This window comes from Aquarana catesbeiana, linkage group LG02, assembly GCF_042186555.1.
Source record: "Aquarana catesbeiana isolate 2022-GZ linkage group LG02, ASM4218655v1, whole genome shotgun sequence".
NCBI classification, from domain to species: Eukaryota; Metazoa; Chordata; class Amphibia; order Anura; family Ranidae; genus Aquarana; species Aquarana catesbeiana.
In genome coordinates, this window is record NC_133325.1 from 381,628,513 (window position 1) to 381,901,976 (window position 273,464).

At 42.7% G+C, this 273,464-nt stretch overlaps 1 protein-coding gene across 1 annotated transcript; it reads left to right on the plus strand.

Annotated features, from left to right (window-relative positions):
- Window positions 1–12,341: 12,341 nt before the first annotated feature.
- On the plus strand, window positions 12,342–226,700 carry LOC141128078 (multidrug and toxin extrusion protein 2-like). The gene is made up of 17 exons (XM_073615143.1): window positions 12,342–12,482; window positions 59,580–59,681; window positions 60,255–60,323; window positions 102,443–102,591; window positions 105,528–105,570; window positions 150,076–150,120; window positions 152,032–152,129; window positions 153,397–153,494; window positions 158,788–158,901; window positions 166,290–166,357; window positions 188,254–188,362; window positions 194,637–194,712; window positions 195,767–195,836; window positions 200,344–200,476; window positions 220,949–221,043; window positions 222,152–222,233; window positions 224,953–226,700. Exons 1-17 carry the CDS (start codon window positions 12,342–12,344, stop codon window positions 225,216–225,218), a joined length of 1,758 nt encoding a protein of 585 aa, XP_073471244.1. The 3' UTR covers window positions 225,219–226,700.
- Window positions 226,701–273,464: the final 46,764 nt, after the last annotated feature.

Sequence of the window (273,464 nt, forward strand, 5' to 3'; positions counted from 1 at the left end):
AATGCTTATTTTGACACCGTTTAATTACTGTGTCACAGGACTGAAGGTGAGCGCAAGCACATGTGGGGTGTCACGGGAGAGCACAGTTTTCACGTGTTGTGATTTATACACCCATCAGAAGAAGCATGATGTTTATTCATTTTATGGACACTATTTATTCACGTTTTTTGTGATTTGTATTTATTAATTGGGATATACACTCATTTGTCACTGGAAAGTGTTTTGATATTTATATTTTATCACGTTGCACTTTTATTAGTTACTACCACGATTGCACCTTTATATGCACTTGGTGGTTTATCATTTATAGTTATTTGCATTATATTTTACCTGTATGGTTTTATTTATCACATTACATGTGTTTTATATGTGAAAATATTTTTTATATATTTTATATGTGACACTATACTAGCGCGGGCACATTTATTATATATTTTTTATCTATCTACACGCAATGAAACGTGGTTTAGTGCTTGCAGCTTAAATAGTTTACTCCTTAGAGGCATTAGTCCATCTGTGGCTCACAAGACACCTATATTTTGTTTATAGTCTTTTTATGGTTTTCTGAATTTAAACTATGGTTAGCCTCCTCAAGCCATTTCTTTGCCTGGGGAAGGCCTAATTTCTTCTGTTTTCTTATTTTCATGCCGGCATCATTTTTAAGCTTTCTACACAGTATTACACAATAATCCTTATTTAAAAACGCATCAAAATCATACTTTGTTTTCCACATTTTAAGAAGTGTCACATTCTCTTTGTCTAGACTACACATATACTTAACATCTTCATTCATACTAACAGATTTTCCATGGATCATACCTACTTTGTTTATCGTGCACACGGAGCTCTTTTTTTGTTAATGTCTTCTCACAATGACACAACACACGCACACAGTATCTTATCACTTGCAATCACTCACAGACTTTCTAGTCGTGATATATCACTTCTAGATTACTGATCTTGTGTATTGCTAAAACACTGGTGTCTTGGAGAATTACAGAATTACGAGGAGACTGAGTTCTCCTGACTGTTCTTTCATCGTTACTTCATTAACTTGTAGAGAGCATTTACAGAATTACAAGGAGACTTAATTCTCCCGACTGTTCTTTCATTGTTACTTAAAACTTCACTAATTTGTAGAGAGCATTTACAGAATTACAAGGAGACTAAATTCTCCCGACTGTTCTTTCATCCTATCAAAACATTTAATATTTTAGTCCTTGATCCAAGGGTATTTATGTGCCTGCTCAGGATTAATACAACATATGATGCTGGCATGAACACTGCGGTCCACCAAATGTCCTCTGTTTGTTACCTGGAAATCTATCAGGCCACACCCTTGTATCAGGGGAGGGTTCTTTATCTGGAAGTATTTTTGATCCAAGGGTATTTATATGCCTGGAAAGCTATCAGGCCACACCTTTGTATCAACGGGGGGTTCTTTATCTGGAAGTATTTTTCATCCAAGGGTATTTATATGCCTAGAAATCTATCAGGCCACACCCTTGTATCAACAGGGGGTTCTTTAGGTTTTGATCTAGGAGTATTTATGTGTCCCCAAGGGATTTTCTGCAGTTTACAAGGCTGTCTGGATCTAAGATCCAATCGACAAATTTCCTTTATCTGCACCCGGATATTAGTATGGGACCATACCCCTATATCAAATGACAATTAACCAGAAGAAACAAACAAGAACACACGAGAGAACACCCGCAGTGCTCGACTGCCGCCAGGTTGCCCTGAGCGCGTCTTCCCAAAACGTGGGCTAGTCACTAGGTCTGCCCATCCAGGATGGCCACAGACGGATCTATACGGGGAATACGTGACCACTTATTTCCCCTCAACAAGAGTAAAGCAGAAAGGACAGAAACAGATAAACATTCCATCAATCTCTATATTGTATGTATATATTCAAATCCCTTATTCATCAAATTCCTAATCAAGTCTAACACAAAAGGTTAATAATAAAATAAAAATAAAAATCTTACCTTGTCCCGATAGCGGTCTCTTGTGCTGATCCGGTAAGTCGCTGCCCGGGAGGCACTAGTTCAGCGGACCGGCCTCTTTTTAACGTCTAATTTAAGACGGAGGACTTACAGTTTTGCCGTACGGTCATCGGTCACTGAGTTGGCCAGTGCGTCTCGGGGGAAATCGGACTCCCGGCTCTTCGAAGGACCAAATTGTTAGGGAAATAATTCACCGTCTCAGACCGTCCTCGGGCATCAAGGTAATATTTATTGCATATGCAAGAGAAATGAATTGCATTACATGTTCATGCTGTCATCGTCATTTCTGAAGAGAATACAGTGGTACATGTCTTTTTTATAAGCCCTGGACACCCCCCTTTCCTGTCTTAAAACATGCCCAATCTCATGTATTTTCAACTTTATTCTGGACACAACAGGAAAGGTGGAAGTGTCTGTTACAGACTTTATCTTCATCTAACAATGGTTACAGGATACTGACTTGAAAACTCCCCAAGTCAACACAAAAATACAGGATATATGCAAAACTGCAGATCTAAGCATTTTATATTACTGAGTCTATATATTGCTGACTCCATATTATCTATAGTTTATTTCTAGGCCATGATAAACAAAATGGCGTCTTTCATAACTGACATTTAAAGTATAATTTCTCTAACATGTACACAATTCCGATGCACAAAATTCCACGCATGCTCTGAATCAAGTATGAGACGAAAGCACTCAGTCTGGTAAAACTAGCATTCATAATGGAGATAGCACATTCGTCACGCTGCAAATTTTAAAAACTTTCAATGCAGCACATTCTCTTCTTCTTTATAATGCTTGAATTATGAAGTTGTTTTGCAGCTGATATTCACACAGAGTTCTGACAAATTGACTTCTTTATTATTTCTTGTGATCTCATGAATAACATTTTTTTTTTCGCCAGATATCGAGAATAATGTTTTAAATTTTTTTTATAGTAGTCTCCTTTTAAAAAAAAAATCAAGATCTCCTGTTTTTTATTTTTTTCTAGTGATCTCCATAATATTTTTTTTCGTTTTGTGTGTCAAGTTACCACAACACCATTATCTTGCATTTTTTAACCTCAAGGAGGTTTTTTTGGCTTTATAAATGCAATTATTGCTGCAGCAGCTTCTATACACAGTACAGATGTGCCACTTTACAGGTAGACTAATGCCGCGTACACACGATCAGATATTCTGACAACAAATGTTCGATGGGAGGTTGTTGTCGGAAATTCCTACTGTGTGTAGGCTCCATAGGACATTTTTTGCTGGAATTGCTGACAACAAAAATTTGAGAGCTGGATCTCAAATTTTCCGACAACAAAATCCGTTGCCGGAAATTCCGAGCATGTGTGCACAATTCCGATGCACAAAATTCCACGCATGCTCTGAATCAAGTATGAGACGAAAGCACTCAGTCTGGTAAAACTAGCATTCGTAATGGAGATAGCACATTCGTCACGCTGCAAATTTTAAAAACTTTCAATGCAGCACATTCTCTTCTTCTTTATAATGCTTGAATTATGAAGTTGTTTTACAGCTGATATTCACACAGAGTTCTGACAAACTGACATCTTTATTATTTCTTGTGATCTCATGAATACCATTTTTTTTTTCGCCAGATCTCGAGAATAATGTTTTTAATTTTTTTTTAAAGTAATCTCCTTTTTTTAAAAAAAATCAAGATCTCCTGTTTTTTATTTTTTTCTAGTTATCTCCATAATATTTTTTTTCGTTTTGTGTGTCAAGTTACCACAACACCATTATTATCTTGCAATTTTTAACCTCTAGGAGATTGGTTGGTGTTGGTGTCCCTTGTTAATTTGACATTGTCTTTTTGAAATGTACCTGCCTACTCACAAACTGTCCTTTTTTAATTTTAACACATAGCCAATGATTTTAGACAAAAAATAGACATTTATAAGGAGTCATAATGTACCTGCATACTCACAAACAAACTGTCCTTTTTGAAGTAAAACACATAGGCAAGTATTTGTGAAAAATAAATAGCCATTTATTCTGGGTCATAACAAAATAAAGAGGAAGGCAATGCTGGATAAACTGGGGAAATTGGCAAAGCCTTTGTACCCCAGGGCACACATCAACTATTTGACAGGCAAAATTGGGAGCCTGAGGAGTCCATTTAATAGGGAGCACAATCCGGTCCAGGACTCCGAGAGATCAGGAAAAGCAGCAGGTGACATATATGTCCCCAGGCTGTGGGCTTACAATAGGGATGGGCGAACGGTTCCGCCTGAGCATAAGTTTGGGTCGAACTTTGGTTGTTCGGGTGTTCTGCGGAACACCGAACAATATGTGGTGTTCGGGGCAAATTCAAAAGCCACCGGAACACCGTTAAAGTCTATGGGACATTAACATAAAAAAATCAAAAGTGTTCATTTTAAAGGCTTATATGCAAGTTATTGTCCTAAAAAGTGTTTGGGGACCTGGGTCCTGCCCCAGGAGACATGTATCAATGCAAAAAAAAGTTTTAAAAAACGCCGTTTTTTTGGGAGTAGTGATTTTAATAATGCTTAAAGTGAAACAATAAAAGTATTCCTTTTAAATTTCATACCTGGGGGTGTCTATAGTATGCCTGCAAAGTGGCACATTTTTACCGTGTTTAGAACAGTCCCTGCACAAAATGACATTTCTAAAGAGAAAAAAAGTCATTTAAAAGTACTCACGGCTATAATGAATTGTCGGTCCCGGCAATACAGAAAAAAGTCATTGAAAAAAAAAAAACGGCATGGGATTCCCCTCCTGGCTGCCACTTACCCCCGCCACCTCCTGGCTGCCACTTTCCCCTGCCACCTCCTGGCTGCCACTTTCTACAGCCTCCTCCTGGCTGAGGATTTCATGTGTATGAAAAAGGGACATAGTTTTAGTTTATTGTTCATCAATCACACACAATTTTGATAAATACGTTGAAAAATGCTATACCTGACTCAAGCTGGGCTCCTCCACATCTTCTTCCTGGATGGAAGGCTCAGCTTGTAAGTCGGAAGCCTCAGCTGGGGTGGAAGGAAGAGTGAAAGGAAGGGTTGAGAGTGATGGCCTGATTTCAGTCTGGTCTGACAGAAATTGCAGTCTGTCGTAGTACCAGAGCCTGGGGACATAAATGTCATCTGCTGCTGCTCCTGATCTCTGGGAATCCTGGACCTTCTTGCGCTCCCTATTATTTGTGCTCCTCAGGCCACCAATTTTGCACTTCAAATAGCTGATGTCTGCCGTGGGGATCTGCGGCTTCACAAATTCCAGCAATTTATCCAGTGCTGCCTTCCTCTTTAGTCGATTTGTATAAAAGGGGTGTTTTGTCTGCCACAGACAGGGCAGCTCTCTGTACAAATCAATGAATTGGGGGAGGAAATCATGATCGTTGAATCGATCCATTTTATCTGCAAGACACAACACAAGACAAACCCTAATGTCAGGCTAAACTCGCATAATCTTGTCCCAATATAGGCCTCAATCTCTAAGCAGTATAGGCCACTGATGTCCCAAGTTCAAATTATACTTTCGTTAGAACGATCGGCTCTTCTGCTACTCCGTCCTCCACTCACAGATCGTACGTACGACGCACGCGTGTTACGCTTTAAATACACTGCACATGCGTGAAACTCCGCCCGCCCTTTGAACTTCTTTATAGTATATTCCCCACCCCTTTTATTTCCGCGCAGTGGAAGAGCACATGGTGGAGAAAGAACAAGTGCATGAAGACAGCAGCAACAAAGAAAGCCCGGAGCCACGAATGTCCCGATCCCAGAGGAGATTTAAGGCCTCTTATATGTCCTTTGTAGAGATGGTGGAGATGGTGGACATCTTGAAGAGGGCCGACTATGACGGGAAGCATGGACCTTACCCAAACCCAAATGTCAGAAAGGCCAAGATCATGACTAAAGTTGCGAAAAGTCTGCAGAAGAATTTTGGGGTACGGCGATCCAAGGATCAACTGAGGAAACGATGGTCAGACCTCAAATTGAGGGAGCAGGATCAGTACAGAAGAATCAAAAGAGTGCTGCAAAAAAGTAAGTATTTTGTCGTGTGTTCCTATTCTTCTTATTACGTTTGTGCTGTTCCACGTGCTTTTCTTTACTGTTGTACAGTTTAAAATGGCAAGTTTCAGGTTCGTGGGCACAGTAATCATTCATAGTAAACATCGTTCATTCGCCCACTAATACGATGTCTTTGGCAGATGCAGGTCAACTACATTTGTTCATGCCTATTTGGATTAAATTTACTTTCTACTAGGTGAGGTTAGGCGGATTCCTAGGTATGATATGGTGGAGTCATGGGACCATGAGAATGGAGAGTGCTGCGTAATGTATTGTACAGTGTGCTTATCCAAGCCGAGTACTAGCATAAATGATTTACTATGATTTATTTTGTATAAAGATATGGCACTGAATTGGTCGAGAATATGTTGTATTTCAAGGAGAGAGCGTTTTGGGTTTGTAAGGGCAATTATGACATCATCCGCATATAGACCGATTTTATGTTCTGTGGTGCCTATATTTATGCCAGTGACCATGGGCGTGGAGCGGATCTTTTGAGCCAGGGGTTCCATAATCATGGCAAAGATTAATGGGGATAGGGATTAGGGTCATTGTCTTGTTGGAAGGTAAACCTTCAGCCCAGTCTGCGGTCCTGAGCACTCTGGAGAAGGTTTTCGTCCAGGATATCCCTGTACTTGGCCGCATTCATCTTTCCCTCGATTGCAACCAGTCGTCCTGTCCCTGCAGCTGAAAAACACCCCCACAGCATGATGCTGCCACCACCATGCTTCACTGTTGGGATTGTATTGGACAGGTGATGAGCAGTGCCTGTTTTTTTCCACACATACCACACATATAATTAAGGCCAAAAAGTTCTATCTTGGTCTCATCAGACCAAAGAATCTTATTTCTCACCATCTTAGAGTCCTTCAGGTGTTTTTTAGCAAATTCCATGCGGGCTTTCATGTTGCTTGCACTGAGGAGAGGCTTCCATCGGGCCACTCTGCTATAAAGCCCTGACTGGTGGAGAGCTGCAGTCATGGTTGACTTTCTACAACTTTCTCCCATCTCCCAACTGCATCTCTGGAGCTCAGCCACGGTGATCTTTGGGTTCTTCTTTACCTCTCACACCAAGGCTCTTCTCCCCCGATAGCTCAGTTTGGCTGAACGGCCAGCTCTAGGAAGGGTTCTGGTCGTCCCAAATGTCTTCCATTTAAGGATTATGGAGGCCACTGTGCTCTTAGGAACCTTAAGTGCAGCAGAAATTTTTTTGTAACCTTGGCCAGATCTGTGCCTTGCCACAATTCTGTCTCTGAGCTCTTCAGGCAGTTCCTTTGACCTCATAATTCTCATTTGCTCTGACATGCACTGTGAGCTGTAAGGTCTTATATAGACAGGTGTGTGGCTTTCCTAATCAAGTCCAATCAGTATAATCAAACACAGCTGGACTCAAATGAAGGTGTAGAACCATCTCAAGGATGATCAGAAGAAATGGACAGCACCTGTGTTAAATATATGAGTGTCACAGCAAAGGGTCTGAATACTTAGGACCATGTGATATTTCAGTTTTTCTTTTTTAATAAATCTGCAAATATGTCAACAATTCTGTGTTTTTCTGTCAATATGGGGTGCTGTGTGTACATTAATGAGGAAAAAAAATGAACTTAAATGATTTTAGCAAATGGCTGCAATATAACAAAGAATTAAAAATTTAAGGGGGTCTGAATACTTTCTGTCCCCGCTGTATCTCATTTGATTGTTGTTTGCGTTCTTGAGCTCCAAACTTGATAAGAATACCTCGTAGAAAAGCTTTGTGGGCCAACCATACCATGGATTGGTCCTCAACAGATTCACAATTAATTTTGAAGAAGTTCCCAAGCTCGGATTTGATTTGGTGCTCATAACGTTGGTTAGTTAGGAGAGATGGATTCAACCTCCAAAGGGTGTGGTTTGTCGGTCGAGAGTGTGGGAACAATTTAATAGAAATGGGGGCATGGTCTGACCAAGTAATGATACCTATGCAAGATTCTGAGGTAGCCAATAAGATCTTTTTGTTTGTGAGAAACAGCTCAATCCGAGAGTAGGAACCACTAGTAGGAGAATAAAAGGTATAATCGCGCTCAACGTCATGCATGCATCTCCAAGGATCGTATAGGTCCTCAGTGTTTATAAAGGATGTAAGGGCTGATGGTTGGCGTCTGTCAGGGTTTGTAGAGTCCAGTGAGGGGTCGACGATAATATTAAAGTCACCACAAAGTACCAATGGAGTGTTTTTGTATGGCTGAAGTCTATCCCTTAGTTTTTTGTAAAATTTTCATTGGGAGATATTGGGTGCATAGATGTTCAGTAAAGTCAGTTGGTGATTATTGAAATTGGCTGAGAGAATATAGAATCTGCCTTCATCATCTGTTTCTACATTGTTTAGTGTAAAGGACATTTTGGTGCTGATAGCTAACATCACTCCACTTTTTTTTTTCTCAGCGTTTGCAAAGAAATATTGGGAATATTTTTTGTGTGTACAAGAGGGGGGTTTGGCCTTAGAGAAATTAGTCTCTTGGACACATAATATATCTGTGTTTTGGGAAGACGCTTCCTTCCAGAGGAGGTTTCTCTTAAATGGTGAATTAAGCCCTTTGGCATTAATGGATGTAATATTGATGGACATGTTAATAGGTTTTGGAGATCGGACTGCAGTACTTGAGCGAGATTATAGCACCTTATACGCTGTATTGGTAAGAAAGCCTTTTAGGATATCGCAAGCTAAAAAATTAAGTCACAGATATATGCAAATGTCAAGAGCACCACAATTGTAATTCACAACTTATGTTATGCAAATATGCAACAGAGAACACATGCAACAAGGAAATAAAATAAAATATGTCAGAGGATAAATTGAATGAGGAAATGTTAATGTTAATGTTCACCTGAGTGTGCTTTGCACACTATTCAGTTGGGGGTATGGTGGGAAACGTACAGATCACTCAGGCAGGGTATTTCCATGCTTGGGACAAGTACCTCTGGGATGATGATTATCCTATGTCCACTTGGTTTGGTTTAGGTTGCGGAGGAGATGAGGAAATGGCGTGGTTGCTTGAGGCTGGAGATGAGGCAGAGATGGGTAGAAGGCCCAAGTTAGTTAGCTTTTTGTAACCATCTTTAGGTGACAGGATTGGGATGATTTTTTGTTTGTATGTGACCAGTAGTTTGGTGGGGTAACCCCAGCGGTAGATTATTTTCCGTTCTTGGAGAATTGATGTGACTGGGGCGTATGATCTGCGTAGCGCCATTGTGGCGGCAGAGAGATGCATGAAGAGATATAATTTCGAATAGGGTGCAGGCAGAGATTTAGTGGCTCTAGTTGTATAAAGAATTTGCTCTTTTATATGAAAGAAATGTATTCTGGCCAGGACGTCTCTGGGCGTTTCTGCAGGAAGGTGTTCGGGTTTTGCAATTCTAGGTGTACGATCGATGAGCATGTCGCGAGGAGGAATATTCGGAAGTAGGGTGAAGAAGAGCTGTTGTAGGTATTTTTTAAGCTCATTGGGGGTACTGTCTCCGGGATGCCTCTGAATTTTATGTTGTTGTGTCTCGACCTGTCTTCGAGGTCGGTGAGTTTCAGGTTAATTTTTTGGATCTCATCGGAGTGGTGGTCATGTGCGTCAAGGAGCTCATTGTGCGCTTTGCTCATTTCAGACATGTGTGACTTTACCGTGTAGTTTCTCTTCTCTAAGCAATCAATCCTCTCATGCACTTGGGATAGAGACAACTGCAGCCCTCTGTGTAGATCTTGTTGTAATGTGAGCAGCATGGATTTTAACATGCTTTCAGATACTGGTTTGTCAGTGACTGGCATGGCAGCTAATGTGGATACATGAGATGGTTCCTGAGTCGTGTGCTCTGAGGCATTCCAGTGAAGTCTTTTGGTCAGAGGTGTTTTATTGGGAGAAATGGCTGGAGAGGTGGCAGTCCTCTTACTTCTATCCGTTGGGACATCTGCAGGGTTTGTGGGTGCAGTAGGGAAACTGTCCATCTCTTCTTGTTCATTCAGGCCTGTGGGCTCTGATCACCACTGTGTCTGCGCACCACCACTGAGAGCCCGTGTGCAGTGGCTGAGGGAGACATGCGGCCGGCGCCATTTTGGCTAGATCACGGCTCCATGAGGGGGAAGTATTGAGTGAGGAGGCGCGGTGGAGGTGGCTGGTTTCTCCTTAGAGACATTCCCGACAGTGTCCCACTGTCTTCCCCTCACAGAACGAGGGAGAGGGGAAGAGCTAGTAGCGCTGAGTTGCCTTATACCACTGCCGTGAGGTGGAGCTCTTGTCTCAGGCAGCCATCCTGATCCGCGGCAGTAATCAATGCATTTTTAATCGCACTGATAGCTGTATTAATGCCAATGGTTCCAAAAATGTGTCAAAATTGTCCGATGTGTCCGCCATAATGTTGCAGTCACGATAAAAATCACAGATTGCCGCCATTACTAGTAAAAAAAACTATTTTTTTTAATTACTTGTTAAACAAATAATAATACAAATGCTACAAACCTATTTTGTAGATGCTATAACTTTTGCGCAAACCAATCAATATACGCTTATTGCGATTTTGTTTTACCAAACATATGTAGAAGAATACATATCGGCCTAAACTGAGGAAAAAAATATTTTTTTTTATATATATTTTGGGGGGATATTTATTAGAGCAAAAAGTAAAAAAATAATGCGTTTTTTTCAAAATTGTCGCTCTTTTTTTGTTTATAGCGCAAAAAAGAAAAACCGCAGAGGCGATCAAATACCACCAAAAGAAAGCTCTATTTGTGGGAAAAAAAAGGACGTCAATTTTGTTTGGGTACAACATCGCACGACCTCGCAATTGTCAGTTACAGCGACGCAGTGCCGAATCGCAAAAAGTGCTCTGGTCAGGAAGGGGGTAAAATTTTCCGGGGCTGAAGTGTTTAAAGAGCACAGGCTTTCAGTTTTGGTAGGTAGGCAAGACCCACTTATGCCTTCTGAACCTTTGCTGGAGGCTATTTGTAAGGAAACTTGCTGTGAGCCAACAGTTGAGCTTAAAGGTTTTTTTTTCTGCTTTTTCTGGAAGATATTTCTATCTGTATAGATACAGAGTGATTCATTGCCAGCGTCTTCTGATGCTCTGATGTTCTGAAGCTTGTTCACACCAGGTGCGGTGAGGGAGCATGTGCAATATCACATTTTCCCACTCCATACAAAAACATGCTGCCTTTTGCAGACGCGCACAGATGCCAATAGTGCTTCATGGTATCCCACACACATCTAGCAAAAGCATGTGCTTTCACGCTTGGCTAAACACATGGTACTATGGGTTTGCTGTGGCGTAATCTTCAAAATCATGATTGCACTATTTTTACGCATTACACGATCATTGGTTGTTAAAATGATTGGGTTGCCTGAAAAGTGATACATGGGAACATGCAGAAAAAATGCGCAATTGGACGCACCTACTGGTGTAATTGAGCCATGAGAGCACATTAACTGTGATTACTTCCAGTGTTGCATACTGTATATCTGACATTGTTTACCTTTTAAAGATGTAGCTGAACTTGGAGGAATAATAGGGAATTTCAGGTGAATTTCCAATGTGGCCAGTGGACTGTATTGGTGGTGCTGCCTAGGGTTATCTATTGTGCGTGTTGATACACGGCTTGCCTAAAAATGTTTGTGTCAGAAGTTAAAAATTTGATGTATGTAAGAAAGATCCATACAGCTATGGCATGAATTGGAATTCCAGCCTGCTTAAAGTGACACTCTGGTTTAAAGAAAAAATTCTATTCTAGTATGTATTCATAATGCGAAATGTACCATTTACTCACCTTACTCTTGGGTCAAGTCCATCCTGCTGCTGCACCTCTCAGCAGCGGTTGAGGTCCAATTCTGTGTGAAGTAACACTGACTAATTACTCAGAGCTTTGGCTGGAGATCCAGCTTGCTACATGCAGCCATTAAATGCAGTGTTTGATTAAAAAAGTATTACTTCCTTGCCATATGAATGTTTTTTAGGCACAATGGAAGTACCATTTACTACATAACATTAAGTATTTTTCAACAATAAAGACATGCCTAGATGAGAAAGGTAGTTTCCCACCAATTTTCTCTTTCTTTCCAGAGAGATTACTGATCTGCATAGCTTGATAATCAGGTTACAGTATGTTCTCCTCCTATTGAGTGTAGTCTGTGAAATATGCAGTGATGAATTCTTTTACACTTCACCTCTCCAGGCTAAGCCTTATCAAACATTCAGTGCGTCAGTGCACTATGGACCTCTCACTGCATTCTCTGGTGAAGGAGTTCTATTAAATTTTACATTTATCAGGGAGAGCAATGACAATACACAAGGAAGAAGCCAAGGAGACCTCTCCTCTATCAGACAAACCTCATGGAATTAAGAGATTGTTCCATCAACTGGTACCTTATGGATTTTGTAATGAAGCAAAGAAGCAGTTCGGGTTGGCCATCCCTGTGGTAAGACATGACTTATTGATGTATTTTCATTAATTGTGTACGCAGGTTTTCAAGAGTGTTATCTTCTGACTATGACCATTAAATATAAGTTTAATCTGCTTATATGTAGCCTTCCCTTGCTCCGCTGTCCCACCTCATTAACATGCAAATTATGTTATTAAATAAAACTCTCTAATTTTCGTTAAGATGTTATTTTAGACCCCGTGATGATGACACCACTAGATCTCTGTGCTTTTCTATGCAATGCAGTCAGATTATGGTTGGTGGGTGGAACTGGCAGGTTGCTTTTTGTAAACATCACAGCACCCTGCCACAGCACTACATTCAAGAGCCCACAACCTTGATGCAATCGGTTGGCTGGCTCCTGGGACATGTTATGTCTTCATGGGTGGATGCCAGTCTGTAAGAGTGGGTATTGTGAGGCAGGCTGTATTTGCCTAAGTAATGCCCATATATGACACTGAGCTTCCATTATTCAAAGAGTTTAAATAAAATGAATGAAGGGGTTGGGCCAGAGTCAATAAGGTTTCTCTAGAAAAAGGCTAGATTAGCCCTTCTGAACCTTTTTACCCCAGAGGAACACTTGAAATAATTCTCAAGGAACCCCTTCCAAAAAAATGTCCCTAATACCCTAACTTCTACTTTTGTAATGAATATATATCTATATATATATATATATATATATATATATATATATATATATATATATATAATAGATAGATAGATAGATAGATAGATAGATAGATAGATAGATAGATAGATAGATAGATAGATAGATAGATAGATAGATAGATAGAGATATATATTTGCACATGACATTTGGGAGGTGTTTTTTAGTACTATTTTTATGATTTGATATACTATGTATATTCTTAATTTGTAGTTCCACAGAGGTAGAAGCTAGGGTATTAGGGACATTTATGGGGGAGATGTATTGCAGTACACATTCAATAATTCACTTTTTCTCACATTGTTTTGGAAAAAATGACTATATCTACAGGTCATTGTACATTAACATGCTCAGTAAGTCATAGAACATTTTTTTTTTAACAGAAAATGGTTTATTGAATTGTTCAGCAGATAAAGGTACAGCTCACATCAGCATAAGTAAAATTTAAGTGGTACAGAGAATATCAAAGTACAAATCAATGTCTAGTGTTGCATACAATAGAAAGCTGTAAAATCCTGGATTAAATATCAGATTGTTAATTCTAGAGCTACAGGTATTTCCACTTGAAAATTGCTTAACAATTACGGCATACAATACTTTCTATGTTTAACCTTTTTCCTTTCTTATCTTTTTCTCTCTTTTCTTTCCTTTTTATGGTCATTATTTTGAGTACCTATGGTCTCTGTTGTAATATTCACCTACAATAATAATAGGATGAATAATTCATCCTCCTTTGTTTACAAAATATACATTATTATTAGATTCCATCTACATTTAAATGTACTTTTCTTTAATATATTTTGAACAGACCTGTCAGAGCTCTGTTTTTCTCTATGGGAAGATCGGATAAAATGGACAGCATGTCTGTTTTCATCCGATCCCATCCGATCGGCTGGACGGATGTCGAATGTCGAATGTATCGCCATCCGTCTGTTTTCAGCGGATCTTGTCGGATCGGATGGCAGGTGGGTGTCAGCAGACACATCTCCGTTGACATCTGCCCATACAAGTAAAAGGGTGGCCCACTCAGATCCACTTGAAAAATCTTTGCGGGCCAATCATGTGAAAAGGGCCTTAGATTCACATATTGCTGTTTGTCCTTTTATATGTAAATGTTGATCTTATGTGGATCTGACCACAATTATTCTTTTTCTGTATTTACAATATATTTGTAAAAGCTATCGGGTATTATGCAGGGGTGGACTGACCATTGGGCCACTCGGGCACTGCCCGAGGGCCCCGGGCCACTAGGGGGCCCCATCAGGGTTGCCAGCCTTAGTAAAACCAGGGACAGTATGTAAAAATCTGTGGTTTTTTTTACAACTGTCTCTGAAATGTCCCTTACCGACATCTTTTTGGTCTAAAAATCCAGAGATTATAGCTGCCCCACCTCTCCAGTACCTTCTCAGCCAATAGAAGCATGTCTGTGTATACTGTGTGTACATGTATGTGTATACTTTGTGATTGTATACTGTGTGTGTGTGTGTGTACACTGTGTGGCCCCATAATCTCTGATTGCCTGGGGGGCCCCATAATCTCCTATTGGCCTGGGGCCCCATGAGTTGTCAGTCTGCCCCTGGTATTATGTTCTAACTGTATTATTTAATGTACTTAATTACCTGTACATTCTTTCTTTGAAAAACTTGGAATAAAATCATTGAAAAAGAAAGCTGTAAACATGCTCTACTACACACAGAGACACGCAGACATGGTCAAAAACAGAACAAAATTTGTTTTGGGAGATGTTCGTGAAATCCTCCAAGGATTCCACAAACATTGAATGCAGGTGAGGAAGGAATTCCTGGGAGTTCATCAGGGCAAGGGGTCTTCCCAGAATGAAAAGTGCCCAGAGCCTTTTGTAGAAGACAAGAATTTTCAAGAGTTATAGCGGAGTCCAGCTTATCTCGATATGAGGAGATTAATACCAGAAAATCTACCTCAGGCTTGGTTCACACCTAAACCGGCCACGGATCGCACACCAACGCTGTTCGTCCCAGTTCTCTGTTTTTGGGACAAATCAGGCCAAAATTATTGCCTGAATTCGGCCCTGAAATGGAGGCAAAGACGCACAGTGCAGTATGCTCCGCAGCCTCCCCGGAGACATGGGAACTGGCTCCACAGAGAGCCGGTCATTTTCTCCTGCTATGCGACCTGGATGCGGGGAAACCCGCATTGAATTTGCATAGGTGTGAACCCAGCCTCAGACAGATACAGTTGCAAGTGTAAGACACCCTGGAACTATACAAAAGTTGGTAGTATAAAAAAAGCAGTCATTAATCGCCGCAGGGTCACTAAGCCAGGTCCCCGTTGGGTCAAGGATCTGTGGTATACTCGCAGACATTGAGTGTTCCCTAGCAAACCAAGCTAACGGTCTCCCATTTCATTCCTCTTGTTTCAAACTTATTTGAGATCGATGCAAAAGACATTTTTTAAATAAGAAAAGCTGGCAAATACATGACCATATCCAAATGAAAACATTTATTGGTACATGTAAAAAGATACAAGGGCTGACGCGTTTCAGCACAAAAGACTTTTTTTAGTCAAGACTTACGAAGGAGTAAAACATCTCTGGTGAGAGTCTGCTGTCCTTGGCAGCACTGCAGGTCTTTAGTATGAATGTATTGTAATGTCCCTGACCCTGGGCAGGACGGAACCCCCCCCTACGAAGGGCACGTCAATACGAGAGAACATTTTCCATGAGGCCAAATGACACGTACAGGCACGAGTGTCTGGGTGCTTCCACCTCCAAACATCTATTAAGCCATAAGTCTCAGCCCACATGGAGAGGTCAGTAATAGAGGAGCCATCTGGTGAGAGCCTGTCTAAGCTCAGGTCTGAAACCATATTAAAATGACCCAGTATAACAATATTGTCAGTGGCATAAGCAGCCACCAGAGCAGTCACCTTATGCAGCAATCTAATGGAGGCAGACTGGCAGGGAATAGGCCGTGGAAGTACTGGTAATCTTGCCAGTAGAATAAATGGGCACCATAGGCGCATCATGTGACAGATGGTTCCTCCTGCTGGCCTATATAAGGCTGCCTCTGTCTGACCCAAGTTGCTGGATTGTCTTCAGCTCTCCCTGAGTTCCTGAACCTGCTCCTTTTTCCTGTTGTCTCGCTGTGACCCGTATTGTTCCTTGGCTTACCCTGATCTTCTCCTGGCTCTGACCCGGCTTACCCTAAGGACTTCTTCTGCCTAACCAGTCTGCTTGCCTGTGTATGACCCTGGCTTATCCTAAGGACTACTCTTCTGCCTAACCTGTCTGCTTGCTATTTTCTACACCAGTCTACCTACCTGTGTATGATCACCGGTGTTGGATCCTCGACCAGGCCTTTGCTGACTTCCCTGGATACCCTTCGCCCTGTAACCTGTCCACACTCCTTAAGGACTGCTCCCAGCACCACCTTAAGTTGCCTGCAAGTGATCATCTGCTCAAGTCCTGCACATCCTGCTGGCAACTCATGCTTCTTTGAGCATTATAACCTCTGTGCCAACTTTAGGGTATACTGCACTCAGCCGCAAGAGGAGCCGCTCCCAGCATCTCAGTCTCGGAAAGGTAATCTGACACAGGCGGAGACAAGTAGACTTACAAGAACTGTCTCCAATATGGAATGTATGCATGTATAATGACATAACCTACATCCGGGTCCAGCACCAGATCCAGCAGTTTAAAAGGCAAGGTTTTACGCACCAGTACACTTACACCTCTGGCAAATTTAGAATGGGTGGAATGGTAATGGTGTCCAACCCATGGTTTTTTAAACTCAGTGTCTTACTACCAAGAAGTTGCATCTCTTGAAAGACACACACAGGTATGTGTGGATTTTAGGTTTCCAGAAATCGAAACACTAAGGAGCGCTTAATCAGGGAGTTTAGAACCCTCATATTCCACGAGACTAAGCTATAAGGAGAAATGCTGGCCATTGGGGGGGGGGGGGCAAGTATGGGATAACACCATCCACCAGTAGAAAGCTGGACCCGCAGAGAATAACACAGGACACAGCAGAGAACATGCAATAGCAGGCATACTGTATCAAAAAGACATGAGCATATGCAATAAAATCATGAAAAGAAAAACAAGAAACCAAACTAAAAGTAAACTGTCCCACTGTAAACCAAATCACTCCACCCACCCCCTTAGAACTGAGGGAGGCGTCCATCCCCAACCCAAAGAGGCTCTATGCCACTCATAGAGGGCACAATACACAAGACATACAGGTCTATAAAAAGTGGAAGGGGTCTCAGTAGGCATAGTCCCTGTGGTAAAGAAGTATGATGCAGGTCAGCCCATAGGTACACTACTTAAACAGGTGTATTTAAACATTAATCAGAAAGATAACCTAATAAACTTACAACTTTGGTGAAAGGGAGTTCCAAAGGGTTCAATATAGGCACTTCCAGAATGATGGGCAAAGAAAGAGGAGTATATATCCACAAGGCCCAAATTGCAATATATAGATGCCCAGGAGATGACTACAGCACAGCAGGTAGAGTGGGCACCAATATTTAACAGAATAGGTGTTCAGCCCTCACAGCAGAAAACATGCAAACATAGCAAAGATAAATATAAAGGATAGTTGGGAAAAATTGGCGCTGCCCTACTAGCAGTAATAAATTATGGGTATAAAATCCTTTGTGAAACAAGTATTAACAAAAAATATGCTAACTCCTACAGCCTTTATGTGAAAATGACCTATAGTCTATGCTAGAGCTGCCATATGCATGGGGAGATAAACGATTTCACTAGTGATAAAAAATAATTAAATTAAAAACATCAGACATAAGCTTTGTTTCCAATCTTTAAATGTTAAATGTGAATGGGTGCCGTTTATAAGTAAGATCATATAATTATATATGAAAGAATTAAAAGTGAATGTGTAAAAGTGTGTGTGGGCTTTAATAACCCCAAGAATCAAAAGTTTTGTGACAGTGTGGCACCCCCTAAGGGCTAACGCTAGTACTGAGAAAATCTAATTTATAGTGATATAAGGTACCACTACCAACATATGTAAGATGTTTGATCCCAAAGGATAAGTGAAATTCCTTAACGGTAAACAGTCTTAGTGTATTAAACCAGTGGAATAAAGTGCCTCGTGTGTTCACAATTATATAAATACATGTGTAGAAGTTGAGAGTAACTTTGTAAAAATATATAAAAGATATTAACCCCAGAGTTCTAAAGTTTTGTGACAGTATGTCGCCCCCTAAGGGACCATTGTCATTTTAAGTGAAACAAATATATTAATTATTAAGTGTCAATACCAGAGCAAGTATATGGCTCCCAGAGATATTAATTAATATGTCAGTATTTTGACCCCTGTGCTATTGTATAGTGAAGTTGCAGTAAATGGCAAATACCATATTATCAGACATAAAATTTTCCAGCCTTGTATATGTATCAGCAGATATTAGTAAGGCTCTTAAAACATAATGATCTAAATAAAGAGTTTCTCTGGCCAGATAGTATGATGAGCAAAGTTCAATGAATGTGCAGTTCTTCAGACTCAGGAACATTAAGCAGTGACTTCTGTGTTCATTTCAAATGGTGACTTGAAGTGCTCGCCCCCTTGCTGCCCCACTCACCAAAGAAAATCACCCCCACAGGGGTACCGAGCGACAGAGTGGTTGGCTTGGGGTGGTTAATTTCAATCAGGTCCTGCTGTCATTCCTCTGTGCGATCCCTCCAATGGTTTCGAATTTCAGCTGTGCGTTCCCAAGAAACCAGGCTCCTCCACTACTTCCCACCGTTTGTCTGTTTAACTCTCCATTGTATCCAAAAGAAAGAAAACAGGGGGCTTCCGTCGTGAAGTATGTCCAGTTTATTAGTACACAAATATAAGAATCCGCAAGTATAAAACAATAGGTTGAATGCAGGCACCGCTGTAAGCAAGGATGGGACCAGGAACGAGATACGAGCGTGCGTCCCACCTTGCGTTCCAGCCTACGCTTCCGGGTATGACGTGTGAGCGTGACTCCGCCTTACGCGTTTCGTCATAGGACGTTCTCAAAGACGGTGTCGACGCTGCACGCTTCACACTGTAATATAGTCCTTCGGTCTTCACATGCCCTCCCCTAATTATGGTAATATCGCTCGGGGGGTGTGGGCGTGAAGAACCGCCAGGCTATACATAACCTTATCAGTATGTGATTAACTCATCTCATATAAACAATAAAAACAATATACATTTAACTTCTTTAGTGATCCTTAACAGGACTTTTAGGCCATGTTGATCGGTGTATTTGATCCACTTAGTCAACATGTGTTTGACTTATTGTGCAAAAAGAAATTCCTAGGACAACTTTATATTAGATGATTAAAATTTATACTAATTAAAAATGAAAAAAAAAAATTTTTAATAGAAAAAAGTAAATGCTACATGGATATGGGTAAAAAAAGGAGAAGGAGGATAATAATGTATTAAGAAAAAAATTTTTTCTAAAAAGTTAAAACTAAATTAGGACAGAAGTCCAGATAGAAAATATGAAAAATATAAAAATATATATAAAAAAAAAATTTTTTTTTTTTATATAAAAATAAAAATAAAAAAGAATAAAAATCAATATGGGGGTATGTTCATATATCAAAACAGGCGGTGGACTTGAAGTATTTTATACATGCATATACAAGTGTAGCGCTATAGGTTAAAAAGCTTGTAAAATAATAAAAAGGAAAAAACGTCTGTGTCAAACAACCATAGTTGCAAATTATGTTAACTTCACAAATAAACAGAATAAAGTCTCTGATGTTTCTTCAGATGTTTTTAAAGGTTTGAAGAGGACTGATGTTAGTCCAAAGGTATGTATGGTTCCTTATTCACCGCGTGGATAATACATGCAAAAGAGTGATGGACCCTCCACATAAGGAAAAAATGAAGGCTTACCAAAAGGATTGAACTCATAAGAACATACGTTCAATGAGTCAATCAAGCTTATAACCCCAACGGGTAATCAAAGAGAAGAACCTTGCGACTGGATGGTGGTAAAGCTTCAGTATATGTCCACACTTCTGACGGAACTCAAGGTAAATGGCAAACCTTCCCACGGGTCATCTCAGATGGATAATCCATATAAGAATAAAGAAGGGGAGCCACATAGCATAATACCGTTTGGGAAAACAGATTTATTAAAATAAGTAAACAACTTACATTTCAGTAGTAAGAAAAGCACTTCAAATTAAAATTATGGCAGGCAGTGGAGTCTCCCGACGCGTTTCGTCTTAAAAGACTTCTTCTGGGGTGCTCACTCACTGCTGCCATACCCCTTAATATAGATATCTAAGCCCCCTTAATGAGGATATAGCTTGTGTCTAAATTACAAAGGTACTTCCGGGTTTGGCCAAAATGGCGGACCCGCGTGCGTTCCACGCCTCAATTGGGTGTATGTATATGCGTTCCAGCATTGTGCTAAGAAGTTGCTATAAGATGTAATCAAAATATGAGTGTAGGGACAAAGTAGGAATGTAACTGAAAATAGGAAACACTACCTAGTGAGGATGTTTACAATATGAAGCTGTTATTACCATTCTTCCTTATCGTAGTGGAGAAAAAGAACGAGATACCGGACCTGCGTCACCCGTTCAGACGGGATGAACACGCGTCACTTCCCCTCGCATGGACCGCTATGGATGAACAGCGGTTCAAGCCTCGTTTTGATGCCTATCAGTGGGGATAGGGAGACCGAGATGTCGGATGTGCGTCACCCGTTCGGGAGGGACGCACACACGTCACTTCCCTTCGCATGGACCGCTATAGATCAACGGCGGCTCAAGCCTCGTTCTGATGTCTAAGTGGGGCGTGCATCTATATTCAAAAAGACACGTATAAAAAGCTTACAGGGAACCCTAAAAGGAAATTCGAAAAGAAGCTAATAACCTATGTAGAAAAAGGGAAAACCAAAGGCATTCTAAATTCCAAGAGGCAGAATACATGATATCAAACTCAACAAAGACACCGGTGATATACTATACTATCAAAATCCACAAGAGGCTGGAAAAGCCACCAGTGAGGCCTATTGTCAGTGGAATTAATTCCATCTTTTCCAGACTTGGAGAGTACCTGGACAAGTTCTTAAAGCCCCTGGTCAAGGAGGGGAGATCACATCTACGAGACAGTATGCAACTGATACAAGAACTGCAAGAGATAAAGGGAGCAGAACAATGGCTGCTGGTGGCAGTAGATGTTAATTCCCTGTACACCAGTATCGAACAGAAGGATGGACTACGAGGGGTGAAAAGAGCCATGCACACAAATACAAGTATGAAGCAGGAACAGATTGGTTACATTCTAGAGGGTTTAAAGTTGGCCATGGAATGTAACTATTTCTGGCATGATAGGAAATACTATGTACAAACTAAGGGTGTCGCAATGGGAGCACGCTATGCTCCCAGCGTAGCTAATTTATTCATGGATATGTGGGAAGAGAAGTACATCTATAGTAAGAACATACCCCAGATTAGGATGTACAAAAGGTATATAGATGACCTGTTCATCCTATGGGATGGAACACCGGAGAGTCTTACAAAATTCCTTGAGAATTTAAACATCAACAAATATGGTATCACGTTTATGGGGAAGTAGAGTAGCGAGAAGATTGACTATCTGGATCTAGTGAGAGATGCGCTACATACCCGCACTTTCTTTAAACCGACGGATCGCAACGGGTACATCCCCACCTCCAGTTGCCATCACCCACGATGGAAATCTAATGTTCCCAAAGGACAACTACTACGCATACTCCGCAATTGTGATACGGTTGAGGATTTTAGTAACCAGGCCGACATCCTTATTAAAAGATTCCAGGAAAAAGGATATGATATGGATGGTCTCTCAAAACTCAAAACAAATATCATGAATATGGATAGAACTTCCCTCCTCCAGAATAAGAACAGAAAGAGCAACAAGGAAGCTGACATAACATTCATCACCGGGTTTAACAGCCAATACAGAGATTTTGAAAAAATAATAAGAAAATATTGGCCAATCCTCAAGGAAGATCTTATGTTATCTAAAATTCTACCCGGGAGACCTAAGTTTGTATATAGGAAGGCACCTAATCTAAGAAATCACTTAGTGAAAAATGTCATAGATCCCCCGCAACCTATCAAAATCTGTCCAGAACTGAAAGGATTTTTTAGATGCCAGAGGTGTCTACCATGCAAAGTTGCCAAGCGGCAACCAAGGAAGAAGATTACATTTAAATCGTGTACTGATCACAAAGACTATCGTATTAATCAACTAATCACCTGCCGAAGTACACATGTCACGTACATCATCGAATGCCCCTGCCACCTACAATATGTGGGTAGAACCACTCGCCCCCTCTTTGTCCGGATTAGGGAACATATCAAAAATATCAGAAAAGGGTTTCCCAACCATAGCTTGTCCCGGCACTTTGATGAGGTCCATCATAGGGATCCCAGCGGACTTATCTTCTACGGCATCGATTCAGTACAAGAACATTGGCGTGGAGGAAATAGAGAAACTTTGATTTCTAGAAATGAAACCAGTTGGATATATCGACTAGGATCTCTTGGCCCTAAAGGATTAAATCTGGACATAGACTTGAACTGTTTTATAGCCAACCCTTAAATAGCTGGAATATGGACATATAGAAATTATCTAAATTCAAAAACATTTTATACAACCAATTCCCAAATAGGTATAAACATCCGAATGTAGGGACAGATAAAGATTAGTTAGGCAACATACCTAGATCTTATGGAGGTTGAACTAAACTCCGTAATTCTGTCTCTAGCCTCTGTTTCTGTGTCAAGTCTCCTCCTCCCTCACCCACTCCCTGATGTACATATGTGAAGGCACTACACAGATGGTACATAAATAGCATAATGCGAGAACAAATCTACCAGTGGTCCCCCACTAATTGTTATATTTAGTTATAATACCACTGTAATGATATAGGTCCACCTGAGGTAGATAACATCAACCATGTACTTATATAACCACCCAAATTGTCTATAAAGGTGTAGGACCATACATATACACACTATTAGAATTACTTAGCATTACTAGTATTTTCACCTTTTTATTATTATTAATTTCACCTTGGTATGAGTGGTATAAAATACTTCAAGTCCATCGCCTGTTTTGATATATGAACATACCCCCATATTGATTTTTATTCTTTTTTATTTTTATTTTTATATTAAAAAAAAAAATTTTTTTTTTTTTATATATTTTTATATTTTTCATATTTTCTATCTGGACTTCTGTCCTAATTTAGTTTTAACTTTTTAGAAAAAATGTTTTTCTTAATACATTATTATCCTCCTTCTCCTTTTTTTACCCATATCCATGTAGCATTTACTTTTTTCTATTAAAATTTTTTTTTTTTTCATTTTTAATTAGTATAAATTTTAATCATCTAATATAAAGTTGTCCTAGGAATTTCTTTTTGCACAATAAGTTGAACACATATTGATTAAGTGGATCAAATACACCGATCAACATGGCCTAAAAGTCCTGTTAAGGATCACTAAAGAAGTTAAATGTATATTGTTTTTATTGTTTATATGAGATGAGTTAATCACATACTGATAAGGTTATGTATAGCCCGGCGGTTCTTCACGCCCACACCCCCGTGCGATATTACCATAATTAGGGGAGGGCATGTGAAGACCGAAGGACTATATTACAGTGTGAAGCGTGCAGTGTCGACACCGTCTTTGAGAACGTCCTATGACGAAACGCGTAAGGCGGAGTCACGCTCACACGTCATACCCGGAAGCGTAGGCTGGAACGCAAGGTGGGACGCACGCTCGTATCTCGTTCCTGGTCCCATCCTTGCTTACAGCGGTGCCTGCATTTAACCTACTATTGTTTTATACTTGCGGATTCTTATATTTGTGTATTAATAAACTGGACATACTTCACGACGGAAGCCCCCTGTTTTCTTTCTTTTGGATACAATGGAGAGTTAAACAGACAAACGGTGGGAAGTAGTGGAGGAGCCCGGTTTCTTGGGAACGCACAGCTGAAATTCGAAACCATTGGAGGGATCGCACAGAGGAATGACAGCAGGACCTGATTGAAATTAACCACCCCAAGCCAACCACTCTGTCGCTCGGTACCCCTGTGGGGGTGATTGTCTTTGGTGAGTGGGGCAGTAAGGGGGGCGAGCACTTCAAGTCACCATTTGAAATGAACACAGAAGTCACTGCTTAATGTTCCTGAGTCTGAAGAACTGCACATTCATTGAACTTTGCTCATCATACTATCTGGCCAGAGAAACTCTTTATTTAGATCATTATATTTTAAGAGCCTTACTAATATCTGCTGATACATATACAAGGCTGGAAAATTTTATGTCTGATAATATGGTATTTGCCATTTACTGCAACTTCACTATACAATAGCACAGGGGTCAAAATACTGACATATTAATTAATATCTCTGGGAGCCATATACTTGCTCTGGTATTGACACTTAATAATTAATATATTTGTTTCACTTAAAATGACAATGGTCCCTTAGGGGGCGCCATACTGTCACAAAACTTTAGAACTCTGGGGTTAATATCTTTTATATATTTTTACAAAGTTACTCTCAACTTCTACACATGTATTTATATAATTGTGAACACACGAGGCACTTTATTCCACTGGTTTAATACACTAAGACTGTTTAACGTTAAGGAGTTTCACTTATCCTTTGGGATCAAACATCTTACATATGTTGGTAGTGGTACCTTATATCACTATAAATTAGATTTTCTCAGTACTAGCGTTAGCCCTTAGGGGGTGCCACACTGTCACAAAACTTTTGATTCTTGGGGTTATTAAAGCCCACACACACTTTTACACATTCACTTTTAATTCTTTCATATATAATTATATGATCTTACTTATAAACGGCACCCATTCACATTTAACATTTAAGGATTGAACACAAAGCTTATGTCTGATGTTTTTAATTTAATTATTTTTTATCACTAGTGAAATCGTTTCTCTCCCCATGCATATGGCAGCTCTAGCATAGACTATAAGTCATTTTCACATAAAGGCTGTAGGAGTTAGCATATTTTTTGTTAATACTTGTTTCACAAAGGATTTTATACCCATAATTTATTACTGCTAGTAGGGCAGCGCCAATTTTTCCCAACTATCCTTTATATTTACCAATTAGCCCCTTTTCAGGGAACTAATCAGGGAAAGGCAGCAGCCCTATCAGTGTCCTAAGCGCGGATTCCTTTATCTATTTCTAAACATAGCAAAGAGTCCCATGGAGCTCCCACGGCAAATAACTAGAGGACCCAAAAAGAAAAGAAAAACAGACTAATTGTGGAGAGTTTTTAACTAGGAAGCGGCATCCTCGCGAGAAGTGAAGCAGTGCACCTGGTCGCCATCTCACACACGCTGTTTTGCAGAAAATAACAAACTGTATTTCAAGCCTTTGGGGCAAAGTTTAGCCTTTGCATTTTCGTAGAGCAAGTTTCCTTGATTGCGAGCTTCGCGAACCATAAAATCTTGGTCTCTAAAATTCAGTAGCTTAAAAATAAAGGTGCACGGTGGAGCCGTGGGCATGCAATGGGCCCGTTCAACCTTAAAATAAGGTGCGAAATTTAGCCCGAGGTAGGAGCGATTGTAGCAGATTTTTGGTGAAGGTAGTATGGTCCGAGCCCTCTGCACCTTCAGGTTGTTCCTGCGGTTGTAGTTTTTGGCATCCTCAGCCCTTGCTTCCAGGTACCTAACCTTAACCTTGAGAGTATGGAGGTCTGCCCTGTGATCCCTCTGGATGTCTTCCACCAAAGACACTCACTGCTTGACCTTGGTAATCCACTCTTGGAACCTATCCAGGTCCCTGCGTGTAAGTCCTAGTTCAGTATGCACATGGTCAGTCTTTGTAGTAAGAGCAGATTGACAGCTGTTGATAGCCTGCATTAGGTAGTCAAAGCTCTTAGAGGCCAATGCTGTAGGCTGCGGGTCAGTGGTCTAAATGCTGCAGGCAGGAGTTCCTGCCAAGGGCTTGACACCCTCTGGAAAGGCTGTATGGCATGTCGAGCTGGCACTTCTGCCGCTGGTCATATCGATTGGGATTGCAGGAGGTGGAGGAGTCAGTCCCAGGAGGAAAGAACTCACCCTGCACCGATAAATGGGAGGATAAGAGTGCCGTAGTTGGGAGCCTCGTGACTACACGTCCACTCTCAGTGCCGTCTTGGACTCGCCCCCAAGTCATAGAACATTTTAAATACAAGAATAAAGAAAATTGTCAGAAAATGACTAGAATATTTGACACCAAGAGGACATTTTTTTAAAGTGGTTGTTAAGGCAGAAGGTTTTTATCTTAATGCACTCTATGCATTAAGATAAAAAAAAACCTTCAGTGTATAGCAGCCCCCCAAGCCCCCCAATACTTACCTGAGCCCCATCTCGATACAGCCATGTTGCACTAGAGACTGGGCTGTTTGGGACTCCCCTCCTCATTGGCTGAGACAGCAGCATGGTGCCATTGGCTCCCTCTGCTGTCAATCAAAGTCAGTGAACCAATAAGGAGAGAAAGGGGGTAGGACCGGGCCGCAACTTCGTGTCTGAATGGACACAGGGTTCTGTAGCTGTGACTTAGCTCGGGTGCCCCCATAGCAAGCTGCTTGCTGTGGGGACACTCAACTGGAGGGAGGGGCCAGGAGCACCGAAGAGGGACCCGAGAAGAGGAGGATCTGGGCTGCTCTGTGCAAAACCACTGCACAGAGCAGGTAATTATAGCATGTTTGTTATTTTTAATGAAAAAAAAAGAGACTTTAGTATTACTTTAAAACAATCCCTTGCTCAGCATGGCAATAGTAATCAAATAAAACATAATGGCATAAAACAAATAAAACAATAATGGCTCAAAAAGAAACAAAAACTGTTAAAAAATATGTAAACATTTTATATTCCTGATATGTGCCTGCTGTACCATGTACTTGTATGAAAAAGTCCCCTGTTCTCTTTGTATTGCTTCTTTTGTGTGAAATCCCTGGTGGTCCTCCTTTTCTCTGCTTTCCTATTAAAAGCTGACCACACTAAGCAGGAGAACACACCGATGTCAGTTTTCTAGCTATGCTGGGAACTCAGCCTGCTCTACTCCAATGATCAGACTTGCCCACCCCTGCACAGCCATTCACTGGAAAGCTCAGTGTGATGCTGTTTTCCCTCCCCCAGCTCCTATGTAGCAGAGAACAAAGGAAATGTGATCACTTATAAAAAAGGGAAAAATTATGTATACTGTAGCATTAAAGCAGAGTTCCACCCATAAATGGAACTTTCCTCCTCCCCTCCAGTGTCATATTTGACACCTTGCAGGGGGGAGGGGGGAGCAAATACCTGTCAAACCCAGGTATTTTCTCCCACTTCCGGGCATAGATCGCCAAACTTTCTGCGGTGAACTACGCCATGTCCAGCCCTTCCTCCTCCCTCCCCTCTGTCTTCTGGGAGACACACAGGTCCCAGAAGACAGCAGGGACCATTCAGAACGTGCAGCTCGACTCACACATGCGCTGTAGGAAACCAGGAGTGAAGTAGAAAGTCTTCACTTCCTGGTTCCCTTACCAGGAATGGCGGCGGCAGCACCCGTGAGTCGATCCGAAAATCGGCTTCAGGTGCCGACATTGTGGGCTCCCTGGACAAGTAAGTGTCCTTATATTAAAAGTCAGCAGCTACAGTATTTGTAGTTGCTGATTTTTAATTTTTTTTTCCAGGCAGAACTCTGCTTTGAATACTTGCCCATGTGTCACAAAGTTTTTTGCATACTTTATATACACTGGGGACAGAAAGTATTCAGACCCCCTTACATTTTTCACTCTTTGTTATATTGCAGCCATTTGATAAAATCATTTAAGTTCATTTTTTTCCTCATTAATGTACACACAGCACCCCATATTGACAGAAAAACACAGAATTGTTGACATTTTTGCAGATTTATTAAAAAAGAAAAACTGAAATATCACATGGTCCTAAGTATTCAGACCCTTTGCTGTGACACTCATATATTTAACTCAGGTGCTGTCCATTTCTTCTGATCATTCTTGAGATGGTTCTACACATTCATTTGAGTCCAGCTGTGTTTGATTATACTAATTGGACTTGATTAGGAAACACACACACCTGTCTATATAAGACCTTACAGCTCACAGTGCATGTCAGAGCACATGAGAATAATGAGGTCAAAGGAACTGCCTGAAGAACTCAGAGACAGAATTGTGGCAAGGCACAGATCTGGCCATTGCTACAAAAAAATTCTGCTGCACTTAAGGTTCCTAAGAGCACAGTGGCCTCCATAATCCTTAAATGGAAGACGTTTGGGATGACCAGAACCCTTCCTAGAGCTGGCCGTCCGGCCAAACTGAGCTATCGGGGGAGAAGAGCCTTGGTGAGAGAGGTAAAGAAGAACCCAAAGATCACTGTGGCTGAGCTTCAGAGATGCAGTCAGAAGATGAGAGAAAGTTGTAGAAAGTCAACCATCACTGCAGCCCTCCACTATTCGGGGCTTTATGGCAGAGTGGCCCGATGGAAGCCTCTCCTCAGTGCAAGACACATGAAAGCCCGCATGGAGCTTGCTAAAAAAACACCTGAAGGACTCCAAGATGGTGAGAAATAAGATTCTTTGGTCTGATGAGACCAAGATAGAACTTTTTGGCCTTAATTCTAAGCAGTATGTGTGGAGAAAACCAGGCACTGCTCATCACCTGTCCAATACAGTGTCAACAGTGAAGCATGGTGGTGGCAGCATCATGCTGTGGGGGTGTTTTTCAGCTGCAGGGATAGGACGACTGGTTGGAATCGAGGGAAAGATGAATGAGGCCAAGTACAGGGATATCCTGGACGAAAACCTTCTCCAGAGTGCTCAGGACCTCAGACTGGGCCTAAGGTTTACCTTCCAACAAGGCAATGACCCTAAGCACACAGCTAAAATAACGAAGGAGTGGCTTCACAACAACTCCGTGACTATTCTTGAATGGCCCAGCCAGAGCCCTGACTTAAACCCAATTGAGCATCTCTGGAGAGACCTAAAAATGGCTGTCCACCAACGTTTACCATCCAACCTGACAGAACTGGAGAGGATCTGCAAGGAGGAATGGCAGAGGATCCCCAAATCCAGGTGTGAAAAACTTGTTGCATCTTTCCCCAAAAGACTCATGGCTGTATTAGATCAAAGGGTGCTTCTACTAAATACCGAGCAAAGGGTCTGAATACTTAGGACCATGTGATATTTCAGTTTTTCTTTTTTAATAAATCTGCAAAAATGTCAACAATTTTGTGTTTTTCTGTCAATATGGGGTGCTGTGTGTACATTAATGAGGGAAAAAAATGAACTTAAATGATTTTAGCAAATGGCTGCAATATAAGAAAGAGTGAAAAATTGAAGGTGGTCTGAATACTTTCCATCCCCACTGCATCTGCCTGCACATTCAGTATGTTAAATGGGGATTAACATAGCACTTGTCACTTTATTGGAACATTAATTTCAGATGTATTTAGAGGTGCACACATAAGTAAATAATTGTGCTCACATTTAACAAGCAACCCCCATTTAACCCTGACTCTACCAGGGAAGTAATTTCAGTGGAAGCAATAGCTTTTGCCTAGGTTCACATAGATGCGATTTGGCATGCGATTTGACAATGTCAAATCGCATGCCAGAACGGTGGCTATTGCCGACATTGGCACCATCTGCACCGATTCACAAAAGTAGTTTCTGTACTACTTTTGGTGAGTTCCAGGTGCGATTTGTATAGACATCTGTGCATGAACTCGCACAGATATCTCTGAAATCGCTCCCAAAGTCGAACTGACATGGGGGTATGAAATCGTGCGAGCTCAGCTGAACTCACACAATTTCAATCCCGCTGTCAGTGTGAACCTAGACAGAAGGACACATTTTTTATTTCCATGATTTGTCCGTAGCGTGGAACCTCTTTTCTTTTATCTTGAAAGACAAATTATACCCCAGGTGGGAAGCAAGGTGTGGCCAAGTGCTTAACCTCCTGCATCATGCTCCACATTTCTCACTGACACCCATTTACCTTATGAACCGCAAAATTCTATGTGACAGAAACACTCCATCCACATAGCTCCCAACTTTCCCTGATTTCGAGGGACTGTCCCTGATTTGGAACAATGTCCCTCTGTCCCTCTTTCCTCCTCATTTGTCCCTTATTTTGGTCTGATCTATATAGTTGTATATAAAACGCTCTTTCTGTCTTTCAAAAAGTGTTTCCCAGTGCTAAACCTTTCATCCAATTTCTAAATTGCTGCATTTGTAAATTTCAAAAGCCAATATAAAGGAATAGAAGAGGTAAAAAAAATAATATAATTCTCCTTTAAGAGGGTGTGGCAGGGGGAGTATCCTATGCCTACATACTTTTGCTAATAGATGTCCCTCATTCCCATCTCAAAAATTTTGGAGGTATGCATCCACAACTGACAGGGGCTGTTTGTCACAATACATTAAATGTCGTAGGGGCCACTCTTATCAAGTTACTGATTCACTCACCACTAACACTCTTAAAGGCTACATTCACCTTTTGAAAAAAATAAAAAATAAATGCACTTATTTTGCAGGTAAAATAAAATGTGCATTTTTTAATTTTTTTTTTTACTAAGGAGCCTGCAGAGCATTGCACCTGTGATCAGCTAATAGGACAGCAGCTCACCCATGGATGGTCATAGCACTTACTGTACAACACATTTCTCTTCTTGAATGTGTTCAATGACTGAACATCTTTTCTGCTAAGACCTGAGGGATTATTCTTCTTTACAGGTAACACATATGCAATACTGCACAAATTAAAGCCCCACAGGGCACCACATTTTCCATTGTTTAACGGTGCTTAGTTTCAAATTACCTTATCATTGTAATTTATTAGCTTAAAAACATCCTTTCCAGTTTTACCAGATAGTACAACTTCTGCTCTACATTCTGTGCCCCTCTACCCCAGCTGAAATCAGCACTGGTGTGATGTCTCCTCCGCTGTCTCCATTTAGTCATTCACAAAAGCAACCTGAGGCTGTAGGCTGTACACTAAACAAGTGTAAACAGGGCCTTATGCATGGTACACGCTATGACGTTTTTTTGTTCAGCTCAGCTAGTTGAACAAAAAAAAAAAACAGAGGAGCCTGTGAGTAGGTCTCTGTACTAACTATGCTAGTACAGCAATCTCTCCACAAAGCTACTGTGCTTATACAGGGGAAAAAATCAGGACATATCCATTACCAATCACCACCAAATGAAATCCCAATTTGTCCTGAAAAAAAAGCAGTATAATTCACCTGGATGTACAAAGTAGTTGTGATGATATGTACTAACACATATAAAAGTTGCAAAATTGTGCTTAGGCATTAAGACTTGTTTTACCCTTAGGCGTGAAGGGGTTACGTATAGTTGGTAAGGCTGGAAAAAGATACAAGTCCATCAAGTCCAACCTGTGTGTGCTTATATGTTAATATTACAATGTATATTCCTGTATTATAAAAAGAAGCAAACCGCGCTAAGCCTAAAAACCAAGTTAAGAAAAATAGCAGCAGCTAGACTGTAATGCCCCGTACATACGGTCGGATTTTCCGATGGAAAATGTGTGATAGGACCTTGTTGTCGGAAATTCCGACCGTGTGTAGGCTCCATCACACATTTTCCATCGGATTTTCCGACGCGCAAAGTTTGAGAGCAGGCTATAAAATTTTCTGACAACAAAATCCGTTGTCGGAAATTCCGATCGTTGTATACACAAATCCGACGCACAAAGTGCCACGCATGCTCAGAATAAATTAAGAGACAAAAGCAATTGGCTACTGCCCCGTTTATTGTCCCGACGTACGTGTTTTACGTCACGGCGTTCAGAACGATCGGATTTTCTGACAACTTTGTGTGACCGTGTGTATGCAAGACAAGTTTGAGCCAACATCCGTCAGAACAAATCCATGGATTTTGTTGTCGGAATGTCCGATCAATGTCCGACCGCGTGTACGGGGCATTAGACCCCATACACACTATTAGATTTTCTGCAGATTTTTGTCTTCAGATTTACCAAAACCATATAATATGAGGTCAAACCTTAAGAGTTTCAATTTGTATGCAATCAGGCAGGCCCTTGCACTACATGGTTTTGGTAAATCTGAGGACAAAAATCTGCAGAAGATCTAATAGTGTGTATGGGGCCTTAGATACATACATAAGTCTAGCTTCTGCTATTTTTCTTAACTTGTTTTTTAGGCTTAGCCCGGTTTTCTCCTTTTTATAATGCTTGTTTGATACCCACCTACTGCAGCTGATTTAGTGTCACCTTACATCCCCGTGCTTGCACCATTCCCCTATTGAGTATGGATATTTTTGACTATAGGGCCACTAGAGTGGTGAATACTGAGGGTGTTTTTGAAACATGTAAGGACGATGAGGGTGATCTGGGTGGCATGTTCACCAGACTTAAGAACCTCACTGTTTCTGAGACCCATACTCAGTGGGATATTGCCTATTTAGAAACCTATATCAAGGCTAACATGGTCCTTCGTAGTTTGAGGTGTCCCCCCAAAGGGGTGAAGTAGATCTAGATGAATGGTTGAGTATTTCAATGATGCAGAGGTAGCAATGAATATGGGGAAAGATCCTCCAATCTCCTTAAAGTGTTGGAGAAAGAGCAGAAAGAACAGAAAGTAAAGAAAAAGAAAAAATACAATAGAGACCTGGCTGATTACCAGGAGGGGTTGTATTTCAATGGCAAAAGAAACTGTTGGCTGAACAGACCAACGATCCTGGCTCTCAGATGAAGGTAACCACCCTGGGTGTGAACCAGAGGGTGGGTGCTCCATCTGGTGCCGGTTTGCCACAAAATGGTGCACCCAGATTCCCGTTTAGGGGCTCTCAACAGTTCATTGAAATGGAAAAAATCTCAACAGTTCAAACCCCAAAAGAGGCAGGCGGGGGTCCTATCACCTTATAGGTCACAAGGTTGGGCAATTAAAGTACCACAACCTAATTTCAGACAGGCCCCTCCCCAACCCCGGGCATACAATCAGTATCAACATCAGGGTCAAAGACCACCTCCAGTCCATCATGGGGGACTGGCCCTTCGTGACCAAAGTTAAAATTTTCACCCTAATGGTCAAGGTCAGGGTCCACCGATCCCACGTGATTCAGGAAAATTCAACAATTGGGGTCATGGGCCTAACATTCCATTTGGTCAAACCTACAATTATTACGATCCACCCCACCAACTTGGAGGGGATTATGAGTGTGAATATAACGTTGATACACGCAATAGCTTTTGTCCTTCGCGGGACAGGGAAGGCCCTGGACCTAACTATGCGGGGGGGGCATCGATCACCAGCTTTTGAGGGGGACAGAGGCCACCCTAATAGTTTTCATAAGTCCGGTTATGGGAACACTCAGCATCATAATCATGGGTCCCAAAATTGGGGTTTTCCCAGACCCAACCAGGGCATCACAAGATCTGTGGAACAAAAGGGGAGGCGGGTCTAGAGGTGGGAGGCGTGTCCAATCAAAAAAGAAAAAGGACATAATAGGCACAGGCATTTTTAATTTGAGTCGTACTGTGAACTGACTGAGAAATTGGTGCTGGATAAGGGGCTTCAATTTGCACCGCCGAGAAGGCTTAACAAATTACTTTCATGGAAGTTCATAAATTTGTACGAAAATTGAACATTAAACACTATTTGGTCGCTAATCCGATTAAAGAAAACAGATTGGCTTCTATGAAGTATCAGTACTCAGGCCTATCTAATGCCTCACTATTTAATCCCCCTGGGGCTTTGGCCCCATCCCTCAAAGTGTTTTGAGATGTAGTCCTGAGGGACTTAGACCAAATAAAAATTAGGAATGTGAGAAATGGCAAAGACATGGAAGCAGGTATCGATTCCTTGTGTAACAACAAGAGTTTGGTAATACTTCCTACCGATAAAGGGGGAGACATTGTGGTATTGGACAAAGAGGACTACATGTGTGAGATGTATAGAATTGTGGGTGATCGCGATACCTATACCCCTCTAGCTTCTGACCATTTGGCTAAATATAAGAAGGATTTGGAAAAGATTATAGGTGGTGGGTTAAGAAGGGGTATCCTAAATAAAAGAGTCTTTTTTTGGTTCCTGAGGCACCACGCACCCCCATCATCTATTACTTACCTAAGTTGCATAAAAGTCTTGCCTGCCCCCCCGAGTCGCCCTATAGTCAGTGACATTGAATTGATTCTGTCAAGTCGCGGGTGGGCAGGTATATTGATTTTTTTTCTGCAGCCTTTAGTGCAGAAAAAATGCCTTCCTATCTTAAAGATTCTCGTCACCTTATCAATCTATTGTCGGAATATACACCAAAGGAAGGGATGTGGTTTTGACAGCAGACATTTCTTCATTATACACGATTATTCCACATAGATCATGATTCCGATTTGCTGATTGATCAGATCTCTTTTATTATGGAATTACTTGAGTTTGCCGCTTCCCATAACTATTTTTGGTTCAATGATAAGTTCTTTTGCCAAGATAGAGGGGTGGCAATGGGGGCTAAATATGTCCTTAGTCTTGCTAACCTCTTTATGACCCAATGGGAGGAGGATGTCATCTATGCCCAACAGAGACCTCAGGCGGTTCTTTGGGCAAGATATATGGATGACATCATTCTCCTGTGGGATGGCAGTGGCTCTGATTTGGCTCTATTTGTTAACTCCTTGAATGCTAACATGAGAGGGATACACTTGAGTCACCAAGCTAGTCTTACAGAGATCAATTTTTTAGACCTTAAAATTGCTGTTAGAGGTGACAGATTTATCACTTCTACTTACTGTAAGGCCACTGACAGGAATTCTCATATTCCAGTTGATAGCTACCATCACAGCTCCTGGCTAAGCTCTATCGCTAAGAGCCAGTATATGTGACTTAAACATAATTGTACAGAAGCTTTGGATTTCCCGACTCAAGCTGACACCCTTACAAATAGGTTCCTTGAAAAGGGGTATTCTAATGAGTCTTTGCAGACTACTTTAAATCAGGTTAGCCTTATGAAAAGAGAGGATCTACTTAAAGAGAAATCTGTGGCAGAAAGAATTAATCTGGCCCCTGTAGTTCCGTTCATTACCACTTTTTTTGTTCAGCATCAAACCATTAAACATCTGGACAATGATATGATACTCAATACTGTTTTACCCACTAGGCCCCAGGTGGTTTATAAGGGAGCTCCTTCACTTAGGAATAGATTGGCCCCTAATACTTTTGACCCTCTGGTTAAAAAGACTTGATTCTTTCAAAACCTCACAAGCTTTTATCAGTGTAGGAAATGTCGGTTGTGTTCCTTTAGTGGGTGTACATCCAGAAGTACCAAACTTGTCTCCACCAGTACATCAGTGCAGTTTGAAATCAAACCCTTTATCCCGTGTAACACCTTGGGGTTGTTTATCTCATACAATGCCCTTGCAGGTTACAGTAGGTGGGCCGGACTAAATGCCCACTCCAAGTTCGACTCAACGAGCATATAACCAATATCCTAAAAGGTTTCAAGAACCATTCAGTATCCAAGCATTTCCTTTTGGTACATAATAAGAACCCTGCCAAAACTATTTTTATGGGGATAGATAAATATAGCCTTCATTGAAGGAGTAGTTTGTTGGTAAGAGAAATCTCTAAGTTGGAAATATCTTGGATCTACAGAGCCAAAACTTATGTGCCTTATTGCTTGAACGTACATGTAGATGTTAATGCCTTTATTGACAATTCGTAATTAAGATTTATTACATTTATCTACGCACTGGATATGTGAACTTGGTGTGAACATTGGGTGGTAGTCCAGGTGTTCTATTCCCACTGTACAAACCTTGTGTATTTATTTACCCACTTTTGGGTGTGGAGTTATCGAATTATTATCAAATCGTATTTGAATTAACCACTGGTGGCAGTAGTGACACATTGATTATGTTTGTCTCTAGAGATTTGATCTCCCAGACGAGCTATTTTCTATTATAATTTTAATTTTTAACCAATTCACCCGTTCTCTCAATTTAAATTTGGGTACTTTAAAAAAAATGTTGGCCTTATTAGGTCTTCCATTCTCCAAAATGGAGGATTATTTTTTTTCCATTCTCCAAACTGGAGGATCATGGTTTGTCCACCTGAAGTTTAAACCAAGGCGTGGTTCCAATTGTTTGTTATATTTAAGCGGTGATTCAGCACACCACCCGTGCCCCAGGACGATGTCATATTGTGACTAAACGCATCGAGGGAGGGACGTGCTGACGTCACTGCGTTGCCGCAGGAACAGGCGTTTGTGCTTAGCCAGCCGGCTCTATATCTTATGCTGTTTTTAAAGATTCTTGAGTAAGTGTACTACATTCTTTTACAATAAATATAGTCCATTGGTTTTACACTATGGGGAATCTGCTTCTCTCCTTGGGTCTCCTTGGGTCATTCTGATCATCATCTGGGACTGGGATTGCTTTTCCCCAGGATCCGCCTTCAAGCTCAATATCATCTGCCCAACTCCATTGAGACCCCTGAATGAGAGTTGCTGCTTTGACCCATCTGGAAGTTAAAAGGCCCAGGCTTGGTTTAATAGCCACAAGCAATAACAAGCTTGCTATCTGGTAAGCTTAAAATTTAAGTGGTGGAGGGATTGTCGTGTCTGTGAATAACTGTCACATTGAGAAGATTTGAAGAGAGATTTATACAGTCCACCTTGCCACCTTTATTGTGTTGACTTTAATGAGTTATTCACACAGTCTATGTTTGCACCTTTATTGTGTTGATTTTTGCAAAGACTTTCTGTTATTGACTCTTAAACCCACGTGAATAACATATTTTATATTTCTTATATTTTTTTATTTTGTTTTTTTAATTTATCACATTTGCTTCCTAATTTGTATAATTAGTTTGGTTGACTGTTTGTGGTCATGTTTAGTCTTTTTTATCACTTAGTTTATTAGCATCCCGAAAAGCAATTCACACACTTTGAAGAGTGATCCACATGCAAATACATTTTTTGGTGTTTCACGTTCATTAGAACTCCCTATATTCCTGTATGTTGTGGTCGTTTAGGTGCCTGTCTAAGGCTGGGTTCACAATAGAGATCCCAATGGCTCACAGCAGGAGTCCGGTGCATCTCCATTCACTGTTTCAGGTCTGATTTCAGCAGGAAATTTGGCTGAATTCGCACCTGAAATGGAGCAAAAGACGCACAGGGTCGTTTGCGATCGGAGCTGCTGTGGAGATGTATGAACCGGCACCACGGAGAGCTGGTCACAATCTCCCGCTATGCGAATTGGATGCGGAGAAACCTGCATCCAATTCGAAATAGTGTGAACCCAGCCTAATAGTTATTTTAAATTACCGATGCTTTCTGCCGAAACCACTGCTTGTGGAAGAGAATTCCACATTCCTATCACTCTCACAGTAAAGAATCCCCTACGCAGTTAAGGTTAAACCGCTTCTCTTCTAATTTTAGTGAATGGCCGAGTGTCTTTTTAAAGTCCCCTGCACAGAAAAGTTTTATCCCTATTGCAGGGTCACCAGCAGTACGGTATTTATATATTGAAATCATATCACCTCTCAAGCGTCTCTTCTCTTGAGAGAATAAGTTCAATGCTTACAGTCTTTCCTCATAACTGAGATCCTCCAGTCCCTTTATTAGCTTTGTTGCCCTTCTCTGGACCCTCTCCAGTTCCAGGACATCCCTCCTGAGGACTGGTGCCCAGAACTGGACGGCATACTCCAGGTGCGGCCGGACCAGAGTCTTGTATAGTGGGAGAATTAAGATTTTATCTCTGGAATGAATCCCCTTTTTAATGCATGCCAATATTCTGTTGGCTTTGCTTGCAGCAGCTTGGCACTGCATGCCATTGCTGAGCCTGTCATCTATTAGGACCCCCAGGTACTTTTCCATCCTAAATTCCCCCAGAGGTTCTCCCCCTAGCGAGTAGATTGCATTCGTATTATTGGCACCAAAATGCATTATTTTACACTTTTCGACATTCATTTACCATGCAATTGCCCACCCCATTAATTTGTTTAGATCTTCTTGCAAGGTTTCCATCTATATGCATAGAAGTTATTGCCCTGCCTAGCTTAGTATGGTCTGCAAACACTGAGATTGAGTTGTTTATCCCATCCTCCAGATTGTTTATGAATAAATTAAATAGGATTGGTCCGAGGACAGAACCCTGGGGGACCCCGCTTACCACACCAGACCATACCAAGTACTTCCCATTTTTCAACACCCTCTGGACTCGCCCCCGTAGCCAGTTTTCAATCCATGTACTCACCCTAGGGTCCATGCTGACAGACCTTAGTTTGCACAGTAAATGTTTATGGGTAACTGTATCGAATGCCTTTGCAAAATCCAGATACACTACGTCTACTGTCCTTCCTTTATCTAGATGGCAGCTCACCTCCTCATAGAAGGTTAATAGATTGGTTTGGCAAGAACAATTCCTCATGAATCCATGCTGATTACTGCTAATAATACCGTTTTTATTACTAAAATCTTGTATATAGTCCTTTATCATCCCCTGCAAGAGCTTGCAAACTATTGATGTTAGGCTAACTGGTATGTAGTTCCCCGGGATAAATATTGGCCCTTTTTTTAATATTGGTGCTACATTAGCTTTTCTCCAATCAGCTGGTACCATTCCCATCAGTGGACTGCTCCTAAAAATTAGGAACAATGGTCTGGCAATCACTTGACCGAGTTCTTAAAGGACCCTCGGATGCAAGCCATCTGGTCCCAGTGACTTATTTGCATCAGGTTTTTCAAGTCTATTTCTAATTTTATCCTCTGTTAGCCAAGAGGGTGCTTCTGTGGTGTGTCATGAGGATAAACCATGCAGTCTTGGTTACTAAAACCCCCCGTTTCCCTTGTGAAGATTGAGGGGAAGAATAAATACAAAACCTTTGCCATCTCTCCATCTTTTGTAACCATATTCCCTTCATCATTTTTTATGGGGCTAATATGTTCTGACCTCCCTCTCTTACTATTTAAATACGTAAAGAATTTTTATTTTTTTTACTCTCCTCCGCTATGTGCCTTTCGTGTTCTATCTTAGCCACCCTGATTGCACCCTTACATTTCTTATTGCATTCTTTGTAAAGTTGGAATACTGATGAAGACCCCTCAGCCTTTTTTTTTTTGAAGGCCTTCTCCTTTTCCTTTATATGCATTTTTATATTGGAGTTAAGCCACCAAGGACTTTTGTTAGCTCTTTTAAATTTATTTCCCATTGGGATGCACTGGCCAATACCTTTATTTAATATGTTCTTAAAACACACCCATTTTTCCTCCATGTTCAGTGTTCCCAGGATTTTATCCCATTTAACATCTTCTAACAAGGAGCGTAGTTTAGGGAAGTTGGCTCTTTTGAAATTCAGTGTCTTTGTATTACCCTTGTGTTTCCTATGTGTGTGATTTATGCTGAAACCTGTGGTCGCTGTTTCCTAAATTGCCCTGTATTTCTACATAAATTGTTAGCAATCAGTAGGTCTAGTAACGCATTGTTTCTTGTTGTTGTATTTACCATCTGACCCCTTGAAATTGTCCTGCAAGACATTTAGGAAATGGCGAGCCTTAGACGAGGGCACGGTTCCTTCCACCCAGTCTATGCCTGGATAATTAAAATCCCCAAATTATAATGACACTATCCATCCTTCTCATCCTTGCCACCATTCTAAACTGTGATAGGAGGTCTGGCTCCCCCTCCACCCTCTGGTGAGGGGGCCTATAGCATACTCCCAGTATTACTTTCCCCTTGGAAATATCACATTTTTCCCATGCTCATTCTCTTTGCTTTATAGTTTTCCTTACTCCTTTTTTTGGCATTGCTCCTCTCTTTTTCTTAACTTCCTTTAGAACCATCTACAAGCATTTGATAAATGTTGTAGTGCATTTGAGTTTTGTACCCTATGCTACTATTGCAAGCATGTCCACTCCACACATCTGCATAGGAGTGCCATAGAAATCAATTCCTGGCAACACCCAGCTTCCCAGTAGGCATCTAGCACAGTGGTTCTCAACCAACAAGTCACAACCTCCCTCCAAATAGCCATGCATGTGCATATTTTTTTGGGTATTTGGAGCACATGGGATGGTGAATAGGCTTTTTAGAGCATGCTCATCCTACAACATGCATGACTTACAATGATAATGCTAAAGTAACATAGGGTTCATGCATGCAGGTAAGTCAGTACTGATTTGGGTGGAGAATCTAGTTAGTAGTGCAACTGTGGGCTGAACCCCAATTTTGCATGTGATTGGCTAGCGTTGCTTATGCTGGCTGCTAATTTCATAGCTAGACTGGGGTCGTTACCATGGACAGAAGCAGTGAGTGAATGAAGTGTAGAGCATAATTGTGTAGCGCAGGAGGTGGCAGTACTGTACCTGTGCTGCAGGTACAGTAAAATATGTTATCTGCAACACACACAGGATCAATCCGTATATTACCATCATAAATCATCTCTAGGTCAGCAGTCATAAAAATATCTGTGAGGTTGGCTGAGGACAGTGAACATGCCTTAATTTTATCCAAAAGGGGGGTAACTATGCCACTAACACCAATGATTTGGGGGCTACTCTTCCACTGGGTGCAACCATCTCACTGACACCAATGATTTGAGTGTTATTCTCCCACTGGGGGCCACTATCCCACTTTATCATTGTGTCTATTTATTTTACAGTATGTAGGTGGCGCCCATATGGGGAGGAGTGTAGTGATAATGCCTATATATATATATATATATATATATATATATATATATATAAAATATGGTTTTCATACATGGTTTATGAATAATATGCTGTCATAACAACCACTGACAGTTATGCAACGTGTAGGTCAAATATGGTCTATAAATGTACAAAGGGTAATTTTCTCCATGGACATTCTAATGGGACTCTAAGTTGAATGTATAAAGGGTTAACAATAATGTTGAGAACCCAAAAGAGTTACCACTAAGGTACTAGAAGAGGAGTTTAATGATGGAGAGTGGTACTTCTCTGAAATGCGATAATTGACAACCCCGGGTCTTCTTGTACAAAATGTATGCATAGGTCTGTCTTTCGGCTACAAGTATATGGGTGTTCTGGTACCACACAATATCTGAGGTTGGCCATGTTCAGTCAGTCGGCCCCCACCTGGATTTGCTAATAAGGGGCAATCTAAACATTGGTGTTTCGTTGTTTTTTCACTAATGATGCACTCACAGTGTTTTACCTTCTCCTGGACATTGTTTATTCTCTTTTGGATTCAGTTGTTTATTCCTTTTATTTTTTTCTGCATCAAAAACGCATGGAAAGTAGGGTATATGGTTTCTAATGGCATAGTTTGTACCAGTGAAGTCAGTTCCAGGGCTTTCCAGGTCCAGAAAAAAAAGTAGAACATGCTGCATTTTTCCTGCACTGGACTGTACTGGAACGCATCAAAAACGGTGCAGTAAAAAAAAAAAACTGAAAAAAAAGAAGGAAAAAAGGCATCTGGAATGCATCTGGAAACACATCAAAAATGCAACAGAAAACCGGCAAAAATGCGTTAAAAGTGCGCATGCAAAAACGGAACGGATCTGTAGTGCATTTTTGTGGCTTGAACCAGCCCTAAATGAAACCTTTTTTCTGCATATGAAGTTGAACACATTAACCCTTTTGTTTCCAGAGCTGTCTTTACACGCATGTTAAAAATCATTGTAGGCTTGAAGATCAGTTGAAACCCGCTAAACCTCACATTTTTTTATAAAGCAATGCCCTGGAGAATAAAATGAGGGTAGTTCCAAATTTTGATGTGGTGGTATTTGATCACCGCTGCGGTTTTTATTTTTTACGCTATAACCTAAAATAATGTAACAATTTTGAAAAAAAAAAAGTTTTCTTTTTTTTACTTTATGCTATAATATGGAATTTGGATGTAAGAGAATGAGTTTGGAGTTGTTGGCAAAACAGATAACTGAACTGATTTGTGCAAATCTAAAAATGGCCAAACCACGCACAAAAGTTTTGCAAGAGCACTGAAACTGGACATTCCTTTGAATGCTGCTTAGAACTTTACAAGCACAAGTATTGGGGGGGGGGGGTCATTACTATGAGTAATAATTAGCATTACATCAGTCATAGAGAATTTGCTAAATTGTTAGGCTTGCACGAACAGCTTGTCACCAATTGTTGACAATTCTTCCTAATTGCCATAAATAGTCATATTGAATTTGCAAGTTTTCATGAGATTTTCTTGCATCTGCTCAATGGCTCTTGGTTGGTGGCATAACTGCACAGGCTAGCAGACATTAGGCAGAACCAGTTTAAGGGTCTGTGCATAACCAAGATTCATACCACAGTGACAAAAATAATAACTTTGCAATGATGATTGAAGTAATTTGATTAAAAAGGTAGAGAAGGTCTCTTTTTCAAAGCATTTAGTTTGTAATTGTATAGTCTCCATACATTTAGTAAATCAATCCCAATGTCTCAGTCAATCACCCTTGCAGACTTTGTCAAATAAAGTAAAGTTAAAGAGATTTTATTTTTTGGACATTTAAAGCTTATATGCCATGCAAGCTGCATATAGTAAATTTAAATATAATTTGTTTATACTACTAGTCCCATCCATTTAATGTTGTTGTTAACTGAGAAATGGCCACTGTGTTATCAATTCTGATGTTCAAACTGAGGTTTAGGCCCCTTTCATATGGGGCAGACTCGGCCAGGAGTTCACCTGCTCAGCGAGGAATCTTTTCTCTGATCCCCGCTGAGCAGGCAGATGGCTTGTCTGTGTCCACTCGGCTTATGTAGAGCGGACACAGACACAGTCCACTGTCCTCTATGGGCGGTTGGATGTAAACGAACCGCTTGTCCGTTTACACCCGATGGCCATCCAATCCAATCCATTAGATGGATGGGGAATGAATCCCCACCCATCTGTTTTTAGCGGAAAGAATCGGAAGTCGCATGTCCGTTGACACCCGCCGCTCCATAGAGGGCCAAGGCTGGCCAATCAGGTCCGCCTAAAAAACTGACAGGTTCACCCATGTGAAAGGGGCCTTACTTATACTTCATGCAACAGTAATGCCCTGTACACAAGGTCAGATTTTCTTATGGAAAATGTTCGATGGGAGCTTGTTGTCGGAAATTCCGACCGTGTGTAGGCTCCATCTGACATTTTGCCATCGGAATTTCCGTCACACAAAATTTGAGATCTGGATCTCAAATTTTACGACAACAAAATCCGTTGTCGTAAATTTCAATCGTGTGTACACAATTCCAAAGCACAAAGTTCCACGCATGCTCGGAATCAAGCAGAAGAGCTACACTGGCTATTGAACTTCCTTTTTCTCGGCTTGTCGTACGTATTGTACGTCACTGCGTTCTTGAGGTTCGGAATTTCCGGCAAGATTTGTGTGACTGTGTGTGGAAGAACAAGTTTGAACCAACATCCGTCAGAAATAAATCTATGGATTTTGTTGTCGGAATGTCCAATCATGTGTACGGGGCATAAGCGTCAGTCTAGGCTCAAAATGTCAGGCAAGTCATTCAGAAGTTAAAGTGGTAGTAAACTCTCCCTGCACATTTTTTCCAATTTAAACATTTACAACATACTCTACTAATTGCTGTCTCTAGATGTCTTCTAACCTGCATAGTTTTTCTACAATCCATCTCTGTTCACTGCTCTGACATCACCAGCACATGCGGAAACTGTCTCCTGTTCACGGCACACTCATTGTGCCATTAGGCCCGATTCACACCTATACATTTTTTGCGTTTTTTGCATTTTGCAGATTTGCACTACAGAACATGTTCCATAGGAAACCATGTTTAATGGACTATAGTGCAAACCTGCAAAATGCAAAAAGCACTAAAAATTCAAAGGTGAATCAGGCCTTAGTCTGTTCAGTTAATATGCCGTATCCTCTCTGCGGCATTGCAATGAAACACCGTGAGATTACAGTCTATTTGGCACACAGAGCGAGGCATCGATAAGCAGGAACATAAACAAGGTTTGGATAAGGCATTACTACGCATGTGCAAGATTACAGCAGTGAATAACAGAAAGGGTGGAAGTAAACTGCACAGCAGACTAGGAACACAGTAGGTAACAAAGCGCCAGCTGCTGCAGGGAAGCAAGAATTTACACAAACTTTGAAAACAAGTATGAAATAAAAAATAAAGAATCTTATGTAAAGCTTTATGATAATGGTTTTATAAAGAAAGAGCATAGAGTGCCAGAGTTTACTACTACTTTGAAAAACTATTCCTAAATGTAAGACTCCTTAAAACTTCTGATAAATGTTGTTGTTTTTTAAGTCATTTTTTTTTTTACTTGGGCAGGTAATTACTTCCTATTCACAAGTAAATAAATAATTTACAATACAAGTCATAAATTTGAATAACCAAAATCTTTTTACGTACAATGTCATTCAATGTGTGGCAAAGAAAAGGGGAAACAGGCTCAAATATCTTTTTTTAACCACTTACGCCCCGGACCACTTTGCTGGCCAAAGACCAGAGCACTTTTTGCAATTCGGCACTGCGTCGCTTTAACTGACAATTGCGTGGTCATGCGACGTGGCTCCCAAACAAAATTGATGTCCTTTTTTTCCCACAAATAGAGCTTTCTTTTGGTGGTATTTGATCACCTTTGCGGTTGTTATTTTTTGCGCTATAAACAAAATAGGGACAATTTTGAAAAAAACGCATTATTTTTTACTTTTTGCTATAATAAATATCCCCAAAAAATATATAAAAAAAACATTTTTTTTCCTCAGTTTAGGCCAATACATATTCTTCTACATATTTTTGGTAAAAAAAAAAATCGCAATAAGCGTTTATTGAATGGTTTGTGCAAAAGTTATAGCATCTACAAAATAGGGGATAGTTTTTTGGCATTTTTATTAATAATTTTTTTTTTACTAGTAATGGCGGCGATCAGCGATTCTTATTGAGACTGCTACATTATGGCGGACACATCGGACAATTTTGACACATTTTTGGGACTATTGACATTAATACAGCAATCGATGCTAAAAAATTGCATTGATTACTGTAAAAATGTCACTGGCAGTGAAGGGGTTAACCACTAGGTGGCGCTGTAGGGGTTAAGTGTGTCCTAGGGAGTGATTCTAACTGTGGGGGGGCTGTGTGTGACACATCCATACTTACCAACTGTCCTGAATTTCCCAGAACATTCCCGGGATTTAGCCATTCTCGGGAAATGTCCCGGGAAATCCTTATTTTACTGATTTTATTTTTTTTTCCGCCACCGCTTGTTTACATTAGCATCTCCCCGTTCTTCCTCACCATGAGACAATCATGGGTATCACGCGATCAAGGTCACGGAGCTCACGGCGGGCGCACCCGCAAGCCGCCTCTTACACGGCAACGTACAGGTATGTTAATCTACCTGTACGTGCCCTTCTGCCGCAGTATATCTGCGTGAGGCGGTCGGGAAGCAGTTAAAGCATTGGTTAAACATAGGTTAGAAAAAATACAATATACTTACACCCCTTAGTGTTTCCAGCACTAGGAATTAAACGCTTGTTTAAGAGCTCTGCACTGCTTCCTGAACATATGTGTGCAAACTCAGCTGAGCAAAAATATTGCCCAGTCTATCTGAAAATAAAAAAAACAGCTTTCCTGATGCCTTCATGGCAGCACACACTTGGTTGTGACTCTGCCCCCACAACCTGACAGGACTGGTTAACTATAAATTTGAAGGAGAGACACCCCGCTGCATTCTCTTTTTTATCCTCACCTGACAGATTGGATGGACAAGCTTCTCCTATTTGGAAGTCCTAAAGGAAAGGGCCTCTTACCGCACTCGCCCCAGCAGGTTCAAGCTTCTCCTGTTTGGAAGTCCCTCCTGTACAGTCTCTAAAGGAGCTTCTATGGAGGGAACCCCCATTCTGGTGGTCTCAGGGGGGGGTCTGGATATGCTGGCACAGTAAGCTTTAAAGAAGCTTCATAATTTTGCAGTGGTCTCCACCCTTTACTTTGCCTGTTCTTTCACTATTGTGCTAATCTTGTTTATCTTGTTTCGTTTGTTGTTTCCCCCTGCTCGGGGGACTGCTGGTCCTTGCTGTCCGCCGACCTGTGGAGCCGTCATGGCCGCCACAAGTTTGGTGATCAGTTTCCACATCTCCTCAGCAGAGGTTCCTGTATCTCCAAGTTCCAGCCTCCTGCCTGCAGGCACCTGCACCCTTTCATTGCCCTCGCACTCCCTGTACCCACCACTAGGGGTGCTTGAACCGGAAACGTGCAAGAGGCCACCCTCATCATTTCGGGATCCGCTGTAAGGTACGTGACAGTACAATCCAGCCACATGGAGCCCAAAAGGGGGGCCTCACCCATGGAAGCACTGTGCCATCAGATCGCAGCCCTTACCCAGGCAGTCCAGGGCCTACAATATGGCTATCGTCAACTTGAACAAAGAGTAGAGTCGCTATCTCCAGGCACCTCAGCACATCTGACAGCCACTGCACCTCCACCCTCTGTTCCTGCAACATCAGCATCGGTCCCCACAGTAGTGGTGCCACCTCCAGAACCTCGGGTCCCTACTCCTGGGAGATTCTTGGGAGATCTCAGCAAGTTCCGTGCCTTCAAGAATGCGTGCCAGTTATACTTCCTGCTACAACCACGCACCTTCTGTTTGGAAAGCACTAAAGTGGGATTCATCGTCTCACTACTCCAGGGTGATCCCCAAACATGGGTTCACCGCTTGATGGAACAAGCCAGCCCTCTTTTGAATTCCATGGACTCTTTCCTGGATGAAATGGCTAAGTTTGATGACCCCCAGCGTACCACAACGGCGGAAGCCAACCTTCATGCCCTCCAGCAGGGTCGCAGGCCGGTAGAGGACTATGTAACTGACTTTAAACGGTGGAGTTCTGATACACAATGGAATGATCTGAATACCAAATTGAACAGGGTACAACTCCCTTAAGAGAAAGTAATACAGAAGATGCGGAAATTACTGTCAGCAAGACATCTACCAGCCAGAGCCTGTTTGAGTGTGCTAGGGTCCATGTCTGCGACTCTACCCATGGTGCAGTGGTCACAATGGCACATGAGAGTTCTTCAAAACTCCTTTCTAAAGCAGTGGGATGGAGTATCGATGCATCAGACCATTCCCATTTCCAGATTGGTGAAGCAATCGCTATGGTGGTGGACACACTCGATCAACCTCAGAAGATACAGACCGATAGTTCCACCAGGCCCGGTAGTAGTCACTTCGGATGCCTGCCAGAGCAGTTGGGGAGCCCAGTATCAAGATCAAGCAGCTCAGGGCCAATGGCAGTTCCAGGCCCGGGGTGTAGTATCAAATATACTAGTGCTCAGGGCAGCCTTCCAGGCTCTCATGGCATTTGCACCAGTCCTGAGAGGGTAGAATGTGCTTATCCAGATGGACAACAGAGTGGCAGTGTCCTATATCCAGAAGCAGGGAGGTACCAAGAGTCACACGCTGATGGAGGAAGTCTGTCGCATCTTGGAATGGGCACAAGCATATCTGACAGACTTAAGAGCAGTATATGTCCCAGCGGCACAGAACATGTTAGCCGACTATCTGAGTCGAGAGACACTCTTGAACAACGAATGGTCCTTGAGCCTCCAGGCCTTTTCCCTTTTTACGAAGACTTGGGAAATGCCAGAAGTCGACCTAGCAGCCACACCTGCGAATGCCAAGTGTCGGAGGTTCCTGTCAAGAGCGTCGTTCCCATCAGCTGAGGGAATAGATTGTCTAATTCACCCATGGAACTTCAAGTTGGGGTACATATTCCCTCCAACCCTGCTAATTGCGAGCTTCCTGTCCAGGCTCCAGAGATCTTCAGCTACAGTAATTGCTGTAATCCCACTTTGGCCGAGAAGACCATGGTTCACAACCCTATTGCAACTCAGCTTTCAGCCTCCAATTCTTCTTCTGATAACCCCGGATCTCCTATCCCAAGGCCAATTCTTACACCCATCTCTGGAGAAGTTGCATCTGATGGCCTCGAAGTTGAAAGGGCTAGGTTGAGGGAACAAGGCTGTTCTCAGGAAGTAATATCAACCCTGGTGCAAGCCAAGAAAACTAACACCACCTACACAAGAATCTGGAGAAAGTTCTTTTCAATGGCACAGCAGAAGGGATGGAATCCCGTTTCCCCAGAGCCTCCTCAAATTTTAGAGTTCCTCCAGTCAGGAGTTGACAAGGGCTTAAGCTCAAGTACCCTAAAGGTTCAAGTATCCGCTTTGTCTGCCAAAACAGGCACCAGATGGGCATTACACCCTCTGGTAATCCAATTCCTGAAAGCCTGTCTGAAGATCAGACCTCCCAAGAAACCAGTTTTCCCATCATGGGACCTCTCAGTAGTCCTCGATGCCTTCTCCAATCCTCCTTTTACTCCATCTGAATCAAACTCACTGTGGGATTTAACTCTGAAACTGTCTTTTCTCATCGCAATTACATCATCAAAGAGAGTATCTGAGATCCAAGCCCTGATGGCATCAGAACCTTACTTAGTGTTTTTTCCTGATAAAGTGGTACTGAGACCTTTAGACCACTTCATTCCGAAGGTAGCAACTTCCTTCCATTATAACCAAGACATCGTCCTCCCATCCTTCACTAATGATCAAGGCAAACCTCATCCGCTGGATGTTAAAACAACCATCATTAGTTGTGAAAAAATAAAATAAAACTGCTGCGCCAACTCCAAAAGAATTCAAGCCGCCAGCACTACCAATTAGACTAATTGTATGTGGAAATCAAGAGTGAAAAAGTGCAGCGCTATATTTCAATTGAAAGTGCTTATATATATATATAAATATGACATACAAATATCTCTATGTGGGAGTATGTACGTGTAAGTGACAACTCTTAACAAAAAAAAATAAATAAATAAACAAAATAAACTCAATATAAATGTGCTATCGTGAACTGATGTGCCAATCTCAAAGAATTTTATATCCTCAAAAATTATCTTAATACAAAAGTGACCAATAAACGTGGATGAGATCCAACTATCTTCATATAGGGATAGGAAACAAAACAAGTCTTAAATCAGTCTCTCAGGTTATAACCATTCAATGATATGTGAAGGCGATCTCAAACAGGTGTGTGTAGATCTCATCTTGTTAAATACTTATTCAAAAATCATGGAGATTCCTCTTGCATTCAAATTTGCGAGATGTAGATAAATTGCCCTTACCAGAACTGGTGGACTCACAGGCCTTTGGCGGTGAGTCATGCAGGCTTTTACCGTATACACGGTATAGAGATGTCTCCTGTCCTGGGGATGGCTGAGATGTATCACACCACTCTGAATTCTCCTGGATGGGGCCTCGTCCTTCCGGCAAGAATCCCGTAGTCCCCTAGAGTCCTCCACCGGATATCGCTCACTTGGTAGTCCCCATATATAGTGACAAAAGGACAAAAAGCTTCCACATAGTGTAAAATCCCGGATAACAGGAAATTTTATTTTAAAAATTTTCCAAATAACAAACAAGTTAAAAAGTTTTTTTTTTTTTTAATTTTTTCTCAAATGGATAAAAAATCTGGCGCAGTAAATATGATGGCTGTGGTAGAGTCACACACCCAACGCGTTTCGTCTGCTTTGTTGAAGTCTAAGCAGACAAAACGCGTCGGGTGTGTGACGCTACCACAGCCATCATATTTACTGCGCCAGATTTTTTATCCATTTGAGAAAAAAAATTTTTTTTTTTTAATTTTTTTTAACTTGTTTGTTATTTGGAAAAAAATTTTAAATAAAATTTCCTGTTACCCAGGATTTTACACTATGTGGAAGCTTTTTGTCCTTTTGTCACTATATATGGGGACTACCAAGTGAGCGATATCCGGTGGAGGACTCTAGGGGACTACGGGATTCCTGCCGGAAGGACGAGGCCCCATCCAGGAGAATTCAGAGTGGTGTGATACATCTCAGCCATCCCCAGGAAAGGAGACATCTCTATACCGTGTATACGGTAAAAGCCTGCATGACTCACCGCCAAAGGCCTGTGAGTCCACCAGTTCTGGTAAGGGCAATTTATCTACATCTCGCAAATTTGAATGCAAGAGGAACCTCCATGATTTTTGAATAAGTATTTAACAAGATGAGATCTACACACACCTGTTTGAGATCGCCTTCACATATCATTGAATGGTTATAACCTGAGAGACTGATTTAAGACTTGTTTTGTTTCCTATCCCTATATGAAGATAGTTGGATCCCATCCAAGTTTATTGGTCACTTTTGTATTAAGATAATTTTTGAGGATATAAAAACCATCATTAGTTACCTTGCGGCTACAACTCCTTTCAGGAAGACGGATTCCCTCATGGTCATTCCACATGGAAATAGACGAGGTCAAGTGGTTACTTCACATACTATCACCTCCTGGTTAGTCAAATCCATCAAGAAGGCATACACCATTCGCCATTTTGCAATTCCTGAAGACATCAGGGCTTACTCGACCAGGGCAGTGGCTACCTCCAGGGCAGCATATTGCAGGGTCTCACCGGAGACGATTTGCAGGGCAGCAACTTGGTCCTCCAGACACACTTTCATTTCTCACTATAGAGTGGACTCTGCTCACTTAGCTATGGCAGACTTCGGTAGATCCGTTGTTAGAGCCAATTCTTCCACATTATAAGGAATGAATATTATTTTCTTGCACCCACCCGACTGGCGAGTTATTTGCCAGTGTGTGCTGCCATGAAGGCATCAGGAAAAACGAAAATTGTATACTCACCTTTCCGTAATTTTCCTTTCCTGACGCATCTTCATGGCAGCACACAAATTCCCACCCTGTTTTATGGTGATATATACAGAGAATGCAGCAAGGTGTCTCCCCTTCAAAGTTATAGTTGACCAATCCTGTCAGGTTGTGGGGGCGGAGTCACAACAGAGTGTGTGCTGCCATGAAGATGCGTCAGGAAAGGAAAATTACAGAAAGGTGAGTATACAATTTTCCGTTTTTTTTCTGCAATATTCCCCCCCTTTCTGTTGCTGTCTCTCATAGGCTCTCCACTCCATCCTCTTCTTTCTTCTTCTAAGAAGCTGCTCAGACACGAAACGCATTAGCGCCTTGAGGCGATTCAGTTCGCATTTGCAGCGCTTTACAAATCATTCATTCATTCATTCACTGCTCTTATGGGTTGAATGGTACTTGGCATCATTCAACTATCTTTTTGTGGGCCCAGGTGTGCATCATCAAACTGGCCTGGGCTCACAGTAGTGCTGCACGGAATGGTGCTGAAACTTCACCTGATGTGTCATTCTGTGCAACAATAAGGACCGCCAGAGGAAGGAATAAGAGGAGGAAGAGGACTAGGTTTGTCACATGACTGTGAAAAATGTAATGCAAGGGTTGTTTCACACAGGATCTTCATTTAAGTCTAAAGGCAGGCAGATGTAAACAGATGTGTGTCTGTTTACATCCGTTTACCTCCCAGTCTGTCCAGGTCTGGAAAAAAAATGGAAAAGGACTGTGTCTTTTTTCATTTTTCCAGACAGAAACATGACTGATGTACACAGACACAAGACTGTTTTCATATGACTGCCCATATATTGCACATGGGTCTGGAAAGGTCCGCTGTCTGAATGCAGAAAAAACTGAACAGGCACAGGTGTTATAAAAGTAACATCTGGTCTGTTCTGCTCTAATTCAGCCTTGAATCTGTTTATGGATCCCCTGCTGAATGGATTGGGCATTGCCCATCTGAAAGAACATTAAAAACATATTTAAAAAAATCATGGAGGGGACTGGAGTTGAACCTTAATCATTAACTACCTAGCAAAAACAATTTGATATTATGTACTATGGGGTTTATTTAATAAAACTGGGGTGCAGAATCTGGTGCAGCTCTGCATAGAATCTAGTCAGCTTCCAGGTTTTATTGCCATAGCTTAATTGAACAAGTTGAAGTTAGGAACTGATTGGCTATCATGTACAGCCACACCAGATTCTAAGCACACCAATTTTAGTAAAGCTACCCCTATGTTTGTTCAAATTTAACACTTCTTTATACAATAATTGAAAAAGCTGTCATACCTAGTAAGCCTCACTAATAAACCTTCATTGGGGGCTGAGATTAAAGTTGGGCATACATGGGTCCGTTTCTTAATGGATTCCCCTATACATTCACGTGAGATAGATGGAGGAATCCTTCCTGCTGTGCTATTGTATTCTGACTGAAGACAATAGCACCTCTGTCAAATTACACTGATCAGAGCTGCAACTGATTGAACCAAAAATTTCCAACAAGCCCGTTCGTTAGAAGTCAGTCATTAGATTGACTTCTAACAAATGGAAATGGACATAGATGGATCGAAATTCGGCTGGTCCCTGCTGCACTGGCTGAATTTCAATCCATCTTTGGCCAAAGGTTCATTTAAAGTGATTGTAAACCCTCACAAATACCCAGTGAAGTGACTAGCCTCAGATGATACACAAAGATGAAACAAATCTTCCTACATTGGTTGTACCTGGTTATCTGAAGTCTTCTCTACATCAGTTTAAAGTCCAGACATTACACAGGAACAGAAATGAGGCTGTCAATCACAGGTTGTGTGTTGGAGCTCCCTCCCCTGTCACCTTTTTATCTCTTGGTGTCAGGAAAACCTGCTAGAAGCGACTCCTGCAGATACCAGGAAAGGCAGGAGACAGAAGTGACACTAAGTGCTCTGAAATTAAGACAAGTACATGCTATAGAGGCATATGCATTGTTCATATTCAGGCATGTACTGGCCATTGGGACTACAGGGAGTTTCCCGGTGGGCCGATGGCTCAGTGGGCCGATTTCAGTGACAGTGGACCGCTGCCTCCCTCCGGTCCTCTGTCCCCCCCCCCCACAGTGCTCACCTCCTCTCCCTGGCTAGTTATGCAGCGCGCCTGAATACAGACATGATGCTCAGGAGTCAACACTGAGAAGCTCATCATACGATCTGGAAGGAGGGCGGCCTCACTTTCCTGCCTAATCTTGTCCCATTGGGGGGGAGGGCGCCAAACTGATTCTTTGCCCCAGGTGAAATAATGTCTAGCTTCCCCACTGGTACTGCCTATAAGAGAAATAATGTAGAACGGCTAATGGCTAGTGGGCGGGGGGGGGGCTTGGGTGGCAAGCCGGAATGGGAGAGACCTGTCAAAGTGGGCCAGTCTGGATGAAGTCCAGGGCCAAATTTTGGTCCCAGTCCAGCTCTGTTCATATTTCATGTGAGTAGTTTACTGCCACTTTAATACAAAGGACTATGGGCTCAATTCACCCTGAAATGTCAAGATAGCACAACCCCCCCCCCCTCCCCAAATGACCCCATTTTGGAAAGTAGACACACCAAGGTATTTGCTAAGAGGCATGGTGAGTATTTTTCAGCTATCATTTGTTTTGGAAATTGAAGAAAGAAAAGGAAAGGCGGTGGTTTGTTTCGGGGGTCCTGTACGCGTCTAGACTGCCAAAAAGTCCCACACTTGTATCCCCATACTCAGGAGAAGTAGCATAATGTATTTTGGGGTGTAATTTCATAGAGAAACATATCATTTAGTTACAACTTTGTGAAGAAAAAAAATGTATTGTCATTTTCCCAAAACTTGTAGCAAAATATAAAATATTCCATGGACTCAACATGCCTCTCAGAAAATAGCTTGGAGTGTCCACTTTCCAAAATGGGGTCATTTGGGGTGGGGGTTGTGCTATCTGGGCATTTCATGGCCTTCGAAACTGTGATAGGTAGTGAGGAGTAAGATCAAAAATTTACACCCTTGGAAATCCTGAAGGCAGTGATTGGTTTTCGGGGTCCTGTACACGGCTAGGCTCCCAAAAAGTCTCACACATGTGGTATCCCTGTACTCAGGAGAAGCAGCAGAATGTACTTTGGGATGTAATTTCACATATAACCATGCCATGTTTGAGCAATATATCATGTTAGTGACAACTTTATGTTGTCTTTTCAATTGTTTTTCATTTTTCAATCACTTGTGACAAAAAAATAAAATATTCAATGTGCTCAACATCAGCTATTTCCTTGGGGTGTCTACTTTCCAAAATGTTGTCATTTGGAGGGATTTTGTACTGCCCTGCCATTTTAACACCTCAAGAATTGAGATAGGCAATCATAAACTAAAAGCTGCGTAGATTACAGAAAATGGACATTACTTTGTAAACGCTATAGCTTTTGTGCAAACCACTAAATATATGCTTATTGAATTTTTTTTTTACCCGAGACATGTGGCTGAATGCTTTTTGGCCTAAATGTATGACTAAAATTGAATTGTATTTTTATATAGCAAAAAGTAGAAAATATCATTTTTTTTTTTTAATTTTCGGTGTTTTATCATTTATATTGCAAAAATTAAAAACCACAGAGGTGATCAAATACCACCAAAAGAAAGCTCTATTTGTGAGAAGAAAAAGGGCGCAAATTTCGTTTGGGTACAGCATTGCATGACTGCGCAATTACCAGGTAAAGCAGTGCAGTGCCAAATTGTAAAAAGTGCTCTGGTCAGGAAGGGGGTAAAACCTTCCAGGGCTGAAGTGGTGAATAGGAAACCAATTCAATCTTAGACATGGTTGCACTGCAAGGAAAATTACAAATGTGGGGCTGTTGAATGTCCCTGCTGTAGGTATATTTGGGGAGGCAATAAGTTTATCTCTAAGTCCAATAAGAGAGAATTTATTATTGACTCCTTTTATAATTATAATACCAGCTTTGTGATCTACCTAATTTTTTTGTGTCCAATATGTGGGGAGGACAACTAGATGTCTATGCGACAGGTTCTATGAACATGTCTATAGCACTGACACAAATAAATCTACAAATATAGCTAAACATTTTAGTTAACGTCATGGAGGTAATAAATCCACCATGAAGGTTCAAATCATAGACAAGATTAGCGTCCCAAAGAGAAGTGGAGATGCCTTTTGCCTGCTGTGCTGCAGAGAGGTATTCTGGATATTCCATCTTCAGACACGCATTCCCTTGGGTTTGAACTTTAAATGGGATGCGAGTCATTTTTATGAATAAGTCCAGGTGCCTCCCTGCGGCCCAGCAGCATACACCTGTTATGCAGGTTATGCAGGTAGTTTATAATACACTCTATTTTACGTCATGTTTGCCTTTTGCTCCATGTTTGTTTATCACTTCATTCTTCCATCCCTTCTAGTATCTGTGTTTGTACTTTGTTTGATGGAGATCATTTATATATCCATATACCATTTTGGTATAATGATCTGGAGGGTGGGAGTTCATATGTATGGTACACACAATCCCATACATGGCATGGCTTTGCCGCCATGTCTGGGTCAGTGTGAGATAGTCCTATTTACAATTTGTTATTTACAAATTAGTCCTTCTATTGGTTATTGTATAACCTTAAGACATATGCATTAACATTTTTTAAGGTTCATTTAGTATATGATGCTGAATGTGTGCACTTATGATTTTTCTCTATATACAGAGGATTATTCGTGATTTTATATGCAGTTTTTGGTCTTAATTTCATTTGCTTTTTGTGTGTCATTTGAAGTTTGTCCTCTTATTATATATACATATATAATCATTTTTCTTTTTTCTTCAAAATGTTTTTGTTTAAATTTTTTTATATGGTTATATTTACATATGTTTGATGGTTTTACATGTACTGTCCTGGTCAATTGTCTGTTGGTATTTATTTGCATATGGGCGTTTTCAGATTGGCAGGGGGCGATCAGCTTTTATTGATGTGCATTTGATACAAATTAAATCTTTGTCTTTTTCCTATTGTTAAACAAAATGAGATAATGTGTGTCATTTTCCTTCCCCACATCTGTTTCTGAATATGCAGCTCTATATGTAATTGGGACAGGTGGTGTGTCTATTGATACCCACCCACACCTTGAACACGAGTGTGGGGGTGGGCCTATTTAAGGAATGCCAGTAGCACACCCCAAGGTGATGAGTAAGCACAGTTTCACAGCTGCAAGAGTCTGGTATTACCTACCAAGAAAAAAATTCCAAACTAGAAAGTGTGGTGAAAAGGCAACGGGAGGAAAGCCATGCTCTGCAGAGACAATTGTTGAACTTACATTACCGAGATGATGCTAACACACATGCCCCTACCACTCAAATTCAATGGAGACCACTGCCATTACAGGGGTTTTCTTAACAATGTTGCATATGTTTTTAAATGCAACCCGCTGCAATTACTTCAGGAGAAAAGAAGATATTGTTTGTTATCAACCTCCTGACTGAAGGAGCCCTAGTTTGGGCCTCATCATATGTAGAACAAGACAGTCTAAATACCTTTGAGACTTTTGTGACCGCAGTGAATAGTTGCATAGTTTTTAGCAGCTATATTCCAACATTGGATCACAGATACCACTTGGAACCGAGCAGCGCAATTATGTATCTGAATTTATCAGAGACTTACAGAAAGGAGAGACTGAGAGTGTTTGGAAGTACTGATGGCATACATTTCTCTGCTAGTCAGTTCATTCAGAAGTTTCTCCAGATTCTAAGTTCCCTTTCACACGGACGTGTCCGTGTACGGGCTCCGCTTTGCTCAGCAGGGGATCGCTCCGTCGATCCCCGCTGAGCAGGCAGATGACAGGTCCATCTCTGCACACTGTGCAGGGACGGACCTGTCAGAGCACCACTCTCCTCTATGGGGGATCGGATGAAGACGGACCGTAGAATCCATTTTCATCCGATCTGCCAGACGGATGGAAAAGTAGGGTTTCCATCCGTCACACTTTAGCGGGTCGGATGTCAGCGGACATGTCACCGCTGACATCTGTCACTCCATAGACCTGTATGGAGCGTCCGTTCAGGTCCGCCTAAAAAACTGACAGGTGGACCTGAACGGTCTGCCCATGTGAAAGGGGCATAACCTAAGCAGTATGATGCTATTAAGGGATCCATTTCTACTCAAGAGAAAGAGAGATGTTTGGGGAACTCATGTCTAAATTGTGGGGACTCTGGGCATTTCGCAGTTAATCCCAACAAAATTAAAAGAACAGTTGCTGTGACCAATGTTATAGTGTCTATCTCCACACATTCATGAACAAAATAAAAATAATTCTCGACTATCTCACTTTTTCATCCCTATCAAACTTATTACAGAGGATGTGAATTCCATGCTCTGCTATGCTGGGCCCTGGGGCTGGAGGGCACTTTATGGACATAGAATTCGCCCACAGCAACAATATTCAAACAAGAAATAAATCTGCTCATAATGATATGGAGAAGGTTGATTGTTCATCTTTATTGTCAGGACCTGTTACTAATGAAACGGTTCCTCTGCTAGTCCAATTTGAGGCTGACCATCATGAGACAATCAAATTTCCTGTCATCCTGGGCATTCCTTGGTTTTCTACCCATAATCCTTCCATTAACTGGGAAGCACATATTATAAATTTTAGGTCCCCCCATTACAAGGAACATTGTAGAGAACCTTGTTGAACAAGTTCTCCACTGATCAAGGAAACACAAGTCGATGTGGTATCTACCCAGTCAAATGACAACCTGCTTCCTCAATACCAAAAGTTCTGGGATGTCTGAGGTAAAAAGAATGCCGATCTATGCCGATATATATATATATATATATATAGTGTAAAATATTAAAAAGTAAAACATGTATTAACAATAGTCCCAATAATTCTGTTCACAAGCTGGTTGTTTGAATCCCATGAGCACAAATTCACATCCGTGATTAGGAAACTTTTCACCAGTTCGTGAAACACCACCACCTTCTGAAATGGACACTCACCAGAAACCGAAAAAATTTTTGCAATTGGTTTATGCTGGGTTAACCACTCCATTCTTACAGATATATCTGGTGTTTTCCCAAATTGGTTGCCAATAGTTACTCCTTATACCTCCTCATTGGTCTTGGTAACTCATAAAAAGACAGACATCCGTCATTGCGCAACATGTTTAAAATGTATTAAATCAAGAATGTAAATATATAAAATGTGCACTCACAAATCCAGTGCCTTTAGACCGGCACTAAGTCTTTCCAGCAGTGTATTTTTGGGGCTAACTACCGCCATTCCGTTTCCCAGGATCGGTGTGCGGTCCAAGCCCTGGTCTGGTGCGGGTAGGTCAGGAAGTGATGTCGAAGTGACGTCTGCGTTTACCCAGAAGCCTCATATGCGTTTTGCATACAATCATGCGTCATCAGGACCTGCTTGTATACCTATCCTGCTGGTCAGCGTGAGCCTCTCTACTCCTCTCAACTGGTCTTCAAGCCTGACCCCTGAATTCAACTTCCTTGAATTCACCCTGTGAATAGGCACTGCTGTGTCACACGTTTCACTGATCCTGCCTTCTGAACTACAGAGTCGATAAAAGCTGGAGTTTCAGGAAGCGATGTTAGTACTGGAATCACAGCTTGCAGACAGCAAGGTACTAGTATTGGATATAAATGCCTTAAAAGTTCAAATTAAGCAGCAGAGGAGAAGTTGTAAAACATAGAGGCAATCCAGGAAGTTGTGAAAACAGATAGCCAGCAGACAGGCAGAACTCACAACATGAAAGGTGATTTTCTAAATAAAGCTTATATTGGATTGTCGAAATGACTATTGTTTACATCACTAATACACCACTGAGATACAAATGAAAGTGTATGCTGTGACTATAGATCTCCTTTAATTACTGCTGCTTTGGCAAAAGTGGGTTCAGTGAGACTTATTACATTTCCACTTTTGGTTTTCCTCTCAATGTGATGCAGTTGTGTCCAAATTACATGTCCTTGCTTTTTGATGTATCCCATTGTATATATTATTGGGGTTTGATTTGTATTTTTGTATATATTTTTTGTTGTATTTTTGAATTTTGTAATAAAATTATATATTTTTTACTTACATTGCATCATTGATGGTAGTGCCTCAAAAGTCCCGCTCTAGGGGAATGTTTGGGTCTTTTTGGCAAAAGCGGGCATGGTAAATTGTGCTAAATAGTGGGCATGGTTTAATCGAGTCTAATTAGAAACAAAAAATATACACCACCTGGGAATGTAGCTAAATTAAATTGACCAATTGTGCACGCAACTCCCCTGTTTCTGTACGCAATGTCTCTCCTAACTGTACCCACTATCCCCCTGTACACACTGTATCCTGTACACACTGCCTGCCCTTCCCTGTACACATTATACCCCTCTTACCTAATAGCCAGACCTTGTATGTCTTAGCTGTCCACGGGGCTGTTCCAGGGTATTCCTGTCCAATGCATAGTTTGCATTTGCCATTACCAGTTGTGCCTGTTGAATCTGAAATTATTATTTCAGATACAACATTATAAACTTCAAACAATGACTGATTTAGGCACACATTTCATACAAAGCCAACATACAGGAACACAGATGGCCACTCTTCTGAAGATTTTGCCACCATCTCCCACATTTTTCATTAGCAAAATTTTAATTCATTAGAACTTGTACAGTATTCATATGATAAAGCAAAATTATAAAAATGTTAGGTAGTAAAATTTTAACACAAGGTAATGTAATTATATTTTCTTTCAGTTCTTATCTCGAATCACAGTGCTGCTTATAATAATTGTGAGTTCCATGTTCTCTGGCCATTTAGGAAAAATTGAACTGGATTCTGTTACGCTTGCTTCATCTGTAAGTATTCATGTTTTTTACAATTTATCTTTTTTTCTGCTAAAGAAGGTCTTCATTTTAATTAGGTAATATGATGACAAGCAATGTAATTATTTTATGCAAATCTCATTATCTATATATAATATTACTAATATATCAGTAAATACTCTAGTTTTTCCACCTTCGGTATCGTGGCAGCATATTTGCCTGTACCTGTCCTCTAATAATTAGTACCGTAAGTAGTTTTTGTTTTTTAGAAACTGATTTTTTTTAACAAAATCTCAAATTTTCTACATACACTTTTTGTGGAGCATTTGTAGTGTTTATAAGGGTACCCTGAAATGTGTACTCTGCGGGTTTTGAATAAATAAATGGAGAGCAGGGGGTTACATTGGTTACTCAGACCCTGATACAAAGATCATGACCACACATATTTGAAAAGGAGGAAAAAATGCACTGTATTATTATGCAATATTATTACAACATTGCATTGTGTTTTATTGTAAAGTCCCCAATTGTGTCTAATCACATTTACAGCTCCTCTACGTTGTATAGTATAAGTCTATATGGTTCACCAATCTCTTTTACTTACAGGTTATAAATATAATTGGTGTATCAATTGGTTCTGGAATGAGTTCTGGGTGTGATACCCTGATGTCCCAGGTATTTTTTTGTTTTTTTACATGTTTTTTACCAATATATTCTATGACTCTTTAGCCAAATATGTATATTGGAAAACCAAGATTACCTGTCTGATCATTTGTTCTGGTTTTCTCTAAATTAAGGCTGTAGTTAGGCACTATGTTGTGCTAGGCACATCTAAATGAGGAGGCTTTTGTGTACAAATAAATGTTTTATGGTTATTTTGGTAAAAATGACTGTTAGAATGCAAAGAATGATCTGCTTTTCATTCAAAATCCATTATCAGCTTTTCACACCACCAAGGAATGGTGATGGTTTAGGGTGCATTTACAGCTGCCAGTGCACCCTGCTGGCGATTACATGTAACAACTCTAGTGGGGGTACCTGCGATTAATTGCAAGTAGATTGCCCCACTGAAAACAATGGGAGGCTGCTGGCTCTCGCAGCTAATTATGCTCACTCATATGTAATCTCTCATGATGCAATCACATGGGAGTGATTGGCCCTGGGCGCAGGCAGTCTGCGTCCAGGGCCGATCACTCACATGTGATCACAGCATGAGAGATTACATGCGAGTTGATGCGATTAGGTGCAAGAGCGAACAGCCTCCCATGGCATTCAATGGGTCAGGCTATTTGCAGCTAATAGCAGGAACCCCGACTGGGGTTCTCGCATGTAATCGCTGGCAGGGTGCATTTGCGATTGTAAATGCAACCTTATCGCTTGCTGAAATATAAAAAGCCTTAGAAATCCACTCAACACCTTGACTAGTCTTATTCTTTATTTTTTCATACTGCGATCTGCAATTGGTCAAAGGTGTGAATGGTGCGAATGGCATGAATGGTATGAATGGTGATGGATTGTATGCGTTTTATGAGATATTTGGTAATTTGGTTGTAATTTGGCTGTTTAATAGGGATGAGTCCGATGTTCGAGTCGAGCGTAAGTTCAACTCGAACATCGGGTGTTTGCCTGTTCGCTGAACAGCGAACACCATTAAAGTCTATGGGACACTAACATTAAAAATTAAAAGTGCTCATTTTAAAGGCTTATATGCAAGTTATTGTCATAAAAAGTGTTTGGAGACCTGGGTCCTGCCCCAGGGGACATGTATCAATGCAAAAAAATGTTTAAAAAACGTCAGTTTTTTTCAGGAGCAGTGATTTTTTTAATGCTTAAAGTGAAACAATAAAAATGAAATATTTCTTTAAATATCGTGCCTGGGGGGTGTCTATAGTATTACTGTAAAGTGGTGCATTTTTCCCGTGTTTAGAACAGTACCACAGCACACAAATGACATTCTAAAGGAAAAATTGTCATTTAAAACTGATCGCGGCTGTAATGAATTGTCGGGTCTCGGCAATATAGATAAAACTCATTGAAAAAAAGAGCATGGGCTTCCCCCCCTCCCCAGTCCATTACCAGGCCCTTTTGGTCTGGTATTAATATTAAGGGGAACCCCGAACCAAAATTTAAAAAAAAATTGCATGGGGGTCCCCCTAAAATTCATACCAGGCCCTTCAGGTCTGATATGGAAATTAAGGAGAACCCTGCGCCAAATTTTAAATAAATGGCGTAGGGATCCCCCCAAAATCTATACTATACTTGTGGTATGGGTTTTAAGCGGAACCCTGCGCCAAAATGTAAAAAAAATGGCGTAGTGGTCCCCCGAAATACATACCAGACCCTTATCCGAGTACGCAACCCGGCAGGCCGTAGGAAAAGAGCAAGAGCGCCCCCCTCCTGAACTGTATCAGGCCACATGCCCTCAACATGGGGAGGGTGCTTTGGGATCTGAAAAGCCGCAACTGTTTCGCCTCCATGGGAGGCTCCCACCGACTGACGCTTCTTCTCTGTGACAGTTCTTTTATAGCTGAGAGCGGGGCCACCCGGTGACGTAAACAGGTGACCCCGCCCCCTCTGACGTCACAGGGGCTTCCCCGTTGCTTCCCCGTGGCATCAGAGGGGGGCGGGGTGACCCATTTACGGCCCCGCCCTCAGCTATGTAAGAACTGTCACAGAGAAGAAGCGTCAGTCAGCGGGAGCCTCCCATGAAGGCGGAACGGTTGCGGCTTTTTCTTTTTCGGTCCGTCGGGCGTCGTGAATTTACATCGCGGGACATTTTTATTTTTTTATATTTTAATAAAGGACTTGTCCCAAGATGTCTCTTGTCTTTACCATTTTTGACACTTTTTTGTGAAATGGTAGAGGTAAAATGTGACCCCATTACCAATTCACGTAGGGGGGGATGCTGGTGGTCCCCTTGTTAAGGGGGGCTTCCAGATTACGATAAGCCCCCCATCCGCATATCTCCACAACCACCAGGCAAGGGTTGTGGGGATGAGGCCCTGGTCAGACCCCAAAGCACCCTCCCCATGTTGAGGACATGTAGCCTTATACGGTTCAGGAGGAGGGGGGCGCTCTCTCTCATCCCCCCTCTTTTCCTGCGGCCTACCAGGTTGCATGCTCAGATAAGGGTCTGGTATGGATTTTGGGTGGGGACTCCTACGCCATTTTTTTTTAAATTTTGGACCTGGGTTCCCCTTAAAATCCATACCAAACCTGAAGGGTCTGGTATGGATTTTGTGGGGGACCCCTACGCCATTTTTTTAAATTTGGCGCAGGGTTCCTCTTAATTTACATATCAGACCTGAAGGGCCTGGTATGAATTTTAGGGGGACCCCCACGCAATTTTCTTTAAAATTTTCTTTTGGGGTTCCCCTTAATATTAATACCAGGCCCAAAGGGCCTGGTAATGGACTGGGGGGGAACCCATGCTCTTTTTTCAATGAGTTTTATCCATATTGCCGAGACCTGACAATTCATTACAGCCGCGATTTAAGCATTAAAAAAATCACTGCTCCCGAAAAAACGTCCGTTTTAAAAAAAAAATATTTGCATTGATACAGTTAGTCGATAGTTGTATTTGACACAAAAGATAAAGGCCTAAATTTAGATATTTAGATTACTCAAATTATCCAACAGTTTTACAACCCCCTCTGTAACTGTCATCCCCCCAGTCTATAGCTCTCCCTCTGTCTTATCCCACTAACTATTCTAGTTTTATCACCATTGTCATGCACATGCATTCCTTATTCCTCAGAGATTGTCCTTTTGCTAAATCCTTTTGAATTAGTACTGCTCAGACCATGAACAAGGTGAGAAATCTATATTAGTACAAATAAATAAAGTATCATGGACATCCTGTCAGGACTCAATTAGCTGTTTACAGCTCTGCAAAGGCCTGTGTGCTGTCCTTAAGTTGAGATAACAGGCTCTTTTGAAGTGTGTAGAAAGTTAAAGTGTTACTAAATCCAGGACTCTGCATTCACTATATCTGGTCTTCTACAGTACACAGAACATGAAAATGAAAATATTTTAGTAAATATAAACTGCTAAATACCTTTTCTCATCAGCAGTATATAGCAGTCTTGTGACTTCTATCAGTGCTTGGATAAAGTTTGTAGGAGGAGTTTTTATACTGCACTGGCTGACTTATCAGGATGCAGGACCCCTGACCCCCTGTCTGGACTGTGTTGATTGGCCCTGTGCTGATCACCTGCACTCTCTCAAGAAAAAAAGACTCTAGTAATGCTGTACACACTAAACTAAGCATGTGTAGCCTGACTCCAGTAACTCTGTCTTATCTGGACATGTTTTGGAGACAGTGCAAGAAGGGGAGGATCTGTGCATACAGGATCAAACAGCTTTTTTACACAATGCAGAGAATTAACCCCTTAGGTTCCACAGTGAGTATAACAAGCATGCTTTACTGCATATATAGACTGATTTTCCTGTTGTGAGTTTAGTGACACTTTAAGGCTATGAATTCCATGAATTGAAGGAAGAGGGAGGGGATAAGATCTCTGGGCTATTCTCATGACAAACATGGCTGAGACCTGAATAAAATGGATGTGGCCTACAGCTTTTCATGGGCTCAATGCGCACAACCATTACAGTGCTCTTCTCTTAGTTTGCTTCTGCTTTTCTTACTGTTCTATTGCAATCCTGGAAGAATGGTGTGCATTGAATTCCTGTGCCTGTCCACCTGAAACAAAGCGTGCAAGTTGGGCTGCTGGTCAGGAGTCACAGATGAGGCTTGCTTTGATACTTTGGACTCCAGCAGCAGCTTCTTCCCTGATTTAGTTTTAGAGCTTACTGTAATGGATGGGCCTTCAGTTTGCTGAGGCCCTTTAAAGTTTCCCTCCAGCTTCCCTGGCAACAGTTTTTGTAATGCTTTTAGGACTTCAGCTGTTAGGTCGGATGCAGTCTCTCTGTTAGGGCATTGTGCCCTGAAATGTTCAGCTTTCCCACAACGATAACATCCTCCTGGGGGTGATAACATGTCCTCTTGTTTGGTTCCTTTCTCTGAAGTTAGAATGGACACAATCTGCTTAAAATCTGTCAGTGATTTTTGCATGCTTGCATGGGCCTCCATTACCTGCATCATGGTTTGTTGCATTTTCAACTGTGCCTGTGCCACCTGGGTCGACAAATTGGGTGGTGCTGATTTCATTGAAGCTCTGGAGTTAGATGTGGTCGGCTGTTCAGCTTCTAACTCCATCGTTGACTTGTTATCATCATTTGATAAACATCCACCTCTTTGAGCCAATCATGCAGAGACTTCCTCTTTCTTATAGCGTTAGTAAACCGTGCCAAGTATAAAAAAAAATCCCCTGATAGGCAATGGCATAATGTGCTAGTATGCATCGCATACTAGCACATTATAAAATATCTTGGAATGAAGCCCTCCAGCGACGCGCTGTCACCACTGACAAGGCTTCCATGTTCCCCCGATCTTCCTTCCGGGTTCTCGAGCTCCGGCTGTGTGAGTGGCCGAGACGGTAATGACATCACTCTCGTGCATGTGTACAGGAGCCCTTGGCTCCGGCACGAAGCTCTAAAGTTCCGGCACAGTATGCCGAACCTTCAGAGTGCATGCGCTCGTAACGTCACTGGCTGCATCCAGTGTAAATATCTCCTAAATACCACAAGTTTAGGAGTTATTCACTGTACCTACAGGTAAGCCCTATTATAGGCTTACCTGTGGGTACAATGTAGAAAAAAGAATTTACTACCGCTTACTTGCTTGGAGTATCTTATTCCTATTTCTTCTTGTCTAACAAAGCCTCCTCCTCTCTAATTTCCTTCCCTAGTTTCATATAGGTGGGAGAAGATCTAAATGTATGTCCCAATGGTGTAGAGAGTAGATAAAAAAAGCATTCCAAGATCACAGGAACGCTAGTAAAATCTTACTACTCCCACTCGTGAATCTTCAGATAATAGAATGTGACTGTTATCCACCATCAGCCAGCATGCATGCTCCTTATATACAGACCCATAATAATTCTTATAGCACTTTATAAATTAGGTTTCAATGGTAGTCTATCCAATTGCCCCAGGTGTAGATGGATCCAAGTTGTGCTACAATTCCAGCAGATGTAAGGGATCAGAAAGACAAAACAAGGGCTTCCATAGTGCAGTAATTTATGAAATTTTCATAAAAACATAATAAAAACGACTTACAGTGTATATGAAAGTTAGAGACTCAATCAAGCATCAAAGGTGTACCAAGATGGCCGACTTCCGGTTTGGACAGAGCATGATGTTTGTGGGCTTTCTTAGCTTTAGCTCTTCTCCTGCTGGCCAAAAGAGACTGGTGCAGCATAGCATCAGTATCTCAGTTGAAGGAGAGAAGAATAAAAGGTGCCGCCAGTTTACACAGAGCAGGGATCTCCATCTCCCGCTTACCCGACATGGCCGAGTGACATACGAAGTCCTGCCTCCTGTAATAAGGAAGGTGGAATGGAGCGCTGGCAGGAGCGACTGGTGAAATAAATAATTAAGTGGTAGTAATAGATAAAACAAGCGTGGTGGAAGTCCAGTTTTGATTTGAAGGAAGTTAGTCCATTTTCCTTTCTGGAATCAGACCTATGTTAAAGGTTCTGGTTGAAGTTTATGTGACCATAAACTGTTTTAAGGCTATATATCTATATATCCATATAATTTTAGATATTCACTAATTCAGTGGGTATACTTACAAATATACGTTATGACAATCTAGCTGGCCACAAAAGTCAATTATACTTTATGACAATCTAATTGGTCACAGAAAAAAATCCTATTAAGGAATTATATTTGAAAAAATTATATTTGAGAAAATTATATAGAAAAAATATATAAGAAAAATTAATATCATTATTGTATATAATTACGAATTTTAATCAATATATAAGTGTTGTTGTTAATTTGTTATTCTACGGGCAGCTTTATTGTAAATATTTTCGGGTAAGGACAAAAACACTGATTTTGAGGTGTTTAAAAAGCACATCCGCATCCGTGCATAGAGAGAACCTCCGCATGCGCACACAAGTACCTACAGGAGAGAGGGATGGTTGCAGGGCAGGCATGTACTAAAAGCACATGTATGTACATGGGGGTAATGGGGATAAAGTTATGGGGGAGGTGAGGGGTGAGGTGGAGGGACAGGGGAGGGGTTGGGGGGGTTGAAAGGAGTGGATTTGGAAAGGAAGGGGTGTGGAGTTTAGCTGGCAAATTAGGTGAGCATTGATGTCAAGTTGTAGAGAGTAGTTTAAATTACAATGAAAATGTCTTTTTGTGCCATTATATATTAATAGATTGAATGAATTTCGTTTCCCTCATTTAGGCCCCCAGGTTCTAAAACTATCTAATGTGTAGATCCAGAAAGTTTCCCTTTCACACAAACACTTGATGCGTTCAGCTGGAGGGAAACTACCCAGAATGGTCTCTATGGCCCAGACCTGTAGGCCATTAGTGGAGCCCTTATGGAATTCAGTAAAATGTCTAGGGATGGTGAGGTCACTATTGCCTTCCATCGAACATCTGCGTTCCCCAAACATTTTTCGTAGGGTTCTGGTAGTGCAGCCTACATAAAGCAGGCCGCATGGGCAGGAGAGACAATATATAACAAATTCTGTTGAGCGGTTAAAAAATTTGCCAAGGGGGTATGTTTTGCCTTTGGTGGTAAAATGTTTCTGTCTGTGTTGGACAAATTTACAGGTCAAACAATTAAACTTACGGCATTGGTATATCCCCTTTATGTCTAATGCCCCGTACACACGGTTGGACATTGATCCGACATTCCGACAACAAAATCCTAGGATTTTTTCCAACGGATGTTGGCTCAAACTTGTCTTGCATACACACGGTCACACAAAGTTGTCGGAAAATCCGATCATTCTGAACGCGGTGACGTAAAACACCTACGTCGGGACTATAAACGGGGCAGTAGCCAATAGCTTTCATCTCTTTATTTATTCTGAGCATGCGTGGCACTTTGTGTGTCGGATTTGTGTACACACGATCGGAATTTCCGACAACGGATTTTGTTGACGGAAAATTTTATAGCCTGCTCTCAAACTTTGTGTGTCGGAAAATCCGATGGAAAATGTGTGATGGAGCCCACACACGGTCAGAATTTCCGACAACAAGGTCCTATCACACATTTTCCGTCGGAAAATCCAGCCGTGTGTACAGGGCATAAGAAAGTGGGGGTAGATTTGTTTAGTTAATTTGGGTTTACAAGGTTTCAATTTGCTGGGTGCTATTTTACTTTTTCTGTATTGGGCCTTTCTGTATGTGATTTTTGGTAAATTTTAGAGGTGGGGATCCTCATGTTTGTGAAAGACGTGTTCCATCTTTTTATGCTGTGTGTGGAACTGGGTGATGAATCTGGGTGTCTGGGAAGATGTAGTGGGTTGGTGGTGATTGGGACTGGGTGCTTCGCTCAGAAAATTGTTATAGGCACCCTCAATTAGAGGGGCAGGGTAGCCCTTATCGAGAAACTTCTTCTTGAAGAGATCACTTTGTTCATTATAGTCCTCTGTGCGGGTGCAGTTGTATTTTAACCGACAAAATTGACCTTTGGGTATATTAGAAATCCATCGGTTTCGTGTAGTTCTTAGCATGGATAATGTTGTCAGTATGGCTGAGTTCTAAATCTAAAAAGGCTAAAGTGTCAGGATCGCAGACTGAGGTAAAGGATAGGCCTAGATTGTTGGTATTACAGTACACACAAATATTGTATTGCTTCTAGTCCATTATCATGGGGAATGGATGTATATAAAGAGCAAATGTCGAGGGATAGCCACAGATAGGTGGATTCCCAATGGTAATTTTGCAGGGTGTTTAGTAAGTGGGTACCATCACGGATATATGCTGGTAAATTTTGAGCTAATGGTTGCAGAAAGTGGTCGATATACATAGAGAAGGGGTTGGTGGCACTGTCCATGGCTGCCACAATGGGGCGTCCAGGGGGATCGGTCAGACTTTTATGAATTTTAGGGAGGTGGTAAAAATATGGTGTGTTGTAATTTTCACCTTTGAGAAAAGTGGCTTCAGGTTTGCCAATGATTCAGTTTTTGATGGCGTTTTCAACCAACATGTGGGCTTCAGAGGTGAAGAGGGTCACGGGGGAGTCTAGTATAGGTGTTATTATCAGCCAGAAGTCTGTGGGCTTCTTTTACATAAGTGTCCCTATTTTGAATGACAGTTCCTCTTCTTAGTCTGCTGTTTTGATAATTATGTCCGTGTTTTCCGTTCCGGGTCTTGAGGCATGCCCTTTCTGGCGCTGAGAGGTTATGTTTATGTATGAGGGTAGGAGTCTGATTGCACATGCGTTTAATCTCAGAGAAGACAACTTGGTAAAAGCTGTGTATATATGGGCCTTTGACATGGGTGGGGTTGAAGATGGATTTTGGTCGAAAAGAAGTATGTTGAACAGGTGGAGAAGTGGAGAGATGTTGAGTTAAGTATAGTGAGTGAGTGTCATCGGTCTCTTCAGTGTATAAGTCCTCAAGATGGGCTAGACATGAAACATCCAGTTCGGGATCGGTAGTGGACTCCTCAACGGATTCAACTGGTTTGGAATCACCGGTTAGATTTTTTGCAGTTTACAAATCGAGTGAAGGGGTTTGGGTGGGCTGAGGGGGGAAAACTGAGGCCTTTACTTAGTAGTGAAGTGTCCTCCAGGCTAAGTGGGGGTGTGGAAAGATTAAACATTTTTATAGTTTGGGAAGTTTCCCTTTTCTCTTTTTGTCTTCTTCTCCCCCCACATCTGCCTCTTCTTCTAGCTTTCATTTTTGTGTAGGTTGGGGAGCTTTTACTAAAAAAGAAGGGTCTAAAGTAGATATGTCTAATGTATCAATGCTCAAAGGATCAATATGCGATGTTGTGGGGGGCTGGTCCATAACCCCGTAAGATGATCTGGGGGTCTGGGTGTCTTTTGTTTCTGGGGGGAGGGAGTTTGGATTAGTGTGCCTAGGGGTAGTGGGAATGGCTGGAACATGAACAATAGATTCAGTTTTAGAGAGAGGTGCTTTACTAGTGGTAGTGTTAGCACGTTTTTGTGTTCTGCGTCTTCTGGGTTTTGGATGGGCAATCAAGGTTCTGTCTGTGTAGAAGATGGTGGGGTATTCCACTGCGTATTGGCATGAAGCAGGGGAGTAGGGCATGGTTGTGGTGGTCTATGTGATAAATTATTCTGAATGGGCCCCCAATAATTTTGGGGCCTGGGTGGTCGCATGTATGCTGACCAAGTGGATGCATGGGATGGAGTAGGGGCGGTATGCTGGGGGCTGTTTTTGACTTCCAGTTGAAAACTTTGAATGATGTGTAGTCATCGACATCATGCCTCATTTTGTTTAGTTTTACTTTGATTAAAAGATCCTCATCTTTTTTAGTTTTTCTTCAGGATATTGAGCCAAGTTGTGGGCTCTAAGTATGTGGATGTGCGTCTCGACCTTTTCCATCAGCACTTTGATGTTGTCCTCTCTTTGCTCTATAATAATATCGATCCATTTTTGTGAGCAAAAATCAGACACATATTCCCATTCCTTTTGCTGCTCTGGTGTAAGGAAGGAACATCTGTGTTTAATTCTGAGGCCTCTTGGAATAATTTTAGAGAGCTGATATCTGAGTAAAACAAATTTATCCCACCATTGCTGGTTAAGGGAAATAATAGTATCCTCTATTTTCCAAAACAAGGCACAACATTTACCATATGATGCTTGATTAACAGTGGCATGAGGGTTAAAAAAGTCTGTTGGAAACAGCAAATAGAGGTTTTCTAAATAGTCTTGTCTGACCTCCTCTAGGGCCAGTATTAGTTCCATTTCTGGGTGGCGGAGATAATCCTTGTGTAAACAAGGATAAAGAATCCTTATCCCAATATGTAGTGGAAGAGAACCAAAAATAGAAAGTAGAAATAATGATAGAAAAAAATAATAATAGCAATAATAATGAAAATAATAATAATAAAAATTGATTGAGAGTGAAAGAAGGGGGGAGACTTGGGTAAGGAGTAGTGTATAATAAAAATCAATTAAACTAAAATACAAATAAACATATATTCAATGGAGTGATTTAAATTCAAAAGAACATGCTACATTGAGGGTGGCACTAAATGCTGTTGATAAGGGGATAGGGGTAAGGGGTTCCTGGGATGGGAGGATAGCCAGTTCAGTTAAAAGTAAATTAGGTTAAAAAATAGGATTTTTACTACAGCTTACCTGTAAAATACTTTTCTTGGAGTACATCATGGGACACAGACCCTAGTAATTACTTAATGGGTTACAGGTGTTGACACTGGTATACCCAATCAAGGAAGTTCACTCCCTCTATAACCCCTCCTCCTTCCAGGAGCACATCAGTTTTTGCAGCAAAGTAATATACATAAATCCCAAAAGAGGAGAGGGACCTCTGTGTCCCATGATGTACTCAAAGAAAAGGATTTTACAGGTAAGCTGTAATAAAAATCCTATTTTCTTTCTCGTACATCATGGGACACAGAGCCTAATTACCTAATGGGACATCCCATAGCAATGCTACTTTAGGGGAGGGAGAGACAACCTGCAGGGTACCCCCAGACTTGAGGACTTATACTGCTGCCTGCAACACACTGCGCCAAAAGTCGATATCCTCATACCTCCTTACATCCACCTGATAACATTTTTGTGAATGTATGCACTGAAGACCAAGTTGCAGCCTTACAGATCTGAGCCATGGAGGCCTGGTGACGCCCTGCCCAAGAAGCACTAACCGCCCTGGTAGAGTGCGCCTTAACTTGAAAAGGGGGAATCTTACCCCTTGAATTATAAGTTTGAATTATAACTTGCCAAAAATCCACTTAGCGACAGTGGATTTCGACGCTGCCTGTCCTCTCTTAGGACCCTCTGGCAGAATAAATAAGACATCAGTCTTACGAATCTGAGCAGTTGCCTTTAAATAGATTTTCACTGCTCTCACCACATCAAGAAAATGTAGTGTCTTTTCTTCCCTGGAACATGGTTTTGGAAAAAAACGATGGCAGGACAATATCTTGGTTCAGGTGAAAACCTGAAACCACTTTTGGCAAAAAGCCTGGACGAGGGCATAAAACCACTCTGTCCTCATGAAAAATCAAATATGGCTCTTTACAAGAAAGAGCAGCCAATTCCGAAACCCTCTTTGCTGAGGCTTTAGCAACCAAAAAATACCAGCTTCCTTGTCAGAAGGACTAAGGGAATATACTGTATCGGTTCAAATGGCTGTTTTTGTAACACTGACAAAACTACGTTCAAGTCCCAAGAGCTTAAAGGTGATTTAACTGGCGGATTAATCCGCATCACCCCTTGCATAAAACCCCGGACTAAGGATGTGTAGCAAGCGGTCCTTGAAATAAAATCGACAAGGCTGAGACTTGGCCCTTAATAGTACTCAAGACCAACTTCATCTCTATGCCTAATTGTAGAAAGGCAAGAATTCTGCCTATGATATATCTCCGAGGGTGCTAACCCTTGGATTCACACCAGGAAACCTAAGCCTTCCATACTCTATAATGTATAGTTCTGGAAGCTGGTTTGCATTAATCAAAGTAGAGATAACTGACCCGAAAAGCCAACGTTTCTTCAGAATGTGGGTTTCAATAACCAGGCCGTTAAATTTAGCATTCGTAAAGTAGGATGGAATATCGGCCCCTGTGAGAACAGGTCTGGCCTTAGTAGAAGGGACCATGGATCCTCCACTGCCATCTTTATGATTTCTGCATACCATGACCTTCTGGGCCATACTGGTGCTGCCCGAATTACTGGTTTTCTTTCCAGCTTGATCCTGCAAAGAAGTTGAGGCAGCAATTGAATAGGGGGAAATGCATAGATCAGTGAGAACTGATCCCATGGTATCACCAACGCATCTGTTCTGCATGCGAATAGATCCTTTGTTCTGGACACAAAGTTGATCAACTTTATGTTGAACTGGACGCTAGAAGATCTACGTCCGGAGTCCCCCATCTTTGACAAACAGCCCGAAAATATGTCAGGGTGAAGAAACCATTCCCCTGGGAATAATCTGCTGGCAACTTAAGTAGTCCGCCTGCCAATTCTCTATTCCCAGAATGAAGACTGCCAATAGGTAAGGAATATTTCTTTCTGCCCAAGTTAGAATATGTTTCACCTCTCTCTGCACTGAGAGACTCTTGGTGCCCCCTCTGGTGATTTATATAGGCCACAGCCATGGCATTGACGGATTGGATCCTGACAGGACAATCCTTAAACCTGGAAATCCAGGCTTTCAGAGCCAGACGCACTGCCCGAATCTCTAGGATGTTGATGGGCAAGGCTCTTTTGGTTCTTGAACACTGTCCTTCGACAGTTGTCTTCTCTGTTGTTACCACTTTCCAGATAACTGGTCTGAAGGATTTACCTTTTAGCAGATTCTTTAGTAACCACCAATTGAAGCTTTGGAATACCCTCGGGGACAGCCGCATTGCCAAGTCCAAAGCTTTTATCATTTTGTTCCAAGCAAATAGAATACCGTTTTGCAACAGTCTTGAACGGAACTGGGCATATGGAACTACAAACATCTTTACTAACAACTTCATGCAAAGGCGAATGGAGGGATCTCCTTTTGACCTGACCATCCGCACCAACTCTCTTATGGGTTTGTTTTTTTGCCTTGGCAAGAACACCTTGTTCTGGGCTGTATCTATGATCAGACCCAAATACTCCAGCTTTTTTAGCAGCTTTAGGGGAGACTTCACTAGGTTGAGAACGCAACCCAGACTTTTCCAGGTAACTGGTTGTAATGCGTACACCTTACTCCGAACACCAATTGGTCTATTAGCAATAGATCATCTAGGTATGCCAAGACTTTTTATGCCCTGTGCCCTAAACCTGGCTAGAGGTGGGGCTAGCACTTTTGTGAACATTCGGGGTGCTGTAGCTGGCCCGAAGGGCAAGGCTACAAACTGAAATGCTGTTCTACTTCGAACCACAGAAACCTTTGTGAGCAGGAAATATATGGACATGCAGATATGCATCCCTGATGCCAATAGAAGCCAGAAGTTTTCCTCCTTGTAGGATAGAAACTACTGACCTGATCGACTCCATAAAAAGGAGCGGATCTTCAGGAACTGATTCAGAGTCTTTTAGATCTAGAATGGATCTGTTGAATTTCTGCGTGGATCTGTACATGTACAGGAAATGCATGAAAAAGGCAGTGAAGGTTTTAAGGAACCTAAGAAGAAACAGAACTACCAGCTGACTCTACTAGAGGTAGCTTGAAAGAGGCATGAACCATCTCTGTAAGAGATTTGTACCAGCAATCTCTCAGATTGCGAGGCTGAAAAAAGGTTCAACTCCAGTTGTCTCCTCCACAGAGGAGTAATCGGTTTGCTTTTCTTCCTGATCACCTGAGGGTAACCCCTCATCCTCTACCCACTGTTCCCTTGATAAGGGATCTAAGGTGGGGGAGGGGGATCTAATGCGCTTCCTATCCTTGGATAACTGATGCGGTTAAAGTCACTAATTTTCCTTCTAAGCCCTGCAGGGTGGAGGAAAAATGCATTTTCAATCATGTCTACAGGGGCTGAATATTTTCTCTTCTAGAGTCTGACGGTGGAGGCCGTCACCACTGCCTAGAGGCAGCTGCCTCTGGCACAGGGGAAGGAGTCTGTTTAAATAAAAGGACGTTTATACCTTCTTTTGGGCAAAAGAGTACCTTTCCTGCTAGAAATCATTTGGATGTACTGTATTTGACCAAATTCTCCCCAAATAGTCACTCCCCATGAAAAGAGAAACTAGTCAGAAGCTTTTCTTGCAAGATGCTTCAGCTGACCAACTCTTTAACCACAGGGTCCTACGCATGTGTTTTAGCACAAGCGCAAGACGGGACGCTTGGTGGATAGAGTCTTTTATGGCGTCTATGGCAAAACATAGCGCCTTTGGTAGTTCTGCTAACTCATGGGCCTGTTGTGCAAGGACCTCCCTAAGGGCCTCTTTGAACTGGTCCTTTAGGGACTGACAGATGCCTATTGCAGCGACTGAGAAATGGCACCTGCCAGGAAAAAGAGGATTTTAACAAAAATTCCAACTTCTTATCTGTTGGATCCTTAAGCATTCGTGCATTGTCTACTGGACAAGCTAAATTTTTATTGATGCTGGAAATCGCAGCGTCTACTGCTGGTACTTTCCATCTTTTGTGAATTTCTCCTCCATGGGATAGAGAACCGAAAACTTTCAGCTAACTCTGTTAGGGGTAGCATGAAAGTAGAGCGAACCATTTCCGTAAGGATGTACCTCAGATTGTCAAGCTGAAACATCAACTGTTGTTTCCTCCGTAGAGGAATAATCGGCTTGTTTTTCCTCTCGATCCTCTGAGGGTAGTACCTCATCCTGTCCCCACTGTTCCCTTGGTAAAGGGTTTGGAGTGGGAGAGAGGGATCTAGCACGCTTCCTATCCCCTTGGATGGAGGATGCGATTAAAGCAGCTAATCTTCCTTCTAAGCCCTGTAGGGCAGAGGAAAATGCATCTTCAGTCACATATACAGGGGCTGAAGTGTGAGAAGCAGTTGCACCACCAATCGGTTCCAAAGACCCACCCTGGCTTGCCATATCTGGTATCTCCAGAGAGGATGACAGTGTAGAGGCATGGCTGGAGTTCCCAGTGCCTGGGGATGGAACTTTTGGTGCCTTAGAAGTAACCTTGGAAGCCATAGTGCTAAGCACAAAAGCAGAGGCACTCTAAGAAATGTTCTATTTGCTGAGCAATAGTAGGAAAAACAATGGCAGCATAGATTAATCTGATGCTAAACAATAATGTCTATTCCTGTACTGGAAATGCCTGTCTACACCCCTCACGTGCTCCAGCGTTCCTTGCTTCAGCTGCTCTGGTAGACACATTTAGTTATCAGAGCATCAGCTTTTAAGCCCTCTCAGGTGTAAACCTGATTGCCTGTGCGCCGTGTGCTTTCACAAGGATGCTAAGTCTGCACACGGCGCCTGACTGCTTTAGCCATGCCCCTTCCCTCGACCCTCCCTCCTCCTCCTTTCAAAAGTAAAACCTCAGCCCGCGTGCGCGGACACCACAGGATTCGGGTCTGAGACACAGAGCAGAAGGAGGAGAGGAGGCTGCAGCTGCCATGCGGCCTTACTGTCCTCTCTTTAAGAAAGGCTGGTTTCTTTTGCATAGGAAAGTAAAAAATGTTTAGCCAAGAAAGCTTCCCCGCACCCCTCGAGGGGGGGTAGGGGTTATGTGGGTGGGCGGGGGGTAGTCTTACTCCCTCTAGAGGAGACTTTAAGGCATTACAATGTTACATATGGAAGAAAAGACATAGGTGGACTCTGCAGTTCCTAAGCTTTTCTCTTACCTTTTCCTTGCTGCAGGATACTGCTGAAAACAGACAGATCCCAACTTCACCCATCATGGTGGGCAGCGTAGTTAAACCTTCAAAGACCGGGTCCCTTTTAATAGGGGTTCCACTCCTTTGGACCTGTATAGCACCCCTCAGGACAACTTTAAGTAATGTAGCAAGACCAAAAAGAGTCCTGGTTCCTAGGGTACAGCCCTCAAAGAGAAGCGTTACAGGCAAAACCTCATTCTTCTATGCGAGGCCTGGGTACCATCATGTGGCCGCAGTGGCGTGGATGGATCCGGTTGTGGAAGTTTTTTAAATCCAGTTTTTTGGATCCCTAGTGGAGCTCCTCAGAGCACATCTTCACTCATGACCAACACCTTAGACACTGGTAAAAAAACTGATGTGCTCCAGGAAGGAGGAGGGATTATATAGGGAGTGAACTTCCTTGATTGGGTATACCAGTGTATACCCAGTAATGTATGATAAAGAAATACAATTAAACAGTCTTTTAGAATAATAGTAACAGTTTTTCACGTGTGCACCATTTGTACTAGCTCAACATGGGCTTCAAAAAATGCAATAAGGAGGGTGGAATGGAGCACTGGCAGGAGCCACTGGTGAAATAAATAAATAAGTGGTAGTAATAGATAAAACAAGGGTGGTGGAAGTCCATTTTCCTCTTTGGATCCAGACCTATGTTAAATGTTCTGGTTAAAGTTAGGAGCGGCAGCCGGCTCAGAAGAGCAGAAGTAACTCTATGATAACAAGAGAAGAGGGGAGAAAGAGTCTCGCCACTCTAAACGTAATAAATAATGTAGAAAAAGAGCTTTAATATGCTTAAAAAACACACTCACATTCTGGCAGTGTTAAACAGGCATTTGGGTGAGAAGTTTGTTCTCTCAGCTGTGCTGGATGCTCCCTCGGTTTCCTGGCTGGTCAGTAGTGATGATGAAACAGTCCCCAGCCGCTGTACCGACTCCTATGATGGACATCATACTGGTCCAATGCTGGGATGTGTGACGTCCATCACAGGAATCGGTCCAGGAGGTGGGACCTAATGTGACAACGGCCGCACTGGGTAAGCGGGAGATCCCCGCTCTGTGTAAGCCAGCAACTCTCCTCTCTCCCCATGCACTGGCAAGGCTGCGCTGATGGGCACTGCTGTCTAAACAAGCTGCATTGATGGGCACAGGTAAAGCTGAGCTGATGGGATGGGCACTGATGAGGCTGCATTTATGGGCACTGGTGAGGCTGCATTTATGGGCAATGGTGAGGCTGCAGTGATGGGTACTGATCAGGCTGCATTGATGGGCACCCCCAGGCCTAAGGCTGCCAGCCCTCCCCTGCCCTGTACCATGTGATAGCTGTGACCAATCACAGTAGTAAACATAGTTTCATGAATTAAACCTTTGAACAGTCTTACTGATTGCATATTACAGTGATTATCAAATCCAAAAAATCCCAATCACCTCCCCAGATCATTGCAGTGTCACTATGGTAACTCTGGTGATAGTATGTAAAAAAAATGTAAAAAAAAAAAGATTTGAAAAATTGTAAAAAAAAATACAAATTAGGCTATGAAATACCACACATGCAGTATTGTCATATTCGGGAGGAGTAGCAGAATGTGCTTTAGGGTTTAATTCTAAGTACACCTATGTTGTATATTAGAAATATCTTATTAATAAAGTTTGTGTAAAAAATACATTTTCATTTTTTTTCTTGTATTTTCCAAAAACTTGTAAAAAATGACATTTTCAAATGACTCACTATGCCTTTCAGAATATACCTTGGAGTGTTTGTTTTTCAAAATGGGGTCATTTTGTGCGTGTTTGCACTGACCGGGTTGCTCTAGGGCCTCCAAAAATGTGATTGGTATTTAGGAATCTAGATGCATCTAGGCCATGAAAAAGTCTTATACATGTGGTATCCCCATACTCGGGAGGCATAGCAGAATGTGTTTTGTGGTGTAATTGTAAGTATGCCTATGCTGTGTATGAAAAATGACAACTTTGTGAAAAAGTGATCTAATTTCTTCAAAAAAACTCACCATGCCTCATATTAAACACATTGGACTGCCCACTTTACAAAATATAGGTCATTTCGGGGGGGGGGGGGTGTACTATCCTGCAATTTTAGGACATTAAGAAATGAGATAGTCAATCATTACATTAGGACTGATCGATTTTCAATGTGTATACCATAATTTGTAGACTCTATATATTTCATACAGACTAAATAATATACACTGAATTTGGTTATTTTTTTACCAAAGAAATTTATCAGAATACACATTGGCCTAAATTTATGACAAAAAAGATTATTTTCAAAATTTTATAACAAAAAATAAGAAACTTTTTTTTCCAAAATGTTCTGTATTTTTTAATTTATATAATAAAACAAAAAAACCCAGTGGTGATTTAATACCACTAAAAGAAAGCTCTATCTGTCCAAAAAAATTGCTAAAAATTTTATTTTGATAAGCCCAAGTGGCTTTAACTGCTTGCCGCCCGCCCACCATCAAATGACGGCAGGGTGGTGCGTCTCTCGTTCTGGGACAACGTCATATGACAGCGCAGCGATCGCCGGCGCGCCGTGTTGCTAGGACACGGCGCGACCCCGATCTCTGTAAAGAGCCGCGTCCGCGGCTCTTTAACCATGTGATTGGCTGTGTCAAATCACAGCCGGTCACATGTGCCCTGATTACAATATTGAAATATAGTGTCACAGATCAGTGCCCACCATTGCCCACCAATGCCAGCTATCAGTGCCCACCAGTGGCAGCAATCAATGCCCATAAGTGCCACCAATCAGTGCCCATTAGCGATGCCAGTAAGTGCTGGCAATCAGTGCCACCTATCAGTGCTGCCCATCAATGCCCATCACTGCTGTCAATCAATGCCCATCAGTGTCACCCATCAGTGCCACCCATCAATACCCATCAGTACCGCCTATCCGTGCCGCTTATCAGTGCCCACCAGTGCCGCCTATTAGTGCCCATCAGTGTCACCTAACAGTGCCCATCAGTGCTGCCTATCAGTGCTCATTAGTGCCACATATCAGTGCCACCTATCAGTGCCCATAAGTGCCGCATATTAGTACCTCCTCATCAGTGCCACCTAATTAGTGCCCATAAGTGCTGCCTCATCAGTGCCCATAAGTGCCACGTCATCAATGCCCACCAGTTCAGCCTATCAGTGCTCATCAGTGCCACCTCATCAGCACACATCAGTGAAGGCAAAAAATTACTTAGTTACAAAATTTACTGACAGAGAAAAAGTAAAAAAAACATTTTTTTTTCAAAATTTTTGGTCTTTTTTTTTGTAAAAAATAAAAAACCCAGCAGTGATTAAATACCACCAAAAGAAAGCTCTACTTGTGTGAAGAAAATGATAAAAAATTGGTTTGGGTACAGTGTAGCACGACCGCACAATTATTCAAAGTGCGACAGCGCTGAAAGCTGAAAAGTGGCTTGGGCAGGAAGGGTGTGCAAGTGCCCAGTAAGCAAGTGGTTAAAGTACCCAAGTGTTCAATCTAATACACCTCCTTTTTCTTTAATAATACCGTATTTATCGGCGTATAACACGCGCTGGCGTATAACACGCACCCCAAGTTTAGGAGGGAATTTTAAGGAAAAAAACTTTTAGGAGGGAAGTTTAAGGAAAAAAAACTTACATTTAAATGCCCATCAATGCAGCCTCATCAGTGTTCATCTGCAGCCTTTCCCCAGTGTCCAGTGCAGCCTTGTCAGTGCAGCTTTGCCCCAGTGCAGCCTTGTCCCCAGTGCAGCTTTGCCCCAGTGCAGCCTTGTCCCCAGTGCAGCTTTGCCCCAGTGCAGCCTTGTCCCCAGTGCAGCTTTGCCCCAGTGCAGCCTTGTCCCCAGTGCAGCTTTGCCCCAGTTCAGCTTTGCCCCAGTGCAGCCTTGTCCCCAGTGGTCCGTGCAGCCTTGTCGCCGCCGACATACAAACGTTTAGTTTGTATTTTTAAACATGGCACCGCGGAGTTCGGAGGGACTCGGGGGCGCTCGTTCAGCTGAACGAGCGCCGCCGAGGACACAGTGACTGGGCGGAGCCGAGAAAAGCCGAGAACCCTCGGCTATGTGTATCTCGGCTCCGCCCAGTCACTGTGTCCTCGGCGGCGCTCGTTCAGCTGAACGAGCGCCCCCGAGTCCCTCCGAACTCCGCGGCGCCATGTTTAAAAATACAAGCTATGTGAATGTCGGCGGCGATCGCTCCGACAGATCACAAAATAGCGGGGAGCGGCGTATAACACGCACCCACGATTTTCCCCTTATTTTAAGGGGAAAAAAGTGCGTATTATACGCTGATAAATACGGTAATTCCCTGTCCCAACCATGTCTATTCTTTGGAATATGATCAATTATCATAATACCTTAATTGTGAAACTGAATGAGAACACTTGACAATATGTTGTGCGACTGGTAATTGGTCCCTAACTTTTTAAGTTGTTTCACCAACATAATAACGTCCACATAGACATTCCAATAAATATGTAGCAAAACCTGTCTGACACGTATAGTGCCCTCTTATCTTAGATCCTAAATGTGAATGATTAAAAAGGATCCTTTGATCATATGGTAGTAACAATTACAATTTAAACTTGAAAAGAAACCTTATTGCACTATTCAAGAAATACCTCTACAGCTTTAATGACTGGTGCAAGATACAATAGTTCAATAAAGTTTTACATTTTCTATAAGATGGAAGGGAAGGATATGCAACCCCCCTAATTCTGAATAGCTATTACATAACATTGTCCAGTGCTTTTTAAGGATAGCATAATTATTCAATGAAAAAGGATGACATTGTGCAACAAATGCCATTCTCTGATTTTTAATTCCATAAATGGGGGAAGACATGGAGTCCTTAAAAGAGTTTGATAAGTATCTGAATAATAAGATACCTGGTTTGCAGTTTTAATGTGAATTATAGTGATGATTCTATTGCTTTCTTGGATGGTAGAGTATATAAAATGGTGATAAGCTTGAAACAGAAGGGTTTAAAAATAAAATCAATAATAAAAATCAGTAGTTATATTATTCAAACTGTCATCCAACTTTGGTATTTAAATTGATTCTAGAGAAGCCAAATTACAAGGATAAATCATATTGTGAGTGAACAGATTAGCAAAAAGAGAGGTTATGGGAGATGCAAAATAAATGAACAGATAGAGGCTATCCTATGCAATATTTAACCCATGAAAGAAGGAGCATTGAGGAGACTAATCTGCACAAGGAGGGAGTCGGTGTTCTAGAAAGCAAAGAAAGAGAATCCTGTTTGTTACACAACATCATAAGGACTCTAACCAGATATGCACAATAACAAAGAAATGGGTAAATCCTTAAATAAAATTATCATGATATTAAGGCGTTTCGATCCTACCCTTATCTTACAGAAGAGAGAGGAATTTTAGGGACATGTTAATTAAAAGTAAATATTCGTGGGGAAAGAGTAGAAGGGATACCCACATTTTTGGGAGTGAAAGGAAATGGATCTTATGTGTGCCTGTCATGTGTGCAAAGTTCTAGTATGATTAAAGGCACTTCATTTACACATTCACACATAGGAAGATTGATAAACATCAAGGGATACTATACCTGTCAATGCATGTACACCCCTCACATTTTTGTAAATATTTAATTATATCTTTTCATGTGACAACACTGAAGAAATTACACTTTGCTACAATGTAAAGTAGTGAGTGTACAGCTTGTATAACAGTGTAAATTTACTGTCCCCTCAAAATAACTCAACACACAGCCATTAATGTCTAAACCGCTGGCAACAAAAGTGAGTACACCCCTAAGTGAAAATGTCCAAATTGGGCCCAAAGTGTCAATATTTTGTCTGGCCACCATTATTTTCCAGCACTGACTTAACCCTCTTGGGTATGAAGTTCACCAGAGCTTCACAGGTTGCTACAGGAGTCCTCTTCCACTCCTCCATTACGACATCATGGAGCTGGTGGATGTTAGAGACCTTGAGCTCCTCCATCTTCTGTTTGAGGATGCCCCACAGATGCTCAATAGGGTTTAGGTCTGGAGACATGCTTGACCAGTCCATCACCTTTACCCTTAGCTTCTTTAACAAGGAAGTGGTTATCTCGGAGGTGTGTTTGGGGTCATTATCATGTTTGAATACTGCCCTGTGGCCCAGTCTCTGATGGGAGGGGATCATGCTCTGCTTCAGTATGTCACAGTACATGTTGGCATTCATGGTTCCCTCAATGAACTGTAGCTCCCCATGCAGCCCCAGACCATGGCATTCCCACCACCATGCTTGACTGTAGGCAAGACACACTTGTCTTTGTACTCCTCACCTGGTTGCTGCCACACACGCTTGACACCATCTGAACTAAATAAGTTTATATTGGTCTCTTTAGACCACAGGACATGGTTCCAGTAATCCATCAACCTCTGCAGCAATGCTGGCAGCACTCATACGTCTATTTCCCAAAGACAACCTCTGGATATGATGCTGAGCACGTGCACTCAACTTCTTTGGTAAATCATGGCGAGGCTTGTTATGAGTGGAACCTGTCCTGTTAAACCGCTGTATGGTCTTGACCACTGTGCTGCAGCTCAGTTTCAGGGTCTGGGCAATCTTCTTATAGCCTAGGCCATCTTTATGTAGAGCAACAATTCTTTTTTTCAGATCCTCAGAGTTCTTTTCCGTGAGGTGCCATGTTGAACTTCCAGTGACCAGTATGAGAGAGTGAGAGCGATAACACCAAATTTAACACACTTGCTCCCCATTCACACCTGAGACCTTGTAACACTAATGAGTCACATGACACCTGGGAGGGAAAATGGCTAAGTGGGCCCAATTTGGACATTTTGAGTTATTTTGAGGGGGCAAATTGAGTTATTTTGAGGGTTATACAAGCTGTATACTCACTGCTTTACATTGTAGCAAAGTGTTATTTCTTTAGCGTTGTCACATGAAAAGATAAAATAAAATATTTACAAAAATGCGAGGGGTGTACTCAATTTTGTGAAATACTGTATGTAGTATATATCCTCAAATGTCTTTGTGAGTTGTAATACATAGGTGAAACAACCCAAATAGTTAAAGATAGGTTTTCACAACAAAAATATTCAATACGATCGCCACAGTCTGAATTACTGTGATTGATCATATTCCCTGCTCTAAGAAAGGGGGGAATAGAGAACTGAAACTACAACAAAGAGAGGTCAAGTGCATTTCTCAATTTGATACCATTGCACCCAAGGCGTTAAATAAGGATTCGATTTACATTTATTTTTTGTAATAGTTTATTAACAATAATTTTCTTTTGTTTCTTTTATAGGTATTCTTTTTGGCTTTTCATATACTTTATCTGAGTGTTTTATCAAATGTGTTTCATACTTGTTGTACTTGAGTAAGGACCTTCACAGGCAAAACTGTTGTACAGATACAAGCAATTAATTTCAAATACATTTATAAGGTGCTGTAGATTGCCTTTTCTTTGATTATATATTGGAGACTGTGTATTCTCCTGCATATTGACTGTAAATTTCCAGGTTTGTGCTATCCCAATTGTACCATATATACTGTATATATGCTAAGGTCATATTTGGGTTGCAAAGAGAATGCCCTACAGTGCATCCGGAAAGTATTCACCAGCACTTCACATTTTCCACATTTTGTTATGTTACAGCCTTATTCCAAAATTGATTAAATTCATTATTTTCCTCAAAATTCTACAAGCAATACCCCATAATGACAACATGAAAGAAGTTTGTTTGAAACCTTTGCAAATTTATTAAAAATTAAAACACAGAAAAAAATCCCATATAGATAAGTATTCACAGCCTTTGCTCACTACTTTTTATTGAAGCACCTTTGGCACACAGGGCCCATCATTTTTTTACACCCTCCCCCAAAAATGATAGGAGGAAAGATTTTGTGGGCATAGTCAAATCCTGGGTGCATTTTGGGACTTGCACCCATACAGATGTAACATTGGGAACTTCGGCCCTACGCCACATGTGGACAAGGCCGTGGCAGGGAGCACAGGGTTAATGCTGGAGGTGGCGGTACAGACTACTGCCGCACTCTGGATGGATAAAAGCCCTGCTGACTGGAGTGACACTGCAGTCACTCCTATCAGTGCAAGGAGGCCTGAAGAGCTTACAGCTCCCCCCACGGCAATGCACAAATAGCGAGTACCAAGGGCAGGTGCCCCTCCTGCCCCCCCTCCCTCTGTCCTGGCCCTGTGTATTTCACATGTATTGTTGTTTGACTTTAATTTTGTCCTCTCCTAAATCCTTAGCTATGGAATGCTCTGTATAGTTAGTCCCACCCTTCTTCTTCATGCTATAGTCTCCATTCATCACAAGCGCTGTATTCTGCTGGAGTTAGACACACTATGATTTTTTATGCCTTATAAGGATGTTCATCTGTTATGATCAGAATACATTTTTTGGACTAAAGTTTTCTATGATCTACATAGAACATCTATGATTTTATTTGAGTCACTGTCTACCAAGCAATTACACTTACACTTTCAGTGCTTAGACTGCAGAACAGTCAAATAATCTTTTCTAGCTCCTGTCAAAAAATCATCTTTAGGTGTGGTGTTGGGGGGGGGGGGTCTAAGAAGGAGGAGGGAGGTGTGGGCTGGTCTGAGGAGTATAATGGAGGCGTGGAGTGGTCTTAGAAGGGGAAGGGAGGTGTGGGGTGATGTAAAAGAGGCAAGATGAGGTGTCAGGAAGTGCATTTCAGAGGAAAGCTTGCTGCTGGCTGGGCTGGTGCACGTTTGTGAGCAGCCCGCGCAATTCCTGGCGCCAAACAAGCTATTTAAACAGGGTTTGTAAAGAGGACTCAGTGCTGTCTGATCTGCAGCTTTCCCCCTGTTACCTGTAACCTGCTTCAGAGATCTGTTCCTGTGTCTTGACCTGGCTTGCCTTTGACTCTTCCTGCCTTCTGCCTGCACCCGACCTCAGCTTGTCCTTGACCTTGATCCTGCCTGCTCCTCTGATTACCAAAACAGTCAACAGAACCGCGCTATAAATCATTTCATCCCTGGTTCTATAATGTATTCTAATTCACCCTATTTTTTACGTTATGGATGTTATTAGGGGAGTATATGACATTTATTGAGCCCCAAATAGAGTGGTATATCATTCCAGGTATGGTATGATTAGGTTTACTTTCATTCACATAAATGCCAATTATATTTGCCATCCAGGAATATATGTTTTCTATTATTCCCCACTAGATGGCATATCTTCAATCTCTTTGTGATATATTTTACTAAAGACGGTTTTAAATTAGTTTTGTACTTGGTGGGAAATATCTTATTAGTATTAGCCTGTGTGGTTCATTTAGGTTACTAACACTTTTAGTGATGTATACATGTGGTTCCGGCCCCCTTAGCATTCTCATTGTTTTAATGCTGGAGTGTGGGGTGGTTCTATGTCCTCTATGTGTTTTATCCCTTCGTACATTATGAGATAGGGTTCATCGGCGTCACTATCCTGAAACGGAAGTGAGGCTTGGTTTTACTCAGATTACTTCCTGGTTTCTGAAGAGATGGGATGTGGCCACCAGAGCGTCAGAACGAGGTGTGGCTCTATATCTGTATTTAAGGAGCGATGAGTCAGTGCGTCGCCCGTTCCTATGACAACGTCCAATAGGACGAAACGTACGTCGGAAGGCAGACGCGCTGACGTCATCGTTTCTACCCCATTGCGAACGGGTGCATGCAGGCCGGCCGGCTGATATACAACACATGCTGTTACTTGAAGATTTTAATGTGAGTGTGCTACTTTTATTCTTTATTCATTAAATTGTTTATATCGATTCACACTATGGAGGATGTGTCTTTTATTTCCCTGGGTTCCTCATGCTGAGTTTTTGGCCTGTATGTTGGAGAGTTCCGGGTGATCCTCCCTCTATGCTGGTATCGTTGGTGGTGTCCCCGCTGAGTGGATTTCATACATAAGCCTTATGAAAGCTTGCCTTTGGTAAGCATACATCCTTATAGGTGGTGGATCCTTCTCACGAGGTGTTTTTTGTTCATCAAGCCTGTAGTCACTATTGGTGAAATTATTTGCAATAAGGACTATTTTTATTTGAAGTCACTATTGGCCACGGACTTATTCCTTCTTTTTTTCTCATCATTTTTTTCTCATCATTTTTTATCATTTTCTTCACTGATTTATTTGTCTATAGTCACAATATTTAATATTTATAATACTGATCACGATCAAGTTTTGTTGATATCTGGGTTTAAATTATAATATGTTGTTTTATTTATAACATTATAATCAAGGTAATAGGTTGAATGGGGTATTTATTCACTATATGATTTATAGCGCGGTTCTGTTGACTGTTTTACTAATTTGATTCCTACCTATGAATGAGAACTGCAGCTTAGGGGTGTAGGGAAGCGCAGCATTTTTATTGTTTTTGTCTATCTGCATATTTGGGTTATTACTGCTACTACCAACTATAGAGCACATTTGGTGATTCTAGGTGTTCAATTTATTGTTGGATCACTAACACCTATGGATGTGTTTGATTACAGAGCCACTAAGGTGGTTAACACCAAAGGGGTGTTTGAAACATACAAAAATGATGAGGGCGACCTTAGTGGTTTATTTATGAGGCTTAAAAACCTTACAGTCTCTGAGATACATACTCAGTGGGACATAGCCTACCTTGACACATATGTGAAGGGGGGTATGGTCCCCAGAAGTCTTAGGTGGGAGGTCAGCCCACAGAAGGGCGATGTCCAACTGGAAGATTGGTTTAGCTACTTTAACAAAGCAGGGATCGATTTTTTGAAATTTCTCATCGATCGTAAGAAAACCAAACTCACTAGATTGGATGAGGAGATAAAGACCATTAAGGATAAATTGAGCCCCCTTAGGGAGAGTAATGAATACAAGGAAAGATCCCTCTCTCTCCTCACTCTCTTGGAGAAGGAGGAGAGGGACCAGAGAATTAAAAAGAAAAAGAAATACAACAGAGATCTGTTAGACTATCAAGGGGCAGTTGTATTTGAATGGCAAAAGAAGTTGTTGGCTGAACAGACCTCCACTAATCCTGGTGACATGGAGGTAGGTCTGACAGATACAGGAGGGTTACCTCCTTCTATGCCATATGCCCCCCCTCCATTACATCCTGGTAATGTTAAACATTTCCCTGATGGCCATAATGGTCCCCCGGGGAGATTTAGACAAGGGCCTCAGCAATCCCCTGTAAGAAGGGGCGGTGGAGGGAAAAGGGGTGCTACTTCTAATTAACCGCCAACATTCCCACGACGTTCTCGTGGGATGAGTGGTTCCTTCCAGGGGGGGCGGGGTAGAGGTGGTGGTCATGGTAACGGTGGACCTTGGTTGGCCCCACAATCTAGTGATAGGCCACATGACTACTATAATACCTATGCTGAATACCCACCCTCTCCTCGGACTTTTGATTTTGGGCAGTATCCTGATCGTAATCATGGATCCAGTCAAGGCTCTAGGCATGATTATCAGGATAGACAGGGGCGTGGCTTTCATAACCCTGGACCCTCAAGTATTGGAAGAGGTTATCCTGATTATAATATCAGCACCTCTAATTATTTCTACCCCCTCAGTGACCTAGAGGGACCCATATCGCACTCCCATTTAAGGGATGACTATAATAGAGGTGCCTTGCAACCTACCCCCACATTGGGGGGACCCATTGTCGATGGGGGCAATCCGGGCCCTTCGGGCTTTAGCTACCATCAGTGGGGTTTTCACAAGCCAGGTCAGGGTGTCAAAAGGTCGGCAGACCAAAGAGAGGATCTAGAGGGGGGCGGCGACTGCGAACAAAAAAAGAAAAAATCTTAACCACTGATGGGATATTTAACTTGAGTTCAGTTACGTTGAGTGATTCTGAAAAAACCTTACTCAATAAGGGGCTTAAATTTGCACCCCCTCGTGGTTTGGATAAATTCCAGACCTATATAGACATACATAAATTTGTACATAAAGTTAACATCAAAAGATATATGGCCTCTAATCCCATTTCGAACACTGAGAATAATTCTAACGGGTTTCGCCATTCGGGGTTGGCGAATGCGTCTCTATTCAACCCCCCGGGTGCTATGGCTCCCTCCTTAAGAGTGTTTAGGGACCTATTACTTAGGGATTTAGAACAACTACCCCTGAGAAAAATACATTTCAACAAAGAATTGAAGTCTGGTTTGAATTCCTTATGTGAAAATAAGAACTTAGTAATTAGACCTGCTGATAAAGGGGGAGGTATTATTGTCTTAGATAAGAAGGACTATCTAGCTGAGATGTCCAAGATATTAGGAGATCGAGACACATACACCCCCCTGAGATCAGATCCTAAGGCTCAATATAAAAGGGAACTTGAAGTAATTGTCCAATACGGTTTTGATCAAGGCATTCTGAATGGTAAAGAGAAATCTTATTTGGTACCCAGGGCTCCACGTACCCCGGTAATCTATTATTTGCCAAAAATTCATAAGCACCCTACCTGCCCCCCGGGACGCCCCATTGTTAGTGGCATTGATTCCATCTCCTCCCGGGTGGGCAGGTATATTGATTTTTTCTTACAACCGTTAGTTTTGAAGATGCCGTCACATTTGAAAGACTCCCGTCATGTGATCAATTTACTCTCCAATGTTACCCCCAATTCAGGGTGCTGGCTGGTGACGGCTGATGTCGCCTCATTATATACGGTGATACCACACCGGTTGGGGTTATTTGCAGTGGAATATTTTTTGAGGTGCGATTCCACATTATTTGACGAATAGATTTGTTTCATCATGCAGTTACTCCATTTTGTAGCTACGCGGAACTATTTTTGGTTTGGGGGTCAGTTCTATAGACAGGATAGAGGGGTTGCCATGGGGGCTAAATACGCCCCGAGCCTGCCAAACCTCTTTATGGCTCTATGGGAGGAGGATGTCATCTACACCCACCGGAGACCCCAAGTGGTCCTGTGGGCCAGATACATAGATGACATCCTCCTCCTGTGGGATGGAGATCGCCACGATCTGGACTCCTTTATGAGTGAGTTAAATGATAACGATCGTGGTATACGACTCTCATATGAGGCAAGCCAAACCGAGATTAATTTTTTGGATCTCAGGATAGGAATTAGAGATGGACAATTCACTACGGCAACTTTTTTTAAGAATACTGACCGTAATTCTTATATATCCACCGACAGTTGCCATCATGAAGCCTGGCTAAAGTCTGTGCCGAAAAGCCAACTTATACGTTTAAAACGTAATTGTTCAGATCTTGATGAATTCCAGGCTCAGGCTAATATCTTAATAAGACGTTTCCTGGAGAAAGGTTACCCTGAGGCGTCTCTCAAAACCACATTAGAAGAGGTTATTACCCTTGATAGGGGTAATCTACTTAGGGATAAAGCTCCCACTACCGATAGGGTACCGTCTGTTCCATTCATTACCACTTATTCTCTACAACATAGGAATGTGGCCAGGCTGGTTAAGAAATACTGGCATATACTTAGAAATGACCATATATTGGGTACTATTCTTCCGGTTAAACCACAAATGGTATACAAAGGTGCCCCTTCCCTTAGAGGGAAAGTGGCCCCCAATATCCTTGACCCTCCCCCAATTAAAAGGGTTTTTTTTTAGTACATGACGGGTTTCTATCAATGTAAGAAATGTAGGGTATGTTCCCTGAGTGGGTGTATGCATAGAAGAACACATAAGTTCACCTCTACCAGCACTTCTGCCGAATTTGAAATCAAATCATTCATTACGTGTTCTACTGAACGTGTGGTATATTTATTGCAATGTCCTTGCGGATTGCAATACGTGGGGAGGACTAAGCGCCTCCTCTCGGTAAGGCTCAACGAGCATATAACTAACATCCTGACAGGCTTTCCTAAGCACCCGGTTTCTAGACATTATTTTGAGACCCATAATCGAGACCCTAGAAAGACAATTTTTCTGGGGATCGACAGATACTCCACACCCTGGAGAGGGGGCTCCCTTTTAAGGGGGATCTCCAGACTTGAGATGGCCTGGATATACAAACTCAGGTGTTACACCCCGTTTGGGCTCAACGTTGAGGTAGACCTCAATGCCTTCTTGGATAATTCATGAGTTTACACTTTCCATATTACAGACATGGGGTTGTGAGGGCTATAGGATTAAAATAAAGAGTTATATCTTATTATATGACCACTGGCCATTAGCCATTAGTTTCTTTTTGAATTTATTGCTTTTGTGTAAACCCGCTCTGAACCTCTGGTGGCCCGTTTTTATTGCAAATCAGTTATTGCCAAGTAACCAGTAGTGGTTCTATTCCCTTTTTTGGTAGGAACTCCTATCAGCCTAAACAATTAGTACTATGAGTGCCTATTATGGCTATCAGGGTGTTATATACCCCTGGGAGGGAGGTATATGGCTTTCCGGTTTTAGAATGTTTAAGATTTTTTTAGCAGTTTATAATTGCATTTATATAAAACTTTTTTTCTCATTAGATTTTTGAGTTTTTGGACTCGGTAATTGTTATCTATTATGGCAAAGAATCATGTCCATTAATAGTTTGGTGATCCAATTTTAGTATGAGGCCTTTTGTCCTCCCGATTATAATTTTATAATCTTATATTAGCTGTTTGGTTAGTTTTATTAAGTCATTTTTTATATGAGGCTCTTTCATCCCTGGTTCTATAATGTATTCTAATTCACCCTATTTTTTACGTTATGGATGTTATTAGGGGAGTATATGACATTTATTGAGCCCCAAATAGAGTGGTATATCATTCCAGGTATGGTATGATTAGGTTTACTTTCATTCACATAAATGCCAATTATATTTGCCATCCAGGAATATATGTTTTCTATTATTCCCCACTAGATGGCATATCTTCAATCTCTTTGTGATATATTTTACTAAAGACGGTTTTAAATTAGTTTTGTACTTGGTGGGAAATATCTTATTAGTATTAGCCTGTGTGGTTCATTTAGGTTACTAACACTTTTAGTGATGTATACATGTGGTTCCGGCCCCCTTAGCATTCTCATTGTTTTAATGCTGGAGTGTGGGGTGGTTCTATGTCCTCTATGTGTTTTATCCCTTCGTACATTATGAGATAGGGTTCATCGGCGTCACTATCCTGAAACAGAAGTGAGGCTTGGTTTTACTCAGATTACTTCCTGGTTTCTGAAGAGATGGGATGTAGCCACCAGAGCGTCAGAACGAGGTGTGGCTCTATATCTGTATTTAAGGAGCGATGAGTCAGTGCGTCGCCCGTTCCTATGACAACGTCCAATAGGACGAAACGTTCGTCGGAAGGCAGACGCGCTGAGTCATCGTTTCTACCCCATTGCGAACGGGTGCATGCAGGCCGGCCGGCTGATATACAACACATGCTGTTACTTGAAGATTTTAATGTGAGTGTGCTACTTTTATTCTTTATTCATTAAATTGTTTATACCGATTCACACTATGGAGGATGTGTCTTTTATTTCCCTGGGTTCCTCATGCTGAGTTTTTGGCCTGTATGTTGGAGAGTTCCGGGCGATCCTCCCTCTATGCTGGTATCGTTGGTGGTGTCCCCGCTGAGTGGATTTCATACATAAGCCTTATGAAAGCTTGCCTTTGGTAAGCATACATCCTTATAGGTGGTGGATCCTTCTCACGAGGTGTTTTTTGTTCATCAAGCCTGTAGTCACTATTGGTGAAATTATTTGCAATAAGGACTATTTTTATTTGAAGTCACTATTGGCCACGGACTTATTCCTTCTTTTTTTCTCATCATTTTTTTCTCATCATTTTTTATCATTTTCTTCACTGATTTATTTGTCTATAGTCACAATATTTAATATTTATAATACTGATCACGATCAAGTTTTGTTGATATCTGGGTTTAAATTATAATATGTTGTTTTATTTATAACATTATAATCAAGGTAATAGGTTGAATGGGGTATTTATTCACTATATGATTTATAGCGCGGTTCTGTTGACTGTTTTACTAATTTGATTCCTACCTATGAATGAGAACTGCAGCTTAGGGGTGTAGGGAAGCGCAGCATTTTTATTGTTTTTGTCCTCTGATTACCACACTGTCCTCCTGTTACTGACCCGGCCTGTACCCCAACCTGCCTTGGCTTCTGCATCTGTTCCGATATCTCCTGCCTGTGTATGACCCAGTTTGCCTGTACCTCTCTGTGCTATCCCTTGGGGTCGATCTGCTGTGTGCCTATTCCAACAACCAGGTGTGTGGTGTCCTGATATCAGCAGATCCAGTTTCCAGCCAGTCCTGACTTCTCATCTTGCTGGTCATCATCCCCGTGGCATCAGGAACTCCAAAGCAGCTCTTCTGACAACTAACCTGCCAGGCACTCTATCGGGGGCCGCTAGTCAGATACGTAAGGGAGGCCTTCCTCTGCATTATCAGGCTCATCTACAAGGTATGTGAGAACATGACATTAGGTTTGGTGGGGTCTGAGAAGGAGAAGGGAGATGTGGGATGGTCTGAGGAGGAGAAGGAAGGTGTGGGTGGTCTAAAGAAGAAGAGATGATGTGTGGTGGGGTCTGAGGAAGAGAAGGGAGGTGTAGGGTGGTCTGGGGAGGAGAAGGGAGGTGTGGGTGGTCTAAGGTGGAGAGATGATCTGTGAGGGATCTGAGAAGGAGAAGGGAGGTGTGGGGTGGTCTGAGGAGAGATTCGGTGTGGGGTGGTCTAAGTAGGAGAGGGGGGGTGGGTGTGGGGGGGGGTCTGAGGAGGAGAGGGGAGGTGTGGGGTGGTCTGAGGAGAAAAAAATGAGGTGTGGGGGGGGGTCTGAGGAGGAGAAATGAGGTGTGGAGTAGTCTGAGGAGGAGAGGGGGGGTGTGGGGGGTCTGAGGAGAGGTGTGTGGGGGGGTGGTCTAAGGCTTAGTTGTCTCCCCCTTTCCCTTTTGTATTCACAGTTAACACACAGCTTTTTCTTCCCCTCTCCAGTCATGTGATATATAACATGACAAGGGTAGAGAGAATACGGCTTTTCTTGTGACAAGAGTGAATCACTTCTGTCAGTGAGGAGAGGCACAAACGGCTTAGTCGCCAACGTCCCCCTTAACATGCTGCCCTCCCTCCTCCTGACCCTGCCTAGATCCCTCCACACACACACAGACTTTACAGCCAGGACTATGATCCTACACCTAAGCCGCAGATGACAAGTGCCTCGCTGTTGCCTGTACTTCCTGTAAGTGGACAGAGGTGGCAGCAGAGAGGCAGTGAAGTGACCTTTGTATTTACTAGATATGAGGTGGGAGAGCCCAGAGCGGAGATTAGAGCAAGGAGGAAGCCGTACACAAGCAGCGATGGTTGGTCCGGGGGGTGAGGTCAGGATTTCTGGTTACAAGTCTCATACAAAACGCCCTGCACCTGCAGCCTTGGGGCCTCCCCCCCACAGTGGCAGAACTCCAGGGCCTGGTCGCAAGTGTGACCCTGGTAGTGCCGCAACTGTCTCAACCTTTTGCCTTCTCAACCAAAGGGTGCTCTCAAACAACTCATTGCAACCTATTAAGTGTGATCAAAGACTGTGCCTTAAAGTGTTACTGAACCCATAACAGTAAAATCACTCTGTAAATGCAGTAAAGCATGCCTGTTATACTCACTGTGGAACCTAAGGGGTTAACCCTCTGAAAAGAACCCTCTATGCAGTTTAAGGTTAAACCTCTTTTCTTCTAATTTTAGTAAGTGGCCACGTGTCTTATTAAACTCCCTTTCTTTATCCCTATTGTGGGGTCGCCAGTATGGTATTTGTAAATTGAAATCATATCCCCTCTCAAGCGTTTCTTCTCCAGAGAGAATAAGTTCAGAGCTCGCAACCTTTCTTCATAACTAATATCCTCCAGACCCTTTATTAGCTTTGTTGCCCTTCTTTGTACTCGCTCCATTTACAGTACATCCTTCCTGAGGACTGGTGCCCAGAACTGGACAGCAAACTCCAGGTGAGGCCGGACCAAAGTCTTGTAGAGTGGGGGAATTATCGCTTTATCCCTGGAGTGAATCCCCTTTTTAATGCATGCCAATATTCAGTTTGCTTTGTTAGCAGCAGCTTGGCATTGGTGCCATTGCTGTGCCTATCATCTACTAGGACCCCCAGTGCTTTTCCATCGTAGATTCCCCCAAAGGTCCCCCCCCTCCCCCAGTGAGTAGATTGCATTCATATGTTTGCCACCCAAATGCATTATTTTACATTTTTCTACATTAAACCTCATTTGCCATGTAGTTGCCTACCCCATTAATTTGTTCAGATCCTCTTGCAAGGTTTCCACATCCTGCGGAGAAATTATTGCCCTGCTTAGCTTAGTGTTGTTTGCAAATACAGAGATTGAGCTGTTTACCCCATCCTCCAGGTCATTTATGAACAAATTAAACAGGATTGGTCCCAGCACAGAACCCTGGGGGACCCCACTTCCCACCCCTGACTATTCTGAGTATTTCCCAATTAACACCACCCTCTGAACTCACCCTTGTAGCCAGTTTTCAATCCATGTACTCACCCTATGGTCCATGCCAACGGACCTTACTTTGTACAGTAAACGTTTATGGGGAACTGTGTCAAATGCTTTTGCAAAATCCAGATACACCACATCTACGGGCCTTCCTTTATCTAGATGGCAGCTCACCTCCTCATAGAAGGTTAATAGCTTGGTTTGGCAAGAACGATTCTTAATGAATCCATGCTGATTACTGCTAATGATACCATTTTCATTACTAAAATATTGTATATAGTCCCTTATCATCCCCTCCAAGAGCTTAATTCCCGGGGATGTATTTTGGCCCTTTTTTAAATATTGGTGCTACATTGGCTTTTCTTCAATCAGCTGGTATCATTCCAGTCAGTAGACTGTCAGTAAAAATTAAGAACAATGGTCTGGCAATTACTTGACTGAGTTCCCTCGGGTGAAAGCCATTTGGCCCCGGTGATTTATTAATGTTAAGTTTCCCAAGTCTATTTCTAATTCTGTCCTCTGTTAGCCATGAGGGTGCTTTCTGTGATGTGTCATGATGACAAACACTGCAGTTTTGGTTACTGAAGCCCCCCGATTCCCTCGTGAAGACTGAGGAGAAGAATAAATTCAATACCATCTCCCCATTCTTTGTAACCAGATTTCCTTCCTCATTCTTTATGGGGCGAATATGGTCTGTCTTTCCTTTTTTACTGTTTATATACTTAAAGAATTTTTGGGGATTTTTTTGCTCTCCTCCGCTATGTGACTTTCGTGTTCTATCTTAGCCGCCCTAATTGCACCTTTACATATCTTGTTGCATTCTTTGTAAAATCTGAATGCTGATGATGATCCCTCAGCCTTGTATTTTTTAAAGGCCTTCTCTTTTGCTTTTATATGCATTTTTAGATTAGAGTTAAGCCATCCAGGACTTTTGTTCGCTCTTTTAAATTTATTTCCCAATGGGATGAACTGGCTAATGCCCTTTTTTAATATGCTCTTAAAGTAAACCCATCTCTCCTTCGTGTTCTTTGCTTCTAAGATTTTATCCGAATTGACATCTTCTAGCAAAGTTTGTAGTTTAGGGAAGCTGGCTCTTTTAAAATTCAGTGTCTTTGTGTTCCCCTTGTGTTTCCGATTTTTGTGATTTAGACTGAAGCTAATGACCCGTGATCACTGTTTCCTAAATTGCCCCATATTTCCACATCCGTGATCAGGCCTGTATTGTTGGTAATCAGTAGATCTAGTAACGCCTTGTTTCTAGTTGGTGCATCTACCATCTGACCCATGAAATTGTCCTGCAAGACATTTAGGAACTGGCGAGCCTTAGATGAATGTGTGGTTCCCTCCGCCCAGTCTATGTCTGGATAGGAGAGCAGGATAGAAGAAAAAATTGCAAAGACGTGATCAGAAATGGATGAGACTCCTGTAACATCCATCAGTCATCAACCGTTAGGCCTGCAACAAGGGCACTTACCCAGCAGCAAGCAAAAGGATTCCTGGGGAAAACCGGTGCCAAGCCTGCAGTGTAACCCAGGGGATGACAGTTCTGACAGCTTTTTTAAAATAGCCGCCGCTGATGATGTCACCGCGCCTCACAGTGCGTCTGCACCGGGAATGTCGCCGTCATCTTGATGGAACCGCACATGCGTGAACCAAGCCTCGGTTTCACTCGCGGCTTGCAGATGTGCAGACGGGAACCGGCGATTTCCTGAAATGGTGAGTTGGAGCGCAGATGCGTTCCAGCCGCCATGGTCTTTAGTCACCGGAGCCTGAGAAGGAAAAGAGAAGGAACACACAACACAGAGATATGGTTGCCATATAATAATAAATAATAAGTAAATAATTGTATACATCACCACCACAGCACGATCCCGACCAGACCTGAGACTGGGAGCTGCTGCTCTACCCACTGCATGACCAGGGCGTTTATAAGGCCTCCCGCTAATAGCTGGGACGTTTGGCCATATTGCTGCTTGCCTGCCAATGGCCAGGTTAGTAAGCTCTTCGTGGCATTGCATAATATCGCCCATGTCCACTTGCTAATAGCTAGGATTGTTGGATCATTTTGAAACCACAGTATCGCCGTGCACACCGCCAGGCCTGGATCGTGGAAAACTTCATAAAGGCAAGACTTCATCTTGGTCCCAAGAGGAGGGCAAAAAAGGAACACGGCCTCCGGCCCGGAACAAAGATTTATGGGAGAAGGGTTCTATGAGGTATGAGGGGACGGGATTAACCCACACGTAAGCTGCCATGGAGTCTGTCAGGAAAAGGTATTTAGCCGTTTATATTTACTAAAATAATTGCATTTCCATATTCTGTGTACTGTGGGAGACCAGATATAGTAAATGCAGGGTTCTGGGTTTAGTAACACTTTAAACCGTTCTTCTCAAAAATATCTCGCAGAGACATTCTAAAGTTCTTTTTTTTATTCATTTTCTATTTTGAGTAATTTCAGTTGTTGATATATTTATTTGAATATTTTCATATTGTAACATAGTCACGCAATCACACATATTGGATTGGGTTTGAAAACACCTAAAACACTTTTGTTTTTTAGTGACCGCAGCTGCGGATTGTGAATAGTGGTGGTTTAATAATTATTTGTTTCAAGTGGCGCAGATTTTTGACTTATAGTAGAAATCAGATCCCCTTATCTATTTTTTTTTAATGCTAACACTAGCTTTATGTTGCCCTCTTTACCTTTATAATAATGTAGCGCACCCCCTAAGGAGTCGCAAGAAGAAAGGGATTCCCCACCCTGCACAGCCAGGTACACTGCATTTTCACGGCACTACTTGAGGCAAGGAACAATCCAGTGCTTTGTTTTGTATTTTTATTAGGGGGTTTAACTTGGATAGGGAGAAGGGTAATATGGAATGCCCACTTGACTTTAGTAGAACTATCAGGGACAACTTCTTTTGTACAGCTATTTACACTCAGCTTCCTTAGGGATGGGCCGAAACACCCCCCGTTCGGTTCCCACCAGAACATGCGAACAGGCAAAATTTGTGCAAACATGCGAACCCTATTAAAGTCTATGGGACATGAACATAAAAAATAATAAGGGCTAACTTTAAAGGCTTATATGCAAGTAATTGCCATAAAAAAGTGTTTTGTGACCCGGGTACTGCCCTAGGGGGCATGTATCAATGCAAAAAAAACATTTTTAAAATTACAGTTTTTTCAGGAGCAATGATTTTAAGAATGCTTAAAGTGAAACAATAAAAATGAAATATTCCTTTAACCACCTCAATACAGGGCACTTACACCCCCTTCCTACCCAGGCTATTTTTCAGCTTTTAGCACTGTCGCACTTTGAATGACAATTACGCGGTCATGCTACACTGTAACCATGTGCAATGTTTATGATTTTTTTCACACAAATAGAGCTTTCTTTTGGTGCTATTTAATCACTTCTGGGTTTTTTTTTCCTAAAAAAAAGAAATAGACCGAAACTTTTGAAAAAAAAAAGTTTTTCTTAGTTTCTGTCAGTAAATTTTGTAAATAAGTAATTTTTCTCCTTCACGGATGGGCACTGATGAGGCGGCACTGATGGGCATTGATAGGCTGCATTGATGGGCACTGATGAGGTGGCACTTATGTGCACTGATGAGGTGGCACTTATGGGCACTGATTAAGTGGCACTGATGAGGAGGCATGAATATGCTGCACTTATGGGCACTGATAGGTGGCACTGATATGTAGCACTGATGAGCGCTTATAGATGGCACTGGGTGGCACTGGTGGGCACTGATGGGTGGCATTGGTGGGCACTGATAGTCATCACTGGTGGGCACAGATAGGCGGCATGGATAGGCGGCACTGATAGGCATTGATGGGCAGCAGTTTATGGGTATTGATGGGCAGCACTGATAGCCAGTACTGACTGGCATCTCTAATGGCCACTGATTGCTGGCACTTGTGGGTACTGATTGCTGGCACTGGTGGGCACTGATTGCTGGCACTGGTGGGCACTTAATGCTGGCACTGTGGGTGCTTTATTGTAATCAGGGCACTGATGATCAGTGCCCTGATTACATTCCTAAATGTCCTCTGTGAGGAGATGCCGCTGATCGGCTCTCCTCTCCTCTCCTCACACTCTGTCAGTGTGGGGCGAGAAGCGCCAATTACCGGCATCTCTGTGCTTACATGTGACCGGCTGTGAATGGACACAGCCAATCACATGGTTAAAGAGCCGCGGCTCTTTACAGAGATTGGGGTTGCATCGTGTCCTAGCAACACGGCGCAGCCACGATTGCCACTCTGTGCGCCCCCCGGAGACGCTCGAGAGCGGCCATTCTGGGAAGCCATCATATGACATCCACACAGAACGAGAGCTGCACCACCCAGCCATCATTTGACGGTGGGCAGGTGGGAAGTGGTTAAATATCGTGCCTGGGGGTCCCTTTAATCTGCCTGTAAAGTGGCGCATCTGTGTTATGTGTACAACAGTGCTGCAGCAAAATGACATTTCTAAAGGAAAAATTTTTAATCAAACTTGCTCTCGGCTGTAATGTATTGCCAACTCCCCGCAATATAGATGAAAAAATCAAGGAAAAAAAATTAAAAACTGGCATGGGTCCTCGTCCCCCCCCAGTCCATACCAGGCACTTCAGGTCTGGTATGGATTTTAGGGGGAATTCCATGTCAAAATGTAAAAAAAAAACAGAGTGGGGTCCCCCCCCAAAATCCATACCAGACCCTTATCCGAGCAAGCAGCCTGGCAGGCCAGGAAAGGGGGGGGGCGAGCGAGCACCCCGCCACTTCTGAACCATATCATGCGGCTTGCCCTCAACATGGGGAGGGTGCTTTGCGGTCCCCCCAAAGCACCTTGTCCCCATGTTGATGGGAACAAGGGCCTCGTCCCCACAACTCTGGCCCGATGGCTGTGGAGGTCTGCGGGTGGGGGGCTTATCAGAATCTGGAAGCCCCCTTTAACAAGGAGGCCCCCAGATCCGGCCCCCCCAGACCATTCACCAAAAAAAGTGTGCAAAAGGTAAAAACAACAATAGACAGTTTTTGACAATTCCTTTGTTAGAAAAAATGTCCATCCATTTTCAATCACGCCGCCTGATGGACCCGAAAAATAGAAAAAAAAAAAACAAAAAAACTCCACCTCCATGGGAGGCCTCCCAGCGACTGCTGTCTTTTGGCTGTGACAGCTGTTATATTGGCAAGGGCGGGGCTACCCGCTTATGTAAGAGGATGAACCTGCCCCCTTCTGACATCACATGACGTCAGAAGGGGCAGGGTCACTCGGTTATGTTACCTGGTGGCCCTGCCCTTGCCTATATAACAGCTGTCACAGCCAAGAGACAGCAGTTGGTGGGAGGCCTCCCATCGAGTCAGAATTTTTTTTTTCTATTTTTCGGGTCCGTTGGGCGGCATGATTGAAGATGGATGGACACCATAGGACATTTTTTATTTTTTTTCTTCTTCTTTAATAAAGGAATTGTATTTTTATTTTTTGACACTTTTTTTGGTTAATGGGTAGGGGTACAATGTACCCCTACCCATTCACATAGGGGGGGTGGGATCTGGGGGCCCCCTTGTTAAAGGGTGCTTCCAGATTTCAATAAACCCGCAGTCCCCCACAACCACCGGGCCAGGCCGGGACCCTAAGGCACCCTCCCCATGTTGAGGGCAAGCGGTCTGGTATGGTTCTGGAGGGGGGACTGCTCACTCATCCCCCCCCCTTTCCTGGCCCGCCAGGCTGCTTGCTCAGATAAGGGTCTGGTAATAATTTTGTGGGGGACCCCACGCTAATTTTTTTAAAAATGTTGGCTTGGTAATCCCCTTAAAATCTATGCCAGACCCAAAGGGCTTTTGGATTTTGGGGGGGACCCCAATGGCGTTTTTTTCTTAATTCTGTCATAGGGTTCCCCTTAACCACTACAATGCACTATTATATACTCTGCACTGACTGCACTGTGTATATAGTCTATACTGAATGCACTATGTATATATACTGTGTGTGTATATATATATATATATATATATATATATATATATATATTAATACATTGCCTGCACTGTATATATATTCTTGTCAGAAACTATGAAATCAGAGCCAGAAGTACAGTTAAATCACACTTGTTTAATAATAAAAGTAAAAAGAACAAACGTAGTCAAAACATAGCCAAAGTTCAGTAACCGGAACGGACAGTCAGCCAAGGCAGAAGTTAGGGATCAATGTAGCGGAACAGCAAGCAGGATCTGGAGCCAGAAGGGATGTCAGCAAATCAAGTCTTTGAACAGCAACACAGGGGATAGTTTCTTGTGATGTTGACCAAGGCGAAGGCAGAGATCCACTGGGCTGAACGGCTTAAGTAGGCAGGATTGATGAGCAGGATTTCATCAACAGCTGAGTAACTGTGGAGAGATAGGAGCTGATAATTAGCCGACAGTTGAGTGGCCAGCTCTAAGAAGGAAGGACTGAGCCCAGCCCTGACAATTCTACACTGAATATATATATAACCTGACTAATCTAGCTCAAGTTCTCCTCTCTACGTTATTATCACACTATACACCGCCACCGTGTAAGCAGCCTTATATAGTGTGGGGCGTGGACTTAGCCCCTGAACCATGATTGGCCAAAGGCACCCTACCTTTGGCCAACCATGGCTCTCACAGCAGATCACACTGTGTTTGGCCAAAGCATGCAGGTCAGGTGCATGCTTTGGCCAATCAGCAGCTGTCGATGCACTGCGATCTCGCAGTGCATTATGGGGTGCTCCGCGGGGCTCGAATTTGTGTTCGACTCAAACATCGGGACCCTTCCTAAGTGTCCTCCAGCACAACACTTGCTTGAAGCACTAAAACACCCAGGACTAGCTGGCACTGTTAGATTGGTAGCAAATGCCCTTCACAGGGCATGGGTTGGCAGGGCCTCTTGTTTGTGCAACAAAGTACTAGTACTCAGCTGTCCTTCTATGGCTACTGATCCCAGCACCACCTCTGCAGCTGCCCCTTTGTCCAGCCCTCTTGGCTGTACTTTCACAGTCCTCCTAGACTGACTCTGCATCTATCTCAGACTGCTCTCACCCAGTCCTCTCAGGCTGCCTCTCAGTCCTCCCCGGTAACACTCAGCAGCCCACCTGGCCATCTCTCTCCCTGGAGATTTGCCGGGCAGTGTTCTCCTCCTGCTGTCCTCACTCCTGCTCCCGTGCTACTGGTCAGGACACTTCTGTGAGTCATGAAGAGGGTCCTTTCCGCATCCGAGCTCCCAGACCAGAGGTCACCCCCCCCCACCCCAGACTAGGGGCTATCCTTAGGGGTCTCAGACAGCCTCCTAACACTCGATCACCATCTCCCACCCGAGCTCCACTGCCCCAGCCAGGCTGACTCTGAGTATTTGAGGGGCCTTCCCCCTGCCAACCCATCTGTTTGGGATTGGTCAGAGCCCTCATGAATACTCCAGGCAGCTCATCCTCACCTCCAGTCCCATTCTTCTAGAATCTTCTCCAAGTTTCTAGAAGTAGGGGTAGGTATCAGAGATGCTGCCTGTGAGTCATCCAGCCCTCCCTGAGTCTCTGCCCAGACCCAGATAAAAAACAACACAGGCTTGAATTTTTATTACTCAGATAAGTACATTATCTTTATCCATGATTGTTGATCTGCCTGACTTTTTCTGCTCATCACCTATCCTTATTGTTATTGTATTTTATGTGTGGCCCAAGACAAATAATCTTCTTCCAATGTGGCCCAGGAAGGTCAAAAAGTTGACTCATGGATTAAAGCTTTCTATGATCTGCATGATGTTATCTGGATCAAGTCACTGTCTGCCAAGCTACTAAACTATAAGTTAAGCTATCTCACCACAAGTGAATCAGTTATAGAGAACATACTTTCAGTGCTTAGATTGCAGAAGCACAATACTCTCTGAAAACAGTTTACAGAATTGTATTTCCCGCTGTGTATTTAGCCATTTGCCTGGAGTTTTGCATCAACTTCCATTCATTATCTAGCATAACATTAACCAAGATAATTATAGCCTCATATGTACGTATATACTCATTCTTTCAGACATATGGCAGCAAGAATTTGAAGCGAGTGGGAACAATCCTACAGAGAGGAATTCTTATTCTAATGCTGTGCTGCTTCCCCTGCTGGGCATTATTTATTAATACAGAGCAAGTATTGCTACTGTGCAAACAGAATCCAGATATTGCCAGGTTAGTGTTATCCCCTTCTTCCTCTTACCTTTAACAAACAATATGTATGAAATAACTAAAATGGAATTCCAGGATAAAGCTAACTAAACTTAAAAACATCAAAAAAGAGAGTAAATGAACCAGCGCAACAAACAAAATAAACAGAGGCAAAAACATTCACAACATACAATGTACAATGAAACCCTATGGATAATAAAATTGGTCACATAAAGTCCATATGGGAAAAGATATAAAATAAAGGTGGCAGCCATCCTCAGAGAAAAGTCAGACTCTGTGAATCAAATGTAGAAAGAAAACAGGAAGCGCTGACCTAAGTGTAGTATTAAGATGTACAATTTATTCACAAGAATAAAAACACTCACAGAAGCAGGGTGTATAATATGCTCGTCTGGTTCTTGAGGGAGCCTATCCCGTCCATCTCACAGGCATCTCGCTGGTTGCAGGAACCACAGGTGTAGATGTTGTTTGGTGTTGTTGGAATGGCGTCCCAGGAACCAGGAAGAACCAGCATGAACCGCAGGAGCGGATATGACGTTGCAGGAAGTGGGTAGACAGACAGGAAGCACTGGAAGAGATGGGCTGGCTGGAATACACAGGCCACACGCTCTGATCTTCAGCTCCTTCTGAGGGCCTCCAGAAGGAGCTGAAGCTCCGAGCGCATAGCCTGTGTATTCCAGTTACCTATCGTCAACCAGCACTGACTGCAGGGGAGAGGAGACAGCGCTTATCAATGCCTGGAATGCCTGAGCAGTGACGTCATCCATATTCTTACTATGGCCCATCCGTTTTTGACGCTCTCTCCTCTCCCCCCCGTAGCTGCCACTGTCTGACACAGGGGAGCTGGATCATGTGACTGGATTGAAGCAGCCTGAAAAAAGGTAATTATATAAATCTTTCTTACACAGGTTAGTCAGAATATATACAAATAACTAAGGAAGGGATAAAGGAGCTATATGGGCTACACCTCTATATGAGGTAAAGGGGAATCATGATTCCGTAAACCCAAACCCAATATTGACCGTCACCTCTCAAAATAAGGATGAGGGAGAGGGTGTTCCTCTAGACTAAGGCAACATATAATTATATATACAGTTGTGCTCATAAGTTTACATACCCTGGCAGAATTTATGATTTATTGGCCATTTTTCAGAGAATATGAATGATAACAAAAAAACATTTCTTTCACTCATTTGTTAGCTCTCACATGGATGCACTAAGAAGGCTAGACACTGAGCCATAAGGAGGTAGAAAAGAACAGTCAAAAGACCTGCGTAACAAGGTAATGAAACTTTACAAAGATGGAAAAGATATAAAAAGATATCCAAAGCCTTGAATATGCCAGTCAGTACTGTTTAATCACTTATTAGGAAGTGGAAAATTAGGGGCTCCTTTGATACCAAGCCGAGGCCAGGTAGACCAAGAAAGATTGCAGTCACACAAAATGTGAGAGCTAACAAACTCATTGACGATTTATACACAGACACTAATTGTGATTTAAAAAGACACATGTGGGAAATTAACATTTAATTGCCATTTTAACCTGTGTGTGCCACCTTCTGTGTCTGTACCAAGGCCAAACATTCCACGGTATGTAAACTTTTGATCTGGGTCATTTGGGTGCATTATTATGATTTAAAAAGAGTAAACACAGTTGATTGATAATAAATGGCTTCAGCCAAACACTAACCATGAGTGAAAGAAATGTTTTTGTGTTATCATTCATATTCTCTGAAAAATGGGCAAGAAATCATAAATTCTGCCAGGGTATGTAAATTTATGAGCACAACTATAAATAGTCAGAATATATGTTTGGAGTGGGAGGGAGCATTTTTAAAATTAGTAAGATATAGGCTGGAATTATACTTTTAAAGCATTTACTGAGTTAAAGCATAACTACAGTTTGTAGAAAACTCTGGGGGAGATTTACTAAAACTGGTGCACACAGAATCTGATGTGGCTGTTCATAGTAGTAACCAATCAGCTTCTACCTTCAGCTTGTTCAATTAAGTTTTGACAATAAAACCTAGCAGCTAATTGGTCACTATTCACAGCTGCAGCAGATTTTGTGTGCACCAATTTTAGGAAATTTCACCCACTGTCCCTGAAGCTGTTCTTTGAAAATCCCCTTCATATATCTTGCCTGGGGTCTTGTGGTAGGTCATCTGATATTCTGAGATCTTCCCAGGATCCTCCTCTCACTGTGGTGGCTGTGGGTGGTCTTCAATACTGAGCAATGCTGATGTTATGATGTCATTGCAGCTGTTTGCATTATTGTACTATGAGCCTAGGCTCACTTGGAGGGGCACGCCCAGGGGGTGTGTCCATGACTGCCAGGGCTCACAGGAAGTGGGCTGAATGAAGCTTGCCATCATTCAATGCAGAATTGGCTGGCAATGGAATTTCTGCAGAGACAGCATCAATATTGCAGCAATAGATGTATTCTTTATTTTTAAAGTGGCTGGACAGGCTATTTAAATTAAAAATATATTAAACTGGAGAGTTTCTTCAAGGGAAATCAAATATATTTATTCCAAACTATGAGGTTGTACAAACTATCAATTATGGGTGAATGCTGACAAACTTGGCATATGGTTTTCTGGTCTTTTCAATGCTCAGTGAAGTTTTACTCCCCCTGCTGTAACATAATGAGAATCATTCTGCTTGCTGCATTCTCTGTACTACATCCATCTATGCATTTATCAACTGTTGAGATCAGTATTGAAATTCCAACAGCAATGTTTCTATGGAAATTCTTGTCATACAGAGAATCGGAGGTGTATTTTGAAAACATGTTCTTCCCTACATTTCCTTTCCATGCTGCTTCGCACTAAATAGGTGAGAAAGAGCAGAAACACCCATATAAATGTATAAGATAATAGATGTATGAATAAAATATCCATATTATAATATAGGACATCTTCATTCTTTTTTTTTAGGTTAACACAAAAATATGTGATGATCTTTTTACCTGGTCTACCTGTAAGTTGGTTTTAGTAATACATCCTGTCTCTTGTGCTCACATGACACTTCCTGCTTTATATACACATGTTCTAATTTGTTTTAGATAATGTTGTCATTTTTAACCAGTGGTAGGGTGTCCTGCCAAGAAGAGTGCTTTGTATTTATAAGTGCAGCTCCAAGGAGGTTGAACCTAAAGTAGAACTATAAGCAAATCTTTTTCTTTGGATAGAGCAAGGGAGGGTTATAACCCCTGTCATATTTTTTTTGCCACCCGTGACCCATAATGAAGATTTCCCTTCACTTCCTGTCCCAAAGCCAAACAGGAAGTGGGAGGAAATCCCTGCAAATTTAAGGAATTCCTTGGCGACCCCCATTGGAAGATTTCCTCTCTATTACTTTTCTGGGGACAACACAAATTTTCAGATTTTTTTTACTTTCCCTTTTAAAGATAATGGTAAACGATCTCGCAGGGGCGTGACTTCCGCTGATACGACCGGATGTGAGCGGCGGAAGCTCTGAGTCAGCCTGAGTCTCCGTCGGTATCCTGAATAGTACGTGCTACAAACCGAAACCCAAGACCCCGATATATGAACGAACCCGGCAGAGAGATGAGTACTAAGCAATCGGCAGCCGATCGCCTAAAAGAGTATGCGAGGACGGAGAAGACGGAAAGTGTTCTGAGCCCTCCACAGACAAGGAGTTGCGGGCCTTCGGCGCTGGAAATCCAGAAAACGAACGTGCCTCCGTCCCAAGCTGAGAAACCAGAGAAAGCTACAATGCTAACACTGGAGCAGGTGAGCGGACAACTAATGGCGGCCATCCAAGCAAGCAGCGTGGGACTGACAGGTAAAATGGATGAGATCAGAACGGATATTGGACTGATTAGGCAAGATATGCACAGTATCAGAGATAGGATGGCCGAGGTGGAAAATAGAATATCTCAACTGGAAGATACAGTAATTCATATATCTAAAAAGATAGCAACAGTAGAAAAGCAGATTGGTACATAGCAGCAGAAAACAGATGATTTTGAGAATCGGATGCGCCGCAATAATATAAGAATAATAGGCCTTCCGGAGAAAGCGGAGGGGTTTAACCCGGGGGACTTTGTTGAAAAATGGTTGATAAAAACATTTCCAGAGATGGAGGTATCAAAGGCATTTGCGGTGAAATGGGCGCATAGGGTCCCTGCAGTAATACCTAGGCCTGGGCTTCCCCCCTCTGCTGGCGCGTCTCTTGAATTGCAGGGATAGAGATACAATTCTGCGAAATGCAAGACAAAAAAGAGAGATCCATTATGAGAATAGTAAAGTGTCAATATTTCCAGACTTTTCTCTAGAGCTACAAAAGCAGCGGGCAACTTTCTATGAGGTTAAGAAGATATTGAGAGAAACAGGAATAGAATACTCTATGGCATATCCAGCCCGGTTGAGAGTGGAAGAAGGAGGAAAGACTGTGTTTTTTAATACACCAGAGCAAGTTAAAGAATGGATTCGATCAATCAAAACTGTATCTAAATAATTGAAAAAGAAAAGTGTGAGAAGATTTAAAGAAAAAGATCTACCGGGACAAAATTCTGGAAGAGAGGGGGGGGAGGACTATGTTTGATTGATGGCAGGAGGGGGGTGGGGGAGGGAGAAGAGTAATGGTGGGTTTTGTTTTTGTTTTTTCTCCTTTCTCCCCCCTGTGAACCCTGCCGGAGATTGAGACAGGGGACACAGGGGAGATGCGGGAGAATGTAGTGTAACCCGCTCATCTCAGAGTGGGAGTAATGGTGTGCCCCCGGAGGGGGATGCTGTGGTTTGATAAATTTGTTTTTGTGGAGTGACAACATTGGGAGATGGGTTGTTTGTTTTTTTTTTTCTCTTTGTGTGAGGGTCAAAAGTCACAAAGTTAATCACAAAGCACTAGGGGGGGAATAGTAGAAATGTATATTAAAGAAGTGAATATAATAAGATGGGATAGAATAAGGGGGGGGAGGGGGGGGAATAAAGAGTGTTATAAGAAGAATTGGGATTAAAGGGGTAAGGGAATAAATGGGGAGAATGAAAGTTAATCACATAGTATGATTTAACCACGGAAAGACAGAAGGAAGGGGATTCACTTTTTTTTTTCTTTTTTTGCCTCTCCCTCTCCCTCCCCCTCCCACTTTTTCTCCCCTAGTGATAGGGAAGGATATATTAATGAAAGCACCCTTCTTTTCTTATTTACATGGAGGGGGGGTGGAGGAGTAGACAGCCTGAAACAAGACGAATTACCTATATAAAAGCTGATGCGACATGTCCGTAATGCCCTAAATTTAAGTATGTGTTTGATGGATGAATGGATGAATGGAGGGGGACATTTGATCAGGGGGGAGATGCCCGCATCCATGTATGAGGCAACAGTAATACTGATACCCAAACCAGAAAAAGACAGGAAGGAATGTGCGTCCTATAGACCAATATCTTTGTTAAATGCTGATTACAAGGTATTGGCAAAGGTATTGGCTAAGAGGCTTAATGGGGTTATCCTATCTATTGTATCAGAGGATCAAACAGGTTTTATGCCGGGGAAGTCCACTACAAACAATATTAGAAGAACTCAGCTGATGGTTCAGCTGAAAGATTGTTTTCCGGAGTCGAGTGCCTTGGCATCGTTGGATACGGCCAAGGCATTCGACTCTATAGAATGGGAATTCCTGCAGGCAGTGTTGGAAAGAAGTGGATTTGGGGAAGGATTCAGAAAATGGGTGAGAATATTGTATAAACAACCATGCTCTAACCTTTTGATAAATGGAATTCTGTCCCCTATAGTGAAATTGCAAAGGGGAACGAGACAGGGGTGCCCGCTGTCCCCCCAATTGTTCTAACTTGCCATAGAGGCATTAGCCAATAGATTTAGACAATCTAAAATATATAAAGGGATTAGATTGGGGGATAAGACTGAACACATAGGACTATATGCAGATGACATCATATTATATATGGAGGATGCACATAGCTCATTAGGGGAGGCAATGAAGATAATAGAAACATATGGGATACTATCGGGACTTAAAATAAATTGGCAAAAATCCACATTGATGTTATTAAGACCAGGTAAGGAGAGGAATTTTCAGACCCCATTAAAAATAGTGGACACCTTTAAATATTTAGGAATAAATATTACATTGGAAGCAGAAGAAGCCCTTGAAGCAAACATAGACCCCTTAGTAGAATATGTAAAGAACAAAGTGGGAGTATGGAAAAAACTACCGTTATCAATGGCAGGGAGAGTACAGCTGATTAAATCCATTATACTACCGAAGTGTTTCTATGTGATGGCGCACTCGGAGGTAATAATACCAAAATATATATTCAAAAAATTAAACTCCCTGTTAACTAGATTTATCTGGGCAAATGGGCGCTGTAAATTAAAACTCTCGGGGCGTGGCCTGGACCGGCATGGTGTAGGGAGTGTGGAACGGGAGCTCCGCTTGCCTAACATCCGTATCTCTATATCCTGGGGCAAAGCCTGCTAAATTTCTACACATTACTGAACTCCAGGCATACCATGGTACCGAGGAACATGTCACCGCCAAAAAAAACGATGGACTCAGCTGCTAAATTGGCTAAATACCGTCATGCAGAGAAGGAGGCAGAGGAGGATAACAGCGCCGGATATCCAGCAGCGACGAGCTCCTCTGCAGAAGATACTGCAAGAGTACTAGAGGCAATATCGGATTGCAAAAGCACCCTAACGGGTAAGATTGAAGAGGTGAAAATTGATGTCTCACTTATACGCCAGGATTTACAGAAACTCAGAGACCGGGTTACCGAGACAGAAAACCGCATCAGTCATGTGGAAGACAACATACACCCGCTACAAGTGACTGCAGAGCAATTACAACATCAGCTCCATGCGGTCCTAGTGAAGTAGGACGATATGGAGAACCGCCTCAGAAGGTGTAACCTGCGGTTTGTAGGATTACCCGAAGGCTCAGAAGGTACATACCCTCCTTCTTTTCTTGAAAACCTTCTCATCAATACTTTTGGAAGGGCTGAATTTTCTACATCTTTTGTGGTCGAAAGAGCGCACAGATTGGCTGCCAAACCTCCCCCCCAAGGGGCACCACCCAGGACATTTATAGCTAAATTACTCAATTTCCGGGATCGGGATGCAGTTCTCCGACTTACCAGATTGAAGGGTAACATCCCTTTTAAGAACGGCGAGATCAAGGTATTTCCAGATTTTTCAGCCGAGGTACAGAAAAAGAGAGCGCAATTCACCGAAGCAAAGCGGCAGCTGAGGATACGTTACTACTCATACGCGATGCTATTCCCGGCTAGACTTCGGGTAGTCGGAGAAGACCGAGCACACTTCTTTGAAACACCTGAAGCTGTCTTCTCCTGGCTTGAAAACGCGGCGGCGCCAGCACGAGAACCCGCTTGATGAGCGGCTGTGCTCTCTCCTCATGTTCTTCCTGGATGAACCCTTAATCTAAGATGCCGGTACAGACGAATACTACTCTCTATCCGCGCTGAAAACATTTGGAACTCTACAGGTACTGTGTTATTTGAGCCTCTTTGTACCCCGGGACTGGTGCTCTGTTTCCCCCCCCCCTCCCCCCCCTTTTTTGTTTCTTTTTCTCTCTCCCCTCCATGGAGGGGCAAAAGTCCTTCCCAAACCTGCCTTACTTGGGTACAAATTTCCCCTTCACTATCACATATTTTATCCGTTACTCAAGTCCCCGCACAAATACCTCGGTACTGCATTGGATCCGTATGGCCCCGTTTTTCTCTAATTTTCATGGCAAAACGGCAACCGGTATGACATCTGCGACATGGTCTCGCATTCCATATCCTTCAGATTACTCAGACAAACCCATCCTGAAGCCACTAGAACGGATGTCATACTCCCTGTACTGTTGTACGTTTTTCAGCGGTTAATCGTCCCATTAGGTGCGGTGACCCTTAGGGGATCCGTCATTGTTACTAATGAATGCAACAAATGTTGGTTGTTTCAAGTATGGTTTCCCTGGCCTGCCCGGCTCTTAAAGACCACATCTGATAGATCCCTGATGTGTTGTCTTGCCGGGCAATCCAGTGTGTTAAATTTTGTTGTTTTAAGTTTAAGCACGTGGGGTTTTTTGTTTGTTCTTTGGTATAGTGCAAATTACATATATGATGCACTTGAAATTATCACTGGGTATGCTCACATGCAAGCAGAGCTACTTTTACAAAGTGGTCCATTAAAGATACTGTTTATATACGGCAGATGTGGTGGTGTGTGCGGCAGTATCCTGATCTGGGGGCCCCGGGCTCGGCGGGCGATCCCGCATGCCCTCCCGTATGCGGGGGGGGCCTGTGGGGTGGGCGCGCGGGCTCGGGGTGCTCGGGCTCCGGATATATGTACCTTGTCAATATGCCTAATGTAAAGTGTTTAACGTGGAATGTGCACGGCCTTGGAGCCAAACCCAAGCGCAATGCAGTCCTATCCTACTTAAAAAAACAGCAAGCAGGGATCATGGTGTTAGTGGAAACCCACCTTACAGGCCAACTTATGCTGGCGCTCAAAAAACAATGGGTGGGATGGATATACCAAGCTCCATATACTGCAAACTCTAGGGGCGTGGCTATCTTGGTGGCTAAAACAGTGCAATTCGTACTCCTAACGCTCAAATCAGACCCCCAGGGTAGATTTTTGTTTTTGCATGACAAGGTGCATGGATTGGAACTCCTAATTCTGGCCATGTACATACCTCCCCCGTTTCAATTTGGAATCCTGTCAGAGGGGCTGACCTTTATATCCCACTACCCTAATGTCCCTGTGCTCTGGTTGGGAGATTTTAATAACTTCATCAATAAGGACTTGGATAGACTGACACTGACTCCTAATAACCAAAACCAATCTCACACTAGATTTGGTAAACTCCTTTCAGACCTCGATCTCGTGGATACCTGGCGGCACCGACACCCAAATGATAGGGTATACTCCTGCTTTTCCTCGTCGTATAATTCAATGTCGCGGATAGATTTAATTTTACTATCCCACACCCTCCTCCCCATTTTGGGAGAGGTGGGTTTCAACCCACGGGTTCTATCCGATCATGCTCCATATTGGATTTCATTGCGGATAGACTCCTCCCCTACGACATATACGTGGAAAATAAACCCTTTCTGGCTGACAGCTATCCCTGGGCTAGAGGAAATTGGGACCGAATGGGACCTGTTCTTTCAGACCAACCGAAATACTGCGCCACTAGAGCTGATTTGGGATGCTTTTAAAATACACGCTAGGATGATATTAACGCAGCGTATTTCTAGATACCGTCAGAACTCGACGCGGGTAATAAAACAGGCGGAACAATCCCTTGCAGAGGCGGAGAGAGAATTCATAGCTGATCCGTCTCCATCCACAGCAGATCAATTAAAACTACAAACCAGACTTGTGAATGGTCTTCATTTCCAAAAAGCTGAGAGGAAGATCTTTTACAATAAACAGAGGGTGTATGAGAGTGGAGAGAGGGCGGGACGTCTTTTGGCCTACCTAGCCCACTTGGATCATAGGCCTCCAGTGGTGGTGTCCCTTCGGGCTGCGGATGGGACCCTGATTACAGACCCCGATATGGTGGCCGGGGAGTTTTCGCACTTTCTTCGCTGCGCTTTACAATTCCACTACCACCAATCCCCCGGAAGAATTAGCGACAATCCTTGCCAATATAGAAATGCCCACCCTGACGGGTGAACAATGTGAGATGCTAGAAGCTCCCATATCTAAAGATGACATAATAGAAGCCATGACCACACTTAACACATCTAAAGCACCAGGCTCTGATGGCCTCCCACTTGAGTTCTACACGACATATGCTGAAACCCTAGTCCCCAGGCTCTATGAATTATTTTCTCACATCTTTAAACTGGTGTCCTACCCCCTTCCATGAGTGAAGCCTATATTGTACTGATACCCAAACCAGGGAAAAACCCGACCCTCCCCGAATCATACCATCCGATTTCCCTGCTTCAACTGGACATTAAAATATTGGCCAAGGTCCTGGCACTACGATTGAGCAAAGTGATAATGACTTTAATCCACCCTGACCAAACCGGGTTCATGCCAGCTAAAAACACGGCCTTTAACCTATGTAGACTACATATGAACATGCAAGCTGAACATGACCACTTAGGCTCCAGAGTAGTAGTGTCCCTAGATGCTGCTAAAGCGTTTGACACTGTCGAGTGGGACTATCTTTGGTCATGCTTACGTCGTTTTGGTTTTGGGCCCAGGTACGTCAGGTGGATTCAACTCCTATATCAGAACCCTTGTGCCATGATCTTGGTTAATGGCAAAGTATCTGATTCCTTTCCCCTGTCCAGAGGCACGCACCAGGGGTGTCCCCTATCCCCCTTATTATATGCCTTGGCGGTGGAGCCCCTTGCCTCCTCCATTAGGGCACATGTAGGTATCCAGGGCCTGAGACGGGGAGATTTAGTAGAAAAGATCAGCCTATACGCGGACGACATGTTGTTGTATCTGACAGACGCCGGCCCCGTCCCTAAAAATAGCCCTTGAGCTTATTCAAAATTTTGGTAAATACTCTGGCCTCAAGATCAATTGGGATAAATCCTTGATTCTCCCCATCGATGTCAGTGTTCCCATTGATACGATGGCCTCTTCTCCCCTTCTTAGAGTTAGCTCCATGACATATCTTGGAGTCATCATAACCCGCACACCAGAAGACTATGTCAGGCTTAACATAGAACCCCTAATAGCACAATTAAAAGCTAAAACTCAAACATGGGCCAAACTACCACTGGGGGTTATGGGTCGGATCAATCTTATTAAGATGGTTCTTCTCCCCAAATTCTTGTACGTCCTTTGGCATGCTCCAGCTTATATACCCCTTAGGCTTTTCAAATCTATAGAAGCCCTCCTTAACTCATTTGTATGGGGATCGGCACGGCATAAACTGTCCTGGCAAGCACTCAAAAACCCAACTGAGTTAGGGGGTGCGGCATTACCAGACTTTAACATGTATTACCTGGCTGCACAATTATCTCATTTTTTCTTTTTAGATAAGCAGGACAAAGAGCGGTATTTATCCCTGATATGTTCCTCCTATACCCAGGGAATAACTCACCCCTTTCAAATTCTGCTCAAAGACCGTAAAAGTACTGGGAATCTGGGTGGATGTAAAAGTCTAATATATCATCATTGGAAGATATGGGAGGTCATAGGCCGCAGACTGAAAATACCACCTACACATTACCATACACCACTATGGGATAATCCTGGTCTACAAGAATTATTAACTATTCCTGATGTTCGGTTATGGTTAAATCAGGGAGTAAGGTATCTATCTGATGTGTACTATAATAATGTATTTAAGTCATTCCAACAACTCAAAGAGGAATTCCACCTCCCCAACTCGATGCACTTCAGGTACCTCCAGCTCCGCCACGCCCTCCAAACACAGTTTAATGCTGAATCCCCTAATGTGGAGTGTCTTGATGTTTTAAGCATTATAACTGACCAGGATTCCCGTAAGCTTATATCATTGTTCTACAACTCTTTACTCCGCCCCCCGCAGTCATTCTAGCATATAATTTAAAAAAACGTTGGGCCCGGGATGTGGGGGAGTTGGAGGATGATGAATGGGAGGATGCATTGAGCACTAATAAAAAAGTATCCACTAGGCTATCTGACCGTGTCACGCAATTGTACATTATGCATAGGTCATATTTAACCCCCCACAGATCGGCTAAATTTAAACCCAACCAGAATCCACTATGCCCTAGATGCGATAGCCCATTGAGCAGCTTTTTTCATCTTATATGGACGTGCCCGGTGATACAGGACTATTGGTCCCAAATAGTCAAATTTATACACAACAAGATGGGATCACCTGACGCTTTGCCCGAAGCAATGCCTATTGGGAATATTCCCTGACCCTGACTCAGATAAATTTCATAAAATATTCTTACAGGAAGTATTGTTCACGGCTAGGCTACTTATAGCAAGAAAGTGGCTACAAGCCGCACCGCCAACAATCCAGGAATGGATCTCATCGGTTAACCAGGTGCTGCCATATAAAAAAGAGATATACGTGCATAGAAAATGCCCTGCTAAATATGGCAAGATTTGGGACACATGGCTGGAGAATGCAGATACATGCACAGAAATACCTAGAGACCCACTATAAGCTAATTCCTGTGTAGAGATCTCTATGAGCCTTGTATGTAAGTTAAGCGCATATCCATAGTTGCTTTATGTTCCAAGATGGCAAGATGTAATATACATGACTGGTATATACCCTGTAATTGGATCATACCTTTTTGTTGTCTGCACATACTCTATAAATGCAATGTTGTAATGTGTACTCTATAAATGCAATGTTGTAATGTGTACATCATATGTAAACTGTTCTCCTTTTTTTCAAATAAAAACACCACGTTATTTGTAAAAAAAAAAAATTAAAACTCTCCACGCTACAAAGACCTAACAATGCAGCAGGACTGGCAATACCAGATCTATATTTATATTATTTGGCGGGGCAATTAAAACACTTAAGGACCTGGGTAGTTCAGGAACGAGAAATGAGGGTGGAGAAATATCTACTAGAGTAAATGCAGGTAGGAAACCTTCTGGTAGGATTAGAATTAGTAGAATTAAGAAGGATTGGAATAAAAATTCCTCTTCTAAAGCTGGCCAGGTCGGTGTGGAAGGAGGTTAAAAAACTAATGGGGTATAGGGACATTCTACCAGAAATACCATTATGGGACAACCCAATGTTTGAAAAAATAGAAATATTTGAAGATAGTAGATACTGGAAACAGAACAAAATAAAAACTATTGGCCAGATGTATAATAACAATGTAATAGTAACATATGAGTATATGTATAAACAATATAACCTACAGAGTAAACAATTTTATAGATACCTACAGCTAAGACACTTATTACGAGAACAGTTTGAAAGGAAAGAACCAAAAATCTCTAGATACCCTCTCATATGAATATTAAAATCTCAAGGACCAAAGGGACTGATATCTAAGTTGTATTCACACTTGCTACAGAGTAAAATAAAGGGGGACCCGGTGGGTGAGAGGGAAAAATGGCAGGGAGTCATCCCAGGAATGAGTGAACAGGTCTGGGATGAAATCTGTTCCTCGCACCTGAAAGTATCGCCTGCAATAAATAATAGAATAATTCAATTAAATATAATATATCAGACATATTTGGCACCAAATAGACTATGCAGGATGGGGAGGATGCAGGCGTCAGATTGTACAAGATGTGGAGAGGAAGGAGCGGATTTCATCCATGTTATGTGGCAGTGTGGATGTATAGGAAGGTATTGGCAACAGGTAGTTAAGAAACTAGGAAAAATCATAAATAAACCTATGATGGCTACGGTGGAGCTGTGTGTGCTGGGGGTGGTAAAAGATAAGGTGTGTGGTTACACTAGGATATTTTTGCAAAAAGTATTATTCCTTGCCCGAGAACTAATAGTGGAAAAATGGATCCAGTCAAGCCCACCTACAATAAATCAGTGGGTGAGGGTGGTAAACCAGGTAGTCCCAAGTGAGAAAATAATGTATGAACAAAGAGGAAATATGCAGAAATAATAAGATTTGGGCAAAATGGAATAAATCGCACTTGATGACAGATATAGGAAGACCAGAAATTACAGTATAAAATGAGTAAAAGGAGAAAGATTTAGTGACCATAAGATGAATGAGAGAGTAGACTGAGTGTAAGAGTGGGAATGATAATGATATTTATGCAAAATTTGTGAAAGAAAAAGTATAGAAATGATAATGTAAGTTGTGTTAAAAAACTTGTAAAGAAAAATTTGCAATAAAGAGTTTATAAAAAAAAAAAAAAAAGATAATGGTAAACAGGACAAATAGGGAGGGTGAATCTCCCTAATGGGGGCACAGACAGCAATAAAAAGTGACAAGTGTGCCACTCCCTCTGCACTCTGTCCAAAACTAAAAAATATGTTTTGTCTTTAGTTATACTTTAAATATCTAATTCTCAGACAAGAGCAATGTCAGGAATCTGCAACAGATGACTAGATCTGCGTAGCTACACAAGGAAACTGAGACCAGAATGTATATACAGTGCATCCGGAAAGTATTCACAGTGGTTCACTTTTTCCACATTTTGTTTTGTTACAGCCTTATTCCAAAATTGATTCAATTAATTATTTTCCTCAAAATTCTACAAACAATACCCCATAATGACAACATGAAAGAAGTTTGTTTAAAATCTTTGCAAATTTATTAAAAAACGAAAAAAAATCCCATGTACATAAGTATTCACAGCCTTTGCTCAATACTTTGTTGAAGCACCTTTGGCACCAATTACAGCCTCAAGTCTTTTTGACTATGATGCTACAAGCTCATTCTTCTTTGCAGGACCTCTCAAGCTCCATCAGGTTGAATGAAGAGTGTCGGTGCACGGCCATTTTCAGATCTCTCCAGAGATGTTCAATCGGGTTCAAGTTTGGGTTCTGGCTGGGCCACTCAAGGACATTCACAATTTTTCCGTAGCCATTCCTTTGTTATCTTGGCTGTGTGTTTAGGGTCGTTGTCCTGTTGGAAGATGAACCTTCGCCCCAGTCTGAGGTCCAGAGCGCTCTGGAGCAGGTTTTCATTAAGGATGTCTCTGTACATTGCTGCATTCATCTTTCCCTCGATCCTGACTAGTATCCCAGTTCCTGCTGCTAAAAAATATTCCCACAGCATGATGCTGCCACCACCATGCTTCACTGTAGGGATGGCATTGGCCAGGTGATGAGCAATGCCTGTTTCCTCCAGACATAACAATTGCCATTTAGGCCCAAAGAGTTCAATCTTTGTTTCATCAGACCAGAGAATTTTGTTTCTCATTGTCTGAAAGTCCTTCAGGTGCCTTTTGCCAAACTTCAGGTGGGCTGTCATGCGCCTTTTACTGAGGAGTGGCTTCCGTCTGGCCACTCTACCATACAGGCCTGATTGGTGGAGTGCAGCAGAGATGGTTGTTCTTCTGGAAGGTTCTCCTTTCTCGACAGAGAAATGCTGGAGCTCTGTCAGAGTGACCAACGGGTTCTTTGTCACCTCCCTGACTAAGGCCCTTCTATCCCCAATTGCTCAGTTTGGTCGAGCGGCCCACTCTAGGAAGAGTCCTGGTGGTTCCAAACTTCTTCCATTTACAGATGATAGAGGCCACTGTGCTCATTGAGACCTTCAATGCTGCAGAAATTTTTCTGTACCCTTCCCCAGATCTATGCCTCGATACAATCCTGTCTCAGAGGTCTACAGACAACTCCTTGGACTTCACAGCTTGGTTTGTGTTCTGACATGCACTGTTAACTGTGGGACCTTATTTAGACAGGTGTGTGCCTTTCCAAATCATGTCCAATCAACTGAATTTACCACAGATAGACTCCAATCAAGTTGTAGAAACATCTCAAGGATGATCAGTGGAAACAGAATGCACATGAGCTAAATTTTGAGTGTCATGGCAAAGGTTGTGAATACTTATGAACAAGTGATTTTTTTATTTTTTTATTTTTAATAAATTTGCAAAGATTTCAAACAATCTTTTTTAATGTTGTCATTATAGGGTATTGTTTGTAGAATTTTGAGGAAAATAATTCATTTAATGCATTTTGGAATAAGGCTGTAACATAACAAAATGTGGAAAAATTAAAGCACCGTGAATACTTTCCGGATGCACTGTAGTAAAATGAATTAATTAATAGTAAAGCAAAAAGAAATCCACATACCAGCAAACAACGAACATAAAAAATACATAAAACCAAAATGCCTAACGAAGTAACAGAAAACGAACAAGCTAACTATATACACTATGTACAATGCATATATAGAAGATGGGGAGTACAGGTCAAAGGAAATCCCAGAGATGCCAGAAAGGGGGAATCAGGACTGGGTACAGGAACAAGTGGAGCAGGGCGCAGGGTACAGGATGCGGGGCTAGAGCAGGAGCAGGATAAAACAGCATGCAGTATCTAGCAGCAAGCAAGGCAAATCAAAACATTGACGCAAAGTGACCTAGCAGAGGAGATCCTTACAAAAAGTGTAGCTGCTGACTTTAAAAAAAAAAAAAGACACTCACCTGTCCCAGGATCCAGCGATGTGCTCAACCTAGCCATTTTCTCCACCATCTTCGGTTCCTGATGCCGGCATCTTAACTGTGAGTACCTGGCTGTGACCGCCAGGTGCCCACTGTGCATGCACAAGCTCTGTGACCTGTCCCAGAAGACTGCAGGGAAGGAGTGGGGGTGGACATCTTGGGACAGTTGGGAGCCGGTACCACTCAAAACCAGGTAAAAGAGGAGTAGGGGAGGAGGCCTAAAAGCCCAACTTTTCCTTTTGGGTGAAGCTCTGCTTTAATTACCCTCCCAACAACCAGCATTAGGTAGAGACTGGTTACTGGAGACTGCTGTTTTCCTGGGAGACTCCCACTGGTGGACATTGGACTACAATTTTCCAACCAGGGAACCACAGTGCCACCAGCAGGTGAACCAGGCCCTGATAAGCATGTTTCAAAAACCGACCAAGGGCAGCGCAAGTAGTGTTCATGCAGAGCTGAAAGACAGGCAAAGGTGAGGACAGATGGCGTTTGGGCAAAAGATCAAGGCAGGCCACAGACAGAAAAATAACAGAGACCAGTGACCAGGCCAGGGATTTATATAAATGTTCCAAATCATCTCTAAACTTCGTCCCATTCTCTTCCTCTCAGATGCCGAAAAGCTGGTTCATGCTTTTGTCTCCTCCAGGTTGGACTACTGTAACGCACTTCTCATTGGGATTCCTAGAAAGAGTCTGCAGAGGCTTCAGTACATTCAAAACTCTGCAGCAAGGATCCTGATGAGAGTGCGGAAACATAAGCACATTACCCCCATTCTTCAGTCTCTCCACTGGCTTCCTGTCTCCGCCAGGATTGAGTACAAGGTTTCTCTCCTCACACATCAATGTATCTATAGTCATGCCCCTCTCTATCTTAAAGAACTTCTCAAACCACAAAACACAACATGTCCGCTCCAATCGCTCAAACCTTCTTCATATACCGAGAACTAGACTCAGGACAATGGGAGACAGGGCCTTTTGTGCAGCTGCCCCGCACCTGTGAAATGCCCTACCTGACACCTTAAGGGCTCCTCAATCTTCTGATTGTTTTAAAAAAGGTCTAAAAAGACATTTCTTTTTAGCAACGCATTTTGTTCATTTTAGTTTTTTGTTTCATTATATAAATTGCTAATTTTTTTTGTTTTAACCTGTAGCCCTTTGAGATCTTTTGATGAAAAGGGCCTTATAAATCAAATGTATTCTTATTATAATTCATCCCACAAAGACATGCAGAACTCTTTTGTTCAGGCATTAGTGTGGTCTACTGTGCTTATGAGCAGGCTCAAGTGCTGCATTTAAATATTGCCAGTAAGGGGCATAGACATTCACCAAATTATAGCAAACCTAGCCTGAACAGAAAAACTCCACCATATAAGCAGTTTATGCACATGGAGAGCAGACAGCTGTGCCTAGTGGGAACTACTGGCTCCTTTCCACTGCTGTAAATTCAGTCTCCCTATGTCATATTTACAGTCCTAAATAATGCTATGTAAATTGCACGGATATGTAATTTTTCAATTATTTTAGTTTGTGTGTTTTATTTGTTTTTTGTGTTCCTTTTTTCGATTCTGGAGTGCTTACCATATGCTACTAACATGCTGTAGTGCACTGATTTCTCAAGTGGGGTGTATTTCATTTGGTTTGTGAACATTATTTGCATCTTTTTTTATATCATTACAGTCAAGGTGTTGTACTGTGTCTGCCCACATGGAGGAAAATTCTCACTTGCTGCCACTCTGACCACTGGCTCTGGGACAGGAAATAAAGGGAAATGTCCTTATTGGCTACACAGACAACAATAAAAAAACACATCGGGGGCTCATTCTATTAAAAGACCCGCTCTATAAAAAGAAGACAGTGTCCTGTCTTTATGCTGACAGATGCTCTCAATAGCATGTTGCTATTCATTTGCTGCAGTTTAAACACATCTTGGTAGGGCACAATGAGCAAGCAGGTCAAACTCAACCTCTGAACTGCCATGTATTCTGCTTCATTAAAGTCAATAGTATTTTATTTTATCATCCATTGAGGGACACAGGAATTGTGAAACATTTCCACTATATGCTGCTGCCTACAAGTGGTTTGTGCACAGAAAAAAAAAGGTTGAAGGCCAGACCCCATAAAACTCTACCTCTAACCATCATGCCTCGGTTTTCTAGGAGGTTGGACACACTTTTTATACTTATTTTTTTCCTCACTCAAATTACTTGGTACACTGTAGATATTTTTTTCTTCAGTGGCTTCAATTAAGAGCTTGAAAATGCTGCTTGAGCTAGTCTGTACACAGCAGCTATTCAGTTGAATGTGTTCATACCAAAACCTTTGGAGGCCATTCCTGGTTTGGTCGGACAGGGTGACTGTGGGCTAGCCTGGAAACAACTCCTAGGCCCACTCGAAACTGAACAAGAGCATTTCCTCTTTAAGAAAGGTTTACTAATGGGTAATCTATGGCCAGTGTAGATGCTCCAGTGATCCGCTACAGTGATCAAAGGTGTACTTGCCTCTGGCGACATCACTGATAGAAAGTTGCATTTCTTCCTTAGATCTTAGTCTGAGCCCTACGTCCTGCTTTGGTGGTAACTCTGTTCTGATAATAAATATTATCAGATTGGATTATACTTCTTAGAAAACCGCATTATGGAGTGAGTGGAATTGATGTTGGAAGCCATGTGCTTTATCTACTACAGTTTATTACAAATCTCTGAAACTTTGTCCCACATAGAATTGATACCTTCTGCAGCTCACAGGCTACTTGCTAACAGGTGACATCTATTTCAGCTGCATTGTCAGCTTGTTTCCTGAGCATCTTATGGTTAATCTGGCCTTCCGAGGTTCCCCGTACTCTGTTCCTGTCTTAGTAGGAGCCTGTCTTGCGGATTTATTCCCTAAAAGGGTATTTCCTCCCCTCTGGGAAATTGTGTGTCCTCAAAAAAATGCAGACCCTCATTATTCCTTCTCCCCAGAGGGACCTTCTGAGATAGAGAATCAGGTTGGAGCAGTTTCCACTGTTCCCTCCCCTAGCAGTATCAATTAGGAGCACTTGTAGTTGTGGACAGAAGTAGACCTTATTTTCCCCATTGTGGGATGCTTAGGTGACCTTTCTTAAAAAGGGTCAGTTTTCTGGACTCTGATAGCCAGAATTCTTTGAGGGGCCCAACTTCTGCAAGTTTCCACTGGTTGGAGGCTACTGAATGTCTAGTGTTTGTAACTATTGGTTACCAATGAGGGAGGGTACCTAGCTTAGATCCTTGCTGAAGTACAAAACACCCTCAACCTCTTAAAGCGGGAGTCCGGCGACCAATCTTTTTTTTTTTTTTTTTAGGTCATTGAGACACTTTGCTAATCCCAAAATAATACTCACAGTTTGGGTGTAATATTTCCGCCTCTGTCTGTTTTCGTACCGAAGAATAACTTAAAAAATGGGATGCTGGCTGTTTCCATCTTGCTTGTGGGCATGTGAAGCCCACAAGCATTGATTTCCTGGATGCGGTAAATGCTGTTCATTCACAGCTTGTTCACGCGTATGATCATTGTTTCCGCACTGAATCTTGGGAAGCCCTGGCGCCGGGGAAAGGCAATAAACACGCCTACTCCCATGGGAGGAGAGACAAGAAGTGCCACAATAAAGTACAATATAAAGGTAATTACAGCGATAAAAAAAAATTTTGTGTGGCATTTGAACATCTATGCAATTAACTGAAGGGGGTAAGATTAAGTTAAAAATTTGAGTGGAACTCCGCTTTAAGGGTCTATGAAGTGGTTCCTTTTGTGTCCTACTGTAGTCGATTTGCAGTGTCTATGGGAAGTTCCACAAAATGTCTTCCCTACTCCTGTTCTTAATCAGGTGACCAGATAAGCCCTGCAGAGGGTTTTCCCTGTCAGTTTCTAGAGACACCACTGGGAGAATTGCTCTGCTTGCACTACTCTTTTTGCTGCATTTTTATGGGGTGGCTGCCTTTCCACTTATTCACTCTAATTTGGTGCGGGGTATTTCTTGCACCCCTTTTCCCTTTTGTTCATCAGTCTGAGACTTAAGGAGGTACTTATTTCCTCCCTCACTATCCCCCCCCCCCTCCTCTTACCTATATAACTGGGTGGTGCAAGAAAAATATTTACAGATCTAGTTAACCAGCAGTGTTCTCTAGGTACTTTGCTGTAAACACACCAGCTCACGTGCCACCATCTTCATCTGACATCACCGGGGGTGCCAGATGTCTCCTCTTAATGGTGGTGCAGTGGAACTGTGATGATGCACATGCACTATCATCGTCATCAGGCGGGCAGTTGCAAAACCATGAATAGGCAGCCAGCCCCATTGATTATATGTTGCATGAGCTGTAGGGGGTATCTCAGAAAGCTGCAGGCACTGTACAGGTCATTCTAGCCTAGACCAGAAATTAGGGCATGCAAGGAAGCGGCCCAAACAAAGGGTATTTTTCCATCATAAAAGAAAATTTTATCCTGTGAGAGGGAGGTCAGCGGAGATCGATATAAAGTTGATGGAAGAGGGTAAAATTCCACTTTAAGGTGGTTCTATTCTCCACCTCCTTAAAGTGGTTGTAAAGGCAGAAGGTTTTTTATCTTAATACATTCTATGCATTAAGATAAAAAGCCTTCTGTGTGCAGCAGCACCACCTCCGGCCCCCTAATACTTACCTGAGCCCCATCTCTATCCAGCGATATCCACGAGTGCCTCGGCCATTCAACCAACCTGATTGGCTAAGACACAGCATGGCGGCATTGACTCCCGAGCTGTCAAAATCAGTTAGCCAATCAGGAGAGAGAGGGGGCAGGGCCAAACTGCAGCTCTGTGTCTGAATGGATACACAGAGCTGCAGCTCGGCTCTGGTGCCCCCATAGCAAGCTGCTTGCTGTCGTGGCACTCAACAGGAGAGAGGGGCCAGGAGCTCCAGCCAGGGACATGTGAAGAGAAGGATTGGGGCTGCCCTGTGCAAAACCACTGCACAGAGCAGGTAAGTATAATATGTTTGTTATTTTAGTAGATTAAAAAAGGTAGAATTTACAATCACTTTAAGTCAACGATCATCCACCTTGGGAAATTATGTTAGTTTTCTATCTTGATTGTTTCCCATGAGATTGAATGCCTTTCTTATCTAATGCCTGGGGTCGTTTAAAAATTTAGCTTTTGCCATCCTGGTCTTACCTTTAAACCTGTTTTCTGTTTTGATGCTGAGACACCTTCTAATGTTCTCTATATTGACCATTCTTGTTGCTTGTCTGTTCCTGTTGGTGGCTGATTTAGCTCATGGCTGGTGCAGACTTGGTCTCCTTTAAGGTAGTCATCACCTTTGGCAGCAACTCCTGTCCTTGTCTGAGAATCACGTTGATTCTCTGCAACTTCCCCTAGATTGTTAGAAGTTCCCCTGTCATGTTGGGACCTTCACCTCTTCTTGTTCCGATTTGGACATTTGTCCTGATTGTTGCAGGCACAGCTGTTTTAGAATCCTTAAATTCCTATGTTCCTCAATAGTTGAAAAAAAAAAACATTTTTTTGAACTTCCTCTAAAATCCTTTTCTTGGATTACACTTGGACACAAGTCCCATCTCTCTGGGATGGTTAGCCTTATTAACTTCTTGCTCACAAAACTGAGACATGATGGTTAAAGCCGGGGTTATTTAAGGCTACTTTCACACTGAGGCGCTTTACAGGAGTTTTAGCCCTAAAAATAGCACCTGCAAAGCGCTTCTCCTGCCACTCCAGTGTGAAAGCCTGAGTGCTTTCACACTGGAGCAGCGTGCTTGTGGGACGTTTAAAAAAGTCCTGAAAAGGGGGGGCGGAGGCGGCAGCCAGAGCAGATGGCGGAGTGAGAGCTTTGCTCTGCCACATCGGGCTTAATACAGCAACTCACAGCGCACAGAAACGCTTGAAAATAACACCACTAGAGAGGGGAGATAGTGGAGAACAACAAGGGCACAATGAGTAAGAGAAAGGAGAGAGAGGGGCCACGGAAACTCACAGATTTCTTCCCTCCTGTGACGAACTGGCCGCTCCAAGATGGCGCCGGCGCTGGGACCTGTGTTCCCACAGCATCAGCTAACATGCTCAGCCATCCAGCACCATCCGGGGGTAAGTCGCCTGATACAGGTGTAGCACTGGTAGATTTACAATCCACCACAGATTAGGTAAATTTAGTAAATTGTGTGTTAGGAAGGTTAAAAGTTCGCCTCTGTTCCAGCTTGGCTGACGTTGTGTGTGCTTCCATGCTGACCGGTGGGTGTCGCTGTTACCATTAGTCAGTGTTGGAAGGGCAACGTGTCGAAGTGTATAGATGCTCCTCTGTCTCCGAGACAAGCTCCGTGGAGGTGGTCCTCCGAGTTGCATTCTGGGAAGGGGGTATTTATGGGACAGACGCCATGTTCTAAGGTCGTTTTGCAGCCACCTGCTGGCCCTCCTGGCCGACAGGTATGCGTTAAGGAGCTACCTCGTGGTTCTCTGATCGGGAGGCCCACGATGCTACGGCGCAGGGGTGGGTCCAGAGGCTTGTCTGGGGCCCACCACCACGGCCGAGGAATGGTCCTGAGCTGTCAGTCCTGTGTGACGAAGCTGGACAGCCGAGGAGATCCCAGGGGAGGACCCGTCTTGGAGAGATCACGCAGCGTGCTGGTCTATGGATGGGCCTGGTGACTCGGTTGTAGGACATATCCAAAAGAAGTAATTATAAAGCATAATGTCGCCGGTTCAGCTTAAAGGTTCAGGCACTGTGACTGACTGTTCACTGCAGAAGATCTGATACATCCTGTGGCAGAGGATCGTGCAGATTTACCCCCCAAGTAAGTCTGTGGCAGAGACTTTAGATTCGTGCTGCGTACTGGCTGCTAGACCGGTGAGAGAGGCCTATCCAGACGAGCAAAGAGTGCGTTCCATGAGGGGAATGCATTCTACATAATTATCTGAATTCTACCGGGACATTTGTCGCTAAGATCTTGTAAGAAGATATTTCGGTTTCTCCTGAAGGTTTCCTTTTCTGTCTCTTTCCTGCTACTTCCTAAAGTTTGACTGTTCAATAAAGCATTGAACATGCAGTGTTGGTGCGTGTGTCGTCCAGCAGTAAACTCAATGGAACCCCTAGACCCGGTGGCGGTGAAACAGAGGGAAGCAAAGTGAAGGTAACAGACCCGCTTAAACCAGCAGCTCCACTGTGAGTTAGTGCAACACAGGCTATCCACTGCCATCTTCAGCATTTAACAGCCCTGTTAAGCAAAAACGAAGGCTGGGGGAGCAGGGAGGTGTGGAGGATGGAACAGAACTGGAGGGGGAAGAAATGGAGGAATCTACCTCACGCGACCAGCACTTAGATGCATTCCCTACCACAGGGCAACCCATCATTGACACTACAATGAAGGAGATGCTGCAAACATTAAGGGGGGCTCTCCAGCAAGATATGGCAGCTTTTATGAAATCCACAAAAACAGAAATAACTGCGGTTAACAATAGAGTGGAGTATGTGGAGAAAAAAATGGAAGAATTTACCCTAGCGCACAATGAGCTGGTAGATGTCCACTTTGATGTGGAAGCTGAGATCAAAGCTATGCGCCTCAAAATGGCGGATATCGAGGACAGGTCCCGCAGGAACAACCTCAAATTTAGGGGGATCCCCGAATCCGTTAAACCGGCTGACCTGCACTCATACCTTCGAAAGCTTATGACAACGGCTCTCCCATCCCTGGGGCATGCTGACATTGTCGGTTTTGGCAGCCCACAGACTGCCAAAACCGTCATACCTACCTGAGAAAACTCCAAGGGATGTGATAGCTAGAATCAATTTCTACCATGTGAAGGACCAATTAATGCGATACTCCAGACAACACCCTACACTCCCAGACCGCTTTTCAGGGATCGCTATACACGCTGACTTGTCCCAAGCTACCATGACAGCGAGACACAACCTAGTGCCAATTACTAAAATCCTGCGTAACCACAAAATTATCTACAAGTGGGGCTTTCCAGCCAAACTGCTAGTGGAAATGCACAAATCACACTCCATCACTTCACTAGACAGAGGCATGGCACGACTCAAGAAATGGTGTCTACCCCCGCTGAAAGGCAACACTGCTGACCTGGAGCCATTCCTGGAGCAACGTCAAAATCACCGCCATAACAGGAGAAGTAAATAGTGCTCCACTGCAAGAGCCTCATGGCCTATACAGCAGCATCAGTACACTCCTTAAAGTGCACTTAGCCTTGGTGCCTTTCGGCTTCAACACATGTTTTCTGTGACACCTCACTTAATGCCCTTTTCTCGGCCTTTGTGATGTTTCCCGTATTCTGTTCTCAACAGCAGTTGAAAACTGCAGCTAGCAAGTTAGTGCCTATCTTTGTTTGGCTTAGTTTTGAAAAACTCTGTTCCATAAGGGTTATGCAAAGTTATTCATCCTTAAGCACATGCACATTTCATGCACTGAAGTCTCATCTTGTCTCATACCGAATTCCACCACTGGATGGCGACAACGCACCACCTACTATACATATGAATCTTTTATATATATATATATATATATATATATATATACAAAAATGTTTTTATTGAAAAACTAACACATACAGTCCAAAGATCCTCAGGTAAGGCATACATATCAAATGAGTACATTTCCTTAAATAATGAAAACATAACATTTTACATTTTGATATAGTCCCCATCACCAAACATTATGCGTTCTAGATCAGGTTCCACAGCGCCCCCCGCCCCCTGTCTATGGCATCACAACTCACCCTCCTCAATCCGGTGATAATTCAGAATGTATAATGTATTTAGCCAGTACTGAGTCTCAAAAGTCTGTATATGACTAGGTTGTCCGGGGCAAGCCCAGGGGTACCCAGCCGTGGCTCCCATAGCTTTTCAAATTTTTTTGAGAATCCCTTATGCTGGTATAGGATTTTTTCCATTCTTGGTACATTGCCTAGTGCAGTAATCCATTCCTTAACTGAGGGAGGTGATTCAGACCTCCCATGCATCATTATCAGCTTGCAAGCCATAAAAAGGGCCCTGGTGAGGGCTTCTCTAACATGGGGATCCCATTCCAGTTCATCTAGTAAGTTCAAAATGCAGTGCAGGGATTGACACCCGAAACACTGCACCAACAGTATCTGTCACCCCCTTCCAATATACATGTAGTTTGGGACAACGCCAGAGCATATGTAACAGATCCCCGTGGTCCCTTTTACATCTATAACATGTGGGTGTGGTAACAGTCCCATACTATGCAATCTTTGGGGTGTATAATATATTCTCAGGAGTGTATACAGTTGTGTCAGCCTTTGTGTCACATTCAGGGAACATATGGAAACTGACTGTAGTGCTTCCTCCCACTGATCCTCATCCAGGGATCCTACATCCATCTCCCATTTTCTTTTCACTGTCAGGGGGTGTTTTGTGAGATATTTATGTAGCATAGTGCTATAGCTCCGGGAAATGAATACGTTAGAAGTCTCTGCTGTCTTAAGCTGAAGGAGGTGGGGAGTCGAGTCCACATGCCACTCAGAGGCTTTTGATTGGGCTATGAATGCATGTCTGAGTTGCATATAGTAAAAATACATATGTGCTGGCAGCCTATAAGTCTCCCTCAGAGTGTCAAAAGGCCGCAATTTCCCATTACTTATTATTTGTGTCAAGTAGAGAACACCAAATCTCTTCCACCTCTCCGCGTGTTGCAATTTGGCCAGCTCCGGATAGGAGTCATTTGCCCATATGGGGCTAAACTCACTAATACCTGTCGCCCCCTGCAAATACTTGGTTTTGTTCCATACCTTCTGTATTAGGGTATATGTGGGGAAGCTTTTTTGAGGTTTTCCGAAAGCTAATGCCTCGAGGGCAGTTGGAACAGATTTTCCACCTACCGTATGGAGCATAATGTTTTCTGAAGCACTGTGGATTCTATCTGCTGGGTCTCCCTCCAGAACCATGGTACCTATCAGGTGTTGCAGTTGTGATGCCAAGTAGTAAAGCCATGGATTCGGCAATGAAAGACCACCCTCGTCTTTGAAACGTTGAAGATGTTCTAATTTTATCCTAGGGGGTCGGTTTTTCCATATCAGCTCACGAAAAATGGTATTCACTATCCTAAAGGTCTTTAGTGGGATCACTACTGAGGAATTGTGTAATATATAGCAGTTGGGGCATAAGAATAATTTTAACTAGATTCACCTTGCCCGTAACTGACAAACATAGAGCATTTCAAGTCTTAACTCGTGAGCTAAATCTGACCAATAGCGGAGAAATATTTAGATGGCTATATTCCCTGATTTTCGGTGATACAGTACCTGTATCCCTAGATATCTAAATGAGGTGGCTATAGGGATATCTCCCACTCGCTCTCCGTTTTGTAATTGTACGTCGTCTATTGGCATTAGGGCTGATTTGGTCCAGTTTATTTTTAAGCCTGAGAACTCCCCAAAACGAACCACTGTATCCATCGTTTTACTCAGGGATTGATCTGTGTCGCCCAGTAGAATCATTGTATCGTCAGCATAGAGCATCACCTTCTCCTGTCTCCTGTCTCTCCATAGCAGAAGCCGGTGATATCCTTGTGATCTCTGATCTGGATCGCCAATGGTTCTATTGCCAGGGCAAACAGCAGGGGGGACAGAGGGCACCCCTGCCGTGTGCCCCGGCCTAAAGCGAAAGATAGCGACATTCAGCCTGCCTCTCTAATGATCGCCTGGGGGCAATGATACAGCAGACGCACCCAGAAGATGTACATTTCACCAAAACCGAATCGCTTCTTTACCTCCCAAAGATGTGGCCACTCTACACTGTCAAAGGCTTTCATAGCATCAAATGACAGAAGAGCCCTCTTACCCGTATTGTCAGCTTGAGATTGCATGTTAAGAAATAATCTTCTAAGGTTTATTGCCGTGGATTTGTTGGGAATAAATCCCGCCTGATCAGGATGTATGATTGAGGTAATTTAACCTGAGAGCCAGGACTTTTGCCAATATTTTTATATCTTATTGTAGTAGCGAAATCGGTCTGTACGAGGCCGGGTCCACTGGATACTTACCTGGTTTTAGGATTAGCACAATGTGGGCCTTAGACATTGAGGATGGTAGGATATTTTGCTCCCTTGCAGCCTTAAAAACCTCTAGTAACTTGGCTAATATTATCTCAGAATAGTGCTTATAGATCTCCATGGGGATGCCATCTCCCCTGGAGCTTTACAATTAGGAAACTCTGCCACCGCTGCCTGTAACTCCTCCAAAGTTAATGGGGAGTCCAGTTCCTCTCTTTGAGAGGTTGAGAGGGTCGGGAAAACAATCTCATCCAGATAACTAGTGTCAGGTCCCACACTTACTAGACAGGTGAGTCCGCTTGGGCAGAGGGTAGGCTCCCTTATGTATCCGATTCGGGGCCCCTGGTAGAGTAGACAGGAGGCCCACGAATGCGGAGTGGTATGAGGGCCTGATGTTAGGGTCCTGGAGCAAGGTGGTCTGGCAAGCAACCGGTAGAGCTTCAGGACTGATGGAGCAGGTGCTGAGCAGGAGCTAATCAGGCTGGTCACACACAGGCAGAGGTCGGCAACGGGCTGGCAACGGCACAAGGGAGTAGGCAGAAACAAGGTCAAACAAGCCGGGGTCGGGTTCAGGCAGCAATCAAGGGAGGTCCAAAGGCAAGCCGGGTCACAACGGGTCAAACTACGGAGATACAGGAACACAGGAAGATCACGGAACAAGACACAGAGCTGTTTGATCAGGCAGCACCGAATCAGGGTAGAGGCAGGCTTAAATAGGCTAATTGGTGCCAAACGCCGTGCTCGTGCACGCGCCGATTCGCCAAGGCGTCCCGCGCCCCCGCACGCGCCCCCGACACCAGCGTGCACGCCCACACTACCGGGTACGCCAGCGGTAATGCCCATAGGCGGACGCACGCTAGCGCGGACGCACGCACGCCCGGACGCCACCCTGCATGCCACGGCCGGTCAGCCCAGACACGCCAGTGCCCCCAGGAACACACGCCCCAGCACGCACAGAGACATGAGCACCAACGCACCCCGGCGCGTACCGGCGCCCAATCAGGTAACCTCTCTGACAGTGCCCCCTCCTCAAGGGCAGACTCCGGATGCCCAGCTGGGCCATCTTTGAGGCATGAGAGGTTTTAAAAGACTGCAGAAGTTCTCTGGCATGTAAGTTACTTTCCGGCTCCCACGAATTATCTTCGGGTCCATAGCCCCTCCATTTTACAAGGTATTGAACCTGATTGCGTCTTCTTCTGCAATCTAGAATTGCCTCCACTTCGAACTCCTCTTCGCCATCAACCACAATAGGTTTGAGTGGGCCAATGCTACGACCAGAAAAGAAGTTGGGGGTGACCGGCTTCAGGAGGGACACGTGGAAGACTGGATGTATCCTCAGGGAGTTAGGAAGGTCAAGTTCATATGCCACATTGTTGATTTTTCTTTTAATCAAGAAAGGACCCAAGTATTTGGGGCCCAGTTTTCTGGACGGACAGGCCAACTTGAGGTTAGCGGTAGATAACCAGACAGAATTGCCAGGTTCTAGAACAAGTTCTCCCCGTCTCTTCCTGTCAAAGATTCTCTTGTAATCTTCCTGAGCCTTGGTCATGGTTTCCTGCAGCAATTTGTTGTTGTTTGAAAAAAAGTCCAAAGTTTCGGATACTGCAGGAACAGGGCACTCGGGAATAGGTCCAGGCAGGAAGGATGGGTGGAAACCATAGTTGGCATAAAACGGTGACTGATTGGTAGCTGAGTGTAGTGAGTTGTTGTAGGAGAACTCCGCGATGGGTAGCAGGGAGGCCCAGTCATCCTGGGAAAATGCAGAGAAACAGCGGAGGTATTGCTCCAAGGTTTGATTCGTCCTCTCGGTTTGTCCATTTGACTGAGGGTGGTAGGCCGAAGAAAATGACAATTCGATTTCAAGGGCGCCACAAAGGGCTCTCCAGAATCTGGAGGTAAACTGGACGCCTCTGTCCGAAACTATATTGGTCGGTACTCCATGCAGTCTGACGATCTCCTTAATAAAGATGGAAGCGGTCTCCATGGCCGAAGGGGTGCCCTTCATGGGGAGAAAATGGGCCATTTTAGACAGCCTGTCTACCACAACAAAAATGGACGAAAAACCTTCTGATGGGGGGAGTTCAACGATAAAGTCCATTGAAATCATGGCCCATGGTCTCTCCGGGACTGGTAATGGTCTCAACAGACCCCAAGCTCTTGTCCGGCTACTCTTGTTTCTGGCACACGTGTTACAGGACTCCACATATTCCTTGCAGTCCTTATTAAGGTAAGGCCACCAAAAGGTGCGTTGGACAAGATCAGTTGTCTTCCGTGTGCCGAAATGACCGGCAAGTTTGTGATCATGGCACAAGCTTAACACCCGTACTTTTAGCTCCTCAGGGACCACAATTTTATTCTTGAACCAGAACATCCCATCTTTGGTACAAGCTTCAGCAGGTGGAGACATTCCCCTAGAGCAGTGGTTCTCAACTCCAGTCCTCGGGACCCACCAACAGGCCAGATTTTAAGTATTACCTTGGGGAGTTGCAGACTAGAATCCTGCAATCACTGAGCAGCAAGTGATATCACCTGTGATGTATTTCAGCTATCTTGCAAACCTGGCCTGTTGGTGGGTCCTGAGGACTGGAGTTGAGAACCACTGCCCTAGAGGATCGTCTGATTTGGGAGATTAGATCCTCCTGTAGGATCAGGAAATTTCCAGAGGGGAGGATGGTGTCTGGAGACAGGGTCTTCTCAGAATCAAGAAACATTCAGGAAAGGGCGTCGGATTTGACATTCTTGGATCCGGGTCTGTAGGTTATATGAAAAATAAATCGGGAAAAAAAAAAGTGCCCATCTGGCCTGCCGGGGTTTCAATCTCTTGGCCGTTCTTAGGTATTCTAAGTTTTTGTGGTCCGTGTAGACCAAAATGGGGTGAGCTGCACCTTCCAGGAGATAACGCCATTCCTCCAGGGCTGCTTTAATGGCTAGAAGTTCCCGATCTCCCACGTCGTAATTCTTCTCGAAAGGGGAGAGTTTACGTGAGAAGAATCCCACAGGGTACAGGAGTGCTTTGGCACCTTGTCTTTGTGAGAGCACAGCTCCAACCGCGACTTCGGAAGCATCCACTTCCAAGACGAAGGGCAAGGCAGGGTTGGGATGCTTGAGAATAATGGCTGACGTGAACAGCGCTTTGAGTCTTTCAAAGGCCTCTTGTGCCTTAGGAGTCCAGCAGAACCGGCTTCCTTGTTTAATGAGTTCCGTAATAGGAGTTATAATCGAAGAGAATCCCTTAATAAATTTCCTATAGAAATTGGCAAAGCCAATAAAACGCTGTACTCCTTTCTTGTCTATAGGTGCAGGCCAATCCAGGATAGCGGATACTTTTTGCGGATCCATTTTGATGCCATCAGGGGAAATGATCAAGCCTAGGAACTGGATGGATTGGAGCTCAAACTCACATTTTTCAAGTTTGGCGTAAAGCCCATGTTGTCTAAGCCGGGTGAGTACGTTTCGTACGTGTTTGCGGTGCTCAGTCAGGGAAGCAGAGAAAACCAGGATATCGTCCAGGTAGACGATGACATATAAGTCCAGGAAGTCATGAAAGACATCGTTGACGAAGTGCTAGAATGTAGCCGGTGCGTTGCACAGACCAAAGGGCATGACGTGGTACTCGTAGTGCCCGAATCGAGTACGAAAGGCCGTCTTCCATTCGTCCCCCTCCCTTATGCGGACCACGGAGGTCCAGCTTGGTGAAGACTGTAGCAGATCCTAATCTCTGAAATAATTCGGGAACCAAAGGTAGTGGGTATCTGTTCTTTATAGTGATTTTATTAAGCTCCCGATAATAAATGCAGGGACGTAGGGAGTGATCCTTTTTTTCTACAAAAAAGATGCCTGCCCCCGCTGGAGATGTGGAGGGACGGATGAACCCCTTCTTCAGGTTTTCGTCTATATAGATTTTCAAGGTGCCCAGCTCCTGCTCAGTTAGAGGGAAAATCCTCCCGAAAGGAACTTCAGTACCAGGTAAGCGTTCTATTGGGCAATCGTAGGGTCTATGTACTGGAAGAGTTTCTGCCCCCTTTTTACTGAATACATCCAGGAAATCCCGGTAAGGTTCGGGAAGATTTTGGTAAGACTTAGTTTCTGAATCTAGGCACAGGCATTGGGAGGATGTTAAAGGGGTCTGCCGTAAACAACGTTGTTTGCAATGTTCCGAAGAAAACTGGATCTTGCCCGTAGACCAGTTGATGCTAGGATTGTGAGCCTGTAGCCAAGGTATTCCTAGGATAATTGGGAAGAGGGGAGAGGAGATGACATCTAGGCGTAAAAGTTCCTGATGTTCCGGGCCAATGGTGGCCAGTAGAGGAACCGTTTCATGGGTAACAGGACCGGAGCGGAGGGTGGAGCCGTCCGCTAAGAAAACTGCCAGTCCCTGGGCCTTAGTTTGAGTAGGGATATGATGGTCTTCGACGAAGGTCCGGTCAATGAATCCGCTACATGCTCCCGAATCAATGATGACCGGTACTGGGATGTTCCTTCCAGGTAACTGTAATACAACGGAAAATGTTAGGTGGTTACCGGAACTAGGTAAGACAGGTGCACACAACGAGGAGGACGGCAGGCACTTACGTCTTTTATTGGGGCATGCTCTTGCAAAGTGTCCAGGCTCTCCACAGTACAGGCACAGGTTAAGTGTGCATCTGCGTGTCTTCTCCTCTGGGGTCAGAGAGGGACGGAGCAGTCCCAACTGCATGGGCTCAGGAGCTTCCTGGGTTGGAATAGACGAGGCAAGCGGAGCTTGGTTCGGGGCACTAGGGGCCCTGGGTAACATGCAGGTGAGGCGTGGGTGGCCAACAGATCTCTCAGAGCGTCTCTCTCTGAGGCGGCGGTCAATTTGGATTGACAGGTTGATTAGCTCCTCTAGTGTCTGAGGTACCCCCACCAGTGCTAATTCGTCCTTCAGGGGGTCCGACAACCCCAGCCGATATTGGTGACGCAAGGCCGCGTCATTCCACTCTGTATCAGAGCTCCAACGCCTGAACTCCACAGCGTAATCTTCGGCCGCTCTGCGGCCTTGTTGAAGGGAGTGCAAGGCGGCTTCTGCCGTGGCTGTTAACTGAGGGTCCTCATACAGCTGAGACATGGCTAAGAAAAAGTCACTCAAAGAATCCAGAGATCTGGCCTTTTGCTCCAGCAGATGGTGGGCCCAGGTCTGAGGCTCGCCGGTCAGCAAAGATATGACGAACCCCACTTTGGTAGCCTCCAAGGAAAACGTACGGGGCTGTAAGGCAAAATAAAGTTTGCATGCGTTGCGGAACGCCCGGAACTTGCAACGTTCTCCGGAAAACTTTTCGGGTGTAGGCACCCTGGGCTCTGGTGGGAGCATAACTACAGAGGGTGCTGAGGCAGGATTAGCAGATGCTGCTCCCGGAGGGGAGGCTGAGAGGGCCTGGACCTGTCCTTCCAGTCTGGTATAGCCCTCCTGTAGGCTTTTGATGGCTTGGGTAACGCCCGCTAGGTGCCTGCAAAGTTCATCCATGGGGGAGGCCCCCTGCCCGGACTCAGTCATGGCTGCCTGATACTGTCAGGTCCCACACTTACCAGACAGGTGAGTCCACTTGGGCAGAGGGTAGGCTCCCTTACGTATCCGATTCGGGGCCCCTGGTAGAGTAGACAGGAGGCCCACGAATGCGGAGTGGTATGAGGGCCTGATGTTAGGGTCCTGGAGCAAGGTGGTCTGGCAAGCAACTGGTAGAGCTTCAGGACTGATGGAGCAGGTGCTGAGCAGTTGCTAATCAGGCTGGTCACACACAGGCAGAGGTCGGCAACGGGCTGGCGGCAACGGCACAAGGGAGTAGGCAGAAACAAGGTCAAACAAGCCGGGGTCGGGTTCAGGCAGCAATCAAGGGAGGTCCAAAGGCAAGCCGGGTCACAACGGGTCAAACTACGGAGATACAGGAACACAGGAAGATCACGGAACAAGACACAGAGCTGTTTGATCAGGCAGCACTGAATCAGGGTAGAGGCAGGCTTAAATAGGCTAATTGGCTCCAAACGCCGCGCTCCCGACACCGGCGTGCACGCCCACACTACCGGGCACACCAGCGGTAATGCCCATAGGCGGACGCGCGTTAGCGCGAACACGCGTATGCACGCATGCCCGGACGCCACCCTGCACGCCACGGCCGGTCAGCCCAGACACGCCAGTGCCCCCAGGAACACGCGCCCCAGCACGCACAGAGACACGAGCACCAACGCGCCCCGGCGCGCACCGGCGCCCAATCAGGTAACCTCTCTGACAACTAGACAATTCCCCAGAACTATACTCCGTGGTCGGACAGTATAGTGTTTCGTAAAAATCTGCCAGCGTTCGTAGTATCAGATCTGGGGAATGTACCAGCCGCCCTCCAGCAGTCTTTATGGTTCCAATCACTGGAGACTTCTGTTCGGAGTTAGCTATTCTAGCTAGGAGGCAGCCTGTCGTCTCCCCCTCTTCAAAGAAGGCAGTTTTAGAAAAGAACCTCTTTTTGTCCACTGACGAGGCTAGCAGGTGCTCGTACGCTGATTGAGCCGACTGCCAGGCCCCCTTAGTGGAGTCAGTGGGATGCTGCACGTATTTTACCTCCAAAGAATGGACCTGTAATTCCAATGTTTCCCGTAGAGCCTCAGAATGTTTTTTGACCTTGGTAACCTCATTATTAAATACTCCTCTAAAATAAGTTTTAAAAGCCTCCCATTCAGTGAGGATGGACAATGAGTCCGGCTGATAAGTAAAAAACTTCCGGATGCTCCCCTCTATTTCCTCAGGGGAAACAAATAGCTGCAGCCAAAAGGTGTTACATTTCCAGGGTGCTTTTGGGAGTGCAGATAGTTGAGTTACAATAAGGTTTATCACCATATAAGAGTGATCAGATACACCTCGAGGTTTGTAGGAAATATCCGAAACCGAGGGGAGCATAGCTGAGTTTCCCACTGCTAAGTCTATCCTAGATAGTGACCTATGTTTCTTTGAGAAACAGGAGAATTGTTTAGCTGTAGGGTTTCAGTGTCTCCATATATCTAACCAGCCCACCTCCTGTAACAATCTAGCCAGAGGAGTTGCCCTGTGGGGAACAGGTGATCTCGGGGCCGGGTGTTTGTCCAGATCCAGATCAAGCCAGCTATTGAAGTCCCCAACTAGCAACATCGGGAGGTTCGGTTTCCTCTCCAAAAATTCCATGAGGAGCCGGAGTACCCGAGCGTCAAATGGGGGAGGTATGTAGACACATGCCAAAACACATTTCAGAATGCCAATAGGACAATGCAAAAACACAAACCTTCCCTCCGGGTCTATTTTGGATGCATATTCCTGATAATCCAGGTACCTGTGTATCACCACACTCACACCCCGGGAAAAGGAGGTGTGGGTGGAGTGATACGCCCAACCTATCCATGTATATTTCAAGCAACTTTTAGTTTCGGATGTCAAATGCGTTTCCTGTAGACACACAACAGCAGGATAAAACTTTTTTAGACATGAAAAGATCATAGTGCGCTTAAGGGGGGAGTTCATGCCCCTGACATTCCAGGAGACCACCGAGGAACCTGCCATTTTCGAGGGCAAAGTCAGTATCAGGGTGGGGTTTAATTTTAACAGGGTGGGGTTTATTAAGCGACCTCCATATAAAGAGTCCACAAGGGGCAAGGCAAATGAGGTGATCGTGGACTTCTGTGCCATCAATGGTGATCAATAAAGAGAAGTTCCTTGGACTGTAGGATAGATTATGCTGAAAACAACAACAGGGCACAACGGTGCCAACAAACACTAGTGCAGCTGTGATTAGGTAGTTCCGTGTCCGGCTTAAAACTCTTACTTTAGTAAGTGCCAGTGTAGAACTAAGAAGTAAGGTCATCCAGATTAGCTTTGCCAACAGGGCAAGTCCTGTTACTGCAACACGGCCTAGTAGGCCAACTGATTGTTCGTGCATTTCAAATTGAACAAAGAGTTAAATGGGGTAGTTGAAGAAAAAGTCATAGTTCGTTTCCTCGCACTGAAAGACATGTAGCGTCCCCCGGCAAACAAGTAAAGGAAGAGGAGCCAGATATGATGAAGGGTTTTAAAAGAAGCAAAAACAAGAAAAAAGCTAGATCACCTGCACTTCAACAGAAAGAGTGTGGCGGCCAGGCATATAATACATACATTTTGTTACCAATGGCAAGTCCTGCTACTGCAACACGGCCTAGTAGGCCAACTGATTGTTCGTGCATTTCAAATTGAACAAAGAGTTAAATGGGGTAGTTGAAGAAAAAGTCATAGTTCGTTTCCTCGCACTGAAAGACATGTAGCGTCCCCCCGGCAAACAAGTAAAGGAAGAGGAGCCAGATATGATGAAGGGTTTTAAAAGAAGCAAAAACAAGAAAAAAGCTAGATCACCTGCACTTCAACAGAAAGAGTGTGGCGGCCAGGCATATAATACATACATTTTGTTACCAATGTGGTGTCCGGGTCAGTCACCTTCTGCATCCGCTCGGTGATGGCACAAGGCCTGTTCGTTGGGATCCAGCCAGGCAGCTGCTTCTCTAGCCGACTCAAAAAATTGCGCATGCCCATCAGCTGTCACTCGCAGTTTCGCTGAGTAGAGCATGGTGTATGGTAATTGCAGGGCCCTCAGGCGTTTCTTCACATCACTGAACTTAGCTCTACTTCTCTGTTCCTCAGCAGAGAAATCAGGATAAAATGACACTCTGACTCCATTAAACTTAATATTAGCTCGCACACAGCGTAATGCTGCCTCTCTGTTGCGGTAATGTAGTAGTTTGGCCAGCATTGACCTGGGAGGAGCTCCCTGTGGGGGAGGCCGACCCGCACTCTGTGGGCTCTTTCCACCGTAAAAAATGGGGAAAATGCCTCACGGCCAAAAATCTCAACAAGCCAGTTTTCCACAAATGTAGTGGAGTCCTTGCCCTCAGACTTCTCGGGGAGACCAACAATGCGCACATTGTTTCTGCGTAAGCGATTTTCAGTGTCCTCTTCTCTGTTGTATGTGTCTTGGGCCATACGATGTGCTGCTCTGGCTTCTCATGCAAGTGGAGGCAGCTTCTCCTCTATATCACACACTCTGCTTTCAACTGCTGTTGCTCTTTCTCTAACCTTTTGAAGGTCTTGTCTGAGTAGAGACATCTCTTCTCTTAGGCCCCCAAACTGCTCCTTCATATCAGTAACTGTAGCTGTCAACATATGAACGGCCTTCAGTATGTCAGCTAATGTGGGCTGCTCCAGAGTCTCTGATATATCACCTGAGGGGGGGGGGGGAGGGAGGATGAGCAGCATTTTCCGTAAAGTGGCTGGGAGTGCTGCCTGTGTCATGGCTCCAGTCAGCCTGTGTAAACAGATCTGCCTCTTCCCCTCTACTTGCTCCCCCCCGCATCATTAACCACAGGGCCCTGTATTTTTTGAGTATAGTACAACATGTCTCTGTATTGCTCCTTACCTGGTGGCTTCAGTGGTTTTTCTGCTGGTGCCATCCCTGGGTTTGTCAGCCGTTCGCGGCATCGCGGCCGTTCGCGGCGGAGCCATCTTAGGAGTCCGGTCCCGCCATCTCCAACGGGCCTCGGTGGGTCTTCCCCCGTGTACAGAGGGCCAGTGGTGGGTCCGGGGGATGCTGGGTCTCGGTAGCCAGCTGGGGAGCTGAAGAGAGCAGGATCAAGGATGCCGGGGAAGGATCAAACGACGGATCAGGTGGGAGCTGTGAGGTCTTGGCCACACCCCATACAAATGAATATTAAAATAATGACATTTAATGTGGGAGGCTTGAATCGCCCTTACAAGCGCAGAACTCTCTGGAAATCAGCAATGGACTTACACTGTGACGTTCTTTGTGTGCAGGAGACGCACTTCTCCAACGCCAACCCTCCGAAATGCACACATGTCAAATTTCCTCACGTCTTTACAGCCAATGGCTCAACCAAAAGAAATAGTGTACTAATCGCTATCAAGAACTCTGTATCCTTTTCCTTAATTCAACAGCATATTGACCCTCAAGGGCACTTCATCATTCTGGTTGCAGAACTCAACAGCAAAATCTACACCCTGGTAAACCTATACACACCTAACATCAAACCTCTGAAGTTTATCTGTAAAGTTGTTAAGCTTGCTAAACAAATGTTGAAGGGTAATTTACTGTTGTGTGGTGATTTTAACATGATCTTAAATTATGAAATTGATTCCTCTTCAGTGGCTCGGAGATGGAGACCTACTTTAGGTTCTCTATGCTTAGAGGAAAGGCTTTTCGATCCATGGCAATGCCTCCGAACCACTGAAAAGGGATTACACACACTATTCAATGGTTCATAACAGTTATTCAAGAATAGATTTCTTTCTTACAGATGTGTAAACCCTACAGACCATAGGCAAAGCGGATATCCACAACATCACATGGTCGGATCATGCACCGGTGACCATTGAGGTTGTGGATACAAGTACCGTATCCCACAAACCCCTGTGGCGCATTAATACCTTCCTTCTATCGCAGCCTAAATTAAGAGATGAGATCGGAGGAAAAATACAGGAATACTTCACAATTATTAACACTGGTGACTGTTCCCTTACAACAGTTTGGTGTGCACACAAGGCAGTCGTCAGAGGAACTCTTATACAAATTTCCTCTAGAGAAAAGAAAAAGAAACTGCAGCGCATAACTACACTGCAAAAGTCCATAGCTGACATAGAAGCGCAACACAAAAATCCCACTTCCTCCTCTACCCTGGTACTAAAAAACTTTCATTCTTGCCGTGAGGAACTGAGACAGGAACTTAGGGCATATAGGAATATGACATATATTTCAAAAGACTTAAATTATCATTTTATGCACAAAACAATAGAGCAGGGAAGTTGCTGGCCTCCCAACTCAAAAAACACCAAGCACGCTCCAACCTCACACAGATTAAACACCATCAAACTAATACCACTTTACATAATCTGAAAGCCATAGCTAATGTATTCAAAGACTACTACCACTCCCTCTACAATCTTAATGTTGATCCTGGCACTCACCAACCCACTGAAGCCAAGATCAATAAGTTCCTTAATGGTATCCAATTACCCTCGATTGATGACACCACTCTGCAGAAACGTAACTCTGCAATTACTGTAACAGAAGTTGAAGCGATTATTAAAACCCTTCCTATGCATAAGGCATCCGGAGCGGACAGCTTTTCCGCTGAATACTACAAGGCTTTTACTAAGCTGCTTACCCCCAAACTAGTTGAAGTCTTCAACGGGGCAGCAAAATCTGGTTCTTTCCTGAGCGAAATGCTACAAGCAGTCATAGTAACACTACCCAAACCTGGCAAAGACCCGTCAATCCCCCAAAATTTTAGGCCCATTTCATTACTGAACATGGATCTTAAAATATATGCGAAAACCCTAGATAACAGATTAATGGAAATCACCCCATCCCTCATAGGCCTAGATCAAGTTGGTTTTGTAAAAGGCAGACAGGCCCTGAAGGGACTAGGAGAATGCTTAACCTACTGTGTTTTGCAGAAGTGACTAAAGAACCTAGCATACTCCTAGCCCTGGACAATAAAAAGGCCTTTGACAGGGTCCATTGGGGATACCTGTCTAAGACCTTACATAAATTTGGTATACCTGGGATGATCCACTCAGTGATCATGTCATTATATTCCAGCCCCTCTGCCCGAGTCTATACTTTCAGCTTACTCTCAGATCTATTTGCGCTCTCAAATGGGACTCGTCAAGGATGCCCTTTGTCCCCAATCATTTTCTCACTAGTTTTAGAGCCCCTAACAGAATACATAAGATCCAATAAAGCAATACAAGGTATCAACATAGGCACCGAAAGTCACAAACTAGGTTTGTTTGCTGACGATGTTATACTCACTAAAAACCAAACCAGAATCATCTATCCCAGTAGTACAATCCCTACTGAACAAATTTGGAGAGGTCTCCTTCTATAAACAACTAAATGTTATGCCCTCACACTAAACATGACAAAGGATTCTACGGACCTAGATGACCCTCTGACAAAGTTGGACTTTTTATCGGCTATCAAAGGACTGAAACCGGGAAAATGCCAGGGACCCGATGGCTTCTCCCCCAGATTTTACAAGTCATTCACCTATTCCCTAGCCCCACTTCTTACAGCGGCGTTCAACCATTTAGATGATGCCCACCCCCCCTCTAAAACCCTTCTTTCTGCCACTATCTCAGTTATACCCAAACCAGGGAAGGACCCCTCCCAATGCAGCAGTTACAGGCCTATCTCTCTCCTTAACCTAGACGTTAAACTTTTTGCAAAGATCCTAGCAAATCACCTCTCACCCCTCCTACCCTCTATCATACACAGAGACCAAGTGGGCTTAGTCCCTGGCAGAGAGGCCAGGGACAATACCACAAAAACTATCCACCTTATTTCCTACATTCGTAGACACAACCTAAAGGCATGTATCCTCTCTTTTGACGCCGAGAAGGCATTTGACCGGGTCAATTGGCAGTTCTTGTGCCTCTTTCTCTGGGACAGATAGGACTTGGTCCCTCATTTATCTCTAGGGTGATGGCACTATATTCTCACCCCACAGCCTCTGTCCTGGTCAATGGCTCCTCGTCCACCTCATTCCAAATCTTGAACAGAACTAGGCAGGGATGTCCTCTATCCCCCTACTTTTTGTTTTGGTAATGGAACACCAAGCAACAGCCATTAGACAGAATAGCAATATAACGGGGATACAGACACCATCATCTGAACATAAACTTTCACTCTATGCAGACAATCTCCTCGTTTATATTCAACAACCTCATACATCCCTACCCTCTCTAATGCATGAATTTCGTAGATTTGGAGATCTTAGCAATTTTAAGCTTAACATGACTAAGACAGAGGCCCTCAACATATCCCTACCACCCTCTACCCTTACCCAAGTACAGACTAACTTCCCATTCCAATGGGGATCAAGGGGCATTCCCTACCTTGGAATTATAATCCCATCCAACCTGTCAGATCTCTATAATCTTAACTACCTCCCCCTACTATCATGTGTTCGGAAAGAATTAGAAACTTGGAACACGACACCGTTACCCTGGTTTGGCCGCATCAACACACTTAAAATGGACACCCTTCCCAAATTACTTTACGTATTCCAGACGATACCTATAATTATCCCTAAACAATTCTTTAACTCCCTAAGATCTATGTCCATACGCTTCATCTGGCAACAAGGGATGTCCCGCATCCGCCATACCCTGTTAACATACCCCAAAACATGAGGTGGGGTGGGTCACCCAGACTTTGAAATATACCACAGGGCTGCTGTCCTCTCTAGGATCCTAGAGTGGTTCCCTCGTCCATTCCCCAAGGCATCTACTACAATAGAACAAGATCTCTCCATCCCCGATCTTCGGGCTTTGCTGTGGGGATATGGTCAAAAACTGTCTCTCCTATCAAACTCCTCCCCGTTAACGACCGTAGCACTTTACCTGTGGTACAAAAAGGGACTGTCAACACTATTATCCACAGACCCCTCAGCACTCACTTCGCTTTTTGACCATCCTAATCTCCCCCAGGGCATGGGATCCAACACAGTGGGCCCGTATCTTCGGGCCACTTGGCCTACAGCGAACTCATTCATACATCCAACCGATGGTACACCCATTGTACCAGGAGAATGGGGTAATTAGCTTATAGCTCTACGTACAACTTCCTTCTGCTCAGACCTGTTCTCCCCCTGCCAAATACATAGACCCTTGACTAGCTACGAACAGCTGTGCTCTCTCTCAGAAACACCTAAACATTTACTCTCCACTATTTACAAACTACTACACTCACTGACCCATGATCAACTACCACCTTATACCAGGAGGTGGGCCACAGATCTGGGATGGGACCTTTCACTGGTTGACTGGCAAAAGTAATTCCACTTTACACACAAATCCTCCATCTCTTGTTAGACACAAGAGAAGAACTTTAAACTCTTATCTAGGTGGTACAGAGACCCCCAATCACTTCATAAAATGTTTCCATCTACCCCTACATAATGCTGGAGATGTGGAGATGCAGATGGAAGCTATCTTCACATATGGTGGGACTGCAATGCCATACAGCCCCTTTGGTTCCTGGTTTTTGCCATATATAGTAGCCTTTACGATCGACACCCACGCTAGGGATAACACTGTTGTCCATGCTCCCGGGCTCCATACCCTCGCAAAAACGTACCCTACTTTGATTTTTTCTTTCAGCAACCAGACAACTTATACCTCTGTTTTGGAAAACCACCACTACGCCTCCTCTGTCCTCTTGGGTCTCTATAGTCAACGATATCATGCGAATGGAAGAGATGATAGCTATAGACAATGATACTTTTGATAAATTTAAAACCCTATGGCTTATCTGGATTAATTACTCCACTTCAGATGCCCTAAAAAACTTGCTAACACCGCCTAGTTAAACTGACTCTGACTGGACCCTTCAGTGTGCTGCGCCAGGGCAAGCTCGCCTTCCCCAACTCTCTTTACCCCTATCTATTCCCTCCTCTCGATTTCTTCTTCCTTTTATCTTCTTCTTCTTTTCTCTTCTTTGATTCATACTACAAGGCCTCAGAACAGGTGATTCTCGGTTATATCATACATCGGATATTTTACAACTAACTGTACATAAATTAAGCCAAGCTAACGTAGTTTATGTATCTATATTGTACCGGCCTATATGCAAAATATGCTAAATAAGCAGACTGTTTTCTTTATTTTTTTTTATGTTATTAATATATTGAACGTACTATTGTAATACGCTTGGTAATATTTCACCTTGTAAAAACTCAATAAAAACATATTTGACGCTATACATGACAAAGGAAGCAGTCAACCAGCTCAAAAAGGAGTTCCCCTGTAATTGGGAGCCCCCTTCGATCACCTACCTAGGTATACAGCTAACCTCATCCTCCACTAAAATTTACTCCAGTAACTACCCTCCTCTACTCACCAAAGTGGAAGAGGAACTGAACCAGATCAGCAAACTCCACCTGACATGGCTTGGAAGGATTGCTGATTACCAAATGCAAGTTTTGCCCAAACTATTATACTACTTTAGAACACTACCTATCCCCATACCTCAGTCATTCTTCTCGCAGCTAACATGCCTGTGGAAATACATATGGGCAGGGAAAAAACCTAGGATAGCACTAACAAATCTATATAAAGCTAAACAACTTGGGGGCGTAGGTCTTCCCAACGCGCAAGAATACTATAGAGCTGCAGTACTTGACCATATGAAGTATTGGTTCTCTTGCCAAACAGACAACAGGTGGACACAAATAGAAAGAGAAATTACCCCAGGGCACAATCTTCCAGCCTTAGCAATAGCGGCCAGCCTGCACCATAGCCCATCAATTCCGCCTTACACGACCATACAAGCCACAACAGCAGCATGGTCCTCACTGACAAAGCAAAAATTTGCTGACACACCAATATGTACCCTACTAGTACCCTTGGCATCTTACGAATACCTAATTCCATAGCTATTCACCCAATTCTGGGCAAAAAAGGGGGTGCACTTCTCTACAGCTGACATACCAGATCAAGATGCACTAGATAGGTATAAAACTTACCAGATACAGCACTATAAACTTTCGAACTAGGCCCACCCCATAGAAATACCTATATCAGTATGGAACTATCTAAAGAACAAGCAACCAAGTAAAATAAAAGGGATATATTTATTTTATAAGTCTACCTCCCCCCTATATATTCAGGTTAAAACACCAAACATGATCAAATGGGAAAGGGATCTACAAAAAGAATTTTCACTAACCCAATGGCATTTAGTATTAGCAGTAGGTCCTCAGCGTGTGTAGACCATTGGGATAATACCCAGAAACTACTTCACAGATGGTACCTCACACCTTTACGCATAAACAAAATGGATCCAAACACCTCACCAATGTGCTGGCGAGATTGCAGAGGTACTGGCAATCTCCTTCACACACTTTGGAGCTGTGTAGTGATACGTCCTTTTTGGGAAAAGGTTATGTCCCTTATCCAAGAATAGGGATGAGCTTCGAGTTCGAGTCGAACTCATGTTCTACTCGAACATTGGCTGTTCGCAAGTTCGCCGAACAGCGAACAATTTGGGGTGTTCGCGGCAAATTCGAATGCCGCAGAACACCCTTTAAAAGTCTATGGGAGAAATCAAAAGTGCTAATTTTAAAGGCTTATATGCAAGTTATTGTCATAAAAAGTGTTTGGGGACCTGGGTCCTGCCCCAGGGGACATGGATCAATGCAAAAAAAAGTTTTAAAAACGGACGTTTTTTCAGGAGCAGTGATTTTATTAATGCTTAAAGTCAAACAATAAAAGTGTAATATCCCTTTAAATTTCGTACCTGGGGGGTGTCTATAGTATGCCTGTAAAGGGGCGCATGTTTCCCGTGTTTAGAACAGTCTGACAGCAAAATGACATTTTGAAGGAAAAAACTCATTTAAAACTACCGCGGCTATTGCATTGCCGACAATACACATAGAAGTTCATTGATAAAAACGGCATGGGAATTCCCCACAGGGCAACCCCGAACCAAAATTAAAAAAAAAAAATGATGTGGGGGTCCCCCTAAATTCCATACAAGGCCCTTCGGGTCTGGTATGGATATTAAGGGGAACCCCAGCCAAAATTTAAAAAAAAAATTGACGTGGGGTTCCCCCTAAATTCCATACCAGACCCTTCAGGTCTGGTATGGATTTTAAGGGGAACCCCGCGCCAAAAAAAAAAAAAAAAACGGCGTGGGGTCCCCCTAAAAATCCATACCAGACCCTTATCCGAGCACGCAACCTGGCAGGCCGCAGGAAAAGAGGGGGGGACGAGAGTGCGGCCCCCCCCCCCTCCTGAACCGTACCAGGCCACATGCCCTCAACATTGGGAGGGTGCTTTGGGGTAGCCCCCCAAAGCACCTTGTCCCCATGTTGATGAAGACAAGGGCCTCATCCCCACAACCGTGGCCGGTGGTTGTGGGGGTCTGCGGGCGGGGGGCTTATCGGAATCTGGAAGCCCCCTTTACCAAGGGGACCCCCAGATCCCGTCCCCCCCCGTGTGAAATGGTAAGGGGTTACTTACCCCTACCATTTCACTAAAAAACTGTCAAAAATGTTAAAAATGACAAGAGACAGTTTTTGACAATTCCTTTATTTAAATGCTTCTTCTTTCTTCCTTCATCTTCTTCTTCTTCTGGTTCTTCTGGCTCTTCTGGTTCTTCCTCCGGCGTTCTCGTCCAGCATCTCCTCCGCGGCGTCTTCTATCTTCTTCTCCTCGGGCCGCTCCGCACCCATGGCATGAGGGGGGAGGCTCCCGCTCTTCTCTTCATCTTCTTCTTCATCTTCATCTTCTTCTTCATCTTCTTCTTCTTCTTCTTCTTCTCTTCTTCATCTCTTCTTCCTTCTTCATTTCTTCTGCGGGCCGCTCCGCATCCATGCATGGAGGGAGGCTCCCGCTGTGTGACGGCGTCTCTTCGTCTGACGGTTCTTAAATAACGGGGGGCGGGGCCATCCGGTGACCCCGCCCCCCCCTCTGACGCACGGTGAATTGACGGGACTTCCCTGTGACGTCACGGGGAATGCCACAGGGAAGTCCCGTCATGTCCCGTGCGTCAGAGGGGGGCGGGGTCACCGGGTGGCCCCGCCCCCCGTTATTTAAGAACCGTCAGACGAAGAGACGCCGTCACACAGCGGGAGCCTCCCTCCATGCATGGATGCGGAGCGGCCCGCAGAAGAAATGAAGAAGGAAGAAGAGATGAAGAAGAGAAGAAGAAGAAGAAGAAGAAGATGAAGAAGAAGATGAAGATGAAGAAGAAGATGAAGAGAAGAGCGGGAGCCTCCCCCCTCATGCCATGGGTGCGGAGCGGCCCGAGGAGAAGAAGATAGAAGACGCCGCGGAGGAGATGCTGGACGAGAACGCCGGAGGAAGAACCAGAAGAGCCAGAAGAACCAGAAGAAGAAGAAGATGAAGGAAGAAAGAAGAAGCATTTAAATAAAGGAATTGTCAAAAACTGTCTCTTGTCATTTTTAACATTTTTGACAGTTTTTTAGTGAAATGGTAGGGGTAAGTAACCCCTTACCATTTCACACAGGGGGGGGGCCGGGATCTGGGGGTCCCCTTGGTAAAGGGGGCTTCCAGATTCCGATAAGCCCCCCGCCCGCAGACCCCCACAACCACCGGCCACGGTTGTGAGGATGAGGCCCTTGTCTTCATCAACATGGGGACAAGGTGCTTTGGGGGGCTACCCCAAAGCACCCTCCCAATGTTGAGGGCATGTGGCCTGGTACGGTTCAGGAGGGGGGGGGGGCCGCACTCTCGTCCCCCCCTCTTTTCCTGCGGCCTGCCAGGTTGCGTGCTCGGATAAGGGTCTGGTATGGATTTTTAGGGGGACCCCACGCCGTTTTTTTTTTTTTTTTTTTGGCGCGGGGTTCCCCTTAAAATCCATACCAGACCTGAAGGGTCTGGTATGGAATTTAGGGGGAACCCCACGTCAATTTTTTTTTTAAATTTTGGCTGGGGTTCCCCTTAATATCCATACCAGACCTGAAGGGCCTTGTATGGAATTTAGGGGGACCCCCACATCATTTTTTTTTTTTAATTTTGGTTCGGGGTTGCCCTGTGGGGAATTCCCATGCCGTTTTTATCAATGAACTTCTATGTGTATTGTCGGCAATGCAATAGCCGCGGTAGTTTTAAATGAGTTTTTTCCTTCAAAATGTCATTTTGCTGTCAGACTGTTCTAAACACGGGAAACATGCGCCCCTTTACAGGCATACTATAGACACCCCCCAGGTATGAAATTTAAAGGGATATTACACTTTTATTGTTTGACTTTAAGCATTTTTAAAATCACTGCTCCTGAAAAAACGGCCGTTTTTAAAACTTTTTTTTGCATTGATCCATGTCCCCTGGGGCAGGACCCAGGTCCCCAAACACTTTTATTGACAATAACTTGCATATTAGCCTTTAAAATTAGCACTTTTGATTATTCATGTTCGTGTCCCATAGACTTTAACGGTGTTCGCGTGTTCGAACGAATTTTTTTCCTGTTCGCATGTTCTGGTGCGAACCGAACAGGGGGGTGTTCGGCTCATCCCTATCCAAGAAACAACTGGGCATAGGTGCGCGCTAACCCCATCTTTAGCTTTACAGAGCTTGGGTATTGAGCAGTTCCCCCCACTAAAGAGAAAAGTAGTTATGCATATTCTATTTGTTACATGTATTACACTAGCAAAGAAGTGGCGCTCTAAGACATCCCCAAGAATTGAGGAGGTAATCTCCAGAATGAACACACAATACACTATGGAAAAGATGTTTGCGTACAAGAACGGGAGAGCCTCGGGCTTCCATAAACACTGGGATATCTGGAGAAACTCCCCAAATGCCTCTTCACATACATGATGTACAATCAATTCATCCATGATGGATGATAAATGACATAAACATGTAATAGGTTCGCCCTCCAGTGGTGATACAGATGTTTACCCCAACCTACCAGAGAAGAATGTAGGACTATATATGAGGAGAACCGCTAGCAGATGTGCATAGATCTACTCCTTATGCATGAGTTTATGAGTTTGTTTATCAACTAATAACAATGAACACAAGTAGCTTTGACGTGAATGAGCTCCTCAGCCCTTCTCCAGGGTTGGGGGTGGGCCTCTTACTAATGTGTATTTCAAAGCCTGCTCATAGTGTGAACCCAAAGGGGTGACAGGTTTTAGCTCACTGCAACACCATCTTATATTGCATTATGAAGAGCCTACATACGATTAGACATGCTTATACCTTGATAACCTGTCTTGTGTTAACAATTTGTATACCTACTGTTTATTTTGTACATACTCCAACCTGTACTGTACTATCTAATGTAATAATCAATAAAAACATTTATTGTTAAAAAAAAAAAGTCCTGAAAGCAGAATCTTTGGGGTGCTCTAGGAGCGGAGTATACACCGCTCCTAAAGTGCCCCTGCCCATTGAAATCAATGGGCAGTGCCACCAAATCGCCTGCAAAGCGCTTTGGCAGCAGCGCTATTAACTCCTTCATCGGCCACTAGCAGAGGTTAAAAGTGCCCCGCTAGCGGCCGAAAAGTGCAGCTAAAACACCGGTAAAGCACCGTAGGCAGCAGCAAATAACCCATTTCACAATTCCAAAATTCCGGTGTCCCTTGATAAACATAAAAAAAAAGGTTTTACGGTACCTTTATTTTGCTTATCTGCATTTGATGTGCATTTCAAATGCACGTCAAATACAACAAAACAACACCCATCAACATGAGCCCTTACCCTCAATTCTTGTCTCAGGGATCACCATCACTTGGACAGGAAGTCATGGTAAGTTTTACCCAACAGTCACAAACAGTACTAAAATACTTCTTTCTATTCCACTGTGCATGTGCTAAATTGTACGTTATATGCTTCTAATTTTCATTACAGGCAGTATTTCTTCATCAGCTGCAATCAAAATATTTACAAAATCAGGTAAACTCATATAAAGTTGAGAGTACATTATATAGCTAGCAGATTAGCTCCAGTTGTAGGCATTTTCTCCTACTGAACAATTTTAAATGATAAAAAAAGACTCTTGATTTATCTCTTATGCCCCGTACACACGGTCGGATTTTCCGCCGGAAAATGTGTGATAGGACCTTGTTGTCGGAAATTCCGACCATGCGTAGGCTCCATCACACATTTTCCATCAGATTTTCCGACACACAAAGTTTGAGAGCAGGATATAAAATTTTCCGACAACAAAATCCGTTGTCGGAAATTCCGATCGTGTGTACACAAATCCGACGGACAAAGTGCCACGCATGCTCAGAATAAATAAAGAGATGAAAGCTTTTGGCCACTGCCCCGTTTATAGTCCCGTCGTACGTGTTTTACGTCACCGGATTTTCCGACAACTTTGTGTGACTGCATGTATGCAAGACAAGTTTGAGCCAACATCCGTCGGAAAAAATCCTAGGATTTTGTTGTCGGAATGTCCGAACAAAGTCTGACCGTGTGTACGGGGCATAAGCCTAGTGTCTTTACTTTATATATAGACCTAAAGGCATATTAAATAGTTTGCTATGGGTTATATGTATTTCAACAATGTGCCATTTACTAAAAAGAAGGAGATTGGGCACCACATCCTATAAATACTGTATATGAAGAAAGCAGCAAGAATTGTGAATTTTCTCAGTACCCCAAAGACATAGAATAAGCAGCTTTTAAAATATCAAAGTTTATTACACACATCTAAAAAAAAAAAAATTATTTAAGATACAAAACTTAAAATTTTAAATTGTTAGACAAATTCTCCCCTCTGGCCTTAACATAGTTTTCATATTTGGTGGCATACATCCCATTGTGTTGAAGTGAACTTCAAAATAGAAATACAAGGGAACATACATGCGGCAAATCCTCTATATGTTTTGCGGTAATAACCGCTTCTTCAGGAGAGATGGGGCCATGAAACATCTAAAAAGGAGCAAGGCATACACATACAGTGAATCATACAGTGATATGCATACAACCAAATTTCAACAATGGTAATTACATCTGAGTGGCCGGTTATGAGTGGATAGAAGAGCTTATCCAAATCCAGAGGATAACCATTGTGGCTAGGATCTAAAAACTGCTGGACCAAACTCTCCCTGGGGGCGGCGTTGGGAGCAATATCGGCCGGAGGGTACTTTAAGGTTGACACTAAAAAGAGACAATTACATTTACCAGAAATATAACAAAAAGTACAATTACTGAGGCTCACATATAGGGCCAGAAGAGGAGAGAAATGGGGGATAATACCTACCCCTGATATGGGGGTATTGCACACAAGGCAATGAGAAGGTAAATTCACAAGATGCCAGCTAGATGTTTAGTACAGTGTCAAAAAAACATCCAAAACGAGAGATATCCCTCAAAAAGGTTAATAAAATTAGAAAAGATGTGGTGATACTACTCAGTAGTTTTACTACCCATCAAGGAGATCTGTCAAAGACAGGAAGATCCATCGTAAAGGCCAATGCACTATAAATAAACACTCATATTGCCATTAGAGACAAACCAATAATATACAAGAGTCCAATAAAAGGCCTGCTGATATATAAAGTGTGCACAACGCCACCCTCCAGTATCGTCTCCGGTTACCAGGGAATCAGTCACCTCCTTTTTATGGCTCCAACCCGGCACGCCAAATGCCAGCAAAAGCTGGCATGTGATATCACTGGACTGCGCGGGAATCTTGAAAGATGCTTATTCTATGTCTTTGGGGTACCAAAAAAATCAATGATTCTTACTGCTTTCTTCATATGGGTTATATATACCTTGTTTTACTAATAAACCTGTTTTTTTATTACTGAAATAGTTTCATGTAGAATGACACAAACATACATTTTCCTTTCTTAGGGTATTATATGGCCTCAGTTTTTCACTGGTATAGCAGCATGCCTCATCAATGTTGTTCTAAATATTATTTTCATGTACATCTTTAAACTGGGAGTGGAGTAAGTATGTCACATATATTTAAGTCTCATTTGTACACCCTAAAGACAATTATTTTACAAAAAATTGTTCTCCAAGTCATTTTACAAATGAAAAGTAGTATTGTGGACAATAGACAGATGTCAATATTGCTTGTATAGACAGTGACTGGAGGATGATGCTCCCTTCAACTCACGACCATTTGGGCTATAGTAAACATGTCATGAGTGAAATTCGATGGCTTCTGCAGAAGCTATCACTAAGACTGCTTAGCGAAACACATTAGCTTTTGTACCACTGTCTAAACCATAGAAATTTAACAATAAAGAAGTTTTTGTAGAGTCGAGCTCTTGCGTTTTATAGTATTTGGAGGCTTTTTCTTAGTAAAGCCATAGGTCTTTATCTGCGAACCATGAAAGTGACTGAAAGGTCTGAACCTGGAGAGAACGAGCATGAAACCTGGACATTGAAAAAACAAAAATGTCAGAAATGGCAGCCTTCAGGTTTCTCTCAAAGCAGGTTTACTTTAACTATATAAGTGTGGATGTAGAATCATGGTGATCAAGACCTAACCAAGTTGAAATCTGATGTTTCTGAGCATTACAACTTGTTTCTTTGGAACTAATAAAGTAAAGTTTTAACACAGTTATTCCTTTTGCGATGTGCTGGTTATGAAATAAATAAACTAAATGTAGATGCACCTGAAGCAAATGGGATATAGAGTGGAGAGATGAGTAAGAAAGTACAGGTAGCCATGTTTGCTCTAATTCTGAATGTATGTGTTGCTATGTTTGCAGGATGTTGTAATACCAATATTTAAAATGAATTTATAGTTACCTAACCCCCATCTATGGTATCACTAAGTGTGATATCCCCATCCTTCTAGCATGATTCTTGGGGAATACAGAGCAGAAGAAATTTCAAGAGATGGCACTTCAATCCACTGCAGGAGTGTCTTCTGGTGAGAATTTGGGTGCTCTGTATTCTCCAGAATCTGTCCAGAAGGAATAAGAAGTCATCCTCGCCTAGGTGCCATGGGTGGAAGGCAGAGGTAACATATGTATAAATCTAACATTTTCTTTATAGGTACTGTACATTTTAGAATTACTTACATTAGGTGTATTTTTTCAAAGGAGGAAGGTGCCCAGACGGTTTAAGTGGATCTTGCATTTTCCTGCAAGGTCTACTTTAATTAAATGTGTTTTTGTACTTAGTAAATTGCCTAATATAAGAAAATACTTTATATATGACCATGGTAATAAGTTAATTGTATATTTAAATTCTTTTCAGGGGTTCAGCTTGGGCAAACACAGTTTCCCAATGGACAATGGCACTTTTACTTTTACTATACATAGTTGGCAAAAAAGTGTATGTGGAAACATGGGGAGGTATGTTATATAGTTACACTAAAAAAGTATAAATGTTCTTTGATCAAAGCAATAGGTTTACTTCACTGTCACTGCTTCCTAACCTGAAAGTTGCGACCATCCCTTCCCACCCCACTGCTACCCTTCGCTGACTGAAGAGAAGATAAAAACCAGCACTGAAGAGTGGGTTGCTTAGAACAAAAGGGTACTGACTGCCTGCAAAGTGTACTTTAACAATTAATATTTAGCAGAAGTAATAAAAATAATGATATACAAAATAATTTATAAATATGAAAACTTTAAAACATATTAAAATAAAATTGATCAAAAACTATTGCAGTTCCAATCCAAATCTTTCATGCAAATGTATTTTGCTGACAATGTCGGTTCAGTCGGATCAGCTGTGTCCCTGTGGGAAGCCCATATGCCTACAGTTCGGAGTCATATCATTCAACTTGCTTCAGCGCATAATTGAGACAGAGAGCATTGCATCACAGAACTACAGTTTCTTCTGATGGCCGCAGATGCACTTTGGAAGGCACGTCCCACTGCTACACATAGAAAAGCTTGCAACACCCTGGCGACAGAACTTGATCTTTTCTCCACCTCCAGGAGCTGAAAAGGCCCTATGGTGGTCTAAGCACAGGTACTACACCTGTGCAGATAAACCAGGTCCTATGCTGGTCAAGAAACTGAATTCGGTGGGAAAACCGTAAAGGTTTGTTCGGCTCCAGACAAGAACTGGGGGTCTTACCTCTAATCCTGAGCAAATCCTATCTAGATTCTGTGAGTTCCTTTCCTCGCTTTACACTAAACCAGGTCCATTTCCCTTACAGCAAGCGGAACAGTTCTTCCGGGACCTTAACCTTCTTTCGCTTCCTGGTGGCGCACATGAAGCTCTCAACACAAGCATCTCAGAAGCTGCAGTTCTCCAGGCAATCAAGTCCCTGAAGCCCTCTAAGGCTCCGGGCTGGATGGATTCTCCAGTCTTTACTATAAGACATTCCCTGCATTGTTAGTGCCTCACCTTGCTAACTACTCCAACGTTCTAAAGCAAGGCTCCTTGCCCTCTCCTGATGCTTTTGGGGTCCATATCGCAATGGTCCCTAAGAAGCCAGAGGATGCTAGTGAACCCCAGGCCTTCCGACCGATATCACTTCTAAATGGCGACCTGAAGATCCTAGGTAGAATCCTGAGTGCCCGCATTAATCAATATATAGGCCTGTGGATCAGGTGGGTTTCGTCCCAGGGAGGCAGGCTGGCGATAATGTCCGCAAAGTGGTTCATCTTATTCATCTGATGCAGCATCGGAAAATTGCAGGCTTCCTTCTTTCTTTAGATATTTATAACGCCTTTGACACCTTGTCGTGGGAATACTTGTAATTTGTGCTCTCTCGTTGGGGTTTTGGGGAAGCCTTGTTGACCTGGATTCAGGCTTTATACTTGGCCCCTACAGCTACGGTCAAATATGCCGGGTACTTTTCAGCACCCTTCTCTATCCAAAGGGGCACAAGGCAGGGGTGCCCCCTTTCCCCAGTTCTGTTCCTTGGCTTTGGAACCCTTAGCACTTGCACTTCACACAGACCGGAAAGTGACTGGAATCCCCTATGCAGGCCATGAGTTCAAGTTAAGCCTCTTTGCTGATGACGCTCTTCTGACCTTGCTACCCTTCCCAACTTGTTACACCTCTTGACACATTTCTCGTCCATTTCGGGCCTCCATATTAATCTGTAGCTTTAAATGTGTCCGTATTTCTAGGGCTACCTATTTTATACATAGATTGCAAGGTGGTTTGGGGGTTCCCCATGCTTATAAGTACTATCTGGCCGCTCAGATCTCCCAATTATCACTACTCCATGCTTCCTCCAATGTCCTTCTATGGGTGCTTCTGGAGCTCCCTAATTGTGCCCTTCTTTCTATGCAAGCGTTTCTTTGACTTCCCCAGAAACTTTGGCCAACGTCATTGAGCCCTCTCATGCTACATAGCTTAAAGTTGTGGGACTCGGTAAAATACTCAAGCTCCCTTATGTCCCCCTTCCTGACCCTGCTGCCTATTACTAATAACCCATTGTTCCCCCCTGGTCTTGACCAGCCTCAGGAATTCGCGTGGTGGTCCTCAAGGGGCCTTACCCGGGTACGCTATCTGTTGACTACGGGTACTCCACTGACGTGGTCTGCATTCTGTGAATCCTATGACATTCCCCAGGCAGAATTATTTTGTTTTCTTTGGATTTCAGCACTGGATAACTACGCTCAGACGTACCTCCTCCTACCCATTTTAGACATCTGCTTTCAAACATATCTGTCTACATGCCCCAGGTTCCCTGGGCCTTATCGCCACCCTCTACGCAACTTTGAATGGTCGATCATCTCTCACCTCACTCTCCTATGTGTCCCAGTGGGAATGAGACTTGGAACATGGAATCGATCCGGCAGACTGGAGCAAGGCCTGGTCTTCTGTAGCTAAATGTTCCTTTAATACTGCTAAATTGGAGGTGGCATACAAAGTGCTGTTGCGGTGGTATTGGGTTCCAGCATGTATTGCCCATGCCAACCCTACCTCTAGTGATCCCTGTTTCCGGGAATGTGGCCATCATCGGAATGTAATTCACACCTGGTGGGCCTGCCCGCGCTTAGTGGGTTTCTGGGTTTGGTTTGTTGTTTTCTCTGTTCCATTTGAATGTCGGTAAAGAGGCCAAATTTGCACAATTACATTGCCCTATCCTGGGTTTGTTTGCTCGTCAACAGAAATTGGCAACCTATCTGTTTATAGCGGCCAAAAGGATGATCGCTCAAGCATGGAAAAAAACAGTCCCCTTTCAGGAAGTGAAAAACCGCTTGACGTCCATGATGGCCAATGAACAAATGTCTAGTATACTCCGACACGCATGCCAAGTTCCTTTAAGTTTGGGAGCCATGGCTGGCATATGCCTTCCTTGAACTCCCTCTGGCTAGTATGGATCGGCTCTGACTGGTTTCCTGGGTGATTCCGGGTCCCCTTCTCCTTCTCTCTCTTCCCCTACCCCACTTTTTCTTATTCTCCCCCTCTCTTTCTTATTTCTCTCTCGGTTTTCCTTTTCTTACCAGGGCTCTTAGCCCTATTTGATTGCTAACAGATGCTCAAGCTGATCTTAATGCAGAGTTTATGCATTTTTTGTCCTGTTATTCCTGCACTTATGGGGGTTACCCCAAATTACGTATGTTGCACTCAGGATTTCTGTGACCATTTAAATAGGAAGCTGCCCTCCTCTGTTTATGTTGTATTTTTTTTTTTTGTCTCTTATGCGCTAGTTCTAAGCCCCTGCGTGGGCAATCTAGGTGCCTTTGACATTGTTGTATGTTCAACAAATCTACAATAAAAACTTATTGAACCAGAAAAATGTTTGCAGTTCCTTTCCTTTCGCCCCTTGAAGGCACTGCCAACTTGCTGACTTTATATCTAAACTAGAGCATAAGCCGCGCTCTAGAAATTACCTCACACTCGGTTATCACAAATGTATAAGATGGTGTTAAGCACTTACTCAACAATCATCATTAAATTGACCCACACTTCCTCTATTAATTCCCGAATTCAGGAGCCTTCCTATAAATTCCTCACTAGGTGATATAGGACCCCATCCCGCTTAGCCCAGATGTTCCCTAACATTAGTAATTGGAGCTGGAGGGGCTGTGCCCAGTGTGGCACATTTCTCCATATTTGGTGGTCCTGTCCTAAAATTCATCTTTTTGGGAAGCTATCACACCCTGGATAAATAAATTATCTCTTATGCCCTGTACACACGGTCGGATTTTCCGATGGAAAATGTGTGATAGGACCTTGTTGTCTGAAATTCTGACCATGTGTAGGCTCCATCACACATTTTCCATCAGATTTTCCGACACACAAAGTTTAAGAGCAGGATATAAAATTTTCCGACAACAAAATCCGTTGTCGGAAATTCTGATCGTGTGTACACAAATCCGACGGACAAAGTGCCACGCATGCTCAGAATAAATAAAGAGATGAAAGCTATTGGCCACTGCCCCGTTTATAGTCCCGACGTACGTGTTTTACGTCACCGCGTTTAGAATGATCGGATTTTCCAACAACTTTGTGTGACCGTGTGTATGCAAGACAAGTTTGAGCCAACATCCGTCGGAAAAAATCCTAGGATTTCGTTGTCGGAATGTCCGAACAAAGTCCGACCCTGTGTACGGGGCATTAGGCTGACCACTAGCCCCCTATTTCAATTCCTTTTCCATTGAATGCCATCTTCAATAAAGGTTTACAAATGAGTGTGCTCCCCCATTTGCTGAATGCGGAAAAATCCCTGATCCCAAGATTCTGGAAGCAAATTGCATGTCCCACCCTTTCTGATTGGAAAAGGGAGGCAAATACCATTATGGAGGTAGAACACAGGGTACATATAGTTAAAAATCAACAAGAGAAATTTAGTGAGGTTTGTAGGTAATGCCCTCTCTTTTCTCATTTACCCTTTTCTTTCACCTCTCTCCATCCACCCCCCCCCCCATCCTTCCTTTTCTTTCTTGTGGTTCTCTGGTGTATTAAAGAACCATGACATTGTATGAGATGTTTAAGCCCTTGGTGCTACTTCCCTTTTCAAAATGTTAATGTATGCCTTAGAACCAGATGTCACCACAGAAGCACTCTGTTAACTACGCTTTCTTCACTTGCTATACTGTATATGTAATATTGTATGTTACAAATCTCTTCAGAACGATTGTAACTGTTTCCCGTTTGACCTGTTACTTTTGTAATATTTGAAAATCAATAAAACATGATTATACAAAAAAAATCACCATTGCAGTTTTGCAAGTCAAAGCAAAAGGTTCACTGTAATGGTGGATCTGCCCACACTGCCTTCACTTCATCCCCTGTCATTTCATTCAACTCTGAGAGTGAAGAAAAGTACCCAGTATTTCTAGATATTGGGGAACATGTGATTCATGATTTCATGTCCCATGTAACAGCACTGGTTATTGGTTGTTCAGGCAGCTAGTGTCACATGGGGTATGCAGTCTCCTTAGCCTTGCCATGCCAAGTTTTGTCTTGGATCTTGTACTGGTCTTCCTGTCCTCACTCCTGGTAGTCAAACAAAATGATGGGGTGACAAAAGTAAGGTAAATATAAATAACTTGTTTGATTGCAGAGGCAATGCACAGGTTTATTTTAAGGTTGCATATTTGGCAATGAAAGGGTTAAGACACAAACACAATTCTGTAATGCTGTTATTATATTCATTTTATATCAACTATTATGCTTATTTAGATATACATGTTCATCTTGCTGTTATGAAAAATCTTCTCTACTCAGGATGGTCCACAGACTGTCTTCAGGAGTGGGATTTATTCTTATACCTTGCTATCCCCAGCACACTGATGCTTTGCATTGAATGGTGGAGCTTTGAAATTGGAGGTTTTTTAGCAGGTTGGTTTTTCCATTCTATGGATTCTTTCACTCAGCTCTATCTGCTGTATTTCTGGGGACCTGCTGTTCTTTTACTCTGTTTACTAGCTTATGATGCAGCATCCTCTTTAGGCCACATGCACACAGGACGTTTATTTGCTGTTACTCTCCTAGAAGGCAGCAGAGTTTTTGCAGAAATAATGCCTGGCTTTTGTAAAAGTGTCTAAAGCTTTTACAAGCTTTTAGGAGCTTTTAAAGACACCAAACTCTTGGAAGTTTATTCATTTTATTGGCCAGAATAAATAATTTATTCTGGTCATTGAAATTAATTAATGCTCGAGCAGCTTTTAGTAGCTTCAAGCATTTTTTCTGCCCAAACTCTGCTCCTCCTGATCGCACTGGCAGTGGGTTTTTTTCCTGCCTCTAAAAGCCTCTAAAAGCTCCTACAACTAAATGCTGGTAAAAGCCTATGTGTGCATGGACACATAGGCTAACATGGAGGGGCATTTAGAGGATGGGGAAAAAAACATCAGACGCTCCTGGAAGCAGCTGTTAAAATGTCTAGTGTGCATGAGGCCTTATAGATTTAGATAGCATGTCCACCTATAGGGACTTGGCCAAAAAGTAATCAATGTACATCCTGATTCAGCTTTCTATTTAAACAATAATGAAACTCAGAGTAGTTTATTAGCTTGTGGTTATTTCTCTTTTATTGCATTTCAGATTGATTTCAGTTGCTAAACTTTCTGGTTCTTATTTTGCTAGTATGCTGATTGCCCTGACCTCGGCTGCATTTTCTGATTACTTGCTCATCTCTTGTTCTGCTTGAAGTGCTTACCCCCAAAGGAGCTGCTAAATTTTTGCTATATCCGTAATTCACGTTTACTACTCAACCCTCGCAGCCCATTGATTTAAAAGTCACAGTCCTTAATACTTTTTCTTAATGCTTTATTCATCAACATAAACTGGGATGGGAGAAGGACTTCCTTTGAGATGTCTTTTGTTACATTGTCATCTTCCAATGATTCTTACAGGAAAATCTATGAACAATTGCGGATAGTCAGGAGTACATCTTAAACGATCTCTTCAATCAGGGACGATGGAAGTAGATTTGATAGAGATTTAGTTGATAAAGAGTCACTCTGAATAACTTCTTCATCTGGATAACTTTAAAAGGAACGATCCATATCTCTATATGTGTACTTGCAGCTTCACCGCTACCTCTTTACCACTACTTCCCACCGGCATGGTACTTCCAAATTAAGCTAAAGAAGAGCCACTCTGCATAACTCCTCCCGCTTGACTGATTGGAATCCCGGGGCAATGCTGAACTCAAAGTCATAGACCATTACAGCCCATCTCACTGACTTGAGCACCAACAACCCTCAGTCTCTGGTAGTACCCTTCCTTTGGGCTTTCACTCACGTGATCAATAGTCCATGTGCCACTCATAAACGATCGATTGCCCAGTTTCCTTCCGCTTTGTTGCTACTTCATCCGCAATGATTCTTAGTTTCTCTATGGCCCGCTTCCCTCCTCGCATGGGTGGCCTACGACATCCACGATTACACGCTGCAAGATCTCCACCCTTCTTGCTAAGGTGAAGCTCCATTGGCTCCCCGGAGGGGAAAACCTCCAACTTCCCCTCCGGGAACCAGGCAGGCTCTCTCGCTCCTCAGAGCAGGACTGGACTCGAGCTCTCTCTCCCGGGCACCATGTGACCCCCTTTTTATGAGAGTCCCGGGGTTACCAAGCAAATTAATGATTGGCAGAGACCAACACATAAACTACCTGTCACTCAAATATGGAAATAAACAAAACAGGCCTGCTGTAATAGCATCAGCCTGTCTAAATTTACCTGTCATAGAAAGCTAGCAAGAAAGGTCACCTACCTAAAAGTAGGTGCCCGCTACATACACCCCCCACTTGAATCACAACTGTCCCCAGTTTTGGGGAATAAACTTCAGAGTAACTCTCTAAAATTTTAAGAAAGAAAGAAAGAGCATCTCATTACATCAATGGAAACGGGGAAAAGGGAAATAAACGTTAAACAGGATTAACATCACTTGTACAATATCAGCACAAAAGTATTTACATGGCCTGACTGTAGATCCCTACATTAACATTCAATACAAACGGAACCAAAGCACTGCTCCCATGGGAGGAATACTCTGATTGCCACAGGCCTTCTTCTGTAGAATGGACAGCCATCACATCTCCAATATACCTAAAGGAAAATACACAATAATTCTTACTACTACACAAACATTACCATGCAGGGGGGGTTATAATCCTCTACCGGGTAATTGAACAAATACACATTTCTTTATGGCATGTATGCTCCCATTGGGATAGTCGCTCCCTCAAAAGGAGTCCAGCAGTACTCCTGCAAAGCGCATCCCAATAGACATGCTCGGCAAATAAATCCGTCTGCCCATTGGCAAAAATAAACTTTCTGTTTGGCTCTTAAACAAGAGTCCTTGGAGAAGTACTTGTCATACAAAGAGATTTAAGCAGAGACAGCACACCCTAGTGTCCTTAACTTTGTCCTTGTTAGGCACCATGAATGTGAGCCTCCTGCTTAACAGTTTAATTGGGGAAAAACCCACCCTAACCCATCTGCCATCCTGCAGTCACTCTGGGTAAAAGACATACACCTGTGAATACAATCCAGTTCACAAATAATATCTCGGGTCAGGCAACCTCTTCCGACTATCTCCCAGTCCTCTCACCGAGATAGAGTAACTGTGGGTATTTTGTCCAGCTTTTACCACCAATACTCTGTCTTTGTGGATCGCTCTTCCAAGCTTCCATTCCCGATGAATGTCTTTGAACCGAACCCAAATCTCACTGTCAGGTGTCGTTTTTGGCTTAGGAACATGAAGGTAGTCCCACACAAGTTCATCCTCCCAGTATTTCCCGGGAACTTGCCACAATGTCCATAACTTGTTTCAGGACATAGGGGTAATCAAAACCCCATTCTTGAGCCACCTTTCGCTGGACCTCTCTCTGTAATTTAGAGAGTCTAGGCAAGTCTTTAACCTTTCCTCTGCCAGGCAAAACACACGTGTCAGTAGCTCTACTGACCCATTTCTTAAATGTAGCTGGTCTTCTAGGAACAATAGTGTTTGTCACATTAAATGGAGGTGCTGGAACTTTAACTGTACCGGACACTCCTGCGGAAGCCTCCACCGAAGTTGAACTTTCAATAAAACATTCCTCCTCACTTGAATCAAACTCTTCATGAGATGACCATTCAAATAGATGGCTCATTGATCCGTATCTCTGCAAGATCTGTGGTGATCTCCAATCTACAACCCGATCTTCCCTTACCCTGTCCAGCTCATCCGAGGGATCCCCCTCCTGTAATTTAGGCTCCTTCTGGACAGGCAAATCAAAGGGTTCACTGCTAACTGGCTCCTCATGGGTTCCCTCCGAAGACTGGGCAACAACTTTAACAGTCCCCGGATCCCCAGCCAAGTCACAGGCTTTCTCAGTAGATCCTATCTGATCTCCTGGTGGCTCCGATTCAGCCGAATCAGACGGGAGCTCCTCTACTGCTGCTGTAGGTGATACACGACCCTCTCCGGCCTTCCAAATCACCCATTCTTGCGGCAGACAAAGTCCCGTTTTCTCTTTAACAAAATAATATTTGACCTCCTGTTGGACGGGTCCCAATCTTGTTAACTGGATACCGCAATGTCCGCACTGAGCCCAGGCGGTGACTCCAACTGTAGGCCTCCGACATCCAGGACATAGCATACAGAGTTTCTCTACTCCGTCAATCACTCCCAACGCCAATCCTCTGGTTAGCTCCAACCGAACATCTGTGTCAATCAGAACCCGGTCCTGCACATCAGATAGCCGCTGCATGGCAAGTGTGTCCTCAATGTGTGGAAAGCAGGAGTAGGTATGGCGCTGCCCTAGTGGGGTCAAAAGGATTTATTTCAATGGCGAACAGTTAATCTGTTTATTATTTAGTATATTTAATTTCTGTGAATCTTAAGTGCTGTCTATAAATAATAAACGATAAACATTGACAAAAACCATAAATAAAATTGATAAGTTCGAATTCCTGTGTGTGCCGAGAATGAATAGATAATGATTTCTCTAACTACGTGAATAATGTGGGTCACACCCTGTGATTGATGCAAGATTATTATTTTCTACCTCATTATAATATGAGTGAAATTCCAGAATAAAGTGCCACAATCTATTTCATTAACTATATGCAAAATGACAAAGTGCAATAGGTGCAAAAGAAAAAAAGGTGCTGGTATCACAATAAAGTGACTAGTGCTAAATCATACAAAAAATCATACATAAAAAGTGACTTATGTGCTTAGAACCAGTATTATTGGATAGGAAAAGTTCCATTGGTTACAAAAAAGTTCTTTTGGAGTGGTTCTGAGGGATTCCCCTCTCTAGGAAACAAATTGATATGGGAAAACTTCTTATCCAGGTGCTGGCTCTTTAGTAGTGCTTCAACAGCGTGCTCTGATTCTGCTTGCACTCACCGGATTTTCTTCCCCCTACAGGGGTGCAGGCAGTCACAGTATTTGCCACTGTGTAGCACTCATGGATGTTCCCGGTCTGTGCTTTACATGTTGTTTTACCGTTTTACATATGAAAGAAAGGAGGAATGCCCATAGTGTAAAACCGTATAAGAAACTTTATTATAACTGGTAAAATGTTGTACTCACATTTGCAAGGAAAAAACGAGCATGAGAAAAAAGCATCATGAACAACTTGGCTGGAGGTGCTGCAAGACGTCCATGAATCCCGCCCTATGCGCGTTTCGTCATCAGACTTCTACTGGGGCCAAATCATTATCTATTCATTCTCGGCACACACAGGAATTCGAACTTATCAATTTTATTTATGGTTTTTGTCAATGTTTATCGTTTATTATTTATAGACAGCACTTAAGATTCCCAGAAATTAAATATACTAAATAATAAACAGATTAACTGTTCACCATTGAAATAAATCCTTTTGACCCCACTAGGGCAGCATCATACCTACTCCTGCTTTCCACACATTTTCTAATACACTTCACCTAGGTGGAATTGTATTCATAGAGGCAGCAGCCCTATCCCCTAGGAACGTTTTAACCACTGCGCGGATTTTCCCCATACATTCTTTTAAGTGTGTCCTCAACACCTTCCGCCATCTTGCTCTGGCACGTGGCACGCTGAACACTAAAACTTTTTCCTCTGGGGCGTGGCTTCACCCCCCACTTGTTGGTTCAGCGTGTGAGGAACTGTAGCTGGATATTTTCAAAGTCCTCCCCAGCGACCCCTGGCGGCAGGTACTGTTATACTGCAGGCTATCTTGGCAACAATCACTGAAATGCAGGTTTTCGTTGCTATGGGAGATGGTTAGCGGCAAACGTGAAACAGATATCCCGGACAAGCCCCCACATGAAGCGCTTACCCCCGAAGGAGCGCCTAAATTTTTGCTATATCCGTAATTCATGTTTACTCCTCAACCCTGGCAGCCCATAGATTTAAAAGTCACAGTCCTTAATGCTTTTTCTTAATGCTCTATTCAACAACATAGACTGGGATGGGAGAAGGACTTCCTTTGAGATGCTCTTTTGTTACATTGTCATCTTCCAATGATTCTTACAGGAAAATCTTTGAACAATTGCAGATAGTCAGGAGATCATCTTAAACGATCTCTTCAATCAGGGACGATGGAAGAAGATTTGATAGAGATTTAGTTGATAAAGAGTCACTCTGAATAACTTGTTTATCTGGATAACTTTAAAAGGAATGATCCATATCTCTATAAGTGTACTTGCAGCTTCACCGCTACCTCTTTACCACTACTTCCCACCGGCATGGTACTTCCAAATTAAGCTAATGGAGAGCCACTCTGCATAACTCCTCCCGCTTGACTGATTGGAATCCCGGGGCAATGCTGAACTCAAAGCCATAGGCCATTACTGCCCATCTCACTGACTTGAGCACCAACAACCCTCAGTCTCTGGTAGTACCCTTCCCTTGGGCTTTCACTCACGTGATCAATAGTCCATGTGCCACTCATAAACGATCGATCGCCCAGTTTCCTTCCACTTTGTTGCTACTTCATCCGCAATGATTCTTAGTTTCTCTATGGCCCGCTTCCCTCCCCACAGGGGCAGCCTACGACATCCACGATTACACGCTGCAAGATGTCATCTGTTCCTCCATGAGGATCGGATCTCTACCCTTTTCGCTAAGGTGAAGCTCCATTGGCTCCCTGGAGGGGAAAACCTCCAACTTTCTCTCCGGGAACCAGGCTGGCTCTCTCGCTCCTCAGAGCAGAACTGGACTCGAGCTCTCTCTTCCGGGCACCATGTGACCCCACTTTTATATGAGTCCCGGGATTACCAAGCAAATTAATGATTGGCCGGGACCAACACATAAACTACCTGTCACTCAAATATGGAAATAAACAAAACAGGCCTGCTGTAATAGCATCAGCCTGTCTAAATTTACCTGTCATAGAAAGCTAGCAAGAAAGGTCACCTACCTAAAAGTAGGTGCCCGCTACATGTTTTTGATATTTGGCTCTGGTTACCCTGGGCATCAAACATTGGCAGCTCCTTTCAACTATGCTTCCGTCTCATCCTTTAGCACTAACTCCACCTGGTTGGGTAGAAACCTTTGTCTAACTGCCTGCTCTGCTTTTCCTATCTTACCAGACAATCTGAAATGTATGTTCCTATGGAAACTGAGTACCAGTGCATGCACATACAACGCCCTCGAAAGGTGACTGCAATAGGTGCAGCATGTCACAGCAGTGGTCTTCTGGTCTTAGCAGAGGCATGACCCTCACAATCATTTAAAACATTTAATGATTACTACATACACTGACATATGTTAGATTTGTATTCCTCCTAAACAACATAATACCCAGCAACAACATGTTACTTGTGTAGCCTACTCCACAGGGAACCTTGTTATTCATTCCCTGCTATTATCTAAATAGCTCCCTAAAAGCTACAGTGCAGGAGGGGAGACTGAGAAAATGGTTCCTGATGGATAACATTCTCTGAGGTGCCGCTCTCAGACCTAGGTGCAGTCACTTGACTGGAGCACAAGGACTTTATTTTAGTGATAAGAGATAGTTTTATTGAATATGTACCCTGTGAAATGTCAGGCATTTATTCACATAGAGTTGTAAAGTCGCTGATCGTTCATCTTTAAAAGAATGAGGATGTAGTAGTAATACTTTGCCACAAAAAACAAACAGTTTTGTGTGGAAAATTATTTTGACTAATATTTCCTGTTTTATCCTCCATCAGTGCTTCTTGGATTATTTTAATCACATTATATCATGTTATTTTTGGTTAAGTAATGGAGCAAAAACATGTATGAACAGTTGGCCAACTACTGACCCCTTCATCTTATTTTTATTAGGGCTGATTGGCATTGTGGAGCTGGCAGGACAAGCCATTATGCTGGAGTTGGTAACATTGGCTTCAATGGTATGATGATTCTAACAATTACATCTACTTATGATGGCACTGTTCATTTAAAGCTAAACTCCAGGTAGATTTAAAATTAATCAATTAAAGTTGTTCTAAAGGCTGAAGGTAAAAAACCTTAATGCCCTGTACACACGATCGGACATTCCGACAACAAAATCCTAGGATTTTTTCCGACGGATGTTGGCTCAAATTTGTCTTGCATACACACGGTCACACAAAGTTGTCGGAAAATCCGATCGTTCGTATGTCGGGACTATAAACGGGGCAGTAGCCAATAGCTTTAGTCTCTTAATTTATTCTGAGCATGCGTGGCACTTTGTGCGTCGGATTTGTGTACACACGATCGTAATTTCCGACAACGGATTTTGTTGTCGGAAAATTTTATAGCAAGCTCTCAAACTTTGTGTGTCGGAAATACCTATGGAAAATGTGTGATGGAGCTTACACACGGTCGGAATTTCCGACAGCAAGGTCCTATCACACATTTTCCATCGGAAAATCCTATCGTGTGTACAGGGCATTAGTGTGCAGCTCCCCCTTTAGCCCTCTCCAATACTTACCTAAGCCTGAACTCAATCCAGCAATGTGAACAAGAGCAGCAGCCCTCCCGTGTCTCTCCCTCCTCATTGGCTGAGATGCAGCAGTGGGAGCCATTGGCTCCCGCTGATGTCAATCACAGCCAGTAAAGGGAGAGAAGGGGGGCAGGGTTGAGCCGCACATTTAGTGACTTATGGACACAGAGAGCATGGCTCGATGACCAAGCACACATGAGTGCCCCCATAGCAAGCCGTTTGCTATGGGCTATCGACAGGGGGGAGAGGCCAAGAGCGCTGGCGGGGGACATGAGAAGAGGAGGATCAGGGCAATTACTATTGCACATAGCAGGTAAATATGATGTTTGTTATTTTTTAAGAAAAAAAAATATTTTGCCTTTACAAACATCGATTTCCTTTAAAAATGAAAGGCAAAACACTTGTGTATAAATATAAAAAACATTATAAATACCTTTTTTTCCCCTGTTTTATAAGTGATCACATATCCTCTAAGCTCTTTATGCAGCTGAGAACAGAGAGCTGAGGGAGAAGAAACAGCAGCACACTGAACTTCCCAGTGAATGGCTGTGCAGGGGGGGTGTCAGGACAAGTCTGATCATTGGTGGAGAGCCCACCAAGTTCTCAACACAACTAGAGAGTTGACCACGCTGTGCTCTCCTGCCTAGGGTGGTCAGTTTTTAATAGGAAAGCAGAAGGACTGGCAGGAACATCATATTTTACACAAAGGAAGCAATACAAAGAAAACAGGAGACTTTCTAATACAAGTACATGGTACAGCGGGCACATATCTGGAATATGACATGTTGCAATTACATAACTCCTTAATACTGCCCTGTATTTATGAATCCATAATTGTATGTATTTTTAATGTAAGGCATGTAATTTGCTGCATTTGACCTAAAGTGGTATTAAACCCCAAAACAAAAATGAATATAGAGTATTGTAGTTTACCAATGCGTTGATGTAGTGGCTGCATTTGCTTTTTTTCCTTTTATTTTAGTGAGTGGTCCTGTCTTAGGGTGTCTGCTTTCTGGAAGAAGCAGTAAAGCAGATACCTTTGGACAGCAGCATTGTCAGTCTGGCAGAGGGTAGTGTTACAAAATGGAAAAGGGAAGATGGCGCAAGGATTGGGGCATACACAACGTTATAGAACGAGCATACTGCGAACAGCATACTCATGCAGTATCTATAATGCCAATAGGAATAAGCATCTAGCAAATAAGTAACAGGATAAGGTAAAAAGCTAAATCAATATTAAACAGAGTTTGGAATGAGTCCATAAACTGATACACAGCAGTAGTGGCAGCTCCCTTAAGAGTGAAGCAGTCTCTGGAAAACAAGATAAAGAAACAATGTGCGCAAAACTAAGTGCAGTATCTTTAAAAACTGAATTTATGAGAATTCACAGCCAAATGGCTACTCAGATGACATCTATGATATAGAGGCATGTATGTCTCTATGGGGAGACCCTGGTCACAGGGGAATCCGGAACGAGATCCAGAGAGGCGTCTCAGCAGGCTGCAGCAGTATGACAGGCGAGGAGATGGCAGCATGCGCACCAGCATGGAATGCACTCGGGCAGGTCCGGAACCGAAAGTGACATCAGGGCATGTCAGATGACGCATTTCAAAGCTTCCGCTTTTTCATCAGATCTGGTTGGTTACTGGGGCTATCAATCTTATATAGGCTCGCCCGGGCTGTAGCCAATGGGACATGTCAATAACAGATGTATGAAAGAGGATTTAAAGGGGCCAGTACTCAGCTGTGACATATAGCGTACCATATTGTGAATTACTTAATAATAAATTAAATAAATAAAGAGTACAAGTGAGCCAATAAAATATGTAAATGGTAAAATGCAAACAAACATGGAGGATTAAAATGTATCTAATCAAATTAGAGCAATTGATCATTCAAAACAATGGATGATATTAAATAATTACTGCAAAATTAAAATTGTTTTACCATGACGTTACCTCGATGGAAAGTTGGGAATAAAAGAAGACAAACAAGTGGATATATAGTGCCTTGCAAAAGTATTCACCCCCTTGACTTTTTACCTATTTTGTTACATTACAGCCTTTAGTTCAATGTTTTCTTTAATCTGAATTATATGTAATGGATCAGAACACAATAGTCTAAGTTGGTGAAGTAAAATGTAAAAAATATATACAAAAAACTATTTTTCAGAAATAAAAAAATGATAATTGGCAAGTGCGTATGTATTCACCCCCTTTGTTATGAAGCCCATAAAAAGCTCTGGTGCAACCAATTGCCTTCAGAAGTCACATAATTAGTGAAACGATGTCCACCTGTGTGCAATCTAAGTGTCACATGATCTATCATTACATATACACAACTTTTTGAAAGGCCCCAGAGGCTGCAACACCTAAGCAAGAGGCACCACTAACCAAACACTGCCATGAAGACCAAGGAACTCTCCAAACAAGTAAGGGACAATGTTGTTGAGAAGTACAAGTCAGGGTTAGGTTATAAAAAAAAATATCCAAATCTTAGGAGCACCATCAAATCTATCATAACCAAATGGAAAGAACATGGCACAACAGCAAACCTGCCAAGAGACGGCCGCACATCAAAACTTATGGACCGGGCAAGGAGGGCATTAATCAGAGAGGCAGCACAGAGACCTAAGGTAACCCTGGAGGAGCTGCAGAGCCCGCTGGGACCCCTTTCTGGATCTCGTTCCGGATTCCCCTGTGACCAGGGTCTCCCCATAGAGACATACATGCCTCTATATCATAGATGTCATCTGAGTAGCCATTTGGATGTGAATTCTAATAAATTCAGTTTTTAAAGATACTGCACTTAGTTTTGCGCACCTTATTTCTTTATCCTGTTTTCCAGAGACTGCTTTACTCTTAAGGGAGCTGCCACTAGTGCTGTGTATCAATTTATGGACTCATTCCAAACTCTGTTTAATTATGATTTAGCTTTTTACTTTATCCTGTTACTTATTTTCTAGATGCTTATTCCTATTGACATTATAGATATTTCATGAGTATGCTGTTAGCAGAGGGTAGTGTTAGACTGGGAGATTTAGATGGACTTGGCTAACAAATTGAAGCTAAACTGCAGATAACACCTTATAGACAGTTACAGCAAACAGTTTTTTCCATTTCAGATAAAGGCTTTACATAAATTAATAAAAGTTGACCACTGTAAGCACCCCAATGTTAAATGGTTTGTCTCAATCCTCCAACTGCTACTTTGTCTGGACAGCTTGGTCTGTTAAAAGAAAGTTTAAAAATAACAGACTGTCTGGCAGGTTTACTAGGTGAAAACATAGGTAAAAAGCTTAAAAATAAAACTAATGCACCCAATAACTGCAGTTTAATAAAATGTTTGTTTTTGGGTTTAATATCCCTTTAAGTCAGCCATGTGAAACACCCTGTACAGTAGCACACAGGCTTGGAGAAGTATAAGCAGCACAAGGAGCCAATCAGTTGTGCTGAAGTGCTTATGTGATAACAGGGAACATGCTGACAGGAGTGACAGAGAGATTAGCTCATTAGTCTTCTTATTTCACTGTCCAGTCACAACCTGGGACAGAGACCAACTTGTATGTGTTACCTACCCTCAGCAGAATAAACTCCTGCTCTGCCAATCTCAGAACTGTTGGACAGAAATAAAAATCCTTTATCCGCTTAAGCAGTTCCCATATATGTGTAGCGGTACCCCCGTAGGGACTGCTGAATGTATTGGTCAGTCTGTCATCCTGCCCAGCCAGGCACACAATTTTCACTCACTCAGAGACATGAAAGCAGTTCTTGCACTTGTTTTTTTGTTTTATTGAGGGGAATTTAACTTGGAAGGGGGACAGAGAACTTATGAGATGCCCAAGTAATTACCAGTCAATTACCAGTTTATACATCATAGTATATGCAATCTCCTCTTCTCCTCCAGCACATCACTTCCTTTCCAGAACAGCTAGCACTGTAGGCCTGACACTGGCTCAGCCAGGGCCAAAGCAAATGCCCTTTACAGGCAGGGACCGCTGGCCCTTATGGTGTAGCAAAATAGAAAGTTCCAGTGCTAGCTGCCCCTGTGGCTACTGCTCCCAGTACCACCTCTTCAGGCACTGCCAGCCCTCCTGGCTGCCGCTGCCCCTTTCCACTGCCCGTGCCACCATCATCCTCCTGACTGGCTCTGCAGCCACTCCAGACCGCTACATCTCAGTCCTCTCAGGCGTGCCTCCCAGTCCTCCTGACAGTGTGAACATTCACCAGCCCTTTTGGCTGCCTCTGTGGAACTCCTGGAGACTTGCCGGGCAGTGTTCTCCCGCTGTCCTCTCTTGCACCTCCTGTGCCTCCTGGCCAGGACACCTCTGTGGGTTGTAAGAGGGTCTGCACCTGAGCCCAGGCCCAAGGTCACCCCCCAGACGGGGGAGCTCCCTCAAAGGTCACGACAGCCTAACACTCCATCTCCATCTTCCTCACGATCAACTCCTCCCCAGCTGGGCTGACCCTGGGTATTTAAGGAGACCTGCCCCCTGCCAATCCAAGTTAGGGATTGGTCAGGGCTCATTAGCATACCACAGGTGGCTCCACCTCCCCTCTCCACCCCTCTTTCCAGAAAGCACCATAAGATTCTGAAAAGAAGTGGGAGGTCCTAGTGACACCACCTGTGAGTCACCCAGCACTACTCTGAGCCACTCTCAACCCAGATCACCAGAACACACCCAGGCTTGGCTGTCAGCCAAGCCTGGAAATTTACCTGTTCTCTAAAAAAACTACATTACTCTTTTAGCACACTAGAGGGTGCTTCACTTGTATTTCGTCTGCCTAGTTAGCAGTGTACCAGGAGTTCACTGTTAAGTACAGAGAATATATCATATTTAACCTGGATTTCAGTGGTGAACTAACAGCTAGGGCCTCATGCACACTGGACATTTTTACCGCAGCTCCTAGGAGCATCTGGAATTTTTTTTTCCCTGCCTCTAAACTCCATGTGTGTCCATGAAAACATAGAGTTTTAAATGGCAGAAGAGTTTAGAGGCAGGAAAAAAAAAACACTGCCAGTTTGTTCATGTAAACGCATCTAAACGTGCGTTGACGCTAGCCACGTTTAGCGCTTGTTCGTTAGTTAATTCATTTCAAAGGTATTTTAATAAATTTTATAGCCTCCAAGGCAGCATACATTCGGGTAGCTCCGCCCTCGCTCCTACCCCATAGGACCCCACTCCCATAAATTTTCAGGCTGAGCCAGGGGCCGCACTCCTTTTGTGTCCTCCTCACTCATAGGGCCAATTTTGTATGAAGTTTTCCTACCTTTTGGAAGTATCGGCAGCCGGGACTCGTTCAGGACAGCTGTGCAGATGTCAGGAGCATCCTGTGATATGCAGTAGTCTTCCAGGATGGCTTGAGTGGTCACTGAGTCCCCAGCTATCGTTGGGTTGGTGTTATGGCACACATATGCAGAGGATCGATGCCTGAAGATTGGGCCCTGCCATCTGTGGGTATTTGCATTGGCTAGGAGACCTGCTGTCAGCAGATGCCCATTAGGTGTGCCCAGCGAGGATTAATCACCTGCTAGAGTTTGTGCTCTGATATAAGAAGCTGCAGTGTCAGTATTCCTTTAGCAGTAGTTAACCCCTAGGGGGTTTTCTTACCTAGCAAACAGAGACAACTGTTACATTGTCTTTTTTGGACAGCTTAGGAAACTTCAGCTGCTGCAGTTTGAATTGGGAAGGTTATTTTATAAATGACTTCATGACTTGAGTAGCAATTGTACATGTTATATTTTTTCTTTTAACAATGGGGTGTTCTCTCTTAGACCTTTTTAGCAAGGACTTGTTTCTTACTGCAACAGGTCCTTGTACAGCTGGCAGTCTAATAGCTGGAGCATCTTCCTTACTGGTACTGTTTCCTGGATTGTCAGCCTTTCTGCAGTCCTCTTAAAGCTGGTGTATGGGAAACAGACTAATAGACACTTGCTATTAAGTCTCTCCAGATCTGGATGTATTATGCACACTGTAAACTGGGCCTTTGGTGTTCATTAGGGATGAGCTGAACACCCCCGATTCGGTTCGCAGCAGAACTTGCGAACAGGCAAAAAATTTGTTCGAACATGCGAACACCGTTAAAGTCTATGGGACACGAACATGAATAATCAAAAGTGCTCATTTTAAAGGCTTATATGCAAGTTATTGTCATAAAAAGTGTTTGGGGACCTGGGTCCTGTATCAATGCAAAAAGAATTTTTAAAAACAGACAGACAGCAGTGATTTTAATAATGCTTAAAGTGAAACAATAAAAGTGTAATATTCCTTTAAATTTCGTACCTGGGGGGTGTCTATAGTATGCCTGTAAAGGGGTGCATGTTTCCTGTGTTTAGAACAGTCTGATAGCAAAATGACATTTCAAAGGAAAAAAATCATTTAAAACTACTCGCGGCTATTAATGAATTGTCGGTTCAACCATACACATAAAAGTTCATTGATAAAAACTGCATGGGATTTTCCCACAGGGGAACCCCGAACCAAAATTTAAAAAAAAATGGCATGGGGGTCCCCCTAAATTCCATACCAGGCCCTTCAGGTCTTGTATGGATATTAAGGGGAGCTCCGCGCCAAAATTTGTTTAAAACATGGCCTGGGGGTCCCCCTCAAAATCCATACCAGACCCTTCAGGTCTGGTATGGATTTTAAGGGGAACCCCATGCCAAAATTTAAAAAAAAATGGCGTGGGGTCCCCCCAAAAATCCAAACCAGACCCTTATCTGAGCACACAACCTTGCAGGCCGCAGGAAAAGAGAGGGGCAAGAGAGAGCGCCCCCCCTCCTGAACCGTACCAGGCCACATGCCCTCAACATTGGGAGGGTGCTTTGAGGTAGCCCCCCAAAGCACCTTGTCCCCATGTTGATGAGGACAAGGGCCTCATCCCCACAACCCTTGGCCGGTGGTTGTGGGGGTCTGCGGGCGGGGGGCTTATCGGAATCTGGAAGCCCCCTTTAACAAGGGGACCCCCAGATCCCGCCCCCCCGTGTGAATTGGTAATGGGGTACAAATGGTGTTCTTCTTCCTCCATCTTCTTCTTCTTCATCTTCTTCTTCTCTTTCCTCTGCTCTTCTCGTCCCGCATCTTCCTCCAGGCTTCTTTTCCGCTCCGTCCGCACGATCTGCCTCAGTGGGAGTCTTCAGCCGTGTGATGGTTCGCTTCTTCTGACACTTCTTTTATAACGGAGGGTGGGGCCTGGTCTGGTATGGATTTTTGGGCCATTTTTTTTTTAAATTTTGGCACTGGGTTCCCCTTAAAATCCATACCAGACCTGAAGGGTCTGGTATGGATTTTGAGGGGGACCCCCACGCCATTTTTTTTTACATTTTGGCTCGGGGGTTCCCCTTAATATCCATACCAGACCTGAAGGGCCTGGTATTGAATTTAGGGGGACCCCCACGCCATTTTTTTTTTAAATTTTGGTTCGGGGTTCCCCTGTGGGGAAATCCCATGCAATTTTTATCAATGAAATTTATGTGTATTGTCGGACCGACAATTCATTATAGCCGCGAGTAGTTTTAAATGACTTTTTTCCTGTGAAATGTCATTTTGCTGTCAGACTGTTCTAAACACGGGAAACATGCGCCCCTTTACAGGCATACTATAGACACCCCCCAGGTATGAAATTTAAAGGAATATTACATTTTTATTGTTTCACTTTAAGCATTATTAAAATCACTGCTCCCGAAAAAATGTCAGTTTTTAAAAATTCTTTTTGCTTTGATACATGTCCCCTGGGGCAGGGCCCAGGTCCCCAAACACTTTTTATGAGAATAGCATGCATATAAGCCTTTAAAATTAGCACTTTTGATTTCTCCCATAGACTTTTAAAGGGTGTTCCGCGGCTTTCGAATTTGCTGCGAACACCCCAAATTGTTCGCTGTTCGACGAACTGGCGCATGTTCGAGTCGAACATGAGTTTGACTCGAACTCGAAGATCATCCCTAGTGCTCATGCCTTGGCAGGCAAAACCCTGTATGAATTTCTTGTTTTGTTCAGGCATTCAGGGAAGAAGATGACAGCGACCAACGGGTTGCCACAGGTAGTCAAGACACTCTAAGGCTTCATGTACACTACAGCTCCTAAACTTGTGTTTAGGAGCTTTTTGGTGTTTTTTTTTTTTTGCCAAAGCTCCTAAACTCAATCCCATAAAGGACTGTGTCCATGTACACTTAGGCTTTTAGTATTGTTTAGGAGCTGCTGCAGCTAGGGGAGGTTCAGATCCCTCAATCTCCCTCTCCTGAATATGGAAGAATTGCATTCAGGATAGGAACGGTTTGACCGACAACCCCCAAATCATTTTAAGCTTTTCCATGGCCGGTGGTCAAAGTAGGCTATGTGAACATGAAGCCTAGAGGAGTCTGTTACAACTCTCCCTGTGCAAGGATTCTCAACTTTGGCAATGTCAAGCTTTTTCCTTGTAGGACCAGTCAACTGGGCAATTTAACCCTCTTCAAACAATTCCTAAAAGATAGATGCTGGTGTGGATGATCTATATGCAGGTTTTGCACCTCCTTTTTGATCCTGCAGATGTACCTTCAATGCAATTATTAGTATTTTTAGCTCTTCTTTAGCTCTACCTTTTTTTTCCCTATGATGTTTAAGCTAGAAGCTCATTCTAGAAGAGTGGTGCAAATTAAACAGAAGGACAGAGTAGCAGAATGTCTTAGTGGTCAGCACCTTGCAGCACTGGGTTGTGCAGTTCAAACCCCAATCAGGACACTTCTACCTGCACTGCAGGATGTCCGATTAGGCACTTATGAGGAAGAGGTTTTCCAGCATAATGAGTCACCTATTTGGTTAACATGGCCAGGCCCGGACTGGGACAAAAAATAGGCCCGGGCATTTTAGACTGAGCAGCCAACTTTTCCAGGGACCGGGGGGGAGATGTCAGTAGACATTCGCGGAGGTGGCTGGTGTTGGTCCTCCACACTGTAATGTGCAGAGACACGGTGATATAAAGGGGACTGCACTGTAAAGGGGCACTGTAATTATTACAGTGCCCCTTTACAGTGCAGTCTCCTTTTTATTACAGTGTCCTAGTCCTATTGTGGCCATGCAATGCTAGTACTGTCTGTCTCCTATTGTGCCCACAGTGCCCAGTGACACTGACCTGCTCTCTCTAGTGGTCCTGGACAGCATGGCGCTCTCTTTCTGGTGGTGCGGTACAGTGTGGCTCTCTCTGGTGGTATGGTACAGCGTGGCTCTCTCTGGTGGTATGGTACAGCGTGGCACTCGTGGCTCTCTGATGGTGTGGTTCAGCGTGGCTCTCGCTCTCTGGTGGTGTGGTTCAGCGTGGCTCTTTCTCTCTGGTGGTGCAGGTACAGCGTGGCTCTCTCTGGTGGTGTGGGTACAGCGTGGCACTCATGGCTCTCTGGTGGTGCAGGTACAGTGTGGCGCTCATGGCTCTCTGGTGGTGTGGGTACAGCGTGGCTCTTTGGTGGTGTGGGTGCAGCGTGGCGTTCTGGTGGTGCGGGTACAGCGTGGCTCTCATGGCTCTCTGGTGGTGTGGGTACAGTGTGGCTCTTTGGTGGTGCGGGTACAATGTGGCTCTCTGGTGGTGCGGGTGCAGCGTGGCATTCTGGTGGTGCAGGTACTGTATGGCTCTCATGGCTCTTTGGTGGTGCGGGTACAACGTGGCGCTCTGGAGGTGCAGGTACAACGTGGCGCTCTGGAGGTGTGGGTACAGCGTGGCGCTCTATCTCTGGTGGTGTGGGTACAGCGTGGCTCTATCTGGTGGTGCTGGGGCTATTAGTTCCCCCAGCACAGTCCTCTTTCTTTTTCCATGTCTCCTGTAGTACCTGCTTGTTTCCGGGTTTTCTCTTTTTCCCCCCAGCAGAGTGCATGCTGGGGTGTGTAGCCGTCTCCCTGCTGAGATCAATTGGGCATCCTATCTCTGGGACTACATTTCCCATGATGCCCAACTAGTTATTTCTGATTGGCCCTCCGCTGTGGCCAATTGGGAGAGAAGAAGAACAAGCAGGAAGTTTTCTTCTCTCCGTCCTGTGCTGCCACAAGCCTGACATGAGAAAGGGGGAGGGGGGGACATCCTGACAGCGGCCCAGAGGAGGAGGAACGAGGGGCCGAGAGCGGAACTCTCAGCGCGGCTCTGAGGCTGAGCTGTGTGTGAGAGACACACAGCTCAGCCCATGCAGCCGCTAGTTCCGCCGGAGAAGGCACAGGCATGGCCGCATAGCGGTAGGCGAGCAGCGGCCGTGGCCTGTGCTAACCCTGTCCAGGCCGCGGCCGCCGCTTTGCCCTAAGGCCAGTCCGGGCCTGGACATGGCCTTCATGAGCTTGGCCTTATGCATGGAGTTGCCATTGGACGATGCTGTGTCCTTCAGGGGTAAATGCAAACATGATGATTGGGTGTGTCCTTGGGGGGTGTAGCGTCTTCTGGTGGTAAATTTATGTGTTGGTCTTGTCCTTAGGGAGTATATCTGTCTCCAGTGGCAGACTGTGAACCTGCCTTGACCCCTGCTTCTCTTCCAATGGTTGGAATGAAGAATATTAATTCTACACTAAAGTATCATTCTGACAAGTGGGACAAACTTGTCTGCATTGCGAGAGCTAAACTTCAAGGGCTGGTTTCATTTGATAGCAAATAGCTGGGACTGCATTTAGTCTGGCATCCTGCCTTGGAGTAAATGTCTCCTGAATGAAAGAAGACTGCAGTTCAAAAGTCGTGTCAAACTCCAAAGAGGTTTGCTCTTGCAGTTTGGCAATGTCAAGTTTGGAGTCCAGAAAGAACTGGAGAGAAAGAGAGTCCTCAACCAAGAAGTCAACAAAGGGCTCCACCTCTGGAGGAGAGGTTGTTTACTGGCCCTTTTCAGGTTGTACCACCCATACATACTGTATCTTATGGGTACCTGGTTGTTCCTCCTCTGATAGGAAGTTACAGCTTTGGTCTCGGACACTTGGACCCTCAGGACACCATCCACTCCATCCACTTCGGGCCATGTTGGACAATCAGTCACCTTCAGCCTCTGACTGTGCCAGGAGGAATCCTTTGCTCCAGCAACAATAGGCAAGTTCTGATACCCAACGTCAATCTTACCATCTCTAGGGAAGGCAATTCCAATTCCAGCACATGTGATTTTAAGAAGAGTACTATTGTTGCTCAGAGGGATGCCTATTTCCAACTCCCAGAGCTATCTTCTCTGACGTACCTCTGTTTCTACATGGGTCAAGACGTTACGCAGCATACATGTCTGCTGGTTGGATTCTCCATCCACTCCTTCTCTAGACAGGGATCCCCATCAAGAATACAGAGGGAGTCCTCAGAACGCTACAAGAGATTGGCTGAGCTAGTCTTTCAAAAAGGGTCTTCTAACTTCTATCTTTGGTGTATCTGAGAGCTTATAGGGATCATGACTAAACACCTATAAAGTGGTATGAAACACGTCAGAATTTGTGCTTTTATTCCCATTGCTGTATGAACTGTTTTTCAATAAAGGAATATTCTTTGGAGTGTGGCCACCCGGACCTTCTTTTTGTTCACAATTATCTGAGAGCTTAATTCATCACGGTTCAGGATACATTATTTTTGCCACTAGAGCATACTGGTGGTAGGATGCTAGGTAATCCTGGCTTTCCTTTCTTCACCTGTTAGAGTCTCAATGCCTAATGATCAGGACTATGGTTTCTCCCATCCCTATATTGAGGTGGGCTCAAAAGAAAAGGCTTCCTGTCCTGAAAGGGTTCTTTTATCCAATGTTGATCATGCACCAAGCTATGTCTTGCAAACAGGCAGATGAAGGCTTGGGTGCTTTCACAGTAATAAAGCATCTGTGCTGCAGAGATATTGCCAGTGGAACTCCCCTGTCAGGGAGTTGTTTTGCCAATGGAACTCCCCTGTCATAAAGTTTTTGCCGGTTAAACTCCTGTCAGGAGGTTGTTTTAAACGTTCTGGTTTCTGGCCAGATCTTTTATGCTCCCTTTGCCTTTTGTCACCTGGCAGCAGGCTTTTTAGTCTCCAATGAGGCTGAACAATATCACAATGGTGTTCTACATCAAGGGGCAGGTCAGAACCTGCAGGGTCAGTCCACTGAGAGAGGTAGAGATGACTGTGATCTGGGTGGAGGACAGTCTCTCTAACATCTCATTCAGTCTGCATTCAGAACTTCTGAGAAGAATCCATATTTTGTGGTCCAATTGAGCAACAAGTGGTTCCTTCATCCAGGTTCCTTAAAGTAGATGTTATGTCTGGATAAGATTTCAGAGTTAGCTCTGCTTCACTTACATCTCTTTACATCTCTTAGCGTTAGCATCTCTTTACTATTACATGCTGTAAAAGTTTTTCCCTAGGGACCTGGGCCAAGCCCTGGGTGCAGATGCTGTGTCAGATCAGGAAAGGTCTCACAAGCCATATGCTTTCCCTCCAGTCCAATCCATATACAGTTTTTTGGGGTCTGTTGCTAAAGACCGTGGCAATTATTGCAATAATTCCTCATTGGAAGAACAGGCCTTGGTTCCTGCTTATGATACCGGGTTATTTAATTTAAGTCCTTTGTCTCGGATGAGATCTTCTGTCGCAGGGTGCAATAGTCCACCCTTGTTCATCTCTTCCAGTTCCTCGTACTGGGAGAAAGAGGCTGATCAGGCTTGGTTGTTTTTCTCTAAGCTAATATCTATAAATTCTACAAAAGCATTTGAAGTTGAAGTCCAAATTTCCAAATTTTTAATTTTTGGACTGCTTTGTTTTCTTTTGCCACAGTCTTCTGGTCAAATACATTATGGACTCCAACTGCTCTTAAGCTCTCTTAGAGGGCAGATCTCTGCAGTCCCTGTCATATCCAATGTTTTTTATGGGTGGACTATGCCTTGCTAATCAAATGTTTTGATGGGGGCTGCATCTGAGACTTGAGGGAGAGCCAAGTCTCTCTAGGTGGGATTTACTACTTGCTCTGGACTTACTTGTTAGCTCCAGATGAGATCTCTTTTCAGTCCAGCTTGGGTAGACTGAGCTATGAAGACATGCTCTTTAAAGCGGAGTTCCACCCAGAAATGGAACTTCTGCTGATCCCGTTCCTCCCCCCCTCAGGTGTCACATTTGGCACCTTTCAGGGGGGAGGTATTTGCTCCCACTTTTGGTGAAAGATCGCCGCAGTATCCGCGGTGATCTATGCCATGTCTGGCCCCTCCTCTGTCCCCCTGATGTCTTCTGGGAGACACACAGGTCCCAGAAGACAGCAGGGACCACTCGCGCATGCACAGTAGGGAACCAGGCTGTGAAGCCGCAAGGATTCACTTCCTGATTCCCTTACTGAAGATGCCGGTGCCTCCAACCGGAGCTGAGGGAAGAGTCAGCTTCAGGTGAGGACATCGTGGGCGCCCTGGACAGGTAAGTGTCCTTATTTTAAAAGTCAGCAGCTGCAGTATTTAAAGCTGCTGACTTATTTTATTTTTTCAGGCGGAACTCTGCTTTAAGGGCTATCTCTTCAGCCAGGAAGTTTGCCAAGATCAAAGCTTTAGGCTAGGAAGGATCCTTTGGTGACTTACAGCTCCAGGTAGGATCACCTCCAGTCCAGTTGGTGTAAGGTTTGAGCCATGATGTCAATTTCTCTAAGGGCTACATCCTCAGCAGGAAGTTTGCCAGAATCAGGGGCTTGAGGACCTTTTTGCAGCTTGCTGCTCCAGATGGGATCTCTTTCAGTCCAGTTTTGAGTAAAGGCTCGGTTATTAAGGCAGCCTCTCTAAGGGTTTCTCCCTCAGTCAGGAGGTTTGCCTGGGTCTGGGCCTTGGGCCATGAAGGATCCTTGTTGGCATTCTGCCTAGTACAGGTAGTGTTTATATCCATACTGGGTTGCAATCTGAGGTGGCTTCGGCATCCTATGAGGACAAAAGATTTGTTCCTCCCATATGCAGGACCACTAAGGATGACTGGTTCCATGCCTGGGATATTGGTATACTTAGATCATGCTCACAAGCTACAGCTTTGCCCAGAGTTTTAGGACATCTTTGTCGCTCTTGCTGGGGTGCTAGTATGTGTTGGCCAGAGTACCGGGGGGATCTCACCACTTCCATTGTGTTGTCCACTCCCGCTCCACTCTGTATAATAAGGCACATAATAACTCTTCAGAGCTCTGAAGAAGTTAGCGGTGATTGGCTAAACACATCAGCGTGATGTCGTTACGCACCTGACGTCTCTCGGGACCGCTGCTTGCGGGCAACAGCAGATGGTGTGACGATCTCTGACTGCTGACTGTAACAGCGATACTTACGCTGATGGTGTGGTGATGCGAGGGGATTGGAGTGCCTTATTATACAGAGCGGAGCAGAAGTGGACAACACAGATCCCCCTGGTACTCTGGCCTATACATACTAGCACCCCAGCAGGAGCTGGCAACACTACTCAAGTGGTGGAATCCCCTTTTTCTGTTCATCTGTTGAATATACATCAGAACCCCAGCCTTGCATGTATGAGCAACCCCCATTTGGCCTTTGAGGTCAATTTGGTCGGCTATCGGCAACTTACCTCACCTATATGAGCATTAGCCCCTTTTTTCACCTGACAGAGATACTAGAATGGACTGCCAATAACAAGTTAATTAACCAAAGGGCTGCTCAGTGAACTCAAACTATCTGCTAGCCTGCACCTGACACCTTTCCTTAACACGCACCTTACTTATTGGAACCGTGAGGATTATGATTGAAGCTTGCCAATCCAATTTTACTTGCAATTTGCAATAATTATATATACCAATTGGTATTCCGAATTAAGTGTGTGCTAGGTTGTATGTATGGGTGTATGCATATCTGCGAGTCCCGTTCATAGACAACGTTGTCTTTTTTAATTGTGGTTTGGTAAAAGTCAATTCACTAAAATTTTTGTATTTTGTATGAGGCAATTTTTCTATAATAAAGCTGTTTTTTTTTCAACCGCTGTGTCCACTAATGTGACCTTCTTGGTAGGTTCTCTCACCTTCCTTTGCCATATGCTTTTTTGGTCACGTGGACTGCACCAGATTTGTAAAAAACTTATATTTATGGTGATTGATTGATACAGCTCTGATGGTAACAGTAATTTTTAACTACCTGTCAGCTATTTGAGCAGTGGACCCAGGTTATGCTTTTTGCTCTTTTATCTTTTATAGAGCTTAGGAATGGTTCCTATTGAAGCAGTGACAACACACTCAATCAGGAGTGTGTAGACTTTATGGGCTCCCTGTGAAAGGGCACCAGGAATATTTGTAGGGGGATGACATGTTTTCCAATAAGGCTGTTCTGGCTCATAGTGGGGTGTAGCTAACTTCCTTATGCTGTTAATACCTATCCACAAGGTTTCTGTTGGCTAATGCTGCGTATACACGACCAGTTTTGCCGTCGGAATAAACCCTCGAAGGTTTCTCCTATGGAACTCCGACGGAATTCCGCTCAAGCGGTCTTGTATACACATGGTCATACCAAAGTCCGACCGTCCAGAAAGAGGTGACGTACAACACGTACGACGGGACTAGAAAAAGGAAGTTCAATAGCCAGTAGCCAATAGCTTCCATCTCGTACTTGCTTCAGAGCATACGTCGTTTTTGGTCCGTCGGAAATGCATACAGATGTGCGGTTTTCCCGATAGGAATTGGTTCCGTCGGAAATATTTAGAACATGTTCCATTTCTAGGTCCGTCAGAATTTTCTAAAAAAAAAGTCAGATGAGTTTTTGAGTCCGTCTGACTTTTTCTGTTGGACATTCGGCTCAAGTGTACGCGGCTTAAGTGCTATGTTTGAAACCCTAATTTTTTCGGCATCCCACCCTTGTTTTTTTGGGCTCGTTAGTTCCCAAATGTATGCTGCCATGGAGTCTGTCAGGAAAACTGAAAATTTCCAATCAAATACTTACTGTAAATTTCCTTTCCTGAAGGACTCCATGGCAGCAGGCGTTCCCTTCGAGTGTCATGAGTAGGCTAGTTACAGAACGTGGCCTCTGGCTCAGCCTGAAAAATTTATGGGTGTGGGGTCCTATGGGATAGAAGTGAGGGCAGAGCTACCTGAACGTATGCTATCATGGAGTCCATCAGGAAAGTAAAATTATGGTAAGTTTTTTTAGGAAAATTTTCATCATTTTGGCCAATGAAATTAAATAGTGCTTGACACCTATAAATACACCTAAATTCTTGTAAAAGCATTAGACACTTTTACAAGCATTAGCCGTTTTTCATGCAAAATGAAGAGAAGGCGCTTCTAAGTGTAGTATCACCAGTATTTTATTGAAAAAAAGCAGTTAAAAACACTCACAGAAAGGTAGTGTCAAGTGAGCTCATCATTCGATACAGATATAGTGGCAGATATCCTGTCAAGGCTCTCCTTGTTCCTCACAAGCTGACCAGCAGCAGGAGAAATAGATGCCGGAGCCAGGTTGGCCTCCCAACTTACAGAACTGCCAGAAAGCACACACTGAAAAGTTTCGGAGCATGCGCAGAAGCTCCTTTATCACACATGAGCTCTGGGACAGGAGGGCTTGATTAAATAGGGGAAATGAGAGGGCAATTGGTGACATAACATTAAAGAAATCATTAAGCACTTATAACATTAAAGCAGAGGTCCGCCCACCGCTGAAAAAATTAAAAGCCAGCAGCTGCACATACTGCAGCTGCTGAATTTTAATAATTGGACACTTACCTGTGCTGGAGTCCAGAGATGTCGGCACCACAAATGATGTTTCGAAACATCAGCTGTCAGGTGCATGCTGCCTCCATTGCGAGTAAGGGAACCCGGCAGTGTAGCCTTACAGCTTCACGCTGGGAACCCTACTGGGCGATGACGCAAATACCCGCGGCTGAGGCTCCGAGAAGTGGGAACAGGATACCTGTGAAAGACCAGTATCCTGTCCCCCCTTCCCCCGAAAGGTGCCAAATGTGCCACCGGAGTGGGAAGGAGTACAATGAGCGGATGTACCACTTTTGGGTGGAACTCCGCTTTAATGTAAGACAATATCAGTGAGCAGTATAGAAGAAATATCACAGAAATAAAACAAATATATAGTCCAAAGTTTCAGCAATTTTGGGAACAGTGTAAAAAACAAATAAAACAATAGGATAAGGCAGCAACAAAGTGAGAGGAAAAACAAGGGGCTGCAAGTCCCAGCAGAACTAAAATGTATTGTCCCCTTGGATGGTGGCCCAAATAACCAGGATATCTAGAGGTTCAAATCATACAGAAGCACCCTATATACCGCTACCTTTCTGTTTTTTCTGAAAAAATGCTGCTACCAGGAGGAAGTCTTCTAGGAGAGTTAAAAAAGGGACATTTTGAAGATTTTTCCTTATCTCGTTTGTTTAAGCTTATATTTATAAAACATACTTTTTTGCGGCAAAAATCAAGTTCAGAGAGAAGCATTGCAAAACAGTGGCCACAAATATTTTTTGCATTTATGGAAGCAAGGAGGCTTTGATGAATGTGTAGAATTAATGTAGATATGAAAATGGAGTGACAGTTAAAAACAAGTGCAGGAGATGGGTGGTATATTTAGCACCTCCCTGATCCTGACCCTCTGAGGCATGGTGGCACCTCAGGAGAACGGTTGGGCTGACATTTCACCTCAGGAGTAGATCATTTAGGCAATAATGGGACATGTAAACAGATGAATGCCAGTCACTTTTAGGTGAAACAAAGAAGGCATTTATTACTCACTCTGTCCATAGAAGAGAGGGTTAGGGGAGCAGATACTGTAGATTAAAACAGAACTCCATCACTGCAGAGGAAAAAGGACCTTTAGGTTGAGACAGACACTCCTGTATTAGATTTATTTAGCAGACGTTACCGATAGCAACCACATTTCGCCAAGAGAGTCAACCAGCTCCTAGTCACAAGGTTCCACTGTAAAAGCCCCAGACACCTCCAGCAGGATTCTCCTCTGGGACTCAATCTTGTACCCAGAAAGGAACAGTTACAGACCTCAGCTCCAGACCTAAGTATATGCAGGCCTCCTTTAGGCAGGCAGGCCTAAAAAAGCAGCTTCAGCAATTGCACCCTCCCTAGGCCAGAGCCTGGGGGAAGAGAGTTGGCATCAGCCAGCCGCAAATATTTATATCTTTTTCCATTATGCACCACTGGCAAGAAAACTCCTATTGCTTGACTGCGAAAATACATACGTTTTCAAAATCCAGACCTACTGTATGATCTCACACTAATACCAGAGGTTACAGCACCACCTACTGACAGGAGGGAGAACTGAACAAGACACAGACTATAACTGGCATTGGCTGATTGCAGCAATGCAGACTAAATTTAAAGACACTCCTGCTTAAGGCAGGTTGGCTACATATAGGTGATGGGGAAAACAAAGGTTGGGTTCTGAAAGTGTAGGGTGTGGTAGTCATGACTGACTGAGGGTGAGCCAGATTTATGAGGGTGAAACTTGAATGTACAACATGTAAAGGAAATAGAATGTTTCAGGGTGAAAGAGGGGTGTGTTTAATGAAGAGTGGGTATATAAAAGTGCTAGAGGGGTGTATGCAGGAATAATGGGGTGCAAGAGGTGCTATATAGTATATGAAAATCTTTACAACTTTCTTTACTCATTATTCCAGTGGAGGGGAGATAAAGAAGCAAAAGCAACCAACTTTTAGGACCTGATAAATGCAGATCTTAAGATGGTTCTAAAACTGAAAAGTATTTTTTACTTTAATGCATTTATGCATTAAGGTAAAAAAACCTTCCACTCTCTGTGCCCCCCCCCCCCCCCCCGCCTCCCTAAACACTTACCTGACACCATTCTCAAGCCAGTGATGTCCCCATCAGCAGCCCCTCTGTCCTCTCTCTTCCTGCATTCACAGGCTTGGCTAAGAGCCCACTGTCACAATACAATGGCACAGTGGGGAAAATTCCCACATCTACCTTGATTGTGTGGATGGGGAATTGTTACAGTTCTTTCCTTTGGCTGGTTGAAAAAAAAACTGTACCATGTATACCATGTACAGCAAACACTAGGTCCTAATGCAGCCTTTTTACATGTTAGAGCTTCTCTGATATCGGGCAACCAGGGCATTGTACAAGGTATATGAGCAGACATACAAGCACATCCAAGTCCCAGCTTGCCACATTTCCGCTCATTTAGCAACTTTAAAATAATCACTTACTGGTTACAATTACAAAGTTACAATTTACCAGTTTATAAATACTGTACAGTACATAGGCAGAATTAGAGAAGTCTTTACAATCTGGCAATTCAGAATAATTTTTAGACAAAACGAAGATCTATGTTCAGTGAGGGAAAAAAGTATCCCCTGCTGATTGTGTATGTTTGCCCACTGACAAAGAAATTATCAGTCTATAATTTAAATTGTAGGTTTATTTTAACAGTGAGAGGCAGAATAATAACAATAAAAATATCCAGAAAAACTAATTTCAAAAAAGTTATAAATTGATTTGCATTTTATTGAGTGAAATAAGTATTTTTATCCCCTATCAATCAGCAAGTGCTCCTAATCTCAGCTTGTTACCTGTATAAAAGACACATGTCCGCAGAAGCAATCAATTAATCAGATTCCAATCTCTTCACCATGGCCAAGACCAAAGAGCTGTCCAAGGATGTCAGGGACAAGATTGTAGACCTACACAAGGAATGGCCTACAAGACCTTCGTCGAGCAGCTTGGTGAGAGGGTGACAATAGTTGGTGCGATTATTCATAAATGGAAGAAACACAAAATAACTGTCAATCTCCCTCGGTCTGGGGCTCCATGCAAGATCTCACCTCGTGGAGTTTCAGTGATCATGCGAACGGTGAGGAATCAGTCCAGAACTACACGGTAGAATCTTGTCAATGATCTCAAGGCAGCTGGGACCATAGTCACCAAGAAAACAATTGGTAACACACTACACCCTGAAGGACTGAAATCGTGCAGCACCCACAAGGTCCCCCTTTTCAAGAAAGCACATATACAGGCCCGTCTGAAGTTTGCTAATGAACATCTGAATGATTCAGAGGAGAACTGGGTGAAAGTGTTTGGTCAGATAAGACCAAAATCTAGCTCTTTGTTTGGGGGAGTAGGAATGCTGCCTATGACCCCAAGAACACCATCTCACCAAACATGGAGGTGGAAACATTATGCTTTGGGGGTGTTTTTCTGCTAAGGGGACAGGTCAAATTCACTGCATCAAAGGGACGATGGACAGGGCCATGTATCATCAAATCTTGGGTGAAAACCTCCTTCCCTCAGCCAGGGCATTGAAAATGGGTCATGGGTTGGTATTCCAGCATGACAATGACCCAAAACACATGGCCAAGGTAACAAAGGAGTGGCTCAAGAAGAAACACATTAAGGTCCCGGAGTGGCCTAGCCAGTCTCCAGACCTTAATCCCATGGAAAATAGGTGGAGGGAGCTGAAGGTTCGAGTTACCAAACATCAGCCTCAAAACCTTAATGACTTGGAGAGGATCTGCAAAGAGGAGTGGGACAAAATCCCTCCTGAGATGTGTGCAAACCTGATGGCCAACTACAAGAAACGTCTGATCTCTGTGATTGCCAACAAGGGTTTTGCCACCTAGTATTAAGTCATGTTTTGTGAAGGAGTCAAATACTTATTACACTCAATAAAATGCAAATCAATTTATAACTTTTTTGAAATGTGTTTTTCTGGATTTTTTGTTGTTATTCTGTCTCTCCCTGTTAAAAATAAACTTACCATTTAAATTATAGACTGATCATTACTTTGTCAGTGAGCAAACGTACAAAATCAGCAGGGGATCAAATACATTTTTCCCTCACTGTAGTTTTAAAGTTAAATGGAACAAATTGTGCACATTACAGCTAGTGTCATTTATAACAATCCCCAAGCCCTCCTTGGGGTATTTAAAAGACATATATAAATTTAATTCAAAAGTATTTTTTTTCTCATACTCCCATTTTTTCATTGTGTCCACAGGATAATAGCTGTGATGTCTGCAAATGCATAATTTTACCACGGTGGTAAACTAATGCCTCGTTTCCACTGAGCGGAACGGTTCGGGTTGGTTCAGTACGGTACACTATTTTGAGTGTTTCCATTATGAAAGCGGCCCATATAACCGAACCATACCGCACCATTCTTGGTCCTGCTCCAGATGTGGGGCCATAAAAAATGGTACGGTTTGGTTAGAGCGGAGCTACAATACATTCCACTGATTGGCGGATGTGTGACGCCAGGCTAGGCATTTTTTCTAAACCCACGTATGGCCCCTGGCGGTCCGACTTGCAGTGGAAACACTCATCTGAATAGGCCGGACCATTCTAACCCTTCCAAACTGTATCGACCCGAGCCATTCCACTCAGTGGAAACGAGGCATAAAAGGATCATCAATTGCAATGTCTTGGCTAGATTTCTAATTCATACTATATTTTCCTTCACAGCTTCCAATTGGCTTTGGCACGGCTGCCAATATCAGGGTTGGAATTGCTTTAGGAGAGGGAAACATTGAACAAGCCAAAATGTCTTGTAAAGTTGTACTTTACTGCACAGGTAGGATTTTGTACTCTAAAGAAATGCTACATAGTAAAAAAAAAAAAAAAAAAAAGCAGATATGTACCCTGTAGAATGCGGTATATTTTTCTGTACTGAAGAACATACTGTAGTTGAAAAGAAGATTTTTTTTTTTTTTTTTTTAATGAAATAAAAGCAAATATCTGATTTATTTTTTGGCCGCACTAGAGTCGAATCGCAAACTCAACCCAATACGACCCAATTCTGTAAATTGCATTGCGTTTTGTGAACCGAATTTGGGGTGTCGTTAACTTAACACACACACCCGCAGTAGTTCGCATGAACGGGGTGCGATTTTGATGCAGTGTGGAATCCGTACAGAATATGCAGCGCACAATTGTGAAAGGGAACTCAGTAGAATGTTAAATCTTTTAAGGAAAAAACTAACGTGCACAGAGATGGTAATTGATCTTGAATATTTAGTAAGATAAGGCAGGGAGAGGAAAAGTCACAGAGATGTTGGGGGGGGGGGGGGGTGTTAGTAAAACTGTTGGATAAGGATTTAGAAAACCAATGTCCACATTTAGTCAATTCCCTTTTGTGTCAAATAGAATTGTCATTTTTAGTTCAAAGTTTTAATTTCTAGAGTAGTTTTGAAGTTCATGTTAAGAACTAAAATATGCATGTCTACCATACTGTGGTCTGGTTGTGAGAAATGATGTCCCGCACGTGTGTAGAAATCATCCCCCCTATGTTCCTTGATGGTAAGATCCTTTGCTGCATTTTTTTGCATTGGATAAGGTACATACCATTACTAGAGGTACAGTTGTATAATCCTGTGATATTAAAGGTTACTTTTGTTTGTGTGGCAATGTTTGAACTTTAGCCGACACAGCAGTGACTCAAGATGCATGTTTATACAGGTTGTACAAACTCTTTTTATTTTATCTTGTTTGGACTTTTATACTAAAAAAATGCAACATTGTCACATTTGGAGATAGTAGCAGATAATTTGTGGATATAGTATTTTGTGATTTTTGTTTAATATTTTAGTATTTATATATACTTGTACTAAGAAAAATAACGGCACCATACCATATACCACCTCATGGATATAAATGCAAATGGAGGTGCATTCATAATGCCCCGTACACATGATCGGACTTTCTGACAACAAAACCGTGGAATTTTGTTGGAAGGCTGTTGGCTCCAACTTGTCTTGCATACACACGGTCACACAAATGTTGGCCAACAATTACGAACGTAGTGACATACAAGACGTACGGCGAGCCGATAAAAAGGAAGTTCAATAGTCATGTGATATCTCCATTACGAACGCTAGTTTTACAAGACCGAGCGCTTCTGGCTCGTACTTGATTCCGAGCAAGCGTGGACTTTTGTGCGAAGGACTTCTGTACACACGATCGGAAAGTCCGACAACAAAAATTTGTTGGCGAAAAATTTGAGAACCTGCTAGCCAACATTTGTTGGTGGAAAGTCTGGCAACAAATGTTCGATGGAGCATACACACGGTCGGACTTTTCGCCAACAAGCTCACATCCAACATTTGTTGTCGGAAAATCTGATCGTGTGTGTACGAGGCATTAGTGTAGAGCTGGAAATGGGGACAAAGAGCGCTACCTACCTGCCCAGTACAACAGCGTTTTAGCTGTTCAATCTTTTTTTATTGCTGTACAAAATAAAACAGAGTATACTCCAATATAAAAGGAGACATAATATATACAGTTGTGCTGAAAAGTTTACATACCCTGGTGGAATTTATAATTTGTTGGCCATTTTTCAGAGAATATGAATGATAACACAAAAACATTTCTTTCACTCATGGTTAGTATTTGGCTGAAGCCATTTATTATCAAACAACTGTGTTTACTCTTTTTAAATCATAATGGCAACAGAAACTACCCAAATGACCCTGATAAAAAGTTTACATACCCTGGTGATTTTGGCCTGATTGCATGCACACAAGTTGACACAAGGGGGTTTGAATGGCTATTAAATGTAACCATCCTCACCTGTGATCTGTTTGCTTGTAATTAGTGTGTGTGTGTAAAAGGTCAATGAGTTTCTGGACTCCTGACAGACCCTTGCATCTTTCATCCAGTGCTGCACTGATGTTTCTGGATTCTGAGTTATGGAGAAAGCAAAAGATATGTCAAAGGATCTGCAGAAAAAGGTAGTCGAACTGTATAAAACAGGAAAGGGATATAAAAAAGATATCCAAGGAATTGAGAATGCCAATCAGCAGTGTTCAAACTCTAATCAAGAAGTGGAAAATGAGAGGTTCTGTTGAACCCAAACCACGTTTAGGTAGACCAACTAAAATTTCAGCCGCAACTGCCAGGAAAATTGTTTGGGATGCAAAGAAAAACCCACAAATAACTTCAGGTGAAATACAGGACTCTCTGAAAACATGTGGTGTGGCTGTTTCAAGATGCACAATAAGGAGGCACTTGAAGAAAGATGGGCTGCATGGTCGAGTCACCAGAAGAAAGCCATTACTACGCAAATGCCACAAAGTATCCTGCTTACAATACGCCAAACAGCACAGAGACAAGCCTCAAACCTTCTGGCACAAAGTCATTTGGAGTGATGAGACCAAAATTTAGCTTTTTGGCCACAACCATAAATGCTACATTTGGAGAGGAGTCAACAAGGCCTATAATGAAAGGTACACTATTCCTACTGTGAAATACGGAGGTGGATCGCTTATGTTTTGGGATGTGTGAGCTACAAAGGCACAGGAAATTTGGTCAAAATTGATGGCAAGATGAATGCAGTATGTTATCAAAAAATACTGGAGGAACATTTGCATTCATCAGCCGGGAAGCTACGTATGGGACGTGCTTGGACGTTCCAACATGACAATGATCCAAAACACAAGGCCAAATCGACCTGTCATTGGCTACAGCAGAATAAAGGGAAGGTTCTGGAGTGGCCATCTCAGTCTCCTGACCTCAATATCATTGAGCTACTCTGGGGAGATCTCAAACGTGCAGTTCATGCAAGACAGCCTAATAATTTACAGGAACTGGAGGCTTTTTGCCAAGAGGAATGGGCAGCTTTAGGCCCCTTTCACACTGAGCCACCCTGGGTGTCAGCAGTAAAGCGGCGCTATTTTTAGTTTTAGTGGTGCTATTCACCCGCTAGCGGGCGGTTTTAACCCCCCGCTAGCGGCCGAAAAGGGGTTAAATCTGCCCACAAAACACCGCTGCAGCGGCGCTTTGCCGGCGGTATAGCAGCGTTGCTCCATTGTTTTCGATGGGGAGGAGCGGTGGAGGAGCGGTATATTCGCTGCTCCTCCACCGCAGCAAAGAAGCTGCTGGCAGGACTTTTTATGACGCTCTGCCAGAGCAGCGCCCCAGTGTGAAAGCACTCGTGTTTTCACAATGGGTTTGCAGTTGAGGCTTTTTTCAGGGGCTTTACAGGCGATATTTTTTTGTGCTGTAGCGCCTGAAAAACACCTCGGTGTGAAAGGGGTCTTACCATCTGAGAAGATAAAGAGCCTCATCCACAAATACCACAAAAGACTTCAAGCTGCCATTGATGTAAAAGGGGGCAATACACGGTATTAAGAACTGAGGTATGTAAACTTTTGGTCAGGGTCATTTGGCTAGTTTCTGTTGTTATTATGATTTAAAGAGTAAACTCAGTGGATTGATAATAAATGGCTTCAGCCAAACACTAACCATGAGTGAAAGAAAAGTTTTTGTGTTATCATTCATATTCTTTGAAAAATGGCCAAGAAATCATAAATTCTGCCAGGGTATGTAAACTTATGAGCACAACTGTATACCCAGATAGCAATTAATTGTGCTGCAAGTTTGAAAATGACTTGCTAAGCTATTGCTAGACTTGCCAGGCTTCACAAGTTTGTTGCACAATTGTAGAAAGTCTGCATCGCATGACTCTAGATCACCTTTCTTTGCAAACATTCTACAAGTCTGCTGCAAGTTCATGTTCAGTTATGTTTTGCAATAGTCATCCCACCACAGGGGTCACCGTGGCTGAATTTTCATGCTGTAGACTTGCAGAGCTCTTGCGGTAGACTGACCACTGCAACTTTGCCCTTGCTAGAGACTTGCCACGCAAGTTTGTTACAAATTGGAAAAGTGTCAACTAGAACTTGTGTTTCAAGTGCTCTGGAAGTGTACAACTTGGCAGTGAAAATGTGCAGCAAGTTAACAAGGCTTACAATTTAACACCGCCACAAATTTGTTATACTTGCTATCTTGGTTACTCTGTGTTCCCCTGAGAAAGTGCTCCACTTCCAGTAAGAATACTTGCTCAACTGACCAGTGGACATATATAAACATACAGGTCAGAAAATGCTTTATACAATCATCTGGTGATATCTACAATCCAGTAGATACTGATAGCCAGGTTCCATTTAAATCACCAACTGGTCCCCTTTATATCATAGGCATCCTTCTGTTCATCTATTTATGCTCATAGAGGAGAGGAGTCTTATGATAACCACAATGTAGCACACTCACATATTGAATATGAGTCACAGACTTGTTACCAACATTAAAATCACGCACTTGAGGTTCTTTTCGCTCCCGACCGGAAGTGACGTCGCCCAGTTCTTCCCTATGTGTTACATCCCTGGCACACATGACTTCCTCAAGGTAACAAGCTGGGTGACACTCTTCCTAATATACTATACACAATGTACTAGTAACCATGCTAACTAAGCCAGAGGTAAAATATATCCAAAACCTTTAAATGGCAACAATCACATAAATCAGTCAGCTACCTACATTCAAAGGATGCAAATACAAAAATAAATTAAAAAATTATCTTTAATACACAAAGTGAATGTGGCCATTTTTGAAAAAATACATTAAAAATTATGAAAATAAAAAACTACAATGGTTGTTTTCACATAAGGAAAAAAAAAAAAAACAGTCCAGTTAAATCCCTTACCCTTTCCCCAGACTGACAATGCTGCTGTACAAAGTTGTCTGCTTTACTACTTCATCCAGAATGCAGACACCCTAAGACAGGAAGCATGTTACTGACTGGATCAGCAGGTGAAAATAAGGAAAAAAGTCTAAAAAAAGGAAAATGAATGCAGCCACCACATAAAAGGATTGGTAAGCTGCAATATATTCATTTTTGTTTTGGGGTTTAGTACCGCTTTAAATTGTTGACGATGCGGATTGTCCCAAAAAACAAATTCTCATGGGAGGTCAGAGTAAAAGGATTGTTTTTTAAGCTGAGCTAGCCAGATTCAAAATAGGCATGTGTACCCTAAGTAAATGTTGTGAACATGCCTCTAAGCAAATTACTAGTTGGTTCATTTTTATTACCAGATTTGCTTCTGCAGAGTGAGGAACCATAAATGAACTTAATGTACTTAGGTGTCTTAGTTGACAATTAGTATAGATACATGTCAAGTTGTGCCATTCCTGCTTCGTCTTTGGGTCTCTGCAAGGAGATAAGTATTAGCTTCACTGGTAACCATTTCTACTGGGTCAGGAATTTATAGGAAATCCAAAAGCTTTCAGTTGTCACAGGAACCGGATATAAGGGAGATCTTTCAACAGGGACACCTACGTCAGTGTCAGGTGTCTAATGCCGCGTACACACGATTGGACTTCTTGTCGGAAAAAGATATGATGGCTTTTCCGAGGGGATTCTGCTCAAGTTTGCCTTGCATACACACAGCCACGCAAAAGTTCGCTGAACTTACGACTGTCAAGAACGCGGTGACGTACAACACTACGAGCAGCCGAGAAAATGTTCAATGCTTCCAAGCATGCCTCGAATTGTTTCCGAGCATGCGTAGGAATTTTGCGAGTTGGAATTGCCACAGATGATCGCATTTTTGGATAGGAACTTTTTCCAACCGAAAAATTAAGAACATGCTCTCAATTTTTTGCTGGCTGGAATTCGGCCAGCAAAAGTCAAATGGAGCATACACACGGTCAGAAATTCTGACGAAAAAATCTCATCGGTCTTTTGCGGGCCGAAATTCTGATCGTGTGTACGCGGCATAAGAGGGTTTTTCTCTTCACTTTGGAGATCATTTCTCTGACTTTGTTAGTGAAGGGAAATTTTCCTAGTGTGACCTAGTCAGAAAATTAAAGAAAAATGTAATAAAGGTCCTATTCTACTCTATATACATATGGCTATAGATAAACATTAATAGTCTGTTTTCAATTATTCAATGCAATATTGGAACACCACTTTTGATTCAGTTACTGTTGTTTGATGTGTTAGTGAGCATACACTAGACATTTCAAACATTAAACTATTTTCAGACTAATTTTTACTTCCTGTTTTTCAGCATTTGGTTGCTTATTGATCAGCAGTACTGCACTTGCACTGAGAAATGTCATAGGTTTTATGTTTACAACCGATAGGTGAGTAATATGGAGATAAACAATTTCTTCTTCTTTTAGAGGACCAGTATATTTTCCTAAGGACTTTAGAAATCAGTTACAATTTATTTGGTTTCCAGCATTATCAGCACCTTGAACCAGGAAGGGAGGCTTGTGCTAATGATAGGGAATTAGAACATGTGCAATAATGGCACAGAAGGGGAGGAATGGCCAAAGAAGGCTTTTACTGGGATGCATCATCGGAGCTAGGTTGCAAATCCTTGACACTCAGTTTCTTGCATATAAGCAGACGGTACTTCAGAAAATAATAGTGAGTGAGGTCCAGATGTTAGAAATCCCCTCATGTTATTTGGCTCATAGGTTCTCTAGGCAAGGGCACTGGCACTTAGCAACTTGCCATTCACATGGGGATAACCTTCAGGAAAGCACATCTGACAGTACTGTAACCATTCCAGTCACTTGACAGGTCTTTCTGGTGGGCAGAACTTTACAGAACAGGAACCTCACCCTAGGCCAGCCACACCTGCTTTCTCTCAGAATGTAAACCAAAGTTTCCCTTTCTTCATGCCTCCAAACCCACAATATGTTCCAAGCCTTGACCCTCCCAACGCCAGTTTCTTGCATTATTGGCAAGACCTTACAGGCCTTACTGCCATGTCAGCTTGCAAAAAGGTCCTCTCACCTCTCTACAAGACCAAAATTGAAAATAAAGAATGACAAAATTAGTACATAGATATCAGTACATATTTACTTAATAATAAGTTCAAGTTTATGGAAGAATCCCCAGTTACCATTTGCTAACACTAAAGAAAGCTCATTTTTCATTTTTCAATCACTACAGAAAAGTCTGGTAAACATGCAACTTTTCTGGGTAAATAATATACATGGTATATTAAGATGGATAATTTATATACAAGTGAGCGATTAGTAGATGAAATGGCTACTTTTCTTTTTTACTTGTCCTATTATTCGTAAAACAGGAGAACATATTTTTTTTACATTATACTGTCATAGTAAGTGTTTTATCATATACAGTATTCTTATGTGATTTAATTTTTTTTGTCTTTATATTCAGAGAGATTATTGCTTTGCTTTCAAAAATCATGCTCCTATTTGCTCCACTGCACCTGTGTGACGGAATAAATGTAAGTATTTCATTATTAAGTTCAATTGTATAAAAATGAATGTACCGGTAATAATAAATCTGAACACCAGGAAATATCTGTATTACATACGGCCGCTTGGGAAGCTAAAACTCACTGTAGTAGTTGGTTATACTACAGTGATAACTGCGATATTCAAAGTGCTACTTTGGTTGCATGTAAGCGGTTTCCCCTGTGCACACTTAGCACAGGGTGGGGGTCACCCACTTGGCACTCACACCATTCATAGAAAGCCTTAGTATTTTTTAGTGAATACAAGGCATTCTACTTGTACAAGGTGGGCATTGTGATGTCACCACCTCTCCTCTCCAAAAAAAATACAATGGTGTACTATGAATGGTGCCAGTGTCAAATGAGTGAACCCATGTTGTCAGTGTGCAAGGGTGACCACATAGAGTTGCTCTCAGGGTGGAAAAAAATTGGAATTTTGACTTGTAGGTGATTGGACAACTTTGCAAGTAAGGCCTCCTGATGTATCCATATAATCCCAACCACTCCATGAGGCTCCAGTTTAGTCAGAAAACACTAAGAAGATCACAGAAAAGCTATTATCTTTGACAACAAATGTCAGCTGGATGTGTGCATTTAGGCATTTAGGAGTCTTATAGGCACCACATCACTAAGAGAGAACTTCAGATAGGTGAAGAAAGGACCACAAAATTTAAATGTTAAATGAGAAAACTACTAGGGAGAAAATCACTAAAAGTGCATATGACTCATTGATGCACAGTCCAAGAAGAAGATGTACATCGACGGTAACAATCCAGAAACATTTAGTGAGCCATGAGGCAATAAGCAGACTCAGATCTTGACAGAAGTGTCATTCAAAGATTAGGAAGAAAAAAATATGTTAAAACATAAAAATGTTCTCTTACAGGAGAAGTGGTCCATCACCTAAGGACACTGACAAAAAACTGAAGCCTCACAGAGTGTTTGAGTATATATGTACATATACAATCACTGGCCACTTTATTAGATATACCTGTTTAATTGCTTGGTAATACAAATTGCTAATCAGCCAATCACATGGCAGCAACACAATGACAAAGTTTAAACCAGCATCAGAATGGGGATTTAAGTGACTTTGATTGTGGCATGGTTGTTGGTGCCAGACAGGCTGGTCTGAGTTTTTCAAAAACTGCTGGTCTAGTCGGATTTTCATGCACAACCATCTCTAGGATTTACAGAGACTGGTCCAAAAAAGAGAAAATATCCAGTGAACGGCAGTTGTGTGGACGAAAATGCCTTGTTAATGTCAGAGGTCAGAGGAGAATGGGCAGACTGGTTTGAGATGATAGAAAGGCAACAGTAACTCAAATAACCACTCGTTACAACCAAGGTATGCAGAATACCATCTCTGAATGCACAACACATGGAACCTTAAAGTAGATGGGCTACAGCAGCAGAAGACCACACTGGGTGCCACTCCTGTCAGCTAAGAACAGGATACTGAGGCTACAATTCGCACAGGCTCCCCAAAATTGACAATAGAAGATTGGAAAAATGTTGCCCGGTATGATGAGTCTCGATTTTAGCTGCGACATTCTAATGGTAGGGTCAGAATTTGGTGTAAACAACATGAAAGCATGGATCCATCCAGCCTTGTATCAACAGTTCAGGATGGTGGTGTAATGGTGTGGGAGATATTTTCTTGGCACACTTTGGGCCCCAATTGAGCATTGTCTAAAGGCCATGGCCTACCTGAGTACTGTTGCTGACCATGTCCATCCCTTTATGACTACAGTGTACCCATCTTCTGATGCATACTTCCAGCAGGACAATGCACCATGTCACAAAGCTCAAATCATCTCAAACTGGTTTCTTGAACATGACAATGAGTCCACTGTACTCCAATGGCCGCACCAGTCACCAGATCTCAATCCAATAGAGCACCTTTGGGATGTGCTGAAATCGACAGCAACTGCGTGATGCTATAATGTCAATATGGACCAAAATTTCTGAGGAATGTTTCCAATACCTTGTTGAATCTATGCCATGAAGAATGAAAGCAGTTCTGAAGGCAACCCGCTACTAGCATAGTGTACCCAATAAGGTGGTATGCATTAGAGGGCGTTCCCCGCAATATTTTGCCAGTGTCCGAACACTCAAAAGTAGTGGCATGTAATCCATGGTCTAAGATTAAAGTGGTATTAAACCCAAAAATAAAAAACTATTAGATTGCAGTCACCAATTCTTAGATGTAGTGGCTGCATTAGGTTTGGTTTTTTTTAGTCTTTTTTTTCCTTTATTTTTACTTGGTGATCCAGCCAGTAAATCTGTTATTTTTCAATCTACTTTAATTGATCAACCTGTATAGACAAAGTATCAGTTAGGAGGTTGCGACAAACCATGACCATAACAATGACAGGGGTGTTTACAATGGTCAGCTTTCATTGATTTACAGGTGCATCTCAAAAAATTAGAATATTAGAGAAAAAAAGTTCATTTATTTCAGTAATTCAATTCAAATGTGAAACTCATATTCTATATAGATGTGTTACACAGAGAGTGATATATTTCAAGCATTTCTTTTTTTTTAATTTTGATGATTACGGCTTACAGCTAGTGAAACCCCAAAATTCAGTATCTCAGAAAATTTGAATATTACATAAGATCAATAAAAAAGAGGATTTTAAATACAGAAATGTTGACTTACTGAAAAGTATGTCCATGTACAGTATAATATGCACTCAATACTTGGTCGGGGCTCCTTTTGCATGAATTACTGCATCAATGTGGTGTGGCATGGAGGCAATCAGCCTGTGGCACTGCTGAGGTGTTATGGAAGGTTGCTTTGATAGCGGCTTTCAGCTCGTCTGCATTGTTGCGTCTGGTGCTCTCATCTTCCTCTTGACAATACCCCACATATTCTCTATGGGGTTTAGGTCAGGTGAGTTTGCTGGCCAATCAAGCAGAGTGATACCACGATCATTAAACCAGGTATTGGTACTTTTGGCAGTGAGGGTAGTCCTGCTGGAAAATGAAATCAGCATCTCTATAAAGCCGGTCAGCAGAGGGAAGCATGAGGTGCTCTAGAATTTCCTGGTAGAGGGCTGCGCTGACTTTGGACTTGATAAATACAGTGGACCAAAACCAGTAGATGACATGGCTTCCCAAAAAACAGATATTAATATTCACACAGATACATTAAATTGTCCAGTATGTTTCATGCACAAATTTTGATTGATATTTATTTATTTTATTTATTTATTTCAGGTACTTATATAGCGCCGTCAATTTACGCAGCGCTTTACATATGCATATGATGTGCATTAGTTATAGAATAGGTGGTAAGGAGATACAGCTCAGACATGTACTGTATATAGGTATAGGTATAAATCTCCCCCCAATAACGTAGTGTTCTTTGTGTGGGGATAAAAAACAAGGTTGTACTGGTTTTGATATTCAGGATTTCAGGAACACCTGCAAGTTCAGTTCAGTGTTCAAGCCCCTGGGCACCAGTGTTCCAAAAAACATTATTTTGCACACTGGAATAGTACAGTATCGAAGTCGCCCCTTCTGCTTGATAATTTCAGGGCAAAAAATCCTTTTACTTTTAATCCTTTTAATTGGCCCTTATGGTATTGCATGAAATGCAGTAACCCAGATGCAGGGCAATATCCACTGCATCAATAAGGTTTGGATCAACCCCCTGTAAATAGAAGTCAGTGGCAGACTGTAGCTCTTCAAAAACAGCTCTATAGAGGTGGACTGTTGAGACTCTGAATCTGACAGGGGCCACAGGCTTAAATTTTTGGGCTCAGACACTGCAGGGGATGGTGCTGAAGCTTATTTAGGGTCTCTGCAGGCAGAGTGCTCCAACAAAAACAGCTAAAAATTGTTACGTCCGCATTTAGGTTTAGGAGGACATGGGGGAGGACCTGGCTCACCCAATGGAGTTGTGGAAGACTCAGATGATAACAACCCTATGAAAATATGGGTCCCAGCTTACAGATGCCAATTTCCTCTGAGGATATAGATTAAATGTCCCCAGAACCACTAGTGGAGAATGGTCTGAGGTCACCTGTGGCAGTCTGTCCTCTCTGATGTTTTGCATCCGCACAGCTGTAACACAACGGGGCCCAGTGGGACGGTTAGTCCTTTAGACTGAATGGTATGCAAGACAGCATGGAGCAGAAGTGTCACTCCACTGACCAGATGACATCAGCTCTCAGTCCTCATCATGGTAAAACCAGCAGTGGCAGGTAATTGAAAGGTGTCAGTGAGATAGCTTGTTGGTTTACCTCATTTCTGTTTGTTGGTGTCACAACCTCTTATAAGCAGCAGTATAACCAAACTATTTCTGAATTCATGAATCCCTCAATGGATGAGAAAGAAAAGCTTTTTTTGTCTTTTACTTGATAATCCGTGCAAGAAAATATTTGTTTATTTATAGGTTGCTGCACAGTTTTTGCAGTTCATACATTTTCATAGTGGTCCTATGAAAGATAAATATATAGGATACATAACATTCAATATTCTCTTGTAGACAGCCTGCAGTGGAATATTAAGAGGAACAGGAAGACAAAAAATTGGTGCTTTTACAAATGTTTTTGGGTATTACCTCATTGGGATTCCAGTTGGATTATCGCTGATGTTTCTAACAAAACTTGGGGTTATGGGTAAGAATCACTAACTACATATATGACAGGAATATATATGCATATAAAATGTTTCCATCTTCCTACACTGAATTGTTTGTATTTGACTGTTGTAATATTGACCTGTCCCTTTTTGAAGCCTCTGTGTTTGGCCTGAGACAACCACTGCAGACAATTGCAGCTGAACTCTGCATTTAGAAATGTGAGGCAAACAATAATATTCGAAAGATGTCTGCACTGCAGTGTTTAAAGTGTTCAAAATTAATATTTTATTTTACCAGCCCCAATGTCCATCTTGTGGGAATACTGTATATTATAGGAATTCACAAATAAGGAAGGAGGAAATTATATCATGCAAAAGGGGAGGAATTACAAAAATGTTCATATAATTAAAACAGATGACCACAAGATGGCAGCATACTATAAACAATCAAATAGTGAGACAGTATTGGCTATATCAGCCTTTTTCAACCAGGGTGCCTTCAGGTTTCCTCAGGGGTGCCTTGGCAAAATCACTGAAAACCTACTGATCAAACCTACCTTATAGTTACCCAAAGCCACAGGTTTTCATTGTGCACCATTACAACCTTTTAGCCACCGGCATCCCAACATTCAATGGTGTCACCGGTTGATAAGGAGGATGTTGGGAGTCTACACAGCATCCTTGTTTGAACCTCCCCTGTCCCTTTACATCAGTCACATTAGCTGAGTGAAAGAGAGAAACATTGCAATACTAGTCAGTACCAGTGTGCAAAGGTGTATTTGGAAGAATAAATTACCTCTGACTTTGGGTGTCCTACGTAGGTGGATATTGCTGCGTAATGTAAATGTATTCATTTCGCTTTTTACATTTTAGAAAGGGGTGCCTCAAGATTGTGAATCATTTTAAAGGGTACCTTGACTGAAAAATGTTGAGAAACACTGGGCTATATACAGTTGTGCTTATAAGTCTACATACCCTGGCAGAATTTATGATTTCTTGCCCATTTTTCAGAGACTATGAATGATAACACTTTTTCTTTCACTCTTGGTTAGTGTTTGGCTGAAGCCATTTATAATCAATCAACTGTGTTTACTCTTTTTAAATCATACTGACAACAGAAACTACCCAAATGACCCTGATCAAAAGTTTACATACCTCAGTTCTTAATACGGTGTATTGCCCCCTTTAACATCAATGACAGCTTGAAGTCTTTTGTGGTATTTGTGGATGAGGCTCTTTATCTTCTCAGATGGTGAAGCTGCCCATTCCTCTTGGCAAAAAGCCTCCACTTCCTGTAAATTCTTGCGCTGTCTTGTATGAACTCAATGTTTGAGATCTCCCCAGAGTGGCTCAATGATATTGAGGTTAGGAGACTGAGATGGCAACTCCAGAACCTTCCCTTTATTCTGCTGTAGCCAATGACAGGTCAATTTGGCCTTGTGTTTTGGATCATTGTAATGTTGGAATGTCCAAGTACGTCCCATGCGCAGCTTCCTGGCTAATGAATGCAAATGTTCCTCCAGTATTTTTTGATAACATAACACATTCATCTTGCCATCAATTTTGACCAAATTTCCTGTGCCTTTGTAGCTCACACATCCCCAAAACATCAGCGATCCACCTCCGTGTTTCACAGTAGGAATGGTGTACCTTTCATCATCATCATCAGGCCTTGTTGACTCTTCTACAAATGTAGCATTTATGGTTGTGGTCAAAAAGCTCAATTTTGGTCTCATCACTCCAAATGACTTTGTGCCAGAAGGTTTGAGGCTTGTCTCTGTGTTGTTTGGCGTATTGTAAGTGGGATACTTTGTGGCATTTGTGTAGTAATGGCTTTCTTCTGGTAACTCGACCATGCAGTCCATTTTTCTTCAAGTGCCTCCTTATTGTGCATCTTGAAACAGCCACACCACATGTTTTCAGAGAGTCCTGTATTTCAACTGAAGATATTTGTGGTTTTTTCCTTGCATCCCAAACAATTTTCCTGGCAGTTGTGGCTGAAACCTTAGTTGGTCTACCTGACCGTGGTTTGGTTTCAACAGAACCTCTCATTTTCCACTTCTTGATTAGATTTTGAACACTGCTGATTGGCATTCTCAATTCCTTGGATATCTTTTTTATATCCCTTTCCTGTTTTTTACAGTTCAACTACCTTTTCCCGCAGATCCTTTGACAATTCTTTTGCTTTCCCCATGACTCAGAATCCAGAAACGTCAGTGCAGCACTGGATGAAAGATGCAAGGGTCTGTCGGGAGTCCAGAAACTCAATGACCTTTTATACACACACACACACACTAATTACAAACAGATCACAGGTGAGGATGGTTACATTTAATAGCCATTCAAACCCCTTTGTGTCAACTTGTTTGCATGTTATCAGGCCAAAATCACAAGGGTATGTAAACTTTTGATCAGGGTCATTTGGGTAGTTCCTGCTGTCATTATGTATGAGTAAACACAGTTGATTGATAATAAATGGCTTCAGCCAAACACTAACCATGAGTGAAAGAAAAGTTTGTGTTATCATTCATATTCTCTGAAAAATGGCCAATAAATAATTAATTCTGCCAGGGTATGTAAACTTATGAGCACAACTGTACATATATGTAATTGCACAGAATAGGGGGTGACAGGCCCCCCTAGGTTTAAAGGAACAGTGCCACATCCAATAAACAGATAAATATAGAGATGGGTTCCCCTAAGCGGACTTTTTAGGCACTTTTAAAGAGTTGCAAGTATTAAAGGAGTATAGCAAAATATTAAAAATTAACAAATTTTATTTAGAAACAAATTGTATTAAAACATTGTATATATTCAACGAAACAATAGCATCTTAAAAAAAATTCATTACTGTCACCATATAGTAAATATATGAAGAAACTCTTTTCACACCCAATGCATTTCGGGATGTATAGTATTTTAGTCCTATCTAGTGATAACTAAAGAGAAAAAACTCAAGATCCATCTAGAATCCTTTAATAATGATATCCTCATTAAAAAAGGTCAAAAATTCCTACGAGACAAAAATGCATTTGAGGCCGGCAGAGCCTACAAATGGAATCAAAACAAGTTTACTAACAAAAGTAACCCTAATACAGCATCAAACCCCACTTTCACTAAACCTTCTTCTTTCACTAATACTCTTCCCACTACTTCAAAACCCAAATTTACACTAAGTACAAAATGTCAATTCCAAGGGGATCTGACACAAGACCAAAAACCTAAAAAACAGGTCTCAGAAAATACACCTAAATCCTTACATCCAAGTTCTGCACTTTTTGACAAATCTGCCAATCCCCCTACACCTCACCACGCACTACAAGAAGTCACACCCCCCACTATTCACGACACTCCTATTTCACGTGAATTGGGTTCTAATGATCCATCTTTTTAGATCAAATTCTAGCTGGGGTCAAACCAGCACCACCCAATCTCAATACTTACACACAATTGACACTATAACCCCTCATCAGGGAACCCCAATACACTTGAACACAGACTTAAGTGTAATCAACCTATCCTCACATTCTCTATCTAAAGATGAAATCTCAGTCCTAAAGAAAGGATTACATTTTTGTCCTAGTCATAATCTAGACAAATTTGAACTCTACAAAGACCTCCAGTTATTTGTTCGCAAAGTAATCTTAAAGAAACTCTATCAGAAACAACATACCAAAACAAACTATACCCCCCAGGAAAACCAAGCTTTAGACCAGCTAATCGCCCTCCTTGAAGAGAGTGACACAGCTGACCTCATTGACTCGATAGACCTTCCCCGGATTTTACAATCTATAGAGGAACCAGACTCAGACACTCAAGCTAATCCAGCCTTATCAAAACTAAAGAAAAAATCTGACTTTTGTCCACCTCCTAGTACTTGTCCAAATGCGGCAGCATTCCTTAAGTTAGTAAAAAATGATCTAGATAAACTTAAGATACAAACCAAGGGACCCTCCAATTTAAGTCCAAAAGAATTAGACGCATTAAACTCTCTCGCCACTAATAGACAAATCACCATAAAACCTTTGGACAAAGGGGGTAATGTGGTCATTCTGAGTAACGAACACTACATCAACATATGTAAAAAGATTCTCAACAACCTAGATTGGTACCGTCGTGTCCCAGCAACTATTGTCGAAAAGTACAATAAAGATTTTTACACACTAGTAGATTCTGCCTTTTTGAACAACACAATCAACAAACAAACTTGGACCTTTATTAGAAACAATTTTCCCAGAACCCCTACGTTCTATATACTTCCGAAAATTCACAAGAATCCTATAGATCCGCCAGGTAGGTTGATCATTTCAGGCATTGGTTCAATCAGTGACAATGCCAGCAAATTAGTGGATGAATATTTAAGACCCTTTGTGGTTTCACTAACATCATATGTGAGAGACACAAGTCACTTATTGCAAATTTTGGACGAACTCAATGTTTCGGACCAAGCCTACCTAGTAACAATAGACGTAGAAACTCTATACAGCTCAAATCCACACGAGAGAGGACTAGCTGCCATTAGACATGTCCTTCAACAAAATACTGCCACTGATCTCACGTATAATGAATTTGTCCTTGCACTACTCGAGTACATCCTTACCCATAATGTTTTTACTTTCGATGGCTCCCACTACCTTCAGGTGCAGGGGGTTGCGATGGGGACATGTTGTGCCCCATCGTATGCCAACCAGTACTTGGGGGAGTGGGAAAGAATGTTTCTAACTGATGAAAGCTTGATACAATATACCAATCATATCATGGGATGGTATCGTTACGTAGATGACATTCTTGTCATCTGGGACGGCCCCACCGATGTACTCGAGCAGTGTTTGTTGAGAATGAACAAAAATGACTTTAACTTAACTTTTACTATGTCCTTTGACAAGAACCAGACAACATTTTTAGACATAGAAATCTATAAAGGGGAACAAGGAAAACTATGCAGCAAGCTATATAGAAAAAGTACGGCAGGTAACACAATACTCCACGCCACAAGTTTCCATGCACAACCCCTGATTAACTCTATCCCATATTCTCAATATCTAAGGATTAAGCGTAATTGTACAGATGAGGATACATTTATAAGAGAAGCTAACAACTTACGGGACAGACTTCTGGCACGAGGGTATTCACACACCTCCCTAAAAAAATCCTTTAAACAGGTAATGATGAAACCCAGAAACACCCTACTTCAGACAACTAAACGTAAAGACACAAGTCAACTATGGATTATCAACACATTTAATCAGCAACAACGCCAAGTCAAAAAAATCATTGAAAAGTATTGGCACATGTTGACCCTAGACCCTTCTTTGGGCCACTTCGTTCCAGATAAACCATACTTTACATTCAGAAGAGCTACTTCTATCAGTGATAGAATTGTGAACAGCGAGTTCAGAAGTGAAGCAATGAGAACACACTGCAAATATAAAGGCACTTTTGCATGCGGCTCATGCCATTATTGCAAGTATATGCTCACACAGAGAATGTGTACAAATGTACTTTTACAGTATGGACATACAGATCCACTAAAATCTTCTATATACCTCCAGGCTTATGGATAACAAGAACAAACAAAATACGTGATTATACACGTTAAAATGTATATGGTTATGGATATACTCCTTTAAATACAGTATGATTAATACCTCCCTTTCTGTAACTCAATGTTTGTCCTCCAGGTTTATTACGTTACACATTATTGTGTCACATATTGCTGTGCCCATTACATATTCTTATTTATGAAATGAAAAATTGTGTCTCTGTCTGTTTTCCATCTCTACCATGCTACATATTGTTACATCTGTTGTGTATATATATGTTTAGAAAATGTACAACTCTTACCATCATTATCTGTTTCTGTCTGTCCTCATATTATTGTTTGTAAAATGTATAATTTCATTGCATTTTGTGTTCCACCCTCAATCAGTTCTGCCTAGTCCGAAGTCTCTGCTCACAATAGGTGCCATCTTGCATATTTATTTTGTATCACCAATGAATGTTGCTGCCTTTATGTCAACATCCAGACTAACATCTCCAGCATATATGTATTTTTACGTCCCTCTAGCATGAATAAAATTTGGCCATAGTCTTTACTATTCAACATCTTTCTTTTTGTCTTCCCCTCAGAGTTCCTCTGGGTGCGACTGGCCAGAGTGGTTGCCCGGCACGGAAAGCCGCCCAGACTTACTATCTGGGTGGCATTATGAGAGGCTGGCTGGACGTTTGACATCCCCGCCCACAGCCTCCATCTTACCACTCCGGCGAACATGCATAGTCCGCCGTTGTGGTATTCCGTGTCAGTGGGTCGGGTGTGCGTGACGCCACTCCAACGTGCTTGCGTCCGCGCATGCACGGCAGGGGCTGTGCCACGCACCCCTGACCCAGGAGGCAGCGTCCAGGTTTCCCTAGCAACAAATTTCAATACCCAGCTGAGCGCGATTAGCATCGCCAGCTGATGCAAGTTCCCCCTTTATATACACCTGATCTTCTCACTCTCAGCTCGAGCACAGTACATGCTGGACACTGAGATTCGTGGCTGATCCATTCAAATTCATCCCATGAAAAAGGTAAAGTTCCATCTCATTATGCAGATTATTTTTTACTACACTCTTTTATTTACACAACCCTTAGTCAACTTTCCATTTCTCAAATGTTATTTATATTTATACTTATAACTGCAAGTTATTTATACGATATGTTTGGACACCATGTGTACACTGATCTATACAGTTGTTAATCAGTGATAGATTATGTATCCATCTATACTGATTGTCCAAACGGTTTCATGATGAATACTTAACTATGTTACTATACTTCAGTACTTTCATACTACTATGATAATTACATTAGTATCATCATGAATCCTACTCTTTCCACCTGTTAAATTTATTATTATGCCTCATCTTATAATTATTATTATTATTTTTATTTTTACTTCTCAAATTTACTTTCAATCATCCTTGACAATATAGGATTATACAATTTTCATTTTTTTTTTTTCAATAAATTTTTATTGAGCATTTCGTAAATAGATACAGTAAAAAATAGAAAAGTGGGGAGTAAAAGTAAATGGATTGTGTAACATAAAATGGGTTGTTTAACATAAAATATGGCAGTAAGTGACATACAGCTTATGGTGATATATATTCAGAAGTTACAATCTTACTTAAATTAAGTAGGTATAGTGTTCAACCTACTGGTACTGTTAATACTTTACAGTCACCTCATATATCAATTAAGTCATAGCCTATATGGCCATATAGACCAGGATTTGTCAAACTTTGCACAATTTGATGAGTTTAATGCTATAAGACGTTCAAAGGTGCAGTTCCTGTTGACAGCTTTAATTATATCTGACATATTCAAGGCTGTCGCGGATTTCCAGTTGCAAAGAATCATTGATCTTGTCTCTAGTAGTATGTGTGTCACTACTGGTCTGAAGTCGGTATGGAAGTTGTCTATGTTTAAGTGTAGTATTGCTAATGCGGGGTCTGGAGGTGTGAGCATTCCTGTAATAGAGGATATTAGTCGGAATATTTGATTCCATGTGCTTTTAACAGTGGGGCAATACCATAGCATGTGAAGTAAAGATCCCGTGTGGCCGCAAGCCCTCCAACATAGCGGTGAAGTGCCAGGAAAATAGGTCGCCAACCTGTATGGTGTATAGTGCCATCTGTTAGCTAGCTTAATCGCTAGCTCCCAATGCTTAATGCAGTGAGAGGCTTTGTGTATTTCAGTGAATGCCTGTTGCCATTGGTCTAGTGAGAATATTTTTCCCAGTTCAACCTCCCATTTTTTCATTGCAGTGGTTTTAAGGAATGTGTTTTTATCCCTTAGTTTATGGTAGAAGAAGGATATACCTTTAGTGTTGCTATTAGCGGTCAAGTAAAAGTTCCATATCTCTTTCGGTATGGGAATGGACGGTCTAGAGAAGGATTTAAGAAAGTGTGTGATTCTCATGTGTAAGAATTTCCCGTTATTGGTGAGGTTATATTGGGACATGACCTGTTCAGTTGTTTTTAATTGTGTACCGTCATAGAGGTCCAGAATGTTATTTACCCCTTTACTTGTCAAGTAGTTAACCTTCAGTAAAGGAATCTTTGTTTCTAGTAGAGTGATTGGTATTGTGTATGGTATTTCTTGATTGACCTCATGTTTTTGTTCTAGAAGGAATCTCCATGCTCTCAATGAGATCTGCATAGGAGGAGTAAGGGTGGACAGTTTCCATGGTAACCACCCATCACTCAGCAGTAGTAATGTTAAGTCCTTTGTTGGGGCTAATGCTTTTTCAATGTCTACCCAAAGTGGTGTGTCCTGAGTTTTGAACCATAGTTTTCTTTGGTCTAGTCTGACAGCCCAGTAGTAGTCATATAAGTCCGTTAGGCCTGCCCCTCCTATTTTTTTATGGAACGTGAGGTTGTTTCTGGAGCATCTAGCTTTTTTTGCATTCCATATATACTTCCAACCTGCTTTTGACATTTTATGGATATAGTGAATAGGTATGTGGATTGGTAAAGAGCGAAAATTATTATATTATTACATCTCCACTGTGCGTACGTCTTCCCCACCCATCATACCTTGCCCAGCAGCACATTCAACACTCTCCTCTTTTGAATTGGCTACTACGGAAGAGGTTACAAAAATTTTCTCGGATGCCCACCTAACCAATTGTCCCTTGGATCCTGTTCCCTCACAACTACTACGGTCACCCTCTTCTTCTATCCTATGCTCCCTCACCCACATCTTCAATCTCTCCCTTTCTAGTGGCATTTTCCCCTCCCCTCTAAAACATGCACAGATCACTCCCATTCTTAAAAAGCCCTCACTGGACCCTACCGACCTGAACAACTTAAGACCCATCTCATTACTCCCATTCACCTCTAAACTTCTAGAACGCTTAGTCTACAACCGTCTTAGCTCCTACCTCAATGAAAATAACCTTCTTGACCCCTTACAGTCTGGCTTTCGCTCGCAGCACTCCACGGAAACTACCTTACTAAAACTCACTAACGATTTACTAACTGCTAAAACCAACAGCCAGTACTCCATACTCCTACTACTTGACCTCTCTGCGGCCTTTGATACTGTTGACCACCCGTTCCTTCTCAATAAACTACATTCCCTTGGCCTCCGAGATTCTGCTCTATCCTGGTTCTCTGGCTATTCATCACAGCGCTCCTTCAGTGTCAACTACAACTCTGTCTCCTCTTCTCCATTGCCCCTTTCTGTGGGGGTCCCCCAAGGCTCGGTTCTTGGACCCATTCTCTTCTCTATCTACACCTCCTCCCTTGGTCACTTAATAACTGCCCACGGCTTCCAATACCACTTATACGCTGATGACACCCAAATCTATCTGTCTACTCCTCACCTCACTCCTTCAGTCTCCTCTCGCATTACTAACTTACTAACTGACATATCAGCATGGATGTCGCACCACTTCCTTAAACTAAATCTCTCTAAAACTGAGCTATTAATATTCCCCCCTGCCCGTGCCCCCCTCCATGACTTTTCCATCAAAATCAACAATGCAACCATCAGTCCCTCCCCTCACGCCAGGGTACTAGGTGTAATCCTAGACTCTGACTTGTCATTTCAGCCTCAAATCCAATCGCTGTCAAAAGTTTGTAGAATTCACCTCCGTAACATCTCTAAAATTCACCCTCTTTTAACAAATGAAACCACCAAGCTTCTCATTCACTCCCTTGTTATCTCTCGCCTTGACTATTGCAACTCCCTTCTCATTGGCCTACCGCTCCATAGGCTATCCCCTCTTCAGTCTATCATGAATGCTGCTGCCAGACTTATCCACCTTACCAACCGCTCAGTGTCTGCCAACCCTCTACTTCAATCCCTACACTGGCTCCCAATCACCCAGCGAATTAAATTCTAAATTCTAACCACAACATACAAAGCCATTCACAACTCTGCCCCAAGCTACATCACTAATCTTGTCTCCAAATATCGCCCAAATCGACCCCTCCGCTCTTCTCAAGACCTCCTGCTTTCAAGCTCTCTCATCTCTTCCTCCCATGCTCGTCTCCAGGATTTCTCCAGAGCCTCTCCCATCCTCTGGAACTCGCTACCTCCATCTATCCGGCTATCCCCTACTCTTGCTACCTTCAGGCAATCCCTGAAAACTCATCTCTTCAGGAAAGCCTATCATGTCTCCAACTAATCTCCTACCACTTCCACCAGCTCATTCCCCACAGTTACAACCTTTTGTACCACTTGCCCCACCCTATTAGATTGTAAGCTCTTCTGAGCAGGGCCCTCTTAATCCTATTGTATTGTATTGTATTGTATTATAACTGTATTGTCTCCCTTTTATACTGTAAAGCGCTGCATAAACTGTTGGCGCTATATAAATCCTGAATAATAATAATAATAATAATAATAATAAATTATTTGTGGTAGCAACATCATCTTATATGCATTGATTCTTCCAAACCATGACACTTCTTTATTGGACATATGCCTGATTTGGGCTTCCAGTGTGGCCATCAGTGTTAGCATGTTGACTTTAACTAGTGTGGAGGTTTTATTGGTAAGGGTGATACCCAGATACTTTATGCCACTTAGGCTCCACGTATAAGGTAGTTGTGTTTGAAGCAGGTTGCGTTCGTGGGGGGGAATACCCAGATCTAATATCAAGGATTTGTTAAAATTGACTTTGTAATATGAGATTTCTCCAAACGTGTTGAGGATTACATGAGCTTGCTGTAATGATGTGACAGGGTTGGTCAGGATTAAGATTACATCATCAGCAAAGAGGTTTATGGTGTGCGAGCTGGAGCCCGAACTGGAAGCCTTTAATCAGGGTGTGGGATCTTATGGTTTCAGCTAGGGGTTCAATCATTAGGTTAAAGACTGTTGGAGATAGGAGGCACCCCTGTCTTGTCCCGTTAGTGATGTTGAATGGTTTGGATAAGAACCCAGAGGAGTATACCTGTGCTGACGGGTGTGAATATAGAGCCAGAATGGCTTGCAGTATGGGGCCCTGGAACCCAAATTTGGTAAGAGTTATTTTCATATATGTCCAGTGGACTCTATCGAACGCCTTCTCTGCGTCAATTGACAACAGCAGAGAAGGCGTTCGAGTTTTCTCAGCAAAATTCATCACATTAATAATTCTTCTAGTTGCGTCAGAAGTTTGTCTCCCCCTCACAAAGCCCATCTGGTCGCGCTTTATAATATGTGGTATTATGTCTGTTAATCTTTTGGCTAATAATTTGGCGTAGATTTTAATATCAGAGTTTAGAAGAGATATAGGTCTGAAATTTGCTGGTGTGGTAGGATCTTTGCCTGGTTTGGGCAGTGTTACTGTATAAGCTTTCAACATGTCTTGTGGAAGGGTCGCGGACTCAGCAGCTTTATTGTATATGGTAGACATGTATGGTGATAGAGTGTTTGCAAAGGTTTTAAAGTATTCGTTGGAGAAACCATCTGGCCCCGGAGACTTTCCATTGGGAAGAGAGTTGCTTATCAGTTCTATTTCTCGTGTTGTGATGGGTGCGTTCAGTGTTTCTAACTGGTGTATAGAGAGAGTGGGAAGATTGATATTTTTTAGGAATGTCTCAATTTGTTCCACTGATGGTTGGTGTGTGTTGGGGTCTGTTTGTAGATTGTAAAGTGAGCCATAGTAATCCGCAAATTGGTCAGCTATAGCTTGAGGATTTACAATTTTGTGTGGTTCTGTAGGATGCTGTAGGTAGGCTATTCTCGTTTTAGTTCGAGCCGCCTTTAATCTGTTTGCTAGATATTTCCCTGCTCTATTAGCATTGGCGTAGTAGTTTAGTTGGAGGCGTCGGAGATGTATGTCATATTGTTGTGATAGTAGATTTCTAAGTTTTTCTCTGAGGGTGTTCAGTTTATCAGTAAGTGGTAATGTAGGGGATTGTTTGTGTTGTGAGGAGATATCGTGGATTTCTACCAGGAGATTGTGAAGCTGCTGAGACCGTTTCCTCTTTTCTCTGGCCCCTATTTGAATTAAGACGCCTCTCATGAAGGCCTTGTGTGTGTGCTCCATAAGATGTATGGGTCCTCGACTGAGCCATCATTGTCCGAAAAGAAATGCTGTAAGTTCTGAAATAGTAGTGATTGGAGTTGTGGGTCATGGAGTATGCGTGTGTTGCAGCGCCAGATGGGGGGTGAGGAGGAGATTCCCCTCTCAGCAATGGATAAAGAAACAGCAGAGTGGTCCGACCACGTAATATCATGTATTGTGGTTTTTTCGATTTGTTGTAGAAGCCTTTTATCCGTTAAAAATAAATCTATGCGGGAGTATGAGCAGTGTCTGCTGGAAAAAAAGGTGTAGTCCTTTTCATTGCCGTGTAGACATCTCTATGTGTCGAATAGCTCTTCTTTGTGTAGTAGTGGTTGGAGGGACAAAGTTCCTTTACTGGATGATGTGTCTATGAGTGGGTCAGGTGTCGCGTTAAAGTCCCCACAGATCAGGAGGTTGCCATATTGTAAGGCTTTTGCTTTGTGGAGTACTTTGTTTATGAATCGTACTTGGTGCTTGTTTGGAGCGTATAAGGTTACTATGGTGTAGGGACTGGAGTTGATGTCCCCTGTGGCAATGATGTACCTTCCTGCAGCATCAGCGATGATTTCTTTGGGCTCAAAGGATATGGAGTTTTTGAAGGCTAGGAGAACTCCCCCTGTTTTACGGTGTGGCGTACAGGCTATGTAGTTGAAAGGGTAGTCCTTGTGAGTGCATTGGGGGTTGTTGTGTAGTTGGAAGTGCGTTTCTTGGACGCTGAGAATGTCCGCCTTATGCTCGTGAGCTTCTTTCCATAAGCTATAGCGTTTAGCCGGGTGATTTAAGCCCCTGGCATTGATGGTAATGCAGGTAATCGTCATTTAAGAGACGTGTGTGGTAGGTTATGAGGCTGTGATGTGGGAGTACTCACTGCGACCATGGAAAACTTCTTGCGCTGCGTATTTGTTGGTGGAGACGAGACGTTGTAGCGAGACCTCTGCTGGTTCGGAGGTGTAGTTAGTGCTGTGAAGCGGTGTATATCACTTAAAAAAAAAAAGGGTAAAAAAAAACTGTAAACCAAACTAAAAGTTAACATGAGTAACATAAGAAATGGATCTCACAAGTGATCCTCATGCAGTCGTAGCTGTTATTGGTGTTGAAGGGGTACGGGAGAGGTTCTAGATCAGAAACTCAGCCCTGGAGATAATCCTGTATAGACTTGGATTATTTTACGAGCTTCCACCTGTGGGCTTCTTGTTAGATCTTTTGTAGGACACTACCTGCCAATCATTCTGGAGGAAGGATGGTTCAGCTGGGTGTGCCTGATGGGTAGGCTGATCCGCAATGATGTTCCATCTTTTCAGGGCTGTGAGCCCTTCTTCCAAAGTAGATATGGAGATGGTGACCCCGTTGTGGGTAATAGATAGAGTGGCGGGGTACTTCCACTTATGGAGGATTTTGTGGTTCCTCAAAGTTTTTGTGATCGTTAGCAAATTGCGGCGGCGCTGCAGAGTATGTCTGGAGAGGTCTGGGAGCAGTCTGATATTCACATACTGCTGGGGGACGTTCTCCTGTTTGCGTGAGGCTTGGAGTACCCGGTCCTTAACGTGGTAGAAGTGCATTCTGAGCAGGACATCCCTGGGTATGTCAGCAGGGAGAAATGACGGCTTAGGTACTCTATGTATCCTGTCCACTAGTAGGTCATGTGCTGAGGCATCGGGCACCAGAGTGGAGAATAGGGTCTGGGCATATTGTAGGAGCTGGTTAGGGGGAATATCTTCCGGAATTCCTCTCAGTTTGAGGTTGTTCCTCCGGGACCTGTCTTCTAGGTCGGCCATTTTATCTTTTAACCACGTGATGTCTTCCCATTGGGCTGTGTGGGCCTCCACCATCACATTGTATGCTGAGGTGTATTCCTCCATCTTGTTTTCTACCAGATGTACCCTCTGGCCTATGGCCTGTACTTCCCTCTGGCACTCTGTTATCCCCCTAACCATGTCTGCTTGTAGTGAGGAGCGTAGTGACAGGAGCATATCTTTCAGTAGTGTATCTGAGACCGGCCGGTCTGCAGTGGGGAATTCCCTGATAGGATCCCCTTCAGTGCTGCTCTGGTGTAACGGATTACTGTGAGGCCCGCTCACCTCCATACCCTGCGCGCCTCCCTGTCTGATAGGGGAGTCCCTCCGCGGCTTCGATTTGGCCGGACTTCTAGTGGAAGGGCTGGATGGGCTGGAGGATGACACACTGGGTGGGTTCGGGGAGCGGATAGGGACAGATACTAGACCTTGTCTGCCGCTGTGCGCTTCGGGCCTAAGCTCTGGCCTGTCATCTGCCGTACTGCCGCCATTTTGAGGGCCGCGAACCGCGTAGTAACTTGTCATTTTCTGCGGCTGTTGTGGATTCTTGCGGCGTCTGGTCATCCCCGATGAGTGCAGCGGGCCCCCACTTAATGTTAGGTAGTTCCGATTGTCGTTAGGGGTGCTGGAAAGCTCTGATGGCTGTGGATTACCTCTGAGGCGAGCGGAGCTCCAGGATTACACGTCCATCTTAGAGCCCGTTCGGCCACGCCCCAATTTTCATTTTTTATTTTGATTGTTTGCTTTCAGCTACCAACTTGTTTGGCAATCATTTCTTATCATACTCGCATCAACCCACACCCGATATATGGTATCTATACAATAATTTTCACTTTACGCTTTACATTTTATTATTAATTTAATTTATTCCTCAATATTTACTACAACTCATTTAGACTTATCCCAACTTCTTTTTTACTCTCAGGGATTCCATTATTTGCCTCAGTATACCACTCTGGTCGATTCGTATCCGCGGAACGCGGAGGAAAACACCTTCTGAATTAAGGTTACCATTAAGTGATATACTCCCATATTGCTTTGTGATGTCTATGGTGTTAAAGGGACAGCAACCTCACCAGCACTAATTGTCCAATGCTACCTCAACTTCAGGTTTTTAATGCAACTTAACGAAACATACCAATAATTACTCCACCTCTAAACACTATGCAAGTGATTTGTTGATTATTCAACTTCAAGTGGATAATTGTATGTATCTACATGTTGTGGTAATTTACTTATCATTCCATATTTTAATTACCCCAGATGAACTTCTCTTTTCCTCTCCTCTACACCCCTGAAGAAGGACTAAAATACTATACATCCCGAAACGCGTTTGGTGTGAAAAGAGTTTCTTCATATATTTACTATATGGTGACAGTAATTAATTTTTTCAAGATGCTATTGTTTCGTTAAATATATACAATGTTTTAATACAATTTGTTTCTAAATAAAATTTGTTAATTTTTAATATTTTGCTATACTCCTTTAATACTTGCAACTCTTTAAAAGTGCCTAAAAATTCCGCTTAGGGGAACCCATCTCTATATTTATATGCAATTGCACTGTCCACATAACTGCTGCAGGCATTCTCAGTTGAATTTAGCTTTGCTGATACCGATTGGCTGTTATGGGATCTGCTGCTATCAGGGGAGGACTGACCAATTGGGCTCTCGGGCACTGCCCGAGGGCCTGGAGCCACTAGGGGGCCCCATCAGGGTTGCCAGCCTCAGTAAAAGCAGGGACAGATTGTAAAAATCTGTGTTTTTTTACATCTGTCCCTGAAATGTCACTTACCAATATAATTTTGCTGTAAAAATCTGGAGGCTATAGCTGCTCTGCCTCTCCACTACCTCCTCAGCCAATAGGAACATGCTGTACATGCCCCCTTCTCCAGCGCGGCCTATTTGAGCAGGATATGCCACTGCTGGAGGACAGGAGAGAGAGAGGAGTGTACAGCCTACAGTGTGGACGGGGCTGCAGCCTGATAGAAGGTAAGCTGACTGATTTCTGTATTCTGGTCAGTGCTTACCCTGGTGAGCAGAAGGGGGAGGGGGGAGGCGGGGAGGCTGTGTTTACTCTAGCAGGGCTGCTGAGAATGTTAGATCGATTTTCTGTGTGAAGAGAAGTGCACTGCTTCTGGAGGAAGGACATGTTCTGAACTTCTCCCCCAATCTCTGCTACACTGAGTCCCTACTCATTACCTGCCCACTAGTACACAGGCACAGTCTCCCCTCTCCTGTATTATCACCTACAAGCACTACAAGTACCAGCATGCCGGGAGATAGAGGCAGCAGCAGTGTGTTTTTATCAGGCTGATTTTTAGATAAAAAGTGCTGATGTATGTCTGTGTATACTGTACTGTGTGTGTGTATATACTGTGTGTGTGTGTCTGTATGTATACTGTGTGTGTATACTGTGTGTGTGTGTCTGTGTGTATACTGTGTGCGTGTGTGTCTGTATGTACACTGTGTGTGTGTCTGTATGTATACTGTGTGTGTGTGTATATTGTGTGTGTATACGGTGTGTGTGTGTCTGTATGCATTTACTGTCTGTGTATACTGTGTGTGTGTGTGTGTCTGTATGCATACTGTGTGTGTCTGTATGCATACTGTGTGTGTGTCTGTATGTATTTACTGTGTGTGTATACTGTGTGTGTGTGTATACTGTGCTGTGTATACTGTTTATAATGTGTATATACTGTGTATAATGTGTGTGTCTGTGTATACTGTGTGTGTACTGTATATAATGTGTGTGTGTGTCTGTATGTATACTGTGTGTGTATACTGTGTTTGTGTGTAGCACTCTGGGGGGGGTGCTATTATGTGGCACTCTTGTGAGGTTTTCTGTTATGTGGGGCTCTGCTGTTATGCGGCACTCTTGGGGGCTCTGCTGTTATGTGGCACTCTTGGGGGCTCTGCTGTTATGTGGCACTCTTGGGGGCTCTGCTGTTATGTGGCACTCTGGGGGCTCTGCTGCTATGCGGCACTCTGGGGGCTCTGCTGTTATGTGGCACACTGGGGGCTCTGCTGTTATGTGGCACTCTTGGGAGCTCTGCTGTTATGTGGCACTCTGGGAGCTCTGCTGTTATGTGGCACTCTGGGAGCTCTGCTGTTATGTGGCACTCTGGGAGCTCTGCTGTTATGTGGCACACTGGGGGCTCTGCTGTTATGCGGCACTCTTGGGAGCTCTGCTGTTATGTGGCACTCTGGGAGCTCTGCTGTTATGTGGCACACTGGGGGCTCTGCTGTTATGTGGCACACTGGGGGCTCTGCTGTTATGTGGCACTCTGGGAGCTCTGCTGTTAAGTGGCACTCTGGGAGCTCTGCTGTTATGTGGCACTCTGGGAGCTCTGCTGTTATGTGGCACACTGGGGGCTCTGCTGTTATGTGGCACTCTGGGAGCTCTGCTGTTATGTGGCACACTGGGGGCTCTGCTGTTATGTGGCACTCTGGGAGCTCTGCTGTTATGTGGCACACTGGGGGCTCTGCTGTTATGTGGCACTCTGGGAGCTCTGCTGTTATGTGGCACACTGGGGGCTCTGCTGTTATGTGGCACTCTTGGGGGCTCTGCTGTTATGTGGCACTCTTGGGGGCTCTGCTGCTATGTGGCACTCTGGGGGCTCTGCTGCTATGCGGCACTCTGGGGGCTCTGCTGTTATGCGGCACTCTTGGGGGCTCTGCTGTTATGTGGCACTCTGGGAGCTCTGCTGTTATGTGGCACACTGGGGGCTCTGCTGTTATGTGGCACTCTTGTGGGCTCTGCTGTTATGTGGCACTCTTGGGAACTCTGCTGTTATGCGGCACTCTTGGGGGCTCTGCTGTTATGTGGCACTCTGGGAGCTCTGCTGTTATGTGGCACACTGGGGGCTCTGCTGTTATGTGGCACTCTTGTGGGCTCTGCTGTTATGTGGCACTCTTGGGAACTCTGCTGTTATGTGGCACTCTTGAGGGCTCTGCTTTAAGGTGGGACTCTGATGTAAGGGGGGGACTGTGATGTATAGGGAGAATGTTGGGACTTTGATGTAAGGGAGAACTCTGATGAGCGTGGTACTCATCCTGACTGCTGTACTCTATATATTGTTTTGTTTGTTACTTACTCCTGACCCACGTACTCTGTACATTATATTGTACATAGACCTGACCAAGGTGTTCAGTGTCTCAATAGTTGCTGGTTTTAATTAAGTTCTTCTGTAAGGTAGCCTCAGTAAGGGCCAGCACACACCACAATGCAGTCCAGTGCGTTTTTCTCTGCATCAAAAATGCATGGAAAGTAGGTTATATGGTTTGCAATGGCATAGTTCATACCAGTGCAGTCAGTTCCAGGGCTTTTAAGTTCCAGAAAAAAAGTATAACATGCTGCATTTTTCCTGAACTGGACTGTACTGGAACGCAGTAAAAATGCATTAAAACGCAGCGGAATGCACTGGAACACATCGTTCACCATGGTGTGTTATGCCCATATTGATGTTGCGTCAAAAAGATGGCTGCCGCGTGGCGGCCATCTGTAAGCCTGGGGGACCCATAACCTCCTAATGCCCTGGGTCCCCATGGGTTGTCATTCCACCTCTGGGTGCTATAGACATAGGATAAGGAATGGTAGGAAAACAAACTAGTGCACAAATAATGTCCCGTAAATAGGCATCCAATGAGAATACAGTATCCTCTTTCAGATGTTGTGGTAATTGGAACATAAAAACCTTAGAGCAACTGAGGCTTCTCTCACACTTCACCAGTAAGGACATCACCTTATACTGCTTTCCTTACTCTAAGGTAGCCTTTCTCAACCTTTTCAACACAAAGGAACCCTTGAAATAACTTTTCAGTCTCAGGGAATGCCTGCTAAAACTTACTATAGCTACAGCTCATGGTACATTAGTGAATTCTCCTTACACTTGTGGTCTCTGGAAAGAATTAGAAGTGTAGAGAAGGAAGTTTAGTATTAACAACTGTTATTTAATGACACCAGGTAAAGTAACACTTACAGGATAAAAACATAAAAAAAAAGCTCATCTGTATTAGTGTGCGGTCCTCAGTATGCCCTCTGGTCCTGTTTTGGTGACGCTGCAGGGATGCTGAGCTACAGAGGATGGCGATGCCTTAATATCTCCTGTATTATATGGACTTGTGTGTTTGCGCTTACAGTTAGTAATACCTTTACTGGAAAGAATTACCCCCTTTCAGATAGCTAAAAAAACAATGGTGTCAGTGGGAACTTATGTGAGAGGCAGAAGTTGTTTATTGTTTAAGGAACCCCTAGCAAGCTCTGGAGGAACCTGCTCTAAGGTATCATTGACACTGTGCAATTAGTACACAGGGATTATATTTACTAAAACTGGAGCACTCAGAATCATGGTAGCCAATTCTGGATTTGTCACCAAATCCAAAGGCTTGTGAGTAGGTTTTAGGCATGTCCAGGTTTTACCAGGAACCAGCAAGCCATGTGTGTGCAAATGTGCCCACAGTTTATTTTTAAGGCCTGACAGCAGTTTCGGGCTCACCCAAGAGACAGGAGGTTCTCTGCTTGAGCCCGTGAAGAGAGTACAGAGTGAGCTTCGAGAGAGATAACAAGTAGTAAAGGAGCATGGTGGGTGCTGTTTAATGGTCTGATGGCTGCAAGAGTGACCCGGGAGGCTAAAATCATTTATTTTTGTGCTTTAAATGATAGTGGAAACCCCTGCGAGGGTAACCTTTCATTCTGTAGAACTTTTTATTTTCTCCTTAAAATAATAACCAACAAGCCCTAAACCGTATTTTCTGGCTGGAATGAACTCATTGGTGTACAGTTGTGTACAATTTTTATACGAAGATTCTGCTTTTTCCCAGAATTGATATGTGTTTTGGAAGGTGCAAGAATAAAGTAGAATTTCTATTTTTAAAATAGACAGTTATATAAAAAGAAGAAAAAACCTGTCCAGAAAATGGTTTAGATTATGCCACAAACAAGATCTACCAGCAGTTGATTATCAATGAAGACCCCACTCCTTTACTCTGAGGCAAATTAGACTCTCAGAATAGTTACCAACATTTTTGTAACTTCAAACTTGAATAATAACAACAAAAATAAGAAATATTAACACAAATAAAAAATCAAGACAGACAACACTAATAGGTCAAGTATAGAGGAACAAGTTGGTAGTTGTATATGCCATGTCATCTCCTATCAGGGAGCCAACAGTCATCACAAATGATTGTTCTTCATGTCCACACAACAAAGGGTTTCCAAAGGTGGGCCCTGATGCACCAGAAAAATCTCAATAGTGCCAGTAAAACAGTTGGGTGGTGGGGTACTCCTAGTCAGCTGTATATCCTGCTTGTGGTATTCTTCAATGATCCCACATGGTAATAGTATGTAGCAATAGTCTAGGACTTAGGTATACCAATATCTGACTATGAGACTAAAATAGGACTCCACAGGAACCACAGGTATCTTGAAACGGTCTAGCTACAGCAATTGGCAAATAAATGTGACTCCAAGTATCCTATTTTGCAGGAAGATTTCTAAATAATCCATCATTTATTCTTAAGGTAAATAAGTTTCTAATACAACATTATTTAAAATATTTTTTTTAATACTGGCTAATATACTGTTATTCATCATTTTTTTTCAAAGGCAGTTATAACATTTGGTGCTAGTAGTTGTATATTTTTCAAATGCATGTTTTGTCTTTCAAGGTCTATGGATTGGAATGCTTTGTCCAATGTTGCTGCAAACTTGCATCCATATACCCTATATCTTTTGTATGAACTGGCACAAGGTTGGTGAAGAGGTAATGAGTTTATTCCATTAAAAGACTGTAGTCTAACCTAAAGTGAACCTGTCCCTTGCCCATGCAGAACAAATCACTCCTGAGATTTGCCTAAACAAGTTGCTATTATTTCCAGTTTTCAACTGCAGCATCAACAGCTGATGAAATCTCCTATTGTGGACCAACTATTTAAATGATCTAAATCTCAAAAAAGTAAAATTGCATCTTACCTGTCCCTAGATATGTTTTTTTTTCCCCTGGTGATCCTGCCAATAATACACTCCTGTCCTGGGTTGACAAAAGCTACCCCTGCACTCCATTAATAGAAAAGCAGTGTTGTCACTCTACTGGAAGCCTCCCCATCTCATCTGGGAATAGAGGGTAATTTCACATAACGTAGCTGGGAAAGCCGATTGGATTGTTTCTAGATTTTCACTCAGTACACAGAAAGTTGCAATGACATGTACAGTATTTTCCTTAATTTGCTGATACTCAGTGTGTGGACCAGGGGGAAGGGCAAAATGGGTTTGTGTAATGTTACTACAATGTAAAGTGAGGGGCACATTGGGAGCTTGTGTCCACTCTGCTCTCCAGCTGTCTCACTGACAAGAGTGACGGCAGTGTCATTACAGTAAGAAGAAGGGCCTCACTAGCTGCTGGAGGGAGGATCCTACTCTCTTCTCCATCCAATAGCAGCCTTGTGTGGGCATATCTCTTATGTGGGCATAAGAGAAAATTGCTGCTGCTGAGAACACACCACTTCAGTACGGGTGCCTGTCTTGCTGATGCATCCACTCCATTTCCACACAACGCCATGCCATACTGTAACGCCCCTGGCCTGCCCCCTTTCACTGGCACACCATTTGAACCTAGCCAGAAGAGTGCTCTTCCTCCAGGCTGGACCAAAATACAGCCAGCCAGGTAAGCACTCTCTCCCAATGGCAGGCTGCATGGGGTTGATGCTTTGGGGAAACTGTCTAGGCTTTTGGTTGGACTGGTAAACAAGGCTAATGGAGGCAGACTGTCTAAGAATGGGCTTGAAAAAATGGGTAAAAAAAATGTCCCAGTAGCTGTATGATGGATTAATATGTGCACTAATTGCACCCAACTATACATTTTACTTTGCTAGGCTAAAATAAGAGCTGGAGTGAAACCGGTGAAAGTACCTGACTCAAGAAGTTCAAAAAAAGATATTTTGAAATCTGAATATGGTAAGTTGAACACAAAATTTCCTGCTGAACTTGATAAATTTAGATCCATCTACAACCGATCCCCCTCAAGAAAAGTAGACTGTTGGAAAATTTTAATTCGATCAGCACCTGCAGTCAATTGGAGGAGTCCCTGTTGTCAGAATACAATATCACAGTGGGGGGGGGGATTCCTCCATCCACCTTGTTTGTGCGGGTGGGGGAATCCCTTTTTCTAAATTAGCTCACCATCTGACCAAAAAAAAGGCTTCGCTAGGCCTGGGTACCTAGGGTGTATGTCCAATGTTTATAAAGTCAAACTGCAGGCAGATAATAGATTTCAACCCCTTAAAATAGAGCATTGAATCCATCTGCTCAGAGGGGGTTGGGGACAAACAATTTTAAATAGGTTTTAAAAGCCCAGAAATAGGCCAAAAGTGTCACCATCATTAGGCAGATCCCTCAATAACAGTTTTTTTCACTTACTAACTTGCAGGTTCCCTCTGATGAGTTGTTCACACTACATTGATATTTGACCACTATGTTTCAAACTCTCCCAGTGTAGCACATCCAGCAGTGCTCTAGGCTTATCAATTACTTTGTAATATTTGTCTCTTAATGGTCTTGGATATGTGCTCTAATGCTGCAGTAGTAGTAGGGTTTCTCAACACAGATAAGTGATGTACTTCCTCGCAGCCAGTAAGGCCTCATGCACACGAGACGCTGTTAAACTCGTGTTCAGAGGCAGTTGGACACTTTTTTCTACTGCCCCTGAACCTATTCGATGTTATCCTATGTGTCCATGTACACAGACTCGTTTTTTTTGGCGTTTTTAGGCAGTTGCATTTAACCTAGTTTTTCCAGAAGCAAAAAAATGGGTTCAGAACGCGTTTAGGCATGTTTGCGTTTATAAGTGTTTTTAAAGGAACATTTTACAACCTGATTTTAGGGCCCCATATCTCGGGGCCACTTGGTGCTAGGAACCCCAAATTTGGTGTGCTAACACAGTGGAACTAACTCTATAACATATCCAAATTTGGGGTTCCTAGCACCAAGTGGCCTGAGATATGGGGCCCCAAAGTCAGGTCGGAGAATGTCATTCTCTGCTGCAGAAGTGCTTGACATTTTGCGACCCGAATTCGGGGCCCCATATCTCAGGGCCACTTGGTGCTAGGAACCCCAAATAAGGAGAGGACCTCCCCCACCCACTCTATAAACCTGTATACCTAAATAATACTTATATATTCTTTGGACTTCTATATTCTTGCATGAGATGAAGTGCATGATGTCATGCGCTTTATCTTGCACATGCGTTGTAAGACAGTACCAGCATCTGTTAGGGAGATATCTTGTGAGTTCTTCCAGAGATATTTTTTCTTATCCTAGCAAATGAATGTAATTTTGTTGGTACATGCATGAGATGAAGCACATGCATCTCATCTTGCGCATGCGCAGTATGAGAATACTGCGATATTACACAGTGAAGATACAGGATTTCTCTGAAGGCATTGGTGACACTGCCTTCCCAGGGGGCATCTGTGAAGCCGGGGCTATGGCACCACTGCCTTGAGAGAGACAAGGAAGTGCAACAGAAATACAGTAAAACATAATTTTTTTTTCTTTTAACCACTTGCCGACCAGCTGCCTTCATTATACTGCGGCAGGTCGGCATGTTCCCGCGAAGCGCCGTAGCTGTACGTCGGCCCTTTAAACAGCTCTAGCAGGCACGTGTTTGCCCGCTGCACGACAGGGGACACGATGCGCGTGTAGGCACAAGAACCAGAACGGGGATATGTGTGTATGTGTGTGTGTGTGTGTGTGTGTGTGTGTGTGTGTGTGTGTGTGTGTAACACAAATCCCCATTCTGTCAGGAGAGGAGAGACAGATCGTGTGTTCCTACTAAGTAAGTAGTAAGTCACATCCCCACACAGTTAGAAACACCTAGCAGGGAACACATTTAACCTCTTGATCGCACCTTAGTGTTACCCCTTCCCTACCAGTGACATTTACACAGTAATCAGTGCATTTTTATAGCACTGAACACTGTATAAATGTCAATTGTCCCAAAAATGTGTCAAAAGTGTCCGATCTGTCCACCGCAATGTCGCAGTCCCGCTAAAAATCGTAGATCGCCGCCATTACTAGTAAAAAAAAATAATAAAAATGCCATAAATCTATTCCATATTTTGTAGACGCTATAACTTTTGCGCAAACCAATCAATATACGCTTATTGCAATTTTTTTTACCAAAAATATGTAGAATATATATTGACCTAAACTGAGGAAGAAATTTGTTTTTTTATATTTTTTGGGAGGGTATTTTTTATAGCAAAATGTAAAAAATATAGCTTTTTTTCAAAATTGTCGCTCTTTTTTTGTTTATAGCGCAAAAAATAAAAACCGCAGAGGTGATCAAAAACCACCAAAAGAAAGCTCTATTTGTGGGGAAAAAAAGGGCATCAATTTTGTTTGGGTACAGCATAGCAAAACCGTGCAATTGTCAGTTAAAATGACGCAGTGCCATATCGCAAAAATGGCCTGATCATTAGAGGGAAATTTTTCCGGTCCTTATGTGGTTAAAGAAAAAGTGTTAAGTGGTTTTACATCAACATTCAGAGATGAATGCTGATGGGAAAGGGGGCGAAGGTTCATTTTGTGTTATTTTGTAACAGGTGACCCGACTGGGGTAATATGCCACAACTGATAATGATGTTAATATTTTTATATCTCTGCTGTATTACAGGGGGCACAACCATGTCTGATTCCAGCTTTATTGCTATTGCCTCTCATGACATGGCCTCTGGAGAAGATCATACAAAGCAACTGGAGTTAAAAGATGATCTACCAATGGAAACAACTAATGTTGTGGGTGAAATCCTCTCTACTAAACAGCTGATTGTCCGAAGGGGACTAGCATTGCTTCTATGCATTAGCTTACTAATGATTGGTATCGCTATTAAACTAATTACTACTAAAAAGGTAACACAGAATCTAATGAGCCTTGATTAACAAATGTAAACAAATGTGCCATGTTACCAAGACAATTTTCCCGTTACAGACAGTTCCAAAAACCTTTGCAATCCCCTACCCAATAATACATGACAAAAGTACATTATTTAATGTATTTTTTTAGAGGGGTAGTGCACAGAGTCAAAATTTAACTGATTCTGAATGTATGAAATCAATGTAATCACGCTTTCAAATATGCTCCTATCAAATAATATGTAAAAGAAACAACTGTGAAACAATTAGATACACATCTTTTATATTAAAATAGAATTCACAAAATACACAACCAGTATCACCTATCTGGTGAAGAACTGGCTGCAGGAGCCAACAACAATTCACAACAAAATTATGCTGGCCATTCCTAATATACCAGCAGAAAATGGAGAGGTGGGTGGTCTGCAGTCAGATGAATCCATTGTTTGGATATTCGTTACCTGCCATTGCTTTGCAAATGCATAAGCTTCCAAATGATGCAACACATCCCCAAATTACATATTTTTTTTTTAGGAAATGTCTAATAAAGTAAAACATTTATAAAAGAAGGTCCAATCAGAGTTCATTGAAGTGCTTTTATTGTGGGCAATAAACTTAATACTATAAAGTGTTCCTGTCTCGCTCTGCACTGTCACATCATTCCTCATACATGGCAGCATTTTACCTTATAGAATAAGTACAATGCCACAGGGGATATCACTCGATGGGTGTGGTAGTAGAATGCAATTAGAGCTGGGGAGACCACATCTTCTCAAACTTACATGGACAACCGCATGCCCAGGAGGTCGGTATGTACAGTACATCCGGGAAGTATTGGCAGCGCTTCACTTTTTCCACATTTTATTATGTTACAGCCTTATTCCAAAATGACTTAAATTCATTATTTTTGTCAAAATTCTACAAACAATACCCCATAATTACAACATGAAAGAAGTTTGTTTGAAATCTTTGTAAATTTATTAAAAAGAAAAAAAAAATCCCATGTACATAAGTATTCACAGCCTTTGCTCAATACTTTGTTGAAACACCTTTGGCACCAATTACATCTTCAAATAATTTTGAGTATGATGCTACAAGCTTGGTACACCTATTTTGGGCAGTTTCTCCCATTCTTCTTTGCAGGACTATCAAGCTCCATCAGGTTGGATGGGAGCATCGATATATAGCCATTTTCAGATTGGGTTCTGGGCTCTGGCTGGGCCACTCAAGGACATTCATAGAATTGTCCCGTAGCCACTCCTTTGTTATCTTGGCTGTGTGCTTAGGGTCGTTGTCCTATTGGAAGATGAACCTTCACCCCAATCTAAGGTCCAGAACGTTCTAGAGCAGGTTTTCAGCAAGGATGTCTCTGTACACTGCTGCGTTTATCTTTCCCTCGAGTAGTCTCCCAGTTCCTGCCACTAAAAAACATTGCCACAGCATGATGCTGCTACCACCATGCTTTACTGTAGGGATAGTATTGGCTGAGTGATGAGCGGTGCCTGGTTTCCTCCAAAGAGTTCAATCAGGTTTCATCAGACCAGAGAATTTTGTTTCTCATGGTCTGAGAGTCCTCCAGGTGCCTTTTGGCAAACTCCAGGAGGACTTTCATGTGCCTTTTACTGAGGAGTGGTTTCTGTCTGGCCACTCAGCCATACAGGACTGTTTGTGGATGTGCTACAGAGATGGCTGTTCTACTAGAAGGTCCACCTCTCTCCACAGAGAAAAGCTGGAGCTCTGTCAGAGTGACCATCGGGTTCTTGGTCACCTCCCTGACTAAAGGCCCTTCTCCACGATCGCTCTGTTTGGCTGGGCGGCCGCTCTAGGAAGAGTCCTGGTGGTTGTAAATTTCTTCCATTTACAGATGATGGAGGCCACTGTGCTTATTGGGACCTTTAATGCTGCAGAATTTTTTCTGCACCCTTCCCCAGATCTGTGCCTCCATACAATCCTGTCTTAGAGGTCTACTTAGACTTCATGGCCTGGTTTGTGCACTGTTACCTGTGGGACCTTATACAGACAGGTGTTTGCCTTTCCAAATCATGTCCAATCAACTGAATTTACCACAGGTGTACTCCAATCAAGTTGTAGAAACATCTCAAGGATAATCAGTGGAGACAGGATGCACCTGAGCTCAATTTTGAGTGTCATGACAAAGGCTGTGAATACTTATGTACATGGGATTTTTTCCTTTTTTTATTTTAATAAATTTGCAAAGATTTCAAATAAACTTCTTTCCCGTTGAAATAATTAATCCATTTTGGAATAAGGCTGTAACATAACAAAATGTGGAAAAAGTGAAGCATTGTGAATAAGGGAATTACTTCAGTTAGCCATTCAGTGGAATTCCCCTGATCCTCCGAAACTATTACCTTTTTAGCATAGCAAAAAATACATGCATTACAAATACTGGGTACATTTAAAAAGTAACTTCACCTTTCGTAACATGTTACACCCATATTCAGGATGTAACATGTAACTTGTTACGAACAGACCAGCCCCCGCTCCCCTCTCTGACAGCTAGGGGGGATCTTCTACCTTGCTAGCTGTCACAATTTAAAAAAGAACACGGCCGAGCAGGGCTCCAGCCGCTTCACTCATTCATAGTCCTCTGTGAATGGAAAACTACAAGTCCCGACAACCTTTGGGGCTGTTGGCTTGTAGTTTTCAACAAACTACCAATGCGCTGTGGAGTGATGTGGTAGTTCATTGAGTCTTCCTGTGTGCCCTACAATGTACGGGCACACAGATACACAGACAGGTCTGCAGAAGATCTGCATGGCACCAGTGATCTGCTGATCACTGGTGCAATGCTTTAGAGGCTCCAGAAACAAAAAATAATAAATTCACATTTTGTTTACCTGCAAAAAAAATTTGCATTTATTATTTTTTGTTAAAAGGTGAACTTATCCTTTAAGAGATTGGCAGGAAAATCATACCAAAAAGGCCCATATAATAGAAAAGTCCCATATCATATGGGAGAGGCTACTTGTGTCATTTGAACATTTTTAAATAAAACATATGTTGTATACTTTATGAGGTGAAAGTATTTTACCTGGTTTACTTTGTCCCCAAGAAATAACCAAGGTCTTACAGAAGTCTTACTATATCCTGCCAGGAATCTTCTGACAGATGTTGTAAAATTCAGGTGCAATTGTGGTGTAGTTTATTCAAGACTTTTGGTCATAGAGTGAAGTAAAATCATGTAATATCTAGAAATCTATTCAAAATGTCCTGGTTGAAGAAGTTGTTCCTTCTTAGAGAGATAGGGGTACACCAACCAACCCTAACCGTGCAGCTGCTGTGCATCTTGTTTGTAGATAATGAAAAAATGCAGATTGCAAAGATCTGCATCGGACTGAAAATTTCCACTATTATATAGGCGTGATACATACAGTAACGGGCCCAACCGAAGCCGTCCCTAAAATGAAAGAATTCCTGCAACTGTGGGTTATTCCCCAAGGGGGCATTAGGACAGCAAGTAACCGCCTCTAAGGGTCCCCATTCACACAGTCTCTGTGGCCCATACAGTGTAAATGAACACCTTGTTTATGTGGCTGCAGCCTGGAAATGCATGCAGGCAGCCTATGTTACTCACTATTGTACCTCAGCTCCCTGGACTGACTACCCTTCTGGCCCTGGCCCCACACTCACCATACTTTATTGCATTTAATCATTTATAAGTATTCATGACTGGCATACTTGCCTTTTCCTTTAGGTTTAGTGCCATATGAGATTAATTATATTTATTCTTTATAGATCAGTGGTTCTCAACCTTCCTAGTGCCGTGACCCCTTGATAAAATTTCCCAAGTTGTGGGGACCCCTAACAGTAAAATTATTTTTGCTGGTCGCGTTTGCTGGCACAGTGGCGGCGTTTGCTGGCACAGTGGCAACAATTGATGGGCACAGTGGATGCACAGTGGGACGTTTGCTGGCACAGTGGTAACAATTAAAGGGCACAGTGGCTGCGTTTGATGGCACAGGTGGCAACGTTTGCTGGCACCATGGCGACAATTTATGGGCACAGTGGCTGCGTTTGGCACAGTGGCAACAATTAAAGGGGTCAGTGGCTGCGTTTGATGGCACAGTAGCTGCGTTTGATGGCACAGTGGCAACGTTTGCTGGCACAGTGGCAACGTTTGCTGGCACAGTGGCGACAATTGATGGGCACAGTGGCTGCCCTTGGCACAGTGGCAACAATTAAAGGGCACAGTGGCTGCGTTTGATGGCACAGTGGCGACAATTGATGGGCACAATGGCTGCATTTGATGGCACAGTGGCGGCGTTTGCTGGCACAGTGGCGACAATTGATGGGCACAGTGGCTGCATTTGATGGCACAGTTGCAGCGTTTTAATGGGGGTTTTTTTCTGATTGTTTCAGTTTGTTTGCGCCCCCACCACTGATTTATATATAAACGTTGCGGTTGATTCCTCAAAAGTGGTTATTCCGTGCCAGTGCTAGATACACAAAGTGTATAGCTTCCAAACATGTATCTAGCACTGGCACGGAATAACTACTTTTGAGGAACCAACTGGGACGTATATATATATATACGACGTATATATATATAAGAACACCTGTGACTTCTGGTAAGTCAGACACACAGGAAAAGCTGACAAGACAACATTTTTTTTATGGAGATATATATATAGACGGACGGACTCAGGCAGTAACTTCGGGTCTGTCTCGGCCAGCATTCGCGACCCCCTGGAGAATGGGCAATCGACCCCCCAGGGGGTCGCGACCCCCAGGTTGAGAACCGCTGTTATAGATACTCTTGAACTGTCGCCCCTGATGAGTGTTTATACACAAAACGCGTCAGACAATTTAGGATGCAGACACACGCCTGCATCGGTAACTACTTCAGTTCACCATCTACATCAATCATGTCTATACTATTCTATATTACTTACTTTTATTGCAATGTGCCACCTATATGATGTTTGTATATACAGTGGAACCTTGGATTATGAGCATAATCCGTTCCAGGAGAATGCTTGTAATCCAAAGCACTCGCATATCAAAGCGCGTTTCCCCACAGAAGTCAATGGAAACTAAGGTAATTTGTACCGTATTTACTTCTATTGCATGCAATACCGCATGTGGCCAGAGGTGGGGGGCGCCGGAGAGCCTCGAAAATGCTCGGGGACAGCTCAGCTGAACCCGGAAAGACTCGGAAACACTCGGGAACGGAGTATTTCCAGTGTATTTCCTAGTGCTTCCGAGTAGTTCCAAACGCCTCCCCTGAACCGGTCACCGGTGCCCCTGCCTCTGGCCAAATGCGGTACTGCACAGCCCATTAGCTTGAATTCTGATCGTTTTGCGAGACAACACTTGCAAACCGAGTCAGAATTTAAAAAAAAAAAAGTTGCTTATCTTTCAAAACGTCCATTAACTGCATTACTCACCAAGGTTCCACTGTATATGAATTTACAGAATCTATTTACCAATTTTTCTACATTACCATGTGTTGCCAAGTTGATATATACTCATGTATCCTTGATGTTTAGTACACATGCAGATGCACGTGTTTACACACATGATCAATACGTTTTACTTGTTTTGTATCATTGATATGTATTTTTACATCTCTGCATGTTATTAAATATGTTTTTCTATCAACCTACCTCCACAATGTCATTAATTTCATTTAAAGTACCAAATTCCTTCCTTTATGACCTGTCTGGTGTGTTCCTTGGCCTTCATGATGCTGTTTGTTCACTAAGGTTCTCTAACAAACCTCTGAGGCTTCACAGAACAGCTGTATTTATACCAAGATTAAATTACACACAGGTGGATTTACTAATTAGGTGACTTCTAAAGGCAATTGGTTCCACTAGATTTTAGTTAGGGGTTTTAGAGTAAAGGGGGTTGAATACAAATGCACGCCACACTTTTCAGATATTTATTTGTAAAAAATGTTCAAAACCATTTCTTATTTTCGTTCCACCTCAAAATTATGTGCCACTTTGTGTTGATCTATCACATAAAATCCCAATAAAATACTTTCACGTTTTTGGTTGTAACATGACAAAATGTTGAAAATGTCAAGGGGTATGAATACTTTTACATGAATAAAAAAATATATATGAAGAATACGGAGTGTCATATCAAGTATATTAGTGCCATACACTACAGTCAGGTCCATAAATATTGGGACATCGACACAATTCTAATCTTTTTGGCTCTATACACGACCACCATGGATTTGAAATGAAATGAACAAGATGTGCTTTAACTGCAGACTTTCAGCTTTAATTTGAGGGTATTTACATCCAAATCAGGTGAACGGTGTAGGAATTACAACAGTTTGTATATGTGCCTCCCACTTTTTAAGGGACCAAAAGTAATGGGACAGATTAACAATCATCCATCAAATTTTCACTTTTTAATGCTTGGTTGCAAGTCCTTTGCAGTCATCTACAGCCTGAAGTCTGGAACGCATAGACATCACCAGACGTTGGGTTTCATCCCTGGTGATGCTCTGCCAGGCCTCTACTGCAACTGTCTTCAGTTCCTGCTTGTTCTTGGGGCATTTTCCCTTCAGTTTTGTCTTCAGCAAGTAAAATTCATGCTCAATTGGATTCAGGTCAGGTGATTGACTTGGCCATTGCATAACATTCCACTTCTTTCCCTTAAAAAACTCGTCGGTTGCTTTTGTAGTATGCTTCAGGTCATTGTCCATCTGCACTGTGTAGCACCGTCCAATGAGTTCTGAAGCATTTTGCTGTATATGAGCAGATAATATTGCCTGAAACACTTCAAAATTCATCCTGCTGCTTTTGTCAGCAGTCACATCATCAATAAATACAAGAGAACCAGTTCCATTGGCAGCCATAAATTCCCATGCCATGACATTACCACTACCATGCTTCACTGATGAGGTGGTATGCTTTGGATTATGAGCAGTTCCTTTCCTTCTCCATACTCTTCTCTTCCCATCACTCTGGTACAAGTTGATCTTGGTCTCATCTGTCCATAGGATGTTGTTCCAGAACTGTGAAGGCTTTTTTAGATGTTGTTTGGCAAACTCTAATCTGGAAAAAAAGAGACCCTAAGGTTAAACGCTGCGCTCAATAATTAGCAAATATTAAAAGTGTAAAGCATCCAGCACCAAAAGTTCAATACCATAAACTTCCAATAGAATAAACACAGTACGTGCAGCGCTAAAAAATGTGAAATAAGATATCGATTAGGATAAATAAAATTATGAAATACTCAAACAAAAACACTTGCAATAATAAGTGAAATTAGAAAATAACAATAATTACATTAAAAAAAAAAATTCGAAAAAAAGGAAAAAAGAAAACTAAAGCAATGTCCCATAGTGATCAATGAGAAAATCCATAGGCAATATGCCTCCACAGGAGAAAAAGTGAATTGCAGGAAACAGAAGCTGTGACACCAATCTTCCTAATGTCTTCACGCCAGCCTTCTGCGACGGTGATGAGACGAACGCTTTGGGAATAGGGAGAAGCGAATAGAGACAACGTAGCTTTACATGAGACACAACCACTTTTGATGACACATCGTTTTTGTAAGTGCAAACCTTTGTTTTAATAAACAAGATTGAATTGATATATCGCACTATGGAAGTTTCTGTTTTCTATTTCTATTTTTCCTATAATAGAAAGAACGGCTGATCTGGAGGATTATAAGTTCTGGGGAGACTTCCAAATTCCCTGTGCTAGGAGAGACTGCTAGCAGCAGTCATGGCTTTTTGGTAAGCAAGCTACCTCACTTTTGGGTGTTGACCTGAATATACACTGGTTTTGCATTAGGAAGGTTGTTGTCACAGCTTCTATTTCCTGCAATTCACTTTTTCTCCTGTGGAGGCATATTGCCTATGGGTTTTCTCATTGATCACTATAGGATATTACTTTAGTTTTGCTTTTTTCCTTTTTTTTGGAATCTTTTCTTTTTTATGTAATTATTGTTATTTTCTAATTTCACTTATTATTGCAAGTATTTTTGTTTGAACATTTCATAATTTTATTTATCTTAATCGATATCTTATTTCACATTTTTTAGCGCTGCACGTACTGTGTTGTAAACTCTAATCTGGCCTTCCTGTTTTTGAGGCTCACCAATGGTTTACATCTTGTGGTGAACCCTCTGTATTCACTCTGGTGAAGTCTTCTCTTGATTGTTGACTTTGGCACACATACACCTACCTCCTGGAGAGTGTTCTTGATCTGGCCAACTGTTGTGAAGGGTGTTTTCTTCACCAGGGAAAGAATTCTTCAGTCATCCACCACAGTTGTTTTCTGTGGTCTTCTGGGTCTTTTGGTGTTTCTGAGCTCACCGGTGCATTCTTTCTTTTTAAGGATGTTCCAAACAGTTTATTTGGCCACAGTTTTGCTATCTCTCTGATGGGTTTGTTTTTTCAGCCTAATGATGGCTTGCTTCACTGATAGTGACAGCTCTTTGGATCTCACATTGAGAGTTGACAGCAACAGATTCCAAATGCAAATAGCACACTTGAAAGTAACTCTGGACCTTTTATCTGCTCCTTGTAAATGGGATAATGAGGGAATAACACACACCTGGCCATGGAACAGCTGAGCAGCCAATTGTCCCATTACTTTTGGTCCCTTAAAAAGTGGGAGGCACATATACAACTGTTGTAATTCCTACACCGTTCACCTGATTTGGATGTAAATACCCTCAAATTAAAGTTTCATTTCAAATCCATTGTGGTGGTGTATAGAGCCAAAAAGATTAGAATTGTGTTGATGTCCCAATATTTATGGACCTGACTGTAGTATACTAGTGCCTCCACACACCACTGAATGGTGTCTAAGCATAAGATTCTTTTTTTTTTTTATTTCAACAATCAGGAGTGCTTTATTGAAGAATCAAGTGACAATACAACAAGGCATATACAACCGTAAACACCATATACAGTAGAACATGGTGTATTAAGTGAAATTAGACATAAATTGCAAGACATTTCATATCTAATCTAGACCAGTCAATTAATCATAAACATGGAGTTCTAATTTCTGTGTCAGGACCAAGCGTGGGGGGAAGAAGGTACCATTGGGCAGGCAAGCCTGGGTCCACGATAGGAGGAGAAAGCATCAGGGCCAGCAGCGCAGTCACTTTTTCATGACCTTTCATCAGTCAGTGGGGGGGGGAGGCTGTCTATCGTGATGTCCAAGGCAGCCATACCTTATTAAATTTACAGGAACATCCCCGGCTAATGTATGTGAGTTTATAGAGGGGCAATGCTGCATTGACTCTATTTAACAGTGTGCTGTTATGAAGAGTGATCAGATGAATTGCAATTAATTGCAAAGTCCCTCTGCCATGAAAATAACTTAATCCCAAAACTAACATTTCCACTGCATTTCAGCCCTACTACAAAAGGACCAGCTGACATGTCAGTGATTCTCTCGTTAACACAGGTGTCTCTGGAGATGAGGACAAGGCTAGAAATCACTCTGTAATTCTGATTGAGTTAAGCTGGCCATACACCATACAATTTTCTTTAGATTTACCTTCAACTATGTAGTGCAAGTACTTGCCTGATTGCATACAAATTGAAAGGGTTTATGTTTGACCTCATATTATATGGTTTTGGTAAATCTAAAGGAAAGTTGTACAAGAAAATTGTATAATGTATGGCCAGCCTTAGAATAACAGACTGGAAGCCTTAAAAGAAGGGTGGTGCTTGAAATCATTGTTTTTCCTCAGTTAACCATGGTTACCTGCAAGGAAACACGTGCAGACATAATGGCTTTGCACAAAAGGGATTCACGGGCAAGGATATTTCTACTACAAAGATTGCACCTAAATCAACCATTTATCGGATCATCAAGAACTTCAAAGAGAGAGGTTCAATTGTTGTGAAGCAGGCTTCAGGGCACCCAGGAATGTAAAGCAAGCGCCAGGACTATCTTCTACAGTTGATTCAGCTGCGGGATCGGGGCACCACCACTGCAGCGCTTGTTTAGAAATGGCAGCAGGCAGGTGTGAGTGCATCTGCATGCACAGTGAGGCGATGACTTTTGGAGGATGGCATGGTGTGAATAAGGGCAGCAAAGTAGCCACGTCTCCAGGAAAAACATCAGGGACAGACTGATATTGTGCAAAAGGTACAGGGATTGGACTGCTGAGGACTGGGGTAAAGTCATTTTCTCTAATGAATCCCCTTTCCGATTGTTTGGGGCATCCGTGAATGTACTGGGCAGCACAGTGGTGTAGTGGGTAGCACTTTCGCCTAGCAGTAAGAAGGGTCGTTGGTTCGAATCCCAACCACAACACTACCTGCCTGGAGTTTGCATGTTCTCCCTGTGCCTACTTCGGTTTCCTCCCACACTCCAAAGACATGCTGGTAGGTTAATTGGATCCTGTCTAAATTGTCCCTAGTATGTATGAATGTGAGTTAGGGACCTTAGATTGTAAGCTCCTTGAGGGTAGGGACTGATGTGAATGTACAATGTATATCTAAAGCGCTGCGTAAATTGATGGCGCTATATAAGTACCTGAAATAAATAAATAAATGTACTGGCAAACACAATATTTCTGTGACTAATATGTTAATTTCCTCTAGATGGCACATGTGTGCTTACTTGTTCATTTATTTCCCCATCATGCATTATTACAAGCTAGCTTCCTGTTTTTCCTTCTTGCTGAACTGAAAGTAGAATAGTGCTTTCTTTCAAGGTTTAAAGTGTTTTTTGGTGTCCGTTTATGAAGCAGTGAAATCTATTCACTGCTTCGTTCTCCGGCATTCACAGTGAAGAATCTTCTCCTCTGTGTGCCAGTTTATGAAGCAGTGTAGATCGCTTCACCTTTGGAGGAGTGAAGTGATCTACAAATGCTTCAAATAGTGGAGAACGTCCCCTGATACTGGAATCTCGTGAGACTTTACGAGATTACAGCACCAGATGTCAGTTTATCAAGCAGTGATAAATTATCACTGCTCAACGGCGTGGATTAATGTTAATAAAATAATGTGTCCCCCTACATTATACACATATGTATACACACACACACACTATATATACATGTATATACACACACATGATATATATATACACATTATATGTATATATGTATACACATAAATATGACAGGGGGACATGCTTACAGTGTTGGGGGGTCTGAACGAGGCATAAGGAAGTTAAAAATCTTCCTCCTTCCCCCTCAGATCCCCCCAGATTTCCTCTTCACTCCCCGATTCACCACCTCTGAGATGGTGAACCTGGGAGTGTGAATTCTGACTCAGATCGCCAGTGAAGCGGTGAGATCACCGCTTCATAAACTGGCCGTTGCTGTCATTCAATGAGGATTCTCCGTGTGTAGAGATAATCGGCGGGAGAACAAGTTCAAACACTTCTCCCCCCGATTATCACTGTTTCATAAACTGTTTATGGACTGTGATCAGCGGTGATCCTCAGGATCACCGCTGATCACTGCTTCATAAACGGACACCTTTGTATGTAAAGTAAGCCATCTACCAAGAATCTTCAAGATACAAACCCCCCTCTCTTAGTTCACAAGCAGGCAAAAGTGGTATGTAGATTTATTTCTGTCCAGCTATTAGTTTCAAGTTATGTGTGTTTTTAGGTTCAATAAAAATTTTATTATTTTCGTTTTTTAATACAAGTGTAGATAGAATAAAGCATGAAAAAGAACCGGAGCCTAACGTTAGGCAACCCGGATAACCAAGTACAGGTGCGTACATGTATACAGTGTGATGTATTCTGTTACTTATAAAAAGATTGCTGAACATAATGTTTATAAAGTAAACGTTTAAACAGTAATCCATCTTAAAGTGCTAATGCCCTGTCGTAAATTCTGGACGCCCCAATGGGGAACTACTGCGTCCAGGTTGAGGGAAATTATTAATAAGGCATTTACATTCGGTGTGGATATGAATAAATGAAAAGGAAAAGGAATGTTCTTCCAGTTCTTTTAAGTCGTGGGAGGACTTGTGGTAAAAGCTTCAGAATACTAGTAATTCCTTGGTGTGGCCAAGAGAGGCCAGGAAGGATAGGTTTGAGTGTGCTATAGGTAGCCGAATAAGAAAAGGAAGAATACAGTATAGGAGGATAAGGAGATCTGGGAAGGAGGGGGGGGGGGGTGGGCAGTGGACCTCGACTCAATATCAGCATTCATTCCGGGCATTTGGAAAAGCTGTTGTACAGAAGTTTAGAGTTTTAGAGTCTCAGGTCCCATTAGCTGCTGAGAGCCTGTGTTTAAGTTTGTCAGAAGCAGAGTAATGCCTCCAAATGCTCCAGATAAAAGAGAATTTTGATTGTGTATCTAGTACCTCGGCCTGCATTTTTTCCATGTGCATTGCATTGTTCATTTCATTAACCCATTCCATCAGGGAGGGAGGAGTAGTCGTTTTCCAATGTCTCGGTATTAACTGTCTCCCTGCACTGAGAAAGAATTTCAGAAGATTATGCTTTTGTGATTTAATGGTGCCAGGGAGTATTGAAAGGAGAGCAATGACTGGAGATGGTGTGAGTGGTTTATCGTATATTTCCGTATATATTTGAAAAATATGTGTCCAAAAAGGGAAAAGCACATCGCACTCCCACCAAATATGTATGTACGTACCTTTCGCTGAGTTACATCTCCAACATATATCAGAGGCTAGAGGGTACATTACCTTGAGAGAGGTTGGGACTCGATACCACCTCGACACCAGTTTGTAGTTTTTTTCCCGAGTATAGCTCGAGATGGTTGATTTATTAGTGAAAAGGAAGGCTTTCTCCCATTCGGCTTCTGTTATATCTCTCCCGAGTTCCTCAGACCAAATTTTAGTATATTTAGGTAGGGATGTATGTACATTGCCTAAAACTAGTTGATATATCAGTGATAAAGTGTGTCTAGGAGTTTCCGGAAGTGTGCAAAGTCAGGGGTCTATGAATTTGTTTAGAGTTATGGAGTTGTTTACAGAAAGAATCCAGGTGTAGACGTGTAAGCCATGATATCTTGGGTGATAAAACGACTCGGTCTGTGGCATATGTGCCTAGAGTGTTGTGCATGAATTGTCTGGCTGTGGGCCAGGAAGCTCTGTCGTAGTCGTCTAGGTTTAGTACCGAGTTACCCTCGGGGAAGGCAGGATTATCAAATAAAGGAGTAAGAGGGCTTGGTTCAGAAGTTAGAGAATAAATCCCTCGCTTACGATACCAGATTATCAAGGCATCTCTTGTGAGAGGGGAAAGCTCTATTAAATTTTTGTGTGTCTGACCATAGCCCCATAAGAGAGCGCGAAGATCTATTGAGGACAGATCTTGTTCCACTAAGGTAGAGGCTTTGACCATCGGACGGGGAAACCACTCCAGGATACGTGAGATCACTGTTGATGTGTGATAAAGTTCAAAATCTGGTAAATCTGTCCCTCCTTTAGCGGAGGGGGAGCAGAGAAGTTTATGTTTCAATCTAGGGTGGCTTCCCCGCCAGACAAATTTAATTGCCATGGATCGTAGGGTGCGGAAAAAAGCTGCGGGGAGGGCGATTGGAAGGGCCTGGTATAAATAAAGTAATTTGGGGAGAATATCCATTTTTAGTACATTCATGCGACCGAACCAAGACAGTGGCAAGTCCATACGGGTGTCGGTTAGGCGTCTCAATTTCGTCAATAATGGGCTGAAGTTGAGGGCATATATTTCTGATGAACGTTTCGGGATAGCTGTTCCTAGATATGATATGGAGCTTGTCTGCCATTGAAAGGAAAAGTTGGTTTTGAGAGAGGCAAGGGTGGACTGAGATAAGGACAAATTCAGAGCCTCCGTTTTGGTGATGTTCAGTTTATAATTGCTAAAGGAGCCAAACCGCTCAGTCTCAGCTAATATAGATGGGATAGTGATATGTGGTTGGGTTACGTATAGTAGTAGGTCATCTGCATAAAGGGAGAGTTTACAGTGGGAAGAAGGGGTTTCTACACCGTGTATGTTGGGGTTAGCTCTAATAGCTTGGGCAAGGTGTTCAATTACCAAGGCGAACAAGAGTGGGGACAGGGGACATCCTTGTCTAGTGCCATTGGTGATCGTGAATTTCTCAGATTGAGTGCCATTTACTAAAACTGTAGCTGAAGGTTTGGAGTATAGGAACATTATGCGTGCTAGCATTTTTGGGCCTAGACCTAATTGAGAGAGGGTTGCTGATAAGAAGGGCCAACTGACCCTGTCAAAGGCTTTTTCTGCATCGCATGAAAGTAGACAGGTTGGTATATGGTTACGTTGAATGTACGTCATAAGGTGTATAGTTTTGGTGGTATTGTCCCTAGCTTCACGTCCAGGGACAAATCCCACTTGATCTTTGTGGATCGTGTTGGGCAGCAAGGGGGATAAGCGATTTGCAAGAATTTTGGCATATAGTTTCAAATCTATATTTAAAAGCTAAATCGGTCTATGATTGGGGCATAAAGAGGGGTCTTTACCTGGTTTTGGGATCACCACTATTTGGGCTTGGAGCAAAGTAGAGGAGGGGGTAAGATTTCCGTCAATGGCGTTGAATGCTTTTGCTAAAAGAGGAGCTAATTGATGAGTAAACGTTTTGTAAAAACGTGAGGAAAACCCATTGGGGCCAGGGCTCTTTCCGTTTTTAAGATTTTTGATGGCGGAAAGAAAGTCAGTTTCGGTGAGGGCAGACTCCAACTCCTCCGTGTCGGATATTGGGAAAGATGGGAGAGCCGTTTCCTGTATATATGAAGGGAGGTCTTGTAAGTGGGGTGAGGACAATGAGGATTGTGGGGTAAGATTATATAAGGTGGAGTAATAGTGACGGAATTCTTCAGCTATAGCTGAGTTATTCAGAATTTTACCTTTAGTTGAGGAATTAATGAGTTGAATCGGTTTACGGGTTTGTCGGGGCTGAAGTGTATGTGCTAAATGCCTACCACATTTGTTGGCCTGAGCATAATGGACAAATCGTCCTTTGTCCCTTGCCACCAAGGAACGTTCAGAGAAAATTTGCAATAGGTCTCTCCTAGCATTGGTGAGTTCTAATAGAACCGCGGTGTCAGGATTTTTTTTGTGCGTTTCTTCTAAGGTGGCTATGCTAGCTAAAAGGCGTGTAATGTCATCTGTGCGTGCACGTTTAAGTCGAGCGCCGTGTTGGATAAATTTACCTCTAAGCACACATTTAAGTGCCTCCCATTTCGTCAGTGGGTTGGTGGTGTCTTGGACGTGATCAGCTATGAAATGTTTAATGGTCTGTACAATATCCTGTGTGCAGACTGTGTCCGATAGGAGGTTGTCATTCAACCTCCAGGACGACCGTTTCCTTTGCAGGGGGATGTTACCTAGTGTCATGTGTATAGGAGCATGGTCAGACCATAGAGTGAGGCCTATCGAGGAGAGGGGTGAGTAATCCAACAAGGATTGGGATATGAAGAAATAGTCTAATCTGCTATAAGAAAGGTGTGCTGGAGAATAATAAGTGTAATCCTTAGTGGAGGGGTGCAGTGCTCTCCACACGTCCACCAAGGAGAGGTCAGCTAAGATAGTGCGTATTTTGGTCAGAGAGGCCGGGGAGAGCGATGACTTACCGGAAGAAGCGTCGAGGGGGTATCAAGGTGGCATTGAGATCACCTCCAAGGATGACATTAGTTGTACTGAATCTCTTCAAGCGAGAAACCATGGAGGAAAGAAAACGGTGCTGTTCCTGATTTGGAGAATAAACATTAATTATGGTATAAATCATGTTCATGTATGACAATTTAAGAAATATATATCTGCCTAATGGATCAATATAAGAGTCAAGAACGTCTGGTGTGAATGTGGCATGGAAGGCAATGGAGACTCCTTTCGACTTTGCTACAGGGTTAGTGCTATGAAACCAGGTGGGATATTGTTTCTGGGGCAAATGTGGAATCGCGTCTGATCTAAAATGGGTTTCCTGTAAGAGAAGGATTTGAGTTCGTAATTTATGAAAATGATAGAGTATATGTCTTCTCTTCTCTGGGGTGTTGAAGCCCCTGCAGTTTAAGGAGGAGACTTTAAGGGAAATAGGGGTCGCCATTGCTAGCTCGATTTAGGGGGGCAACTAGAGGGGGTATGGTCGAGGCCCACTGTCCCAGGGGCAAAGGGAGGGTGGGAGGAAGAGGGAGGTAAGTAGAAGAGATAGGGGAAAGAGAGAGAATAGAAACAAAGACAGTAGAGATCAGAGGCCAAGGTGGCCGTACTAACAGTGTTGAAATCAACATAACAGCTAAAACCGCTATGGGAGCTGTAAACCCTAAGGGTGGGGGTCGCGGTCAGAGCATAGGGAGGCCCGCACACGCCGGGCATTTTGCAATAAATGTTATCTAAGTATTAGGAGGCTCAGTTCCTGCATTGCCTAATCTGTGAGGGAGAGAGTAAACTATTAAAGGATGTGTAAGATGGCATCCAACATCGTAAACTTATAGGCCTGCAGGGATACATATACAACTTCTTAATTTAAACAGTGTTCTGCAATAAGGCTGGGGAGCAGAGGAGCATCAGGGGGGGGGGCGAAAATCTATGGCGATAAAAGGGACCGTCAGTATAAGCATTTAAATTACTTCTGTAGGAAATGAAAAAAATAAAAGAAAAAGAAACCCATGCTTCCCACTGCAAAAAGGTGAGATTCGTGTACAGAAGGTCAAGATAGGAACAACAATATAAGACAAAGTCCCAACATAGTTACAAACTGTAAATAGGAATATCTTCACTGGTTCGGAACCTGTGAAGGAAAGGTATGGTTAAGACAAGAATAGAGAACGATTATTCATCCGTCGGATGCTCTGGATGCATGCGATTTAGGACGTTTGTTTTTCTTAGTCTTCGTTTGCCAACCGGTAGTGGTCTGGAAGCCTGGGGTAGCAGCATGAAGAGGCCAATCTGGTATGGGAATTTGTGGCAGTTCAAAAGTTCCCAGGAATTTTGGGAGGTCTCCAAGGGTGCGAAATGTCGCTGACTTTCCGTCGTGGGATGCAAAAAGATTGAAGGGAAAGCCCCAACGATATTTTATTTGTTTTGCTTGAAGAGCACTTGTGAGGGGTTTCAAGGCCCTTCTCATGTCCAGTGTCAATTTGGAGACGTCGGGGAGTAGTGATATTGGAGTCCCATTGAAATAAATGGCGTCTTGGGATCTTGCTGCTTTCATAATTGCATCTTTAATCGCATAGAAGTGCACTCTACAGATTACATCTCTTGGGTGTTCCAGGTTAGGGTTCTTAGGGCCGAGAGCTCTGTGAACACGATCCAACTCTATGGGAGCGTCTTTCTCCTTGTGGAGCAGATCATTAAATATGGCGATGACAGCAGGGGATAGGTCTGTGGTTTCCACTGACTCTGGTAGGCCTCGGATGCGTATATTGTTGCTTCTGGCTCTATTTTCCTGGTCATCTTGATGGTAAATCAGTTGTTGGATCTGTAGTGTATGGTCATGTAAAATAACTTCATGAGCCTGAAGTGTGGAGGTATTTTCCTCTACCTCATGTTCTACTTCTTCCAGCCTGCTTGTTACATCTTTACGGAGCTCAGTAATCTCCTGTTTGTATGATCTTTCTAGTCTCTGCACATATGTTTCAAAGTCATGCTTGGTGGGGAGGGCCTTAATGTAGGCTTCCATGTCCCAGCCACCATAGGATCTGTGCGAGTCTGGGGATTGGCAGGCCGAGCGGACCGAGCCGTTATCTGAATCTGGAGGGGACCTGGCACGCTGTCTTGTTTTCATTTGTGATGTGGAGCGCTGTGAAGCTGCTCCCTGTGAGGCCGCGTGTGTGCCTGAGGTCCGGGCCGTCGCCATCTTGGATGAGGGGGGGTCGCGCTGTGTCTGACTCAGACGGGTGAAAAAGCGATCTATGTCGCCCTCGTTATGTGGCTCAGGAGTGCGGTGTCTCTCTCTCCCCCTCCTTTCCTCCCCATTACCGACCTGTTTGCAGGTTCTTGCAGGTGCTGTGAGCCTTGTTTGTGTCGACGTGTGCGGGAGCTCCAGGCAGACACGTCCTGCTACTCCATGCGCTAGGCCACGCCCCAAGTTATGTGTGTTTTTAAATGTAATTTACTGTATGTCTGATGATTTGTCCTGCATATTTGTTCTCTTTATTTAGTTCTTATTTAGTGTTGATGTAAGTGTCGGTGTAAGAACTTGATATGTACATTAAACATCAGTGATCAACCTTCTCATTGTGACTAAGGGCGGCATAGTAGAACACTTTTCTGCGTCTGAAGGGCAAAGTAGAACACTTCACTGCATCTGTGAAGGCCAAAGTAGAACACTTATCTGCGTCTGTGAAGGCTATGAAACTGTAAAGCTGCACGCAGAAATCGGCTAGCAAGGAAAGCCATACGTTTGATAAGGGAAGTACAAAATTGGAATTGATCGCAATTAATTGAATGAGGCAGCTAGTACCAAGTAAAGGCTGAACAAGCAAGCACCTTTAATATGGAATAGTTTAACATGTCAGACACAAGTGAAAATACAGTCAGTCCTACAGACCCTATTGCGCAAGATGTTGTCAATACAGAGCAAGCCAGCCCACCACAGCAAGCAGAAATAGCAGCACAAATGCAACAGCCCGAGGTGAGCTCAGAAAATACACAATTCCCAGACATTAGAAGAAGTCAGCGTACGCGCACTCACTGAAAAAGGTAAAGCACTGTAAGATGTTAGATGAAATTTTCTAATAAATGATTTCGAACAGAAATATAGAAGATGGAAATATATCAATGGGTTGAAAAGAGCCCTTAAGAAAAGTGATAATGCAGAATTGATTATTGAAGTTGTGAGACCAATCAATGCCACTCAGTCAGAGGTTGACCATATTTATGGTGACATAAAAAGCATCACATCCCCGAACCTGAAATTCTGAGAAAAAATTACACTTGTTTTGTAATCACTAATACTGCAAATGAAAAGGTTCAACACTTTCTCAATGAAGGTCCAGAAGACATAACCTGGCCTGTATCAGAGTCAGTTTTTGAAACTACTGTGTCCAGCATCATTTCAGCAAACTCCAGTAAGTTAAGGTCTGTTTCCAAGATGTCCAGTCAGTCTTCTCACGAGTCACTGCACAAAAAACAAGAAACAGCAGCTGAAGTAGCAGCTACACAAGTGGTGATTTAAATAATGAAGACACAACATCAATATGAAAAAAAAAAAATCAGAAAACTTGAGGCAGAGGGTTTGAGGTTAACAGCAGAGAGAGACGCCCAAGAAAGGGAAATAGAAGCTGAGAATGCAAGAAAAAGAGCACAATTTATATCAGAGATCACCAATAGAAAAAAATGAAGTTGGAAGAGAACAAGAAAGAAGTGAAGCAAGTGGAGGAACTAAAAAGGCACAATGCAGCACAAGCAAGGCTACAAGTGTATGCTGGAAGCATCAAAAGTGAGGATGAAAAACATCCTTTTCCTCAACGAACACAGGAAGGTCATGTTTCTCAACCAAGTCCTCCTTCTACTCATTCTCAGTCAGTCCTGCTCACTAAAGTCATAGTTCCTTTAAACCAACCCCTTGTTACCCGTGTAGCGCCACCCCCGCAGGAACCGCTGGTATTTTATTTATTGAGTCTCTTCTGCCCTGCACCTGTGATGACTCGCCCCTTTCCTGGACCCGAGAACACTGACACACCTCAAAGTTTTAAATGGGCTTTATTTAATGGCAAAGTCCTAGAAAGGAATGGGTTAAATAATGAAATACTTTGCAATATAGCAATGTAGGCACCTTGTTAAGTGACACCATTCACATGTTGTCACTGTTCGTTCACCACATCTGCCTGGGAAGCAACTGGTGCACAAACATGCACTAGGCAGGTGCTAGTGAGCGATACTGGATTGTAATCGCTCACTAGCGAATAATGACAATCCAACACAGTACAGCAATACAAAATGGGCAATACAGCCTATCTACTGCCTAATGCAAAGTTGTCCTGCCTAACCACTGGCCAGTGGGACTATGTAGAGAGTCTGCCGGCGATGGGGCCCTTACGTGGGAGTACTCACTAAAGTAAACAAGATGGTGTCTGGAAACCTCTCACCATTGATGACTGATTCAAGTCCCGAGGGGTTCCTCTGTGACTGGTGAAAGGGTCCTTCCTCTTGAGCCAGCTCTCTGCAGCTTTAGCAGTTAGCTGGAACATGTGGTCAATGGGAGCAACTGGAACACACTGGAAAAGAAGCACACTCTCTCCTCCCTGACTGCATTAAGTAGTGTTCAGCATAGCAACAGCCCACAGCCTGGTCCATGCACACAGTTTTACATGTGATTCAGATGCAGCACACTTTTCCTGGCAGAAAAGATCCTCTGGCAATTGCATGTGGTCAGCAGGTCACAACAACAGTCCTGTGGATTCTTGTAGCCCTGAGCCCTGTACCACAAACTTCCAGGCTAACATTCTCTGGGCACACACAGCACAGTTCCCAGGCTCTGTAATAGCAGTCACAGAAAGTACTCAATTCTGTTTCTCTCCTCACAGAACACTTCCTGGTGATGTATTGTACTGGCCAGGCACTCCTGTTCTCCAAGTGGTTCCCAGGCTCTCTAAAATGGGTCCCAGATCCCTCTCATCAGATCCCACATGCATTTCCTGCTTCTCTCAGTAGTCAGAGGCTGAAAAAAAACGTCCCACAGCCAATTGGTAACCAGCCTGGCTTAGGCAGCTAATCAGTAGTCCTCCTTCTTCAGAGTTGCTAGGGGCAGAGTCCTCTTCAGCTGTAGCAACAGCCAGTCAGGGCACAGTCCAGTCCCCTCTCTCCCTGTAGCTGTCCATCACAAGAGAGAAGAAAAAAAATGTCCTTTCTGTGTTTATTTTGTCAGCACTGCTGGGAATTTTTTTTAAAGAGCCCAGCGCTACACCCCTCAAAGGGTTTCATTCACCCAAGGCCCTGTCCCTCAGTCAGCTATATTTACTACCTCCCATGAAGCTTCTAGTGACCTTGTGAAAGCACTAATTGAAGCCATTAGTGCTTTCAGGATTCCAATTCCAGAACCTGTTGTTTTCTTTGGAGACCCCCTGAAGTATAATGACTGGAAGCTGTCTTTTCAGACTTTAATTGACAGCAAGAACTTGCCAACCCAAGAAAAGCTTTTCTTTTTATGCAAGTATGTAAGTGGCCCTGCAAAAAGAGCCACTGAAGGACACTTCTTGGTTGGAACAGAAACCGCTTATCGAGCTGCCTGGGACATACTTGATGACAGATTTGGTAATCCGCTTGTAGTTGGAAAGTCCTATTGTGATAAAATACAAGCATGGCATAAGACTGCCACCAAAGACAGTAAAGATCTCTGTGAATTTGTAGATTTCCTAAGCAGCGTTGAGTCAGCCATGCCTTATGTTCAAGGTTTACAAGCTCTAAATGACTGTGTTGAAAATCAAAGGATAGCAGCCAAGCTACTCGAGTGGTTGAGTTCATATTGGAACAGAGCTTTCACAAAGTTCTGAGATGAATATAGAGCATTCCTGGATTTCAGGTACTTTGTCAAATTCCTCACCAAAGAAGGTAGAATTGCATGCAACCCGATTACCTCGCTGCAAGCAATAAACCTAACAGAATTAGAAAGATCTACGCAAACAGATCAAGGCTATTTTAAGCCGCAACGCAATCAAAGTTCAAGTGCCAAAACCTTTAATACTAGTTCTAGTGAAAAGACTAGCATCATGTGTGACTTTTGTAAGAGACATGGCACCACTCTTCATAAGTGTCACAAACTTATGGAAGACCAGTGGAAGAAAGCATGAAGTTTGTACAGTAAAAGAATTTGTGCTTTGGCTATCTTAAAATCGGTCACAACTCCAAAAATTGCTCCTCCAGAAGTGTGTGTGATAAATGTGAAAGGCGTCACCCAACATGCCTACATCAAGATCGTGAGAATAAAGAGCAAGAACAAAGAGTCAGAATCAATCCAGAGCAGACCAAGGCCAATCACGGACCCACAGACAGAACAGCTGATTCACAGAAGACACAAAAATCTATGCAAGTCATCAATTATTCCAGTATATGTCTCAACAATAACTGAACCAAGGAAAGAAATTCTAGTGTATGCTTTGCTTGACACCCAGAGTGACATGACTTTCATCCTAAAAGATATTATATTAAAAAAGAGCCAGTCAAACTCATTATTTCTACCATAACTTCTAAAACAAAGGTTGTGTCCAGCCAGAAATTGATTGGTCTATAAGTAAGAGGCATCAAGTCTGAAATAAAAATTGACCTTCCAATAACTTATACCAGAGACTACATACCTGCCAATAGATCCCATATACCCACATGTGACACCGCAAGGAACTGGCCTCATCTAGAACACCTAGCAGATGAAATGTTTCCTAACCTTGACTGGAGTAGGGTTGTTAATAGGCTATAACTGTCCTCAAGCCTTACTTGCCAGAGAGGTTATCAGTGGTAACGAAGACCAGCCATTTGCACAGAGATCTGTATTGGGTTGGAGCATCATCGGATACCGTAACTCTGACAATGGCTACGAAGATGAAATTGGCGTAAGTCATAGGATTATCATGAAGCAAGTTTTACCTGCTGTCAACCCATCTCTAAAATTTAAACCGGAAGTCTATTTTGTGTGTAGGAACAAAGTGAAGGAAATGATCGCTCCAGCAAATATACTGGTTTTTTAGTCATATTTTAGTGAAAGGATTGGGGAAGAAGTTTTTATGTCACAAAGGGACCTAAAGTTTTTGGCAACATTAAAAGAAGGAATTAAGGCAAGATGGACACAATGAGATGCCATTGCCTTTTAAAGACAAGAGACCAGAATTGCCAAATAACAAAGCTTGTGCAGAACATAGACTCAAATGTCTAGAGAAACATCTGAAGAAAGATGAGCAATACTACAAGGACTACATGGCTTTCATGAAGGGCATAATAGTAAGAGACGATGCTAAAAAAGGTTCCAGAGATGGAGATAAGCAATGAACCATAAAATAGAATAGGGGTGCAGCGCTAATATCATACAAATGATATTCCCAAAAAATGACACAAGCAATGAACCAGCATGGTATATCCCTCATCATGGGGTTTACCACCCTCAGAAACCAGGCAAGATCTGCGTCGTCTTTGATTGCTCTGCAAGATTTCAGAATACGTCCCTGAATGAACATCTACTGACTGGACCTGACCTCACAAATACCCTTGTTGGAGTCTTATGTTGTTTTCAGAAAGGCAAAGTGGCCATCATATGTGATGTGGAGCGTATGTTCTATCAGTTTCATGTTGCTCCAAGGGATAGAGACTACCTTCGGTTCCTGTGGTGGGAAGAATGCAACATGGAACCCCCACTATTAGTGTATCCCATGAAAGTTCACCTGTTTGGAGTTGCTTCCTCGCCTGGATGTGCAAACTTGGGGCTCAAGCACCTTGCAGCACAAGGTGAAGGCAAGTTTAATCAAGCTACAGTGAAGGGTAAACAAGGCAATTGTTATGTTGACAAAGGTCTAATAAGTGTAGACACAGAGGCAGATGCTATCCAGCTTGTGAAGGAAGCTAGGGATCTCTGCAATACCGGGAAACTTTGCACAAATTCGTCACCAACAGCAAGAAGGTGAAGGCCACAATCCCGAAGGAAGAATGTGCTGAAGGTGCAACTGACTTTGATTTGACCCCAGATGAGCCTAAAATAGAAAGGGCGCTAAAGGACCAATGGTGCATAACTGCAGACAAATTCTATTTCAGAGTCTTCGTAAGGGCTAAGCTTAGTTAATGGAGATATGTTGCTTCAGAACATAACCCAGCTGACCATGCCTCTCGTGAACTCACTGTAGAGTAACTTGTAAAGTCGAACTGGTTCACTGGGCCAAGTTTCCTAAGACAAAGATAATTCTCTGAAGAACAAGACATTAAGGTGGAAGAGATTGATGATGGAGACCCGGATCTCAAAGTGTTACAGATTCATATTGAGTTATTTCTGATAACTTTGTTCCATTATGAATCACACGTTGCGTGATGGTGGGAGTGTACTGGCAAAAACAATATTTCTGTGACTATTATGTTAATTGCCTCTAGATGGCGCATGTGTGCTTTCTTGTTCATTTATTTCCCCATCATGCATTATTACATGCTAGCTTCCTGTTTTTTCTTCTTGTTGAACTGAAAGGAGAACAGTCCTTAGCTCACAATCAGCAAAGAAGCTGCTTGCAGGACTTTTTCTGAATTCCTGCCAGCGCAGCGCCCCAGTGTGAAAGCACTCGGGCTTTCAACTGCGATTGCAGATGAGGCTTTTTTCAGGCGCTATTTTTAGCGCTAAAGCGCCTGAAAAACGCCTCCCGTGTGAAAGGGGTCTTAGGAGTAAAGCTATATTTTAGACAAAAAAATCCTAATTAACAAGAATTCAACTACAGGTGAGTCTAATTATTCATTAAACAAGTGTCCAACAGACAGTTGAATATAAAAGGGTGTTACCTAAATAAAACCCCTTCCCATTTAATGGTGTCAGCAATGGCACCACAAATGTCACAAGGCCTGAGAAAGAAAATAAATTCTTTACACAAGAAAGGTGTAGGCTACAAGAAGATCAGCAAAGCTTTACCTATCAGTCAGCAAAAGCGATACAAACATTTAACAAAGCTGGAACTGCAGCCATCTCACAGAGATGTCCAGGCCATCCACGGAAGTCAACACCTCATCAGGAGCGTGATGAGAAGTGTTGAAGAAAATCGCCATGCAAGTTCATTGCAGTTAGCTAAAGAAGTAGAAAGCCAAACTGGGGTGATTGTTTCCCGTGACAATACAACGTACACTGCAGAGGCATGGCATGCATGGGTGTGGTCCAGGAAGGAAGCCTCTCCTAAAGCCTATGCACAAAACAGCCTGCCTAGAATTTGCCAGCTCCCATGCTGAAAAAGAAGACTCTGTACTCTGGAATGATAAGACCAAGATAAATGTTTTTGGAACCAATGGCTTCAAAACTGTATGACGTTGCAAAGGTGAGGAGTACAAAGAAAAATGCATTGTGCCTACAGTGAAACATGGGGGTGGCATTGTCACTCCATGCCCTTGGTCGTTGTGCAAAGAGACAAGTTGAGCATCACTCTCCATCCACATCAAGGCTCTAAAAGAGGTCGTTCTTGAAGAATGGAAAAAGATGGATGTTGCAATATGTCGCCAACTTGTTCATTCCATGCCTGGAAGACTTGGTGCTGTCCTTACAAATCATGGAGGTCATACAAAATACTAGATGTGGTAGTTTTTGTTGTGTGGTGTATTCATTTGCTTCAACTAATTTGAGTAAAACTGAAGATTTTGTAATCTAAATTATATTATTAACCTAAACACCAAAAAAATGCTGTTTGCCCATGGGACTTTTGAGAGTGGTGCTGAGTATAATAGTACGAATATATTGAATATATATATAAATACAAAATGTTATTGAAGTTTACATAAAAAAAAAACATATACACTTCCACATAAATTGTGTCTTAATAAAACATAGTTTTAGCCAATGTACATTCAAGCTAGCAGCGTGGTAAATAATGCACAATCCATTAATAGGAGCAGTAGTTTCTATGCATTTCGTGGGACAGCACCCACTTCATCAGGAGACAGCTACAGTTGGTTTAATGATATACAGGTTTGTGAGAAGCCATGTGGGGGACACAGCAAACATGAAAGAAGGTGCTCTGGTCAGATGAGACCAAAATTTAACTTTTAGGCCTACAAGCAAAACGCTATGTGTGGCGGAAAACTAACACTGCACATCACCCTGAACACACCATCCCCACTGTGAAACGTGGTGGTGGCAACATCATGTTGTGGGGATGCTTTTCCTCAACAGGGACAGGGAAGCTGGTCAGAGTTGATGGGAAGATGGATGGAGCCATATACAGAGCAATTTTAGAAGAAAACCTGTTAGAGTCTGCAAAAGACTTGAAACTGGGGCAGAGGTTCACCTTCCAGTCCAGACCTAAATCCAATTGAGAATCTGTGGCAAGACTTGAAAATTGATGTTCACAGACGCTCTCCATCCAATTTGACAGAGCTTGAGCTATTTTGCAAAGAAGAATGAGCAAAAATTTCACTCTCTAGATGTGCAAAGCTGGTAGAGACATACCCAAATAGACTTGCAGCTGTAATTGCAGCAAAAGGTGGTTCTACAAAGTATTGACTCGGGGGGCTGACATAAAATCCCCCCCCCAAAAGTTTTTGGTTGTAACATGACAAAATGTGGAAAATGTAAAGGGGTATGAATACACTATATATATATATATATATATATATATATATATATATATATATATATATATATATATATACACACACACACACACACACACACACAGTGGGGACCGAAAGTATTCAAAGCCCCTTACATTTTTCACTCTCTTATATTGCAGCCATTAGCTAAAATAATTTAAAATAATTTAAGTTCATTTTTTTTCCTCATTAATGTACACACAGCACCCCATATTGACAGATTTATTAAAAAAGAAAAACTGAAATATCACATGGACCTAAGTATTCAGACCCTTTGCAGTGACACTCATAAATTTAACGCAGGTGCTGTCCATTTCTTCTGATCATCCTTGAGATGGTTCTACACCTTCATTTGAGTCCAGCTGTGTTTGATTATACTGATTGGACTTGATTAGGAAAGCCACACAACTGTCTATATAAGACCTTACAGCTCACAGTGCATTTCAGAGCAAATGAGAATCATGAGGTCAAAGGAACTGCCTGAAGAGCTCAGAGACAGAATTGTGGCAAGGCACAGATCTGGCCAAGGTTACAAAAAAATGCTGCTGCACTTAAGGTTCCTAAGAGCACAGTGGCCTCCATAATCCTTAAATGGAAGACGTTTGGGATGACCAGAACCCTTCCTAGAGCTGGCCGTCCGGCCAAACTGAGCTATCGGGGAGAAGAGCCTTGGTGAGAGAGGTAAAGAAGAACCCAAAGATCACTGTGGCTGAGCTCCAGAGATGCAGTCGGGAGATAGGAGAAAGTCGTAGAAAGTCAACCAACACTGCAGCCCTCCACCAGTTGGGGCTTTAAGGCAGAGTGGCCCAACGGAAGCCTCTCCTCAGTGCAAGACACATGAAAGCCCGCATGGAGTTTGCTAAAAAAACACCTGAAGGACTCCAAGATGGTGAGAAATAAGATTCTCTGGTCTGATGAGACCAAGATAGAACTTTTTGGCCTTAATTCTAAGCGATATGTGTGGAGAAAACCAGGCACTGCTCATCACCTGTCCAATACAGTCCCAACAGTGAAGTATGGTGGTGGCAGCATCATGCTGTGGGGGTGTTTTTCAGCTGCAGGGACAGCACGACTGGTTGCAATTGAGGGAAATGCGGCCAAGTACAGGGATATCTTGGACGAAAACCTTCTCCAGAGTGTTAAGGACCTCAGACTAGGCCGAAGATTTACCTTCCAACAAGACAATGACCCTAAGCACACAGCTAAAATAACGAAGGAGTGGCTTCACAACAACTCCGTGACTGTTCTTGAATGGCCCAGCAAAAGCCCTGACTTAAACCCAATTGAGCATCTCTGAAGAGACCTAAAAATGGCTGTCCACCAAAGTTTACCATCCAACCTGACAGAACTGAAGAGGATCTGAGGATCTGCGAGGAGGAATGGCAGAGGATTCCCAAATCTAGGTGTGAAAAACTTGTTGCATCTTTCCCAAAAAGACTCATGGCTGTATTAGATCAAAAGGGTGCTTCTAATAAATACTGAGCAAAGGGTCTGAATACTTAGGACCATGTGATATTTCAGTTTTTCTTTTTTAATAAATCTGCAAAAATGTCAACAATCCTGTGTTTTTCTGTCAATATGGGGTGCTGTGTGTACATGAATGAGGAAAAAAAATGAACTTAAAGCAGAGTTTCGCGAAAAAAAAAAAAATTAGATGTCAGCAGCTGCAAATACTGCAGCTGCTGACTTTTAAAATAAGGACACTTACCTGTCCCGGGGTCCAGCGATGTCGGCACCCGAGACCGAACCGTCCCTCGGTCCTCGGGTGCTGCCGCCACCATTCTCACTGAGGGAATCAGGAAGTGAAGCGTTGCGGCTTCACTGCCCGGTTCCCTACTGCGCATGCGCGAGTCACGCTGCGCGTCTATACTGGTCCCTGTTGTGTTGTGGGAACTGTGTATTTCCCACAACACAACGGGGGTGGGCAGGGAGTCTGCGGCTAGCTGCGGCTAGTTATACCCGGAAGTGGGTGCAGATACCTGTATTATACAGGTATCTGCACCCCCCTCCCCCCTGAAAGGTGCCAATTGTGACACCGGAGGGGGGAGGAATCCGATGAGTGGAAGTTCCACTTTAGGGTGGAACTCCGCTTTAAATGATTTTAGCAAATGGCTGCAATATAACAAAGAGTGAAACATTTAAGGGGTCTGAATACTTTCTGTCCCCACTGTATATATACACACACATACAGTACATAACACACACATACGTGTGTGTGTGTGTGTGAGATGGAAACAAGGCTAATCAACTCAAATATGCATGAAAACATAGGAACTAGGGTGCAGAACAATGGCAGAAGGTGCCCTGGACTGATGATCCAAAAACCTAAATATTTGGCTGTAGTAAAAGGCAGTTTGCTCGCGAAGGGCTGGAGAGCGGTATAATGATGAGTGTCTGCAGGCAACGGTGAAGCATGGTGGAGGTTTCATACAAGTTTGGGGCTGCATTTCTGCAAATGAAGTTGGAGATCTAGTCAGCAGGATGACCCCATACATGCAGTCAACATCATTAAAGTAATACTAAAGCTTAATTTTTTTCTAAAATAACAAACATGTCATGCTTACCTTCTCTGTACACAGCAGCCACAATCCTCTTCTTTTCGGGTCCCTTGCTAGCACTCATGGCTCTCAAGCAGTGTCCCCAGAGCCCCAGAGAAAGCTGCTTGCCCTGGGTGCACCACCGCGTCCACACTCCTGAGCTTGATAAGACAGCAAGCCCCCCCCATTCTCTCCTCATTAGCTTACTGGCTGTGATTGACAGCATGGGGGGCAAGGAGAAAAGCTCTGTATCAGAGGGGGCATAGGTAAGGATTGGGGGGGAGCTGGGGGCGCTGCACAAAGAAAGTTTTTTACCTTCATGCATAGACTGCAACCTGTAGAACCACTTTAACTATCTTCAGTGTAAAGAGGAACAAAGAGTCCTGGAAGTGATGGTTTGGCCCCCACAGAGACCAGATGTCAACAATCGACTGGCTGTTTATTGTCCCCACCGGTTTTACTGGCTACAACTGACCTTTCAACTTCAACTGCAAGTGGGACAAGCAGGAGTTCGAAGGGAGAAAAAGAGGTGAGAGAAGTAAGGACTGTTGTTGGCTTATCCTGGTATCCCCTGGTGTCTCATGCTCCACTCTGCTGTATCACGTCACTCCACAAGGTACAGTTACGGTTCCCCTCCACACTGCCCCATGCTTGGATGACAGGAGAGGTCGGGGGGAGGTCTGTCCTGTGTGTTTCTCTTTTTGTGCCCCGTCTTTTGCTAGCCCCTTTAGACCATATCAGTGGATTTGAACTACATACTACTATTCTCTATTATATATTTTATATATTTTTTCTGTATTCACATTTTTGCATATTTATGTATTTATTAGTTTAAATTAGTCAAATTGTGTGGCTATTATTATATTAGCGAGTTTCAGCACTGTAATGTTCACTATTTTGTAAATGCACCTGTCTATCTTGAAAACCTCGGCATTGCTTGAACGCCCTTCCACACTCTGGGACTTACTCTCCCCTTCTCCCATTGGATTGGTGCCTGTCCCTGCCCTTGTCTCTTCGGCCATGCTGCAGCCTGTGCCTTTGGCATTATGGTGGTCACATGGACGCCCGAGGGCGTTCCTGCCCATTGGCAGGACGCCCGCTTCTCTGCACTGCCCTGCGCGCTCTGCACCTTTTCCCTCTGTTTATACAGAGAAGAGCTCCCCTCCTTTCCTGGTCACCGCTGGGGGGAGCCGCTCCTTAGGACCTGGCGACAACAGACGTAGCAATGCGGTGCAGCAGTGCGCAGGCACGCTGTAGCTCTGTGTCCGCTTCCGGTCCCTTTCAGACTGGATGGGGGGGATAAAAACGCTGCTGCCTCGGCGTTCACTTGCTGCCGGAGCCCCTTGGGACATGCTGTGCCACTGCTTACTCAAGGTAATTCATGTAGTTGTGCCCTCTTGAATTGTATATATACTTAGTTGTCACTGGCTGCTTGGCTGTCTTACTTATGACTACCCTGGCTCCCTCTGACTCTTCTGTCTGAGCATTATATTATTGCTTTGAACTACTGATTCCTTGTTAATTGAACAATCGATCTCTTGATCAACCTCTATTTTCATTATTCCCTCTCTCTCTCCAGTACGAGCCTACCCATTATTCCTAGTGTTGCAAGGTGGCTCTACCAAGTCCCTCGGCGTCAAATCCTTCCAACGCTTATATTGTGAGTTTCTTTCTTCTCTTTTCATTCGACCATTTGGTGGTTAGATTGTTCTATACATTAAATATCCATTTAACCTAATGTTTATTTATACACTTATGTATACATATATGTGTATATACTTATGGATATATTGTATCCCTACTTTTATATAATTCCTTTTCTATATACTATGTTTAGCTGGTCCTTTTGTCCCCTCTGTGGCCCCCAGCCGGTTGTGGCCCTGACTGTGAAAGTGGGCCGTGGGTGTGAGTGCAACGAAACTGCTGCCCCTCTCACTTTGGTTGATTCGGGATAGAAGCACTGCTCTGGGATTGGATATACAGGTGCATACATTACCACATTTATTATCATATTTTTTCTTCTGTATACATTTAGTGTCCTCTATTGGATGGTCTGTCATGGTGTATAGTTTAGGTCTTGAAATGTATATACTTACTCATTTGCTGTTTGATACTTATATATATATTTCTTTCTATATGTATGGTGTTTGTATGTCTGTTGCTTTTAGAAGGCCTGTACCTTTGCAAGGACAGCTCCCCTGAAGAAGCCCGATCTATGGGTGAAACATATCAGGTTCCGTATGCTGTCCCATTTCAACATCTTGATAATAACACTGTACTTGCCTGTGTCCATTGATTATATATATATATATATATATATATATATATATATATATATATATATATATATATATATATATATATATATATATATATATATATATATATATATATATATATATATATATATATATATATATATATATATATATATATATATATATATAGCACAGTGGCGCAGTGGGTAGCACTCTCGCCTAGCAGTAAGAAGGGTCGCTGGTTCGAATCCCGACCACGACACTACCTGCCTGGAGTTTGCATGTTCTCCCTGTGTCTGCGTGGGTTTCCTCCGGGTACTCCGGTTTCCTCCCACACTCCAAAGACATGCTGGTAGGTTAATTGGATCCTGTCTAAATTGGCCCTAGTATAGGTATGAATGTGAGTTAGGGACCTTAGATTGTAAGCTCCTTGAGGGTATAGGGACTGATGTGAATGTATAATATATATATGTAAAGCGCTGCGTAAATTGACGGCGCTATATAAGTACCTGAAATAAATAAATAAATAAAGATATAGATATTTCTTGTTTTGTTCCTTATGACAAGAAATAAAACAATAATATTTTTTATTGAATGCATCTGATATCATTTTTTGCACCCTCAAAATACCCATCCTTTTTTCCTCTTTGATGTTCATTTTCATCTGGGGATCGGTGCCATTATATGACTGTGCCTTCCACGATCGACCATTTGTTCTACTATTCTCTGTTAGTGGTGAAGGACTTTAGAGCGGAGTGTCTGACACTATACTGAACTGTTGGAAATGGTGATGCTCATTACAGGTGAACCCGAGGAGAGAGGAAGAGAATAGTAGAGGACTGTTTCAAAGAAAGACCAGTATTTAGTATTCTTCCCCTTTGAAATATTTCGGTCATTTGTTTTCCTCTATTGCTGAACTGCTGCTACTAGTCAAATATTATAATCGCTGCTGAGCTGTTGAAACTGCTGCTGATGGCCAATTCCTGTGATTGCTGCTTAGTGCTGAACTGCTGCTAATGGTTAAAACCCCATAATTGCTGCTAATTGCTGAATCACTGAACAGTGAGATTGCTGCTATTGTTTGCTATAACTATTGCTAGCTGCTGAACTGTTGCCATTGGCTGATCGCTATAACTGTTGCTAATTGCTGAAATGCAGCTGCTAGCTAACTGCTGAATTGCTGCTACTGTTTGATCGCTATAATTGCTGCTAACCGCTGAACTGTTGCTACCAGCTAATGCTACAATTGTTGCTAGACACTATATATGGCTGCTAATTATTATATTTTTTTTAGTCTGCTCCCAATACCTGTGAAAGCTATTTTAAAAGGTAAATACACTCTTAAAAAGAGGAAACCATTTATTAAAAGGGAAAGGACACCAGATTTTGACTCGGCAAAAAAGGAGGGAGCAGGAGGCCAAAATGGAAAAAGCACTGAGAGGCAATGAGGAAATGTATACAGAGGGTCTCGATAAAAAAAACATCTTTTAAAACTCACAAGCAGCAGAAAAAGGGGCTTAGGGAACATTTGATCAAACAAGGAATGGATTCTAATAAGACCGCAAAACCCATTATAAATGATAACATCGATGTAGGGGTTAATCGGGATACCCTGGACGACTCTGAGTAATTTTTTTTTCTCTCTTCTTGTGGCACTTCTCTTCCTTTTTTTCCTCCCCTCTCTCCCTCATCTTTTATTTATCAAGCCTCTATTCCTTTTTTGTGGTTTATGCTTTTTGGAGATAACCTTAGTTGATGCCATAATGGACATATCTTTCTATCATAAGATAATGGATTGTGATGACAAGTAAAATTAAGATGTTGTCTTGGAATGTCAGAGGTCTGGGGGATAGAAGAAAGAGACAAGCGGTAAAAAAATTAATAGAATTTAACAATCCAGCAATAGTTTGCTTGCAGGAGACACGTGGGACGGAAGGAGGATAAAATGTTTAGTACATCTAGATACAGACATCAATTTCATGCTACCTATTCTACGTATTGTCGAGGAGTGAGTATTCTAATTTTGAGTTCCATCAGGTTTACATACAAACAGTGTATCAGAGATCCTGTGGGTCACTACTTGATGCTACTATGCACTTTGAATGATAAAATGTTCTTTCTGATGAATGTTTATATTCCTCCTCCAAACAAGGATGACGTATTAAAAAAAGGTTTTTGGAAAAATGGCACAATGGTCAGATGTACCAACATTAATAATTGGGGATTTTAATAATGTATTGAATGAAGAGACAGACAGACAGAGTAGTAAAAAGATTAAAGGGAAAGGGAATGCAGCAAGACTGGCTAGCCAGATACAGGAGGTGGGCTTAACGGATGTATGGAGAATCAGGCACCCTGTTAGTAGAGAATACTAATGTTGCTCTAGCACACACGTGTCATTATCAAGAATTGATTTGGCCCTGGGAAATGGGAGCTTTCTCCCATGGCTAAAATCAATTCAGTATGAATGAAGGGGGCTCTCCGACCACTCTCCACTGACTCTGTCTCTGGAGTGGAGGGAACAGCTGGTTCGTCCAATGTGGAAAGTCAACCCTCAGTGGTTGACCCCGATTCCAGAGAGGAGTCAAATAGAATTGTTGCTGCAAGGATTTTTTAGAGACAATAGGCGCTCAATCTCTTTGGTAGTTATTTGGAATGCTATGAAGGCCTATTTACGAGGCGTGATAATGAAAGAAATAGCTAGTATTAAAAAGTCAACCAGGCAACGAGAGGAAGAAGTAATGCAAAGGGTTAAGCAGATAGAACAGGAGTTTATAGTAGACCCCACAGAAGAAAAACGCTTAGCGTGGCAGGAAGCTCCGAAGCTATATAAAAACGTATCCATGGTTAAGGCAGAAAATAGATTTCTACACAGTCAAAAACATTATGAAATAGGGGAGCAGGTGGGACAGATGCTGGCTATGATAGCATGGACCAAGAAGGCCGCCTGGTATAGCTGCCATTAAAGATATAAAAGGTGAAGTGGTATATGATACAGAGAGTATCCAGAGTACATTTATGGATTTCTATATATGGCTTTATGAATCTGAAATTTCAAATAAAATAAATCAAAGTAAACAATTTCTGGACAATCTAGTGTTACCTAAATTAACACCAATAGAAAGTTAATCCTCTGGATAACCCTACAACTTTGATAGAGTTGGAAGAGGCAGTGAGGCAAATTCAAAACAATAAAAGCCCCAGGGATGGATGGACTCCTGTGGAGATATATTAAATATATGGTCAGACCCTGTTGCCAGAACCGCTTGAAGTTTTGAATGAAGCTTATATTACACAGGAACTCCCTAAATCAATGACAGAAACAATAATAATAGTAATTTTAAAACCTGATAAAGACCTATTAAAACCAGATTCATATCACCCAATTTCTCTTCTCACATCTGATGTTAAGATCTTAGCTAGAGTACTGGCAAATAGGCTATCCAGACATATTAATATCTTGATTCATAGGGATCAACCAGACTTCATTCCATCTAGATCTTCAGCAACAAATATTTAAAGACTTTTTCTGAACTTGCAGCTACCAATGGATAATGGGGGGACTGGTGCCATTCTGTCCCTTGATGAGCAGAAGGCTTTTGATATGGTGGAATGGGAATACCTATGGGCGACAATGAGTGTCTTCGGTATAGGACCAAGCTTTTTATCTTGGCTATAATTATTATATAAAAATCCAAAGGCGAGACTGAGAATCAATACCGATTTTTTCATTGTCCAGGGGGACTAGGCAAGGTTGCCCTCTGTCCCCACTGTTGTTTGCTCTGGCAGGGGAACCATTAGCTGCAGCCATAAGATAGTCGGAGGGGATAGTAGGGTTTTGACGTTCGGGAGGGGAGGAAAAAATAACTTTATATGCGTATGACACCCTTATTTTTTTGGGCGATACCGTAGACTCCCTAGAGAAACTTATGTCGCTTGTTTCTGCATTTGGAAAGCTCTTGGAGTTTTGTATTAATTGGGAGAAATCAATATTGATGCCACTGCACAATGTGAATATCTCTTTACCAATTGGCGCTACACAAATACAAATAAAACATCAATTCAAATATCTTGGGATCGAGGTAACACGAAATGCAGGGGACTATATTGTTTTGAATCTCCAACCATTATTGCTCAGGTTCAGGGATAAATGTCAGAGTTGGTGTAAATTACCACTAACAGTGATTGGCAGAGCCAATCTTTTAAAAATAGGTCCCACAGCTATTGTATAGTTTTCATAATTGCCCTATGTGGATAACAATGTTCTGGTTTAGGAAGGTAGAATCTCTTTTCCGTTAGCTTATATGGAAGAAAAAACAGTCACGCATAAAACTAATACGTTTAATGTTAGCTAAAGATGAAGGAGGGCTTGCTATTCCACAACCTAAAAATTACTTTTTGACCACACAAATACAGTAATTCTATGGGTGGATGGAAATTGTGGAGAGTGATTCTATACAGGCATTATTATTGCCGCTATGTAAGGGAGACACATTGATCTCCTTACTATGGACAAAAACCCTACAAATGGATAAAAAGTTCATGACAGGTAAACTTCTTTCTAAGGTCTGGCATGAAATGAAAAATATTACTAATATCACAGGTTATACAGTCCCTGACAAAAGTCTTGTCACTTCTCTATTTTGTAGAAACTCCTGCTATTAACCTGACTTTTAATTAATCAATTGGTGTTAGAAGTAGCTCATATGAAAAGCTAAAGTTCTCCCAAATGATGTTTAATGCACTGAAATAAATTAGTTTCACTGAAAAAAGATTTATCATTTAATCAAGACAGACAGGTCAAATTTTGGTAAGACAAAAGTTTTGTCGCCTATACAGAAATTGAACAACTTTACTGAAAATCCAAAAATATGTCAGCAAATTAAGTAGTGGTGCTGTGAGATCCAAATTTAATATCTTGTATGACTTCCATGAACTTGAAGGACAGCATCCATGCGGTTTGGCAAGGATTCATACAATTTATTGATGAAGTTATCAGGAATAGCACAGAAAACAGTCTTGCATGCCTCCCAGAGTTCATCAATATTCTTTGGTTTCGTCTTCCATGCTTCATCTTTCATACTACACCACATATGCTCAATGATGTTCATGTCTGGTGACTGGGCTGGCCAATTCTGGAGCATCTTGATCTTCTTTGCCTTAAGGAACTTTGATGTGGAGATGGAAGTATGCGATGGAGCACCATCCTGCTGCAAAATTTGGCCTTTTTTATGGTTGGGAATATAAGAGGTAGCTAAGATTTCTTGGTATTGGTGCCTTCCACCCTGCAGATCCCTCGCACACCCCCATACTGGATGTAACCCCAGACCATGATTTTGCCTCCACCAAACTTCACTGTTTTCTGGGTAAATCTCGGCTCCATGCGGGTTCCAGTAGGTCTCCTGCAATATTTGCGGCAACTGTGGTGTAATTCAACAGAAGATTCATCTGAAAAATCCACCTTCTGCCACTTTTCCAGAGTCCATCCTTTTAGCAGGCTGTGGCCCTTGGCAAATGCCATGCGATTTTTTAATTGTCTTTTGTTTAGTGTTGGCTTATGGGCACTGATTCGACCATGGAGGCCATTTCGAGACAGAATCCGACAAACTGTTCTGGTTGACACAGGGACTTCAGGTGACCAGGTCTCGTGGAGCTCTGCTGCAGTGGAAAATGGGCTGGCCTTGGATTTTTGAGCCAACAAACGGTCCTCTCGAGCAGTTGTCTTGCGGGGTCGGCCTGACCTGGCCTTGTCCAAAACGTCTCCAGTCTCTTCAAATCTTTTTTTTATCCTCTGAACTTGACGCTGAGACACATTGAAGGTGTCTGCCACATCAGCAGTGAATCTGGTCTTCAGCCTCTTGATAATCAACACTTTAGTCTCCGGGTGAATCTTAGGCATGTTTGCAGAGGTCTAGTTGCAGTTGAGAAGGTCTAGTGTACTGGTGTTCTTTTTATACACACCTGAGATCTAACTGATCCATTATTAGTCACAGGTGAAGCTCATAACAAGGCGACAACACTTGTCTTGGCAAACATTGATGCAATGGGCTTTACCAAGCTGTGAATATTAGAATACTTTTTGTCAGTTTTGTTTTGCACTGAAACATTATTACAAAAGCAGTTGGGATTAAAATGACCCATTTCTTGTAACAAAATCTTGAATAGAAATATATTTTAGCGGCACTTCAGGTCAATTTGTACACAAGCGACAAGACTTTTGTCAGGGACTGTACTTCTTATACCTCAATTTGGAATAATGTAAACTGTGAGGAATTGTAGAAGCTGGAAGGGTTTGAGCTATGGCAATTGAAGAGATTGATGTTCTGTCTCAAGGAGCAGATAGCTAAACCTTCTTATCCCAATAACTGTAGATACCATATTTCTTTGATCTCAGTTTTATTAGAACAAGCCAGGTGAAACTACAAAATAACAGAAATAGACTTCAATAAGCATAATATTGCATACAATACAGCTTACATTGCATAAACAACGATATACAGTACAAGATGAGATAATAAAAACATACTTTTTAAGTTCTCTAAGGGGTGATGGCGATAGAGAAATACATGACTTGCTTCTTGCAATGTGTTGAAAGGAATGGTGGATGGTTGACTTCCTGTTTACCCAGAATTCCCTGCTTGCTGACAACTTCCTCAACTTCCACATACAAATAAACAGATAAACAGAGCTGCAGCAATACCAAAAAGGAACGCTAGATGGAGCCTGCACACCATATATGATTGTCTTAAGTAAATTACACATTTGCATGTAAATTTAACAACATGGGTACAAATAACCAGTATAAAACATCAGCAAGACATCTGGTGGACAGAACACTCCCCGCCTGACATCAAGTGATGTCACTAACAGAGTTCTCCATAGAAAGCAACAGAATAAGTTCGGTCACTGGTCTCAAGAATACTTTAACCTCATTCCATTGAAAGATCTTGACCTCGACCTTATGGACACGATTATCCTTGCTTGGCAGTACTTTGGTGATCAAACTTAAAGGCCACATATTCCTTAGTGTCTGGCAATCTTTCATGAGCACAACATCACCAGGTTTAAGATTAGGCTTTTCAGTGTGCCACTTTCTCCTTACTTGTAGAGTAGATATATAACGTTCCTTCCACCGATTCCAGAAGGTATTGGCAAGGGTTTGTACTCGTCTCCATTAACGTTGGTAAAGGTCCTTCTCACAAAACTCTCCAGCTGGAGCACCGGCAAGGCTAGTCTTTTGCATGAGTAACATGGTAGGTGTGAGGACCACTGGAACTTCAGAGTCACTTGAAATTGACGTCAAAGGTCTGGCGTTAATGATAGCTGTAACCTCTGCCTTAAATGACACTAAACATTCGTGAGTAAGCCTTGCAGTTCCTACTTGTAGGAAGATAGAGTCTACGGGCTATACCTATCATCCGCTCCCAAACACCTCCCACGTGATAAGAGTGAGGTGGGTTGAAGATCCACGTGCAGTTTTGCTTTTCCATCCTGGGTATGGTGTGTTTGAGAAGTGGTGCAAGTTCTGCTTTCCCCATTACAAACCCTATGTGGCATTGTCCTTTAGTGTCTATGGTTTTCAGGTAAGCTACAGCAGCAATTTCTTTAACAGAAGCATCCAAAAACACACGTCTTTGCATCTGAACATCTGAATATGGTCGTGGAATTTTAAGGTTGGATAGAGCTGTTAGTGAGTCCTTCCACTCTAGCCATAGGTTCTTGTCGGTTGGAAGAAGGTGGTCCCAATCTAGCGACTCACAGGTTAAGTTTCTCAGTAGTGCCTTACCCTGGATGGTGACAGGTGCTGCAAAGCCTAAGGGATCATAAAGGCTATTTATGGTAGACAGGACACCTCTACGGGTAAAGAGTTTTTCTTCTGTGTTTATTTGGAAAGTAAACGTGTCAGATCTTAAGTCCCAAAGCAAACCAAGACTGCATTGCATGGGAAGTGAGTCTGCCTAGATCTAAGTCCTTTAACTCGTTAGAACGATCTTGGACAGGAAAGGCCTCTAAAACCTCTCTACTGTTGGAAGCAATCTTGTAGAGTCTTAAGTTGGAACAAGCAAGCATTGCCTGAGTTCTTTTGAGGAGACTGATTGCGGCTTCATTTGTGGGTAGTGATTTCAAGCAATCGTCTACATAGAAATCCTTGTCCACAAACTGTCTGACATCTGACCCATACTCTGACTCTCCCTCTCTAGCAGAGTGTCTGAGGCCATATATAGCAACTGCAGGGGAAGGACTGTTGCCAAATATGTGTACCCTCATGCGGTATTCTGTGATGTCTCCAGAGGGGTTGTTGTCCCTGAAACAGAAAAACCTCAGAAAGTTACAGTGTTTTTCTTTAACAAGAAAGCAATAGAACATTTGCTGTATGCCTGCCAAGAATGCGACTGAATGCTTGCGAAAGCAAAGAAGTACTCCTAATAGTCTGTTGTTAAGGTCAGGGCCAGAGAGGAGGACACCATTTAGAGAGATACCCTCATGTTTGGCACTGGAATCGAACACCACTCTAATCTGTCCTGGCTTCTTAGGGTGATAGACCCCAAATATAGGTATGTACCAGCATTCCTCTGAGTCTTTGAGGTTTGGGGCTATCAGCATGACCATTCTGGAATATTTTCTCCATGAAGACTAGAACTAGCAAAATTGAGACTTTAAAATGAGGTCATGGACACCGTGGAAAAGACTGGATAAAAATTACATATTTATTGTTCGTAATAGAATGCACAATCATATCAATATCATAGACCACATATAAAAAGACATTGCAATAAATATCATTTCATAATGTATTTACAAGCACATATGTATGTGCACACGTAATACAGACATCAAGAGTACATCAAATATATACCCACTTGGTGCCATATAGTGGTCACAATTGATGAATTTATACAAACAAGACAAAAAATTCCATATGTATACATGTGATGTTACAGCAGCACTTTCACCAGGGATAAAGGTATAAACAGTGAAATTATAATTGAAAAATGAAAATTGTTCTAAGGTAGAGGTATAAGTATACTATAAACATATGTCTGCATCCCGAAATGCCCGACGCGTTTCGTGTGAAGGACACTCATCAGGGGCGATAGCATGGGGATGTATATGGTCAGTACAATAGGGTGTAGCGGGTATGGAACCAGGGTCCAGAAAAATGTCCGACCCGGGAGATGAGGTTTTCTGGGGTCGCGTGCAGGTGGGACGTGTAAAAGCCAACCCCTGGACACAGGAACCCAGGTTGCTGGTATTCATGGTGAGACATGGTAATGCGCCAGTAATAACTACATGTACCCCAAGGAGGGAAAAGATGGACCGCTGTGATGGAGTATGGCGTATCTCAACCAATATTTTCTCCATGAAGGAAAAGAAATGTTCTTTCATCTCTGGTTTCCTTTGAAGATTGTGCCTTAGGGAAGTAAGACATTTATATGCTATTTCTCTGTTGTTAGGCAAACGTCGTCTTTGTGGTCTAAAGGGAAGAGGTGCAACCCAGCTATTAGTCCCGTCTTTCTCCATACTCCTTTCCATAACCTCTAAGAGCAGCCTATCCTCAATGGACATTGCTACCTGGTTATCTGCCTTTGTTCTCTGGAACACTGTGCTTCCTAAGTCGCTTTGGTCTTCGTCATAGGTATTGCTGTCACAGAGGGGACTTAGAAAGGGAAGAGGTACAGGGTTGTTGTGTGGTAGTTCATTTATGAGGATGTGATTTTAACAGGGTTGGAAAAGAGTAGGACGACCACTCTCGAGGGTACTAGTGAGCAGGTTATTAACAGATGCAGGTTTGTGTGCACCTCCCAGGCAAACATCACCTATAATGACCCACCCGAGATCCAGTTTTTGGGCATATGGGGCATTTTTAGGACCGTTGATCAGTTTTCTTACTTTGCGGACTTGCAAGATATCTCTCCCTAGGAGTAAGGTTATCTGAGCCTGATCATCTAGTTCTTGTATGAGATGTGCTATGTGATTCAAGTGAGTCTGATGAGCTGCTGCGTCTGGTGTGGGAATCTCAAATCTGTTGTCTGGCATCTGGTTGCACTCTATTATGGTCAGTAAGGGTAGGCATGTCTTACCATCCATAGATTCAATTTGTAGGCCGTCAGCTCTTCTCCCCGCCGTTTCCACTGTACCTGCACAAGTCTTAAGGGAGTAAGGACTGCTGGGACCTTTAAGGTTTAGAATGTCAAAAAACATAGATCTAGCTAGTGACTTATTACTCTGATCATCCAAGATAACGTAGAGCTTGACTGCTTTGTCTCTGTGTCCTTTTGGATAAACTCTCACAAGACAGATTTTAGAGCACTGTGAAGTGATTGCTATTGCGTCTGTACTAGAGTCTTTGGTCTCCCCGCCTTGCTCCTTGTCCCTATGAACAGGTGGGAAAGTTCTTGGAGTAGGCCTTGGGTGTAGAGCTGTGTTGTGCTCTGTGCTGTCACATTCTGTACATTTGACACTGACCTTACAGTCCTTGGCGAAATGTGTGGATGAAGAGCAGCACTTGTAACAGATGTTGTTCTCTTTGAGGAAAGCTTCGCGATCCTTGATGGTCTTTGTCCTGAAGGCTCTGCATTCCGGAAGAGGATGTGGCATCTTATGTAGAGGGCAGAACTTAGTAGGGTCGCTGTCTTGATCCTCTGGCTGAGACTCTGCAAATCTGTAGGAAGAAATGTTAGTTTTGTGCACTGCTACTGGAGCTCTGAGTTGTTTAGGGCCAGAAGAAGTGGTATAAGACACTGGAAAAATGAAGCTGGGGTCATCTTTCATTCCTGCTTGTCTGTCTACAAAGTCCACAAACTCACTAAAGGGTGGAAAAGGCACATTGTGTTTTCGTTTGTAGTTACAGCCATGAGTAATCCATCTTTCGTGTAACTCATAAGGAAGTTTTTGTGCTAAGGAGTTAATACCTCTAGCAGAGTCAAGATAAGAAAGGCCAGGCAAGTCTCCTTCTGCTTTAGCAACTTGTAACTCCATACACAGGTCACTGAATTCTCTGAGTCTTTGGTAACCTCTGCTAGGTATTTTTGGAAAGTCTTCTATCCTTTTAAACAGTGTACTTTCTATAGCCTCTGGTGAGCCATAACATCTATCCAGTCTGTTCCAGATGTTTGCAAGGCCTATCTCAGGGTGGTTTATGTTAATGTCTCTGATCCTTTTGGCATGTTCAGCAGAATCATTGCCAAGCCACTTTACGAGGAGTTCTATCTGTTCCCTGCAGGGTAGATCTAGACCTTGAATGACACTCTGAAAGCGGATCGCCATGCCCTGTAGTGTTGAGGGCAATCACCAAATTTGACAAGCCCTTGGGTAACTAACTCTCTTTTGGCCAGGAACTTGGCAAAGTCTACAGTAGAGATTGGCATTGGGGTATGCTGCTGGTGTATTGTGGTGCGGTGTAAAGGCATACCTGGTAAAAGTCTCTTCTTTAGGCGTGCTGGGTTCAAACTTACATAAGGTTGGCAGTTCGTACAGACTCGTTGCATACACCTTTGGAGTGAAGACTGGTGTTTGATGCTTGTATGAAGGCTGGGTACCTTGTGGAGTAGAAGGTTTGGTTGGAACTGGAAAGTCTGGAACTCTGTCAGATATTTCTTGCTTGCAGCGTTGGGGTCCCAGGTCGTCTTGTGGCTCCTTTATTTGATGTGACTCACTGACGTCATATTTAATTTCTTGTTGTGGGATGCTGCTTGGGTTCCAGTGCTGGTAGACATAATCTGATGTGCGTTGTGAAGAATCTTGTTGGTCCTCTTCTAGATCCGGTATGCTGCTGCCTACTCTAGGCTCATCATAGATGGCGGCTTCTAAAGGTTCTGCTTCTGCAATGGCGGCATCAGCGTCTCTTTCTACTGCTAGCTTCTCCATGTTAGCTTCTAAGAAAGCTTGCTGCAATTTCAGAGATGCTTCCTGCTGGGCTAGCTCTTCTTCCAGGTGTATTCTTTTCTTCTCTTTCTCTTGTTCCATGCGTACTCTTTCCTTCTCTCTCTTTTGTTCCATGCATACTCTTTCCTTCTCTCTCTCTTGCTCTAAGCATACTCTTTCCTTCTCTCTCTCTTGCTCCCATCTCACCTTTTCTGCATCAAGGCGGGCCTTTTTTTTTTTCATCTGCAAATCTTGGTCTGCGAATGCGGCCCTGGCCTTTGCTGCTTCAGCTTTTGAACGGGCGATAGCTGCTGCATCTGCGACAGATGACTTAGATGAGCTTGCTCGTGAACGTGTTTTGTAAGAAGATGTCCCACTGTGAGACATGGCTGCGGGGAAGAAGCTGTCTTGCTGTATAGGGACCGTTCTAGTGTCGTTACTGCTTGACAAAGCGCGTTACTGTGTAGCATGGCTGCTTGCTTCGCCTGCTGCAGGCCAGTTTCTTTAAGGCTTCTGACTGTATGGGTACTGCTTAGCCCTGGGCTGTACAGACTTCCGAAGTCAGCTTATCTTCCCTTCAGAGGTCAGCTTAAAAATTTCACTGTTCTGTCTCAAGGAGCAGATAGCTAAACCGAATTATCCCAATAACTGTAGATACCATATTTCTTTGATCTCAGTTTTATTAGAACAAGCCAGGTGAAACTACAAAATAACAGAAAAAGACTTCAATAAGCATAATATTGCATACAATACAGCTTAAATTGCATAAACAACGATATACAGTACAAGATGAGATAATAAAAACTTACTTTTTAAGTTCTCTAAGGGGTGATGGCGATAGAGAAATACATGACTTGCTTCTTGCAATGTGTTGAAAAAAATGGTGGATGGTTGACTTCCTGTCTACCCAGAATTCCCTGCTTACTGACAACTTCCTAAACTTCCACATACAAATAAACAGATAAACAGAGCTGCAGCAATACCAAAAAGGAACACTAGATGGAGCCTGCACACCATATATGATTGTCTTAAGTAAATTACACATTTACATGTAAATTTAACAACACAGGTACAAATAACCAGTATAAAACATCAGCAAGACATCTGGTGGACAGAACAATTGAGATGCAGCGATTGTTCTTGAATGGCCCAGCCAGAGCCATGACTTTAACCCAATTGAGCATCTCTGGAGAGACCTAAAAATGGCTGCCCACCAACGTTTACCATCCAACCTGACAGAACTGGAGAGGATCTGCAAGGAGGAATGGCAGAGGATCCCCAAATCCAGGTGTGAAAAACTTGTTTCATTTTTTCCAAAAAGACTCAAAAAGGGTGCTTCTACTAAATACCGAGCAAAGGGTCTGAATACTTAGGACCATGTGATATTTCAGTTTTTCTTTTTTAATAAATCTGAAAAAATGCCAACAATTCTGTGTTTTTCTGTCAATATGGGGTGCTGTGTGTACATTAATGAGGAAAAAACAAATGAACATAAATGATTTTAGCAATGACTGCAATATAACAAAAAGTGAAAAATTTAAGGGGGTCTAAATACTTTCCGACCCCACTGTATATGGAGCAACTGTTTGAAAATGATAGTTTTAAAACATTTTCTCAAATATCTGAAGAATTTGGGATTCCAAGACAGAGGTTTTTCCAATATCTGCAGCTCAGACACACCGTACAGGCCCAGGCTCGTACCTTTGAATTTAAACTCAATAATTCTAAAATAATTGCATTGTTGAGGGATAGAGGACAGAAGCAGGGCCTTATCTCATGACTGTATGAGATACTGCATAATAAGTTTAAAAAAATCCATAGATATTCTTTCTAGGGTCCATTGGGAACAAGACCTGGGACCATTGTCAGATGATCAGTGGGTAATGGCTTTGTCCGTGATCCCAAAGGGTATCGCCATCTGCTACACAAAAATGAATACAATTGTATTATATAGATTGTATTATATAGATCGTATTATACCCCGAAGATATTGTTAAAGTGGAAGCGTAGAGAAACCCCCTATGTCGGCGTTGTGGAGGTACCCTGACAAATTTAATACATATGTTGCAGAGATGCCCCAAACGCCACCGATATTGGCAGGGCATAACTAAGACTATTAATTAAGGGGCTTCAAATTAAACTGTCGGTGGATCCTGGAATGTGTCTATTAAATATAATGTAGGAATCTAGCTTTTCGAAAAATATCTATGATACAATAGTGATAAGTTTATTTCAGGCACGGAAATTAATAGCACAGAAATGGATCTCCACGTATCCATCGACAGTGGAGGAATGGAGAACGCAAATAAAAGAAACTATATTAAAAGAGAAATGTACTTTTTGACATAGAAGTTGTCAAGGGAAATTTGAGGCTATTTGAAAGGCTGGTTGAAGGTTTTGGGCCCCAAAATGTGAGATGCCTTAAAGTGGAGGGGGGTCATTAGTCGGCTGGATTGAGATGAGGAATGGGGGGGTCGGACCCCTTTTAGAGAGAGAAGTCGGGGGGGGGGGGGGGGGGAGTGGGAGATTAGTTGATTGTTTTTTGTTTTGTTTGTTTTTTTTGGTTGTGGGGTTATTAAATATAATGTGTATTTTTGTGCTGTATCTGGATAATATGAATGTGAAATGTGTTTGATGTAAGAAAAACTATGCAATAAAGATTACTGGATTTAAAAAAAGCATCAACTCTATCTGGGATTACATGAAGAGACAGAAGGATTTGAGGCAGCCTACATCTACAGATCTGTAGTTAGTTCTCCAAGATTACTGGAACAACCTACCTACTGAGTTCCTTCAAAATTGTGTGCAAGTGTACCTATAAGAATTGATGCAGTTTTGAAGGCAAAGTGGTGGTCACAACAAATATTGATTTGAGTTGGATTTCTCTACTGTTCATTTTCTTTCCATTTTGTTAATTGATAAAAATAAACTATTACCACTTCTATTTCTGAAAGCCCCCTAATTTACAGCATATTCTTTCGATGATGAAAGCCAACAAATCTTCATCTCATTCACTAAGCTTCCTTTGCAAAGTGGAATTTCCTTTGCAGAGTATAAAGCCTATATGCCTTTAGTAAAACAATCCCATAAACTCACACCTATCTGCATTAGTGGCACTGTTGGGAAAGTGAGCCTGTAAAGGCACATAACTGTACACGAATGTGCAGGGTCCCAGATTTTACAGATATTTCAATATGCACAAATAGCTTTCTTCTCTTAAATTTGCTATACTGTCCATGTCTCCTACATCTTGATAGAATTTGCCAAACATGGAATTCAAAACTGCAAAGCAAAATGGTAATGAAGTATCATTTTCTCCTTATTAACAACAGTAACAAAGTACCGTATATACGCGAGTATAAGTCGAGTTTTTCAGCCCATTTTTTGGGTGAAAAAAGCCGCCTCGACTTATAATCGAGTCAGTGAACAAAAATGCCCGAAATGAGGAGAAAAAGGGACGGAGCGTGCTGCTGGGTGACGCTCGTGAATGGCCCAGCGCCCCTGTGTTTCCCCTCCCTCTGTTGCTGTCAGATCGCCGTGCAAATGTGTGTGTCATCATAACGATGTCCCACCTCCTCTTCTGTCATCAGACCTGTGTTACCATATGTTTCTCCTCCCTCCCTCCCATGCTGTATCAGATTGCCATCCACATAGCAATGTCCCATCTCCTCTTATGACAGACGGCACAGTGATCCAATGCTAGGAATCACTGTGCCATGTGTCATAGGAGGCGGGACATTGCTACCACATCACATATATAATGGACACTGGCAGGCCGTATATAATGGACACTGCCAGGCTGTATATAATGGACAATGCCAGGCTGTATATAATGGACAAAGCCAGGCTGTATATAATGGACAATGCCAGGCTGTATATAATGGACACTGGCAGGCTGCATTTCATGGACACTAGTAGAATGTATATTATGAGCCCTAACACAGGCTGCTTTATGCAAACAGTCATGTCATCACATTCTATAATATCATCAGCCTGCATTAGGCCTTAAACTATACTTTTTTTTATCCTGTTAGAAATGGATCCCAATACTTCTAATGGTAATCCTGGACCAAAAGAAAAACGCAGGTCATACGAAGCTGGTTTCAAACTTAAGGTTGTGTCAAGAGCAGAAGAAAGCAACAACAGTATTCCTAGTAAGGAATTTTGGGTCGATGAAAAACAAGTGAGGGACTGGTGGAAAATGAAAGCTGACTTGGAAAAGATTCCAAAGGAAAAAAAAGCTTGACGTGGTTTAACAACTTCATATGGGGCTCTAGAGACTGAATTGCATAAATGGGTTATGGAGTGTCATCAAAATGCGCATGGGAATTTGTTTATGTGCCCTTCAAATGGCTAAAGATGACAAATTAAAAGCACCAGGCATTGAAAATTTTGTTGCGTCAGCAGGATCGTGTACCTGCTTCATGAACAGGTTTGGCCTGTTTGCAGCAAAGAACAAAGATTTCACAGAAGTTGCCAAAAGACCTTGATGAAAAAGTAATGGAATTCCATTTATTCATCATAAAACAAAGAAGGACCCATAACTATGACCTGGGTGATATTGGAAATATGGATGAAACACTGATGACCTTTGATCTTCCAAGCAACAGAACTGTGGCAAGTTTGGGAGCCAAAACTATTTTTCTCAGAACCACAGGAAATGAAAAAAAAATTTCACAGTCGTTCTATCATGTTTGGCTAATGGAACTTAGCTGTGGCCTGTCCTCATTTTTAAAAGAAAGACCTTGCCTAAAAAGGTCAAATTCCCACCACGAATTACAGTGCGCGCACATATTAAAGGCTCGATGGATGAAGACGGAACAAAAAAATGGCTGGAAGAAATTTGGAACGGACGACCAGGAGCAGCCTTAAAGAAAAAAAACATCATTGCTAGTTTGGGGATATGTTCAGAGCCCACACATCTGATGACATAAAAAAATTGGCAAAATCTTCTCAAGTTTGGCCATTTTTCCAGGTGGGCTTACATCTGTATTGCAGCCCCTAGATGTGTGTTTAAATAAACCTTTCAAAGATCGTGTGCGAAAGATGTGGCATGAATGGATGTCATCTGGTCAAGCCCGACTGACAAAAGGTGGAAATCTGATGAAGCCTGACATAGAATTGATAGCAACGTGGGTTCGTTATCCATGGGAAGGGATTCCGGAGGACATGGTGCAACGCGCCTTCAAGAAATGTGGCATTAGTAATGAAGACAGCGCTTTGTTTTAGAATGACAGCAGTGATGGTGATGACTGCGAACTCAGTAATGATGACAATGTCTATGCTGATAACCTCACACCAGCTAATGCTGAAGCTCTGTTTGGACATACAGATGATGAGGAGGAATCCAGTTTTGAAGGATTTTAACTCTTGTGTTTTAGCTTGGTTGCTGATTGAGCAAAGGTTTTTGTACTTTTAAAGTTATTGTTGATACCAGATAGTTTTTATTGACCCTCTTTTCCACTTACAGAGCTA

Excerpts from the sequence above, each read along its gene's own strand:
- LOC141128078 (XM_073615143.1), top strand. The coding sequence starts at position 12,342 with ATGACAATACACAAGGAAGAAGCCAAGGAGACCTCTCCTCTATCAGAC. Across the intron at positions 150,121-152,031 it reads CAAAATATTTACAAAATCAG|GGTATTATATGGCCTCAGTT; the intron begins GTAAACTCATAT and ends TTCCTTTCTTAG. Across the intron at positions 194,713-195,766 it reads TTTATGTTTACAACCGATAG|AGAGATTATTGCTTTGCTTT; the intron begins GTGAGTAATATG and ends CTTTATATTCAG.